The sequence below is a fragment of the Chiloscyllium plagiosum genome, unplaced genomic scaffold (genome assembly GCF_037043375.1).
Source record: "Chiloscyllium plagiosum isolate Xiang-an unplaced genomic scaffold, Cpla_swu_hap1 HiC_scaffold_5, whole genome shotgun sequence".
Taxonomy (NCBI): domain Eukaryota; kingdom Metazoa; phylum Chordata; class Chondrichthyes; order Orectolobiformes; family Hemiscylliidae; genus Chiloscyllium; species Chiloscyllium plagiosum.
This window is the reverse complement of record NW_028270143.1, coordinates 52299956-52560060: the sequence shown is the minus strand read 5'-3', so window position 1 is coordinate 52560060 and position 260105 is coordinate 52299956. Positions and strand designations below refer to the sequence as shown.

Here is a 260105-nt window from a genome sequence, read left to right as displayed (position 1 = left end):
TATTCTTCTTTGGTTCTTCATTGAAGAGTTATACCAATGATTAAATGTGGAGAAAAATCATTTTTTAATATTTCTATAACAACCTGCTCAGAGATGCTATTGCACGTGGGACTTGAACCTAGGTCTCCCAGCTCAGTAGTAAGGACACTACCACTGCACCAAAGACACTAATATTTATCCTTTAATAAAATGTTGCAAACACTTGTTATGACCAAGTGAGGAGGGGGAATTCTGCCCTCTTTCCAACCCTTGGGTTGGTTGTATTAAATATTTTAATTTTTTCTACCACATAGCTATTACCTTTCGAATAAAACGATTTCTAGAAAGTGAAGGATCCTTATACCATGGTCTTCTTGAATGAAGAGAAATGTTATTATTTGCTAATGTTGAAAAAAAATTGGAAAAGCGTGAAACACGCAGAATGGTAAAGCACAATAGTAAACTTTGAAGCAAGGAGGGATTGAGAAAAGACTGGCACCAAAAAAAAAAGGTGTAGGGGCGATTAAGGACAAAAAATGCATTTACACTAGGAAATGAGAGGCATGGCTAAAGTGTGAAGTGAAATCTTTGGAATTGTCAACACAGATTCAGTAAAGAAAAACTACATGTAACTAACTTGCTTCAGATCTCTGAAGAGGTAACAAACTCTCGATGAAGGGAAGGCTGTTGATGGTTGCACTTGAACTCCCAAAAAAGCTTTCAATACAATGCTACACAGCAGACTTGCGAGGAAAGGCATAGCTCGTGTAATAAAAAGCACAGTAGCATTGTGGATACCAAATTAGCTAAAGGGTTAAAAAAAGTAATTTTTAAATGTGCATTTGAGGCTGGAAGAAGCTTTGTGATGGAGCTCTTGACAGCTCAGTATTAGGATCCGAGCTTTTGTTGTTATGATCCAATTCCTGAGATATCCATAAAGATAATTCACAGATAATGGGAGTCTAACCGCATCAAGCACATACTTACATACTGCAGTCCAAACAAACAAAAGCACTCCTTTATCCTCAAGATGTCTAAAACTACTGAGGTGACTACAATGGGCACCTCAGACCTTCCACCTACCATTATCTCTGCTGCTTTCTAGCAGAATCGTGGATTCTGGAATGCACTGCCTCGGAGGGGAGTGGAGGCAGGAAACTTCATCTTTAAAAGTACTTGGATTAGCATTTAAAATGTCATAACATTCAAAGCTATGGGCCAAGTGCTGGAAAATCAGGTTAGTAGATAGGCTGGTGCAGACTGGATGGATTGAAGGGGTCTCTTCTATGCTGTATGACTTTATGACTGTTTATCATAGAATAACAGAATCCCTACAGTATGGAAGCAAACCATTCAACCCATTGAGTCCACACCAACCCACCAAAGAGCATCTCACTCAGATCCACCCCTCTACCCTATCCCTGTAACCCTGGATTTCTCATGGCTAATCCACCTAGCCTGCACATCCCTAGAAACTATGGACAAATTAGCATGGCTAATCCACCTAACCTCCACATCTTTGAACTGTGGGAGGAAACCAGAGCATCTGGAGGAAACCCCCGCAGACACAGAGCGAAAGTGTAAACTCCACTCAGACAATTGGCCAAGGATGGAATCAAATGCAGGTCCCCATTGGGTCACCATGCTGCCCTAAACTCATTATTTTAGTTTCACTAATGAGCGTAAGCTTCCACTAGCTTTGTCTGGTGAACCACAGCATCTTGGTGCCTGTGGCTTCTCTCCCTCTCCTGGATTCTTGTTGTAAAACTAAGTTTTTAACTATATGGAACAGAATTAGTATTTTTCCATTTGTTAATTCAAAGTATTTATACATCCAACAAGAATTTATTTTTGGAAAATGATAATTATGTTGCATGACCCAAACAGCAAACATCCTTAAATTGATTGACAGATTGTAGTTGGATGCCCATTGCTTGAGCAATATCTTGGTTGTTGTCAGTGAAGTGATTACAGTTTATTTAGAATCATTAAATAAAATTCAACAGCTTGTTTACAATGCACAAGTAAACACGTTCCAGAGAAGGAAGTTGAACGCTCCTGACAGAGGAATGTGGTTAGTAAGTATGGGCAGGTCTTGCTGGTTTAGAGTTATGATCCAAGTTCAAGAAACTCTGTGCAGGAAGTGGTGAAGAATGCTGAACAGGTAAGTTTATCTACCCTTGGCACCTTCACAGTTCCACTTGAGTGAAAATTGAAGCTTAATGTTCTGTAGCAATAATGGTAACTTAAAAATGCTTCAGTACTTCCACAATTTACACATTACAATTATTAGGTTTATAAGATCATACTTTGGAACTGCGTCTTTAAACTTAGGGAGTGAAATAAAGGAGTATGGTAACATGCACTGAAGACGGTCTGACAACAGGTCTGGGAGATAAGTGATCAAGATTAAAAGGCAGCCAAGATTCTTTTACTTGAAAAAGGATGCAGTGTATTTTATCCTATTAAAGTTATCTTACTGGGAAAAGGGTGCATTGTATACTGTAGTGAAGACAACTATGATGTTGGTGGATGTATTGGTTCTAAGACCCAGTTAAGTGTTTAAAAATATAAGGTTGCAAAAGAGTATACTTTAAATAGTGCATTTGATTTCAGGATAGGATAGAGTTGAAGTTTATAAAGAATAACTAAATGGCATTCTATCTATGTACAACGGCCACACGATTCACATTGTCATGTGAAGGGTGCAGAAGAAGCATTGCAAAGATTGGGTTATGGACTTTACCTACAGGATATGACAGACAGATGGGTTTGAACTAACAAATGGAAAAATAATAATTCTGTTACAAATCTAGTAAATATAACTAAGTTTTTAGGTTATTGCATTTAATCTGTAGCCCAGATGATGCAATTTGATTGCTTCAGTTTCATGTTGACTATAGAGTTGAAGCTTCCTGAATCAGGTTCACTTATAAGGTGTATTAAAGTCAAAGTAGAAGCTGGAGATCTTAATTAATAATAGTGTTGGAGAAAATCAGCAAGTCTGATAGCATCTGTGCAGAGATGAACAGAGTTAATGTTTTGAGTCCAAAATGATTTTAAATTGGAACCCATGAGGTGTCTCACCTTTTCAACTATCAAATGTTGTAATGCTGTCACATTGGTTTGATCTATCAATAAAATAACTGCTTTAAGTTTTGTATACTGTGCAGTGAGTTTGCACAAATTACAAACCAATGGGCATCATAGGATGATTACATTCAGCCTAATCTTTGGAATAAATAGATTGATATAATTGTGCAAAATTTCAGACAATTATATCTTATTTACTTTGAATCCAATTTTTTTAAATGATTGCGTAAGGGGCGTGAAGTGGTGTAGTGATAATGTCAGCTGGATTAATAATTCAGAGACTTGGTCTAATGCTCTGGGGACACAGGTTCAAATTCCACAATGGCAGCTGGTGCAGTCCCCTCTGTGGCGGTACCAGCCATGGCGGCCCCGGTGGATGTGGCTGTCCCAGGTGTGGGGCAGTTCCTTCGTATAATTACCACCTGCTTACAGGCATGGTACTGCACACCATCCACTGATCAGAACATGTGGTAGGCAGCTCTCTGTGTTCAATAGAGAGATTCTATTGGCAGGAAAGTCTCATCCGTGGTAAGCCCCCTTGTGCATTGCCACCTGGTCCTGAGGAAGAACATCACCTTCCCATATATCTTGGATGCATTGATAACAATGGGTCACTAACTACCTGTGCTATAGCTACTACCTCAATGGTCAAAATGAGGTGGGGGGAGAGGGAACCTTCCAGACCAGAGACCCTAAATAAGTCTAGTCCCGTTTGCCAGCATTTAGCCCATATCCCTCTAAATTGTACCAGTCTCCATCACTTCCTCTGGCAGCTCATTTCATACATGCACTACCCTCTGTGTGAAAACATTTCTCTTAAGTCCCTTTTAAATATTTTCTCTGTCATATTTTTTCTATGCTCCCTAATTTTGGACTCCCCTACACATGGCTATTCCCCCTATCCATGCCCTTCATGATTTTACAAACCTCAGCTTCCGATGCTCCAGGGAAAACAGCCCTAGCCTATTCAGCCTTTCCATATAGCTCAAACCCTCCAACCCTGGCAACGTCCTTGTAAATCTCTTCTGAAGCCTTTCAAGTTTCACAACATCCTTTCAATAGCAGGAAGTCCAGAATTGCATGCAAAATTCCAATAGTGGCCTAACCAATGTCCTGTGTAGCTGCACCATGACCTCCAAACTTCTATAATCAACGTACTGACCAATAAAGAGAAGCATACCAAATGTCTTCTTCACTATCCTATCTACGTGTGATTGTACTTTTAAGGAACTATGAACCTGCACTCCCCAGAATCTTCCCATTAAGTGTATAGGTCCTGCCCTGATTTGTCTTTCCAAAATGCAGCACCTCACATTTATCTAAATTAAATTCCATACACCGCTTCTCAGCCCATTGGCCCATCTGATCAAGATCCCGTTTTAATTTGGCTTGTTAGATTTATTTACGAAGATGGCCAGGAGCCAGAATTACAAACTCGTGCTAAATTCCCTGGTTCTTCAGCCAAGTTGGTGTGACATCATCAGATAGGCTGGAGCTCAGTGCACCTTCAATATTAACTCTTTCAGAACCATTTCCTCATACAACGTCTTCGAAATTTAGTTATGTTAGTAATTGTCGTCAAAAGGGGATGGGGGAATTTCCAAGCATGTTGCCAGGACTGGAAAATTACAGCTGTGAGGAAATATTGGGTAGGCTGGGGCTGTTTTTCTTGCACCAGAGGGGGCTGAGGAAGATTTGATTGAGAGTTACAAAGCTTTGAGGAGACTGGTTGGAATGAATGGGATGGAGCTAATTCCCTTAGTAGAGAGTTTAGTACTATAGGGCATAGATGTAAAATGACTGATAGAAGGTTTACAGGGGGAATGAGAAAAACATTTTTCACTCAATAGGTGATAGGAGTCTGGAACTCATAGCCTGAAAAGGGGAATAGAAGCAGAAACTCTTGATTCATTTAACCAGTGTCTGGATATGCACCTAAAGTGTAATCTTGAAGGTCATGGAGCAAGGACCGAAAAATGGGATTAAGCTGGGTCCTTATGCTGGGCAGAACCACGATGCCTGTTTTTTTTTTCTATATTTGCTAAATATTCTAAATATCTAAAGAGAAGGAACATGTGGGAGTAGCAGTACATGAATTGCTCATTAGGATAGCCACTTGGGCATGATAGGTCAAATAGTCTTCTGTGCAATAACAGTTCTATGGCTCCATGACGAGGGAGAGGTTTGAAATGGGACACCCTTTGCCACCATATCAACTCTCAACCACCACCACAGCAGATGGTGAGATCTAGCTGCACAGGAGAACAAGATATGTCTGCTGGAGTTGTGACCTATTTGATTTGATTCATTTATTATTGTCACCTATACAGAGATGCAATGAAAAGTATTATTTTATAAACTAACCATATAAATCATATCTTACATAAGTACATCAGAGCAATAGGACGGAATGCAGAATATAGTGTTACAGCTATGGAGAAGACGCAGAGAAAGATCAACTTTAATATATGAGAGGTTCATTCATAAGTCTGATAACAGCAGGAGGAGAAGCTGTTCTTAAATATATTGGTACATGTTTTCCAATTTTTGTATCTTCTGCCTTTAGGAAGAGGATGGAAGAGAGTATAACTGGGGTGGAAGGGGACTTTGATTCTGTTGGCTGCTTCCCTGAGGCAGTGGGAAGTGTAGATGAAGTCAATGAAAGGAAGGCTTTTTTTTGTGATGGATTGGTCTGTGTTCACAACTCTCTGTAATTTCTTGTGGTTTTGGGTGTAGCAGTTTCCATACCAAGCTGCAATGCATCTAGATAGAATTCTTTCTATGGTGCATCTATAAAAATTGGTAAGCATCACAAAGAACAAAGAAAATTTACAGCCCAGGAACAGGCCCTTCGGCCCTCCAAGCCTGAGCCAATCCAAATCTACTGACTAATCTGTCGTCCAATTCCTAAGCATGTGTATCCCTCTGCTCCCCACCTACTCATGCATCTGTCCAGATGCATCTTAAATGAATCTACTGTGCCTGCCTCTACTGCCTCAGCTAGCAACGCGTTCCAGGTAAAGTACTTGCCATGTGTATCCCCCTTAAACTTTTCACCTGATGTGGACATGCTAAATTTCCTTAGCCTTCTGAGGAAGTAGAGGCGTTGGTGTGTTTTCTTGTCTGTAGCTGGACCAGGATAGATTGTCTGGTCCAGCTACTCTGAGGAACTTGAAGCACCTCCATCTCTGCACCATTGATATCGACAAGGGCATGTCCTTCAGTATGCTTCTGGCGTTGGTGACCAGCTCCTTTGTTTTTTTGACATTGAGGGAGAGATTACTGTCATTACATCATGCTACTAAGCTATCTCCTTCCTGTACTGTGTCCTGTTGTTCTTTAAGATCCAAATCACTACAGTGGTGTCATCAGCAAATTTGTAAATGGAGTTACAGCTGAATGTAGCCACGCATTTGTGTGTATATGAGGAGTATAGTAAGGACTGAGTACACAGCCTTGTGGGGCACTGGTGTTGAGGATTATTGTGGAAGAGGTGTTGTTGCCTATCCTAACTGATTGCGGTCTATGGGTCAGGAAGTTGAGGATCCCTTTGCGGAGAGGGGAGCAGAGACCAAGGTCTTGGAGTTTGGAGATGGATTTTTGCTGGAATTATGGTGTTCAAGGCAGAGCTAAAGGCAATAAATTTCAGTCTGACATAGGTGTTCTTATTATCCAGATGTTCCAGGCATGAATATAGGGCCAGGGAGATAATGTCTGCCATGGACATATTGTGACAATAGGTGAATTGTAGAGGATCAAAGTGATCCGGGAGGCTGGAATTGATGTTACCATTACTAACCTCTGAAAGAATTTCATAATGTTGGATGTCAGAACCAATGGGCGGTGGTCATTAAGGCATGTTGCCTAATTTTTCTTTTTAATTTATCCCCGCTCATTTTCCTTTACTGAAAAGTAAATTCTGCTTTGCAAATATTTACATTACAAACCAACTGACTCTCATGGTTACCTTGACTGTGAAGAGCTTTTGTCCGAAACGTTGGTTTTCCTGCTCTTCGGATGCTGCCTGACCTGCTGTGCTTTTCCAGCACTACTCTGATCTTGACTCTAATCTCCAGCATCTTCAGTACCCACTTTAGCCCTGTACATCCTCACACCCTACTTCCTGTAATTATATAGCTTCTCCTAGTTTCTCCGTCTCTGTTGCATTTGATGATGCCAACTTCAACAAGGAAGCCTCTGAAATGGCCACCTTTATCCTCAACTGAGGATTCCCCAGCACCATATTTGACAGGGCCCTCAGCTGGGTCTGCCCTATCTCCCACATTTTAGTCCTCACCCCCTTTCTTCCCTCCCAGCGTGCCCATTATCCTCACCTACCACTCCACTAGCATCCACATCCAGAGGATCATTAGCCACTATTTCTGCCACCTCCAGTGGGATACCACCATCAGGCACATATTTCTTTCCCCTCCCTGCCAACCTTCCACAAGGATCGTTCCCTTCGAGACACATTGGTCCACCTTTCCTTCACTGCCAACACCCCCCAGTCCCACAGCACCTTCCCCTGCAATTGTAGAAGGTTCTAACACCTGCCCATTTACTTCCTCCCTCCTCAGTATCCAAGGGCTTTACCTGTACTTCACTCAATTTAATGTACTGTATTCGCTGCTCACAATTTGGTTTCCTCTACTTTGGGGAAACAAAGCATAAGTTGGGTGATCACTTTGCAGAACACCTACATTCTGTCTGCAGAAACAACCCTGAGCTTCCAGTTGTCTGCAACTTTAACACCACCTTACTCCCTGGCCAACATCTCTGTCTCAGGCTTGCTCCAGTGCTCCAGCAAACCTCAGCAGAAGTTGGAAGAACAACACCTCATTTTCCACTTGTGAACTCTACAGCCTCAATATCATGTTCAACAATTTTAGGGCTTGAGGTACCTTCTCCCATGTCCTTCCCCTAACCCTCACACACCAGGCCTTGTTATCACATGGTCTGCCATTATACACTACCCATTGTTAGCCACTAATAGTCTCCATTAGTAGCTATTCACTCTCCTAGGCTGACCGTTATCCGCTTCTTTGACTGTCCAACTGTTTTTCTCTCTCTTTGGGCTCTACCTCCCCCAATCCTATCTTCTGCATAAAAAAAAACTTTTTTCCTAGCTACTATCAGTTTGGAAGAAGGGTCATTGGATCCAAAACATTAACTCTGCATTCTCTCCACAGATGCTGTCAGACCTGCTGAAATTTTCCAGCAATTTTTGTTTTTGTTTCTGATTGCCAGCATCCACAGTTCTTTCAGTTTTTTTACACAGCTGATTCTTGCTTTTTGGATAGGATGGCACGGTGGCTCAGTGGGTAGCACTGCTGTCTCACAGTGCTGGGGTCCCAGGTTCAATTCCAGCCTTGAGTGACTGTCTGTGTGGAGTTTGCACATTCTCCCTATGTCTGTGTGTGGGTGCTCTGGTTTCCTCCCACAGTCCAAAGATGAGTAGGTTAGGTGAATTGGCCATGCTAAAGTGCCCAAAGTGCTAGGTGCATTAGTCAGAGGGAAATGGGTCTGGGTGGGTTTCTCTTTGGAGGGTTGGTGTGGACTTGTTGGGCTGAACGGCCTGTTTCCACACTGTAGGGAATCTAATCTCTTAGGATGAACCCAATGAGAATCTCATTTCCCAAATGTTCTTGCAATGTGATTTATCTCTAAATACATTGACATATTCTGAAAAAATTGCAATTTTTTTTCAATAAAATGTAAATAAACGCTGCAGAAGTTATTTACACAAGGATAAACAAACAGATAGATAAACAAATAGTTGGCCTTCCCCCACATCTTATCTGGCAGGAAGCAACTTGTTGTCTGAGTTCATTTATATTGATTAATACTTTAATACAGAAGTTTGAAGGAAGTTAAAACAAGCTGAATCTATAAGAGTGTTGCCTTCTTTGATAATGATATTGCAATGTGACCTCTGAACTAATTTATTTCAGAGATTAATTTTGTTTGCTAATATTAAGATTCATTGATGTTCTGTTAAAAACCGTCTTGTTTGACAAGCTGACATTGTACATAATAAGGTAGACTTTACTGTCTTTTCCATGAATCCCAAGTGCTCGAGTTGGACAGGAACAGTGTCCTGTGATAGCATGTGGAAACCACTAAATGTTGGAGAACTTTGGAAAATATAGACCCGAGTTCACCTTTCCTTTACCATGTCATGTTTCAAATTACTCACTGTATCCCAAACCAATACTTTTTAAACGAAATCTATCTGATTTAAAGTAAGTATTGTTTCCAATGACTCCCCAGGGTTTCTTTTCCAGAGATTGATCATGGTTAATATTCTTTAAGCAATCTAATGGTTGAAGTAAAATACCGGCATCAATACACAAGGAATCAACTGTGATCAGTACGTCTAAATAGAATATGTACAATGTGACAAATAATGCTAAAACACACACAAATCACCAACAAGCAAACAAAAACAGTAATTGCTGGAGGAACTCAACAAGTCTGGTAGCATCTGTGGAGAGATAAGAATTAACTTTTGAGTCCAGTGGCCCTCCTTCAGAACTCCCACTAGGTCACACACCAGTATCAGCGATTCTTAAAATTTAAAATAACGAGCAAGGTTCATGAATAATAATGCATTATTTCCTATAGGTTGTATTTTGAAGACTAGGCTAATTCAAGACTCCATGTAGCTTCTTAGAGAACATGTACAGTGATGGTTTATTGACATTTAGAACAGATTGTCAGAGCACATAATTATAAATTGAAGCAGCGTGAAACTAGCTCAGCTTAAAAATTCAAGACTGACTTGGATCTTTTTCTATCAGCCATTCTATTACTGAAGGCATGTAATGTTAAGATTTACACCCATGCTCTGAGCCATAACGCCTAACCATCTCCCTAATTTGCAAATATCCTGGAACAGTCTCCAAAGGGATAAAACTGTCAGAGAGGAAACATAGAAACATAGAAGTTAGGAGCACGAGTAGGCTATTCCACCTCATGAGCCTGCTCCACCATTCAATATGATCATGGCTGATCATCAAGCTCAATACCCTAATCCCGCACTCCCCCGATATCCCTTGACATCTTTAGCCACAAGAGCTATATCTACATCCTTCTTATGTACACACAATGTTTTGGCCTCAACCACTTTCTGAGATAATGAATTCCACAGACTCAACACTGTCTAGGTGAATACATTTCTCCTCATCTCAATTCTAAAAATGTTTACCTCTTATCCTTAAACTATGACCCCTGATTCGAGACCCTCATCATCAGGAACATTCCTCCTGCATCCAGCCTGTCTAGTCCTGTTAACATTTTATAGGTTTCTAAGAGATCTCCACTTCATTCTTCTAAATTCCTGTGAATACAATCCCAACTGACTCAACTGTCCTCATATGTCAGTCCTGCCATCCCTGGAATCAATTTGGTCAATGTTCTCTGCACTCCTTCCCATTTGCCTTCCCTATTATATACTGTATGGGAATGCTAGCCTTTTGTCCTTTATGCACAGGGACTCCTAAATCCCTCTGTGTTGTAGCTTTCTGCAAATTCTTTATCTATTTAAATAATATTCATCTTCTCTTTTTCTGCCAAAGTTCATTATTTCACATTTCTCACATTATATTATACCTGCAAAATTTTTTATGCACTCACTTAGCCTGCCTATGTCATTTTGTACACTGCTTGAGTCACCCTTACAAATATTTTTGTGTTGATTATATGTTGACATAGTACATTTACCTTGTTTCTCCAAGTCAATGATATAAATGTGACCCCAGCACTGATCCATGTTGCAGTCCAACAGTTACAGGTTGCAATCCTGAAAATGCACCTCTCCATCTCAACTCTCTTCTTTCATTGTTAGTCAATCCTCCATCGATTGAAACATACTGCCTCTGATACAATGAGCTCTTATCATACTAAGTAGCCAACATCTTCTGAAAATCCAAAAAGATCACATTCATTGCTTCCCCTTTATCTATCCTGCTTGTTACCTCCTCAAAGGATTTTAAAAAGTTGTCTGGTACCATCTTGCAGTGTGAAGCCATGCTGACTATTCTTGAGCATAGTATGCATTTCTAAATGCTCTGCTATTACATCCTTTATAAAAGACTCTTAACATTTTCCCCAAATCAGTTGTGAAGCTAACTGTCTGATTATTACTTCTTTTTTTATCTCCTTGCCTTTTTTAAGAATGATATTATATTGGCAGTTTTCCAATCCTCTGGCATTTTCCAGAATCTGAGAATTCTTGGAAGATTCGAACCATTGCATCCACTATCTACTTGCTTTAATATCTAAGGATGCATCCTATCAGGTCCAGGGACCTATTGATCTTTAACCCCTTGAGCACATGACATTTTTTCACTTGAGAATCTTGCAACCTTCTGGAGTCAATATTGAGTTAAATAATTGTTGGGCCTGAGCACCTTCTCCCATGTCCTTACCCCAATCCCCACACATCAGGCCTTGTCATCACATTGTCAGCTACTAATGGTCTCAGACCATCCTGGGCTGACCTTTACCATTCTTTTGTCTGCCCAACTGTTTTCTCTCTCTCTGGGCTCCATCTACACCTATCATTTACTCCTTCCTGTTCCTCTTGCCTAGCAGATATATCAACCTTTTGCTATCTACAATCACTTCTCAAGAAGGATCACTGGACCTGAAAGATTAACTCTGCTTTCTCTCCATAGATGCTACCAGATCTGCTGAGTGTCTCCATCAATTTCTGCTTTTGGTTATATCCCTAGCCTCAGTCTCTAAGGGGCCAAAATGCAATTTGGCTTCTCTCGACCTTTTGATCTATTTAGGAAGCTCTAGTAGTCTATCTTAATATTACTTGCAAGTTTACTTTCATAGTTTATCTTGCCTGTCCTTTTTTGCTTTTGGTCATGTTTAGTTGGGTTTTAAAACTTTCTCAATCCTCTGGTTCACCAGAAATCTTTGCCACATTTTATGTTATTTCTTTCAATTTGGTTCTATCCTTAACTTTCCTGGTTAACCACGATTGGCTCATCCCTTTCCTAGAATTCTTATTCCTCCCCAGGTTATATATTTACTATGAATCATGGACTATATTCTTGAATGTTTGTCAATGTTCCTCAACCGTCTTTGCTGCTAAACTCCTTTCCCCATCCATTCCAGCCAGCTCTGCCCTCGTAAATTTATAATTACCATTATTTAAGCATAACACAGTTGTTTCTGATCCAAGTTTCTCCCTCTCAAACTGAATGCTAAATTCTACTGTTATGGTCACTGTTTCCAGGGCAATAGTTTACTCTGACATCAGTTTTAACCCTGCCTCATTATATATCACTAAATCCAAAACAGACTGATCCTTGGTTGGATCCACAATGTATCGTTCTAGGAAACTGTCCCAAATACACTCCATGAATTTTTCATGTTGATTAATGCTGTCAATTTTCCTTTTCCAATTTACATGAAGATTAAAGTCATCCATGGTGAATAAAGTGCCTTCTTATACACCTTCATAATCTCCAGATTTATGTGCTGTCCCATCATTTAACAACAGTTAGTGGACCTACAGACCAGCGCCACCTTCCTCTTTTTCTTTCTTACCTCCATCCATATTGGCTCTACGTCTCCTGATTCAAGATTGTTTCTTTCTATACCAACAATGCCACCGATCATACTTTCCTTTCTGCCTGTCCTTTTGAAAATTCAAATACCCCTGAATATTTAGTTCCTATTTTTGATATCCATGTATCCATGTCTCTGTAATGGCTTTAAGCTCATCTCTATTAATCTGTATTTGTGGTATTAATTCATTTATTTTGCTCTGACTAATACTATAAGCACTCAAGAGCCCTTAATTTTGCCTTTATGCCATTATTTTCTCTTTTGACTAATTACTCTGGTTTTCTATGTTTGTGTGTTCTGTCCCATCCTGTCTCACTCTGAGTATCATTATCCAAATAGTTGTTATGTATTACTACCACATCCTTTTGCCTTCTCTGAAACCATCCTCCCAGTTTAAAGCGTTTTTTACAGCCCAAATTATTTGATTCACCAGAAGACTAATTCAACTGAAGCCCATCCCTCTTGAAGAGCTCCCATCTACACGCCTCATGCACACAAACTAAAACGCGTTACACCCACCCCAACTTTATAGCCACACATTTAACTCCTTAACTTTATTTACCCTATGCCAGTTTGTCTGTGGCTCAGGTTGTAGTGCAGAGATTATTAACTTGTGATTCTTTCTAATTTAGCTCCTAAATATTTTTAACCCTGGCACTGGGCAGACAATTGTCAGGACTCCCACTCTCAGCTACAGAGAACAGTATTTATATCCCTTGTGCCTCCCTTGCATTGCTACATTTCCATTTCCTCTCACTTCTCTAATAGTTCCCTGTACCAAGGTGCCATTGTCACTTTACTCATGCTCCCTGCAGTGTCTGCACAGCTTACAAGAACCTTGTAATGTTGGACAGTTGAAGGGGCGAAGGCACCTCAATTGTTACTCCTGGGTCCTGAAACTTGCCTCACTTGATGTCACACCTACCTGTTGAACTTGGTGTGAGGGATGTGACCACCTTCTGCAGCAAAATGTCCAGGTAACTTTGCCCTTCGCTGACGTAGTGGAATGTCTGTAACTGAAATTCCGGCTTTGCAACTCCACTCCAAAGTTTTCCCTTCAATATGGATGTGTTTGTTTTGGATTATGTTGGTGTCCAGCAACTTGTACATATTTCAGCAGCAACACATCACCCATTCTATCATCGCTATTGTATTTGACTTTGTTACTTGAGATTCTCTGCCCTTTACACTTTACTGCAATGATATTTCATTTTTATAAACTAAAAAACAAAAAACTCCACAAGGGAAATCCAATTCTTGAGCAGTTTAAAGAAATGAGAAAACAAAACACTAGAGAATTAAACATAAAAGACTTTACTTTTACTTTAAAGACTAGAAACATTCATCAATCCTACACACCGATCAATTTCTTTACCGGTGCATACATCATGTTGTGGTTCATGACAACAGTCCGCTGATAGTCTCACTGCAGGCAAGCTTCTTGATCCACATCTTTTACCCTATCCTACTCACCTCTAGCTCTGGAGAGTTTACTTTGTGCAGTAAACACTAGTTAAAGCACCTCTGCCCCACTTTGACCAGAATTTCCACACTAGATCAAATTTCCAACAATATTGTCAGTAACCTACTCAGCCTTTATCTCACTCTGCTGTATCCAACACTGAACAAGCTCCTTACTATTTCAGCTTAACAGTTGTATCTGACTCCTGTTTTTCCCTCTCAAACTGACATCTAAAATTTATCATATTACGGTCACTGTTTCCTGGAGAATCTTTTACTCTGACATCATTTATTAAACTTGCCTCACAATGCATCTCCAAATCTGAAATAGCCTAAAGTAGTAATGTTGTGGCTGATCTACAACATATTGTTCCAAGAAACTGTTCCAAATGCAATCTATGAATTCTTCTCAGGGTTCCTTTATCAATTGACTATTCCAATCCACTTGAAGATTATTGTAGTTTTACCTACACTGTGGCTATGACCATTTTGGCAATTTATTAATGCAAACAAATAACTGAAATTGTAGCATAATAGTTCTATTTTATTGTTGTAAATGTAAGTAGATAACTTGAAGGATGTAGCTTCAAAATAATTTTGTTTTAGTAAACTCTTTTTATGATTCAAATTTGTGATCTTACTGTTATATTGCATAATCAATAAGTCTAATACTTTGGGCAATAATGTCAGTGTTATACACTTCAGAAACAACTTGTGTTGATTTGAAAGTAAATCATTTCAAACGCTTGGTGTTGTTAAAGATAATGATGAATTTTATGTTTAAATAGTTAGCTTGTTATAGTAATAAACCAGTTTTTTTATTAATGTCAAAATTACTCAAAAGAAGTTTAAAAAGACTTACATTTATGTAGAACTTTTCACAACTTCACAATTGTCAGCATTTACAATTAATAAATGGGAATGGTGTTAACTTCATTTACAGCCAATGGGGTTTTGGTTACAAATGAGTTGTGCATCTGTAGTACCGCTGAAATAATGTAAACATGACAGCCAATATGAGCACAGCAAAGTCCTACCAATTACAATATTGAATGGCCAAATCATCTGTTCTAGTGGTGTTGGTTGAGAGATAAATATTCCTGATCATCCTCCAAATGGTCCCATGAAATCTTTCAGATCCACCTGACAGAATAGGCAGTACCTCAGGTTGATGTGCAATCCGAAAAAGGGAAAGCAGTACTCCCTCACTACTGGGTTGTGTTCTTAAGCCTCTGGAACATGTCTTAAGTCTGTAACCTTCTGCCTTGGAGACAAGAGTATTATTACTCAGCTACAGTTGACACTAATTCATTCCTTTTCCTAGCTTCCAGGTCCAGATTAATGATCTTTGGGTAGACATTCTGGGGTTCCTTGCCCAGTGAAAATGTTGCTTCTGAGGGATCAAGATCAAATGCAAGTTCACAAACAATTTTGAAACTTTACTATTCACATCCAATAACAAAGCAACCTTCTAGATTTCAATGTTGGGTGATGCTCCAACTGCAGCAAAGCAATCACCTAACATAACTCAGTTCAAACTGCTGCCATTGTCAGAACGGTTAATGTGCTGTTTAAATCTTCTGTAGAGGCTTGTCAATGCAAAACTCATTTGTGCAAAGTGGCAGGATAGCTTTAGGGCATCATTGCACTAATACCTCATGGTCGAGATTGACTTTTCAATCAATGCATTCAGTGATATCATTACATACCTCTTGGACAGGTGGGACTTGAACCCAGGTGTCCTGGCAGAGAGGTAGGGACATTACTACTGTGCCAGAATAATGATCAGTTCTTCAGGGCTGTGTTTTAAGTCTCACCAGATTTAAATGTTTTGATGATGGCCTTCCCTCTATAATTAAGGTCACAAATGGGGACAGTTTCCAATGATTGCACAATGTTTAGCTCCAATTGTGATTCCTCAAACACTGAAGCAGTCCATGTCTGTATGTAGTAGGGTTGAGGAGAATCCAAAGGGATTCTATATATACATTAAGGACAAAAGGGTAACAAGAAGAGAATAGGACCCCTCAAAGATTAGCAAAGCAGCCTATGTGTGCAACTGCAGGAGGTGGAGGAGATAGTAAATTAGTATTTTGCATCAGTGTTTACTGTGGAGAAGGACATGGAAGATATAGAATGTGGGAAAATAGATAGTGACACCTTGAAAAATGTCCATATCACAGAGGAGGTTCTGGATGGCTTAAACGTATAAAGGTGGATAAATCCCAGGACCTGATCAGGTGTACCCTAGAATTCTGTGGGAAGCTAGGGAAGTGATTGCTGGGCCCCTTGCTAAGATATTTGTATCATCGATAGTCACAGGTGAGGTGTCAGAAGACTGGAGGTTAGCTAACATGATGCCACTATTTAAGAAAGGTGGTAAAGAAGAGCCAGGGAACTATAGACTGATGAGCCTGATATCAGTGGTGGGCAAGTTTTGGAGGGAATCCGGAGGAACAGGATTTACATGTATTTGGAAAGGCAAGAACTGGTTAGGGTTAGTTAACATGGCTTTGTGTGTGGGAATCATGTGCTGACAGTTTAGTCTGACCTAAATTCAATCTAATCCGAATTTAAAAGATAAACCTGACATTAATCTTTTAGATTAGATTTTTTTAGATTAGATTAGATTAGATTACTTACAGTGTGGAAACAGGCCCTTCGGCCCAACAAGTCCACACTGACCCGCCGAGCGTAACCCACCCATACCCCTACATTTACCCCTTTACCTAACACTACGGGCAATTTAGCATGGCCAATTCGCCTGACTTGCACATCTTTGGACTGTGGGAGGAAACCGGAGCCCCCGGAGGAAACCCACGCAGACACGGGGAGAACGTGCAAACTCCACACAGTCAGTCGCCTGAGTCGGGAATTGAACGCGGGTCTCTAGCGCTGCGAGGCAGCAGTGCTCACCACTGTGCCACCCACATTTATTGAACTATAAATTCTACACAAAAACAGAAATTACTGGAAAGGGCTTAGTATGTCTGATAGAATATGTGGAAAGAAATCAGAGTTAATGTTTTGGGTTCTGTGACCCTTCCTCAGTACTGGAACATCTCAAAACTGTTCTGAAGGGTCACTGAACCTAAAACATCAACTCTTATGTCTCTCCACAGATGCTGCTAGACCTGCTGAGCCTTTCCAGCAATTTCTGCTTTTGTTACTGATGTCCAGCATCTGCAGTTCTTACAAGATTCTGTAAATACTACAGTCAGGCCCTCTTGTGGCAGATTGGTAGTGTTCCTACTCCTAGGCTAGGAGGCCTGGGTTCAAGACCTACCTGCTCCAAAGGTATATAATAACAACCTTAAATAGGTTGATTAGAAAAGCAGGTCTCATGTTAAAAGATACAATTAAATGGGTTTCAGTTTAGAAGATTTGTCAATATCGGAGTCAATGATGAAGGGGTACCATTGTCAAGGAATACAGCGCTTCATAAACAATTTTTAAAAATTATTACTCAAAACTTACTGTGGTATGGAAATTTTCAATGCATTTTGGTATTATTACCATGTCTATTTATACAGTTTGAAATATACTTTTTTTCAGTTTGAAATACAAGGCCATAAATGTGAAGGCTTTGAGAGAATACTTTATATTGACAGGATCTCTCTCTTGGAGCATTTTGGCATTAGGCCAGTAAAGGAAGAATTTGGTAAATATTTGAAAAGTTGAACTTCTCAAATTCTTGTGGAGAATGTTACATACAAACATTTCATTAGAAAATTAGGTTGAGATAGATGAAGTGTCCAGTATCATCTGTGCTGAAAGCATTACATTGAGAAACAAAAGAGCATTAAGAGAAAACTAAAAGATTTAGTTCTGAGCTGAGGATTTGTTTCTTCTGTCAGACCTTTTGAAGTATCTGAGACAATCACAATTTAAATGTCGTTTCCTGTATCTTACACTATAAGTTTATTACCAAATTCTTCTCATATTTTTCTCACTATATTTTTCCCACTTTATTACCAAATTTTTCTCATATTCTTGATCTCTCCCCATCACACTGAAAGAGATTAAACTTAGTTTTCCCATCATTGTATCGGTCTTCCAACATTAGTGTTATTTTAATTACATTGCCAAACACTACTGCAGAAATCAGAAACAATTTTATTGATGAGTCTGTGAACTTGCTTCAGCCCTATTAAACTGTTTTCTTAAAAAACAAGATTTTTTGTGTGATGGAATTACATTGTTCTCAGCAATCATGAAACACGGCATGGATGGGTTGGACCGAAGGGTCTGTCTCCATGCTGTACATCTCTATGACTCTATGTCAGTTTTGAATTGCAGTAAAGTAGGTCAATAAAAATACTCTGTCTTTTGGATTCAATCACAAAACTAAATAATAACAAAACATAACTTTATCATTCGGTTTTGGAGACTCGTGTAAACAGTACACTCTGTATTTTACTTCATATCCCAGAGATTGTAAATTTTCCTCTGATTATGTAGTTAAAGAATTAATAGAAAATAGAAGATCTGAGGCAGCTAATGCTGATAACTACCCTTCTAATGGACAGCAAATCGAATTATTCACTTTTCATTTTATTTTAGCACACAGTTTAGAAATTAGTAAAAGTTTCAAGCTATGATACATAATGAATATGAAATGCAGGAAAATAAATTTTCACATTGTTAAAAATATGTTAAATGCAAAGATTTGTGAGAAATATTAATGTGAAATAATTAAATTGTCTTCAATTTGATTCCGGTTTGGGATGTACTGTTTCAATATTATTGCAATATACTTATATAACACATTGGAGATCTAATGAAAACAATATCTACAATTATAACTGTGCAAAAACATTAGAATTATCACAGTGTACTCCTGGAACCAAGGCAGTTTGTTTATTTCCAGAGAATATTTGAGCCTAATAACTTTTAATTTGCATGAACATGGCAATAGAGCACTTTTTAACCTCTTGGCAATCTCAGTCATTTATAGAAGAACCAAAAACACTCTGGTGTGGAAATCTTCAAAAGTGGCCTGACAAATTGATAAACCTATTAAATGACTATGAGATTCTGGGTTTTATAAACGTTGGTAGATTGTGAAAGCAAAAAAATGATGCTAAAGCTGTATAATTCATGTGTTAGGCATAAGTGGATACATTGGACCTCATTTTAATTTATTCAAAGCCCACCGACTTGCACAAGTTAAAATGGGTCACATTGCGTCCAATTCTGGACACCATTCTTTCAGAAAGATGCCAAGGCCTTGGAAAAGGCGCCAAGATTTACTGGAATTGTATCAGGATAAGAGTCTTCTGTTTAGTGAAAAGACTACAGAAGTTGGAATGTTCTCCTACAGCATAGAAGGTTTTGGGGGTATTAAATACAGGTTCTTACATTCCAAGACAATCCAGGTTTTTAATAGGTTAAATAAGGACCAATTGTTTTCACTGGCAGGGGAGTTAACAGCTAGAAGACACAAATATTAGCAAAGCATTAGTGTTCAGGAAAATAGTTGTGGAGTATGGAGTAAAATGGCTGAAAGTTCAATGAATAGTTGTGGAGATTAGAAAGAGGTATCAAAAGATAGCTAATATTGAAAAAAACAATTGATAAACATTGACACATTGGACTTAATGAGTTGTACATTTAAAAGTAATGGAACAATGAGAAGTTTGCAGATGAAGACAACAATTTTGTATTCAACTGAGGTTGTAAAGAACTGGACTTAATACATAATACTATCATCAAACGAGTAACTTATTTAGAGTCATACAGCATGGAAACAGACCCTTCAGCCCAATCAATCCATGCTCAACATAATCCCAAACTAAACTAGTCCTACCTGCCTGCTCCTGGCCCATATCTCTCCAAATCTTTCCTATTCATGTACTTATCTAAATGTATTTTAAACATTGTAATTGTACCCACATCCTAGAGTTGAGAATGGCAGATTAGCAAGAATTTTATAATGGATAAAATATTAATGACATTTCCCAAGAAACATTCAGTCCTTGATGGAAAGGCAAACAAGAAAACTTGATTATTTCCCGGGCATGTTTATTTAATGTAGTAAAATTTCTTCTACATTGGGCAGTGTCCCCAGTCACTCCTAAATTTAATTCCTTATTGTCTGAAGGATGTCATCATCTTCTGGGTTTCCAAGAACCTTGTAAAATGCAGATACAAAATAAACATGATAAATAATTAGAAATCTGATAAATATACCTGTAGAAGTATAGACAAAAGAAGAATGTGAATCAGGAAATGGATGGCATCTTAACTTCAGGTGATTTCAGATCCCCTATTTCATCATTTTCACAGAGAAATACAACATGCTCCAACATAATTAATGTGGCCCTCTTTTCTTACAGTGTTGGTAAAATGTTTCAACATAATTTCATATTAACAAGCAAAACAGTAATTTAAATAGATTCTGACATATGGTAAGAATAACTACAACTTTAATTTTTTTTCTGTCTTCCAGCAATAATGATTTGAATTCAATGCACTACACTTATGAGCATTCAAAGAGGAGACAACATAGACAATTGAAAGATTATTGTTTGATAGTGCTGTTATATATACTCTGTTCAATGATAGTAAAGTTATCTGTTATTTATAAATCTGAAGACTTGTAAATGATGGGATCTGTCCATGACAATATTTTATGAATGATGCATTGTATCATTAGTAAGTGCTGTTCTTCAGATTGTTTGCATTAATAGAAAGCATACCTTTTAAAAGCGTAAGTGTTGGGAAATCCGTTTCCCTCACTGCTTATAGAATGATGTCCTATATGTTAGAGATTTCCAGGAATGTTGCAAAATCCAGACATAAAAACAGATGGAATAAGAAATAATAATACAAACAAATTTCCAAACTGATACATGAAAATTTAGAGAGAAACACAATGTGTATCAGGCAATTGAGAGCATCGTTACTTCGGGCAATATCAGATCCCTGAAAAACAACCTGCTCCATCAACTTGAACAGTCTCCTCTTTAATGCGACCTTTTATTGCAATGTTTCAACTGAAGGTTATGCTAACCAGGAAAATACTATTTTTAATTACAGTTAATAATTACTATTGTGTTAAAAATAAAGAAGTTTCTCACTTTGAGACAGGGGAAGAGGAAAAGGCATCTTTGAGTCTGCTTCATCATTCATTAAATCACACCTGCTTTAGCTCCATATCCTTGATTAATTACCTGATTAAAAAAAGAAATGTATAGACATCAGCCTTGAAAATAAACTGTTCTTGAATCCACAATGTTTTAAGGGAAAGAATTCCAGATTTCACTAACCATTGTGTGAAAGTGTTATTCCAAATTTAAGATGATGTCAGTGTAGTTTTGATTCTCTTGTTGGAGGGAATAGTTTCTTGAAATAAGCCTTACCGAATCAATTTAAGAACTTAAAGACCTTGATGCAATTATATCGCAGTCCTTTTTACTCAAAGGAATACAAGCCAAGTTTGTGCAAACTGTTCTCCTAACTTAACTCTTTAAATCCCTACATAATTAGAGTCAGAGTCATAGAGATATACAGCATGGAAACAGACCCTTTGGTCCATCTCGTCCATGCCGACCAGATATCCCAACCTAATCTAGTCCTATTTGCCAGCACTTAGCCCATATCCCTCTAAACCCTTCCTATTCATATACCCATCCAGATATCTTTTAAATGCTGTAATTGTACTGGCCTTCACCTTTTCCTATGGCAACTCAATCCATACACACACCACCCTCAGCGTGAAAATGTTGCCCCTTAGGTCCCTTTTATATCTTTCCCCTCTCACCCTGAACCTATGGGGTGGCATGGTGGCTCAGTGGTTAGCACTGCTGCCTCACAGAGCCAGGGACCCAGGTTTGATTCCAGCTTTGGGCGACTGTCTGTGTGGAGTTTGCACATTCTCCCTGTGTCTGAGAGGCTTTCCTTCCCCAGTCTAAAGATGTGCAGGTCAGGTGAACTGGCCATTCTACTTTGCCCATAGTGTTAGGTGCATTAGTCAGAGGGAAATGGGTCTGGGTTGGTTACTCTTCAGAGGGTTGATGTGGACTTGTTGGGCTGAAGGGCCTGTTTCCACACTGTAGGGAATCTAATCTATACCCTCTAGTTCTGCACTGCCCCACCCCAGGGAAAAGACAATATCTATTTATCCTATCCATGCCCCTCATGATTTTACAAACCTCTATAAGATCACTCCTTAGTCTCCTAAGTATCTGACACTCAAGGGAAAACAGCCCCAGCCTATTCAGCCTCTCCCTATAGCTCAAATTCTCCAACTCTGGCAACATCCTTGTAAATCTTTTCTGAACCCTTTCAAGTTTCACAACATCCTTCCCATAGGAAGGAGACCAGAATTGCACACAATATTCCAAAGTGGCCTAACCAATGTCCTGTATAACTGCAACACGACCTCCCAATACCTATACTCAATGCTCTGACCAAAAAAGGAAAGCATACCAAATCCCTTCTTCACTATCCTATTTACCTGCAACTCTACTTTCAAGGAGCTATGATCCTGCACTCCAAGGTCTCTTTGTTTAGTAACATTCCCTTGGACCTTACCATTAAGTTTATACGTCCTGCTCTGATTTGCTTTTCCAAAATGCAGCACCTCACACTTATCTAAATTAAACTGCATCTGCCACTCCTCAGCCCATTGGCCCATCTGATCAAGATCTCGTTGTAATCTGAGGTAACCTTCTTCGCTGTCTACTACATCTCCAATTTTGGTGTCATCTGCAAACTTACTATTTATATCTCCTATGTTCACATCCAAATCATTTATATAAATGACGTAAAGAAGTGGACCCAGCACCGATCCTTGTGACATACCACCGGTCACAGGCTTCCTGTCTGAAAAGTAACCCTCCACCACCACCCTCTGTCTTCCACCTTCCAGCCAGTTCTGTATCCAAATGGCTAGTATTCCATGAGATCTAACCTTGCTAACCAGTCTCCCATGAGGAACCTTATTGAATCCCTTACTGAAGTCCATATAGATCACCTCTACTACTCTGCCCCCATCAATCCTCTTTGTTACTTCTTCAAAGAACTCAAACAAGTTCATGAGACATGATCTCCCACACACAAAGCCATGCTGACTAACCCTAATCAGTCCTTGCCTTTTCAAATACATGTAGATCCTGTCCCTCAGGATTCCGTCCAACAACTTGCCTGCCAGGGTGATTGGTCTATAGTTCCCTGGCTTTTTCTTATCACCTATCTTAAAAAGTGCCACCATATTAGCCACCCCCCCAGCCTTCCGGCACCTTACCTGTGACCACTGATGATGCAAATATCGCGGCAAGAGGCCCAGCAATCACTTCCCTAGCTTCCCACAGAGTGCTAGGGTACACCTGATCAGGTCTTGGGATTTATCTACTTTTATGCATTTCAAGATATCCAGCATCTCATCCTCTGTAATATGGGCATTTTTCAAGATGTCACCATCTATTTCCCCATCTCCGAGAACTCCACACATTGGCTGCCTTGGTGATCTTTGAGGGGTCCTAATCTCTCCTTAGTTACCCTTTTGTCCCTAATGTATTTATAAAAACCCTTTGGATTCTCCTTAATCCTATTTGCCAAAGCTATCTCATGTCCCATTTCTGCACTCCTGATTTCCCTCTTAAGTATACTCCTACTGCTTTTATACTCTTCTAACTCTTCTATACTCTATTTCTCCTGTCTATAATTGTCATAGGCATCCTTTTTCTTAACCAAAACCTCAATTTCTCTCATCAAGCAGCATTCCCTACACCTACCAACCTTTCCTCTCACCCTAACAGGAATATCCTGTCTCTGGACTCTCATTATCTCATTTCTGAAGGCTTCCCATTTTCCAGTCGTTGCTTTACCTGTGAACATCTGCTCCCAATCAGCTTTTGAAAGTTCCTGCCTAATACCTTCAAAATTAGCCTTTCTCCAATTTAGAACTTCAACTTTTAGATCTGGTCTATCCTTTTCCATCGCTATTTTAAAACTAATAGAATTATGATCGCTGGCCCCAAAGTGCTCCCCCACTGACACCTCACCTGTCCTGCCTTATTTCCCAAGAATACGTCAGGTTTTGCACCTTCTCCCGGTATCTACATACACTTATTGAAGTAGAACATTTTCTTGTACACACTTAACAAATTCCTCTCCATCTAAATCCTTAACTCTATGGCAGTCCCAGTGTATGTTTGGAAAGTTAAAATCCCCTACCATAACGACCCTATTATTCTTACAGATAACTGAGATCTCCTTACAAGTTTGTTTCTCAGTTTCCTGCTGACTATTAGGGGGTCTATAATACAATCTCAATAAGGTGATCATCCCTTTGTAATTTCTCAGTTCCACCCAAATAACTTTCCTGAATGTATTCCCAGGAATATCTTCCCTAAGTAATACAGCAGTAATACTATTCCTTATCAAAAACTCCCCCTCCTCTCTTGCCTCCCTTTCTATCTTTCTTATAGCATTTGTATCCTGGAACATTAAGCTGCCAGTCCTGTCCATCCCTGAGCCACATTTGTGTAATGCTATGATGTTCCATTCCCATGTTCCTAACCGTGCCCTGAGTTCATCTGTCTTCCCTGTTAAGTCTCTTGCATTGAAATAAATGCAGTTTATGGGCGGCAAGGTGGCGCAGTGGTCAGCACTGCTGCCTCACAGCACTAGACACCCGGGTTCAATTCCCGCCTTAGGCGACTGTTTGGAGTTCGCACATTCTGCGTGGGTTTACTCTGGTTTCCTCCCACAGTCCAAAAATGTGCAGGTTAGGTGAATTGGCCATGCTAAATTGCCCGTAGTGTTAGGTGTCTGCGTGGGTTGCTCTTCGGAGGGTCAGTGTGGACTTGATGGGCCGAAGGGCCTGTTTCCACACTCTAAGTAATCTAATCCTAATTGATCAGTCCTACTTTGTTCTGTCCTGCCCTGACTGTTTGAATCACTCCCTTTTCCAACTGTACCAACTATCTCTTTTCCTCACTACCTCCCTGGGTCCCTCCCCAACCTTACTAGTTTAAATCTTCCCAAGCAGTTCTAGCAAATCTCTCTGCCAGGATATTAGTCTCCTTCCAATTTAGGTGCAATACATCCTTCTTGTACAGGTCACTTCTACCTCAGAAGAGATCCCAATGATCCAAAAATGTGAACCCTTCTCCCATGCACCAACTCCTCAGCTATGCATTCATCTGCTCTATCCTCCTATTCCTACCCTCACTAGGTCATAGGACTGGGAATAATTCAGATATTACTCCTCTTGAGGACCTCCTTTTTAAATTCCTGCCTAACTTTCTATACTCTCCCTTCAGAATCTCAACCTTTTCCCTTCCTATATCATTGGTTCCAATGTATACAATGACCTCCTGCTGGTCCCTCTCCCCTTTGAGAACATTCTGCACCATTTCTGAGACATCCTTGATCATGGCACTAGGGAGGCAACACACTGTTCTGATTTTTCACTGCTGGCTGCAGAAATGTCTGTCTAAGCATCTGACTAGAGAGTCCCCAATCACAATCGATCGCTTGGAACCCAAAATACCCCTCATTGTATTAGAGCCTGTCTCGATACTAGAAACTTAGCTGTTCATGCTATGTTACCCTGAGAGTCCATCACCCCCTACATTTTCCAAAACAGTATACTTGTTTGAAATGGGGATAGCCACAGAAAATTCCTGCACTATCTGCCTACCCCTCCTATCTTTCTTGGAGTTAACCCATCTAGCTGACTCTATCTGTGAATTTTCTCACTTCCTATAACTGCCATCTATCACACCCCCAGCTCTTGTAAATTCCTCATTGCCTCTAACTGTCCCTCCAATTGATCCATGTGATCTGATAAGATTCGCAACCAAACACTTTTACTGCAGACATAATCATCAGTAACAGTAAACTCCCACATCTAACAGGAAGAGCATATTACTCTAATAAAGGCCATATTTACTCCTTCACAATCTACAGACCCAGAAAATAGCACCGTCTTTTTGCCCTAACAAACAGTGTTCCAGGCTAACTCAGTAGTTATGGTTTATGTTTTTTAAAATTTAATCAAGAGACAGATTTCAATACAACATATAATCAAGCAAGAACCCACTCTATTCAGTACTGCAGACTTTCAGCAAGGTTACACATTAAAAACTATGCACATATCTGTTCCTGTGCTGGTTCCTCCAAGGTCAGCTGTGAATTTCGCTGTTTGTTAGTTTTTCCTAGATGCTCTCCGGTGTCCAGGGATACATGAACTCAAACAGCAAAGGCAGTAACTGTGCAGATTCACTGCTGTGTCAGGTTTCTTTCTCTCTTTCCCTTTCTTTCTTTCTTTGTCTGTCTTTCTTCCCTTTAAAATGTCATTGTTTTGATGTTTTTTCCCTCTCAAAGTTTCAAAACAATGCAACAGCATCTGATGAACCTGCACTGTGTTCCAATTCTTCAAAGACCAATATATTTTTTCTGAGTTGAACTGAAAACTGAATGTAGTACTTTAGTACTTTGGATGGGGTCAATGTATCAATGCAACTAAAGCATAACTTCATCTTATTTTTTGCAAGTGAGGCCCTTTGCAATTAGGCCAATATCCCATTAGTTTTTTTTCATTTCTTTTTATACCTTATAAATTTTAAGGAGTTGTGCATTTGAACTCCAAAATCTTTTCACTCCTCCACATCTTCTGCCTGTCTTGAAAATATTTTGATTTTTCCTTCTCGGTTTAATATGGGTGATTTATACATTTCCACATTATACTCAATTTCCTTTTGCCATAAGTCAATCTGCCAATGTCCCTTTTAAAACTGCCTTCTCCCATTTTTCTGTAAATTTAGATTTTTAACTTTGCATTCATTCATCCAAATCATTTCTAAATATTGTGGCATGTTGAGGCTCCGGAACAAAATCAACGGGAAGACAATTTGCCACATCTTGCCAATCAGAATACCTCCCTTTATCTCACTCTCATCCTGTCTTATAGCTAAGTTATAAACCAAGACAACATGTACCTCTAACTCTGTCCACTCATTTTTTGTTAATTTTGTTTTGTGAAATCATATTTAGTGTTTTCTCTAAGTACAAATGGATAATGTTTGTAGATACTTTGCTTATCTTATTAGTGACATCCTCAAAGAATTAAACTGGATTAACCAGACATGACTTATACTTGACAAAGCCATGCTGACTCAATAGTCAGTTCGCATTTATCCAAACGTTCTGGGCTGAGTGACAAATGTTGACAGTTTTCCCACAATGAACATCAAACACATATAAATAAATTGTGTCTACCTGTGCTAAATAATGATTTGAATATTAAACTAAACCATACCTTCTCAAGCCAGTGTTCAGAATCACAAATCAACCTTGACCTTCACCTTGAGGATCTTATTTAAGGTTTCTAGGCATGCTGCAAACTCCAGATATAAAAACAAATGGAAAGAATAGCAATTAATATTAACACACTTCCTCACTGATTAATAATGGATGTTTTGAAAGAAAATGAATGTGAATTAGATCATGGATTGCATCTTAACTTCAAATCATTTTAGATTCCCTGAATCATAATTTTCACAAGGAAACAAAATTTGCTCCTTTATATTTAACATGGTTCTCCTTAATGTAATTGCTATTGAAATAGTTCATTATTTGTCGATTTATAATACCAAAGAATTGTAAATTATGAGATTATATCTAAGAAAAAGTTTTATTCAATACTTTGTATTATCAGAATGAATAAATTAAATTATACTTCTAAGAACATTGAATGTTGGGCAATCGTTGTTCTTTTGTTTGTGAGGTCATATCCCATTGTGCTCATGGTTTTCAATGGATGCTATAAAATCCACATATAAAACCGTATGAATTAAGAATGATTTAATTCATTGCCAAATTGCCAAGTATTCTAATTGAAGCTTGGAGAGAAGCAGCTGTAAATCAGAAAACTGATGGCACTTTTACTTTAGATACTTAGTTGTATAATGTTTCTCGGATGCTATAGGGATGTTTCATTAAAACTCATAGATGAATAGTTGTAATTTCAGATCCCTGAGATCATTTTCAGAGAAATAAAATCAAATCAACTTTAACACTTTTGTTTGATGTGGCTGCCACTAAAATTTTCAAATTAACTTTATACTAACATGGGAAATAAACATTTTAAATGCTACCTATGTACAATATTCTGACTCATATCTGGCTCCATTCAATCACCCTTATTTGGTTCATTTCCTGGTTCAGTGATGTCTCCAATTTAAAATTTTCATCCACAATTTCAAATCCCTTCATTGTTTCACGCTCCATATTTTTGTAACTTCCTCCAGTACTACCACCTTTCAAGAACTCTGTGTTTCTTCATATCAAAACTTTTGCGCAACACCTATTTTCTTCAGCCCATCATTAATGACTGTGCCTTTAGCTAAAGATCTGGAATTACCTTCCCAAATCTCTCTATATTTCCCCCCTCTAATTCCTTAATTTTCCTTGTTAGACCAAGTTTTTGGATCCTTTCTGCTTATTTTCTTACATGGCCTGGTGTCAAATTTACATATACCATGCTCCAATAAAGCACCCTGAAATAATTCCACAGAGGACGGTATTCCATCACCCTTTCCTTACGTGTGCATAGTACTTGTCCGACTTCCTCAGAGCCAGCCCTCAGAGTGAGCAGAACCTTGGAAACCCTGTTTATAGCTATCAGCCAGGGCTCCCTGATTGGATCAAGGTAACAGCTGCAATCAGGGAACCCATATTCTATGAGGTCCACCTGGCTGACCTTTGTTACAATCACTACACACCCATTTTACAATTTTAAAGATGTGACATATATTTAAGTTGCCTTTGCTATTATATCGAGTGTAGTTTTCTCCAATCAATATTTTTACAGTTCCAGGTGTATTAACAAAATGTGAGTTCAACTGTGCTACATAATTGTTGACTTCAGATTCTGTTTTGGTGAAAAAGCAATGCAAGAATAACATCGTCAACAGAACATTATACTTTGAGAAAATGGTGAAGTTAATATAATGATAACATTGTAAATTTATGTATATATCCAAAGAACTGTAAATTGTTGAGTGGATTATAAGGAATATTATTAATGATATGTAATATCATTTGTACCATTGTAGCAAGAGTGGTCATAAACAGTGTGTATCATAAAGGATGAGAATTGAGAATCTGATGAGAGTGGGGAGTTTTCTGGCAAGTTGTGACTAAGTAATCTCCAACTGAAATGTAGTTTAACCTCTCAAAATTAATTTACAGTTTTGAGAACTGAAAATAATGTAAAACTAGGCAAAACTTAACTGAGAGTGCCCACCACTGGCTCCCAACATTCAATTAGCAATAACTGATTATCTGACTGGGAACTAATTACTGTGCGCAGATAACTGATGGAATTCTGGAAAATTGGGTGTGGCTTGAAAAGATGTTGACAAATAAACTGTAATTGTTGATGTACAGTGTGGTCATATACAGTGGACTGAATGTTATTTGAAATTGGCTAACAGTCAGTTCATGGAGGATTTTGCTCGATGAGGACTGTTGAGTTTTCTCATTTATCACCCTAAACTCCCACACAAAGTACTCACCATGCCCCCATGGCACCCTACTAGCCCAAATCTCCCATTTGCTGTAGGCCACTTGCTACTACTAGGAAATTCCAAGATCCCTGGCCCCAGTGCTATTTAAAAGGCTATTTTGCACTTGCTCAATCACTGGCCATCTACAGCTTCCCAGCATACTACATGACATTTGCTTTGGACGTGGTAAATAAGTGCAAATTGGTGTGACATTTTGCAGACAGGGACCTTGAGATCCTGTGGATGGGGTAATGCAGCGAAGGACATTCCTCTCCCCTCAGGACCAGCAGAGGAGGCTATGCCACCATTCCTTGTCAGTCCACATGCCACGGTCACAGAGGTTTCAACTATCCGAAGGAATATGCAGCAATGTCATAGAAAGATCAATTTCCATCTCCGCCATGCCAGGATAAATGCCACCATCTTTCTCTGCCACTTCATGCTCACTTTATCTTTGGTACTGCACCTCCCTGAGTGCTGATGAACCGTGCTTGTACCCTTGGATTAATATTGGATGAAACCCTTGACTGACCATACAGGAAACCCACCTCCTCTGACTGACAGCAGCCCTCCCAGACTTGACTGAGGACTACTCCACTTTGACTTGGAGACACGACCATTTGATTGATGCATATACAATGTATTTGCTATGTAGGCTGCTGGTATATGCTTTAGGTGTGACATTGAGATAGGACAATATCGGACAATCCCTAGATTGATGACACGCTCTCTGGCTTTCAGTCCATGCTGAACAGAAAGGCAACACATGAACCCTCCTGGGAGCAGATACGGCGGAGGCGGAGGAATTGGGAATAATGGAGATGGAGAGGTCCATGAGTGATGACCGACTTGACACTGACATTTTTTACAAACCCACCGACTCCCACAGCTACCTGGATTACACCTCTTCCCACCCTATCTCTTGCAAAAATGCCATCCCGTATTCCCAATTCCTCCGCCTCCGCCGTATCTGCTCCCAGGAGGACCAGTTCCACCATAGAACACACCAGATGGCCTCCTTCTTTAGAGACCACAATTTCCCTTTCCACGTGGTTAAAGATGCCCTCCAACGCATCTCGTCCACATCCTGCACCTCCGCCCTCAGAACCCACCCCTCCAACCGTAACAAGGACAGAACGCCTCTGGTCCTCACCTTCCACCCTACCAACCTTCGCATAAACCAAGTCATTTGCCGACATTTCCGCCACCTCCAAAAAGACCCCACCACCAGGGATATATTTCCCTACCCACCCCTTTCCGCATTCCGCAAAGACCGTTCCCTCCGTGACTACCTGGTAAGGTCCACGCCCCCCTACGACCCACCCTCCCATCCTGACACTTTCCCCTGCCACCGCAGGAACTGTAAAACCTGTGCCCACACCTCCTCCCTCCCCTCTATCCAAGGCCCTAAAGGAGCCTTCCACATCCATCAAAGTTTTACCTGCACATCCACTAATATCATTTTTTGCATCCGTTGCTCCCGATGCGGTCTCCTCTACATTGGGGAGACTGGGCACCTCCTAGCAGAGCGCTTTAGGGAACATCTCCAAGACACCCGCACCAATCAACCAAACCGCCCCGTGGCCCAACATTTCAACTCCCCCTCCCACTCTGCCGAGGACATGGAGGTCCTGGGCCTCCTTCACCGCCGCTCCCTCACCACCAGACGCCTCATCTTCCACCTCGGAACACTTCAACCCCAGGCATCAATGTGGACTTCAACAGCTTCCTCATTTCCCCTTCCCCCACCTCATCCTAGTTTCAAACTTCCAGCTCCGCACTGTCCCCTTGACTTGTCCGGGCTTGTCCGTCCTGCCTAGCTCCTTTTACCACCTATCCACTCCACCCTCTCGTCCCTGACCTATCACCTTCATCTCCTCCCCCACTCATCTATTGTACTCTATGCTACTTTCTCCCCACCCCCACCCTCCTCTAGCTTATCTTTCCACGCTTCAAGCTCTCTGCCTTTATTCCTGATGAAGGGCTTTTGCCCAAAACGTCGATTTTGCTGCTCGTCGGATGCTGCCTGAATTGCTGTGCTCTTCCAGCACCACTGATCCAGAACATTATTTGTACTTATTGCCATTCGTACCTAATCTTCATAGATATCCTATTCTCCCACACACTGGATAGAAGTTAGACATGTCAAATTCTTTCCTGAAAGTCAGAGTGGGTAACTGGTGGCTCCCTGCTCGCTTCACTGGGCTTCCAACTTGGAAAGCAATCACCAAAGTCTCAGTTTACATTGCATGGGCAGCAACTGCTTACACACTCCTACTCACCAAACCAGAGGCTGGCATCGGACATGAACCAGCCATACCAGGACACATTTCCAAATCACTTTGAATACAGTACTCCACTTCAATGGCACACCTCAGAGTACATTTGCATCTTTCATTGTACAGAGAGACAAGCACCCACCTCATGAATTTGACCAAGGTGCATATCAGGAGGTCCTCGCTTGTTCTCTTAAAAACCTTGCTCTCCTCTAACCTCCAAGTCAGTTCACCCAGTGCATCTGACAACCTCCCTGTTGGTCCTGTCCTATGTCAGCTTGTGCGTGGATGAAGTTGCTAATGGTTGACGCCATAGGATCCTCTCCTGCCTTGGGTGCCTGGTCTCTGCCAGTGACCTGGCATGTTTCTTCCTTGAAGAGCTGTGGAAATATAACTGTGATGTACTCACTAGAACATGATCCCGACCGTACTTTTGCTGAAGTATCCACCGAGGCGTCAGCATCTGACCTAGTGGAAGGTGCAAGAGGCAGTCTTGCTGGTACCTTTTCTGAGGGATCTATGCCTTTTTCCTCAGACGTAGAGGAAGAGATTATGGCTGTGGAGCTGGCCTATTTGTGGTTGAGACTGTGAAGATGCTATTGGTACCTGAGGAGATGAGAGAGGATGAGATATGAAATAGCCGTAGAAAATTGGAAGCATTAAGAACATATTTACAGTGTTGGTAACAGGACAGCAGTAAAATGACTGAATTTATTTGGCTATCAGTACATGGAGGTCTCAGTATCATCCCATGAGTGGAAAAGCAGGAATTCTCTCCTCTCAGTGAATGGAAAGACAGATGTCAAAACCCTGTCACTGGACTTGGCTCTCTCTGTCCATATGTGGTAGGATACTGCATTTTGGAACCGATGTCAAATGGTGTGTAGCTTGATTTGAAATGGCATTTTTATTTAGATACTTGATTAAGAGATAATGGTAATCTTGGAAGTTTGGTGGCCCCGGGAGGCTCGCTGCATTGTGGGTTTTGTAGTTTCTCTGGGACATTACTCATTGTCATATGCCGGCACTTTGCATCTGGAACTCCATTTCCCATGTGTCCCTGCGGCAGAGGCAGCAGCTTTTCCCGCGGAAAAGACCCGCGCGAGAGCGCGTGCGGCCACATTGCTCCAACAGCAGCAGCGCCACCCTCGGCCCAGGGTGAGAACTGCACTGCCTCTTCATTCTCACCAACTCCAGCTGGTGTCTCCAACACTATTACAGTATTAATTCTATTTTAGTATTAACTCCAACTGATGACTCACAATCACTATTGTAGTATTAATCCTCACTTTAACTCCAATTGATGGCTCACAATCAAGTACTGTGTTATTAATCCTCACCTTAACTCCAACTAAACCCTCCCAACACTATTATTGTATTAATCCTCAATTTAACTCCAATTGGTGGCTCACTATCACTTTTGTATTATTAATCCTCACCTTAACTCCAACTAGGCCCTCAGAATCACTATTATAGTATAAATCATCACCTCAACTCTAATTGGTGGCTCACAATCACTATTGTATTATAAATCCTCACCTTAACTCCAACTCGACCCTCGCAATCACTTATTGTAGTATTAATCTTTAATTTAATCTAGTTCCTTGCAATCATGAATAGTGTGTGTAGTAAAACATCAGGTTTTAAGTTGCTCTACCAGCTGTTAGTTTATCTTGCTCCCTAACTGTAATCGTAAAATAAAAATAAATCGAGAATGTAAAATGTCAAGACAGGACTACCATCGAAGTACGTGTGATTCCAAAAAAAATAAATGTCAGTACTGTTGGTGTTTAATTTTTTGAAGTCGAATGTTACATTTTAAAACTTTTTAAAAACGTATACTTGAAGTGGGTGACAAATACAAATCCAAGCAGTTCGTTTGCCAATTGAGAAAATACATTTTAACATTTATAAAGCTTGGTCTTTTTTTGTGACGTTTTTAAAATTTGTTGAAAACGGCATCTGGTCTCAATTACTGTTTCAGAAATTGATATTTAGACAATACAGCCATATAAAAGATTCAATGTAATAATAGAATATAAAATAATAGCTTGCAATTACAAAACATACAATAGTAAAAGAACAAATAAACCAGAAGTTAACATCCATCAAAGCAAAACTTTCCAGATGTTCAATTGTAACGGTAAACTATCGCTAAACTTTTAGCTGAATTACATCATCGTGCAAATTTAATAGTTACATTATTTTACAAATGATTAATAATTACCCGAAGTTTTGTATAAATTCTTCCCAAGTGTAGTTTGAATGACTGTACCTGCGGTAAGCATTGACTTAGACTGAGGGGACGGAGCAATGCCACGTCTCAGAAGCTGCAAACTGCTGGAATGTGCTAAAGAAAAGCTGAAGGGGAGAGATCGGAATTTCACGGGATCAAGAGGTGAGTGTTGGACTGTTAGCAACTCAATCCCTGAGTGAAATTTTGCTATGTATTATAATATTCAGCAAGATGATGGTGACATAGCATTTTCCAGCTATAAGTGACATTGGTGCTGAAAATGTTTTGATTTAAATGACTTGTGACACCCCCGTTTTGGGACGGCACCATTTAATAGCGTGGGGCGTCAGAGAGCACAGACAGAGCTGGGATGAGAGCGGAGCAGTGATATCCTGATCTTCAGGGAGAGGATAGAAGCGGAGAACGCTCACTCAAAGCAGTGGTCACAACTACTCCAAACTCATCAGCAAGTTTGACCTCCCGAAAGATTTTGTTTGCATTATAGATAAATAACTAGATGCGTTTGGGAAGTTGGAGTATTTACTCGGTAAGTCAAGAATATGTTCGTTTAAGTACATGTTTCAATAACCATAATCTTGCAGAATGTGTTCTGAGCTGCTTGTATTGTGCGGGGAAGTTCTGCAACAACAACAGAACGTAGAGACTCCGCGCGAATGTGTGCAGTCTGATCACAGTCCCGAGCAAACTGCATTCGGTGGTCAGTTTGTTATTTATAGATAAAAACGCACACAAATAGCCTGCTGTCTTTCTGGACATTGCAGTTGTATTAGAAATCGGGTTAATTTAAGACGTGCTATTTTCTTCCAAAAGAAGGATCATGTAAGTATGGTTATCAACAATTTGAGTTGATTATACTAGGGTTGCGGTTTTAATTTAGTGTCAAAATTGAGTGAATACAAAGAGAATACAAAGGTAAAATATTGTTTACTTTAAAAGAAGGATGCACTGACTGACTACATGACTAAAATGCAGAATTGGTTGCCTTTCTGGAGAATGAACAGTGCATTGTGCAATTATTATGTCGAATAGTTTGACAGTGTTTGAGATTGTATTTTAGACAAATTCTCATCTCTAACGAAGATGCACCTTGTTTACATTCCAATATTTACATCTTCGCGGACTTAAGGTGGGGGGGGGGGGAGTGGGGAAAGTTTAACCTCTTTAATTTATCTGTCTCGAATGTTTAAATCTGGATGCGACCTTTCATGAATGAAGTGAAAAATCCCCCGGCGTTAAGAAATTTGATCAAAGGAATCTGTTGCCATCGCACTTGTACGTTCTTTCTAATTTTGGACCTTCGCGACTCACTCTCAACAATTACTGTCATTAGCAGTCATGATATTCAACGGACCTTCAATGGGATTAGGGTTTGTTTTTGTGTTTGATAAGTATTGCCAATGTTTTCTGTGTGCACTTTTAAAGTGATGCGCATTTATGTTAATAGTTTATTGAGTGCAGATTTGCAGTAGATGATGGAAAGTTGAACGCGATCGTTCTGTTGAATGTGCAAGTAATCCTCATCTGACTCCGTATTGGGAACAGATAATTTACATTTGACATAATGACAGCTTGGGGGCGCTGTTGAACACGATGAGATAACAAACTGGAGACGCTCGAAGAGAGACATTGACAGGATAACCCCTGCGTTAGTCCTGTAAATAGTGATTTAAACTACTTTGCTTAAAGTGTGTGGGGGGTTTATTTTGTATGGGTTTTAATTATTTAATGGGGTTCAGATATTCTGTTTAATTGACAAAGAACTGGAGAAGGGTCCTGCTCCCAAAACGTTAACTCTGATTTCTCCCCAAGATGCTGCCAGACCTGCTGACATTTTCTAGCAATTTCAATTTTTGTGACAGGTATTATTTTTACTAATGCATTTTTTGTTTTAACTTGTAAGTCAGTCCTGCACAATTTTATCTTTATACCTTGTTACTGATTTTCCATACCAAAGAGCAAGATAACTCATCCAGAAAGTGTTAGAGTTACAACACACAATTAAAAATAAAATATTGTGGATGCTGGAGATCTGAAACAAATGTAGAAAAGTCTGGAGAAACTTAGCAGGTCTGGGAGCATCTGTGAGCAGAGAAACAGTGTTTACAGCATGCAACATTGTTTATGTTGTAACAATGTTGTCTGAAGTTGTATTTCATAGAAGAGGATTGTGAAAAAAAAGTTCAATACTTAAGTTTTTTTTAGACACAATAATATGCAGTTTGACATCAGTAATGGATTGGATCTGAAAATAAATGTCTTGCACTACTTAAGTTATTTTTCAATGACTTGTTGCTTTGTTACATTCCAGTACGCTGAGGATTTATATGTGTACCCTGACAATTTATTTTCTAGAAACAATCAGCTTATAAATAAGTGAATTGCTCACATTATTCTGGCAGTGGTGTTGTTGGCTGAATGCATTATAGCATTAATAATTAATTTTTGTGCTCAAACAGGGTGCATTTTGGAGCAGTTGGTACACTGATGTCCTGATTTAACTTTTTTTACACATCTGATTTAAAACAATAAAACAAATGTTGCAGAGTACCACTGAATTCTTTACGATGCATATTTTAAAAAAATCGATGGCTAACAGTTGTATTAAATACAAAGTTATTTATTCTCAAATCAGAATAATTAATTCTCTCACAAAGTATCTGAATAACCAAATGATTTCCTTGTATAAATTTGGTTCTCTGATTTTCTGTTGCTGGGGTTACTTTATTTTTCTGATAAGGTCTGTCATAAAGACATGACTTTTAATTTTTTAATAATTCATAACTTTAAACAGTGAATGATCAAAGCAAGTATAAACTATTTTCTTTCTTGATTAGGGATTTTTGCTGCCACCAAAGTGAATGTTGAATAACAACATTGACTTAAATAATATTTATGGGACTTAATTTTAGAAAGTGTTCAAATGCATTAATTATATTTGCATTGTTATCCATCATTATCAAGAAATGCCATATCCGTTACAAGATATTTCCTGAAGAAGGGCTTATGCCCGAAATGTCAATTCTCCTTCTCCTCGGATGCTGCCTGGCCTGCTGTGTTTTTCCAGCACGACATTTTTCAAAACAAGATATTTCCTGTCTTGTTCTATTCATAATTCCATTTTCCTTGAAAAATTTAAAAAAATATTTTAGTAAGTTGCAGATAGTATGTACTGCAGTTGAAAAAGGAGAGTAAACACAAAATATGGGAATGCTGAAAATCTGAAATAATAACAAATGCTGGAAGTATGCAACAGATCAGGAAATATCTTTGGAGAGAGAAGCAGAGTTTTCAGATGAATTCATGGAACAGAAACTTTAATTCTACTTGTAAGTCTCCAGCTGCCACCCGATCAGCTGAGCTAGCAGTATTTTCTGGTAGACACTTACGTTTATTATGTACATATCACATAATTAGGTTTATATGCAAACTTGTTGATAATTCCCTGAATTTTATACAATTAAATAACTTAATGGCATATATATTAAGAAACTTATATTTTACAAAAGTATAACTAAATATTTAACATACTTAAAATGTTTTTAACAATGGTTGGAATTGTCTTAATTTGCAATATTCCTCTGTTGCGCTCCAATTGGTTGGAAAATATCTTCCTTCATTTATTTTTTGACAGCTCAAATGAACAGTCAAATCTTCTTATATCTGTAAGTTACAAAGACATTTTCACAAGTAGTACAACAGAATTAACTCCTAAAGCACAGCTGAAAGTTGATAGAGCCAAACAGTTTGGTGCATAAGAAAATCAGCATTGCCACCCAGTAGTTGCTAAATTTGAGTTGGTGTCGGCCTTAATCTGCTGCACCAGCTTGTAAGTGGGGAATGAACTCTTAAACAAATTGTCATCAAGATCTATATGTAACACTATAGAAGTTGAAGCAAAACAAACAGTATTTTCAGAAATATGATTAAAATTCAAAGATTTATGTGTGGCATTTATTGGCCATTTTGGTGCACACTTCCTCGGTAAAACACAGCAAAAAATGTGTGGAAACTTACTTCTTTTGTCACTCCATTATAGAGGTTTATTACATTTTCAGTTGGCTAGTATAAAATATTAAATAAAATAATGCAATATATTGACCTCTGGTTTTGACAAATTGAGTTAACTAGATGGAACAATTGAATTCTCTTGTCAGCAAGTTGTTCTCTACTATCAATGTTTTGCAATAAATGTCAAATTATGCAGAGCGTATAGACTCAGTTAGCTTAAAGGTTATTATGGATGACTGATAGCTCTGCTGCCTTTTTAAATATGCTCCACAATTTTAGTGGATTTTCAATGAGGGAAAATGCAGAGGGTAAAATAATTCTCTAAAGACATGAGTCATTCCAGTCAGCTCATTCATCATTATCTTTCTCCTTATTTAATTTACAGCATGAGTCGATCAATATTTTCACAGACTAAGCCACTATTTACAGGCACAAAACAATGATTTTAAATATCATTTGGAGTTATTGTCCACTTATTTTGTGATGGAGCAAAATTGTTTATAAAAATAATTTATAAAACAATTAGACTTTTTGCCATATGAAACAAATCTAAACTCTTCACCAGGTATCATTGGTATTTTTTTTAGATTAGATTCCCTACTGTATGGAAACAGGCCACTTGGCCCAAAAAGTCCACACCGATCCTCTGAAGAGTAGCCTGCCTAGAACCACTTCCCTCCATTAACCCCTAACTAACACAGCTAACACTTTGGGCAATTTAGCATGGCCAACTCACCTGACCTGCACATTTTTGGATTGTGGGAGGAAACCGGAGCACCCGGAGGAAACCCACACCGACACAGGGAGAATGTGCAAACTCCACTCAGACAGTCACCCGAGGCTGGAATTGAACCTGTGGCCCTTGTGCTGTGAGGCCCTGGTTTTGTGTCTTACAGGAACTATGCAATGTACTTAAATTGACATGGGTTTTCAGTTTCGTATTTTTGAGAGCGAGAAGACAAGAAGAGTTTTATGTTACTACTGAAAGAAAACTGTGAATAGGCGAGAGCTACTTGAGTCTCCAATGTTTCAGTAGATACCTCATCAACCTTCAAACCTGCTATGTATTGCTTGTAATGGCAATTAGCCCCAGGCCAGGAAAGACTATATCACCGTAGACATTTCTCTCCTTCAGAGTGAGGGGGGGGGGTAGTTGGTTAGAAATCTTGAGTTACACCACTCCACATCAAGTGTGTTGGGAGCCAAAAAGACAGACCTATATCAATATGACAGTATAAATAAGAATAATCAACGCACAGGCCTTGTAGAGATGAGTTCCTACCTTCACATTCAGAATACCTCCCATTGTGTTGTGTAGCACTACCACCATGCTAAATGGACAGACAATGAAATCATTAGCAACTCAAGACTGGGCATCTATGAGGCACCGTGGGCCACCAATTGCACTCCAGCCAATCTGCAATTTCATTTAGTTTTTTGAGGGAGTGACAAAGATAATTGAAGTGGGCAAAGTGGTGGATGTAGTCTGCAGGACTTTAGAAAGGCCTTTGACAAGGTTCCTTATGGCAAGCTGATACAAAAGGTGAAGTCACATGGATACAAACTAGCTTCACCATAGAAGACAGAGAATAGCAGTGGAAGGGTATTTTTCTGACTGGAGATCTGTGACCAGGGCTGTTCTGCAGGGATCAGTGCTGAGACCCCTATTGTTTGTAACATATAAAATAGATATGGAGGTGAATGTCCGTGGTCTGATTAGTAAACTTGTGAATGCCAACAAGATTTGAATGTGGATAGTAAGGAGAATTGCCAACAGATAGGCTGGAGACTTGGGTGAAGAAATGGCAGATGGAACTTAATCCAGATAAATGTGAGGTGACGCTAATGCAGAAGGGAATTACACAGTAGATGGCTGACTGTTAGAAGTATTAACATACAGAGGGATCTAGCTGTGTAGGTCCACAGTTCCCTGAAAGTGGCAGCACAAGTTAATAAGGTGGCCAAGAAGGTGTATGTCAGGTCTCCTCAGGTTGTTATATACATCAATAAGATCACCTTTCATTCCACTAAACTCTCATGGATATAAGTCGAGAGCGTGGTGATGGAAACGCACAGCAGGTCAGGCAGCCAATGAGGTGCTTTTCCAGCACCACACTTTCAACTCTAATTTCCAGCGTTTACAGTCCTTACTTTCACCTAATCCAATGGATATAAGCCTGATCTGTCTCACCTTGTTGAAGGAGACTCTGGAAAATGTTGAACATTTATCATACCTTGGCAGCCTCTCTCAAAAAGCCATCATTGAGGAGAAGATCCAACACTGGATCATTTGCACCAACTCAGCCTTTGACAAATGATTGCGTTGAGTCTTTAAGAACAAAGACCACTGAAAGTTGATAAAAACCCTGGTGTACAGAGTAGTTCTCATCGTCACACTCCTGTATTGCAGTGAAGCCCAGACTATGTATCAGTGAGTGAAAGAATGTATAGAATGTGAAAGAAATTCCATCAGCAATGCATCTACACATTTGCCCAATTCAATGGGAAATCCATGAAACAAATGCAAGTGTCCTTCCTGAAGCCAGCTCCATGAGCATTTAGGAATATCTCCTGCAATATGAACTTTGATGGACAGGACATGTTGCAAAATGGCTGGAAACTGTAAATCCTGCCAAGTCTGTTTCCTCAATTATCAATTGGCCAATGTTCCAGGGGAGAATAAAACATTTCACAACTCTCTGAGCTGTTCTTGAAACATAGTGTAATTAATAGTAATGAATGGGAGGAGCCTGCTGTGAATTTTTCAGGATGACAACAATTTGTCCATCGAGTTGCATCAAGCTTTGACTCCCAAGATTTTAATTACTGAAAGAAAGGAGCAGCAGAGAAGCCAAGAACAGGAAATAAATCCTGCACATTGAAGATTTGCTTCCCCATTGGCCAAAGATCTACAGGTCAAAGAACAGCCTGTCTAGTCACGTAATGAGCCATGGCAGAAACTTGAGACTTTGAATAGGTGTCCTTTTCAAATTGTGGGACGGTTTATGGCGAAAATCCCTTTGCATCTCGATGGTTCATTGGGATGATTCCTTCAAGAGCAATCAATCAAGTCTTCATTTCTCAGTACTCACCTGTGCTGAACTGAGATGCTTAAACAAAACAACTTCTGTATGAACTCTCCTCACTCCTTCTAGGTGTTGGATTTGTGGAACTTATTGCTGCAGAAGGTTATGGAGGCCAACTGATTGCGTCTCAATGAGAGATCTGGACAGTTTTTTTGATTGTAAGGGTATCAAGGATTATGGGGAAATGGAAGCAGAATGAAGTTGAGAAACGTATCAGCCATGATCGAGTTGCTGAACACATTTGATTGGCCAAATAATCTAATTCTGTTCCTATATGCTATGGTCTTATGGGTAAATTTTGGCTCCCTTACAGGATTTGCAGAATATTTGTATTTGCCCACTACTGCAGGATCAGCCTGTTCTATTCCTCTGTTATGATGAAGAGTCACCAAACTTGAAACATTAACTCTGCTTTACCCTCCACAGTTGCTTCCCAGATCTGCTGAGTTTTGCCAGCAATTACTGTTTTTTGTTCTATTCCTCTATTATATTGATAATGCTGTGGATGCAGCCTCTTACTATGATCTTGCAAATTTCAATATATCAGTTCCTTATTATTAAAAGTTTAATTTGTCAACTAGTTTCTTCTGTACCCAGATTTCTCTGTCTCTCTTTTCCAACCCAGGCACCTCAAATTTGAATAAAAACCAAGAGAACTGCAGATGCTGTAAATCAGAAACAAAAATAGAAATTGCTGAAAAAGCTGAGCAACTCTAGCAGCATCTGTGGAGTGAAATTAGAGTTAATGTTTCAGGTCGAGTGTAGAAGGTCTGAGGAAAGGTCACAGGACCTGAAACGTTAACTCTGATTTCTCTCCACAGACGCTGAACTTTTCCAGTAATTTCTGTTTTTGTCCTCAACTTTGAATTTTGGCACAAAGTGAATGGTAGCTCCTTGGTTAGTTACAATCCTATTGTCTTTTTCCTTAATTTAAGCTCTTCTCAATCTTTAGACTTCAGATGGTGCTTCATGCTTTGGACCTTTCTGGATATGATTTGGTTACTTTGGACCTTTCTGGATATGATTTGAGCAACTTCAAACCATTTTCTTTCAGGAGGGAGATCAGGAGATGTGGGGTAGACCTGTCACCATCTGTGGGGATAGGGAAAAATTTGAGGATTTGTGTTTTATCTGACTTCAACCCCAGGGCATCAATGTGGACTTCAACAGCTTCCTCATTTCCCCTTCCCCCACCTCATCCTAGTTTCTAACCTCCAGCTCAACACTGTCTCCTTGACTTGTCCGACCTGCCTAGCTCCTTTTCCACCTATCCACTCCACCCTCTCCTCCCTGACCTATCACCTTCATCTCCTCCCCCACTGACCTATTGTACTCTATGCTACTCTCTCCCCACCCCCACCCTCCTCTCGCTTATCTCTCCACGCTTCAGGCTCTCTGCCTTTATTCCTGATGAAGGGCTTTTGCCCGAAACATCGATTTTGCCTGTCCTCGGATTTTGCCTGTCCTCGGATGCTGCCTGAACTGCTGTGCTCTTCCAGCACCACTAATCCAGAATCTGGTTTCCAGCATCTGCAGTCATTGTTTTTACCTTATAGCTCTAGCGGTGTCTTCTGCAGTGAGGGCAGTTGTCCCTTTATTCTTTTTGGGATTGATGGGCCTACGGTGCAGATTTAGGATGCTTTTGTTTTAAGATTCCTGTGGTGTAATTTTTAAACGTGATTTCTGGACATTTTTTGCCTTTTCCTTACCTCACTAAAATTACTTTTATGCATTGAATGTTTCTCGCTCTCCTGCGAAGCTGTTGATGGAAGCTCATCTTTGATTTTTCCTTGTGCTGTTTCATCTGTTGCATTTCCCTCCTTGACTTCCATTTCTTTTCCTCTTCCACAAAGGGTCTTGATTATCTTTCCATGTTCATTATGAGCATGGATTCTATAGAGGAAGTGTTAACTGTTTCTTTCACAAGTTCTGGTTGATCTACTTTGTTTCTTTCACAGAGTTCAGATATAATCGTTTAAGATTTTCAACATTTGCACCTTTTCTCAATATACGTAATGTACAGAGAGAGAAGTCTTCATTTCGTTTTCTGTTGCTGTTCAGGATACAAAGTGTTAAAAGATATTTGGTGCATCAATAATTATGTGCACATTTTCCATTGGGTATTTAAAAATGTAATCAAGAAAAGAAAACAAAATGCAGTAGAGCATTTAACAAGTGTGGGTTTTGTGACAGACAGCTCTTTAGTTCTTTCCTTACCCATACTAATTAATTTTGCAATTAAAAATTATAATTTATATTCTAGTATCAGCAATCTTGTGATTATACTTTTTACAGGTTATAAACAGTATATTTTGAACTCTTAACTAACACTTATAGTATTCTTGTTTAAATGAGACTGCAATATGAAATGCCTGGCTGATGATGTTTAAATAAATGCACAAAACATTGCCTTGAGATTTAGCTCACCTCAATAAACCACACAAAATTTGCTGCCAGGTATTATGTCATCAAAAAAAATTCAGTTTACCACTGACTTCCCAAGTATAATCACAACAGAATTGATACATAATGTGTAATATATGAACGATTGAAATAAAAGTTCATTATGCCTTATGCTTTCAAATCAAGGATTGATAGTTTTTTTGGGAGTTGAACTTTGTATTCATTAATATAATCACTGAAATGACGAGGACTTGAGCATTATTTTACATTTTGCATCCATTTTCGGCATCAGATATACTCTGATTAGGTGTGAAGCAGACTAGATGTTGAGTTAAGTTTTTATGTTTCCAAAATGGTATACTTTATTCATTGAACTCAGAAGAATTGCCCTGTTCCAATATATAATTTTGTTTTCAGAGGGAAGCTCAATGCTGGTGTCAAAATGGAGCCCATGCTGTAGTGAACACTACCTGCACTCTCTGAAGTGGGATAGAAAGCTCTAGTCTACTGAAACTAGTACATACTGACCAGGGGGCCAGAAAGGCATTACAAATATAGAATGTTTTATTTTTATTTAATACTAGTAAAGAAAGAATAACTTTCTAAGAACAGTTAATGACAGTATTTTTAATATGTAAAATGTTGATGGAGGCTGGGAAGGAGAATTTAGAAGCTCGCTGCATGGGGTAACCTAGTGGCTCATGTGTAAAGTTGACAAGGAAAATCTAAATGGGAAATGTTGATGCATCATTGATCATGGTAAAAATTGAATAGGAATTTTGACAGCATTTAACATTTGCGGGCAAGAAACACATGTACGTGTTTGGGATTCTGTTGCCATTATTTTCACAGGTACAACTCTAATTTAAGCAGTCTCAAAATATGGTTCGAGCAGAAGCTTGATTAAAATATTCAGCTCTACGTGCTAAGCCACTGACAGCTGGGTGATATGCAAATGTGCTGTTGTTTGAAAGAGTTTGCAACAGTGACCCATGGAGCATTCAAAAACAGAATTTCAGTCATTGAGGCAACATCCAGCACTTTAATGTTGACAGGTTCCTTTAATCTTTGCTCATCTTTGGAAGAGTGACTTTTAACAATTAACACAGCCAGCAGAAAGAGATTGGTTGCTCAGTTTGAATTATTTTTGCACTTTAAGCTAGGACCATACTTTAAACTAAAACATTAACTTGAGGTGCATCAACTACTTAGTTAATTGAATTAAAATGTCACGTGAATGAAAACCTTTTAACTGATTTAAATATATACAGAATGATTAGAGAGATTGGAGACCAGCAAGATCCTGTACAAGGATCTTGTACGTCTGCAGGTAGGGTCTTCAAGTTGAGGAATGTTGATATGGAGTTTGTTTTAGATTAGATTAGATTAGATTAGATTAGATTACTTTACAGTGTGGAAACAGGCCCTTTGGCCCAACAAGTCCACACCGACCCGCCGAAGCGCAAACCACCCATACCCCTACATTTACCCCTTACCTAACACTACGGACAATTTAACATGGCCAATTCACCTGACCTGCACATCTTTGGACTGTGGGAGGAAACCGGAGCACCCGGAGGAAACCCACGCAGACACGGGGAGAATGTGCAAACTCCACACAGTCAGTCGCCTGAGGCGGGAATTGAACCCGGGTCTCTGGCGCTGCGAGGCAGCAGTGCTAACCACTGTGCCACCGTGCCGCCCACTACCACCGTGCCACCTATAAGCCGCCGTTCTCTTTTGGTGTAGAAGTCACCTGTACAAGAAGGACAGTTTGCACCTACATTGGAAGGGGAGTAATATACTGGCAGGGGGATTTTCTAGAGCTGCTCGGGAGGATTTAAACTAGTAAGGTGTGTGTGTGTGTGGGGGGGGGGGGGGGGGGGGGGGGGGGTGGTTGGGACCCAGGGAGATAGTGAGGAAAGAGGTCAATCTGAGACTGGTACAGTTGAGAACAGAAGCGAGTCAAACAGTCAGGGCAGGCAGGGACAAGGTAGGACTGACAAATTAAACTGCATTTATTTCAATGCAAGGGGCCTAACTGGGAAGGCACAGGGCATGGTTAGGAACATGGGACTAGGATATCCTAGAAATTACAGAAACATGGCTCAGGGATGGGCAGGACTGGCAGCTTAATGTTCCAGGATACAAATACTACTGGACGGAAAGAAAGGGAGGACAGAGAGGAGGGGGTGTGGCGTTTTTAGATAAGGGATAGTATTACAGCTGTACTGAGGGAGGATATTCCTGCAAATACATCCAGGGAAGTTATTTGGGTGGAACTGAGAAATAAGAAAAGGATGATCACCTTATTGGGATTGTATTATAGATCTCCTAATAGTCAGAGGCAAGTTGAGAAACAAACTTGTAAGGAGATTTCAGCTCTCTGTAAGAATAATAGGGTGGTTATGGTAGGGGATTTTAACTTTCCAAACATAGAATGGGACTGCCATAGTGTTAAGGGTTTAGATGGAGAGGAATTTGTTAAGTGTGTACAAGAAAATTTTATGATTCAGTATGTGGATGCACCTACTAGAGAAGGTGCAAAACTTGACCTACTCTTGGGAAGTAAGGCAGGGCAGGTGACTGAGGTGTCAGTGGGAGAGCACTTTGGTACCAGCACCATAATTCTATTAGATTAAAAATAGTGATGGAAAGGATAGACCAGATCTAAAAGTTGAAGTTCTAAGTTGGAGAAAGACTAATTTTGATGGTATTAGGCAAGAACTTTCAAAAGCTGATTGGGGGGCAGATGTTCACAGGTAAAGGGACGGCTGGAAAATGGGAAGCCTTCAGAAATGAGATAACGAGAGTCCAGAGAAAGTATATTCCTGTTAGGGTGAAAGGAAAGGCTGGTTAGGTATAGGGAATGCTGGATGACTAAAGAAATTGAGGGTTTGGTTAAGAAAAAGAAGGAAGCATATGTAAGGTCAGGACATTTCGAGTGAATCTTTAGAAGAGTATAAAGGAAGTAGGAGTATACTTAAGAGGGAAATCAGGAGGGCAAAAAGGGGACATGAGATAGCTTTGGCAAATAGAATTAAGGAGAATCCAAAGGGTTTTTACAAATACATTAAGTTCAAAAGGGTAACTAGGGCGAGAATAGGGTCCCTCAAAGATCAGCAAGGCGGCCTTTGTGTGGAGCCACAGAAAGTGGGGGAGATGCTATACAAGTATTTTATATCAGTATTTACCACTATAAACACCGGAGGAAACATCAAAGAAGCGCTTCGCAGGAGGCTCCCAAGCACTGATGATGTCACCTAGCGAGGGGACGAAACGTTTGCAACAAAAACTTCCAGCTCGGCGAACAGAACCACAACAGTATTTACTGTGGAGAAGGATATGGAAGATATAGACTGTAGGGAAATAGATGGTGACACCTTGCAAGATGTCCATATTACAGAGAAGGAAGTGAAACGCATAAAGGTGGATAAATCCCCAGGACCTGATCAGGTGTACCCTAGAACTCTGTGGGAAGCTAGGGAAGTGATTGCTGTGCCACTTACTGAGATGTTTGTATCATCGATAGTCTCAGGTGAGGTGCCGAAAGACTGGAGGTTGGCTAATGTGGTGCTACTGTTTAAGAAGGGTGGTAAGGATAAGCCAGGGAATTATAGACAAGTGAGCCTGACGTCAGTGGTGGGCAAGTTGTTGGAGGGAATCCTGAGGGACAGGATGTACATGTATTTGGAAAGACAAGGACTGATTAGGGATATTCAACATGGCTTTGTGCATGGGAAATCATGTCTCACAAACTCGATTGAGTTTTTTGAAGAAGTAACAAGAGTATTGATGAGGGCAGAGTGGTAGATGTGATCTATATGGACTTTAGTAAGGTGTTCGACAAGGTTCCCCATGGGAGACTTGTTAGCAAGGTTAGATCTTCAAAGTTTGTGAAAAGATTTGTAGCTCGGGTGCTCGTTGTTGTGGTTCTGTTCGCTGAGCTGGGAATTTGTGTTGCAGACGTTTCGTCCCCTGTCTAGGTGACATCCTCAGTGCTTGGGAGCCTCCTGTGAAGCGCTTCTGTGATCTTTCCTCCGGCATTTGTAGTGGTTTGAATCTGCCGGTTCCGTTTGTCAGTTCCAGCTGGCCGCTGCAGTGGCTGGTATATTGGGTCCAGGTCGATGTGCTTATTGATTGAATCTGTGGATGAGTGCCATGCCTCTAGGAATTCCCTGGCTGTTCTCTGTTTGGCTTGTCCTATAATAGTAGTGTTGTCCCAGTCGAATTCATGTTGCTTGTCACACACACAGATGACAAGCAACATGAGTTCGACTGGGATAACACTACTATTCTAGGACAAGCCAAACAGAACAGCCAGGGAATTCCTAGAGGCATGGCACTCATCCACAGATTCAATCAATAAGCACATCGACCTGGACCCAATATACCGGCCACTGCAATGGACAGCTGGAACTGACAAACGGAGTGGCAGATTCAAGCCACTACAAATTCCAGAGGAAAGATCACAGAAGCGCTTCACAGGAGGCTCCCAAGCCCTGAGGATGTCACCTAGACAGGAGACGAAACGTCTGCAACACAAATTCCCAGCTCGGCGAACAGAACCACAACAAGGTTAGATCTCACAGAATAAAGACAGAACCAGCCATTTGGATACAGAGTGTGGTGGTGGAGAGTTGTTTTTCAGACTGGAGGCCTGTGACCAGTGGAATGCCACAAGGATCGGTGCTGGGTCCTCTACTTTTTGTCATTTACATAAATTATTTGGATGTGAGCATAAGAGGTACAGTTAGTAAGTTTGCAGATGACACCAAAATTGGAGGTGTAGTGGACAGTGAAGAAGGTTACCTCAGACAAGAACAGGATCTTGATCAGATCGGCCAATGGGCTGAGAAGTGGCAGATGGAGTTTAATTCAAATAATTGCGAGGTGCTGCATTTTGGGAAAGCAAACCTTAGTAGGACTTATAAACTTAATGGTAAGGTCCTAAGGGAGTGTTGCTGAACAAAGTGATCTTGGAGTGCAGGTTCATAGCTCCTTGAAAGTGGAGTCGCAGGTAGATAGGATAGTGAAGAAGGCATTTGGTATGCTTTCCTTTATTGGTCAGAGTATTGAGGACAGGAGTTGGGAGGTCATGTTGCGGCTGTACAGGACATTGGTTAAGCCACTGTTGGAATATTGTGTGCAATTCTGGTCTCCTTCCTATCGGAAAGATGTTGTGAAACTTGAAAGTGTTCAGTAAAGACTTATAAGGATGTTGCCAGGGTTGGAGGCTTTGAGCTACAGGGAGAGGCTGAACAGGGTGGGGCTGTTTTCACTGGAGTGTCAGAGGCTGAGGGGTGACCTTATAGAGGTTTGCAAAATTATGAGGGGCATAGATCGGATAAATAGACCAAGTCTTTTCCCTGGGGAGAGGGAGTCCAGAACTAGAGGGCATAGGTTTAGGGTGAGAGGGGAAAGATTTAAAAGAGACCTAAGGGGCAACTTTTTCACGCAGAGGGTGGTATGTGTATGGAATGAGCTGCCAGAGGATGTGGTGGAGGCTGGTACAATTGCAACATTTAAGAGGCATTTGGATGGATATACGAATAGGAAGGGTTTGGAGTGATATGGGCTGGGTGCTGGCAGATGGGACTAGATTGGATTGGGATATCTGGTCAGCATGGACGGGTTGGACCGAAGGGTCTGTTTCCATGCTGTACATCTCTATGACTCTATGTTGGACAAGGTCTGAAGTCAAACGACACCAGGTTTAGGAGAAAGTCAGGACTGCAGATGCTGGAGTTCAGAGCTGAAAAATGTGTTGCTGGAAAAGCGCAGCAGGTCAGGCAGCATCTAGGGAGCAGGGGAATCGATGTTTTGGACATAAGCCCTTCTTCAGGATTGAGGATGGTGTGCCAAGCAGGCTAAGATAAAAGGTAGGGAGGAGGGATTTGGGGGAGGGGCATTGGGAATGCGATAGGTGGAAGGAGGTTAAGGTGAGGGTGATAGGCCGAAGAGGGGGTGGGGGTGGAGAGGTCGGGAAGAAGATTGCAGGTCAAGAAGATGGTGCTGAGTCCGAGGGTTGGGACTGAGATAAGGTGGGGGAAGGGGAAATGAGGAAGCTGGAGAAATCTGCATTCGTTCCTTGTGGTTGGAGCGTTCCTAGGTGGAAGATGAGGCGCTCTTCCTCCAACTGTCGTGTTGCCATGGTCTGGCGATGGAGGAGTCCAAGGACCTGCATGTCCTTGGGGGAGTGGGAGGGGGAGTTAAAGTGTTCAGCTACGGGGCGGCTGGGTTGGTTGGTGCGGGTGTCCCAGAGGTGTTCTCTGAAACGTTCTGCAAGTAAGCGGCCTGTCTCCCCAATGTAGAGGAGGCCACATCAGGTGCAGCGGTTGCAGTAAATGATGTGTGTGGAGGTGCAGGTGAATTTGTGACGGATATGGAAGGATCCCTTGGGGCCTTGGAGGGAAGTGAGGGGAGAGGTGTGGGCGCAAGTTTTGCATTTCGTGCGGTTGCAGAGAAAGGTGCTGGGAGTGGAGGTTGGGTTGGTGGGGGGTGTGGACCTGACGAGGGAGTCGCGGAGGGAGTGGTCTTTCCGGAACGCTGATCGGGCAGGGGAGGGAAATATATCCTTGGTGGTGGGGTCTGTTTGGAGGTGGCAGAAATGACAAAGGATGATACGATGTATCTGGAGGTTGGTGGGATGGTAGGTGAGGACCAGTGGGGTTCTGTCCTGGTGGCGATTGGAGGGGCGGGGTTCAAGGGCAGAGGTGCGGGAAGTGGAGGAGATGTGGTGGAGAACATCATCAACCACGTCTTAGGGGAAATTGCGGTCTTTGAAGAAGGAGGCCGTCTGGGTTGTTCGGTATTGGAATTGGTCCTCCTAGGTGCAGATGCGGTGGAGGCAAAGGAATCGGGAATATGGGATGGCATTTTTACAGGGGGCAGGGTGGGAGGAGGTGTAATCTAGGTAGCTGTGGAAGTCAGTCGGTTTATAGTAAATGTCCGTGTTGAGTCGGTCACCCGAGATAGAAATGGAGAGGTCTAGGAAGGGGAGGGAGGAGTCTGAGACGGTCAAGGTAAATTTGAGGTTGGGGTGGAAGGTGTTAGTAAAGTGGATGAACTGTTCAACCTCCTCGTGGGAGCACGAGGCAGCGCTGATACAGTCATTGATGTAGCGGAGGAAAAGGTGGGGGGTGGTGCCAGTGTAACTGCGGAAGATGGACTGTTCCACATATCCGATGAAGAGGCAGGCATAGCTGGGCCCATGCGGGTGCCCATGGCTACTCCTTTGGTTTGGAGGAAGTTGGAGGATTGGAAAGAGAAGTTGTTCAGAGTGAGGACCAGTTCAGTCAGTCGAAGGAGGGTGTCAGTGGAAGCGTACTGGTTGGTTCGGCGGGAAAGGAAGAAGCGGGGGGGCTTTGAGGCCTTTGTGATGGGGGAATGGAGGTGTATAGGGACTGGATGTCCATGGTGAAGATAAGGCATTGGGGGCCGCATAAGTGAAAATCATGGAAGAGGTGGAGGGCGTGGGTGGTGTCCCGAATGTAGGTGGGGAGTTCTTGGACTAAGGGGGACAGGACCGTGTTGAGGTATGCAGAGATGAGTTCGGTGGGGCAGGAGCAGGCTGAGACAATGGGACGGCCGGGGCAGTCAGGTTTGTGGATTTTGGGCAGGAGGTAGAAACGGGCGGTGCGGGGTTGTGGGACTATGAGGTTGGAGGCAGAGGATGGGAGATCCCCTGAGGTGATGAGGTTATGGATGGTCTGGGAGATGATGGTTTGGTAGTGGGAGGTGGGGTCATGATCAAGGGGGCAGGGTAGGAGGAGGTGTCCGCGAGCTGGCGTTTAGCCTCAGCGGTGTAAAGATCGGTGCGCCAAACTACCACCGCGCCTCCCTTGTCTGCCGGTTTGATAGTGAGGTTGGGGTTGGAGCGGAGGGAGTGGAGGGCTGCACGTTGCGAGGGTGAGAGGTTGGAGTGGGTAAGAGGGGTGGAGAGGTTGAGGCGGTTAATGTTGCGGCGGCAGTTGGTATGAAGAGATCAAGGGCGGGTAAGAGGCCAGCACGGGGTGTCCAGGTGGATGGGGTGTGTTGGAGGTGGGAGAAGGGGTCGTCAGAGGGTGGGCGAGAATCCTGGTTGAAGAAGTAGGCGCAAAGGCAGCGGAAGAATTGTTCGATGTCTCGCCGCGTGTTGAACTCGTTAATCCGGGAGCGTAGGGGGATGAAGGTGAGGCCTCTGCTGAGGACTGATCTTTCATCCTCAGAGAGGGGGAGGTCTGGATGGATGGTGAAAATACAGCAGGGCTGGGAGCTAGGACCTGGTGTGGGGCTGGAGTTGGGAGTGGGGGTGGGGCTAGGTGTGAGGGTGGGGCTAGGTGTGTGGGTGGAGTTAGGTGTGGGGGTGGAGCTAGGTGTGGGAGTGGAGTTGGGTGTGGGGGTGGAGTTGGGTGTGGGGGTGGAGTTGGGTGTGGGGGCGGGTTTACAAGCTTTCAGAGCATTGCCATCATTTTTGGATTGTGGGAGGATACCGGAGCACCCAGAGGGTACCCACGCAGACTCATGGAGAATATGCCAACTGCACACAGACAGTTGCCCAAGGTTGGAATCAAACTTGGGTCCATGGTGCTCTGAAGGAGCAGTGCTAACCACTGAGCCATTGTGCACCCTTATGCACTAATCCTTGGGAATTTTATTGTTCTGTAAAATGCCACAAGGGATTATTGTACAAAATTAAGGTACATATGATGTGGGGTGGGGTTAGTAATTTATTCACATAGATTGAGGATTGGTTAATGGACAAGAAGTAAATAAGGAAATTTTTTGAGTTGACAGGCTGTGACTGGCAGGATACCACAAGGAGCAGAACTGGGTTTTAGTTATTATATTTTTGCTACTGATTTAAGATGAGTTGGTGTAGTGCATTGTCAACAAATTTGGATATAAATTTAGGTAGGTAAGTCAACTGTGAGGGGACACAAAGAGGATACAGGAGCATATAGAGAGGTTAACTAAATGAACAATAACATGGACAGATTGAATATAATGTGAGGCATGTGACTTTATTTACTTTGGGGGCAAAAAGAACAGTAGACTATTATATAAATGGTTAGAGAAATGTGATTCAAATATTGGTCGTCAGAGTGACTGGGTGTCCCTGATCATGAATCACAAAATTACTGTACAATTATAGCAAGTGCCTCTTTGGTGTTGGCTGTTACTTGATTCGAAAATGACATCAACTCACAGTCAAGAGTATCTGCCATGTGCCTCCATCTGACTGACCTGATGAATTCTCAACCTGCAGATCTATGAGCACATGTGACAAGACATACCACAAATTATTGGGATCTGGAGTCTAGGACTGGTTGCCTTTTCTTTCCTTCTGTTTCACTGCTCTGTCTCGTCATTTGGATTCAAAACATGATGCACCTTGATGGCCAAGTTGTTGCTATTCTGAATGAGCGATTATTATCAATATTGCTGTGCTTCAAAGAGAGCTTCAGGGTGTTATTGTGACATTTTCTATTTCCTGCCCTGGAACACTGGCCATTTGAGAGCTGAGGCAGGAGGACCTGGTTGGGGGGGGATGCTTTTCAGCTATCCGGGCACAATGTCATGTACAGGTTTTGCTGGGATGCTTGTAGAACTGGCTTCAAGAACAACACTAGTTTGACTGTCCTCCCGTAAATGTGGGAAGTAATTAGGAAATCAGGTAAGCTAGGCTTCATCTCAAAGGAATTCAAGTAAGAGATGTTTTCCTGCAGTCATCTAGGACGTTGGTGGGACCACATTTGGAACAACATGTGCACGTTTGGACTCCTTACCCTAATAGAAGTGCAAAGCAGTGCACCGGCCCTTAAGTCTGTTCTGCTGTTCAGTTTGATCATGGCTGATTTGTACACCAGCCCTACTTTCCTGCCATTGCTTATTCTATGGTACTTTTCACAAAAAAAAAATCAAACTCTGTTGTGATAGTTGTAATTTACCAAATGTCTATATTCTTTTGTGTGAGAGAGATCCTGCATCCATTGTGTGAAGAAGTGTTTCTTATTTCAGCTTTGAAGAACATGTCTTTGATTTTAGGATCACGTCACCTTGATCTTGATTTCCAAAATATCAAAGTTTCAGTGATTGTATCACATGGCTTTCATCATAATCATTGTTAGGTATGTTTTATTCACAGTAGAAGTAAAACCGTCTACAAATTGAACAAGACATTTTATCTACTGATAACTCAATCTATCTTTGGAGAGATTGAAGGACTATGAATGCTTAAGGCAGAGATCGGTTCAATCTCAATGCTTTTTAAACTTAAAATTTCTGAATCCTACTACTGTGCCTGCTAATACGTTGGGAGTCAACTTCCAAACTTCTAAGGGAGCAACTGACATTATTGATCCAAGGTACAAACCTATGTGAAATAAATCCACCGAGGAAGGTAGCCCATCACCAAGTTACCCTTTATTTGTACATGGAGAGTCTTTAACACTGATCCAGCTTCCTCAGAGCCAGCTTTCAGAGTGAACAGAACCTCTGACACTCCTGTATATATCTGTCAGCTAGGGCTCCCTGATTAACAACCCCAGTCAGGGAATTCATATTCTGTGAGGTCCATCTAGATGACCTCATTACAATCAGTACACAATGACAGACATAAGTGTGAGTGTCTGAATGTAGTATGGAATACTGTTTAAATCATTGCTATCACGATCCAATAAAAATATTTCTGTAGGGCTACTTGGCCATGACAGGTATCCATATTATGAACAATTGTAGTAAAACTGGGCACCTTGTAGAATTTAGAGTTTCTCTGTCAAATTGTCTAGCTAGAGTCCCCCGGGTCCTCACATTCCAGCCCACTAATCTCCAAGCCCAACGCATCATCCTCTGACACTTCTGCCATCTGCAGTCTAACCCCACCAGCAAAATGATATTTCCTTCCCCAGCCCATGCACTTTTCTCAGGGACCGTTCCCTCTGCGACTCCCTTGTTAGGTCCATGCTCCCCAACAAGCCCTTCTCCACACCCGGAACATTCCCCTGCAGCCGCAGGAGGTGCAAAGCCAGCCCCACTCCTACCCCCTCACCTCCATCTAAGGCCCCAAAAGTCCGGCAGAGATTCACTTGCATTTCCTGTAATTTGATTTATTGCATCCTGGTGTGGTCTCCTCTACATCGGAGAGACCAAATGCAAACTCAGAAATCGGTTCAGGGAACATGTATGCTCTGGTTGCCAGTCAATTCAACTCCCCCTCCCACTCCTCCAATGACATGTCCATTCTGGACCTCCTCCACCATCAAAATAAGGCCACATGCAAACTGGAGGAAGACTACCTCATCTTGTGCCTCGGGAGCATAGGCCTTAACATAGAATTCACTAGCTTCCAAATCTCCCCACTCTCCATCTCCTCCCAGGCTCAGCCCTCCCTCTCCACCCTGTCCCCTTAACCTGACACAACCTGTGCATCTTCCTTCCCACCTATCTGCTCCGTCCTTCTTACTGACCAATCACATCCATCTCCAGCCTGCATCCACCTATCGCCATCCCACTCACCTTTCCCCCAGCCCCACACGCCTCTATTTATTTTGCAGCCCCTCCCCCAGTCCTGATAAAAGGTTCCAACCTGAAATATTGACTCCCCTACTCCTTTGATGCAGCTTGACTTGCTGTACTTTAACCAGCTCCACTCTTTATCCACTTTGACTATCCAGCATCTGCAGTCCTCATTATCTCTTAGTAGGTAGTTACCAATCAGGCTACATTTTAAATTTAGATTATAGGGTACATATTTGTTAGGTACATCATTATCTCGTTTTTATTTTATCCATGCTAAAATGTTGACCACAGGAGGGATTCAGAATCAACATTGTAATGAATTAATTGTCACAGTGAGTGTCTGTCTCTTGGTTTCAAACTAGAGAGTAGCCTTGTTGACAATGGTATGTTAATGTGAGAAGAAACTATGTTTACTGCTTTATTAAGTATGTTTTTGATTTCGTTGCCTAGTGCATATGACTGTGAAGTGCTGCTTGTTTATAAATGTATTGTATTTAGCTGGAACATTTCCTTGTGGCATTACCTCTTTATTAACAGGCTACTAGAATGCCCGTAAGGATAGAACTTCAATCAAGATGACTTGAGGTTCCCCTCCTGCCTCTGTTGTATCAAGCTACAAAATTAGAAATCACTGAAGGGCTTAGAGCATGTCAGGTCAGTGGGACGTGAAAAAAAGAAATCTATAACGTAAAAGTTTGACCGTTTTCTCCACACTTCCATTGGTACAAATTATGCACGCTTAGAAGCTGTCATGGTAACGCAAGCGATGTGTAAAATGCTGGTTTTGTGTGCTTGAGCCCATTGTTTCATTAATGATTATGCAGGAAGCCGACTTCGACTTCAGTGAAAGTTTGCATTTGATTCAAGTAGGTTGTTTCAGTTAAGATGAAATTTTTGAAAAAACACTTTTTTTCCTTTCCATGGGGTGGGGGAGAGAGAAGAGAAACCTTAAACAAATTACAGTGTAAGGTTGTAATTTGTACCAGTGTTGTTAGTATTCATTACAATATATTGTTACTATTGGTTACAGTGTAATGAATACAGTGGAATTTACTGCAGGAACCATGCACTAATTTTCACCAGTTGGGAAAAGTGGCAATAATTATTCTCACTTGTGTTGTTGACCAACCGAAACAGCATGATTTTTGAATTTTATAAACATTAAAGACTGGATCTAGTACTACTAGGAGCTATCCTCTAACTTTTGTTGGTGTTTGTGATTTACAATATATTCTTGAGGTGAAACAAGGACATATATGTTTTGTCTTTCAGAAAAGATCACTACTTAACAAAGGGTGAATCTGATTTTGCATTCATTACCGTCTAAATAAAGAAGTGTGCAGGGACTGGGGACTACTTAGTACTCGAAGCAAAGGTCAGCACTGAACCATTCAGCACAAAAACTTCTTAGGTCATAGGTTGTGAATTATGAACTACTTAGCTCTATCAGTGTGACTAAGCTTTCAGGTGTTGAATCTGCCTGAGGCAGTGGATTCCAATGAAGTTTGTGTTGAGGAACCTCTGGAAAAGTTCAATTTTAGTAACTGGTTTGTCTAAAAGATTCAAAAAGCAGGTATAAAGTACATACATATCTATGCAATGATGTAGAACTAAACAAAAACTTCATTTCAAAGCACTATGTCTGGATTGTAAAGCAGAATTATGGAATTAAAGAAAAACGTAAAAACATATGAAGAGAAGAAAGGAAATGGGAGAAATATCTTTCAGTACTGAACTTGAGCATTTGTTTACTTATTAAATATTAAAAATTGTATATCTGTCTTTTTTTTGTGAACTTTGTCCTTTGTAAATTTAGTTTAGAAGGCCTATCAATTATGTAATCTTAGACACTCTAGTTGAAAAAGCACTGTTAAGGAATTGCTTTTGGTGTTGATGCATAATATTGAAGGCAGATTTTAAAGTCCTTAGGTAAAGAATCCTGGACTAGTTTTAATCTGCAGCATGTTATTTTACTGTACTGCATAAAATATGACACCTTTGTCTTATTCTGTATTAGTCAAATGAAGCCTACTCTCCCCATTGTCTCTTTTGATAGTTTTCCTTCCTTTGTTTTTATGTATATTAAAGCCCTATTCTAAGAGTATACAGTGATTGTTACAGTGCTAATCTTCATGTGGGAGTTTAAAATGAAGCCTTCATCATGTTAATCTGGTAGCAAAGATGACTGTTAGAATTCACACGACATTCACCAAAGCAGATAGGATGTTAATCCGGTTCCCTGGTCACCAATCTTTCTCCGATAAACACTAATAGTAAACAGTTGACTGTTCATCTACTGAAATTGATGCATAAGGAACAATCTCATGTGAGGACATGCTAATATATTTTGATGGATAACAGGAGGCACTGCAGGATTTTCTAGGAATTTGGAATAATTTAACCAGATATCATACAGGCAACAAATATTTCAAGGTTTAAACACTTTGTTTTATAAAAGTTGAAGTTGAACGATTCATTGCTATTTGTATTTAACAAATAAATTAGGGAAAAGTGTAATATGTTGCCACACTCTGGTGCCATTTTGAGTTAAAGAAGATATTAAGATGTAACTACAACCAGAGTTCTTCCTCCCTTCTTGCGCTCTTGCTCAACATGGGGGAGGATAGAGGTCCACAATGGACTCTGTGCCCACCAATGCCCTCGCATCACAGTCCATTTCAGAAGTCCTGCTCTGGGGCCACCATGGCTCCTACTGCTATCTAACCAGGAACACCATACCTAGCCCTACCAAGGTCCTGCCGATGGAACTGCTGCTCCCATTGATCTGCCAGGAATACTTACTTGGGCCTAGCGTATTGACCTACCTGAAGCCCGACATCCCTATTCTGACACCAACTACAGATGCTGCCTTGCCTTGCTTGCCGACCGCAGAGGCTGTCCTGCTGTCACTGCCAACATGAAAACTGCTTAACAGTACAGTATTGCTGCAGCTTCAGCTACAGACAATTGTGTGTTTATCTTCTTCCATGTACTTCACATCATTTAATATATTGGTGTAAATTCCTGAGTTTTTAGCCTGTTTGGTTCACGGAAGACATTGAACGTACAGGTGTTAAGATACAAATGTCAAGTGGTCATGCTCAACAGAAATTTATTGTAACTCATTTTATGTTTTTAACCGAGCCCTGCATAAGTGCAAAAAATCTCAATTGGTCACATTTCAGAGCCTGGTGACTTTGACCAATTTGAGACATGCTCTGAAATGTGACCAATTGAGATTTTTTGCACTTATGCAGGGCTCTGTTAAAAACATAGTGCTGAGCTCACACTCATTGCTGTTGCGAGTTCTCCGAGGGCTCACTCTCCCCAAGGATCCACCTCCTCCCGCTGGAGGCTGGACCTGCTCTCAACCTGCTGAAGACGCCAAAAAGGCCACCTTTGACAAATTCAATTTAGTTATTTTGCATCTTTCTGCAATATGTGAGAATGATTAGGTTTAAAGTGAGATCTACAAAATAGTTTCACAAAGGTAAAATTGCACACAGTTTCATCTGTTTGCCTTCTGTGGGAGAGCCCTAAAAGCCCTGGAAAAATGGCTCACCCTAATTCACACAGATCCTTATCACGTATCTCAGTGGAAATCCAAAGTGGAAATCAGTGTAAAATTAATAACTTAAATGTCGTCACTTTGGCTATGTTGTCAAACCTGGCAGCCAAATCACGTGCAGCAGGGCTGCACCAGTCGCAGTGGTCGTCATGTTTTTAAGGTGTTTTTCGAAGAAAAATGAGGAGTGATGTTGGCATTAACACTCAGAGAACACCTTGTTCTTATATATAATGGTATTATAATATTCACCTGAAATGACAAATATATCATTTTGTTTGAGAAAAATGGCAAGGGCTGCTTAACAATACAGTATTGCTGCAGCTCCAGAAACAGACAGTTGTCAGTTTATTTTCTTCCATGTACTTTGCACCGTTTAGTACATTTGTGTAAATTCCTGAGTTTTTAGCCTGTTTGCTTCACAAAAGACATTGAACATGTTATGTGAAGATAAAAATATCAAATAGTAATGTTCAAAGAGAAATTTATTGTAACTCATTTTATGTTTTTAACAGAGCCCTGCATAAGTGCAAAAAATCTCAATTGGTCAAATTTAAGAGTACGTGTCTCAAATTGGTTACTCAGAATTCAGTTTGATGTGGCACACTTTACTGTAGACTGGGAATTACTTAACTCACATTCAGTTTGCACTTTTATAATAGCTATTTCCTGAAAGAAAATTGCAGGCAGTACTGAAGTAATCTTGGATTTCAGATCTTGTCCCAACCAATGTATATGATGGTAGGAAGCAGACATATTAAATTATGTCATCATAATAAAATAGCTGTAGCTGTGTGCCTGGATAGTTCAGTCTGTAGAGCACTTGGCTTTTTTTAATCTGCAGGTCGAGAGTTCAAGTCCCCGTTTAGGTGATGTTTCAGGAGCCCTCCTATAAGACTGATCAAATCCCTTCCATGCATCTAGGTTCAAATCCTACCTGCTCTAAAGGTGCGTAGAAACATTTCTGACAGGTTGGTTAGAAAAAAATGGCTAAATTTAAAAAATAGTGTAGCACTTCAATTGTGCAGCAGCACTTTTTAGTTTCCATCACAGTAGAAATTAAGTGAGAAAGTAGAAATTTGGAATCTACAGAGAGATCCTAAGTGTGGAACTTCAAAAAGATCCAGATTTGCAAGGGACTGCTGGATTTAATGTTTCTACTTACTGTGCAAAACTTTATATATTATTCTTTTAGTATTGGTTATACCCAATAATGCAGAGATGAAGAGTCCTGACTGACCATATGAATTAGATATAACAATATTGTTTCTAGCTAGGCCTTATGCTGCATACAAAAATGTTAATAGATTACTATTTCCTTTTTTTTATAGTGTGTGTTAGTTTAGTTCCTACTGATTAAAAGTACTTTCTTTTGTTTGCTAATGTTACCAAAGTATCAGTCTGAATATATTTTGGTTTTTCCCTCTTTATTCTCTTAAAGAAATAGATCTCTTAGTCTTTTAAATTATGCCAAAATTGCATGCTGGAAGCATTCTTAATGAAAATTAATGTATCATGTGACCTGTGAGATTTGCATGACTATTTGTGATATTATACCTTGTATTATAGAGAATATAGTGGCAGATTTCATCGATGTTTGGACATAAACTCTGAGCTAGTATGAAACAGAAAGAAAAAAATGTTTACCACAAAACATTTGTGATCCCTGTTTCTGTCAACTGTGATTTTTTTTTACAGATTATGTATTAGTGTTCCATGCAAATGATGAAATTTAATGCAAAATAATTGAATCTAATATGAAATTCACTCTGGAGTATAAAACCTTGCCTTCTGGAATCTCATACTTATGATGGTAACATAGATTCAGCATAAACAATGTCCTTAATTGACTGTTGAGGTCCATCCTATTCGTTAATTTACTGTTTATATACCACCCACATCACCAACCAGAATCTTGCTTTACGCGAAGGAAGGCAGAAATCTCCATGCATTTTCCAATGCTACGTACAGGGTGCATGAGTGTGACTTAGATGGCGGTATTGGCAGGAGGTGGAGTGAGGCAGAAAGTAAGGTTCCTTAAAGAGTCACAGAATGTTAAACTCACAAACAGGTCATGTAATCCCCAAAGTATATGAAGTAAATGGAGCAAGCTGACGGATTTGACCTTCATATCTGTGAACAATCCACCAGTCATTTGCTGAAACACATCACACTGTGCCCAATTTTAAGTGAACGTATATTTGGAGCAGATAGATTTTTGATCGCTAAGGGAGTCAAGGAGTCAAGTCGAGTTTAGACAGAAGATTGATATGATTGTACTGAATGGTAGAGGAAGGTGTGGGAGTTGTATGGTTTACACACTCCTATTCCTTATTTCCTTATTTGAAGTGGTCTGTATCAACCAGTTTGCAGATTTTAGTGGGATATATCAAGATGGATTAGAATATATTAAGTTGATTCACTCATAAATTGAAGTGCCTCTTTGTGCTTTAATAGATTTGTTCTATGTCACATTGCTGCTAACCAGCATTCTGTTTCCAGTACTAACAAAGTGGGACTCAAATTTAGACTCCACATTCAAACTGTAGCTTACCTAATGATTTGTATAAATTTGGCATGATCTCTGGTACTGTACTTGATTTCTTCATTTATAAAACATTGGATCCTCATTTTACAACTTTTATCACCATTTACACTCAAAGATGATCAAAAATTACTGGTTAATCTCTTCATTTCTATTTCTTTTAAAGTGTTAACATTTAGTATATATTCTCATTCTTTGTCATTAATACATTACCTTGCATTTCCCACTTCAAACTTTGTCTGAAATATGAATATATGTAAATGATGGAGATGAATAAACCAGCTATTCCATTATTTCCCTGAATCTCCCCACATCTGTGTGTCTGTGAAGTTTCCTGCAGACTTCTACACAGTAAATCACACTATTGTTTGCACATTTTATATACTCTGTGTTGAAGTGCTGATTTACATAGATATACAAAGAAAAGAGTAATGGTCCAATCTCTGACTGCGAGGTTACCAATGTTTGTGCTACTTCACTGTGTACTGTATCCGTTAACTGCAACTGTCTGCTTTAGCTCAGTTTGTATCCATGTTGTCACATTTTCTTTAACACTTTTTTCCATAATACTATCAAAAAAGCATACTTTGGAGTGCCTTTTCAAATGCCTTTTAAAATCCATATATCTGATATCCAGTTCATTTCCATTACATATTGTTTTTAGTAATTCTTTTTGGTTGCCTTCAATCAATTTTTTTTAAACTGTGTGTTGATGTTAACTCATTTTATTGGCTTCTAGAAGCAGACCTCCTACTGTTGACATTAGTCTATTGTTAATTTGCTTATATCTCTCTGTTTTTGAACAGAAAAATAATATTACTAATCACTCAGGAATATTTGAAATATTGTGGTCAGAGCCTTTGCTATTTGATCCCTGACCTTCCCCTGTGTTCTAGAAAAAAATCTCTTTAACAATTCTTTATTCCTTTTGGCCCGGATCTTGCATCCCAATAAGGGTGAATGCTGAGATTATTCACCTCATGAGGGGTGCTGTGGAACCACAAATTCTGGGGTGCTCGCTAACGCTACAGTCCCAGACAGATGAGTTTTGCAGGATCCTGTCAACATGGAGATTTGTGCTGACTAACCCCCCCACCCCCCCACACTCCCTTGCAAACCCCTGGCATTGCTAATAACTTGATATCTCATTCCAGAGTGTCATGATCAGCTTTGTGCACCACTGCCTCCCAACATCCGTGTTCCTCAGTTCCACTGATGTTGGCAGATAGCTGGGGTGGAGATGTAGAATTGGGGGTGATGAAGGGTAGATTTGCGGAGGTGGGTGGGCAGATATAGTGAGCAGGACCAGGGTGGTGGAGGGAGAGAAGATGTAATCAGAGGTAGGCGTGCGTGCGTGTGTGTCAGGGTGGGTGATTAGAATTAAGAGTTGTATGAATTTGTATGATTAAAAGCATGTTGTTGAGACTTGTGGTATGGCAAGATATTTCCGCTTTACTGTGCCAGTCAGCTCCTAGAGAGCTGTTCAGAGGGCGATCAGGTTTACCATCTTAGTTGCCATGTAACACACTCGATCTTTTCATTAATGCTTTGATAGTTGCATTTCTGGTAATCTGCCTGTCTTTCTTTAGTCATCACTTGTCCCTTCTAATTTCCTTATTGCTTGTCTCTTTTTAATATATAAACATTTGAGGAAGTTTATTGTGTGATCTAATATCAATGTGTGTGCTGTCAATCTTTATAACCAGTTTAATCAGTATTTGTGTAAACTGGGTTAAGGTTTTCACATAACTCACTTTTGATAGACTGGCAAATGTCAGCTGTTGGCTTCATCAATGTAAATCTGTTAGGACTGCACAAAACACTCCTCTTACGTAGAGCTATGATATAGCTGAGGAGGCTCCTATGTAATCCAACTTTCTCACAACTGCACTTTATGTCAAAGAAAATGAATGAAAGCACAATGATGCAGGAAATGTGTGGAAAGTGCCTTTATTTTTCAATATACTCAAATATGACAATGCCCTGACCTGGCACAGTAAAAGGAATTGTTCAACATTGGGAATTAGGGCTTGAACGACTCAGTGATTTTTTTTTCTGCTTAACATGCTGCCTTTGGACAGGTTTACCCTGTTGTCAAGGCAGTCAAATATGTTTTCTGTGGTTTTGTGCTGCAGGGTGAAATCTTGGGGCATCTCCATGGCCTTTGTGGAATCAACTAGGGAAACAGGTCAGTGAGTTGGGCAGGGGGTTATTTATTGAATTCTTCAGGGTCATCGGGGTCATCATCTTTCTTTTCTTCCATTAATACATTTTGTCCACTTTCCTGTTCCATGCCATAAAAATGCTGGGGGCCATCCAGGTGGTTTTTATTGGCTTCATATTGCATGGTTAGTATCTTGACTTATGCACTGTAGCTTTTTGGACTTTCCAATTAAAAGAAGCAGCAGATTTCAGTCCCATCCATGTGGGAGCAGACCACTGCTATGACCTGTACATTTTTTCACTTTCTAGTGTTACGTATTTCATTTTTAAACAATGAAGAGTGATCTGGTTTAGTGACCATACTAGTAGTAATCCAGAAGACCATGTTAATAATACACATCCCATATTGGCAGATGGTGAATTTTGAATTCAATAAAATCAGGAATAAAAAGAAATCAGGCTGATGAGATCATCGTCAGTTGTTATAAAATTCTACCTGGTTTGCTAATGTCCCCGATAGATAGAAATCTGCCTTCCTTACCTTGTCTGGCCCACTTATTTCTCCAGACCCACAGCAATCTTAACTAGGGATGGGGAATTAGGTTTGGATAATAAAGCAAACAATACCCATCTTACATAAATAAATGCTTAAAAATCATAAAACATTCCAATTCATCTGCATTAAAAATGTCTTTTGTTTCATGCATTCAGGATGTGAGCAACACCATTTTACAGCAATCCGTGTAGGATTTCATGATTTTGCATAGTCAGGCTTCACTACAATTGGTTGGTGCAGTCATGTGACAAATTTGCATGATTTTGATAAATTAACATACTGGGGGTTACCATTGACCAGAAACTTAACTGGATGAACTGTGGCTACAAGAGCAGGTCAGAGGCTAGAAATTCTGGCAAAGCCTGTCTACCATCTATAAAGCACAAATCAGGAGTGTGATAGAATACTGTCCATTTGCCTGGCTACGTGCAGCTCCAACAACACTTGGGAGGCTTAGTATCATCCAGGACAAAACAGCCCACTTGACTGGCACCAAATGGACAAACATCCACTTCATCTACCATCGCCACTCAGTAGCAGCAGTGTGGATCAGTGGTGCTGGAAGAGCACAGCAATTCAGGCAGCATCCGAAAAGCTTCGAAATCGACGTTTCGGGCAAAAGCCCTTCATCAGGAATAAAGGCAGAGAGCCTGAAGCGTGGAGAGATAAGCTAGAGGAGGGTGGGGGTGGGGATAGAGTAGCATAGAGTACAATAGGTCAGTGGGGGAGGAGATGAAGGTGATAGGTCAGGGAGTAGAGGGTGGAGTGGATAGGTGGAAAAGGAGCTGGGCAGGTCGGACAAGTCCGGACAAGTCAAGGGGATCGTGTTGCTGGAGGTTAGAAACTAGGATGAGGTGGAGGAAGGGGAAATGAGGAAGCTGTTGAAGTCCACATTGATGCCCTGGGGTTGAAGTGTTCCAAGGCGGAAGATGAGGCGTTCTTCTTCCATGCGTCTGGTGGTGAGGGAGCGGCGGTGGAGGAGGCCCAGGACCTCCATGTCCTCGGCAGAGTGGGAGGGGGAGTTGAAATGTTGAGCCACGGGGCGGTTTGGTTGATTGGTGCGGGTGTCTCGGAGATGTTCCCTAAAGCGCTCTGCTAGGAGGCGCCCAGTCTCCCCAGTGTAGAGGAGACCGCATCGGGAGCAACGGATACAATAAATGATATGAATGGATGTGCAGGTAAAACTTTGATGGATGTGGAAGGCTCCTTTAGGGCCTTGGATGGAGGTGAGGGAGGAGGTGTGGGCACAGGTTTTACAGTTCCTGCGGTGGCAGGGGAAAGTGCCAGGATGGGAGGGTGGGTCGTAGGGGGGCGTGGACCTGACCAGGTAGTCACGGAGGGAACGGTCTTTGCGGAAGGCGGAGAGGGGTGGGGAGGGAAATATATCCCTGGTGGTGGGGTCTGTTTGGAGGTGGCGGAAATGTCGGCGGATGATTTGGTTTATGCGAAGGTTGGTAGAGTGGAAGGTGAGCACCAGGGGCGTTCTGTCCTCGTTGCGGTTGGAGGGGTTGGCTCTGAGGGCGGAGGTGCGGGATGTGGACGAGATGCGTTGGAGGGCATCTTTAACCACGTGGGAAGGGAAATTGCGGTCTCTAAAGAAGGAGGCCATCTGGTGTGTTCTATGGTGGAACTGGTCCTCCTGGGAGCAGATACGGCGGAGGCGGAGGAATTGGGAATACGGGATGGCATTTTTGCAAGAGGTAGGGTGGGAAGAGGTGTAATCCAGGTAGCTGTGGGAGTTGGTGGGTTTGTAGAAAATGTCAGTGTCAAGTCGGTCATCACTGATGGAGATGGAGAGGTCCAGGAAGGGGAGGGAGGTGTCAGAGATGGTCCAGGTAAATTTAAGGTCGGGGTGGAATGTGTTGGTGAAGTTGATGAATTGCTCAACCTCCTCGCGGGAGCACGAGGTGGCGCCAATGCAGTCTTCAATGTAGCGGAGGAAGAGGTGGGGAGTGGTGCCGGTGTAATTACGGAAGATCAACTGCTCTACGTAGTCAACAAAGAGACAGGCATAGCTGGGGCCCATACATGTGCCCATGGCTACCCCTTTGGTCTGGAGGAAGTGGGAGGATTCAAAGGAGAAATTGTTAAGGGTGAGGACCAGTTCGGCCAAACGAATGAGAGTGTCGGTGGAGGGGTACTGTTGGGAACGTCTGGAGAGGAAAAAACGGAGGGCTTGGAGGCCCTGGTCATGGCGGATGGAGGTGTAGAGGGATTGGTTATCCATGGTGAAGATGAGGCGTTGGGGGCCGGGGAAACGGAAGTCTTGGAGGAGGTGGAGGGCGTGGGTTCTGTCTCGAACGTATGTGGGGAGTTCCTGGACTAGGGGGGATAGGACAGTGTCGAGGTAGGTAGAGATGAGTTCAGTGGGGCAGGAGCATGCTGAGACAATGGGTCGGCCAGGGTGGTCAGGCTTGTGGATCTTGGGAAGGAGGTAGAACCAGGCAGTGCGGGGTTCCTGGACTATGAGGTTGGAAGCTGTGGGTGGGAGATCTCCTGAGGTGATGAGGTTCTGTATGGTCTGGGAGATGATGGTTTGGTGATGGGGGGTGGGGTCATGGTCAAGGGGGCGGTAGGAAGAGGTGTCCTCGAGTTGGCGTTTGGCTTCAGCGATGTAGAGGTCAGTGCGCCAGACTACCACTGCGCCCCCTTTGTCCGCTGGCTTATGGTGAGGTCAGGATTGGAGCAGAGGGATTGGAGGGCTGCGCATTGTGAGGGTGAGAGGTTGGAGTGGGGGAGGGTGATCGACAGGTTGAGGGGGTTAATGTCCTGGCGGCGGTTGGAAATGAAGAGGTCGAGGGCAGGTAATAGGCCAGCATGGGGTGTCCAGGTGGATGCAGTGTGTTGGAGGTGGGCGAAGGGGTCCTCGGAAGATGGGCGGGAATCCTGATTGTGAAAGTAAGCTCGGAGGCGGAGGCGACGGAAGAATTGTTCGATGTCACGGCATGTATTAAATTCATTGATGCGTGGACGGAGGGGGACGAAGGTGAGTCCTTTGCTGAGGACTGGTCGTTCGTCCTCAGTGAGGGGGAGGTCTGGAGGGATGGTGAAAACTCGGCAGGGCTGGGAGCTGGGAGCTGGTGTGGGTGTAGAGCTGGGAGTGGGGTCGGAGCCAGTACCTGGAGTGGGTGTGATGGTGGGGAGAATGGGCGTAGAGTCATGAGCAGGGGTAGTGTTCCCCTCGGGGTTCTGGGGGGTGGGGATAGTGACAGTGGGGTCTGTGGGGGGCGTGTCAGCAGAATGCAGGTGAGTGGCGCTGGTGGGGTCGGAAGTGGTGGCAGACACGGCAGTAGGGGTGGCGGAAGTCACTGAGCGTGTGGCATCGGCGATGATGTGAGGGCCGGAAGTGGCTGTGGGAGTGGCCATGATGGGGGCAGAAGTGACATCATCAATCAGCGTCGGGGTGGTAGCTGCATCAGCCGCATGGCTAATGGTGTTTCCGAGGCCAGGGGAATCTTCTGGAATGTTCGAGGAGCGCTGGTTATGGAGGTGGGTAGATAAAAGTTTGTTGTACTTACAGTTTTTGATGTTTGAGATGGAATTGAAATACTGTTGAGAGTATGGATTCTCCTGAGGATGTAGTATAGAGTGGGTCCTTTGCAATTCTGAGAGAGTGTGGCCCTCAGCTGAGGCAGGGCTGACTGTAGAGAGGTTGGGTGCCGGCGCATTGCTGCGAGCGTGGAGCGGAGGATCTTGATGGAGAACCGTTGCTGGTGTTTTTGAATCTGTAGTCTGTACTGTTTGTCCTGTTCGGGTCCGAACTCTGCTGGTTTAAAGGTGGTCCGGAGTCCGTGTGGGATGAGGTGGTTACGGAGACAGGCATTGAGGAAGCAAACGTGGCTGTGGTAGCGGGTTTGTTTCAGGACATGGATGAAGAGCTTCAGGGCAGAGGAAATGACCTGGGAGTTGCAGTGGGAGAGGGACTCCCTGAGATTCTTGTAGAGAGAGGAGGAAAACTTCTTCAAGGCAGGCATCCTTGCAAGAGGATTCGCAGTAGGGTTAAAATCAACGAGGTAAAAACAATGACTGCAGATGCTGGAAACCGATTCTGGATCAGTGGTGCTGGAAGAGCACAGCAATTCAGGCAGCATCCGAGGAGCTTCGAAATCGACGTTTCGGGCAAAAGCCCTTCATCAGGAATAAAGGCAGAGAGCCTGAAGCGTGGAGAGATAAGCTAGAGGAGGGTGGGGATAGAGTAGCATAGAGTACAATAGGTCAGTGGGGGAGGAGATGAAGGTGATAGGTACTATCGACAAGACACACTGCAGAAATTCACCAAAGATCCTCAGACAGCACCTTCCAAACCCATGAGCATTATCATCAAGAATAGTAATCACATGGGAACACTACCACCTGCAAGTTCCCCTCAAATCACTCACCATCACTTTGGAAGTATATCACTGTTCCTTCACTGTTGCTAGGTCAAAATCTTGGCATTCTCTCATTATCTGCATTATGGGTCCACCTGCAGCATATGGACTGCAGTAGTTCAAGAAAGCAGTTCACCACTACCTTCTCAAGAGCAACTGGGGACGAGTAATATATGCTGGTCAGCCTGATCCTGTGAGTGAATTAAAAAAAATCTAGAGGCACCAGTTGGGAACTGGCACCCAATCCTTACCACTTTCCCGCCTTGGGCAATAGCTTCCAATCCTCGTCCCTGGCCTTAGTTACTGGATTCCAGATCTCTTTGCTCCCCAGCTTCTGTTACTGAACTCTGGATGACGATGGAGTGCTGTTGGGAGGTCAGGATGAGAGGGGTGGAACAGTTTGGGAAATGTGGATAACGGGTCAGATTGAAAGAAGCACCATTGCAATCAAGATACTAATTTCACTGCAAGCATTTTATTAGTCTCTGCTCCTTTACCTGTAAGCAGATTCATGTCGATGTAAGAGTCTTTGTTACTTTATGCATTCTTAGTAGAGATTGCTGCAGAAGTATGAATTTCCTGACTCAATATGCAACTTCGCTAATAATGGCAAAACCTTTGAGGCCAGATTGACGGTGGAAGGAAGCCAAAACTCATTCCAAAAGAAAACAGAAACCTTACTCTGGATGGGAATTCCAGACCTGCACAGATCTTTTGGACAGATAGATGGGGGTACTTAATTAGGTAGAAGGTAAGATTTCAGTTGCTTCTGTCAAACCCTTTCAGATGGTTGATTGTTTAAGAAACAAATTCAAAAAATAAACCAGTATTAAATAAAAAGCAATGGATGGTCAGGGAAGAAGATACTAATTTAAAATGGATATTAAGAGATCCCGACCTTTGTGGTCATGGCCTGTTTTGTATTCATTGTCATTTATTTTAGATTCAGTTACACCCCATCCTGTGGAATTACCTTTTATGGGTGCTATCTTGTGAACCAAAAATGGAGACTGTGTGTGCCGATAAACTTGACGAGGGTTTCTTCTTCCAAGCTCTGATGAGAGCAGGTGTCTGCAGTTGACCAGGCTCTTACATAAACAAGGCCTTTATTTGTGTGATTGCTCACAGAGAAGCTGGGGGGTGAAGCATCTTCCTGTTGAAGTCTCGTGAAAGCTCTCACGTGCAGTGTAGCTTGTTGTTAAATACTTGCAGTAAAGCTTGAAGTCTCAAGTTTTCCCAAGTGGGGCAGTCACATTAGTTAGCATAAGTAAACCTGCCACGGTGGGCAAGCAGGGCTGAACTCAAAAGGCGGGGGCTCAACTCAAAAGGTCATAGAACATAGAACAATACAGTGCAGAACAGGCCCTTCAGCCTCAATGTTGCCCGACCTGTGAACTAATCTAAGCCCATCCCCTACACTATCCCATCATCATCCATATCCTTATCCAAGGACTGTTTAAATGCCCCTAATGTGGCTGAGTTAAATACATTGGCAGGTAGGGCATTCCACACCCTTTTTTTGGATTAGTGGTGCTGGAAGAGCACAGCAGTTCAGGCAGCATCTGAGGACCAGCAAAATCGACGTTTCGGGCAAAAGCCTTTCATCATTCCACACCCTTGCTACTCTCTGAGTAAAGAACCTGCTTCTGACATCTGTCTTAAATCTATCACCCCTCAATTTGCAGCTATGCCCCCTTGTACAAGCCAACGTCATCATCCTAGCAAAAAGACTCTCACTGTCCACCCTATCTGATCATCTGATCATCTTGTATATCTCTATTAAATCCCCTGTTAGCATTCTTCTCTCCAATGAGAACAGACCCAAGTTCCTCAGCCGTTCCTCATAAGATCTTCCCTCCAGACCAGGCGACATCCTGGTAAATCTCCTCTGCACCTTTTCAAATGCTTCCACATGCTTCCTGTAATGGGGTGACTGGAACTGTACACAATATTTCAAGTGTGGTCGCACTAGCGTTTTATACAGTTGCAGCATGACATCATGGCTCTAGAACTCAATCCCTCTTCCAATAAAACCTAACACACCATATGCCTTCTTAACAGTACAATCAACTTGGGTGGCAATTTTCAGGGATCTATGTACATGGACTCCAAGATCCCTCTGCACATCCACACTACCAAGAATCTTTTCATTGATCCAGTATTCTGCCTTCCTCTTATTCTTCCCAAAGTGAATCACTTCACCGTTCTCTGCATTGAACTCCATTTGCCACCTCTCAGCCCAATTCTGCAGTTTACCTAAGTCCCCCTGCAATCTGCAACATTCTTCTACACCATCTACCATTCCACTTCAAACTATGTGTCATCTGCAAACTATGCCTGTGACTAAGTAATTTATAAAATGACAAACAGCAGTGGTCCCAAAACAGATCCTTGTGGCACACCACTAGTAACCAGACTCCAGGCTGAATATTTTCCATCAACCACCACTCGCTGCCTTCTTACAGAAAGCCAGTTTCTAATCCAAACTGCTAAATTACCGTAAATCCCATGCAATTTGTGGGCGGTACGGTGGCACAGTGGTTAGCACTGCTGCCTCACAGCGCCAGAGTCCCGGGTTCAATTCCCACCTCAGGTGACTGTGTGGAGTTTGCACATTCTCCCTGTGTCTGCGTGGGTTTCCTCTGGGTGCTCCGGTTTCCTCCCATAGTCCAAAAATGTGCAGGTTAGGTCAATTGGCCATGCTACATTGCCCGTAGTGTTAGGTCTGGGTGGGTTTCTCTTCAGAGGGTCGGTGTGGACTTGTTGGGCTGAAGGGCCTGTTTCCACACTGTAAGTAATCTAATCTAATCTGCATTTTCTCCAAAAGCCTACCATGTGGAACCTTATCAAAAGTTTACTGAAGTCCATGTACACCATGTCAACTGCCCTACCCTCATTCACATGCTTGGTCACCTTCTCAAAAAACTCAGTGAGGTTTGTGAGACATCACCTGCCCTTGACGAAATCATGTTGACTATCTCCAATCAAATTGTTGATTGTAAATTTTATCTCCTATAATCCTTTCCAAAACTTTTCCTACAGCTGGCGTAAGGCTCACTGGTCTATAATTACCTGGGTCATCTCTACTGTCCTTCTTGAACAAGGGCACAACATTTACAATCCTCCAGTCCTCTGTACAAAACCTGTAGACAATGACAACTCAAAGATTAAGGTCAATAGCTCTGCCATTTCCTCCTTAACTTCCCAGAGAATCCTCAGATGAATCCCATCCGGCCCAGGGGACTTACCTACTTTCACACCTTCTAGACTTGCTAACACCTCCTTCTTACTAACCTCAATCCTTTCTAGTCTAACCGTCCGTATCTCAGTCTTCGCTACAATATTCTCCTTTTCCTGAGTAAAAAAAGGTGAGAAATATTTGTTTAGCACCTCTCTGATCTCCACACGATCCACGCATAACTTCCCATTTCTGTCTTTGACTGGCACTATTCCTATCCTAGTCATCCTTTTATTCCTCTTACACCTATAGAAAGATTTAGGGTTCTCCTTCCTTCTACCTGCTAAAGACTGCTCATGTCCCCTGCTTGATCTTTTTAACTCTCTCTTTAAATCCTTCCTAGCTAATCTGTAACTCTCCATCGCCTCATCTGAACTATCTCGTCTCAATGTTCCATAAGCCTCTCTCTTCCGCTTAATAAGAGATACAATTTCTTTAGTAAACCATGGTTACCTTATCTTATCTGCTGCGGACAGGGACATACCTATCAAGGATACACAATATCTATTCCTTAAACCAGCTCCATGTTTCGATTGTCCCTATCCCCTGCATTTTGCTACCCCATTCTATGCCTCCAAATTGCATTATAATTGCCCTTGCCCCATGTATAACTCCTGCCCAGTGGCATGTACCTATCCCGTTCCACCGCTAAACTGAACGTAACCGAATTATAGTCACTCTTTCCAAAGTGCTCACTTACCACTAAATCAAACACCTGGCCTGGTTCATTACCAAGCACCAGATCGAGTGTGGCCTCCCCTCTTGTCAGCCCTTCAGCATACTGTGTCAGGAAACCCTTCTGGACACACTGGACAAAAACTGATCCATCTGATGTACTAGAGTTATGACATTTCCAGTCAATGTTGGGGAAGTTAAAGTCCCCCATAATGACCATCCTGTTCCTTTCGCTCCAACCCAGAATTGTTTTGCCAATCCTCTCCTCCACATCCCTGGAACTTTGCAGAGGCCTATTAAAAAAACTCCCAGAAATGTGACCTCTCCTCTCCTGTTTCTAACCTCAGCCCATACCACCTTAGTAAACGAGTCCTTGTAAAAAGTTCTTTCAGCCACTGTTCTTCTGTCATTGACTAACAAAGCCACACCTCCCCCCTTCTACCACCTTCCCTGATCTTAATTAAAGATCTACATCCTGGAACCTGCAACATCCATTCCTGACCCTGCTCTATCCATTTCTCCGAAATGGCCACAACATCGAAATCCCTGGTACCTATCCATGTTGCAAGCTCACCTATCTTAATCTGGATACTCCTGGCGTTGAAGTAGACATACTTCAAACCAGCTTGCTGACTGCCAGCACACTCCTGTGACCGTGAAATCCTGTCCATGTCGTCCCTACTCACATCCTTCTGTGCATTGGAACTACACCACAGGTTCCCATCCTCCTGTTGAGCTAGTTTAAACCCACCCGAACAGCACCAGCAAATTTCCCACCTAGGGTATTAGTACCCCCCTGGTTCAAGTGACGACAACCTTCCCCAGAATGAGCCCCAATTATCCACATACCTGAAACCCTCCCTCCTGTGCCATTCCTGCAGCCAGGTGTTCAGCTGATATCTCTCTCTGTTCCTCACCTCGCTATCATGTGGCATGGGTAACAAATCAGAGATTACAACTCTGTTTGTGTTAGCTCTCAGCTTCCACCCTAGCTCCCTGAAATCCTGCCTTACCTCCCTAACCCTCTTTCTACCTATGTCATTGGTACCTATGTGGACCATGACTTGGGACTGATCACCCTCTCCCTTCAGGACCCCAAAGACACGATCCGAGATATCACGGATCCTGGCACCTGGGAGGCAACACACCAAGCGTGAGTCTCTTTTGTTCCCAACAAACCTTCTATCTGACCCAGTAACTATTGAGTCCCAAATGATTAACACTCTCCTCCTTTCTCCCCTTCCCTTCTGTGCAACAGGGACAGACTCTCTGCCAGAGACCTGGGCCCCACTGCATACCCTGGTAAGTCGTCCGATAAACAGTATTCAAACGGTATACTTGTTTTTCAGGGGAATGACCACAGGGAATCTCTGCAGCCTCCTCACTACTCTTGACCCACTCCAATTTGCCTATCGGACCAACAGATCCACGTCAGATGCCATTTCATTTTCCCTTCACTCCTGCACTAACTTTTTTTCCCCCCTTCTAACAGATACCCAGCTGTTGTGGTTTTGTCCTTGTCGCACGCAAGCCTCTGGTGAGCAGATTTTGGATGTGTATACTCTGTAAATTATGACAAAAAGTCAGTACATGAGCTTCTGAGCATTGTAGCTCCTTTTATGTTTTAAGCGTGACTCCTGGCAGGTTTATGAGTGGCAGTACCATTGTGATGCCAGGACTAGTACATTAGAAGCTACAGTGAAGTGTCAAACACTGATTGCACGTGAGGGAGGCATCAGTTGGAGATCCTGGCTCCCAACCTCCCATATGACAGTTGCTGTAGTGGTGTCCTTACCATTCTAACTCAAATTCATAGGGGCATTAAGACTGAGTAGACAGTGACACATATCCTTGTGTAGGACAGCAGATCATTCACTCTCTTAAGATGCTGAAGCTAGGTTCTCTTGAGCTAGTCACAGATGCTGACCCTCACAATCACCTTTGACCAGGCTGCCTTTGTCAGTTGGGGTGGCTTGTTTTGAAAAATAACCTTTCACTCTGTCATGGACAGCCTTTAACAGAACCTCTAGACAAATGTTGCTAAAGCGTGGCACTGTTTTTTGCCAGATCTGTGACATCTCAGGTGGTGGGTGGAGTGACGAGCAGAGGAGGAGTGATTCTCCTGGAAGTGAAGTGCCTTTTAGACAATGCACCTGGATGTTGGAACCTGGAAGGGCCTGGTGTCCTGCCTGTAGGATTTGTTGTTTACCTGCACGTGAATAGAGTCAAGAAGAACGTAATCATATGGTAAAAACCCATCCTGACCCTGAATGGCAGTTCCTTCCCACTTTGTCTCAAAACAAAATTCTGCTCAGAGAGCAGTTATTGATGGTTAAAATTAGGTGACCGCCATATATTATTTTGACAGTCAGCTGATGTCATTTTGTGATCCTTGCATGGTTCCTGCATGTTGCTTCGTTTCAATTGAGATGACGTTTTATTGACTGATGTGCACGATGCATTTTGGAATTATACAGTTCTTAGGTGTTTGAGACTCTTTCCAGATAGTATTTAACTTGTTACTTGCAGAGAAAGAGGGAGGAGTGGGGAGAGAGAGAGAACGAGAGAGGCAGAACACTGTTTGTAAAATTAACATTAGATTCAAATGAAGTACAGCAGTATTTGTGTGCAGGGTATGACAGTGCAATGTTTTGATAAACTATGCATGAATTGCATAACTAATTCAGTATTGCATTAAATGAATAGTTGTTGAGAGGCATAATCTAAATCATTTCTGCTTATTCTATACCGGGGAGTCAATTAAAAGAGACAGTGCAAGATAGCAGACGATGACACATCCTTCCCAGACTGTCTCAACGCCTTTTACGCTCGCTTTCAGCAGAATTTCAGCAGAGACGTAACCCCTATTCTGACAAGTCCTGACAAACCTATCCCAGCAGTCACTACATCAGAGGTCAGATCAGTTTTCATCATATGAATCCAAGGAAAGTGATGGGACCAGATGGAGTACCAGGCCGTACATTCAGAGCATGCACAGATCAACTGATGGAGGCCTTCTCAGACAACTTCAACCTCTCCCTGCAGCAGGTCCCTGCCTGTTTCAAGAGGGCCAACATCATCCCAGTGCCTAAGAAAGCTCATGCAGCATGTCTCAATGATTACCACCCCGTGGCCCTAACTTTGGTGGTCATGAAGTGCTTTGAAAGGCTGGTCATGGCATGAATCAACTCCAGCCTCCCCACTACTCTTGACCCACTCCAATTTGCCTATTGGACTAACAGATCCACATCAGATGCTATATCACTTGCCCTTCGCTCCTCCCTAGAATATCTTGACACCAAGAATAGCTACATAAGAACCCTACTCATTGACTACAGTTCAGCCTTCAATACTGTTATCCCCTCGAGACTGATTACTAAACTTGGTGATCTTGGACTAAACCACATTCTCTGTAACTGGATCCTCAGTTTCCTGACCCACAGGCCACAATCAGTGAAGATTGATAACAATATTTCATCCTCACTAACACTCAGTGCTGGAGCCCCCAGGGGTGCGTACTCAGCCCCCTATTAGTACTCACTGTATACCCATGACTGCATTGTTAAATACCAGACTAATGCTATCTACAAATTCACTGATGACACCACCATAGTCGGTCGACTCTCAGATGGCGCTGAAACAGACTATAGACAGGAGGTGGAATACCTGGAAAAATGGTGCATTGAGAACAACCTAGCTCTCAATGCTGGCAACACCAAGGAGCTTATTATTGACTTTCAGCGGGATGTTAATCATGCCCCCCTACACATTAACAGCACAGAGGTGGAATGAGTGGAGAGTGTCAAACTCCTGGGAGTGGTCATCCACAACAAGCTTTCTTGGACTCTTCATGTGGATGCACTGGTTATAATGCCAACAACGTCTTCTTCCTCAGGCAGCTGAGGAAATTTGGCATGACCGCGAACACCCTTGCCAACTTTTATAGGTTCACCATCAAGACCATTCTGTCTGGATATATCATTACCTGGTATGGCAACTGTACCATTCAAGATCAGAGATGGCTACAGAGAGTGGTGAACTCGGCCTGGATGATCACAAAGGTCAACCTCCCATTTATAGAATCCATTTACCAGGCCCGCTGTCAAGGAATGCTGCCAGCATTCTCAAAGATCCATCCCCTCCTGGCAATGTTTTTCTACAAACTCTACCATTGGGGACAATGTATAGAAGCCTGAACACACACACCAGCTGGTTTCGAAACAGTTTCTATCCTACTATTAGAATACTGAATGGACTCACAAACTCTTAGCATTCCCCTGTACCTGTGTTTTTGTTTTTGCCGCTGTTTACCTATTATTTACTTATTTATACTACCTAACTCTATGATCTGCCTGTATTGCTCACAAGACAAAAGTTTTCATTGTGCCTCGTTACATGTGACAATGAATTCAATTCAATTCAATTCATAAATAATCTTGTAATCACTTAATCACTGATTTATCCAGTAAAGAATTCCTATTATGGTTTTTGTAATGAGGACATTGTTTTCTCTCAGATATTTCCAGAAATATCTCAATGAATTGTAAATATTACACTTATTGCCAATGTGGTGAGCTCTGTAGTATATCATCAGCTTCAAGTACAGAAATATGTATGATAACAAAATTAGTGGAACTTAGTGGAGACAGTCATTTTTAGGCTCACATTTTCAATTTGAATATTTGTTGTAACAGAATATACACCAAATTGTTTAACACATTCATCTGAAATTCCTTTCAGAGCTATTATAATGAAGGAATTAATCTCTTTTTAAATTAGATAATATCTTGTTAAATTAGCACAGAGAGGAATTTCAGATGGACTCTTTAAGCATGACAAATTTTAAGGCGTGAGCCTTTAGGATTGTTTTCAATTTGTATTGAAATAACTGAAAAGAGATCTGGAATTTTTCCCTCCCCAGCGGATGAGCCTGCTTCCACTGAGGTGATCAGATTTTAATACATCAGGTAGTTACGTTTTGGGTAGGAGTGTCCATGGTCAATCTCACTGACCTGTGATAATTAAGGCTCTTAACTTATCAATTAGTGACCTCTTAAGGATCTGAACACACCATTGCCCTGATTACCTGGTGGTGAGATAAATAACTGGTCAAATGGGGTGGTTTGCCTGTTGGGTTAGGGATAGGTGTGGGGAGCAGTTTGCCAAATCTGAGGGAAGTTAGGACATGGATGTGGACAGGGCGACTGGCTGCTGTTGACCATTCCACTGCCCTTTCCTCTAACAGCCCTAACCCCATTACCCTCATCCTATCATCTTCTTCCCCCCTCCCCACTTACCTTGTTGCTAATCCCACTCTTCCTGGCTTCAGCCAGCAGCCTCAGTCTTGGACAATGGACTCCAGGTCTCCAATTGTTCAACAGCTTTAAGCTTGTTTGATGGCAGCCTTCTGAAATACTGTGGAAACCGTCAACCGTACTGTTTAGCTGCTGACTTTTAGTGGTCCTTTTATGGACGACTGTTTATGTTGCAGAAAAATTTTGAGCAGAGCAAGCTGTATGGTATGTTTGATGCTGCTGACATTTATAGTGGTGGTGCATTAAATGGGCATTGCACCCATCATTTAGACTACATAACAACAGCTTCATGTAACTGCGAGGAATATCTACATATTACTTGATCTATATATACCATACTACAGGTGCCATTTGAGTGTGGGACATGGCCTTCAATATTGATACATTATGTGCCTGAAAATGGCATGGCAGGGTCCAGTTTCATCCATGGTAACTAAATTAATTGTATTTGGAAAGGTACACCATTTTTATAGCTTAGATTAAGTGCTCAAATCCTGGAGTGAAACTTGAGCAACATAATCTTCCTACTGAGATAATGGAATCAAAAATGATGCTTTACTGCCAGGTGATGTAGTCTGTGTAGTTGACAGTGAATTGGAAGATGACATGTTAAATCTTTACATTGCTTATATCCTTGTGGAAAGGCTCAGACTGGTTTACTGGATCAATACAGTGTAGAAGCAGAAAGCTGACTTTTGGAATCAGAGGATTGAATAAATGCTTGAGAAATAAAATTGTTTTCAGCATTGAAAGGAAGGTCTTAATTTAGGTGATAACATATTTTAGATAATTTAAACATGGAATACAACTGCTGTCTAAAATACAATGAGAGGACGAGGCCTTGAGAGAGAGAGAGAAAGAGAGAAATTTGGGACATTCAGGAAATTTTCATCATGTAGAGTGATCAGTATTGAGAGAGCAGGTTTTGGGGAAGGTCATGCAGGCAACAACTGCCGTGAAGAAACTGCTGGATGTTGTTCTGTGGGATTGTAGATTTTTTTCTTTGGAACAGAGTTGAACAGAACAGCCTTCTTCATCTGCATCAATCTTGCAATTCTGCATAAATAATAAAGCAAACTCCAGGATATTGATCCATCATCTCATCTAAACCTGTCACTTGTGGTGGAAGTGTGTTCTGACTTTCTTGACAAATTGTAAAGAGTTGCATGATATGCCAGCAACAATTCTAAAAGCTAAAGACGCTGGAATGGGCTTGTGAAGGATGAAATTATGTTGGGAACTGTATTATTCTCATATGTCAATAATTCATAGATTTTTTTTCATCAGCTTGGTCAATTTGTGCTCTTGAGCTCTGAAATGAAGAAAACATTAGAGCATTGATTTTCAAATAACACTTCATATCCAGTACCTTTAGTGGAAATGAGTTGGGAGGGAGAAGTGCAAAAGTTGACCTACTCTTGGGAAATAAGGCAGGCAGGTGACAGGTGTCAGTGGGGGAGCATTTTGGGGCCAGCGACCATAATTCTATTCGTTTTAAAATAGTGATGGAAAAGGATAGACCAGATCTAAAAGTTGAAGTTCTAAATTGGAGAAAGGCTAATTTTGATAGTATCAGGCAAGAACTTTCAAAAGCTGATTGGGGGCAGATGTTCACAGGTAAAGGAATGGCTGGAAAATGGGATGCCTTCAGAAATGAGATAACAAGAATCCAGAGACTGTATATTCCTGTCAGGGTGAAAGGAAAGGCTGGTAAGTATAGGAAAAGCTGGATGACTAGAAAAATTGAGGTTTTGGTTAAGAAAAAGAAGGAAGCATATGACAGGTATAGACAGGATAGATCGAGTGAATCCTTAGAAGAGTTTAAAGGCAGTAGGAGTATACTTAAGAGAAAAATCGCTTTGGCAAAAAGGGGACATGAGATTGCTTTGGCAAATAGGGTTAAGGAGAATCTAAAGGGATTTTATAAATATATTAAGGACAAAAAGATAACGAGGGAGAGAATAGAGCCCCTCAAAGATCAGCAAGGCCATCTATGTGTGGAGCACAGGAGATGGGGGAGACACTAAATAAGTATTTTACATCAGTGTTTACTTGGAGAATGACATGGAAGATATAGAATGTGGGGAAATAGATGGTGACATCTAGAAAAATGTCCATATTACAGAGGAGGAGGTGCTGGATGTCTTGAAACGCGTAAAAGTGAATAAATCCCTAGGACCTGATCAGGTGTACCCTAGAACTCTGTGGGAAGATGGGGAAGTGATTGCTAGGCCCCTTGCTGAGAAATTTGTATCATTGTTAGTCACAGGTGAGGTGCCAGAAGACTAAAGGTTGGCTAACATGATACCACTATTTAAGAAAGGTAGTAAGGACAAGCCAGGGAACTATAGACCATTGAGCCTGATGTTGGTTGTAGGCAAGTTGTTGGAGGGAATCCTGAGGGACAGGATTTAGATGTATTTGGAAAGGCAAGGACTGATTAGGGATAGTCAGCATGGCTATATGTGTGGCAAATCATGTCTCATGAACTTAATTGAGTTTTTTGAAGAAGTAACAAAGCAGATTGATGAGGGCAGAGCAGTAGATGTGATCTATATGGACTTCAGTAAGGCGTTCAACAAGGTTCCCCATGGGAGACTGATTAGCAAGGTCAGATCTTATGAAATACAGGGAGAACTAGCCATTTAGATACAGAACTGGCTCAAAGGTACAAGACAGATGTTGGTGGTGGTGGAGGGTTGTTTTTCAGACTGGAGGCCTGTGACCAGTGGAGTACCACAAGGGTTGGTGCTGGATCCACTGATTTTTGTCATTTATGTAAATGATTTGGATGTGAACAAAGGAGGAATAATTATTAAGTTTGCAGATGACACCAAAATTGGAGGCTGAGGGGTGACCTTATAGAGGTTTTATAAAATCATGAGGGGCATGGATAGGGTAAATAGATTTCCCTGGGGTGGGGGAGTCCAGAACTAGAGGGCATAGGTCTAAGGTGAGAGGGGAAAGATGTGAAAGGGACTTAGGGACAAACGTTTTCATGTAGAGGGTGGCATGTGTATGAAATGAGCTGCGAGAGGAGCTGGTGGAGGAATTGAAAAGGCACCTGGATGGATATATGAATAGAAATGGTTTAAAGGGATATGGGCCAATTGCTAGCAAATGGGACTAGATTAGGTTAGGATATTTGGTTGCCATGGAGGAGTTGGACCGACAGGTCTGTTTCTGTGCTGTCCATCTCTATGACTGTGTCTCTAAGACTGAAAGTGGAAGACTTCTGTCTTGGTGAATTAAGGAGCCCTTTTTCTACTGAGAGCAGAGTGAAAGACATTGTGAAAAGCACTTTAATGTGTTTAATCAACAATAAACACATAAATATGTTTTTACATAATAGAGAAACACATAACCAGTTTTTACGTTGTTGTCAGATTCGTTACCAAACTTAATAAGCCTGATATTTTATTAAAAGCTGTAAGAGTATCAACTCTCTTCAGTCAGTAAATTACAACACTACGATACCTTCCTGTCAATTTTCTTCCTGCAAAATTTTCTACAGTCAAAATTCTTTCACTGCCAACTAGAAAGATGTCAGCACTAATTTCTGTTCTGTATACCTTTTACTTTTAAGATAATTACAGTTATTGAACACAAGTTCATCAGCTTTCTCATAATCAATTTTTTTAAACAGTGCATTCACAACTCATCAATGCTCATATTGAATATTATGCTATTTTTCTTTAAATGAAGTCTTACATGCTATCTTGTTTAAAAGTATTTCCTCTCCATATGTTATTATAAGGAAGATAGGAGAGACTGCAAGGCACAGGCACACTATGTCCAAATCAAAGGTGTAAATGATCAGAGTAAAGCAGTGAGCTGTGGATATTAATGGGATACCCCAGACACTGCTTTCCGGATGGGTCATTGCAAATGCTGTCCAACAATGAGGCTCAGGGGTCAGACATAAGATGAAAGCAAAAACAGAAATTGCTGGAAAAGCTCAACAGGAACTAGTTCTGAGAAAGGGTCACTCGATCCGAAATATTAACTCTGATTTCTCTCCACAGATGCTGCCAGACCTGCTGAGCTTTTCCAGCAATTTCTGTTTTTGTTTCTGATTTACAGCATCCGCAGTTCTTTAAGTTTTTATAAGGAGGAGGGATTTGGGGTTGTGGGGAGTGGTGGGTGGTGTGCACCAGGTGGGATATTTAGAGGGAAAGAGGATGAGGGAGGGGTTATAGCAGCTTGTGTTGTACAGCCATAAAAAATGTTCTTGCCCCTCTGGATGTTAGAAAATAATAAAAATATTTTGAAACAGTTTTTGCCCATCTGGGCAGCTAAAGCTTTACCAAGCTTGTGCGTTGATCCTGGTGCAGTCACAGAATCACAGGCCCAGGTGATTAGCCTGGGGCCCCGATCTGAGCACAGCAGCCCCACCTCAGACCTGAATACTTTGGCTCTGCCCCTGATCTTTGCATAGTGCCCCTACCCCCAACATTAGCTTGGCTATTGGACACTGATTTGACACCATTTCCTGGCCTCCACTTGGGCCAAATCTCAATAATTTGGGAAAGATGTTGGGACTATTTAGTACTCCAGAGGCAAACCACCCCTTTCAAAATGCATTTTGAATCCCTTGCTTCCCTGACAGTTGCCCCTTGAATAGGTTCCAGTGAGTTTGGAAGGAAGGTCAATTGCTTTTGGGACTATTGAGGAGCCAGGAGAGCACATCCTAAACTTCCAAATCTAACCCAAAAAAGAATATTGACAATCAGTCTTGAGCTGCCGCGTCCTTTGTAGATCCCTGAGTGTAGTTGGCCCAGTGAGAAGTAGCTGAGACACATCTGGTTGTATTTGTTCCTCATTTCTAGCTGAATAATCCTGCTCAAGTTTATAATTTGCCTGGCTTTACCATGCCACAGTGATAGCACACTGCTGTCAGGTATAGTTGGAAAAGAAGGCTGTCGACTTTATGAACTCACCTGAACTCAGTCCCTGGGAGATTGTATAGCCAGCTCACAGGGAGAGGGCTGGCTAGTGTGCATTGGGTGGGGGAATTTGGAGAAGCAAGCTGTATTTTACATATTGTTATTGTCATCACTGCATATCAAACAGGTTTCATTTTCAAACTTCAAAAAAATTCTTTTAAACCAGTAGAAATGCTTAGGTGTTGAGACAAAATTCAGGCATTATCTGAGATTTTCATTTCAGCTCTTGTGATGGAGGGGATAAGTAATGAGTTAACTGCTAAAGGCTCAAAATAAGCATAGTGCTTTGCTCTGGGCTGGGCTAAGTTTTAAAACATTGTTGTAATAGTAGCTATTCAGGGAGGTATTAATTAATCCATCACAATCTAGTTTTGTGTTATGTAGATAATCTTAATGATCATGAGTTGTATAATTTATTGCAACTTCCTACTCATGATAGTATGATGAAAGGGAGGTCACTAAGTTGAGCTTAGGATACTTCCCTGAAATACCTAGCTACAGCAGGGTTGCAGTGATTGGCCTCTGATGACCACCACAATGATTTTCCTTCATAATAGTTATGGCTCCAACCACTGGATGGTACGTTATTTGACTCCCTATTGATATCTGGTTTGTTAGCACTGGTTGTACATACTTGCAAAAAAGGTTGCCTTGATGTTGAGAGCTGCAAATGTCCCCTTTTTTCTGACACTCAGTTCTCATTGTAATATCTGGATCAAACAATGATGCACCAGTCAGTATGAAGCTGCAAAGAGCTCAGAGTCGAAAAGTGTGGTGCTGGAAAAGCACAGCAGGTCAGCTAGGTATCCGAGGAGCAGAAGAGTCAACATTTCAGGATAAGCCCTTGATCAGGAATATGGGAGGGGGGGGGGGTGCGCTGAAAGATAACTAGGAGGGTGGGGATGGGGGGGGAAGTTAGCTGGGAAGGCAGTAGGTGGATACAGGTGGGGCTGATGGTGATAGGTCAGTGGGGAGGATGGAGTGCGAAGGAGGGAAGGAAGATAAACTGGTGAGACAGGTTAAGAGGGCAGTGCCGAGTTGGAAGGTTGGATCTGGGATGAGGTGGGAGTAGGGGAGATTTGGAAACTAGTGAAGTCGAAGTTGATGTCACGTGGTTGAAGGGACCCAAGGTTGAAGATGAGGCGTTTTTCCTCCAGTTGGCAGGTGGCTTGGATTTGGCGGTGGAGGAGGCCCAGGACTTGTATGTTCATGGGGTGGTCGGAGGGGAGTTGAAGTGGTCGGCCACAGACCAGTGGGTCTGTTGGATGCAAGTGTCCCAGAGATGTTCCCTGAAAAATTCCGTGAGTTGGCGTCCTGTCTTCCCAATGTAGAGGAGACCACATAAAGAGCAACGGACACAGTAGATGAGGTGGGTGGATGTGCAGGAAAATCTCTGCTAGATGTGAAAAGATCATCTGGGGCCTTGGACAGAGGTGAGGGGGAGGTGTGTGTGCAGATTTTACGCATTCTGCGGTGGCAAAGAAAGGTGCCAGGTGTGGAGGGTGAGTTGGTGGGGCCATGGACATGATGGGGAAGTCATGGAGGAAATGATCTCTGCTGAATGCAGATAGGAGTTAGGAGGGAAGTTTATCTTTGGTGCTGGGGTCTGATTGTAGGTGGTGGAAATGGCAGAGGATAATGTGCTGTATACGGAGGTTAGTGGGGTTGAAGATGGGGACAATGAGTGTGCTATCCTTGTTACAGTTGGAGGGGTGGGGTTCAATGATGTTTGGGAAATGGAGGAGATATGCTGGAGGACATTGTTGATCACGTGGGAGGGGAAATAATAGTCCTTGAAATAAGAGGCCACCTGGCATGTCCTGGAGTGGAATCGCTCCTTCTGGGTGCAAATATGATGGAGGCGGAGGACTTGGGAGTAAGAAATCACATCTTTATAGGAGGAGGAGTGGGGGAGGTGTCGTCCAGGTAGCTGTGGGAGTCAGTGGGTTCGAGATAGCGTCACTGCAAAGAGCTCAGCCAGTTTAAAATAAAACACCAGTGAGGCAGAGTCCACAGACAACTGGGTACTGAGGGAGAAGCGAACAGCTGAGGATTGTCAGAGTTCTGGGAGACATGCTCTGAGGGTGAGTAAATTTGTGAATAAGCAGCAAGTAAATTGTTTCTTTGACTAAAGAGAGCCTGGAGGTGAGGGAATCTGAGAAGATTAGTGCGTAAGCAGTGAAAATTTAAGTAATAAATGAGAATCAGAGCAGAGATTCGAAAAGCACAACTTTGTTTTGCTTCTGAACTAAGAAACTATCTTATTACTATTTTTCATAATTAGTGATTTAAACTGGATCATCCATAATTAATAGAATGAAATATTCAATTTAATTCAAACAAATTAACTAGTTCATGGAAAAAGAAGTGTTAAGTAGGCAGGTAGTGTGCCAAGATGCCACAGATGGAAGTCTGTGAAGAACATTATGATCCCAAGATATTTGTGGTACGTTTCTGCTATTCGAGTAAGTTCAGTTCAAATGTGTTCAGCTGCAGTCTGAGCTTCAGTCTTTGGAGTATCAGAGAGAGCTAGGTTACCAGGGTGCATTGGCCAGGGTGCTGCCAGCTGAGAGGGGTTTTGAACAGTAGTCAGAGTATTCCCATCAATCCTGTGAGGGGAAGCCTGACAAAAGTAGGTGCGTTTCAGTTCGATTGCGGTCCCTAATAGGTGAGCAGCTCCTGATGAGAATGGTGGTCGATGGTGGTAATGCACCAAGCAGAGGCCCAGGATCCTGGCAAGAACCCAGACCAAAGGCAAGTAAAAACAGGATGGGGATTGTGGGGTGGGGGCATGGGTGGGAAGAGGGTTTCAAGGATAGGACAATGGGATGACTTTCATAGTTATCACCCTTCCTGTTGGCATGATCCTTGATCAGAGCCCAAATTAATTTCAGAGCTGCCACTAAATGGGCAGCATGGTGGCACAGTGGTTAGCACTGTTGCCTCACAGCGCCAGAGATCCGGGTTCAACTCAGGCGACTGACTGTGTGGAGTTTGCACATTCTCCCCGTGTCTGCGTGGGTTTCCTCCGGGTGCTCCAGTTTCCTCCCACAGTCCAAAAATGTGCAGGTTAGGTGAATTGGCCATGCTAAATTGCCCATAGTGTTAGGTGAAGAGATAAATGTAGGGTCGGTGGGTCGGTGTGGACTTGTTGGGCTGAAGGACCTGTTTCCACACTGTAAATAATCTAATCTAATCTAAATTCTGGTGGCTTCAGGGATAATGGATGTCAAGTGGCTCATTAACAAGCCTAATTGACATCCTGCTGACCGTGGGCGGAAATGCCATGTCAGTTCCATCTCCATGAGAGAGGAGGTTTTGCTACTGCCAGGAGGCCAATACAGGGCCTCTCCCATGGCTAAGTGGACCTAGCTGCCAGGTTCCCAGTCACAGTGGACTGTTTTTAATTCAGTTTATAGTTTCATGAGGCACACATACATCTTCGGTTAAAAATTTAGAGTTTGTCAGTGGTCAGGGACAGGACAGTGTGTTGAAGAGTCAGGCAGGTAAGGATAAGTACATACTGGTGGTGATACTGCAGCTCAACTTTGAGTTCAGGAGGTTGTGTTGTCTGCCTAATGTCAGGGCTAAAGATAACGTGTGGAGAAGAATTTGGAGTAAGGCTGGGAATATCCAGATGTTGTGACCAACATGGGAATCAGCATATCTGGAGAACCAGGAATGACAATCTGTGAGGGAATTTGTGTAATTCAGTTAAAATGCAGAACCTGCAAGGTTATAATCTCTGGATTATTCTGAGTGGCATAATAATTGACATAGGAATAAAGAGATTGGAAGGTTAATTGTGTGTCTGAAAGACTGGTTTGAAAGATGGTGTTTGTTTTATGGATCACTGGTACAGGACTAGGGAAAGGGGGAACTGTTGGGTCATTTTTAGGATGGCAGACTGTAACTAGTGGAGTATCACAGGGATTGGAGTTGGGGCCTCATCTGTTTATAATCTCAATGAATGTCATGGACTGTATTGTAGCCATATTTTCTGACAAAGTGAAGATAGGTAGGAAAGCAAATTATGAAGACAATACGAAAAGTTTGCAAAGAGATTTGAGATATGTGCATAGTAACACATGTAGTTATTCAGTCAATTAAGCCTGCTCCACCATTCAATACAATCATGGCAGACTAAACGTTTCAATGCTTTTTACCTACTCCATCCCCATAACCCTGTACATCATGGAAATAAGAAATCTATCAATCTCTACCTTCAACATGTTCAAAACACTGAGTTTCTATTTGGAATATTGTAAGCAGTTTTGGGCTCTATATCTGAGGAAGAATGTGCTGACCTTGGACAGGGTCCAGAGGAGGTTTACAAGAATGATTCTGGGGATGAATGGCAGTTGAGGATTTAGAGTCTGTAGTCGCTGGTGTTCAGGAAGCTGAGGAGAGGGATCTGATTGAAACGTGCTGAAACTGAGAGGCCTGGATAGAGTGGACATGGAAAAGAATTAAATGGAGAGACGATGATCTGAGTGCACAGCCTCAGAGTGAAGGGATGACTTTTTAGAACTGAGATAAGGAGGAATTTCTTCAACTAGAGGGTGGGGATTTCATGAAACATATTGCCATGAGGAGGCCAAGTCATTGAGTGTATTTAAGACAGAGATAGATAGGTTCTTGATTAGTAAGGGGATCAAGAGTGACCAGGAGATGGGGTTGAGAAACATATAAGCAGTGATTGAATGGCAGAGCAGACTGATTGGGCCAGAAGGTCTAATTTTGCACCTAATCTATGGTCTTATGGTCTGTGGTCTTCCACAGCCCCTCTTTTTCAGTTCCAAAGATTCATAACCTTCTAAGTAAAAAGATCTTCCTCATGCCAGATCTAAGTATAATATCCTTATTTTTAAATTCTGCTCCCTGGTTCTAGACTCCCCAAATCTTTAACTATTTTGTAAGTTTTAATGAGATGTCCTGTCATTCTTCGAAACTCTGGAGAATACTGACTAGTTTGCCCAATCTCTCTCGATTAAGTCGGTTAGGTAAATGGGCAGAAATTTAGGAGATGGAACAAAGTAGCAAGAAAATGTTGAGGCTTTCCACTTTAGCATGAAGAGAGAGCTAGATTACAGAACACTACGTTGCAGAACGATTTTCCTGTCCTTGTGCACGAGTGACAAAATATCAACATGCAGGTACAGAAAGTGACTAAGAAGTCAACCAAAAGTTTGGTCTTAATGCAAAGGGCATGGAGCATAAAAGTAAGCAGGTAGGAACAGGAGAAAGGAGCACACAGAGACAGTCGCCTGCATCTAAAAATGCCGGAGAGAATAGAACCTGCAGACAGTCACCAGCAGCTAAAGACAAAATGAATGAGGAGCAAGAGTAGACAATTCAGTTCCTTGAGCCTGCTGTGCCATTTAATATGGCCATGGCTGATTCCATCATTGCCTCAGATCCACTTTCCTGCCTACTCTCTGGAACCCCTTCAGTCTGTTACTAATTAAAAATCTGTCCATCTCTTCCTTAAATCTCCTCAAAGTTTGGCATCCTCACTCTGGGGTAGTGAGTTCAACAGAATAACAACCCTTTGGAGAAGCAATTTCTCCTCACCTCTGTTTTAAATCCGCTACCCCTTATCTTAAAACAATGACCTCTAGAATCCCTCACCTGAGGCAACATCCTCTCCAGGTCTACTTTGTCAATCCTCTTTAGCATCTTACATTCCTAAATTAGATTTCCTCTCATTCATCTAAACTCCAGAGAGTACAGGCCTAAACTGTAGGAGTGAAAAGACCTGAGCCATTTCTTGTCCCTCCATATGTGGGCTCTTGTCAGGACTGTGCTCACCATAGTGTGATCCTGAACCAGTTTTGGATACATTGGTTAGTGAGGTAAATGTCTCTGAGCTGGTGAGGTTGGGGAGGACAGCCTTGATGGTGCATCCTCTGAGTGCATTGGCTGTTCTTTCAGAGAGATGTAATGTGAGATGCTGGTAGAAATGTGCCGAGAGATGTAGTGTACCTGGACTTTCAGAAAGCTTTTGATAAAGTCCCACACAGGAAGGTATTGAGTAAAATTAGGGCGCATGGTATTGGGGGCAAAGTACTAGATTGGATTGAAAATTGGTTGGCTGATAGGAAACAAAGGGTAGTGATAAACGGCTCCATTTCGGAATGGCAGGCAGTGACCAGTGGGGTACCGCAGGGATGCGTGCTGGGACCGCAGCTTTTTACAATATATGTTAATGATTTAGAAGATGGTATCAGCAATAACATTAGCAAATTTGCTGATGATACAAAGCTGGGTGGCAGGGTGAAATGTGATGAGGATGTTAGGAGATTACAGGGTGACCTGGACAGGCTAGGTGAGTGGGCAGATGCATGGCAGATGCAGTTTAATGTGGATAAATGTACGGTTATCCACTTTGGTGGCAAGAACAGGAAGGCAGATTACTACCTCAATGGAACCAATTTAGGTAAAGGGGCAGTACAGAGAGATCTGGGTGTTCTTGTACACCAGTCAATGAAGGCAAGCATGCAGGTACAGCAGGTAGTGAAGAAGGCTAATAGCATGATGGCCTTCATAACAAGAGGGATTGAGTATAGAAGCAAAGAGGTGCTTCTGCATCTGTACAGAGCCCTGGTGAGAGCACACCTGGAGTACTGTGTGCAGTTCTGGTCTCCAAATTTGAGGAAAGACATTCTGGCTATTGAGGGAGTGCAGCGTAGGTTCACGAGGTCAATTCCTGGAATGGCAGGATTACCTTACACTGAAAGACTGAAGTGACTGGGCTTGTATACCCTTGAGTTTAGAAGACTGAGAGGGGATCTGATTGAGACATATAAGATTATGAAAGGATTGGACACTCTGGCAGCAGGAAACATGTTTCCGCTGATGGGTGAGTGCCGAACTAGAGGATGCAGCTTAAAAATATGGGGTAGACCATTTAGGACAGAGATGAGGAGAAACTTCTTCACCCAGAGAGTGGTGGCTGTGTGGAATGCTCTGCCCCAGAGGGCAGTGGAGGCCCAGTCTCTGGATTCATTTAAGAAAGAGTTGGATAGAGCTCTCAAAGATAGTGGAATCAAGGGTTATGGAGATAAGGCAGGAAGAGGATACTGATCAGGAATGATCAGCCATGATCATATTGAATGGCGGTGCAGGCTAGAAGGGCTGAATGGCCTACTCCTTTACCTATTGTCTATTGTCTATTGAGACTGGGCCGTACTCTTGGTCTTGGCTTGGGAATGGTGGCTGGCTAAAAGAACATAAAAATTTGTTCATGTCAAGAGCCAGCACATTACCTAAGATTTTATTGAGATGTTGCTGCTTGATGTTGAGTAGTTAGTAGCTGCTTGGAGGCTTTCTTGCCCGATGGCATCAGAATTGGAATAGTACATGGTATGAGATGTTTCACTGTGCCCTGTTTCCTCAACTTTCAAGTGACCAACTTTCCAGAGGAAGATAAAGAAAACACTTCAAAGACAGCCTAAATCTGTCCTTCAGCATGGCTGCATTGGCTTTGGTGATTGAGAAGACCTTGTTGTCCGTTGTTCAAAATGGTGAAAACATACCATCAAGGCGCATGATGCTTTTTCTCATAATGCCTTAAAGTGAGGCAAAACCATAACAGAGAGAACAAGAAAGGAAGCAGTTGGAATCCCATTACCTCATTGGTCAACTTGGCCTGAATGCTGAAACATCTGTAGGACTAGAATCATCCTGTTCATCCACATGAAGACCCAGAGTGGAAATTTACAACCTTGTGAAAACCTCCTCCTCAAATCTGGGAAAAGCTAAAATGATGAAGTTGCTATTTGTTTGTCCAGTGTGGGAGTAAAGGCACTTAAAGACAAGCTGTGTTCGTTAGATCTCATTTTTTGTTTTTTTTAATGAGAGAGAAATTTATTTTTATATATATTGTAAAAGCACCAATTCAAATCCATTCAGACCTCAGGCTTTCCTCAAATTTTAGGAATTTTTGTCGAAGGAGAAGTAATGCTTCAATCTGATAATGGCTGCATTAAAATGTATTTGGTTTTGGAGATATGTTTGGCTGAGGGATTAGTATGTCTTATTGCTCAAGACTTTATTTCACTGTTGTTCTAGCTGTAAATCACTAATGCGTTGAGGGAGGATTTGAGACAGGTTGATATATGCTTACCCTTTGCTGACTCACTCTACTTAGTGTGTGACTCATTAGTGATTCATTGCATTCTAACCAAAATTCCACAGGCACCTGGTTGTAGGTTTACCAGCCCCTATTTAAAAATCTGTTAAGTCCTGTCTCTTAGTCAACTGAATCCTTACTTGATGACCATATTAATTCATCCATCAATTTTTCTGGAAGAGCAGAAGTTTCTGTAACTTCTTTTTTAGTTTATGTGATAAACTATCCCCAGAAACGTATTCACAGCTATTGTGCTTTTCTGTGTTCTTGAATAGATGTACAATACTATGAACGTATTCTCTCGTTGTTGAATAAATAAAAGCAAGAAAATGACATTGAATTATACTGAACACTCCCAGGCCTCAGCTCAAAGATTGCAGTTCCTGGCATAACATTATTGGAAGATGCAGATAATACAGATCATTGCAAAATGGCTAGGAACAAGCTGATCAAATACAGTGTTGCCTGCCTAGAGAATCACAGAATTAAAGTCATGGAGGCATAGAGATGGACAGCACGAAAACAGACCCTGTGGTCCAACTTGTCCACACTGACCAGATGTCCCAACCCAATCTAGTCCCAGCTACCAGCACCCAGCCCATATCCCTCCAAACCCTTCTCATTCATATACCCATCCAGATGCCTTTTAAATGTTGCAATTGTACCAGCCTCCACCACTTCCTCTGGCAGCTCATTCCATACATGTACCACCCTCAATGTGAAAACGTTGCTCGTTAGGTTTCTTTTATATCTTTCTCCTCTTACCCTAAACCTATGCCGTCTAGTTCTGGACTCCCCTACCCCAGGGAAGAGACTTTGTCTATTTATTTTATCCATGCCTCTCATGATTTTATGAACTTCTATAAGGTCACCCCTCAGCCTCCGATGCTCCAGGGAAAACAGCCACAGCATATTCAACCTCTCCCTATAGCTCAAATCCTCCAACCCTGGCAACATCCTTGTAAATCTTTTCAGAACTCTTTCAAGTTTCACAATATCCTTCTGATAGGAAGGAGACCAGAATTGCACACAATATTCCAACAGTGGCCTAACCAATGTCCTGTACAGCCACAACATGACCTCCCAACTCCAGTAGCTGAAAATGTGTTGCTGGAAAAGCACAGCAGGTCAGGCAGCATCCAAGGAGCAGGAGAATCGACATTTCGGGCTTAAGCCCTTCTTCAGGAATCCACAACCTCATCACCTCAGGGGATCTCCCATCCACCGCCTCCAACCTCATAGTCCCACACCCGTGCATCAGGTCACCTCCTCCCAACTCCTATACTCAAATACTCTGACCAATAAAGGAAAGCATACCAAACGCCTTCTTCACTATCCTATCTACCTGCGACTCCACTTTCAAGGAGCTATGAACCTGCACTCCGAGGTCTCTTTGTTATGTGATAAGGAGGCCATTCAGCCTATCATGCCTGCAGTGGCTCATTAAATAAGCATCATTACCAAGTGTCAATCTCCTTTTTCCCTTGCACATTATTTTGAATGCCTGAATTGAACAAGCTCCCACCATACTTTCAGGCAGTGCATTCCATACCCTAACATACTCACTGAGTAAAGTATGTTTTTCCTCACTTCACCTTTGTTTGTTTTGCAGAATCCCATTTTTAATCTCTGCCCTTTGTTTCTTGTTCCCTTTAAGGGTGGGAACAGTTTTTCCCTGTCTGCGCTGTCCAGCCCACTTGTGATTGTGAAAGCCTCTAACAGACCTCTTCTTAGACTACTTCTCTCCAAAGAGGACAAACCCAACTTCTTCAATCTTTCCTGATAATTGAAGTTCCTGTTTCCTGGAACCATTCTTGTAAACTGATTGTGCATTCTCTCCAGTTTGTTCACATCTTTTCTACAGTGTGGTGCCCAGAACTGTACACAGTACTGCTGATGAGGTCATATCAGTGTCTTATAAAAGTTCAACATCACCTCCTTGTTCTATGCCCCTATCAATGCAGCTGAGGCCACTGTTTGCTTTACTTAGTGCTCTTGCTACCAGCCCTGCCACCTTCAATGATCTGTGCAAATATACACCTAGGTTTGTCTGTTCCTGCATCCCTCTTTAGAATTGCATCTCCTATTTTATATTGTCTTTGTAAGTTCTTCTCACTAAAATGCATTTCCTCACATTTTCCTGCATTGGTATACATCTGCCACCTATCCACCTGCTCCATCAACTGTCTATGTCCTTCCAGAGTTTCATATTGACTTCCTCACAGTTTACAGTTGTTCCAAGTTTTGTGTAATCTGCATGCTTTGAAATTGCTCTCTACACACCAAGATCTAGATGATTAATTTACATCAGGTAAAGCAAGGGTCCCAGTACCAACCCCTGGGGAACTCCAGTAAATTCGTAAGGAAAATACCCATTGACCTGTACTGTCTGATTCCAATCACTCAGCCAAATTTAAATGCACACTGCTCTTAACCCTTTTATTCCATGACCAATAATGTTCCTCACATGTCTGTTGTGTGAGAACTGTACATCTTTCGGGTGACCATGTTGTGTGAATAAGATCTTTGAGGACTAAACATCAGTTAGGATTAGTGACTATAGAGACAGACGTAGAAGACAGATATTGAAAAGGCAGTTTAAATTTGATGAATTTACATAAAGGATAGTGAATATAAGGAACAGAAACTTAATGGAGTGGATTGAATCTGTAAATTCAAAAGAGAGTAGGGCAAGTAGCAAAGAAACAGTATGGATGCAGCCAAATGATTTCCGTCGATGTAACTCATTCTGTTCATTGAACATTGCATTTATATAGTGCAGCTGATGATTTTTGAAATTTAAAGTGCTTCACAGCCGATTGTAATGTTGGAAATGTGGGAGCCAATTTGCCCACATTAAGGTCCAAAATGTAGTAATGAGACTTATTGAAAACAGAAATAAAAAGGTGCAAGATAACACAACAAACTAAATGTCCTGTGCTGAAATGTTTTGGAAAGCATACAAAGGCTGGGTCTTAACATTGTGAACCATAAAGTTTCAGCACTGTTGGTCAGTGGCTTCTTAGTGCAGTCAATGCATTTGCCTTAACTTCCTCTTTTTAAAAGATCAGATGTTGAAATTAAACATTTGATGTGTCCATGAGTACATTGGGGTTCTGAACCATCTTCATGATATTCGACAGAGCCAAACCTGGATCTATGGATGTACATCACAGCAGGACCATACTTCATAGATTTTACAGCATGCATAATGATTCTGGTCCTTGCTGGCAGGAGAAAAACATTCCTGCCACAGAAAACTGAGAGGATATGGTTGGAAGTTACTCAGGAGGTCAGCAGCAAGTACATGGTGCTGTACTTCCAGATGCAGTGCCAAATCTATTCAGGTTAGGAAAGGTGGGTGGCATGTCCTGACATGTGTTTTATGCCACATCACCCTCACTCAGCCTTCCTGTGTACATCAGTCCTCACAGCCAGCAAGTACACCCACCCTTCTCTGTTCTCCTCTTCTCCCCCTGTCTGTTCATCCATCACTAACATTTAACCTCATGCAATGCCACTTCTGTCCCTCACAGTCATATGCTACACGTTCTTCTTCCAATCCCTTAAAAATTCAATTTCTCTCTCTCATAGTTCCTTCTTGTAGGTAAGCACAGAACACCAGGAAGAGGCAAAGCATCATTGGTGACCATCAGTGGTGCTGGAATAAGTCGAGTGTGAGCATGTTTGACTTTTGAAGATGGAAAGGTGGTGAACTGGTGACAGAACTAATATCACATTGTCACACAGCTTACAACACTCACACAGCTTGAGTTAATGTTGACATACGTTGAAAAAAATAGCAACATGCTCACCAAAAGTGTAACATCCTCTTTCCTTGTCAGCTCTTAAATCATGTTTTCTTTTCCTTTGGGGCTTTGAAGAGTGCTAGTGGGAGTGGTGCTGGAGGAGGACACATAGTTCTCAGAGGGAGGTTCCATATTCTGAGTGTGACACATTCACCATCATGTATTGTCCATCAGTTCGAACATGCAACTCAGTGGCACTGACCTGACTGGTGGTTGGGCTTTAACATGGAGAATTAAAACCACAAGTGAATAGGAACAGGGTTTGGATGAAGGGGAGATGTTCCATCAGAAGTTGGAAGACCCAGCAAGCTCTGATCAACTGGATGCAGATATTGAAGTTGGAAGTGTTAATAAATGGGAGAATTCTGGAGCATTGACAGAATATGTTTGAGGGCCTATTAGCTTTTCCAGCTATAGTAGAGATACTGGAGGTATCTATCTCTAGCAAGAGCGCCTTGATGTCCCAGGCTTCTCTGATGGTGTTCCATTGAACATGGGGCCTACAGCACAGATCATCAGATGTAACAGGCCCCTGAGTATATGCTGGTCTGCATCAATTGCCTGCCCACTTAAGCAGCTGATAACCCAACTTTAGTTATTCAGTGCTTCACTGAAGTGCAGCGAAGTGATTTTCAGCTCTTGACAAGCAGCAAAATGTGGATGGACTATGAGACAGAGAATAGAGCACTTCTGTGCCCTTGCCCTTTCCTGTTAGAGATCCAACTCTCCTGGTGGTAAGATCTACCTCCACACTAATGGTAGTAGGGTATTACGGGCTCTAACGGATTCCAAAAGCCAGAGTATGCCGGTAAAGAGCATCTGAACACCAGAGAAGGGAAATGAGCCACCTACCTCCAAACTTGTTGACTCCACAAAGGTAGGGCTATGTAGAAGTAGCCAAAATCAAAAGTTTAAGGTATAATTATACAAAGATGTACTGAATAAGGTGTTAAACGCATTGGCGATTGGGCTTGAGTGAAGTGGATCCTCAGACTAAGTGAACAGTGTCTGAATCAGGACATGCTAGACATTACTGGCAGCTATGTATGTGACTGCTGGTGCCTTCACTACATCACATTCCTATTTATCCTCATGCTCCTCATGTAAGTGCTGGAAGAGGCAGTGTGATCAGTGTCTTCCTGCTTCTGGAGCTGTAGTCTTAATGCAATGCTATTAGTGCAAGGCGCTACCATTCTGAATATCTAGACTGGTATAGGCTGATTAATGTCCTGTTTAGGCATGCAAACTGCATGACAATCATCCCATTAGCTTTCTTCTTCACAGATCTAGTGGCATAAATGTGTCGATGCCTATTGTATCTTTTCTGCGCCTCATTATTTGGGCTCCTTGCAGGTGCCATCCACAATATTGCTTTCTCGACTGAACCAGCTGTTTAGTTTGCTTTGAGGTGTGAAGATTTAAGTGAATCTTAACTAGAACAGGGCAAAAACATCATGGCAGCTCTCTTGGATTCACACACAAGCATGGCTGATTATCTTTTTGTGTTTATGGACAAACTGCACATTGAGGGAGGTGGTTTCTTTTGGTTGATGAAAGAACATTGGCTGATCTGGGAGCATCTTGATTGTCACGTGTTGGACTTGTGGAGGTCAGTCAGATTAGGGAAACTGACTCCATTGGTTGAGAAATGCACAAGGTGAACATGATGCCTTTAAAAGATGCTTGAGGGCAGCAGCTGGTTAATGTTTACAAATATCACCTGCACATCCCCTGAAGAAGCCTGAGGCAAGGAAACAAAGGGCCAATGAGACTTGGACATCCACTGACATCACACCCCCTCCTGATTTCTTCCAATGTTTGCAAATAACTGCAACCACCTGTCTCCTAAAGTACTATGTTTAATCATGTCCAAGAAACTGTTTGCAGTCTCTGTGTCTGGGCTTTGTGTCTTTCAAACTGGGGCTCCGCGCTCATCCCTATTCCCTATGGAATAATGAGGGGGAGGCTGCTGCTGTTACAGCTGATATGGATGCTGCTCATGTTCCTCATTTGAAGTTCCCATGTTGAACTGAGATTGATAGCTGCAAGAGTAAGAGTAAACGATATCAAGCAGTAAAATTGACGCCCAATATTGTGCTAATCACCTTCAAAACAATTAAAGCATACCCTTAGAGGAAGTCCTGTGAGCAATGGTCATCCATCATGCATGCAAGGAGGCAAATCTGAGGTTTCAGGGTTTATAGCATTTCTTACTTGTCATTTGTTCAGCCCTCTCAAATGCCACTGTCCTACAAGAGGTCTCCAAAACATGGAAAATCTGTGCATCATTAATGTCAGAATCATGGTTAAAGAAGCTGATAATATGCATTTTATATATTTTAATTGCTATCCAACCATTTTCATGCGGTTTAACAATCATAAAGTCGTAGAGATGTACAGCACGGAAACAGACCCTTTGGTCCAGCTCGTCCATGCCGACAAGATGTCCCAACCAATGTAGTCCCCCCCTACCAGCACCCAGCCCATATCCCTTCAAACCCTTCCTATTCATATACATTTACATGCCTTTTAAATGTTGCAATTGTAGGCTCAGGTTTAAAACAGAAATCGGCTTGCTGCTGGCTTCCTGATCGACTCTTTTAACCTGCCGTCTACTCATACACCTTTCCACCTTGTCAGGTTAAAACACCCCTCAGAGAAATGAAAACTGATGATACAAATCAGAAAGATAAAGCGAAAGCTTTTTGAACAATACAATGTCTTTATAATCTGCTCTTAAGATAGAGTTGCAACGAGAGACTCAATATTTAAGTTAAAGTATTTAAAGAATCTGAATAAAATTAGGCCTGATTTATAATTTGCGAAAATATTTGTACACTCATTGGAGATACAACATAAATTGTATATTTCTACTGTAAATATAATTTATAACTGCATGTTTATGTTATATGTTGGTTGGTGTTAAGTACCAACTTGCTGCTGGACTGTTTTTGTATGCGAGTCAAGGCAGGTTTCTGTGGTTATATTTCATTGAAATGCTGGTATGAAGTATATAAACATACTGTGCCATGAATCAACAGCATTTAAACAATATTTTCAGATACTTCCATAAATTCAAAGAATGTAGCCATTAATTTTGTGAACGTTTTGTAGCCTGAACAAATGTTACTTCAGCAGGTTGAAAATGTTCTCTTGTACCAATGGCTGTGGAACACTGATGAATATAGAACATAGATCAATAAAGCGCAGAATAGGCGTTTCGGCCCTCGATGTTGCTCCGACCTGTGAACTATTCTCAGCTCGTCCCCCTACACTATCCCAAAATCATCCACGTGATTATCCAAGGATTGTTTAAATCTCCCTAATGTGGCGGAGTTGACTACATTAGCAGGTAGGGCATTCCACGCCCTTCCCATTCTGAGTAAAGAACCTGCCTCTGACATCTGTCTTAAATCTATCACCCCTCAATTTGTAATTATGCCTCCTCGTACACGCTGATGTCCATCATCCTAGGAAAAATACTTTCACCGTCTACCCTATCTAGTCCTCTGATCATCTTGTATGTCTCTATCAAATTCCCTCTTAGCCTTCTTCTTGCCAATGAGAACATGTTCAACTCTCTCAGTCTTTCCTCATAAGACCTTCCCTCCAGACCAGGCAACATCCTGGTAAGTCTCCTCTGCACCTTTTCCAATGCTTCCACATCCTTCCCGAAATATGGGGACCAGAACTGTGCACAATATTCCAAGTGTGGCCGCACTAGCGTTTTGTATAGTTGCAGCATGATATTGCGGCTCCAGAACTCAATCCCTCTACCAATAAAACCTAACACACCGTATGCCTTCTTAACAGCACTATCCACCTGGGTGGCAACTTGCAGCGATCTATGTACATGGACTCCAAGATCCCTTTGCACACCCACACCACCAAGAATCTTTCCATTGACCCAGTACTATGCCTTCCTGTTATTCTTCCCAAAGTGCATCACCTCACATTTAGCTGCATTGAACTCCATTTGCCACCTCTCAGCCCAATTCTGCAGTTTATCCAAGTCCTCCTGCAACCTGTAACATTCTTCCACACTGTCCACTACTCCACCGACTTTAGTGTCATCTGCAAATTTACTAATCCATCCACCTATGCCTGTGTTTAAGTCATTTATAAAAATGACAAACAGCAGTAGTTCCAAAACAGACCTTTGTGGCACACCACTAGTAACCGGACTCCAGGCTGAATATTTTTCATCAACCACCACTCGCTGCCTTCTTTCAGAAAATCAGTTTCTAATCCAAACTGCTAAATCACCCTCAATTCCATGCCTCTGCATTTTCTCCAACACCCTACCATGTGGAACCTTATCAAAGGCTTTACTGAAGTCTATGTATACCACGTCAACTGCCGTACCCTCATTTACATGCTTGGTCACCTTCTCGAAAAACTCAATGAGGTTTGTGAGACATGACCTGCCCTTGACGAAACCATGTTGACTATCTGAAATCAAATTGTTGCTTGCTAGATGATTATAAATCTTATCTCTTATAATCCTTTCCAAAACCTTTCCTACAACAGAAGTAAGGCACACTGGTCTATAATTACCTGGGTCATCTCCTCTTGAAGAAGGGCACAACATTTGCAATCCTCCAGTCCTCTGGTACCAAACCTGTAGACAATGACTACTCAAATATCAAAGCCAAAGGCTCTGCTATCTTCTCCCTAGCTTCCCAGAGAATTCTTGGATAAATCCCATCCAGCCCAGGCGACTTGTCTACTTTCACTCCTTCTAGAATTGATAACACCTGTTTGTAACTAACCACGATCCTTTCTAGTCTAATATCTCGTACCTCATTCTTCTCCTCAACAATATTCTCCTTTTCCTGAGTGAAAACCAATGAGAAATGTTCGTTTAGCACCTCTCTGATCTCCACAGGGTCCACACTTAACTTCCCACTTCTGTCTTTGATTGGCTCTATTCCTACCCTAATCATCCTTTTATTCCTCACATACCTATAGAAAGCTTAGGGTTCTCCTTTTATTCTGTTTGTTAAAGACTGCTCATGTCCTTTCTTTGCTCTTCTTAACTCTCTCTTTAAATCCTTCCAAGCTGATCTGTAACTCTCCATTGCCTCATCTGTACCATCTTGCCTCATCAACACATAAGCCTCCTTCTTCTTCGTAACAAGAGACACAATTTCTGTAGTAAACCGCAGTTCCCTTACCTTATCACTTCCTCCCTGCCTGACCGGGACATACCGGAATATCTGTTCCTTAAACCAGCTCCACATTTCCATTGTCTGCATCCCCTGCATTTTGCTACCCCATTCTATGCATCCTAATTCTTGCCTAATCGCATTATAATTGCCCTTGCCCCATTGATAACTCTTGACCTGTGGCATGTACCTATCCCTTTCCATCGCTAAACTAAATGAATAATGTGACTCTCAATGCACAACATTGAATTGAATTAAATTGAATTTATTGTCACGTGTACCGAGGCACAGTGAAAAGCTTTGTCTTGCGAGCAATATAGGCAGATTACATAATTAAGTAACATAGATATGTAAATAATAGGTAAACAGCGGCAAAACCAAAAACACAGGTACAGGTGAATGTTAAGAGTTTGAGAGTCCATTCAGTATTCTAATAACAGTAGGGTAGAAGCTGTTACAAAACCGGCTGGTGCATGTGTTCAAGCTTCTGTACCATCTCCTCAATGCTAGAGGTTATGGAAAAACATTGCCAGGGTGGGATAGATCTTTGAGAATGCTGGCGGCCTTTCTTTGGCAGCAGGCTTGGTAGATGGATTCTTTAGATGGTAGGTTGGCCTTTGTGATTGTCCGGGCTGAGTTCACCGCTCTCTGTGACCATCTCCGATCTTGAATGGTACAGTTGCCATACCAGGTAGTGATACATCGAGACAGAATGCTCTTGATGGTGAACGTATAAAAGTTGGCCAGGGTGTTTGCCGTCATGCCAAATTCCTCAGTTGTCTGAAGAAGAGACGTTGTTGGGCCTTTGTAACCAGTGCGTCCACGTGAACAATCCAAGAAAGCTTGTTGTGGATGACCACTCCCAGGACCTTAACACTCCACTCATCCCACCTCTGTGCTGTTAATGTGGAGGGAGGCATGAGTAACATCCCGCCGAAAGTCAATAATGAGTTCCTTGGTTTTGCTGGCAATTGAGAGCTAGTTTGTTCTCAGTGCACCATCTTTCCAGATCTTCCACCTCCCATCTGTAGTCTGTTTCAGCGCCATCTGAGATTCAACCGACTATGGTGGTGTCATTAGTGAATTTGTAGATGGCATTAGTCTGGTATTTGGCAACGCAGTCATGGGTATACAGCGAGTACAAATAGGGGGCTGAGCATGCACCCCTGGGGGCTCCAGTACTGAGTGTTAGTGAGGATGAAATATTGTTGTCAATCTTCACTGATTGTGGCCTTGGATCAGGAAACTGAGGATCCAGTTGCACAGAATGGGGCTTAATCCAAGATCACTAAGTTTAGTAATCAGTCTCAAGGGGATAATAGTGTTGAAGGCTGAAATGTAGTCTATCAGTAGGATTCTTAAGTAGCTGTTCTTGGTGTCAAGGTGTTCTAGGGAGGAGCGAAGTGCAAGTGATTTGGCATCTGATGTGAATCTGTTGGCCCGATAGATAAATTGGAGTGGGTCAAGAGTAATGAGGAGGCTGGAGTTGATTAATGCCATGACCAGTCTTTCAAAGCAGTACATTGTAGAGCTAGTTTTGTAAACAGGATGTCAGCCAGAGCCAGAAATGGTTCAAATTGGGCTGATTGTTAGGTTAATCTAATTCTCCAAATAATCCTGAAAGGGCTAATTTTTCCTATTACTCAGTGCACCACACTCAGGATTCTTTAGCACCTCTCAGGGCTCCTACTAACAGGCAAGTTTAAAATAAAATTACTGTGCCGTAATGTCCAGAAGTGCTCTCAATGAGTTCCTAGGGGTTACGATTGGCCCTTTGTGTAGCCGCTGTATTCTCTTCTCATGGGATTTACTGAAGAACAGCTGCTGACATTGATGTATTTGCTTGGATAAGCTGTCTGTGTAGGTGAGCTCTGCTCAGACAGAGAGTGTTTTTGAGACCCAACAGCTTATTTTCATTGATGCATGAGTCTGTTAGTTCAGACAAGTGCCTGCATATTATGCCAGATTAATCTCCAGGCTGGAATCAATGTAGATATGGGGGTATTCAAAAAGTCAGAGTGTTAAAGTGGATAAGAAAGCATAAAACATGCACCATCCAATGTATTGAGTAAAGATATTCATAGCGTGTCACGACTTTCATCTGTGTAGATTGTTATGCAGTCACTCATGGAAGATCATACATTTAACATGATAGTAAACAAATTCTCTTTGTCAGTGGTGTGCCCTTTGAGTATGATAATCATTGCAGTTTAGTTTTGTAACAGGTCTTAGCTGTTGTATGGGTCACTATTAATAGTTACTAATATTGCTACTTTTCCAGTGGATCGACCCAAATGAGCACTAATTATATAGAACTCACTGTAGCTATTTTCTGGTCTTAGCGGTGACATATGTAGTTGTTACATATTAAAGAAATAAATACGCTCTGGTGTTCTAAAGATTTTTTTTTATCACTGATATGGCCAGCAAGTAAGAGAGAAAGTCACCAAATAGTCACCAGTAAATTTAAAAGATAATTAAATTGAGTCCTCCCACCCATTAGAACATAAGAACTTAGAGAATAGGAGCAGAAGGAAGCCATTTGTCTCTCCGCTTTATTACCAATAAAATCTTAGCTTTTTTGGAAGTCTTCATGAGATCTGAGCATCACTGGCTGAGCCAGCATTTATTGTCCATCCATAATTACTTTGGGGAAGGTGGTAGCGGGATGCCTTCTTGAACTGCTGCAGTCCTTGGGTGGAGGTATGTCTACAAAACTGTTCGGAAGGAATGTCTGAAACCTAACAGTGACGGTAAGGGAACGATGTTTGAGTTTCAAATCAGGGTGTGGCAGTGTACCCATACATCTGCTTCCCTTAACCTCTCAATGGTGGAGACTGCAGAAGTTGCAGTTGAAAGAGCGTTGGTGAATGACTGAATTGCATGTTCCGGATGATACACACTGGGGCTGCTGAGAATCAGTGATGGAGTGAATAGTGAAGATGATAGATAGGGTCACAATCAAGCAGGCTGCTTTGTTGGGTGATATCAAGCTTCTTGACTGTTGTTGGAGTTGTATTTATCTGGGCAAATGAGGAAATTCCACCACCCTGACTCGTGCCTGACAGGCCTTTGGGAAATGGGAAGTGTGACACTCGCTGCAGAATTCATAATCTCTGACCTGAATCTGATGTGTTTCAATAAGTTTGCCTCTCATTCTTCAAAACTAAAAAGATTACCCACGCAGACATGAGGAGAATGTGCAAACTCCAAGCAGGCAGTTGCCCAAGGCTGGAATCAAACCTGCGTCCCTGATGCTGTGAGGCAGCAGTGCGAGCCACTGTGCTGTCCGATACTTGCTTAGAAAATGGGACATTTTATTCTTCCATTGAGTGGCCCCTCATTAGGCCTATTTCATGCAATTTTCCCAACTTTTTCACCAATTTCCAAATTGTTCAATGCCTAAGTAGATTCCACCCCTAATTTCAGATACACGTTTCTTGCTCAAACTGAATGTGAAATACTGTCATGTTATGATCATTCTTACGTACAGGATAATTTGCTATGAGGTTGTTAATGAATCCTTTGTCCCACATTATCAGCTGTAAAATAGCGTCTTCCCTAGTTAATTCCAGAGTTTATTATTCTAAAAAACTGAATCCACTCTACGAACTAAATTTCAATGCTAGCTTTGTCAATTTGATTTGTCCAGCTCTGTGAAGATTAAATTGTTCACCATTGTTGCAGTGTAGGTCTTCCAAGCCCCAATTATTTCTTGATTTACACTTAATGCTTAGCGTTATAATACTTAAGGTCCCCAATTGACTTCCTCTTTTCCTGATCAGAGCTTGCCGTGGTGAAACAGGAAGTAATTGGGACCCCATTCCTGCCTAATAAAACAGCACCCCTTCTCTGAATTTGTTGGGAACAGAGGGAAGCATTAAATTCTGTCCTACCTTTCACTTAATAATAATAGTATGGTAAGATTACTCATCTTGCACTAATGTATTCAGAATTATATTGGTACACTCCTAGTCCTATTGGGCTTGACATTGGGGCTTGTTAATGAGAGGATGAGGTGGTGAGAAATTGAATGTTGATAACTATTGCAATGTGAGAACATTAATAGACCAATGTGCACTGAAAGGCTGTGGATGCGCAAGTAGAGTAAAAAATTGCTCAAAGAATGAAAATTATTGCTTTCAGTGTCTGTAAAAAAATGTGGAGCAAAATATTGGTTTCCAAAAGTCAGTAACTGACAAAATATACACAGAGATAATTTGAGATGGTTGCCCTTTTCAACACTCTAAGGTGCTTTTCACACAGAAAAGCAATGTGAGTGTTGTTTGGCCTTAACACTCTAAGACTGAAGGCAATGGAAGTTGTAAAGCTCACCAAATTGCATCCACTTGCATGTGGCTTGGAAAATAAAAAGCAAATGTAATATTAGTGCAAAGGAATCTGATAGAACAAAAACACAGGGTAATAGCATTTAAAGAAAAACAGATCATTTGAATATATTTCTAGAGGTATGGAATTGAAAAGTAGAGATGATACATGACCTTGGTTAGATCACACTGAGAACTATGTAAATTTCTGGTGGCCATATTATTCAAATTATATGGAAGTGCTGCAGAGCTTGGGAAACAGTTTTACAGGAATGAACTCAGAGGTTATACCTATCAAGAAAAAAGGAACTGGCTGGGTCACTTTGCTCTTGAATAAGAAAGGCTGAAGGTTGATCTGAAGGAGTTCTTTAAAATGATAAAAGACATTGATATTGTAGGCACACAAGCATTTTCACTTATGAGGACCAAGAAATCAAAGTGGGAATTTAGTTTCTTCTGAATCTGAAATTTCTTTATTTGAAAGTGTTGAGGACATAGAAATCTGTACCATAGAGAGTGGTTGAGGTGGATACCTTGATGTGTTTAAGGTGGGGCTTCCCAAAGTATCAGTCAGACCTGCAAGTAGGATTGCAAACTGAAACTTGCAGTCCACAAGCTCCATGGCAGCAGTGGTTGCTGAAGAACCCTGTCCTCTTTTCACCCAAATTCACAAACCTTCTGTCCATTCTCCTATGTCTCCCAAGTGACCTCTTGCTGGATTGACCACACGATCAGAATTTTCAATCCCTAAGTGAGGTCGCAGTGGGAATAATTTTGGGAAACATTGAATTGAGGGAAGGCTATAAAACAAATGAGGCAGCATCCGAGGACAGGCAAAATCGACGTTTCGGGCAAAAGCCCTTCATCAGGAATAAAGGCAGAGAGCCTGAAGCATGGAGAGATAAGCTAGAGGAGGGTGGGGGTGGGAGAGAGTGGCATAGAGTACAATAGGTCAGTGGGGAAGGAGATGAAGGTGATAGGTCAGGGAGGAGAGGGTGGAGTGGATAGGTGGAAAAGGAGCTGGGCAGGTCGGACAAGTCCGGACAGGTCAGGGGATCGAGTTTCTGGAGGTTAGAAGCTAGGATGAGGTGGGGGAAGGGGAAATGAGGAAACTGTTAAAATTCACATTGATGCCCTGGGGTTGAAGTGTTCCGAGGCGGAAGATGAGGCGTTCTTCCTCCAGGCGTCTGGTGGTGAGGGAGCGGCGGTGGAGGAGGCCCAGCACCTCCATATCCTCGGCAGAGTGGGAGGGGGAGTTGAAATGTTGAGCCACTGGGCGATGTGGTTGATTGGTGCGGGTGTCTCGGAGATGTTCCCTAAAGCGCTCTGCTAGGAGGCGTCCAGTCTCCCCAATGTAGAGGAGACCGCATCGGGAGCAACGGATACAATAGATGATATTAGTGGATGTGCAGGTAAAACTTTGATGGATGTGGAAAGCTCCTTTGGGGCCTTGGATGGAGGTGAGGGAGGAGGTGTGGGCGCAGGTTTTACAGTTCCTGCGGTGGCAGGGGAAAGTGCCAGGATGGGAGGGTGGGTCGTAGGGGGGCGTGGACCTGACCAGGTAGTCACGGAGGGAACGGTCTTTGCGGAAGGCGGAGAGGGGTGGGGAGGGAAATATATCCCTGGTGGTGGGGTCTGTTTGGAGGTGGCGGAAATGTCGGCGGATGATTTGGTTTATGCGAAGGTTGGTAGGGTGGAAGGTGAGCACCAGGGGCGTTCTGTCCTTGTTGCGGTTGGAGGGGTTGGGTCTGAGGGCGGAGGTGCGGGATGTGGATGAGATGCGTTGGAGGGCATCTTTAACCACGTGGGAAGGGAAATTGCGGTCTCTAAAGAAGGAGGCCATCTGGTGTGTTCTATGGTGGAACCGCTCCTCCTGGGAGCAGATACGGCGGAGGCGGAGGAATTGGGAATACGGGATGGCATTTTTGCAAGAGGTAGGGTGGGAAGAGGTGTAATCCAGGTAGCTGTGGGAGTCGGTGGGTTTGTAGAAGATGTCAGTGTCAAGTCGGTCGTCACTGATGGAGATGGAGAGGTCCAGGAAGGGGAGGGAGGTGTCAGAGATGGTCCAGGTAAATTTAAGGTCAGGGTGGAATGTGTTGGTGAAGTTGATGAATTGCTCAACCTCCTCGCGGGAGCACGAGGTGGCGCCAATGCAGTCATCAATGTAGCGGAGGAAGAGGTGGGGAGTGGTGGGGAGTGGTCCCTCCCCTTCCTGGACCTCTCCATCTCCATCAGTGACGACCGACTTGACACTGACATCTTCTACAAACCCACCGACTCCCACAGCTACCTGGATTACACCTCTTCCCACCCTACCTCTTGCAAAAATGCCATCCCGTATTCCCAATTCCTCTGCCTCCGCCGTATCTGCTCCCAGGAGGAGCGGTTCCACCATAGAACACACCAGATGGCGACCGCAATTTCCCTTCCCACGTGGTTAAAGATGCCCTCCAATGCATCTCATCCACATCCCGCACCTCCGCCCTCAGACCCAACCCCTCCAACCGCAACAAGGACAGAACGCCCCTGGTGCTCACCTTCCACCCTACCAACCTTCGCATAAACCAAATCATCCGCCGACATTTCCGCCACCTCCAAACAGACCCCACCACCAGGGATATATTTCCCTCCCCACCCCTCTCCGCCTTCCGCAAAGACCGTTCCCTCCGTGACTACCTGGTCAGGTCCACGCCCCCCTACGACCCACCCTCCCATCCTGGCACTTTCCCCTGCCACTGCAGGAACTGTAAAACCTGCGCCCACACCTCCTCCCTCACCTCCATCCAAGGCCCCAAAGGAGCTTTCCACATCCATCAAAGTTTTACCTGCACATCCACTAATATCATCTATTGTATCCGTTGCTCCCGATGCGGTCTCCTCTACATTGGGGAGACTGGACGCCTCCTAGCAGAGCGCTTTAGGGAACATCTCCGAGACACCCGCACCAATCAACCACATCGCCCAGTGGCTCAACATTTCAACTCCCCCTCCCACTCTGCCGAGGATATGGAGGTGCTGGGCCTCCTCCACCGCCGCTCCCTCACCACCAGACGCCTGGAGGAAGAACGCCTCATCTTCCGCCTCGGAACACTTCAACCCCAGGGCATCAATGTGGATTTTAACAGTTTCCTCATTTCCCCTTCCCCCACCTCATCCTAGCTTCTAACCTCCAGAAACTCGATCCCCTGACCTGTCCGGACTTGTCCGACCTGCCCAGCTCCTTTTCCACCTATCCACTCCACCCTCTCCTCCCTGACCTATCACCTTCATCTCCTTCCCCACTGACCTATTGTACTCTATGCCACTCTCTCCCACCCCCACCCTCCTCTAGCTTATCTCTCCATGCTTCAGGCTCTCTGCCTTTATTCCTGATGAAGGGCTTTTGCCCGAAACGTCGATTTTGCCTGTCCTCGGATGCTGCCTGAATTGCTGTGCTCTTCCAGCACCACTGATCCAGAATCTGGTTTCCAGCATCTGCAGTCATTGTTTTTACCTATAAAACAAATGAGGCATAAGGGAATAATGTTAAGGGTCCTAATCTTAAAGATGTGCAGGACAGAGAGACCTGGATGTATATGTCTTACAGTCATAGTCATAGAGATATACATCATGGAAACAGACCCCTTGGTCCAACTCATCCATGCCGACCAGATATCCTAACCTAATCACGTCCCATTTGCCAGCATTTGGTCCATATCCCTCTAAACCCTTCCTATTCATGTCCCCATCCAGATGCCTTTTAAATGTTGTAATTGTACCAGCCTCCACCACTTTCTCTGGCAACTCATTCGTACATGCACCACCCTCTGTGTGAAAAAATTGACCTTTAGGTCTCTTTTATATCTTTCTCCTCTCACCCTAAACCTATGCGCTCTAGTTCTGGCCTCCCCCACCCCAGGGATAAGACTTTGTCTATTTATCCTATCCAAGCCCCTCATGATTTTATGGAGCTCTTATGTCAACAAAGAACAGGTAGCAAGAGCTGTCAATAAAGTACACAATACTTTGGCTTTCAGCCTGTCGTCCCTTCACTATTTGCACTTACCTGTTGATACTTTTAGTCACCTGGAATTATCTTGCCGTTATCTCTCCGCATATAAGTTCTGTGCCTGTGCACTTCCTTCCACTTCACCTGATGAGGGAATAGTGCTCTGAAAGCTTGTGATTACAATAAGCCTGTTGGACTATAACCTGGTGTTGTGTGATTTCTAACTTTGTCCACCCCAGTCCAACACTGGTACCTCCACATCAGAGCTTTTATAAAACACTGGTTAGACCTCAGCTGGAGTATTATGTACAGTTTTGGGAGGATGTGATTGAATAAGAAAAAGTGCTGAAGACGTTTATGAGAATGGTTCCAGGGTTGAGATACTTTAGATGTGTAAGAGAATTTGAGATGCTGGGACTTTGAGAGGAGAAAGCTAAGATGAGTTTTCAAAAATATGAGGAGTTTGGACAGAGTAAATAGAGAGAAACTTCTTTGTAAGAGGATCGAAAACCAGAGACACAGTTAGTGTTTTGCAAAAATTGCAAATTTGATGTGAGAAGAAGTATTTTTGCACAGCAATGAGTTGGAGTATGGAGTGCATTGAATGGCTGTGTGGTGGAGATAGGTTCAATTGGGGCATTCAAGATGACATTGTTTCTATTTAATATCATCTAATGTGAAAGCTCACAGGGAAAAGACAGGACCGTAGGATCTTAAGATATAGGAGCAGAACTAAGCTCATCAAGTCTGCTTACTAATCAAGAATCTATCTATCTCTGTCTCTGTGTATCTCTGTCTTCAATACACTCAATCAGTTGGCCTTCTGCAGCAATATGTTCCTCAGATTCACCACTCTCTGGCTGAAGAAAGTTCTCCTCATCTCAATCCTAAAGAGTCATTCTTTTGCTCTGAGGCTATGCACATGGTTCCAACACCTTTCTATTAGTGGAAACATCTTTTCCATGTCCACGTTATCTGGGCCTTTTAGTATTCAATAAGTATTAATCAGATTCCCCTTCATACTTCTAAACTCCATCGAGTACAGACCCAGAGTCCTCAGCCATTTATATGACAAGCACATCAACCCCAGGATCATTCTTGTAAACCTCCTCTGGACCCCTCCAATGCCAGCACATCCTTCCTTAGATATGGGCCCAAAACCTCTCACAATAAATGTGGTCTGACCAGAGCCTTATACGGCCTCAGTAGTTCATTTCTTCTCTTGTATTCTAGTCCTTTTAAAATGGATGCTAATATTGCATTTGCTTTCACAACTGTCAAATGAATGTACATGTTAACCTTAACAGAATCCCAAAATAGGAATCCCAAGTCCATTTGTTCTTCAGATTTCCAAAGCCTTTCCCCATTTAGAAAATAGTCTACGTCTCTATTCTTCCTACCAAAGTAGATCACCTCACATTTATCTCACATTGTATTCTATGTGTACTTATTTGCCCACCTTCCTAGCCTGTCCAGGTCCTTCTGCAGCTTCCACACCATCTTTGTGTCAATAGCTAACTTAGCAACAGTGCTGTCAGTTCTTTCGTGCAGATGGATAATGTATAATGTAAATAGTTGTGATCCCAAGATGGAGTCCTGCAGAACTCCACTAGTTGCAGGCTGCCATCCTGTAAAAGACCCTTTAATCCCTAATTGCTGCTTTCTACTAGTCAGCCAATCCTCTATCCATGCCATAACCACTGATCCAGAATATTTCTTTTCCAGTCAACTCTGGATACCTCCGCCCTCATGTCTTTGTAGTTACCTTAACTCAGCTATAATAGTTACATCTGATTCCAGCTTCTCCCTCTCAAACCGCAGGGTAAATTTGATCATACTATGATCACTGCCCTTAAGGCGTTTCTTCATCTTAAACCCCCTAATCTACCTCATTACATATCACCAAATCCAGAATTGCCTTATCCCTACTGGGCTGTACCACAAACTGTTCCAATAACTCGTGGACATTCCACATATTCCTTTTCTTGAGATCCGCTATTGATCTGATTTTCCCAGTCCACTTGTATATTGAAGTCCCCATGGTTATTGTAATAGTGCCTTTCTTACATGCCTTTTCTATCTCCAGATTTATTTCCTTTCCCACATCCTGACGACTGCTGGCTGGCCTGGACACACCTCCCAGGAGAAAGTGAGGTCTGCAAATGCTGGAGATCAGATTTGAGAGTGTCTTGCTGGAAAAGCACAGCAGGTCAGGCAGCATCTGAGGAGCAGGAAAATAGATGTTTTAGGCCGAAGTCCTTCATCAGACTCCCATCAGAGTCTTCTCTCCTTTGTGGTTCCTCACCTCTACCCACACAGATTCTATGCCTTTTGACTCTATATCACTTCTTGCCATCGATTTAATTTAATTTCTTACTAACAAGACAACCCCACTTCCTCTAGCTGTCTGCGTGACCTTTTGATAGGATGGAAATCCTTGGATATTTAGTTCCCAACCCTGACCTCCTTGCAGCCAAATCTCTGTGATACCCATAACATCGTACCTGCCAATTTCAATGTGCGCTACAAACTCATTTACCTTGTTACATTTTCTGTGTGCATTTAAGTACAATACCCTCAGGCCTGTATTTACTGCACCTCTTCTCACAGTCGTATCCTCATTTGCTGTGCCTGAAGGTAGGTTCTTGACTCTGTCCATTCTCTCTGTCCTTGTACTTGTTCTGGAAACTTTCTCTGCTGAAGCCTGAAGTCTGACAGGACACTGGTAGTCAATTAAAATGCTCAGGCAACCACTGCAGCCACATTGGGCTAAATGCTTTCTTCTACATCATAACAATTTTGTGTTTCTGTGAAGTCTTGCTGTAGTTCAACAGTGTATTGGTAAGACCACACATAGGGTGCAAACTTCTGCATCTTCCTGGAGTTTGTAGAAGGGTGAGATGAATGGTGGGTAAAAATTGTTGTTTCACAAGATGTGGGCATCTTGGCAAGATCAGCATTTTCCCCATCATTAATCTCACTTGAACTGAGAGCCAGTGCACACAAGATAGCCAAATGGACTTCTATTGCACTGTAAGAATTCTGTGATCCTGTAAAATGATTAAAAAAACAAGCTGGATAACTAGTGTCACCAAAGGTGCCTGATGTTTGCTGATACTGGTCTTGCACCTCTGCCAAAGGGAGGGAAATATCCCCTCTTGATCAGTCTCTATACTGAAAGAGGTTCTAGTGCTATTACATTTCTGTTACTGGATTGTGTTTGAAGTTTGGGCTGCCAGTAGTAAACAGTGATCTAACATAAATAAAGTTTGAAGTATAGTATGGCTGCAGAGTTGAAGTATTTTGTCTATTTCCTTTTTCCATTTCCATTCTTTCTCTCTAAGACACATTCCTAAATATGGATATAAAGTTAATGCAAATAGCTTTCAGTTTACATTTGAATGTAAAATTCTGAATTGACAGTTTCATACAAAAAACAAAGGTTCAAATCAAACTGAAATGCTTCAAGGAAATCATCTGAACTAATTTTCAGCACTCGAAAAGAGTAAAGTAACTGCCTGCAGGGAGGGCAGTACACTGTTGCAGTTTTCATGTCCTGTCATCTGTCCTGTCATTGTGAAACTTTGGAGAGGGAACATTGAACTTGATACTAGCACTGCTACCTAATCATATAGTCATTTGGAAACACACAAAATGACAAAAACAGACATGGGTACAATTTTTTTATTAGATTCCCTACAGTATGGAAACAGGCTCTTCAGCCCAACAAGTCCACACCGACTCTCCAAAGAGTAACCCACCCAGACCCATTCCCCTACCCTATATTTACCCCTGATTAATGAACCTAACGCTATGGGCAATTTAGCATGGCCAATTCACCTAACCTGAACATCTTTGGACTGTGGGAGGAAACTGGAGCACCCAGAGGAAACCCATGCAGACACGGGGAGAATGTGCAAACTCCACACAAACAGTCGCCCAAGGCTGCAATCGAACCCAGGTCCTTGGCGCTGGAAGACAGCAGTGCTAACCACTGAGCCACTGTGGTGGCTATTATCACTATCGAGAGTGTGGTGTTGGAAAACCACAGCAGGACAGGCAGAATCCGAGAAGCAGGAGAATTGACATTTCGGGCATAAGCCCTTCATCAGGAATGCTTATGCCCGAAACATCTGACCTGCTGTGCTTTTCCAACACCACACTCTCGACTCTGATCTCCAGCATCCACAGGCATCACTTTCTCCTAGTTGTTATCACTATGTGTGGAAATGTTGGTATAAAAATAATATTTCTTACAGAATTGTGATTTCATCCCTTTCTGAAAGATTTTATTTATTTTTGGAAAGAAAGTGAAAATGTCAAAGTAACAGGAAATGCCTTTCAGCAATTATCCTGTGCATTGTAGCTGGTTATCATTTAAAGAAATCAGAAAATAAATGTTGTCAGCCAGGTGATTCAAGAGGTAAACACTCTCTTGCTCAATCAGAACCTAAACAAAATGAGATGTATCGTAGAATGTAATGTAAGAGTGAATGTAAAATCAGGATGACAATGGATGTGCATTGTATCTGCATCTGGTGTACATAGAAACACAACATAATAAAAGGGTTTGGACAATGCAGGTGCATAACAAGTGAAAAATGACCATAACATATTTAGTTGTTACGTTGGAGATAACTAAAATGGGTGCAGTGATTTTAATATAAGCTAATGGGATAGTTCATAACTTTGACAGTAGCATATTAATAACAGAAATGAACTAGAAATCGAGTGCCCTTTCTTGTTCAGAATGTAACCCAGCCTTCAGAAATGCCTTTAGCTAATGAAGCTGTGTGTTGATTATTAGATATCTTTTTGGATGATACCAACATTGGTGGTATAGTTGATAATGAAGAAGTGTACAATGGGATCTTGATCAACTGGGCCAGTGGGCCAAAGAATGGCAGATGGAGTTTAATTTAGATGAATGCAAGATGTTGAATTTTGGTAAGGCAAACCAGAACTGGATTTGCACAGTTAATGGTAGGGCTCTGAGGAGTGTTGTCGAGTAGGGCAATCTAAGGGTGCAGATTTATACTTCCTTGGAAATGGCATTGCAGGTAGACAGGGTGGTGAAGGCATTTGGCGTGCTTGCCTATATCAGTCAAAGCACTGAGCACAGGAGTTGGGACATCATGTTATGGTTGTATAAGGCATTGGTAAGACCACATTTTGATTACTGGTCACTCTGCTCTAGAAAGGATGTTATTAAAGTGGAAAAGATGCAAAAAAGATTTACAAGGACGCTACCGAGACTGGAGGTTTTGAGCTATAAGGAGAGGCTGAATGGGCTGGGACCTTTCCCCCTGGAACATAGGAGGCTGAGGGGTGACATTATAGAGGTTTATAAATCATGGTGCATAGATAAGGTAACATCTTTTCTCGAGTAGGTGAGTCCAAAACTAGAGTGTATAGGATTAAGGTGAGAGGGGTAAGTTTTAAAAGAGATACAAGGAGTAACCCTTTCACAAAGAGGGCTGTGCATATTTGGAACAAGCCGCCAGAGGAAGTGTAGAGGCAAGTACAATTACAATATCTAAAAGTCATTTGGATAGGTGAATGGATAGGAAAGGTTAGAGGGATGTGGCCTAATCCAGGCAAATGGGACTAGTTCAGTTTAGAAAATCAGGTCGGCATGCATGAGTTAGGCCGAAGGGACTTCTTTTTGCTGTATGACTCAGTGACTCAATAATGAGTAGAAAAGGCAAACTGTTAATGTACAATACAATTAGTACATCCAGACTATAGTACGTAAAGATGAATATGCGTTCTTAAATTTCAAAATTAACATTTCAGTGAAAGTGGAGAATCTCCTAGACAATGCTAGTTAATTTTAGAGCAGATGAAACTTACACAATGGTGATCCTTTTACAGTACATATTATGGGAGCTGAAGGTAAATGTCGTTGAATTCTCTGGTGTTCCATGAAAACCAGCAATGTAACAACCTTGGTCAGAAATTTTGTGTTTACTGGATAATAGTGAAATCTGATCATCAGTACAAGGTTTGGATTTGTAAGTCCCCAAGACTGTATTCATCAGACTACTTAAACATATCTATTGAGCTTCACTCATTTTGCAGAACAATTAGTAAAGGTACCATTAACATTGAACCCTGGAAAGGATCTCAAGCTTACAAAGTGAAGAGTTATTCATTCAGGAACTTGTCAGTTGTGAGTAATCAAGAAGTACAATATAATGGTAGGTTTCCATGTAGTTGTTGATGCCAATGACAGTTGATAAAGAGGCCGCATTAGGAAAGTTGATGCCATCTAAAATAAAATACTTGTGTTGAAACCAAATCAGGCCGCAGGTAGATGGGAACATGCAGCTGCAGAGGTCATATTGAAAAGGCCAATTCCAGTGAAACAGGAGAAGTGTCTTTCTTGCTTTTTCTAATTCCAAGGTTTGCAAAAAGTAGCAAAACAATGTAAAGAACTGAATAGACACTTCATACTTGCGAGCAAGCTGACCTTATATTAAAAAAAACACTTGAGAAATACCATGTGAATGGCAGTTAGAGATTGTCAGTAATTACTGGACTAAAAAATGCAGGTAAGAAGAAGCTAATGTGGATTTATACCTACTGGAGACGGTTGCAACAGTAAAACTGTTGTATTAATCTGTCATTTAATAGCGCATCATTTTGGTTTTTGTACCAAGTTGTGTTAAAATAGTATAATTAATATCAATAATGTACATATAGTACCCTTCCAGGCTGCTCACCATCCTGACCTGGAAATGTATTGCGGTTCTTTCACTGATGCTGGGTTAAAATCCTGGAACCGCTTCCCAAATGCCATTATGCATCTTCCTACATGAAGTGGACTGAATCAGTTTGAGAAAGCAACTCACCATCACCTTCCCAAGAGCAACTGAGGATGATCAGCCATGATCCTACTGGATGGTAGAGCCAGCTCAAGATGCCAAGGGGTCTACTCCTGTTTCTATTTCTTAAGGCTGAATAGCAATAAATGCTAATCTGACCAGTGGTGCTCAAATCCCATGAATAAATAAAAATAAATATCAAGCCATTAGTCAATGAACAGAGTTAGAATGTTCAGTATTAAAAGCTAGAGCTAATGTATTTTAGATGTGAAAAAAATGAATTCATTATTTTTTATTTTTCAATACAGGTCTTTTCAGATGCACACAGAAAAAACGTAAAGCCAGTCAGGAAGAAATTGCTCACCATCCCATGGCTCCAATAAAGACCAATTGGTTTTGGGCCTTTTTTGTTGGAGCTCAGGGATTTATTGTGGTGATTGGAGGAGTTGGAAGCAGTGGGTCATCTGTTTCACTGGATCACCAGCGCTGTCAGCAATCAGCACATCCTATTATAACTTATAGAGGTGAGTATGCTGTGTTCCATTGGCAGAGTAAATGGGAGCGCAAATGATACAATTTACAGAATTGATTTACTTGAAAGTCTATCAAACAGAATAGAATTTTCTATTGAATAGAGCGAATAAAGTTAAAATATAGTCCAAAGCTGGATTGGACAGAGGAAAACCACTTTCTGCAGACAATCTAGACTAAAATGTTGATGCTTTATTTTGTTGTTTGAGTGAGGTATTGAGAGCATTTAGAAGCAGATTACTTTCTTGATTTAACCACCTAAATGCGATTTTCTGGGAATTGTTCCAGCTGGGAAGCATTGCTTGCTTTTCTGCTGGCTATGGCAAAAGACTGGGATCGGGACTGGCTGAGTTGCTGTCACAGAAACCCAATATGATGGGCTGGAGGATAGGATGTCTGTGATCGGCTGGAGGGCCTCCTTGCGTGTTGTAAATCTTTCTTGATTCGATGAGAACATATTGGATACTGTAAAAATTGAACCAAAACATGTAGATGGAATTAATGTACAGCTCAGCTGGGACCTAATTGAATGATAGAACAGGTTACAAGAGCTGAATAGCCTACTACTATTCCTGTCATCTCACCCTTCCCTATATTGCAACTTCTTCAAGCACTATATACCAGCCTGCAAATAAATGTTGCATTTCACCAATTGTTCTGCATCCCTCCCTCATTCATTCTACTGTTGGTGGTCATGCTTTTGGTTGCTTAGTTCCAATTATCCCACCCTCTTGCTTATTAAGAATTTATCTATCTTGGCCTTAAAAATATTCAAGAACTCCATTTACATCATCTTTTGAGGAGGAGAGATCCAATGACTCTCAACATGCTCTGAGAAAAGATTTTTCCTCATTTCTGTTTAGAATAGATGACCCCGTAATTTTAAACAGTGACCCTTGTAGGACTGAGAGGTGGAGAAATTTCTTCACCCAGAGTGTGGTGAAGTTCTTTGCCACAGGAAGTGGCTAAGGCCACAACATTAAACATTCTCAAGAAGGAGTTAGATATCGTTTTTAAGGCTAAATGGATCAAAAGATATGGTGGGAAAGCAGGAATAAGGTACACATTTGAATGTTCAGCCATGTTTATATTGAATGGTGAACCAAGCTCGAAGGGCAGAATGGCCAACACATGCTCCTTTTCCCATGTTTTTAAATTACTAATGAGGCAGATTTTATAGTGTAGCACTATGGGGATTTTAATCTTTTATTCTTTGTCTTTTTTTATGTTCTGTTCAGTCCTCTTACCTGCCATTCTCTTTGCACAATTATGTTTTCTTTATTTTTGATACTATCTTTAACTTTTTAAATTAATCAAGGATGGAGGGTTTTCCCTTGGAATTTTTCATTTTTGTTGGAATGAATCTATCCTGTATATCTGAAATATCCTGGTAAATGTTTGCCACTGTATCTCAGTTAACCAAACATTTAACTGAATTTGATAGTTTACTTTCGTCAGCTCTGCTTTTGTGCCCTTACAACTGACTTTATTTATTTTTTAAAAACTTATTTTAGACTCAATCTTTTCTTCCTCAACTGACTGTAAAATTGGATCATATTATGATTCCTGCTAACTAGGGGTCCCTTCACCATGAGGTCATTACTTAAAGCTATCTTGTTGCACAATCTCAGGTCTAGTAAAGTCTCCTCTCTGATTGACATCGGTGTGTGCTGTTTTGAGAAACTATCCTGAAAATATTTTTCGAACCACTCATCTAGATTATTTTTGCCCATCTGATTTTTCCAGTCACTCTGTAGGTCTCAGGTTTTTGTACCTTTCTGACAAACACCCATTTTTTCTACCTGTGTAGTTAACGCTAATTAAGACCGAATCACATTGCTCCGGCTCTGTGGTCACATGTAGGCAAGACCAGCTAAAAATTATGGATTTTCTTCCCTGAAGATGAGTAAGAATAAGAGAATTAGTGAACCAGATGGTTTTTTTTATTCTGATAATTGATCATTATTAGACTCTTAATTCTTCATTGAATTCAAATTCTGCCACCTGCTATTTAGTATGTCAACTGGACGGATGGTTTGTGATGTAGAGTTATGGCTGGATGGATGGTTTGTGATGTAAAGTTATGGATGGATGGATGGTTTGTCATATATAGTGATAGCTGGATGGATGCTTTGTGATATCGGGTGATGAGCTGGGTGGATTGTTTGTGATACAGAGTAAGGCCAACAGTATGGGTTCAGTTCCCATGGCTGAGGTTATCATGAAAGACTTTCTTCTCAGTCTCTCCCCTCAGCTGAGGTGTGGTCACCCTCAGGATAAACCACCACCAGTTGTCTCTCCTAAATGAGAGACCAGCCCTATGGTGTGATAGGATTATAGTGACTTTACCTTTCAACTCTATCTGCTAATACCTTAATTAATTAACAAAGACATGCCTTCCTAAATGACACGTGCCCTTCCATATTCAGGTCCCAGTTTATGTTATCTGGCAGCATATATGGTTGTGATTGCTATCAGATTGTACTTCTTCATTTTTATTTATGTTATCAGTCAAACTGTTTTGTTTTCTATCATGGTCCTTTTATCAGTTTCCGTATTCATACTTTTCTGCTTGCCTTGACTCTATGCTTTGATTTATCACATCTTCCCAAATTTGATCGATTTAATTTGAAATTATCTCTATTTGTCTAGTTACTTGGCTTGCTAGGAGACCAACCCCAGCATGGTTCATGTGGAGACTGCCAGAACAGTACAACTCCTACTTCCCCGGTACTGGTGCCTGTGCCACTTAGATAGAACATAGAACATAGAAGAATACAGCGCAGTACAGGCCCTTGGGCCCTCGATGTTGCGCCGATCCAAGCCCACCTAAACTACACTAACCCACTATCCTCCATATACCTATCCAATGCCCTCTTAAATGCCCATAAAGAGGGAGAGTCCACCACTGTTACTGGCAGGGCATTCCATGAACTAACAACTCGCTGAGTGAAGAACCTACCCCTAACATCAGTCTTATATCTACCCCCCCTTAATTTAAAGCTATGCCCCCTTGTAATACCCGACTCAATACGCGGGAAAAGGTTCATACTGTCGACCCTATCTAACCCCCTAATCATCTTGTACACCTCAATCAAGTCACCCCTAAACCTTCTTTTCTCTAGTGAAAACAGCCCCAAGTGCCTCAGTCTTTCCTCATACGATTTTCCTTCCATACCAGGCAACATCCTGGTAAACCTCCTCTGCACCCGTTCCAATGCCTCCACATCCTTCCTATAGTATGGCGACCAAAACTGCACACAATATTCCAGATGCAGCCGCACCAGAGTCTTATACAACTGCATCATGACCTCAGGACTCCGGAACTCAATTCCTCTACCAATAAAAGCCAGTACGCCATATGCCTTCCTCACCGCACTATTTACCTGGGTGGCAACTTGAACTTGAACCCTCTTCTACACCATCAGTCTTTGAGCTACACCTTTATTTCTGTAATGTCATTTACGCTGTGTCAATATGCATGTGATTAATATCATAATCCAGACATTATTGTCTTGGAGGTTCTCTGTCTTATGTTAGTGCAACCTCCTCAATTGATTAAGCAGAAGCTTTTTCATTGTCATGTCTATGTCATTGGTGCCTACATGAAACAAGATGACCGAATCCTTCCCCTTCAACTTTAAGTTCCTATTCAGCCCTGAGTAAAAGCTCAAAACCCTGGCAGTGGACAGTCTCTGGATTCTCACTCTCTTCTGCAGAAAACACTGTCAATCCTTCTTCAGTTCCCTCTCCCCTGCTACCATTGCATCCAGTTATGGTCCTCTCACTGGACTGGCATTCTACATGAGGGCAAAAGTGAGGACTGCAGATGCTGGAAATCAGAGTCTAGATTAGAGTGGTGCTGGAAAAGCACAGCAGGTCAGACAGCATCCGAGGAGCAGGAAAATCAACATTTCCGTGACTACTTGGTCAGGTCCACGTCCCCCAACAACCCACCTTCCCTTCCTGGCACCTTCCCCTGCCACCACAGGAATTGCAAAACCTTTGCCCTCACCTCCCCCCTCACCTCCATCGAAGGCCCCAAAGGAGCCTTTCACATCCATCAAAATTTCACCTGCACATCCACCAATGTCATTTATTGTATCCGTTGCTCCCGATGCATTCTCCTCTATGTTGGGAGAACTGGACGCCTCCTAGCAGAGCGCTTTAGGGAACACCTCCGGGACACCTGCATCATTTAACCCCACTGCTCCGTGGCACAACATTTCAACTCTCTTCTCCCCCCCCCTGCTGAGGACATGCAAGCCTTGGGCCTCCTCCACTGCCGCTCCCTCACCACCCAACGCCTGGAGGAGGAACGCCTCATCTTCTGCCTCAAAAAACTTCAACCCCAGGGCATCAATGTGGACTTCACCGGTTTCCTCATTTCCCCTCTCCCCAGTTCCAACTTCCAGCTCAGCACCATCCTCATGATCTGTCCTACCTGCCAATCTTCCTTCCCACCTATCCACTCCACCCTCCCCTCTGACCTATCACCTTCATCCCCACCCCCATTCACCCATTGTACTCTTTGCTACCTTCTCCCAAGCCCCACCCCCCTCCCAGTGCCTCCGCACCGCAGGCTTCCTGCCTTCATTCCTGATGAAGAGCTTCTGCCCGAAACATCAATTTTCCTGCTCCTTGGATGCTGCCTGACCTACTGTGCTTTTCTAGCACCATTCTAATCTAGATTCTACATGAGGGTACCGAGGTTAGTGAACTCGTCCACTCTGCACCCTCATGAGCTAAAAGAACCTCAAGTCTGTTGGGCAACTGCAAACGATGAGCTCCTGCACTTTTTCCCTTTGCACTCCCTTACTCACCTCAGCTGCTGCCACTCTCCCCTTATCACTGACCAAATCAAGAGATCCTAAGGGATGTGACCAGCTCCTAGTACAAAATATCCAAGTGTTAGTCACATTCCCTGATATATTGCAGTGTCTGCAGCTCTGCCTCCAACTCAATTACAAATGGAAAACAGTTAGTGCAGAATGGGCTTGCTTTCGATTGCACAAGCATCCAGGAGCTCCCATTTGCTACAACTCGGGCATATCATCTGTCTTGCGATACTTAGTGTGTTTTAATGTACTAATTAATTATTTTATTCAATTACTTATTGCACTTTATTACACTATTTATTAATTTTACCACCAGTTCCTGTATTACTTTAAACCTTAGAAATCTTGATGACTTACTAAATACTCACAACGTCCCTTTTTGTAGAGTAAGAACAAATTCTACAGGGTGAAAAAGTTCGAAAAAGCAAAGGAGCATCTCCTTCTCCGAATTCCTTTACTTATCAAACTCCCAACTGCTCAAAGTCACATTCAGTGCTCAGTCTCACTGAGATGCCTCTCCAAGTCAAGTCAGCTCAGGTCGACAAAGAACAGTTTAAGCTAGTTTGTTTAGGTAATAAACTTCAACTGAAGTCATGTAGACAACTTTAATATCTCTGTTAAAGCTAGGATGTAATTTAGAAATTAAGCAGTAAATTACATATGTGTTAAAGGGGAAATACAACCACGCCTTTTAGAAAGAGATTAAGTTTCTCTTATCCTGTTCCCGGTACACTGTCTGAGTTGCACTGAGGTAACAAGTTGCTGTTGTCTCTTTCCATTATCCTACTTCATTATTCCTCTTTTCTCCTGACTGCAACCCTTTCTGTTCCCTACTCTATCTGTTTCTCTCTGTTGACTTGCTGGATCACCGACTGAAAGATTGGGCCCAGTTTAATGGCAGTGTCGGTGGTCATCCACTGGCCAGAAAGTCACTTGTTGTGACCTTTTTTGGAGGTTAAAAATGAGGTCAGGAATGAAGAAGGGCTTATGCCCGAAACGTCGATTCTCCTGCTCCTTTGATGCTGCCTGACCTGCTGCACTTTTCCAGCAACACATTTTTAAGCTCCGATCTCCAGCATCTGCAGTCCTCACTTTCACCGTTTTTGGAGGACCTGACACAATCACGTGACAATCAGACAGCTAACTGCCTGCTATTCTTTGAGGTCTCATCTCAAAGAGTTATTGTTCAATCAGTGCAGCTTTTGGCTCCCAGCAGTGTCACTGCTTTCTGATTCAGTTGTTGGAGGTGAATCAACTGAGCTAATCTGAAACTTAGCCATTTGTGTAGCAATAACACCAGAGTGAGCAAAGCGGAGCTGTGATCGTTTGGTCTATGTTTAAATATTAAGCAGGAAAAGTTGAACAATCACATGGTAGGAAATTTGAAATGGCATCTTACCAAGCTGGCAGAGATTTGGAAACAAACTGCTTACCATTTATTCAGCAATGTAAGCAGCAAGAGAGGAGAGGAATAAGAAGACAAATGATCATTTATTAATGAGAAGAACCCTGCAACCTTGTATAGACACATATTGCTTCAACCTGGTACAGAGATAATGCACTTTGCTTAAATGCATTAAAGCCTTCTACCAGAGCAATGAGGCATTATCTGGAGAAATGACAGGGAGAATTTAGACTGAGGTTAAACTGCTTAGTTCATATAAAGTCTTCAACTGAGACACTGTAATGTGCAAAGCTTGTATTCACTGGAGTTTAGCAGAGCAAGTCTCATCTTGATTGCAACCTATAAAATCCTGAGGGGTTTTCTCAGGCTAGATGTGGAAAAGATATTTCCTCTTCTGGGAAAATAGGACTAGGTGTCACTGGTTGCAAAAAAAAGAGCTTTGTCATTTCGTCATTGAGTCTCCGAGTCATACAGCATGGAAACAGACCCTTTGGTCCAACTTGACTGACCAGACATCCCAATACGACCTCATCCCAATTTTCAGCATTTGGCCCAGAAGCATCTTCCTATTCATATATCCATCCAGATACCTTTTAAATGTTGTAATTATATCAGACTCCTCTACTTCCTCAGAACTCATTCCATACACACATCACCCTGTACATGAAAAAGTTACCCCTCAGGTCTTTTTAAAATTTTTCCCCTTTTACCTTAACCCTATGCCATCTAGTTCTGAGCTCCTTCACCCTAGGAAAAAGACCTTGACTCTTCACCCTATCTAAGCCCCTCATGATTTTATAAAAATGCGCCAGTCTATGCAGTTTCTTCCTATAACTGAAATCCTCCAGTCTTGGTAACATCCTTGCAAAACCTTTCTGCACCCTTTCAAGTTTAACAACATCCTTCCCGTAGAAGAGCTACCAGAATTGTACTCAATGTTCTAAGTATCAGAGGGAACATTTTTCTCAAAAGGGGTGATGAACATTAGGCACTCTTTCCTCCAACATTGGTTAAAACAGGATATTTGAGTATTTTTATGCCAGTGATAGTTAGATTCTTAACAAAGCAAAGGGGTGAAAGGTACGCAAGAATATCGAGTTTTCAGATCAGCCATGATATCAGTGAATAATGGAACTGGTTTGAGAGAACTAGGGCTTTCCTCCACTTCCTAGATCATATGTCTGTATGTTTATTTTGTTTAGAATGATTTGCCCCTTTTTTGATCTTTATTGTGGCTATAACTTAAAGCAAGTTGTTGGTTTGGACCTGTGGCACATTTCGGTATGTGGTAGAATGTCATTGTCTGCAAAATAGCAAGATTGCAGTAGCTGAGTTGAAAACTAATTGTCAATTGTTGAGCATATTTTCGTATACCTGCCAGATCTATCAATTTCCAGTGACGATCGTTTAAAATGTATTTGACTGTATTTGATTATATTTCCCCTCAACCTAGAGAGACATGATCTCTGAAAATATGTTTGAAGAAGGAATAGGGGAAACAGCCTAAGAGTCAGTAAAAGCAAAAGCAACTGAAAATAGAATTTGACAAAGTAAGCTGAGATGAACAGCTTTGTAAAGGTGTTTTTTTTTAACTTGTTCTCAGAATTTGGGTGTTGCTGGAGAGGCCACATTGATTGCCCATCTTCTGTTTCTCTGAGAGCCTTCCTTTAGCTGCTGAGCTTCTGTTAACTGTGCTTACACGATAGCTGACAGGTTGGGAATTCTAGGCTCCATCCAGAAAAGGAAGCAGTAACACATGTTAAAGCCTGGATGATTTGTGACATGCATAAGAAATACCAGGCAATGTCTGTATTGTAGTGCTTTTCTAGCTTGCTTTGCTCTTACAAGTGATGATCAGGAAGGTTGTTATGATATCTGCCAAGATTGCTAAATTTATATTACAGTCTGGCCAGAGCCTGGTAACCTTTCTTCACAGTCGACAAAGTTTGAGATTCCAGGAAATTACTAAGAGAACGAAATCACAAGATTCCATTGTTTTAGTTGACACCGGTTCAATGAAAGTGTAGGAGGGCATGTCTGGTGCAGTACCAGGCATACCTAACAATGACGTGTCAACAAAGTGAAGCTAAAACACAGAAGTACTTGCATACAAATAGCATAAGCAGCAAGTGATAGAGCTAAATGATCCCACAATTAACAGATCAGATCTAAGCTCTGCAGTCCTACCACATCCATTTGTGAATGGTGGACAGTTAAACAGCTCACTGGTGGAGGAGGCTCCATAAATATCCCCATCCCTAATTGCAGAAGAGCCCAACACATAGTGTAAAAGATTAGGCTGAAACATTGTTTGCAATCTTCAGCCAGACGTGCCAAGTGGATGATCCATCTCAGCCTCATCCAGTGGTCCCCAGCATCACAGCTGCCACACAAGAGTGCCTTATCTATAATTGTGGGTATCCATTACTTCATGATTCATGTAAAGCAAGATAGTTAAAGCCAAATTACTCAGCATAGTGAAGTACAATCCTGCCTTCATCTGGAGTAATTTCCAGTAGAAGCACCAGAGGCTTCCAATTGGGAATAGTGAGGCCAATTTACTATTCCTGCTGGAATCAATTATATAGGTACAGACTGACAATGGAAATTGAGATATTTTCTGTTCAGACTTCTGGAGCAGATGGGACATTAACCCAGCCGTCCTGGCTCAAAGATAGGGATGCTGCTACCACACCAGAAGAGCCCCTTTATAGTTAACTGATCTCAGGTGGAGATCCTCTTGCCCAAAGAGTGACACTAGGAAGCCTTTTATTATTCCCCCAGTGATTCTTATCAGAGTCCAAGTGAAGGAGCAGCAGTAGTAGGAAGCTTTTTGTTGTGCGTTTTTTAAAATGCTGGGGCAATTTGGTGTGTTTTGTCACGTTTCCATAATTTGCAAATGCTGGAAAGTGCAAAGAAGTGGTATCTGTCAGCCAACCAGAGTGCTTATGGGAGAAATATCAGGGTTGGGTTGGGGAAATGACCATTGATTCATAGAGATGTACAGCACAGAAACAGATCCTTCGGTCCAACTCGTCCATGCCGGCTAGACATCCTAAATCAATCGAGTCCCATTTGCCAGCACCTGGCCCATATCCTTCTAAACCCTTTCTATTCATATACCCATCCAGAAGCCTTTTAAATGTTATAATTGTACCCACCTCCACCGCCTCCTTGACCACTGCCTAATCTCTCGCTTGTTTCATTGCTATTCTGCAAAAAGAAAATCCAGGCATGAACTCCAAGCTTATTTTCAGTCAGGTGACCAGAAATCCAGAGAGCTTGCCTAATCATTGTATTGAGTTTCATTTGTGGTTATTTTCATGCTCTATAGAATGATTTGATTGTAAATATTTCTCCAAATGATTGCTTATCTCTAGTACATTGTCTTCATGTAGAGTTTAGGTTGGTGTTTCCTTTTTCACTTGCCTTATGCTCCTGTCAGTGGGATGTCTGAAGTTGAGAGATTGATCAAAGCGGAATTTGAAGCCTTCTCTCTTATGTCTCTTTCCTGCATGTTTACTGAACTCCCAATTTCCACTTTAAATTTCCTGAGGTGAAATATTGGAAGAAAATTAGAATCTGATATTCTAATCTGTAATTAGTTGCGTCAGTAATACTTTCCCAAATTTTAATGACTGATTTTTTTTGCTCTAATTTCAATGAAAAAGATGAGAGGTGTATTTGGGATAATATAAAAAACCTGAGAGTTTGAAGCAAAACTTTGAGCATTGCCTGGAAAGTTAACTATGAACTGAGCAGTAAATAACCAGTGTGTACCAAACTGACAGTGATGGACCCCTGGAGATAGGATTGAGGTATTCCTTTTCAAACAAGAATATTAATGAACCTGATGAAATAGAAACAGCAGGAGACCTGAAGTGAGAATGATTCACTTGGAGCCTCAGATTAATTGCAAAAATATCTCTTGTTGCAGGAGAAACAACCTTGTCTACAGCAATTCAGTTGTAGTGCAGACTCTTGTGTTCAAAGTCGTGGGCTGCAGAAAGCATTTAAAAAGAAACAGGCAGATCTCTACTGCTAATAGATAGTCTTACAGCCAACAGTATAGCTGTTAAGTTGAATGTTATACCTAGTCAGAAATTAAGTTCAAATTGGGGGTTACAAACGCTTAGACTTGTTCAAAAGCATCATATAATTTTCTCAAATCGGTCTACCTGGTGGTATAAGAAGTCCTGAAGAATATCCTCCTAGTGGCATTCTCACAAATGTTCCAAGAAAGGCAGGAAAATGTTCCAAGAAATTGATTTGGAAATCATGAAACTGGTTGGATTTAAAAAAAAATACACTTTTAATCTTGTCTGTTGAATTTTTGCGAAGCTGTAGTACATCTGGAAGTTTTCCTTTGCTTGTCCACTGAGCTTTAATACAGTCTCTCGGGGTTTGATGGAGCTGGCGCCTGGGTGATAACGTTGATGTAATTCTGTCAGGACAGACACTTCTGTAACAGATTGATGTAAACTTAGGGCACGGTTCTGGCACATTCAGTGACATGCCTTGTATCCAGAGGTCTCCTGTCAGGATTTATTAATTCAGTTCACTGCATTTCAATTACAGATATTGACAGGAGTCTATTGATCACCTCCCGTGTAATTTGTTGCCAGCTTGGTTACGGATATTTCTACTTTCTTCTCAGATATTGCACCGTGGCTGCACACATTTCAAGCTGCAGATGTAACAGACTACTCACAGCTGATCTTTGACCCGAGCCAAAAAGAACTCATTGTTGGAGCAAAGTAAGCTGCTTTATTTATTTATTTTCTTACTTAAGACTGTCATTGACATTTTAGAAAGATGACTTTACTGAGGTTTGTGAGATTCCATCTTGAATGCCATTTATTTCAATTCTCAGAACATTCAACCCAGTTCAGTCTTGAATGTTTGTAAGATGTTATTTAAAGTAACTTCTGTGCTTTCAGAGTTTGGATATCGATGTTTTTTGACAATCTATTTGTACTTTTTTCTATTAGCATCACACCTTTAATGCTAAATGAAGATAATTAGTATAACAGACTTAACAATGTTATTACTGTCTTTTCACTTGCTTGGGAAATAGTGCTTCTAGTCTGGGAATAATGAGCTGATTTGATGTGTGTGATGCTGGACCATCCATTGGCTGAACAGCAGCTGGCATCCTCTCTGTAGCCATTCCCTGCTTCAGTCCCATCCTGAATTAGTACCACTCAGGCACTGAAGTGATCGGGATTAGGACTCTCCAATCAGAGACTCACTGCTCTCCAGTACTAGCAGCGTCATCAAGAGCAATGGCCATTGGAAGTGGGAGGTCATATTGAGGTGGGATGGTGGGATTATAATTTAATGCAGGGAAATGTCATCACCTCCAGCAGATATCCCCTTTGGGAATGGATTGCCCAAGTAGAAGGGACCTTCCCACTATCTTGGCAGGATATACCTGGCACACATGATGTGGCCCTGTTTGCTGCAGGTTGAATGATGTGGTGTGATGAGACTCTGAAATGATCTTTACCTAGAGGATCAATTAGAGACCTTAATCATTTTTGAGAGAAAATGTACGAGTTCAACCTTTTCCATCCTGGGCTTATTCCACACCTTTCCACCCAATGAAACAATGTCTCTGATTGGGTGAGAAGAAAGTAAATTCTGTAAATATGATTCAAGTTGTCTTCAACTGGAGGATTTATATAGTGAATGGGGTGGCCTGGGGTAGGATTCTAAGCCACTTAAAGCTGTCAGTCACATTTCAGGTCGCCTGCTAGCCCTCCAAATAACTAAGGTGTAAGTTACTTCATAAAATTTGTTGTCTCCATGATGTCAATGTAGATGTGAAGCTGCAAAGATGCCCCAACCTGGTCAAAATGTTTATTTTCTTACCAAAAGGTAGGAGTGGCAAACTACTAAATATATATCCCATAGAACAAAAGAATGTGTGCCAATAAACAGCATCTTTCATTTAATCTAAAGAGACAAGAAACCATGTTGCCTTTACATGCTCAGATAAGTTGTGCTGTTGAAATTATTTTGAACAGCAGTATTACAACATTTTGCTGTTAAATGCAAATAAGGAAATAAGATTGATCAGCCCAAACTTACATGTGACCAAATCTGCTCCACTTTCAATTATATCATTTAGGTTTCATGAGTAGATGTCAGAACATTACCAAGAATATGTTTATTCAGATTAAATGAAGGTAGAGTGGCAATTTAGTTAATTGGACACCTATGTCAGAGACACTCACATTTGTAGGGAGGATCTGGGGGAGACTGAAAATAGTTGAAGTCCTGGAGAAGTGGAGGCTCTGCCGACCTTGTCAGGACATCCTCGAGAACATTTTGATGCCTACCTTTCACTTGGCAGTCCAAAAGGACAGCTTAGCCATAGGAACACAAGCAAGAGGAATCCATAGCTGGACCACTTGGGGATGATCTTGGACAATTGGGAGGGGAGGAGAGCACAGGTTGGGAATCAGGACGGGGGAACAGTGTGAGGCAGATTGTGAATTGGAAAGATTGACGGTGGTTAGCAGAGCAATTTAAATTACAATCAGTTCTGCTATAACGCTGAAATTCTGTTCTCGTGCAATTTCGTGTCATAAGAAAATCACCATTTCTAGAATGGCGTTATAGCCAATACATGCTTTAAAAATTTGCGCATTTGAAATAGTGTTTGTAATTCATCGATTGCATTATAGTGAATTAGCATTAACGAAACATGCGTTATAGTAGAATGACCTGTAATTAATGAAACAGCCTACTTCTCCATTGGGGAGCCAACGTCTCATGACATCCACCACTTTTAAAACTTGTCTGCCCCAAATCTTTCTACCTACATCATTGGGGAGTTAATGTCATGGTCATTGAATATGCAACAAAGTGTTCATGTCTCTGCCATCAGTATGTCTTCAATATGGTCAGTTGACTCTAACCTCTTTTCCCTCCCTGTTCCCTATATCCTTTTGCATCATTTCTCCTCAAATACTTTACGTTCCCTTTTAAATCATATTATAGACCCTGCTTCAAAGATCACTTGCAGGCAAAAATTAGTAGTTTTAATAATCTGTTATATGCAAAACTTCCTCTAATTTCTTCCTTGTTCTCTGGTTATAATCCTGAGTACATATTCCCTTGTTTACCAACATATGGAAGCAGTCTTTCATTATTCACCTCAAAACTTTCCATAATTTGGAAATCTCTTTGATCTTCTTGAAATGCCTCTGCTTCAGCGAAAAAGGCTCCAATTTTTTTAAACTTTCCATTATAACCATTTCTTTCTACTCGCTGTTAATTTTCCATTCTCCAATATCCCTTTCATCAGAACTGAAGTACACAAGGTACACCACTGTGGCAAAGCCCCTCTCTTAGAGTAACAAGAAATAGTCTGATTTTTCAATGGGCATTTTAAAATGAATATTTTGTTGTGGGATTTTGCTGTTCCTGGAAACTTTGCTTTTATTGCCTCAGAGTTAATTTAGTTGCAATGAAGTGATTAGTACATGGAATTAATTTGAATCTGTATTTGTGTTGCAGAAAATGTTAGTTTCATTGAGCGTCCCTCACTTTCAAAAAGACCACTCATCATGTAAATTTTATTTCTTGCAGAAACTACCTCTTCAGGCTAAAACTGGAGGATCTGACATTAATTCAGGTGTGTGAAATGTGTTTGTGTTTTACTTGAGCAGGAGTAATGTTTGATGTTAAGGTAACATTTTTGGCAAGTACTTTGGTCAATGTACAAGTATTTCACAGAAAAGCAGCATTTATTCCTCTGCTTCTGATCTCCAAGTAGGTTCTCACACCCAGAGATGTTTCCCATCATTGATGACAACAAGTTGAAAAGGCATAGATATGACTTCAAGGCATCAGTCAGTATGTTCTATCTTATTTTGGGCCTACACAAGTCACATTAAAGAGACCAGGGCTCGATTTTCTTTCCGGATTCCTATTCCAAGACCATCCTATATACCAGGTTGGCATCCTGGAAATGGCTATGGTCAGACTATGTAGGGGATTTTCCAGAACGTGAACTCACTGGAAACCTCGTCCAATTTGGGATAGCTAGCGAACTGTGCAGCCAAGAGAGCCAATGAAAATACCCAATGCTGTTGTTAGTTGGAAAACCCATCAGGAAAGGGGGCTGTTGCTAATATAGATGGGGAATGCTCTTGAAAGACCTCGGGAAGTTTAAAAATAAAATATTCCCACAGCTGCCAGGCAATCAATGGGGAAGTAGGGAAGGGTTTGGAGGGATGGAAGGAGAAGTAGTTAAAGGAGGCCTCTGTGCCTCCTGCGACTGTCACTGGGAGGCTGCCTCCATCCATAGCACATTGCAGCCTTGGCGGTGCCCACATGATGCGTGCCCTCAATTGGTATTTTAGTTTATCTGAATTACTATCTGTCACTGGCAGCAAGCTACCACTCACTACCATTCCAGCAAGCAATCTCACGAAAAATAGACCAGCGACAGTAATGTACCAACAGTCTGGCTGGCACACCAGCTAGTAGTGCAAAATTCATGGCACACCCCATTCTGAACCTGCTGTGTTCAGAGAATGAAATTCCAACCCCAGGTGTTATTTCTTGTTTTGGTAGCTTTCTGAATGACCAAAATTGCATTTTCTTCTTTAAAGTTGTTACATATTTGGTTTCTGAAGGAAATAGCCCAGCTTTAAAATCAGGAATGTGTTCTGTCAATACTTCATTACTTGATACTTGTATTTTAACTGAAATCAGCAGTGTTGAAACCAAAAGGTTAATAATAAGAGTATAAAGAAAGTAGGAGTATACTTAAGAGGGAAATCAGGAGGGCAAAACAGGGACATGAGATAGCTTTGGCAAATAGAATTGAGGAAATTAGATTAGATTAGATTACAGATTAGATTACATTACAGTGTGGAAACAGGCCCTTCGGCCCAACAAGTCCACACCGACCCACCGAAGCGTAACCCACCCATACCCTTACATTTACCCCTTACCTAACACTACGGGCAATTTAGCATGGCCAATTCACCTGACCTGCACATCTTTGGACTGTGGGAGGAAACCGGAGCACCCGGAGAAAACCCACGCAGACACGGGGAGAACGTGCAAACTCCACACAGTCATTCGCCTGAGGTGGGAATTGAACCCGGGTCTCTGGCGCTGTGAGGCAGCAGTGCTAACCACTGTGCCACCGTGCCGCCCCTAAAGGGGTTTTACAAATATATTAAGGACAAAAGGGTAACTAGGGAGAGAATAGGGCCCCTCAAAGATCAGCAAGGCAGCCTTTGTGTGGAGCCACAGAAAATGGTGGAGATATTAAATGAATATTTTGCATCAGTATTTACTGTGGGAAAGGATATGGAAGATATAGACTGTAGGGAAATAGATGGTGACATCTTGCAAAATGTCCAGATTACAGAGGAGGAAGTGCTGGATGTCTTGAAACGGTCAAAGGTGGATAAATCCCCAGGACCTGATCAGGTGTACCCGAGAACTCTGTGGGAAGCTAGAGAAGTGATTGCTGGGCCTCTTGCTGAGATATTTGTATCATCGATAGTCACAGATGAGGTGCCGGAAGACTGGAGGTTGGCAAATGTGGTACCACTGTTTAAGAAGGGTGGTAAAGACAAGCCAGGGAACTATTGACCAGTGAGCCTGACATCGGTGGTGGGCAAGTTGTTGGAGGGAATCCTGAGGGACAGGATGTACATGTATTTGGAAAGGCACGGACTGATTCGGGATAGTCAACATGGCTTTGTGCGTGGGAAATCATGTCTCACAAACTTGAATGAGTTTTTTGAAGAAGTAACAAAGAAGATTGATGAGGGCCGGGCAGTAGATGTGATCTAAATGGACTTCAGTAAGGCGCCTGACAAGGTTCCCCATGGGAGACTGATTAGCAAGGTTAGATCTCCTAGAATACAGGGAGAACATTTGGATACAGAACTGGCTCAAAGGTAGAAGACAGACGGTGGTGGTGGAGGGTTGTTTTTCAAACTGGAGGCCTGTGACCAGTGGAGTGCCACAAGAATAGGTGCTGGGCCCTCTATTTTTTGTCATTTACATAAATGATTAGGAGGAGAAAGTGAGGTCTGCAGATGCTGGAGATCAGAGCTGAAAATGTGTTGCTGGAAAAGTGCAGCAGAGCTGAAAATGTGTTGCTGGAAAAGCGCAGCAAATGATTAGGATGCGAGCATAAGAGGTACAGTTAGTAAGTTTGCAGATGACACCAAAATTGGAGGTGTAGTGGACAGCGAAGAGGGTTACCTAGATTACAACAGGATCTGGACCAGATGGGCCAATGGGCTGAAAAATGGCAGATGGAGTTTAATTCAGATAAATGCGAGGTGCTGCATTTTGGGAAAGCAAATCTTAGCATGACTTATACACTTAATGGTAAGGTGCTAGGGAGTGTTGCTGAACAAAGAGACCTTGGAGTGCAGGTTCATAGCTCCTTGAAAGTGGAGTCGCAGGTAGATAGGATAGTGAAGAAGGCGTTTGGTATGCTTTCCTTTATTGGTCAGAGTATTGAGTACAGGAGTTGGGAGGTCATGTTGTGGCTGTACAGGACATTGGTTAGGCCACTGTTGGAATATTGCATAAAATTCTGGTCTCCTTCCTATTGGAAAGATGTTGTGAAACTTGAAAGGGTTCAGAAAAGATTTACAAGGATGTTGCCAGGGTTGGAGGATCTGAGTTACAGGGAGAGGCTGAACAGGCTGTGGCTGTTTACCCTGGAGCGTTGGAGGCTGAGGGATGACCTTATAGAGGTTTAAGTGAGGTCTGCAGATGCTGGAGATCAAAGTTGAAACTTTATTGCTGGAACAGCACAGCAGGTCAGGCAGCATCCAGGGAACAGGAGATTCGACGTTTCGGGCACAGGCCGAAGAAGGGCCTGTGCCCGAAACGTCGAATCTCCTGTTCCCTGGATGCTGCCTGACCTGCTGTGCTGTTCCAGCAATAAAGTTTCAACTTATAGAGGTTTACAAAATTATGTGGGGCATGGATAGGATAAATAGGCAAAGTCTTTTCCCTGGGGTCGGGGAGTCCAGAACTAGAGGGCATAGGTTTAGGGTGAGAGGGGAAAGATATAAAAGAGACCTAAGGGGCAACCTTTTAACGCAGAGGGTGGTACGTGTATGGAATGAGCTGACAGAGGATGTGGTGGAGGCTGGTACAATTGCAACATTTAAGAGGCATTTGGATGGGTATATGAATAGGAAGGGTTTGGAGGGATATGGGCTGGGTGCTGGCAGATGTGACTAGATTGGGTTGGGATATCTGGTCGGCATGGACGGGTTGGACCGAAGGGTCTATTTCCATGCTGTACATCTCTATGACTCTATGACTGTAATAACAATTCACCCAGTTATTGGCAGTGCTGTGAAGACCGCTATCCATTAGATGGCAGCGTTTTTTTCCACTTTCATTCCTTATATGAAGATCCATAGGAGCTGAATTCAAGTCAAGCAATAATCGCCACATACAAATGATATTACAATAATTTATTAATTATATCAATTGTTATACCAGTTATTATCAAGGAATTTAAATAAGTGACAAAAATACGTAACAGTCAGTATCTCTGCCTGTTTACAGAATCACAGTGATAGCAATTTTATAGATGCTTTAAAGATTAGTGAGCACAGGCCAAGGGTCAAACCCAGGACAGTCCTTGTCTGCTTGACTGAATATCACAAAATACATATTCACTGAAACGTATTACTGTTCCCTAATGATTAAAGGAAGCAAGAAATTCACATTACCATAAAGGGTTTAGTTTGTTAGAGTTTGTGCTTTCCTATCCAGTGTCTGCCTATTTTGTTTCTGTTTGTTCAGACAAAAACAGCACTTGACATGTTGTAGTTTATTCAGAAGTATATTCCATGCAAACCCGTTGCTGATGGTCAATCTTCAAAGCCAGTCCTGAATTGAGTTAGGTGAAGGGAAACAAAAATTGGTAGTTCTGAGAAATCCATTTAAAGGGAAAATACTTAATAGGTTTTTTGTTTACCCTATGTATCTTAGTCACAATATTCCAGGGTCTGATGCATATCTGTGACTGAATCTGGAGTCTGAATTGTTAGCTCTATACATTCCCTCAAGTAGGTGGAAAATTGGTTTTACATCCACCCCTGTGGTTCAGGTTTGTAATGACAGCTTTAAATCATCAGAGTCATGTTAATATTTGCAGATAAATCATCTCTTGGCACAGTGAAAAATTTAAATTCTTTTTGGATTTATCTCAAAATAGAAGCAGAAAAAGTCATGTGAACCATTCAGTTATTTGGCCTGCGTTAAGTGAAAACATATTGTATTTTTCTAACAAAAGCAAAATATTACCTGTTTGGAATGCTGGAAATTTGAAAATACCAGAAACAGTCAAAAGGGCAAGCAGCATCTGCGGCGAGAGAAACCAGGTTTACTTTACAGATCAATGACCTTGCATAAGGACAAATGATGTGAGAGATTTTAAGCAAATGAAAGGGGCAAGGTGGAAACAACCTACATATTCTTCTCTATTATACTCCTTACTTTGCCATTGAACTATCTAACAACCTTTTGCCTATATTTATAGTGTGGATGTAAGTTTGCTCATTGAGCTGGAAGATGTGTTTTCAGACGTTTCGTCACCATACACAATAACATCATCAGTGAGCCTCCTGTGAAGCATGGGTAGTATGGCCCGCTTTTTATTTGTGTTGAGGTTTCCTTGGGTTGGTGTTGTCATTTCCTGTGGTGACGTCATTTACTGTAATGATGTCATTTCCTGTTCTTTTTCACAGGGGGTGGTAAATGGGATCCAAGTGTTTGTTGATAGAGTTCCGGTTGGAGGTAGCATACTTCTAGGAATTCTCATGCATGTCTCTGTTTGGCTTGTCCTAGGATGAATGTATTGTCCCAGTTGAAGTGGTGTCCTTCCTTATCTGTAGATATTAATGAGAATGGGTCATGTCTTTTTGTGGCTGGTTGTGTTCATGTATCCTGATGGCTAGTTTTCTCCCTGTTTGTCCAATGTAGTTTTTGTTATAGTTCTTGCAAGGTATTTTGTAAATGACATTGTTTTTGCTTGTTGTCTGTATAGGGTCTTTCAAGTTCATTAGTTGCTGTTTTAGTGTGTTGGTGGGTTTGTGGGCTACCATGATGCCAAGAGATCTGAGTATTCTGGCAGTCATTTCCCGAGATGTCTTTGATGTAGAGGAGAGTGGCTAGGGTTTCTGGATGCATTTTGTCTGCTTGTTTGGGATTGTTGTTGAGAAATCAGCGGACTGTGTTCATTGGTTACCCATTCTTTTTGACTATACTGTACAAGTGATTTTCCTCTGCTTTTCATAGTTTCTCTGTGCTGCAATGTGTGGTGGCTCATTGAAATAATATTCTAATGCAGCTTCGTTTGTGGATGTTGGGACGGTTGCTCCTGTAATTCAGTATTTGGTCTGTATGTTTTGTTTTCCTATAGACGCTGGTTTGAAGTTCCCCATTGGCTGTTCGCTCTACTCTGACATCTAGGAATGGCAGTTTGTTGTTGTTTTCCTCCTCTTTAGTGAATTTTATGCTGGTAAGGGTATTGTTGATAGGAAATGACATCACCACAGGAAATGACATCATCAACCCAAGGAAACCTAAACACGTAAATAAAAAGCGGGCCACACCACCAGTGCTTCATCGGAGGCTCACTGATGATGTTACTTAGTATGGTGACAAAACATCTGAAAATAAGTCTTCCAGCTCAGTGAGCAAACTTACATCCAGAATCTCAACCTGAGCTACAAATCTTCTCAAAACTCACTAATATGTATACTGCATTCCACAAATTGTTCACTTCCTGTGGAAGATGTTAAATCCAAATGCTAGTTAACATTCCATTTTCTGAGTCCCAGTCCCTGGTCACAAAATATATGTCTTTATCAATTCCCTTGATATATTTGAAAATGTGATTGAGCATTCCTCAATGTCATATTTTATTCTGTGTAAACATTCATTAGGCTGTTTTCATTAGACAGAAGGATGAGAGGTGACTTAATTGAGACATACAAGATAATCAGTGGGTTAGATAGGGTGGACAGTGAGAGCCTTTTCCTCAGATGGTGATGGCTAACCTGAGGGGGCATAGCTTTAAATTGAGGGGTGATAGACATGAGAAAGGTGTCAGAGGTAGTTTCATTACTCAGAGTAGTAGGGGTGTGGAATGTACTGCCTGCAACAATAGTAGACTCGCCAACTTTAAGGGCATTTAAGTGGTCATTGGATAAACATATGGATGAAAATGGCATAGTGTAGAACAGATGGGCTTCAGATTGGTTCCACAGGTCAGCGCAACATTAGGGGTCGAAGGGCCTGTGCTGCTCTGTTGTGTTCTATGTTCTATTCTAGACAGGTTAGTGTGCAAAACTTGGACCAAGTCAAAATAGGAATAAATATGAGAATATAAATGACTTCCCTAATCTTCATTAATCTTGTGTGAATTTATTCTATAAAATAACAGCAACCTATATCTATAAAGTGTCTTTAATGTATTAAAATATTTCAAGATGGCCACAGTAGCATTACAAAATCTCACGCACAACTACAGAAGGAGATAAGAGGACAGATGACCAACTGCTTGGCTAAGGGCACAAGTTTTATGGAATGTCTTAATGAGGAAAGAGGGAGTGATGTCGAGAAGGAATTGGTGATTCCAGAGCTTGAGTGAAGATAATTGAAATGGCAGTCACCAGTCATGGAGCAATTAAAATCAGGGATGCTAATAAGGCCAGAGTTAGTTGAACACAATTCCTGAAAGTTGTGGCACTTGAAGATAGCACAGAAATGGAGAGAGATGAGGCTATGGAAGGATTTGAAATATAGTTGAACATTGCTTGAACAGTAGCCAATTGTGTAAGTCAGCAAGCACAGGGATGACAGGAGTACAGGGCTTGGTGCGATTTAACATGTGCATAGCAGAGTGTTTGGTGACTTAACAATTTATTAAGTGTAGAATATGGGAGAGCAGACAGGAGTGTGTTGAAATAGTAATGCTTGGAAATGAATGAGGCTTCAATAGCAGATGAATTGAGTCAGTGATAAATCAAGCTTTATTGCAGAGGTGGAAATAGGAGGGCTTAGTCATGATGTGAATGTGTGCTTAGAAGCTCACCTCTGCTTCAAATATGACACCAAAGCTGGAAACAGATATGCAAAAAACATTTGTTTGTGCAGTATTGGATGTTGGATAAGCTGTCTTGGAAACTTCAGAACAGTGGTTGGTGGTGATTGAAAGAGTTGGTGGTGAGCTGAAGCAGATGTGTTTAGTATACTTGTGAAAATTAATGCTTTGCTTATGAAATACGATGGCAGGGGGCAGCATGTAAATTAGAATTAGAATGGGACCAAAGAGAGATCCTTTGCTGTTGGTGATTTATATTTTGACCTATAACATGTATGCATAAGGATCAATTTCAGAATTTGTGGATGACATGAAACATTACCAACCATGAGGAGGACAATGTATCACTTCAAAAAAGGCATAGTTAGTTTGGTAGAATGAACAGATAAGTGGCAGATAAAACTTCATGCAGAGAAGTGTGAAATGACTAACTGGTTGAAGAGTACAGTTGGATTCTGAGAAATTAATAGGTACAATTAAAAAGGCTGTGTAGGAACAGAGGGACCTGGTCACAAGGTGGTGGGACGGGTTGAGAGAGCTGTTAAAGCAAATGCATCTTGGGCTTATTCATTAGGGGAATAGAGTGCAAGAGTGAAAAAAAATCTGTTTAACTCTCAAGTGAAAAATTGAGTCCAGAACAGGACACCGCAATGCTGGAATATGAAGACATTCAAGATTGTGCTGAAAAGATTCACAAGAATCTTCTCAGGTATGAGGAGCTTCAATTGTGTCGATACAGTGGAGAAATTGGGCCTGTTCTCCTTGGAGATGAGAGGATTGAGAGATTTGATAGAGGCTTTCAGAACCTATAGAACTGGAATGGAAGAAAGATTATCCTCAAGTCTGAGAGTTTAGTTAAGCAGATTAAGTATCAATTGTACCTGAAGATACTATTTTTGTATTCTGATGCAACATTTTCTACTGTATCTCTTTCTTCCTTTTTATGCCTTGTTTGCCAATTTTATAGTGACCTCACATATTTGTTTTCCTACATCAATTCTTTAACTTTAGTTTTTGTCACCTCATGATTACTTAGAGTCATAGAGATGTACAACATGGAAACAGACCCTTCAGTCCAACCCGTCCATGCCGACCAGATATCCCAACCCAATCTAGTCCCATCTGCCAGCACCCGGCCCATATCCCTCCAAACCCTTCCTATTCATTTACCCATCCAAATGCCTCTTAAATGTTGCAATTGTACCAGCCTCCACCACATCCTCTGGTAGCTCATTCCATACACATACCACCCTCTGCGTGATAAAGTCTCTTTTATATCTTTCCCCTCTCACCCTAAACCTATGCCCTCTAGTTCTGGACTCCCCAACCCCAGGGAAAAGACTTTGCCTATTTATCCTATCCATGCCCCTCATAATTTTGTAAACCTCTGTAAGGTCATCCCTCAGCCTCCAACGCTCCAGGGAAAACAGCCCCAGCCTGTTCAGCCTCTCCCTGTAACTCAGATCCTCCAACCCTGGCAACATCCTTGTAAATCTTTTCTGAACCCTTTCAAGTTTCACAACATCTTTCCAATAGGAAGGAGACCAGAATTGCACACAATATTCCAACAGTGGCCTAACCAATGTCCTGTACAGCCGCAACATGACCTCCCAACTCCTGTACTCAATACTCTGACCAATAAAGGAAAGCATACCAAACGTCTTCTTCACTGTCTTATCTACCTGCGACTCCACTTTCAAGGAGCTATGAAATTGCACTCCAAGGTCTCTTTGTTCAGCAACACTCCCTAGCACCTTACCATTAAGTGTATAAGTCGTGCTAAGATTTGCTTTCCCAAAATGCAGCACCTCGCATTTATCTGAATTAAACTCCATCTGCCACTTTTCAGCCCATTGGCCCATCTGGTCCAGATCCTGTTGTAATCTAGGTTAACCCTCTTCGCTGTCCACTACACCTCCAATTTTGGTGTCATCTGCAAACTTACTAACTGTACCTCTTTTGCTCGCATCCAAATCATTTATGTAAATGACAAAAAAGAGAGGGCCCAGCACCGATCCTTGTGGCACTCCACTGGTCACAGGCCTCCAGTCTGAAAAACAACCCTCCACCACCACCGTCTGTCTTCTACCTTTGAGCCAGTTCTGTATCCAAATGGCTAGTTCTCCCTGTATTCCATGAGATCTAACCTTGCTAATCAGTCTCCCATGGTGAACCTTGTCGAACGCCTTACTGAAGTCCATATAGATCACATCTACTGCTCTGCCCTCATCAATCTTCTTTGTTCATTACTTGTTCATTATACTTATCTTGTGGCTATCTACAGTGTTGATAGTGCCCTGACTTGTGACCTAAGGCACTTCATCTCCATTTCTTAATGTGAAGGTAATTGTAACAATTATGGTCAACATAAGATAGTGATAAACCAGTAGCTTAAGTGAAAGGGGAAATTAAGTCAATGGATAAAATTTGAGTCAAAAGAGAACCTTTATTATCACAGCAGCCTCACTTTACATAATAGAAATGACACTCATGTTCCTGGTTAATATAAATGTCAATTTTTGTATCCTTAATAGTCTTAAAACTGCCAACATCAAATAACAGAATATGGTTGATTCTAAAAATTTCAAATTTTTATTCCATGTGGGAATCAAAGTAGCTGATGTCGATATGTGGTGAGGGTATATAGAAGGAATAATTGGAGCATGTATATTTCTTCTGTCTCAGGATAAGCTCATGCAATCAGCGTAGTTTTCACTGGTTGGTGCTTCTCGGTAGGTAAAAACATTACATTTCAAAAAGAGCCCAGGATTTAGGGGCACGTTGTGCAGGAGGAAATTACACTCATTAAGGATAAGATATTGGCTCATATGGCTTCCAGTGAGCTGTATATGGCCATTAATTCCTGCATCCAATAATGACTTTGTGGACAGACTTACTCATGCTTTGTTGTATATTTTGACTCAGCTCACCATTTCTGTGAGTCAGTGCCATTTTTGGTCTACCGATTAACAAGGTATTCTATGCTTATTTGATCATTTTAAAACATTTTAACCTGGGAATTATATAAAAGCAGCTTATTTGGAGTTCTTTTTCTGATTAATGTATTTTAGTAGATGTCAGATAGGCTGTGAGGTAAATACTTGTTCATGGAGGAGCTTTCCATCTCTCAGAACAGGAAAGAGCAATAGGACCAGAGATTTTCTGTTAAGCTGCCCTCATCCTGCTCCCTCATAGATTTTCCAAAGCCTGAAGTTATGGAAATATCTGTGGGTGTTGAAAACTATTCAGAAATAAAATAGATTAATATTACGGTTATGTGTTGAAAACTATTCAGAAATAAAATAGATTAATATTATAGTTTAATGTCAGTCCAATGATCTTAATTTCTTAAACTATATTCACCAGGCTATTTGATTATTGTTTAACTTAATATGCAGAATCTTCCCAGCCCCTCAATGAAGTGGGCAATAATGGGTCTGTTGGAAAAAATGGCAAGAAATATGAGATTCTTAACATTGAGAGAAATAGTCTGAATTTTCACTGAAGAGTGTAATGGCAAGAGGAGACTTTTGCTAGTGAGTGGGGAGGGACCTATTTACATGCATTTATGACTCAATATTACCTATTCTGGCCTTGTTTATCTGCATTTTGCTATTCTCCTGCACAGTGGAGAGAAAGTAGATGGCAACAATTCCTAACATGAAAGTCAGAACAGGAGCCTGACGCCTTCAGCTCCTTGATCCTCCTCTGGACCCCCATCTTGGTCAACAGTCCCCAGCATTTCTGGGCATGCTTAATGGGCAGTGACTGCCTGCAACCCGCATCCACAGAGGTTAGCGTCAGACATACCACGCCATTATGGCACTCTTAACAAAAACTCACTCAGAATACAGTTCATCACTTCAGTGCTGCACTTTGAAGGTCACTGATATACTTCACTGTAATGCTGCTGCTAGGCCGTTTGTGCAGAGGGACAAGCACCCATCTCATGAATGAGGAAACAGCGCATCTCAAACCTCTTCCTTTGCTTTCTTAGCGCTCCCTCACTTTGTGCTTATTTGGATGTCCATTGTGTCTCTGCTTTGCCTTTTGCACATTGTTGCTCCACAGTTGCTGTGTCTTGCTTTGCATTTTAGCGCAATCACAAAGCTCAGATGTCCCAGAACACTGTCACTGAACTGTGCCATCTCCTGGATTGGAACCTGTGACCTGAAGGGATGGGTAGCCATTCCCGTTCCGGTGGCTGTCAAAGTGACAGCTGTGCTCAACGTTTATGCAACTGGCTGCCTCCAAGGATACATTTGAGACCTTTATAAGATCTCTCAATCCTCAGCTTATAAAAGTATCAAGATTGTTACCAATGCATTTGTGTCAGACCACACTGCTTCATCTTGTTTCCTCATAAGGAGGTCAGTGTTGTAGCCTGAGCACTAGGCTTTCTCAACATAGTTAACATCCACCAGGAGCAGGGCACTGTAAATATACACATGCTGCATTGAGAGAAAGTACCTGACTTCATCCAGGAAAAAGATTTGACTCTGTCAGTGTTTAAACCATCTGTGATAATTGATACTACACCTTAGAAGTCTATGGCAGGTACAGTAAGTTAACAGAATCATTCACAAGCAGTCCAAGGGTTTGGATATAGACAGTCGGGAACTTGAGGCAGTCAGCATCAGGGGTTCTATACCATTACAGTCTGGGGAGTGGGTCATACTCAGGCCTGCACGTCTACTGCAACCAGACAGGAGGTTCGTTGGGATCCACATAGAGATCAGTCAGGAGCCTGGTCATTCATCAGTCAGGTCAGTCATTCTGAGTCCATCAGGGGGTGAGCCATGATAAGTCCGGAACAATGATGAGATATTATGCTGGGCGTTAAGGAAACAGACGAAAAGTGTGGCACTGGAAAAGCCCAGCGGGTCAGGCAGCAACATGACATTCCTGATAAAGGGCTTCTGCCTGAAACGTTGACTCTCCTGCTCCTGGTATGCTGCCTGACCAGCTATGCTTTTCTAGCACCACAGTTTTCAGCTCTAACCTCCAGCATCTGCAGCCCTCACTTTCTGCACTCTTTTCAAACAGGGTTCCAACATGGCAATGGCATTAAGTATAGGTAGCTAGTGTGGCTTGATTCTGTAGCTGCAGTTACAAAGACAGTTGGTCGGACAATGATGATGTGAAATGGCAATGCATTCATGAATATGAGATTCTCTTTGCACTGTTGTGCTCTCAGAAGCGTTTCTCTTCATTTGCCTCCCATGGGTACTGTGAAAGGGTTATTTGTGGCTGACAGCATTTGACCTGGTGCACAGCTGGGCTTCAAATATGGCACTGGTGCTAGGAATCGCTGAAGGTCCTGTCAGTGGCAGCCGCTCCCTCTGCTGGGGTAAGTACATGAAATTGCAAGCAGGGCAGTATAAAGGTGTGATACATACATAATAAGGTGAGCAGCAGAGAATTGTGAGAGATAATTCACTAGAGCTCACAGAGAGAAACCCTTCATGAAACTCCCTAAAATTGGCATTTTGGGAAGATTCGCCCCCAGGGTCACTAATTTAAACTGGGTAGTGAAGATGGAATTCTAAGGACTATGTTGGTGTGTTGCAGATCACTCAAGGAGTTCAAGTTGTTGCGTCAGCCTACACTTCTGCATGTGTTGCAGTCTGGGTCTATGAACAGAGAGCAGAAGCTGTTACATTCTTTCCATCATGTGGCTGACCATGAATCTTTCCTGTTTTTGTTGCCTGCCATTGACATGTATTGGGATGATTTGTAGCCATCTGTATTGCAGATGGCCTCTTCATTCTAATGTATGCTAACTTGAGAGCAGCCTAAGAACCAACCTTCATCACAAATATAGTGGCATTCACGCTGAGTTGGTGACAAACATTATCAGACCATGTTTACTCAATGCAGTCAGTAGTGGAGAGATTTATGTGATGTTTAATTAACTTTTGGCTGAGGGGGTTTGCATTTTGATATATATGAGGTCAGTGCTACATTAAGTATTGTAAGTGACTATAATTGTGTCTACAAATGTTTATTGATACAATCAGGCTGTAATATGTTCCTAAATCGGTAATATGTTCCTAAATTATCACCAATGCATTATGGTTATTTATGCTCTATTTAATAAATTATATTTGATCCTTCTGCAGTATAATGGATGACAGATAACTAATTATATAAATGAAATATTCGATCCTCCCTAGATACAATTTCTTCCATAACAGTTTTATTGAGTGTATTGAGTACAGACAAGTTCATGAGAACCACTGCAGAAATAATGAGCAAGAAAATAAATTATGTCAGGCAAGAGATAGAGACAGAAGCTTAAGGAGGTAATTTGCACAAATGTACTGACCTGAGAAAATCTTCTGATTAATTTCAATTGATGATGGTGGGAGTGGTATTGGGGATTGTGGGGAGCAGATTAACAGAACTGAGTACCTTCAAACTTTTGTTATGTATCAAAACAACATTGCAGGTGGAGAGAATACAAAGAATAGCAATTATGGGGCAATTTCTGACAGTTGCAACTAATAGCATCTCTTACTTACAATGACAGCCATTAAATGGCATAATTTGAAATTTCATGAAGTTCATGAAGATATTTAATTATACCCTTGCCTCTAATTAATTTGGTCTATGTTAAGATCACAATCTTGTGCAGTGCTAAGCTGTAAAGGAAGCCACATACACTTCAGTAAAACTGTTAGTTAAGATGGAAACCCAGGGAATTGAAGGTAAATTACCGAGATGGACAGGAAATTGATCGAGTGGCAAAAAACAGAAAGAGTTGGAATAATGAGTAAGTTCTCAAATTGGCAGAACGTGACTCATGGTGTCCCACAGAGATCTGTGTTGGGATCTCAATTATTCACAATATTCCTTAACAACTTGGATAATAGCAAGAAAAGTCAAATATCCAAATTTGCTGATGGCTCAAAATTGGTCAGCATGACAGCAGCAGAGAATTACAACAGGAAATCAATAGATTAGGGGAATGAGCAATGCTGCGGCAGATGGATTATAAGACAAGCTAGTAAGAAGTTATTCATTTCAGACCAAAAAAGGTTAGATAGGGCATTTTTTATAAGGGACAAGTACAGTTGATGCCCAATGGGATTTGGGGATTCAGGTGTGTTGCTCTTCAACATGCCATGAACAGGTGCAGAAAATAGTCAAGAAGGCAAATGGAATGCTGATCTTCAAATTTAAAGGGCTGGAGTATAAGGATCGAGAGTGTGGTGCTGGAAAAGCACAGCAGGTCAGGCAGCATCGACGTTTTGGCATAAGACCTTCATCAGGAATGAGGCTTATGGGCTGGGGGCTGAGGGATAAATGGGAGGGGGGTGGGGCTGGGGGGCAGGTAGCTGAGAATGTGATAGGTCGATGGTGGGGGAGAAGGTGATAGGTCAAAGGGTGGAGGGTCTATCACCTTCTCCCTCACCTTCATCTATCTATCACATTCTCAGCTACTTGCCCCCAGCCCCACCCCACCCCCTCCCATTTATCTCTCAGCCCCTGGCCCACAAGCCTCATTCCTGATGAAGGGCTTATGCCCGCAATGTTGATTCTCCTGCTTCTCAGATGCTGCCTGACTTGTTGTGCTTTTCTAGCACCACACTCTCGATCCTTATACTCCAGCATCTGCAATCCTCACTTTCTCCTGGAAAATAAGGATGCAGACTTTAAGCTGCAGTTATACAAAACCATAGTTGATCCCATTTAGAGTGCTGTGAGCAGATCTGGGCACTGCCCTTTAGGAAGGATGTCTTGGTCCTGGAGGGAGTTCAGTGCAGGTTTACAGGGATGATACCTGGCCTGCAAAGGTAAAGTTAGGATGTGGGATTAGACAAATTACGCTTTAATTATCTAGAGTTAAGGCTAAAGGGTAATTTAATCAAAGTCTTCAGAATATTAACAGGGAAAGGCAAGGTAGATAACAAGAAACTATTTCCACTGGTCGAAGATTCTAGAATCAGGGGGCATAGTCTGAGAATTAGAGCCAGGCTATTCAGGAGAGATGCACGGAAGCACGTCTACATGCTAAGAGTAGTGTAGATTTGGAACTTTCTTCCTCCAATGGCATTTAATGCTAATTCAGCTGTGAAATTTAAAATTGAGATAGACAAGTTTTTATGAGGCGAGGGTATCAAGTGATATGGGCCCAAATTCGATATATGGAATTAGGCACAGATTAGTCATGATCTTTTTGAATGGTGGAACAGGCTGAAGGGGCTGAATGGCCTACTCCTGTTCTTATGTTTCTGTATAATGATGGCAGTAAGGATTGCAGCGATCTGTAGTGAACTACATGCTATATGAGTGTCTCAGAGAAAATAAAGTAGATTAATTGGTTTTCATTTTTTTTGACTTGCTGGTAATTTTTAACATTGACAAGGCATTAAAATACTGAAGAGAAAGTGAGGACTGCAGATGCTGGAGATCAGAGCTGAAAATGTGTTGCTGGAAAAGCTCAGCAGGTCAGGCAGCATCCGAGGAACAGGAAAATCGACGTTTTGGGCATAAGCCCTTCTTCAGGAAGAAGGGCTTATGCCCGAAACGTCGATTCTCCTGTTCCTCGGATGCTGCCTGACCTGCTGCGCTTTTCCAGCAACACATTAAAATACCGAAGGCAACATACACCTATAAACTGAATTTGTGGCATTTTGACAAAAAAAAGCAACATAGCGGTGAAGAGAACAGGATTGACTACAGCAAGCCTTACATTCCCTGAAAGATGTAGGAACGTTGACATGGTGTGATTGGTTTCATTATCCACAATATTATTGTTAATATTTTTGTGATATGACCTACGTGGAAGTCAGTTATCAATGTGTTATTGACAGCCAGTTGTTGAAGTCAATTGCATTCTGTGTAATTCAAACAGCTGTTGAATTCACAGGTAGCCACTTCCAGCAGTCAGTGCAGTTTGTACAGCACACGCTGTGCACCGGCCTCATTTTGTAGAGCCTAGCTCTCAGTTTTTATGACCCTGTGTATCAAGCTGCAGTAAATCTCTCTTGTCAGATTGGGCCCAAAAAAACAGCCCAGAACACTGATCGGTTCACAGAGCAAGAATCAAGGGCGCTTTGGAATGCAAATGAAATGAAGATTTTATAAAGACAAGCATCCGCAATAAACTGAAAGAGTCAGACATACAAATAGATATGATCAGGTATGAAATAATTGGGGATTTTGGAGATTTGGCTGAAGGGTGACCAGGGATTGGAACTGAATATCCAGTGATATTCAGTTTTAAGGAAGGACAAATAAAAATGAAAAATGTGTGGAGCAACATTGCTGGTTAAAGAGGAAATTAATGCAACATCCCTCTATGGATAGAACTTAGAAATACAAAGTGGCAGAAAATGTTGGTAGGATTGTATGTAGACACCCAAGCTTTAGTGACAACATTGGGGGAGGCATTAAATGGGAAATTAGAGATACATGTAATAAAGATACAGCTATAATTAAAGGCAACTTTAGTCTGCATATAGATTGTGCAAATCAAATCAGTAATTTCTGAAGCGTGTATGGGCTAATTTTCTGAACAATATGTTGGACCAACTAGAGAACTAGGCTAGGTATTGTGTAATGAGAAAGAAATGATTGGCAATTGCCCTGGCTGAAGGGTGACCATAATATGATAGAATTCTTCATTAAGATGGAGAATGGCATAGTTAATTCTGAGACTAGGGTGCTGAATTTAAATAAAGGAAACTGCAATTGTGTGAGATACAAGCCAGCTATGATAGATTGAGGAATGTTATCTAAAGGCATGATGGTGAATAGACAATGGCAAACATTTCAAAAACGATGGAGAAACTGCAACAACTGTTCATGCAAACCAGCTTCCCTTCCATTGGCTCTGTATATACTTCTCCCTGTCTCAGCAATGTAGCCAATATAATTAACGACCCTTCCCACCATGGTTATACTCTCTTCTACCCTCTTCCATTGGACAGATGGTACAAAAGTTTGCAAACATGTACCAATAGATTCAAGAACAGCTTCTTCCTCACAGTTATCAGACTTATACATGGATCACTCATATATCAGAGTTGATCTTTCTCTGCACCTTCCCTGTAGCTATAACACTATATTCTGCATTCTGTTCTATTACTCTTAAGTACTTATGTAAGATGTGATTTATCTGGATAGTGCACAAAACAATAGTTTTTGCTATCTCGGCACATGTGACAATAATAAATCAAATCAAATCAAATCAAAGTAGGCAGAGGACACAAACCTAGATCAGAGAGTGAGCTGGATGAGGGTGAGGAGGATGCAGATATGTTTCGGTATGTTTTGGACAACTTGAGTGGGCGAATGCATGGCAGATGAAGTATGATGTGGATAAATATGAGATTTAAAACAAGACAGCAGATTATTATAGATTGAGTAAGGGTGAGGTACAATGAGACCTGTGTAGTTAGTGGTGAAGAAGGCAAATGGTTTGTTGGCCTTCATAGCAAGAGGTTTCAAATACAGGAACAGGGATGTCTTGTTGACGTTGTACGCAACCTTGATGTGACCATTCTTGGAATATTGTGTTCAGTCTTGGTTTCCTTATCTAAGGAAGGATATTCTGGCTACAGAGGGACTGATTTCTGGATGGCAGAATGACATATGATGAGACACTGAATTAGTTAGGACTATATTCATTGAGATTAGACAAATGAGGGGTGGGGGGGCAACCTATAAAATGTTAACAGGACTAGACAATGTAATTGCAGGATGGATGTTCCCAATGAACATAGAATCCGGAACTAGTGGTCACAGTCTAAGGATACAGGATAGGCCATTTAGGAATGAGATGAGAAGAATTCTTTTCTTCCAGAGAGTGGTGATCCTGTGCAACTCTATGCCACTGAAAGCTGTTGAGTTCTAAGCTTTGAATGTTTTCAAGAAGGAGGTAGGTATTGTTGTGAAGAGTTAAAGGAATCAAAACTTTAAGGAGAAAGTGGGAACAGGATTAGATGAACAGCTATGATTGCATTGAATAGCAGAGCAGGCATGAATTCTATGTATTTGTTACGTATCTATATGCCTATAAAAAGGAAAGTCTTGCAGTTGATATACTGTTCATGAGTTCAGTAAGTGTGTTCACAAAAATGTTTTTGTGTTGTCTTTTTTAAAAAAATCTCAATGATGTAATTTCTATATACTTTGACACTTGTGCAAAGTTTGAAACCAGTAATGTTTTTGGTACAGTGATTGATACACTTAAGTTCACTGATAACCCACAGATCAGTGGAAAACTGATGTAACAACATCTTCCTTAATGTTCTTGGAGTTCAAGGTGGGAAAAGCTTTGAACTTCTTCAGGTTGTGTTCTCCTCTCCTTTCCTGATGGGTACTGGGTTGCAGTTTTCTCGGGCAATAGACAGCTTCCAGCACTGAAGGCAGCTAGCCATTCACATGTAGACCTAGATAGTGAACAGATTGCTGATTTGTGACTTGTATTGGAGGAGGACTCCTTCTGAAATGGTGATTTTAACCCTTTAATCCCTCTTTCAGACCAACCAAAACTCAGGTTCCTTTGTTTAAACGTTTGTTGATGTGTGCATGGGTGGCGTATTCCATCAAAGATGGCACAAAACACAACTACAAAAGCAATGATTTTATATTATGTCTGCAGAAAACAAGCATCCAATCAGTATAATCATACATTTACTCACCCATATTTCTCTTCAGCTGTGTTCATGTAGTCCACATTTCAGATTAGTGCACATGACCATATTATCTAATCATTTTCAAACCAGAACACACGATTATGTTATCCAATCATATCGTAACATGTTCACATCTTCTAGCTTTAAGTATGTGTTTGTAATTATCAGAAAACCTATACTGTCCTTTTTCCACTTCTCACTCCAGAATAACTCCAACGAAACATTCTAGCAGGAGCATTAAGTAGCGGTGAGGGGCAGGAGAACTGGCTGATTTTTTAAACTCCCTCGACCAAGAATGCGAAGTCCCCGCATTCAGTCCTTCTTTTATTTTAATATGCAATATATGCACAGATGAGCAAGTGTTTTTGTGATTAAAACAGAAAATGCTAGAGAAATTCAGCAGGTCTGACAGCATCAATGGTGAGAGAAAGGAGTTAGTGTTTTAAGTCCAAAATTACTCTTCTTCAGAACTGTTTTACAGTCTTCATTCAGACAGTGTTTGAAATGCTACTTGGTTCCAGAGCACCAGTAGTTACAGCATAGGGGAAACTGGTTTAGATGAAAATAGTGTCTATGGCACTCTTGTTGACCTTCAATCTAGTATTTGCTGAACATCATGTTGTTGAAGACTTTACAGTGGGTGCTTTTAAGATCTTGTTACCGAACCTGTTCTGATGTGCTATGACATGCCACTGGAGCAGATGGGACTTGAACCCAGGTCTCTTGGCTCAGAGGTAGTGGCACTACCACAGCACTTGAACAGCCCCTTAATGTTGTTAGTTGTAAGTGTCAGAGTTGTAGAAGTTGACAAATTATGATGTCAGTCAGCAATCAAAACTGATTTGAGGTCTGACCTGTCAGTTTTGACTACATCTCTCTCGTGAATGCCTTCTTTTAATTACACAGCCTGTTCAGCAGCACAAGAGACCACTCCCCCAATCCACCAACATTATTTAAAGCTATTCCATCCAAATGATAGAATAATTGCTTTCTACCATCCACTTACTTTTCACTGTGTTAGTGGAAATGCTGGATTTCTGGAAGAGTTCCACAGAGTTGCTTAAATTTGCAGTGAACGCTGATGGATGCTGAGTGGGTGCTATGTGATTCTGAAAAGCCTGCAAGGACATGAAGGGGACTTGCCTGCAACATGAGAGAAAGCTGGAGTAGAGAGTAAGAAGAAAATAATCTCTTCACAGAGGAGGACAGGGAGAATTTCAGCAGGAGGCTTTACCTGCCGAGGTCTTTAGACAGTGTTTCTCCTCCTTGCACCTAAGGCAATGCCATTGTGCCTATGCTTCACCAGGAAAGTGCTTATGGAACTGTCCCGCCCCTTGGAACATGTGGTTACAGAGTAGTATGAGGACAGCACATTGACCATGGCTTAGACTGTTTTCACCAGTGGATCCTTCCAGATTGGAGCAAGTGACACATCCCCAGACCTTCAGTTGGTGCCGAATGCAAGAGATCATCAAAGCTTTGAGTGCAGACAAGGGCTTTCTCTGGACAGAGAGAAGCAGGCAAAGTATACACATGATGTTTTCAAGAGAACAGACTTCCCCACAAAACGAGGAGCTATCACCTGGACCTCCTTTACTTTATGGCAGCTGCATCTCAATGGGAAATGTATTGAAACCACAAAGTGTATCACTCACTTGTAGTTGTTGTATGACCACATCCAGCATATCATGCTAGAGAATGCACCTTATCCTGGAAACAGTCATGATACATTCATTCTGTGCCAGCCCACTGATCCAGTAATCCTTCCAGCAGAATGCTGAACTGGAAGGTAGCTGAATGGGTAAGGGCTATTCACTGTCCAGCCAGTTGATGAATCAGCTCCACAATTTCTCCATATATGACCAGCAACAAGGCGCACCTTTGAGCAGGTCATCAGAGACAGGAAGCACCAACTTTGATGTCATCACTGCTCAGGAGAAGCAGTCCAGGACTCTCTGGGCCATGTGGCCTGATTCCTGGTGGTGTGTTGTATTCTGTTAAACCTGGTTACCGTGAGGGCACTGCCTTGTCACTAGCATTTTGCACACAGGGAGGAGGAGGAGGAGGAGGCAGCTGATGTATCCACTTTTCATCACTGATAAATTTTGGAATTTTAATGAAGGTGAAATGTTATATCTGTATAAATCTTAACGTCTTGAGTCAAATTGAAGCTTATTCCTCAATAGATAAAACTCTTCAAAATGTAAGATTTTCAGTGTCATTGTTTTATGAGGATATTGAACTGTCCACAAAGCCCAAAGCAAAAAGAGTAAGAACATTTACATCATTTTTGAGCACATGTAAGTGGAGGCTGTTAGTATTTCATAATGGAAAGTTATGGAAGTGTATAGAACATTATTTTATGTACATTTGCAATGAATATGCATCAACACTTGTGTTTGACTTCCCTTGCAAAACTCAGCTATGCCATCTGTGTCAGAATTTCAAAAAAATCTGTTAGAAGTACATGCTTATTGAAGTTAATAAATGAAGCCTGCCACACCATATCATTGCATCAATTAATTTGGAGTGTTTCTCAATGTGTGTATGTGGCTATCTTAAATTTGTGGCCTTACTTTTCACAAAGACAATGAAATATTTCATAATTACAACAATCAGGGTACATTCAGCGGAGGCTCTGAGAAATGTCTTACTGTACTGGATATTGCCTTAATTATAACCTTGTGGTATTTTTCCTCCTCTCTTCAGGGAGTGGAATGGCTTTCAGATGAAACAACAAAAAAGAGTTGTTTCAGTAAAGGAAAAACGGAGGTAGGTGGTGATTATGCTGTAGGGAATAAGGCAAGATTTTGTACTGTGAGGTGAGTGGGAGCTCAGGCTGCTCCTTCACAGTTTGGTATTGTGCCAGCAGCCATTTAAGGATTTCTAGTCAGAACCAGGGGCACATTTAGAAAGGCCCCACACTGCATTTTAATACCATGAATACCAACAATTTATGATTGTAACATTTCTGAAATTTTAGAATTTAGAAAAAACATAACAGCACCTGTTACAGGGTACCCATGTTGCATGGCTTTTTAATATGTTAATGTGAGAGTTAGTTTCCAATCTGGGTATGGTGGTTACAGGTCTGTATTGAAATAATTATCACTGGCATGTAACATTTGTTGTCTAAATATCTCAGCCTTTGTAATTAGCTATTTACAGAAAGTAGTACTTGTTATTCTTCTTGATTTTCCCTCAAACCGAGATTCTTTTCTTCATCATTTTGGATAGCAATACTTCACTCCTTAAAAGAAACTCAGTTTGTGATTGTGCACTGGGTGAAGCTGTTTTAGATATAGCAAAGGAAGAACTGTGACAGTTTCAAAATTGAGGTTTATGATTCTGCACATTGTATGCCATGTTTTTAAAAGCCAGTTATTTGAATTCTTTGACTAGAAAATTTATGCCCACCACAAGTGAACTGCCAGCAGCCTGGGGTATACAGGCCATTCTTATCCCAGGAAAAGCATATGAAAGAAAGAAATTCTGGGATGGAGGATTGTCATATGAGTAAAGGTTTGGCTGATTAGACTCATATTCACTAGAGTTTAAAGGATCAGTCAGTGCCAATAACTGACATGTGATTCTTTCAGTCTATTAAATTGCTCAACAATAATTATCATTTGTGGTCTGCTATTATACAACTGTTGAAAGACTGCAATGCATGCTGAGCTTTATGTTTTTGTGATTTCTTTTGTATTAAAACTTCATTTCAGGAGCAATGTCAGAATTATATTCGTGTCCTCCTCGTAAACAGCAACAGGATCTTCACCTGTGGTACAAATGCATTTACTCCAATATGTACCAATCGGACGGTAATTACGATCAATTTGCTCTCTGCCTTTTTTAATTGCATTATTTACAACTAAATTACACTGTAGGGATTCTATAAAATTCTGTAAATATTATCCAATATATCACAAATCTTTCCAGAATGTGATTAATTTGTACCTTTGTGTAATTTCCGTAAAATATAATTCAAATAAGTTTTAATTGTATATCCGTTTAAACAGGTTAAAAATATGCAAGAATATATTAACAGATGACAGTAATTTAATCAGTTAGGCATCCGATAATATTATCATCCATGACAGAACAGTTGAAGTGTCTTATGGGATGATATAGACATCAGTGATACAATTATTAGGTGTAGTACATTTAGTTATAAAGTGAAAAAAAAACAGGGTCCCTTGTGTGATACATGTAGCCCCTTAGGAGGAGCTTGGTGAATTCAGTTGGCTGGATGTTGCCTGAACTGCTGTGCTCTTCCAGCACCACTAATCCAGAATCTGGTTTCCAGCATCTGCAGTAATTGTTTTTACCTGGATGCCTGGTTTGCAAAGCAGAGTTACACCAACAGTATGGGTTCTATTCTTGCAATAGCTGAGGTTACCACAGCATTTCATCTTCTGCCAAAGGTCCCTGCAGCCTTCAGTACGCAATATCAAGTTCAATAACTTAGAGCCTGAACATCACCTTTTGCGTACTATAACCACACTCACACCCTAGGCCCTGTCATGACTTGGGCTGTTTTGAGCACAGCTAACCCATTTTCACCTACTCATTATTCCTGTTATCAGCTTTACTCCTTCACTGGCTTACTATCAACTATCCCTTTGTCTGCCTAACTTTCTTTCTTCTGGTGTTTTTAGTAGCACAGAATACACAGGGCCCTTTTCTGTGTAGGCAAAAGGAACTTGTAAGTACATTGCACTGAGAAAGGATCATAGAGACTGCAAATCCCTGCTATGTTCCCCATAGCAACATCTTGACCATTCAGTGGCAACCTGCCTTGTCTGAGGTAATTAGCTAGCTAAGATTATCAGTTAACAGATCCAGCTCCTTCTCCATGCTCCCCAAGTTTCTGACAAACAGCGACTTCTCACGCTGTACAAATTGCTGTTCCTTTTCAAAGAGGTTGATTAGTCCTGGTAAGTGCAAAACAAAAAGACTGTGTGTGTCTTTTAATGATGTAATTTGGCTGTATATATGATGTATGATGTAATAATTTGTAATGTGGCTGTAGTGATTTTAATGAGGTCAGCCAGGTGGACCTCATAGAATGAGTTCCCTGATTGGGGCTGTTAACCTCGTCCAAACGGTGAGTCCTAGCTGACAGATAGAAACAGGAGTGTTCAAGGTTCTGTTCACTCTGAGAGCTGGCTCTGAGAGAGCCAGACTGGTATCAAGCACTATGTACATGTAAATAAATGGTGACTTGGTGATGCGATACTGACCTCTGTGGAGTTACTTCAGTGCCTGGAACAAGAGGGATTAGCAATAGTAAAAAGCCAGGTAATGTAATTCAATATGCCATTAGGAATGCAAGGTACTTGATGAAATTGATGTGGATCTGGGACTATGTTTGTTTTAATTAGCAAACTTGACATTTTAGGATAGTTTTTCAATCAGAAAGCTAACCAATAAAATCATAAGTTGGGTAGTTATCTGTCCTGCAATGCAGTTTCAAAGAGTTCTTTATTTAAAGACATATATTTAATTATTGGCTATCTTTTAACATACTGTTCTCTGTGTTGAAAGTCAAATTGTGATTGAGAGATTAGTTAACATACTTTTCATTTCTGGAAGCTAGAGTCAGATTGATTTATAGAGCAGTGAAGATCTGGTCTCTGTGTCATCCATGAAGTACAACATGAAACTTGTTTGGATAGTTTCATAACACAAGATTGTCTTGAATTATCAGACAGAATGCCCATTAGCATGGTTGGCTTGCAAATTGAGATTGCAGCGTGGATTAATTATGTAACTTTCTGAATTTGGACCCAAACTGAAGATAGACATGACTGATATAGTCTACAAATGCAACAAGTTGGGCCAGTGCTCTTTTCTTTCGTGTCCATCAGCATTATTAACCCCATCCCTAACAAACAGATGCAGATATGTAACAGAAACTTTTATTTAAGGTTTAATTCATCAATACTCTTTTAAACATAAAGACGATATTGTAATTGAAGATTGCAATTACTCTGACAAGTAAACAAGCACGATGCATAAAAGTTGTCTCTGAAGTCCTGCCCAAAAGCAAGTGTAAATTGGCAGTAAATGAGAGCATATTTGAGCGATGGGACTTATCGTTATCTCATCATTCTGACCAGCTAATTCATTGCACAGCTACTACTGATCACTTCCTTTCAGGAACAGAACACAGATTCCCAAAAGATTCACTTCCTTTCCATGCTCCCTCCTACTCCTTCCTCAGACTGAAACCAGTAGTCAGAGACTTTTGGTCAGATGCAGTTACTTAAAGTGTATTTTCTTGTGCTTTAGTGGAATCTCTATTGTAACATCTATTTTGTACACAACAGTATGAAGGCTAGAAGTTAAGTATATAAGCTTCTATCTGAAATGTTATAAAGGAGTGTGCATTGACATTTTGGAACATGTCCCTTGCACAGAGGTTCTGCTATGATCAAGAATGTTAAAGTATTATCATTGTCTTGGAAGTGGTCAATTCTTAAATCTTAATTGGGTTGTTTACTTTTTGCAGCTAACTGACTTGACAGAAATCCACGATCGCATCAGTGGCATGGCTCGCTGTCCATACAATCCTCAACACAATTCCACTGCTCTAATTACATCCACTGGAGAACTGTATGCTGCCACAGCCATGGATTTCCCAGGGAGAGACCCTGCCATCTACCGAAGCCTGGGTGGGCTTCCTCCTCTGCGCACGGCTCAGTACAACTCAAAATGGCTGAATGGTGAGCACCGGCAGGGATAGACTCTTGTAGTATCATAACAAAGAGATTATGAACCTAATGATCCTTAAAGCCTTTGAATATGACTGGTGCAAAACTGATTGGAAAATGATAGCAAGTTTATATAGGTATCATTTTTCTGAGGCCATCTCACCAGTGAACTAATGCAATTTTTAGTGCAAATCTATTAGTATAGAGGACATGTCTTACAAACAAAGGTTGAGGGAGCTAGGGCTTTTCTCATTGGAGTAAAGAAGGATAAGAAGTGACTTGATAGAGGTGTACAAGATGATGAGTGGCATAGAATGAATAGTCAGAGACCTTTTCCCAGAGTGGAAATGGCTATGATGAGGGTGATTTTAAGGTGATTGGAGGAGGGTTTAGGGGAGATGTCTGAGGTAAGTTCTTTACACCGAGAGTACTGCGTGTGTGGAATGCACTGCCAGCAGTGGTAATGGAGTCAAATACATTAGGGGCAGTTAAGCAACTCTTGGATAGGCACATGAGTGATAGTAAAATGTAGGATATGCAGGTTAGTTTGATCTTAGAGTCAGATAAAAAGTCAGCACAACATCAAGGGCTGAAGGACCTGTACTGTGCTGTAATGTTCTATGTTCTATAATTGAACAGCAAGACACCCAGTGGTTTGGGAACCAAAATATGCCCATTCCAGCATGCACAAGACTTACTTCGATATGAAAGATAAATATGAAATTAAATTTAAAAATTAGAGTGAATGTTCCAACTTTGAGCGGAAGTCTGTATGCACCCTGTCAATATAATCCTGGTACTTGATTAAAATGGCAGTATCATTGTTAAAGGTCTTTAGACAAGAAATTTCAATTCTATAATGATTACATCTCATGAAATTACTGCATCGGGGAAGTAGGTTGCACTAATTCCTTTCCTCTTTTTTACAACTGTATCAGATGTAGCTCTTTTAATCAGCCGGACAACAAAGCTAATTCAATTCAATTCAAAATGTCTGTGTTGTAATTTCTTTGCAATTTTAGTTCCATTTTGAGTGACTCAGTAGTTGATTTTGCTTTTTTAGAGTGTTTCATAATCTTTGCATCTGAAAAGTGGCCGTTGTCAAATCACATCATCTATTGTGCAGGCAGTATGTAGAATAGGGACTTCTTTGTTTTGAAAGGAAAACAACTGCAACTCGAAACTTTCATGCCATTCCATCTTTCCAACTTATTACAGGGGGTACCTGCCATATTGGGTGGTTTACAGAATACACTTGTATCAAGCAACCACATCTTCATTATGTTTGCCATAGGAAGAAGGCATCAGCTAAGTAGGGCGTTGAATGACTGCAGTTTGTGGTGGATGTTACTAATGTGGGTATTAGAAGTTTTCATTTTTACTCTAAAGCCATTTTTTCATTTGTTAATTAGATTGAAAATCACAGTTTACAGGGGGTTTAGTGCACTGGGAAAGTTTTGCATCCCTTCAATTTAAGATTTTAGGCATAGTTGCTTCAATTATCTGTAAATTCTTTCATTTTTTTGTTAGTTAGCAGATTTTCTGTTGCACCCAGCATATTTTTTTCTGGAGTCACTGCAGCATGTATTGTCAGGGTCAGACAACATGTCTGTGGCAGTGGCCAAGTACAGACTGCTCAGCTTGCCCAAGTTTAACATGGTGCTGCAAATTAACAAAAGTACAGTGTCACTATTGAATGCTTAAAATTAATATTGGGATTACTATCTGTGGGGCCCTTCTTACTTCATCACTGTAACTTCAGCCTTGGTTTAAAAATGAACAAGAAGATTGAATTCCAGAGATGAGGTGAGAGTGACAGCCCTTGACATCAAGGCTGCATTTGATGAAGTGTGGCATCAAGGAGCCAAAACTGAAACTGGAGTCAGTGACAATTAGGGGAACATTGTCCAATGGTTGGAATTGTACCTGGCGCATAGAAAGTTAGTTGTGGTTGTTGGAGGTCAGTCATCCAGCTCCAGAACATCACGGCAGGAATTCCTCAGGGTAATATCGGAGGCCCAACCATCTTCAACTGCTTCATTAGTGACCTTCCCTCTATCATAAGGTCAAAAGTGGGAATGTTCAGCACCATTCATGATTCCTCAGATACTGAAGTAACCCATGTTCAAATGGCAACAGGGTCTGACGATATGCAGACTTCGCTGACAAATGGCAAGCAGCATTCATGCCACACAAAGGCCAGGCAATGGCCATCTCCAATAAGATATGATCTAACCACCAGCCTTTAACATTCAAAGATGTCACCATCATTGAATACCCTACTATCAACATCCTGGGGATAATCATTGACCAGAAACTGTACTGGACTTGCCATATAAACACTGTCCCTACAAGAGCAGGTCAGAAACTTGAAATACCATAGTGACTAACTCACTGTCTGACTCCCCAAAGCCTGTTCACCATCTAAAAGGCATAAGTCAAAGTTGAGTTGATTGTAGATCAACCACAAACATCCACTCCCTCCACTTCCAACACTCAGTATTAGCAGTGTGTTAAATCTACAAGATGTGCTTAAGGAATTTTCCACAAATCTTAGACAGCATCTTTCAGTGCCATGATCACTTGCACCTAAAAGGACAAGGATAGCAGATACATGGAAACACCACCACCTACAAGTTCCCTTCCACGCCACTCACCATCTGATATGGAATTACATTGTCGTTCCTTCAGTGTCTGAAATAATTCTGCAGAGGCTGGTATCCCTTCACCAAGTCACCCTTTATTTACACATGAACAGCCCCTTACTGTAGGACAGTCTCATATCAAGTCAAGCTCTGGAGTGTCAGTATCTCTTGACAGTCAACCTTTTTATGTCAGCAAGGGCTCCCTGATTGAACTAGACTAAGAGCCTCGGTCAGGGAACTCATATTCTGTGAGGTCCAGCTGGCTGCTTTTGTTAGATTCATGATAGAGTCAATAGGTCAAAATCCTGGAATTCCCTCCCTTACTTATGGACTGCAACAGTTCAAAAAGGCAGCTCACCACAAACTTCTCAGGAGCGGCTAGGGATGGGCAATGACTGCTGGCCAGCCAGTGATGCCCACGTCTCATTAGTGAATAAGAAAAAAAAAGAACTAATACTCTGGGAATATTATTTTAAATTATATGGTTTAGTTGTAAGGTTACCCATTGTGCTTATTTAAGCACAGTGGCCATAAAAGTTTTCAATTAGCAGAATTCTTTACTTTTGCAGAATCCCAGAAAGATGTCAAAGGCTAATTGCGGCATATTCTATCACCTTCTTGAGTTTCACATTTGCCTTGGCAGGGATTTGGGTCTTTCAATTAATACCACTAGGCCTTAGGCTCCTCATGTTGTTCCTTGAATGAAAAAAAAACAAAATTATAATGGGCAACATGGTAGCTCAGTGGATAACACTGCTGCCTCACAGTGCCAGAGACCTGGGCTTGATTCCACTTGAAGCGACAGAGTTTGCTTCCCAGTGTCTGTGTAGGTTTCCTCTGGGTGCTCCGGTTTCCTCCCACACTCCAAAGATGTGTAGGTTAGGTAGATTGACCATGCTAAGTTGCCCATAGTGTCCAAGGATGTGTAGATAAGGTGGATTAGCAACAGGAAAAGCAGGGTTACAGGGATAGGATAGGGTAGGGCCTGGCTGGAATGCTTTTCTGATTGGTGTGGGCTCGATGGGCTGAATGGTCTGCTTGCACACTGTAGGGATTCTGTGTCAAAAAGGTGTCATTACTGTGATTTTTGTTACAATTTTTCAGAGCCAAATTTTGTGTCATCCTATGACATTGGAAACTTCACCTATTTCTTTTTTCGGGAGAATGCAGTGGAACATGACTGTGGAAAAAATATTTTCTCCAGAGTGGCCAGAGTGTGTAAAAACGATATTGGAGGGAGATTTCTCCTGGAGGATACCTGGACAACTTTCATGAAAGCTCGATTAAATTGTTCTCGCCCTGGTGAAATTCCTTTTGATTACAATGAGCTGCTAAGCACTTTCTTTTTACCTGAGCAAGACATGCTGTATGGAATCTTCACCACTAATGTGTAAGTATCTATGAAGCCTTCACTATATTTGTGTGGGGATATTTAGCCCAATATCTGTAACTGGGAAAATACTGTAATTCATTGTGAAAGGCATAATAGTAGGACAATTAGAAAGACCTAACACAATCTGTCCCAGATAATGTGACTTTGTGACAGGGAAATTGGGTTTGATAAACTTATTTGAGATTTTTCTGTATTTATGTAATAAATAGGTTAAATTAAAGTATTCAATTTGAATTTCCAAAAAGCTTTTTGCCGAAGTGCTGCATAAAATATTACACCAGACAAAAGCTTATAGTGTTGGGGTGATATATTAGCATTGATAGAGGACTAGCTAACCAGCAGGAAACGGGATGAATGCTTCATTATTTAGTGTGGTAAACTGTAACGAATGGAAGGCTGGGACTTCAACTATTTAGCATTCGTTAGTGACTAAGGATGAAGGCACAGACAGTATTGTAACCAAAGGTACAAGACAAAGGTAGGGAAGAATTTGTGAGGAGAATACAAAGAGTCTGCAAAGAATTATAGGTTGTTTTAAGTTTAAAGCAAGTTTCTTGCAGTTGAAGTATAATATGGGAAAATGTGAGAATGCAGAATTGTTCACTTTGGCTGGAAGAATAGTAAAGCAGAATACTATTTAACTAGAGAGAGAGATTACAGAATTCTGAAGTACAGAGGGATTTGGATGCTGTTATAAATAAATCTAAAAAAACCCAGCATGCACGTAATCAGGAATGCAAATGGAGTCTTGCCTTTACTGCAATGTGGCTGGAATATAGAAGTAAGAAGGTCTTGCTACAGCTCTACAGGGCATTGGTCAGACTGAATCTAGAGTGCTATATGTAGTTTTGATCAGCTTACTTAAAGGGAAACATACTTGCATTGGATGCAATTTAGAGTAGGTTCATTACACTGATTCCTGTAGTGAGGGGTTTGTCTTTTGAGGAAATGTTGGACCTGCAATCATTGGAGTTCAGAAGAATGCGAAGGAATCTTCTGAAACATATCTGATTCCGAGGGGCCTTGACAGTAAATGCTGAATGAAAGTTTCATGCAGTGGGAGTATCTACAATGAGCGAACAAGGGGTTTCTCATTGTGGAGAGATGAAGAGGAATATCTTCTCTGAACATTGTTAGTATATTGGGTTGTCTTCCCAAATTAGCAGTGGAGGCTGGGACATTAAATGCATTCAAGACTGTGTTGGAGAGATTTTTACTTGATGAGGGAGTCAAGAGTTATGGATGGCAAGAGGGAAAGTGCAGCTCTGATCTTTTGAATTACAGAGCAGACTTGAGAGCCAAATGGCATCCTCTGCTCTTAGTTCTAATGTTCATAACAGGCAACTGAAGATACTCTTTAAAATATAACAAAGAACAGCAGATGCTGGAGATCTGAAACACTCAGAAGAAGGGTCACTGGACTCGAAACGTTAACTGTTTTCTCTCCACAAACACGGACTGAGATGCTGAGTCTCTCCAATGGTTTCTGTTTTTGTGTGTCGTAGCTACTCTTCATTGTGTTTCCTTATGATGCATCTTTATCTTTCAGATGTTGCATCCATATTTACTGGCATAGACTAAAATAAAATGATATTTGTCAAGATTGTCTAATTATACTTGGGCATATTTCCTACAGGAATAGCATAGCGGCTTCAGCTGTCTGCATGTTTAATCTTAGTGCCATTACTCAAGTTTTTGCTGGGCCATTCAAGTTCCAGGAGAATTCTCATTCAGCGTGGCTGCCATTTTCCAATCCTAATCCTAATTTTCAGGTATTGATGACTCTCATTTTTTGATATGAAACTTCCCATGATGTTGTAGTATCATTTTTCAGATTCTGCTGGAAGATTCTGTGAGATTTAGTTTTTATTCTTCATGTATTTCACTGATTTCTCATTATTCTTTTATTTGTGATTTCCAACAAATACTTACATTATTAAATTTATGCTTTATTAGTGTGGTACTATCGATTCTGGTCCTTATGCGAATCTCACAGACAGGAGTCTCCAGGATGCTCAAAAGTTTATTCTTATGCATGAAGTGGTCCAGCCCGTTTTTCCAATGCCTTTCTTCCTGGAAGACAACAGTCGGTTTTCCCACATAGTGGTGGATGTTGTGCAAGGAAAGGACATGCTTTTCCATGTTATGTACTTGGCCACAGGTAACATATGTTAATTCTCAGTGCATGAATAAAATGCATGATCTGAGTTCATATCACTGTATCCATGATTGGCATTAATATTATTTAATAAACTCATGTAAAACATGGAATTGTTGAAGTACAAAACTCAATAGCAGTATTCACATATATGCTGATGAAACCCGGTTCGACCTTTTCCAACAACACTTTAGACTCCCCCGCTGTTGCCAGTTTATCAGACTACTTTTCCTACAGCCAGGACTGAATGAGCAGAAATTCCCTCCAATTAAACATTAGGAAAACTGAAATTGTCATCAGTCCCTACCATAAACGCTGCCCTCTGGCTACTGACTGCTTTCCTCTTTTTGGCAATTGTCTTTGAGGCTGTAGCGGACTGCACACAACCTTCTTGTCACATTTACCCAATATGAGCTTACAACCACATATCTATGTGACCACTAAACAGCTCTTTTTACTCCCACGACCTTACCCTCATTCATTTATTGTTGTTTTTAGATTTGACAATTTCGACACCTTCCTATCCAGCTTCTTACATTCTACACTCCATAAAATTGATAGCATCAAAGCTCTGCTGTGATAAGTGCACTATGTCTTCTCCGGCCTTGCTTATTGACATTGGCTCCTAGTTAAGCAACAATACAAAAATAAAATTATCGTTTTTTTCAAATCCCTCCGCTGCCTTGAACTCCTCCATCTCCTCCAGCCCACAATTTTCTGAAATTTCTGCCTATCTTTTAATTCTGGCTGCCTGATTTTTGATTTTAATTGCTCCATCACTGGTGACCGTGTCTGTTCTGCATGGGCCAAGAAAATGTTCCACAAAATACTGTGGGTTGGAAAAACGTGGCATGACATGAGGTAGAATATTTTTAACTTCGGCCAGTTATGGAAAAAAAGAGATATTGATTCAGTTGTGGTTATGCTTCTCTTCTGATAATTTTGCAGTATTGCCCATTTACATTATCAGTCAAAGATAAAATGAGCCGTGGTCTTGCTAGTTTTGTCAAAATCACAAGAGCAGTCATTTTTATTATCCAACTGTACATTTACCCCAATGCATTTTACTTATGGCTGCAATCCCATCATAATCTTCTGTTTGAACATTGCTCTGTACATCCAGGGTAAAGCAAAACATTAAATTGCAGTTAAAACTTTGTCATTTATAGAAGGATGTAAATTTACAGCAGATTTAGTTTAGAGTAGAATCTCCAGTTTTACATCACCTGGATTAAAGATTCTTATATGCATCAGCCCAAGCAAAACAAATTCATGCCTGATTACAAATAGTTTAATTTGTGAAACAGAAAAATTCAAATTAAAAGCATCTTGTCTTCACTAGAATAGAGAAAGATCCAGGATGTCTTAAACATCTGTTGTAATATAGAAAATGCAGCAGCCAGTTTGCACACAGCAAGCTCCCACAAACAGCAAGGGGGTAATGACTTGATAACTTATTGTGATAACTGAGAAATCAATATTAGCTCGAACACTAGGAGAACTTGTTTGCTCTTTTTCAAAAAGTTTTAATTGAAAGTGTTGGGAATCTTTGGAACTTTTTGTGTTTAACAGATTTATAGATATTTATAGCACAGAAGTTGGGCATGTGCCTGCTTGTGTTGGCGCCCATCAACAAAGATCTGACTCACTAATCCCATTTTCCAGCTCTGGGCACATAGCTCTGTAGGCAATGTCAATATAGGTGAATATTTTAATTACTGCTTAAATGTTACAAGAGTTTCTGACTCAACTACCCTTTGAGGCAATGAGTTTCAGATACATTTTCCTCAACTCCCAATTTCATTTAGCACCACTCTGCCCAACTGATCAGTCCTTTGATATCTTCTTGCAGCTTATGACTATTCTCCTCACAATTTATCATCCTATCAATTTTAATGACATTCGTGAACTTCTTAATCATACCCCTACATTTAATTGAAAATTATCAATGTATTCCACAAACAGCAAAGGCCCCAGCACTGAGCCCTTTGGAATCCCACTGAAAAAAGACTTTCAGAAACATTTCTTTAACATCATCCTCTGCTTCTGCCTCTCAGCTAGGTTTGAATCCAATGTGCCATTTTGCCTTGAACTGTTTTTTTTCTTGACCAGTTTGCCATGAGGGACCATATCAAAAACCTCTTACAATGCATGTAGACCACATCAAATGAATTACCTTAATCAATGCTGCCAGGTTCAGCCTCAAGAAATTAAATAAAATTCATCAAACATGAGCTTTGCTTATTAAATTGATGCTGGCTATTTCTGATTAATACACATCTCTCCAATTGCAGATATATTCTGCCCCTCAGAATTCTTTCCAATAGCTTCCCCACAGCCAAAGGTAGACTGACTGGCCTGTAACTTCCTAGTATATCCTGCATTTGTTTTTAAACATGTGTTGTTGTTATCAGTCATCTTGTCCTCTGGTACCTCATCTATGACCAGAGATGACTTGTACATTACCACCAGTGCCGCTGGAATTTCCTCCTTGCCTTCCTCAATAGACTGGAGTACATCTTATCCCGACTGCAGAATTATCCACTTTTAAAACCACTAAACCTATGACTGCATCTCTCTTTGTTAATCTCTTCAAACATTTTACAGTCTTCCACCCTGATGTCTCGAGCAGTATCATCTTTTCTCATTGTGAAGACTGATTGTAAAGTATTCATTGATGAATGTGCCCATGTCTCCTGGGTCAAACACAAATTACCGGTACAACCCCTAGGGGCCCTACTTTTTCCCTAGTTATTCTTTTCTCTTTATATATTTAAAACACCCCTTTGTGTTTTCCTTTATTCTGCCAGCTAATGATTTCTCACTTCATTGCTTGGCTTTTCTAATTTCCTTTCTAAGATTCTGCCTGAACATATTATAATCCTCTAGGGATTCTACCATGTTGAGCCCTTGGTATCTGCCATAAGCTTTTCTTTTGTTCTTGATCTAACCTTTTGACATCTACATCTTGGTTCTGTCTTTTGTTTTTACAGGAACATATTTTCCTCGAATGTTTGTTGTTTCCTCCTTGGATACACCCCACTGCTTTGACATAGTTTTATCTGCAAATAACCGTTCCCAGTTCAGTTTGAGCCAAATCTCATCTTAGTAAAATTAGCCTTGCCCTAATATAGAACCTTTATCCTGATCCATCCTTATCATTTTTCATAATATCCTAAATCTAAGTGAGTTATGCTCACTATCTCCAAAATGCTCCCGTACCCCCTCCACCTGCTTAGACTCATTTGCAAATACTAGGTTCAGAACTGGCCCCTCCCTTGTTTGGTTTTCTATGCACTGGATTAAAAAAAAATGTCCTGGATGCATTTTAAGAATTTTGCTCCCTCCCCACTTTGGAGTAATTAAAATCATCTGCTATTACTGCCTTATTATTCTTAGACGTCTCTGAAACCTAATTACATGTATCATCCTCACTCTTTCCCTGATCTACCTCTTCCTGATCATCGAGCTAAAGTATATATCCTGCAGTATGTTTGCCCATTTTGAGCTTTTTACTTTTCTTCTTCTGGCCTCATTTGATAATCCTTCCAAGATATCATTTCATTCCTACACTTGTTTCCTTAATCAATATTGTGAGTCCCCTCCTCTTCTATCCTCTATCTCACATGAATACCCTATAACTGGGAATGTTGAGCTGCCCAATCCTTTCCACTTTTTAGCCTCAGTCATAGCTATAAAATCGTAGTCCCATATGCCTCACCTGTCTTATTCCTCAGGCCTTTTATTGTTAAAATATATTCCATTTCCTCTTGCTAAATTCACTTCCTTGATATCTAACTTAATTTCCCTCTGCCTTCCAGACTTACTTAACAGGATTTTAACTTCTAATTCCGTCTTACTTTCTTCCCTCTCCGAACTATCTGTCAGGATACCTGTCAGTGTAGTTAAAATCATTCCTGACAGCAGTAAGAACCAATCTCACAGCCAGGACCTTGGGACCATACCTGTTCAAATATAACCTGTCCAACTACTACAGGTCACATCTCTCCAGAATCTAAAAAAATGTCTTCATTACCAGCTCTCGAGATACTTTATTTTGTTCTTTTCACATTCTTTTATTCTATCCGTCTATTGCTGTACACCACTATGTGACAATGGGAGTAATTTGGAGATTGCTACCTTTGAAGTTATGCTTTTCAGTTTCCTACCAAACTCCTGAAGGTCCTGTTTGCAGGACTTCTTTCCTCTCTTCCTTCTTCTCATTGGTCCCAATGCAGACCATGATATCTGGGCATTCACCCTCCCATTTGAAAATGCTCTGTGACACTCTTGACCTTACAAGAGTCATGGTTGCAGTTTCAAAAGCACCTGTCTACTCCCCTCACTAATGAAACCTTTATCTTCCAGACACCCCCTCCATTGAGCACTGGGATCTCCCATAGTGGCTACAAGAGCACTCAGTGGCTATGAATCCTACAGTGAGTAATCCACCTCCTGGCTCCCCAGAGCCTGTCTACCACCTACAAGGCACAAGTCAGGTTGCTATGAGAATACTCCCCACTTGCTTGGATGAGTGTAGCTCCAACAACACTCAAGAAGCTTGACACCATCCAGGACAAAGCATGCAGCTGGATTGGCAGCCCCTCACTCCCATCACCACCCACACTCAGGAGCAGCAGTGTGTACCATCCACAAGATACACTGCAGAAATTCAGCAAAGATCCTCATATAGCACTTTCCAAACCCACAACCATTACTAGCTAGAAGGAACAGGCAACAGATACATGGGAATAACATCACCTGCAAGATCACCCTCCAAGTCAGTCACCATCCTGACTTGGCAATATATCATTGTTCCTCCATTGATGCTGCGTCAAAATCCTGGAATTCCCTCCCAAATTCCATCGTGGGTCCATCTATAGCACATGACCTGCAGTGGTTCAAGAAAGCAGTTCACCACCATCTTCTCAGGACAACTAAAGCTGGGCAATAATTGCTGGCTCAACTTAAAATGCCCAAATAAGTTGAATAAAAAAGTGCCACGGTCTTGGGTCTGGCTTGGTTCCACTGAGGATTTGTCAACCGTACTATTTTCCAAACCAAAAAAAAAAATTTGCAAGTGAGATGCCCTCATGGTATTCACTCACTACGTGCCTGGAATACCTCTTCTCTCTGGAGGTTACCCACTTGCGCTATGTCAATGCTTCCTTAACCTGCTAAATCCATGCTCATGAATCTTTCAGCATTGTGAATGCACTTGAATCTTGAGTTGCTCCCACTGGAGGTACCTTCTACACAAATAGTCATCCAGACCACCAGGAGCATGGAGAGATGTGAATGTTTAGGTGTTCAGCATGTTCAAGATAATAATTAATAAACTTTTTGATACCTAAGGAATCAAAGGATATGGGTAAAGTGTAGAAAAGTGGGTGCTGATATAGAACATTACAGAACAGATTTCAAGAGCCAAATGGCCTAATCCTGCACCTTTAACTGTTTCATCAATGACGTTACCTCCATTATACAATCAGCAATTAAGATGTTTGCTGATGATTCCATGGTGTTCAGTTCCACTCATAACCAGATAATGAATCAGACTGTGTCTGCACGCAAATAAAGTTGGACACCATTTGGGCTGATAACTGACAAATAATATTTATGTCACACAAGAGCCAAACAACAATCATTTTAACTGATAGCCAAACTACCTCACCTTGACATTTAATGACACTATCTTCTCCCTTATTAATGACAGGCAATGCCACATGAAACATTGGCCAAGGGTGCAGGAAAAGAAGTATTTGGAGAGAGACCAGTAGGTTCTGATTCCATGATGCCTGGGTCACTGTCTGGGTGTGTTTGTTGAGTCCACTTTGTGATCTGTTGGAACATTCCTTTGGCCATTGATGGTAGTCTGCAAATCTGTATCTGTAATGGAGCTCAGGGCTATCATGGCAGTTTGTTGAACTTCCATTGCAGTACTTTGTCATTCAGTAGAAGCTGTTGTGGCTGCAGTGTGATTTGTAATCTCAGTCATAACATGCTGCATAACGTTGGGTTTCCCAGGTCACTGGAGGTATTAGCCGGTCTCTTCATACTCGAGATGATCAGTTCCAGACTTTTCATCAAGGCATTGCCTAAGTTGGATGTGACTCCTCTGTCCTTCTGAAACTTGGTTCCCTGAGGTTTTCATCTGGCTATGCTACTATGGAACACATTTTTGATCTTGCTTCCAACAACCTGGTATGCTTGTTGCTCACGAGAGAAGATGTTTGTTCTATTCTAGCTTTTATATTGTTCTTGGTTCCAAACTCTGAACTGTTGCCTAAAGCAGTGACAGTCATTGAGTCAGTGCATTCTTCCCCAACTTCCTCCTCTTTTACCTCTAGGAACCCTCAGATACCAAGTGGACTGTAGATGAGTACAGACATGATAAGGTTATTTGGAGCTTAGGGAGTAAGGATTGGTTTGTGGGATCAGTGATATTTGTGGATTTATAAAGAACCTGCAGTGCTGCCATCCCTCTGGGTAGTACCCCTCCTACTGTGCCTTTGGTGCAGTATCTTCCAGAGGTCTCCTGATGAAAGCCTCCTCATGACAGTTCGCACTGTCCACCTGAAAGAATTATGTTATGAAGGTGTGGTTGACCTTCCCAGGCTAGATCTCCTGCCAGTAATTATATGAATTATATGTTATTTGCTTCTGTAACAGGAAGTGGGTGATGGTGATGAGCATATTCACAGGGATATTTCTGTGATGTGATTTGTGAAATGTACCTGAGGCATGGAATAGTGCTTGTGAAGATGTAACAGTATAAGGAGAGTGAATGTCCTTGTATTGATAAATGAAAGCTGATTTGTGATGTGGTTCTGGTGATGGTGGTAAAATTGAGAAGTTTTCTGTGAGATGGAGATCTCACCTTGACCACTTATGTAAAGTTGTTAAATGCCTTGTGGCACTTGGACTGTTCCTGATTATCAACTCCCGTATGTATGGTATCAATTGCTTCTGTGACCTCCGTTACTACAGTGAGTAGAGGACATCCCTCCTGCTGTCTCCCACCTTTAGTAGGACTGTCGGTGCCATTTTGGAAAATTTGGATGCCTCTCTCTGAGTTCCTGAAGTTTTATGCTGATTGCTGCACACTCTCTGTCCCTACTTTTCCAGTCGACCCCGATTGCTTTCTCTCCCTTCCTCTCCTCTGTTTTCTCTATCCCATCCTCATCCCTCTGGACCCTTTTTTGTTCCTTCTTCTTTCTCTCTGCCTCTTTCTTTCACTTCTCTTTCACCTATCTTATCCAACTCTGTAACCCTCTTGGCATTTCCTCCTTTACCATCCCTCTGGCTTCTTTCTGCCTGGACTTTACTGCTTTAATTGTCTGAGTCCCAGTCCTATGCTGTCACTTTCTCTTTCCTCACCCTCTTTCCTGGCTACAAACTCACCTGTGTGCTTTACGAGGCTCTATTCTCCCACTTCCTGTGCTTTCTAATCCATTTCCAACTGCAGAACCTACTTAACCTTAACTGCCTCTCTGCAATGCTATGGAGGATTAATGTTAAGTAAAACCTGTCGCAACCTGCAACATAATATAACAGATATTTTTAGTTGAAGTCACTGTCACCTGTGAATTTTCTGATCAGTTTGTTTTGTTCAGGTAAATAATTTGTTCCCCATTCTCACTTTCTCTCTTTCTGACTGTGGGAGAAGTTCATTTGACTTCATAAATCAGGCCTTGGACCCTTTACAATCAGTTTATATGTTCCTCCAAGCTCACACTGTTAATAAAAAAATGTTATAATTTATAAATCCATTATAAAGGATGTCATTGCAGAGCAGTTTGAATATATAATATGATCAAACAGATTTGGCATAGCTTCATGAAAGGAAAATCATGCCTGATAAATAACATTCTCTGTTATTTTAAAAAAACCCATCATTTCGACTGGGACACTACATCTATCCTGGGACAGGCTAAACAAATACATGCCAGAAAATTCCTAGAGGACTGGCACTCCAACCACAACGCCATAAACAAACACATAGATCTAGATAGCATCTATCAACTCCTCAGAAAACGAACAGGAAATGACATCACCACAAACCCCAGGAACCCCATCCAGGACAAACATATAAATGGAAAACAGGAGACAACAACTCCGCTTCACTTGACAGGTCGCCACTGATGATGTTACCTAGCCAGGTAATGAAGCGTCTGGATATCAAACCTACAGCTCAGTGAGCAAACCTACACCCTAAATCTCAACCTGAGCTACAAACCTTGCAAAAATACAGTACTGTGAATAGTTTTGGTTATGGAAAGATATACTTCCAATGAAGGTAGACCAGACAAGGTTCACTACACTGATACCAGCTATGGAGGGACTAACTTGTAAAGAAAGGTAGAGTAGGATGGGTCTGTACTTGCTGGAATTCAGAAGAATGAGAGGTGACCTTCTTGAAACTTACACCATTTTAGGGGACTTGGCAGGAGGGATGTGGAAATGTTATGGGAGCATTTAAAACCACAGGGCATAATGTTGCACTTTTAATGCAGAAATGGGGAGGAATTTATTCTGTCAGAGGGTTGTGAATCTGGAATTCTTTATCACAGAGAGCCTCCAAGGCTGTCTTGTTAAGTATGATCAAGGCTGAGATAAACTGACTTTTAATTAGTAAGAGAATAAAGGGTTATGTGGAAAAGGCAGGAAAATGGAGTTCAGAATTATCAGGTCAGCCATAATCTCATCGAATGGCAGAGCACATTTAATGGGCTGAATGGTCTACATCTACTCCTATGTCTTATCACCTAATACACGTTCTCATCCATTATTCTTATGTTGGATTTATTTAGTCACTGTCATTAAGTGATTGTGAAAATCTTGTCTGTTGAGTATCCTGGTCTCTTAGTTAATGACATATTATTTAATTTTGCCTGTAAAAATACATAATACTTCAAAGACTATTGGTTTTAAAGTGTTTTTACAAAAGAAAGTGAGGTAATATCTTTGTCTGACCAGCTATTATTTTTGCTGTGCCTTATGTTCAGCTTCTTTATGTTTCTCCCTTTCAGACTATGGAACGATTAAGAAGGTTCTTGCCCCTTTGAACCAAAGTGGGAGTGGTTGTTTGTTGGAGGAAATAGAACTCTATCCAATCAATCAGAGAGACCGTGTAAGGAACCTTCAAATCCTACACAGTCAGAGTGTTCTGTTTGTTGGACTACAGGAGCATGTGATAAGACTCCCTCTGAAACGTTGCAGCTTTTACAGAAGTCGGAGGTAAGATGATTGAACATTGGAGTATGAAGAAGGTTTTGGCCGCATTGTGATAGAATTGTATCCACCTTATCTGACTAATGACAAATCATACATAAGGTAGAATATTCCTTTTCTCAGGGAGTATTTTGTTGACTGAGATTCATGGCACCCAGTCCATGATGGTTTGGAGTGACGTATCTCACAAGCTGCTCTCTACCTCATTAATTCTGCAGCTGGCTTTTGGGAACTATGAGACAGGAGAGGTGGAAATATCACTCATTGCATACCACTGCGGGCGACATACTGCCCTTCATACTATGGTGTTTGACCAATATGGCGAAGATCGAGGAAAGGCTCATGGCCCACTTTGGGGGCAGAATTCCGGAGGGGCTGGTGGATGGAGTGATATAGAGGAAGACCATCCTTTTTACTGTGCACAGGAGGCCATCCCACTTGATCAAACCAGCCTGCACCCAATATCCCATGAATGAACTAAAAACGTCAGTGCTGAAGTCAGTGAGTGTGCACTACGAAAACAATGTAAAATACAAAGAAGCAAGCCACCTCCAAGTAAGCAAAAAGAGAGTGAGCACAATGAGAGCAACCCCAGTGCCTTAGATGCATGCTGTGTAGATATACAGGAAGGCTGTAAGTCTTTGTGTGCAAAGCTCCCTTCCCCAAGTCCCTGCTCAGCCCACCTCAGCCTTGCTCTGTATGTCTCCATAAAGTGTAAGGTTCATATCCCGGGGTTATAATGTTAAAGTTCTCTGCAATCACTCCAAAAATGAAAGTACAGCAAATTGTGCGCATCAGTGATGGAAAAATAAATCACTCACAGAAAACCTATGCCATTCTATTGCATTAGCAAAGGGGGAAAGAAAGGTCTTTGCAAGCATTGCATAAATCATGGTCAGAGGTGTTGGCAGTTTGCAGTCACAGTAGCGTTAAGTAGTGCAGTTGCAGTTGTTACACAGCGGTATATTGAAGGGTCTGGTGCTCCAGTAATAGGTGAGTTTATCTTGTTTTTTGTTGTCTGCTATGGATCAATACTGACAGTCACTGTTTGCATTTGTTTGCTCAGGGGATTGTGGGTATTGAGTGGAAAACACTAAAACCAGAGGTTGATGATTCCAATTTTCCTTTTTTCAATTTTTCTCAGCTATTTGGAAGCTGAAGTCAGGAACCACTCAACAGGACATTCTGACTGAGCCAGCACACAAAGGTGCTTAATGATATAGTGATAAGTCATCGATCCTGCATCAAATTTCACCTATCCAGCCACTTTCTTATCAAAACAGCTTTGTAGGTTTTTAATCGCAGTCCACATTTTGTCTTTTCTATGTCAGACAGTTCTGTCGCAGTTAAACCTCATTTGGATTAGCGTTTTCAAAGCAAGGATCACAAAGGCTCTGTCTGGGCTGCGCTAACACAGTTTATCAGCAGAATTGTTAAGACTATAGATTAAGTGAAAGAATTATGAAAAACAAACTTTACAAAGGTTAGAATTCCAATGGCAGTATTTCATATGTTGTCGAAAGTAGCCTTAATACTGTAGAGTATTACCTCACCTCTGAATTATTTGGTAGTTTTAAAATTTAAAAAACCAATACACGATAATTGTGTACTACTGCACCCTGATAAAATCTTTGATAATACTGTAGATTGTTTTTAGAGTTTCCTAGCTTTTATTCCATTGAAACTTTAGCGCTTTTTGTTACATAATGCATTTTGTTATTGTCCTGGTGCAGGCATTAATTAAACCAATGAGAAAACGAGCTAGTTTTATACCAGCAAGAGTTAAATCCATGGTAATTTGTGGGCGGCACGGTGGCACAGTGGTTAGCACTGCTGCCTCACAGCGCCTGAGACCCGGGTTCAATTCCCGCCTCAGGCGACTGACTGTGTGGAGTTTGCACGTTCTCCCCGTGTCTGCGTGGGTTTCCTCCGGGTGCTCCGGTTTCCTCCCACAGTCCAAAGATGTGCAGGTCAGGTGAATTGGCCATGCTAAATTGCCCGTAGTGTTAGGTAAGGGGTAAATGCAGGGGCATGGGTGGGTTGCGCTTCGGCAGGTCGGTGTGGACTTGTTGGGCCGAAGGGCCTGTTTCCACGCTGTAATGTAATCTAATCTAATCTAATCTAATCTAATTGTTACACTGATGGAGATTGCTTGCTAACTCTGTATATGTGAAATAGATATTGCTATAAATATGCAGTGTTGACCATGGTGCGTGAAAGAAATAGATGGAACCTCTGCTTCCATACACGCCCCATGTTCAAACAGCCCATGGAATCTGCACCTCAAAGCGTTTATTTTGGATGTTCTCAAAGCTACAATTCCACTCAAGTTTAACATTGCATTGTATTAAATCATACCAGTATCACCCATTCTTCATGTGTAAACATCCACTGATCTAACATTGGCCATTGAGATCAATATAATGATTTAACCTGAACAGTTTCCTTTCACTGTGAAGTATTCTGAAATATTCTGACTGGGTTTTCGTTAATTCACCCCAGGTAGCTCCAGGAGGAATTGCTAGCTCCCATTGAAATCCATAAGACCATAAGAAATGGGAGCGGGAGCAGGAGCAGGTTTTTGGGTCCCTCAAGCCTGCTCCGACATTCAGTGGATCATGGCTGATCCGAGATTCCTCATGCCCTTTCACCATAATCCTTGATACCCCTACTGATCAAGATCTATCTCAGCCTTAAAAATGCGCAAGGACAATTGCAACATTTAAAAGGCATTTGGATGGGTATATGAATAGGAAGGGTTTGGAGGGATATGAGCCAACTGCTAGCAGGTGGGACTAGATTGGGTTGGATATCTATTTGGCATGCACGAGTTGGACCGAAGGGTCTGTTTCCATGCTGTACATCTCTATGACTCTATAACTCTGCCCCCACAGCTCTCTGAGGCAATGAATTCCAAAGACTCTCAACCCTCTGAGAAATGTAATTCCTCCTTATCTTAGTCTTTAATTGGCACCCCCTTATTCTGAGACAATGCCCTCTGGTTCTTGACATTTCTATGAGGGGAAACGTCCTCTCAGCATTAACCCCATCAAACACCTTCAGAAGCCTATATGTTTCAAACAGATCATCTCTCATTCTTCTAAAGGCCAGTGAGTAGAGTCCCAATCTGTTTAGCCTTTGCTCATTGGACAATTCCCTCATGCCAGAGATCATCCTTGTGAACATTCTCTGAACTGCCTATGATGAAATGATATCTTAAATAAGGAGACCAAAACTGCTCATAGTACTCCAGATGTGGTCTCACCAACATCTGGTATAGTTCCACAAAGACTTCCCGACTCCAATACTCCAAACCCCTTTTACCATCCAGATTACTTGCTGCATCTGTGTGCTAGCATATGTGCATGAGTAGCCCCAAGTTCCTTTCGTTGTAGCTTTCTGCAGTTTTTCTCGATTTAAATATGTTCTGTTCTTTTGTTCTCCCTTCCAAAATGAAAAACTTCACATTTTCCCACATTGTACTCCATTTGCCAAATTTTTGCCCACTTATCCATCCATTTAGTTTCCTCACTTGAACGTCATTGGCGATGCAGCAGTCCAGGCTTCTGGCTGATGGAGGTCACAAGAGGGCACAATCAGTGTGTAACTGTTGGGATTAGGACCTCAGGTGTGGCACGGCAATTGAATGGTTAGCTCTGCTGCCTCACAGCACCAGGGACCCAGGTTTGATTCTAGCATTGGGCGATTGTCTATGTGGCATTTGTACATTCTCCCCTTGCCTGCGTGAGTTTCCTCCGGGTTCTCCAGTTTGCTCCCACAATCCAAAGACGTGCAGGTTAGGTGAATTGGCCATGCTAAATTGTCCCATAGTGTTCAGTAATGTTTAGGTTAGTTGCATTAGTCAGGCGTAAATATAGGATAATAGGGTAGGGGAATGGGTCTGAGTGAGTTGCTCGTCAGAGGGTCGGTGTGGACTTGTTGGGCTAAAGGGCCTGTTTCCACACTGTAGGGATTCTATGTTCATAGATATGCTGGATCAATTTGTTAAATAAACCATTAGCAAAAGCAAACAGATAGAATAAACGTTCGCAGTATGTGTTGCTCTTGTTGACTCCAAGTGTAAAAACAAATGAGGATTCTAGATTGTCATGGACTGCTTTTGTCTCAAATTTCTATCCTTATGGCTTCCTGAGAAAAGACAGAAGACAGAATTTAATTCTAGTTGACTCAAATGCAGATATGCATAAGTGGATAACAAATGTTGCAAAATAGAATATGATCTAGTGATGTTCTGTGCAGTTGTATGAATGGGTTAAAGTTGAGATTTGACCTCATTATCCTGTGCTTACAGTTCATGTATGGGAGCTCGAGACCCTTACTGTGGCTGGGACTTGGTCTTAAAGAAATGCACAACATTAGAAGAAAGCATGAGCATGACCCAGTGGGAGCAAGAAATCAGCTTGTGCCCAGTGAGTATGTTCATTCTCAGAATTCCCACATTCTTTTAAAACATCAAATATTTTTGATGAAACAGACTATTGAATTGGATGATACAAACCATTGCTTACATGTTGCTGATTCTTTATTGTTCTTTACTTTTTCACTAAAGATTTATATCAATCATTAATGCGGAGAACTGTTTTAAATTTTGTAATGCACTGTAACCACTATTACAGCCAGATGAGGTGAGAAAATTGTTTGACTTCTTTCTAAACCCGTTGATTGGTCGCATCAAATGTTTTGTTACTTTTTAGCATATAGCTGTCACACATCAAATAAAACGTAGTTGCTAGAAATTACCAAGGCTTTCTTCAATAATACGAAGAGGAATTTATTATCTACGAACTTCAAGAAAAATTTAATAAAAATGCAGCATCAAACAGGCATGCAGCACAGTGATAACTTTTGAAGCAAAGACGATTCATGAGAAAAGTATGGCTGCTAACATAGCAGAAAATCAGAAAAACTTGGATAAGCACATCAAAAGTAAAAGATTGATTAAAAAGATGATTTGGGGCAGTTAGGGACCAAAAGGGCATTTAGACTAAGGTATCTTAGCATGGCTAAGATATTAAATGAGTATTTTGGGAATGTCAGCATATATTCTTTTAAGGGAAAGTTATACATAACTAATTTGCTGCGTTTTTTTTAAGATCTAACAGATAGTCTCATTGAAGGGAAGACTGTTGATGTGGCGTACATGGAATTCCAAAAGGTGTTCTAAACAGTGCCACAAAACAACTTGTGAGGTGATGCACTTCGTTACAAAAAACATGGAGAGACAGTTAAGAATACTACCCTTGCTTAAAAGGGTGTGGAGGGGCAGATAAACATGGGTGTGTATACATCAGTCATTAAAGGTGACATGAGAGATAGTGAGAGATTTTAATGAGACAGAGTATTCTAGACTTCACAAGACACTGGTTTGATTTTGATTTTTGATTTATTATAGTCACATGTACCCAGGTACAGGAAATCAGTGGCAGCCCTGGCATCTTGGATTGTGAGAAAGGAAGCAATTTGTCTGATGCCGTAATTCAGTTGAGGTTACAGCAACAATGGTGAAGATGAGTGCCACAAGAAATCTTTAAGTTGAGTGGCTGGAGAAAGGCAGAGCATTCAGCATTATTCATTAATTGGGACTTTTTGTTGACCTGTCAATCCATCAAACAGCAATTCTTTCAATGTGATGGAAAATTGAGTTATCTGGGAAGCATTCTTCGAGTCTATGACCCAGATTTCAAAATACTAATAATGGCACAGCTGTTGTTGTTCACTGTCATTGTATCTCTGAGACTGATAGCAACGTATGGAATCAGCTTATGTGCCATTTAATGTGGAAATCCAGAAGTTACTCTCAGCAATTCTGTGTTTCTCCAAATGGTGAGGTGTTGAAATACCTCCAGACTGCAATCAATGAGAAACTATTGAACTGACAAAAATGTCCATTTTTATTCTATTAATTTCAATATGAAAAAAAGCCTTGAAAAAGTAACATCTTGTTGAATAAGTTGTAACCGCAATTTGATGGCATTTTGATTATGTCACTGTTGCTGGATGTCTGGAGATCATCTTGATTTGACACCAGATTCCAATTAACATCAGGAAATAGGAAAGCTATCCCACAGAGATCACCAGATGTTTGTGAACAGTTTTCTTCAGGGTCAGAGGTGAGCATTGCTACATGCTGCTGACTACAAAATCCAAGCCTACAGTCGTGCTATTATGACATTTAATCCACAGAATCTACAAATGGAAGTTTTGTCATTATTTTTTCCATACTGCTCACTTTAGTCCTGTCTTATGTCTTCATCTTAGTTACTCTTATTGTAACTCAATTTGAGAAAGCTAAATTGAAAGATGCCTTAAATAACTCCTCATAGGCCCTGTATCCCATCACCAAGTTACCCTTTATTTACACATTCAGAGTCCTTGCACTGGTCCAGCTCCTTAAGAGGCAGCTCTCAGAGTGAACAGGATGTCTGACAGTCTTATTCTTTTTTCTTCTCAGAGCCAGCTCTAAGGATGAGCAAAACCTCTGACACTTGTTTATTTTTTTTCCTTACCCCTACACTACTGCCTAACTACAGTAGTGTTTTTTCCCCCCGCACCTATGTTGTGTGTGTGCAAGTGTGGACAGTCTTGTTCTTATCTGTCAGCTAGGGCTCCCTGATTGGACTTGGTTAACAGCCCCAGTCAGGGAACTCATATTCTGTGATGTCCACCTGGCTGACCTTGTCACAAATTTCTACAATGCCATTTTCTCTTTCTCCCAACATAATCTTCTACAACAAAAACAGAAATTGCTGGAAAAGCTCAGCAGGTCTGGCAGCACCTGTAGAGAGAAATCAGAATTAATGTTCCAGGTCTGGCAACCCTTCTTCAGAACAGACTTTCTGCATATTGTAGGATTGAACCAGAAATTTTATTTTCAGAGCTATATCAGAAACAATATCCACCATCAGTGAATGATTGAATACAAAACCTTGCGCTTATGCCAATATGTTATCACTGGAATGTATTAGAGCATAAGAAATTGGAGCATGAGTAGGCCATTCAATGCTCAGGCATTTTTCTGCCTGTCCCCATGACCCTCAACCGCTTGTTGACCAAACATTTGTCTAATTTAGCCACAATGATCATCATCACTAATCATAATGTAGGTGATACACAGACAGAAGTGTATTGATTTCAAAGTATGAAACAACCTGGCAGTATTTGTGGAATGAGCAACCAAAAATAACCAACTTCAATCTTATTTTACAGTGCCCTAATATTTTACTGGTTGTTTGTCTTTTAGATAAGAAACATGACTACGGATGGGAATTTTGGATCTTGGTTGCCGTGGAAACCCTGCAGCCATGCTGATGGTAACACCATTGGGTTATGTATCTGTAGAACCCGTCTGTGTGATAGTCCATCTCCACAGTGTGGAGGACGACAGTGTGAGGGTGCCAGCATGGAGGTTGCAAACTGTTCTAGGTAAGCAAAAAGAACAGGAAGAACCATGATTCAGGTATTATTCCTAGTCAAATTTTATTTGACTCATTCCTCTTAAATGTCCGTCATCTTGTCCTAGTGTGTAACCTAAGATGTATTAGTAAAGATCGTTCTCTGTAAGAGATAACTGATTTTTATCTTACATGTTACAGACCAGGATATTGCAAATGGTGATACACATCTTCAGTCTTCTGCTTGACTGTAATTGTTCAAACTAGAAAGCTGAAATTTAATCACATTGTTTAATAGGAATGGTGGCTGGACTCCTTGGACGCTGTGGTCTCCTTGCAGTACAAGTTGTGGAATAGGATTTCAGGTCCGACAGCGGTCTTGTAGTAACCCAACTCCTCGGCATGGTGGGCGTGTCTGCGTGGGACAGAACCGTGAAGAGCGGTATGTACAACACTCCCACAGGCTTACTATATTGAGGAAAAAGTAGTTACCGTATATGTGTTCTGGATTGCGTTTCATTGCATTTCAGGTCAGGACATAAGGCCCATCTTGGGGCTCCAGCAATGTGGCCAGAAATTTTAAAAAGAACAAAATATGCATTTCTCCAAGCTTCACCTTCCCGCACTCACTTTACACCCACACACTCCCAATGCCCCAGCCATGAAAAACCTGCTATGCCTCTCTAGTACCTACTTCCATCCATGACATTTCCCTTCACCTAAAACGTCAATTCATCTACTATCCACGATAGTCATACACAGAGGCAAAAAGAAGTACTGTTTTATTACGTATTGCAGACTACACTATTAAGAAAAGCACTCTCATTCATAAAATCTAATTTGGCAGGTGTTGACTTTTTTGACACTTCTTGAAATGTCTTAACAATCCAACACTTCTTTGACAAGTTTTATATATTTCTTGAAAGGTACCTTTCATGCCTTGACAAGTTGGACAGTTCCCAGGGGTTTATGTGCCTTTTATGCACAGTCTTTTCACCAGTAAACATTCTCACCCACTCCCAAAGAATAGTTCACTTGCTCCCTCCAGGGAATCCCTGCCGTTCAGCTGAAAGATGTCCTGAGATTGTATCCAGAGCTATCCAAATGGGTCCCTGATTATTCAAAACAAATCAAAGCTCTAATCTCCATGCTGTCGGATCCACACATCACTGACCCTGAAATCCATATTGAGTGGAGGCTGCTGATCATTTAATGGCCAGCTATCTCCATGAACTATACATTTGTGGACAATAGCTTGCCCCCTAACCCTCCCCCTCTCAAAATGGAAAATGCTGGGTTTTGGGGCGAGATTCAGGATATCCAATTCTTCTGTCATGGTGAAGAGGGTCTCTGTCATAGAGTAAATGTGGACTTGAGTCGTGCAGAACCTAAACCAAGTAATATAAATTGGATTAAAAACACATACTGAAACTGAAATAACAGAAAAAGAATGGGATTTAGAGAGATATAAATGGGACAGACATAAAGAATGGAGATTCTATGATTCTGTTTTATACCTTCACAGCGACGGTAATGATAGGTTATAAGGAGATTAGGCTGGTAACGAGTGATATCAATGCATAGGTGGAAGGAGAAACTATGGCCCACTTATCAGGGCTAAAATATATCTGATTGATATCACCACTACTTAAAACTCTGGATTACAGTACAATCCCAGTGTTTACTTAAATTAGTTACTTATTCTGTGCATGACAGGAGAAAATTGTATTGATTAAGGTATCAGTACACTAGTGATGTGAAGGTCCCCCACTTTATGGGAGGCAGAAACAGTAGTATTTGAATTTGCTGGATTTTGTAAAGTTCAGGAAGACATTGAACCTAACGTTCACTGATACTTGATCCCTGAATTATCCATGTGTGTTAATCCTTGATTTGATCAATGAAACTATATACTGTTCTTTATAAATAAGTTTTCTAACCTGGATGCTTCACAAACTTGACCATATGTTTTATTTCTCCAAAAAATGCCTTTCTGCAAATGCACTAAACTGGATTTGGCATTAATTTTACACTTTATTCCTAGTAATGTTATAGTTATGTTCCACTGTGTACAGTTGAAGCCTGAACTTTCTGTATTCTCTGAGAAGTAGCAGGGTGACAGTGAAGTGGGCCTGAAGCCTGATGCCTTTGCATCAAAGCCAAATATTCCTGACAGCGGCCGACCTGGAGGGAAGATATGATGCCCGACATGACAGAAATATAATTAAGCTTGTTATTTCGCCCATTGACAGCAATTTTATGGAAATTTTTCCACTTTACAAATGGTAAATGGAGAAGGCATGTGAGTGAGAGCTTAGTGCTGGCTTTTTCCAGGAACTGGACGAGTGTGCCTTGTCAGGGAGAATGGAACAGTGAAAACACTGGCAAACAAATACTGAAAGAGAGGGAGATGCTGACGGGATCCCAATTGGAAATGGACCATTGAGCACAAGAAATGGAGGATTGGGTAGGAAATAGGAGATCCATTTGGACGTGAGGCTTTGGAAACAGAAAAAGATCACATGCTTTGAGCCTTATTCACCCAACATTCAGAACCTTTAGTAAGGTAGAGAAGGAATAAAGAGGGATGCAGACACAGACAGGGAAACAGCTGCAACCTCAGGGCTGACAGGAAGATCTGCCTCAGCTAAGAGATCAAGGAAAAATACAAGAGGGTCTGCAAATTGCTTCCTGAGAACAGAGGTGACCTACCATTAGAAAGTCAGTTCCCTTGAAATGTCCAAACAGCAGTGTTACTGAAAGAGAGAGAAAGATACCACCAAAGGGAGATGCCGATGGGGTCCCAATTGGAAATAGATGATTGAGCACAGGAAATGGAGGGGTGGGTAGGAAATAGGGTTTGCATTTGATCTTTCCTAGAATGTCATTGATTTGTGCCATGGTGGAGGATGAACTAATCTGCATGGGTCCTTCTGCACCTCTGGATTTTTCCATGGATCTACCAGAGATGTGTGGGATCTCACAGTCTATGACTCATCGATGCTATAAGGTGGTAACCAATGTCCTAGATCTTCAATCGGGCCAGCAAGTGTACACATTTCTAGACTGACCTGGTAGTCAAGCTGAAAGAACCATTGAATTTTGGATCATTGGTGGATTTCTACAGGGGAATGTGTGATTGACTGCATATATGTCGCTGCAAAGTCTCTGGTACACCAGCAACTGGCATTTCTCAACAGGAATGGCTCCTATTCTATCAATGTCGAACTGGTTTGTGACCATTGCAGAAGGATCCTTCGATGCATGCACAGTTGACGGAAAGTAGTCGGGACCCGTACAGGCTTTGGAATCACAGGTGATGCAACATTTCCGACTACTCACCAGTCTGGTTAAGGAACGTTTAATTGCAGATGAATACTATCCACTCAGGACATGGTGACTATCGTCAATGAAGAATACATGTATGGATGCAGTGTTGAGGAATAATATCTGCCACAAGGCCATCTGAGTGAATATCAAGTAGGTTACTTGGTTTCTGAATGTATAATTCAGCTGCCTAGAGTGACCCTGGGAATCCTTCAACATGCCCCAGTATGTGTCTCACATGTCATGGTGGCCTGCAATGTGCTGCACATCCATCTCAACCTTCCACCTACCATTGTCTTTGAAGATGTCCCAATTGTCTCCACGATACAGAGTGCTGACGGCCTTTCAAACATGACAGTAGCACCAGATATAATGTCGCCTTGGACCCACCTTTACTCCTTTAAAGGTCAGACTCCACACCCACCCACCCTTAATTTGGCAATTGATCCCGACCCAATCAATTGTACTCCTGCTTCCAGGCCCCATGGCTGGACCTGTGGCCTACTCCCAAATTTTGGCCCAGTTTAATAACCCTTGTTATGATCTCCACAGAAGACCAAAAACAGAAAAAGAAATGTGAACTCTCAGTTTATAACTGAACAAATGACACAACAAATTTTAATAATTTAAAATGTTTTCTGCAACAAACAAACTCAAAGAACCATTGTTTATATGTCACATTTTAGGCAATTTATACTTTTCAACAGGACAACTTTTAACACAACAGAAAAACCTACCATCTGTTACATGTGCATTAAGTAAACACATAATTCTTCCAGATTCAGTCCAAATGGCTCTTAGCTCCCAATTTTTATTTCCAAAATTTTCTTTACCCAGCTTAGAAATGTTTAACTCCAGAACTTTCTTTCAGTATGAATTTTTCTTGTGACTTCTTCTTTTGGCTAAATCTAGGCAAATCTTCCAGCACTATTGAAATTCATGATTTTGGTTTTTCTATCTGAGTCCAAGCTCCAAAACGGATATTTGCCTGATGAACCAAGGCATCTTGCTGTCTGTAGCTTCTCTTACTTGCCTGGATCATAACAGACTAACCCACAGTCTGTCATATTCAATGATGTTTTAGAGAGTCTTTATCCCAATCTTTATAATGACCTCCACATAGCGATGACATGGGTAGAAATGCCGATCATGTATTCTTTAAACCTCAACTGTATCCTATTCTGAAATCAAATAGACAATTTAAAGTATACTTTTTTGTAAATTGACTATTTTAACGTTTCTCTAGATCTTGGAAACTCACAGTACATTTACCAACATCATAGTTATTTTCACCATTGTCTACTCTTAAAACAAAAGCAATAATTTCTCAGTAAAATAATCTTGGCTTGTAAAATAAAATCATCAGCTCCATCTTTCAGACTGTTGTCAGGAGGAATTAAGTATATGAAAATAAACAAAAAACTGTGGATGCTGGAAATCTGAACCAAAAACAGTGTGCTGAAGAAGCAGTGTGCGAAAAGGATCAGTGCTGGGTCTGCTGCTTTTTGTCATTATTTGGATATGAATATAGGATGAATGGTTACAGAGTTTGCAGATGACAGCAAAATTAGTGATGTAATGGACAGTGAGGAAGGTTATCTCAGGGTGGAATGGGACCTTGATCAGATGGGCTAATGGGCTGAGGAGTGGCAGATGGAGTTTAATTTAGATAAATGTGGGGTACTTCATTTTGGTAAGGCAAATTAGGGCAGGACTTTTACACTTAATGGTGGGGTCCTGGGGAGTGTTGCCAAAAAAAGAGACCTTGGGGTGCAGGATCATAGTTCCTGGAAGTGGAGTTACAGGTAGACAGTGTAGAGAAGAAGATGTTTGGCACGCTTGCCTTTATTGGTCAGTGCACTGACTATGAAGAGTTGGAATGTCATGTTGCGGCTGTATAAGACTTTGGTTAGACCACTTTTGGAATACTGCATTCAGTACTGGTCTCCCTGCTATAGGAAAGATGTTGGGAAACCTGAAAGGATTCAGAAAAGATTTACAAGGACGTGGCTGGGGCTGGATGATTTGAGCTATCGGGAGAGGCTGAATCAGCGGGGCTGGTTTCCCTGGAGCTTCGGAGGCTGATGGGTGACTTTATAGAGGTTTATAAAATCACGAGGGGCATGGAGAGGGTGAATAATCAAGGTCTTTTTCTCAGGGTAGGGGAGTGCAAAGCTAGAGGGCATAGGTTTAAAGTGAAAGGGGATAGATTTAAAAGGGACGTAAGGGGCAACTTCTTCACAACTGTGTTTAGAATCAGCTGCCAGAGGAAATGATGGAAACTGGTACAGTTTTAAAGGCATTTTGATGGGTACATGAATAGGAAGGGTTTAGAGGAATATGGGCCAAATGCTAGTAAATGGGACTAGATTAATCTAGGATACCTGGTGAGCATGGACAAGTTGAACTGAAGGATCTGTTTCCATGCTGTTCATCTCTGCAACTGTAAAACAGCAGGTCTGGCCGCATTTGTTGAAAGATAAAATCGAGTTACTATTATGGATCCAGTGATCCTTCATAAGTCTGTATTGATGTAGGGTCCCTAGACTTGAAAGATTATCTCTGTTTTTCTCTCTACCGATGCTGTCAGCCAGCCCTGCTGATTTTCTAGCACTCTGTTTTTGTTTCAGACTTCAGGTCACGTTATCATATTCATTCATTTCACCCTAAATTTAAAGTTCCAAAGCATGATCTTATAAACCTAATAATTGTACTACATTGTAAACTGTGGAAGTACTGAAGTATTTTTAATTGCTATATTGCTGTAATAAAGCTTCAGTTTTCACTCAGGAGTAGATAAACCTTCCTCTTCAGCATTCTTTAGCATTCAGCACAGAGCTTCTTAACTGGGAACAAACCTCAGAAAAGCAGCATGACCTGCTCATGTTTCTCAACAATGTTCCAATTTTGGGAGCATTTAAAATTAATCGTGTTCTTGATGGATACGTAAATATTTTGAACAACCAAATGGGAAAATGACAAAAGTATTAGTTTGCAAATCCAATAAATAACAAAGTACTGTCAGATTTTTGGATGCAATGCATTTAATCTGTAGTCCAGATCTTGCAGTTTGATTGCTTCAATTTCATGTTAACTGTAGCACTGAAACTGCTTGAATCAGGTTCACTCATAAGGTGAAATAAAATCAAAATAGTATGCTGAGATGTGAAATAATAACAGAAGGTATTAGAGAAACTCAGCAGATCTGGCAACATCTGTGCAGATAGAAACAGAGTTAATGTTTTGAATTCAATATCATTTTTCTTTGAAATCGGTAAGGGTCTTTCATTTGCAGTTAATAAATTTGTAAATGTTATTGCATTGGTTTGCGCCATTAACAAAGTTAACTGCTTCATTTTGTAGGCTGTGCAGTGAGTTTGCACAAAGCACAAACTAAAGGGCAAGACAGGATGAATATGTTCAACATAATGTTTGAAAGAAATAGATTTTATTATAATTATACTCTGATCCCTATTATTTTTAAATGAAACGATTGCAGAAGAGCATGAATGGTAATAAGATCATGCTTTGGAACTGTGTCTTTAAATTTAGGGTGAAATGAAGGCCTAATCTAGTGCTCTAGAAACACAGGTTTAAATTCCACAGTGACGGCCTTTGGAATTTAAATTCAGTATACAGTGTATATCTGGAATTTAAAATCTAGTGTCAGTAATCATGTCCATGAAACTGTCATTAATTGGTATGAAAACTTCAACTGGTTCACAAAAATATTCTTTTTGGAATGAAAGCTGCCATCCTTACTTGGCTTATATATGACTCCAGATCCATAACAATGTAGTTGACTCTGAACTGTTCTCTGAAATGGTCTAGAAAATTGCTCAATTCAATTAGGTTCAGATAAAGTGACAATGACAGTAGTCAACAATAGTAACAGGTACTTCAGAAACGGTACCCAACTGGAACAACTAGTGCAGGGACTTTAGAAAAGAAGGAGCTTAAAACAATCATGATAACTAGGGAAAAAAGTAATGAGTAAACTATTGGGATTAAAGACAGACGGGTGCTGAGGGCCTTATCTGATGTTAACGAAAGAAGTACAAGTAGAGATAGTGGATGCATTGGTCGTATATTCCAAAATCTCTGTAACTGGAAAGGTTCCAGCAGATTTGAAAAATGATAGTGTTACACCCTTATTTAAAAAGGGAGGGAGGCAAAAAGTAGGAAATTAGACACCAATTAGTTTAACATCTCTCATTGGGACACTGTTGGAATCCATTACTAAGAAAGCAGTAATGGGATTTTTGGAAAGTCAAAATACAATTCATCAGTCAGAATGATTTTATGAAAGGTATATTGAGTTTGACTAATTTGCCAGAGTTCTTTGAAGATGTAACAAGTAAAGTGGGTAATGGGATCCTGTAGCTGTGGTGCATTGGGACTTCCAAAGGCATATGATAAGGTGTCACAAAAAGCTTGATATATAAGATGAAATCACATTGGGTAGGCGTAATATATTAACTTGGTTAGAGGATTGGCTAACCAACAGAAAGCAGAGAGATGAGGAAAATGTTTCTTTTCTCTGATTGGGAACCTGTAACAGTGGGGTGCCACAGGATTCGGTCCTTATGCCCCAGCTATTTACAATCTATATTAATGACTTGGATGCAGAGATACATAGTACAATAGCCACGTTTTCAGATGACATTAAATAGGTATGAAAATAGTTTTAAAGAAAAAAATGGAAATTTACCAATAGACATATATAGGTTAGAACATAGAACAAAAACAATACGGCACAGAACAGGCCCTTCGGCCCACGATGTTGTGCCGAACATTTGTCCTAGCTTAAGCACCCATTCATGTACCTATCCAATTGCCGCTTAAAGGTCACCAATGATTCTGACTCTGCCACTCCCATAGGCAGCGCATTCCATGCCCCCACTACTCTCTGGGTAAAGAACCTACCCCTGACATCCCCCCATACCTTCCACCCTTCACCTTAAATTTAATGTCCCCTTCTAATACTCTGTTGTACCCAGGGAAAAAGTCTCTGACTGTCTACTCTATCTATTCCCCTGATCATCTTGTAAACCTCTATCAAGTCACCCCTCATTCTTCGCCGTTCCAATGAGAAAAAGCCTAGCACTCTCAACCTATCCTCGTATAACCTATTCTCCATTCTAGGCAACATCCTGGTAAATCTCCTCTGCACCCACTCCAAAGCTTCCACATCTTTCCTAAAATGAGGCGACCAGAACTGCACACAGTACTCCAAATGTGGCCTTACCAAGGTCCTATACAGCTGCAACATCACCTCATGACTCTTGAATTCAATCCCTCTGCTAACGAACGCTAATACACCATAGGCCTTCTTACAAGCTCTATCCACCTGAGTGGCAACTCTCAAAGATCTATGAACATAGACCCCAAGATCCCTCTGCTCCTCCGCCTTACTAAGAACCCTACCGTTAACCCTGTATTCCGCATTCTTATTTGTCCTTCCAAAATGGACAACCTCACACTTGACAGGGTTGAACTCCATCTGCCACTCTTCAGCCCAGCTTTGCATCATATCTAAGTCTCTTTGCAGCCGACAACAGCCCTCCTCACTATCCACAACTCCACCAATCTTCGTATCGTCTGCAAATTTACTGACCCACCCTTCGACTCCCTCTTCCAAGTCATTAATAAAAATTACAAACAGCAGAGGACCCAGAACTGATCCCTGCGGAACTCCACTTGTAACTGGGCTCCAGGCTGAATATTTACCATCTACCACCACTCTCTGACTTTGACCGGTTAGCCAGTTCTCTATCCAACTGGCCAAACTTCCCACTATCCCATGCCTCCTGACTTTCTGCATAAGCCTACCATGGGGAACCTTATCAAATGCCTTACTAAAATCCATGTACACTACATCCACTGCTCTACCCTCATCCACATGCTTGGTCACCTCCTCAAAGAATTCAATAAGACTTGTAAGGCAAGACCTACCCCTTAGAAATCTGTGCTGGCTGTCCCTAATCAAGCAGTGTCTTTCCAGATACTCATAAATCCTATCCCTCAGTACCCTTTCCATTACTTTGCCTACCACCAAAGTAAGACTAACTGGCCTGTAATTCCCGGGGTTATCCCTATTCCCTTTTTTGAACAGGGGCACAACATTCGCCACTCTCCAGTCACCCCCATTGACAGTGAAGATGAAAAGATCATTGCCAACGGTTCTGCAATTTCCTCTCTTGCTTCCCACATAATCCTAGGATATATCCGTCAGGCCCGGGGGACTTGTCTATCCTCAAGTTTTTCAAAATGCCCAACACATCTTCCTTCCTAACAAGTATCTCCTCTAGCTTACCAGTCCGTTTCACACTCTCCTCTTCAACAATGCGGTCCCTCCCGTTTGTAAATACTGAAGAAAAGTACTCATTCAAGACCTCTCCTATCTCTTCCGACTCAATACACAGTCTCCCACTACTGTCCTTGATCGGACCTACCCTCGTTCTCATCATTCTCATGTTTCTCACATACGCCTAAAAGGCCTTGGGGTTATCCTTGAACCTGCCCGCCAAAGATTTTTCATGCCCTCTCTTAGCTCTCCTAATCCCTTTCTTCAGCTTCCTCCTGGCTATCCTGTATCCCTCCAACGCTCTGTCTGAACCTTGTTTCCTCAACCTTATGTAAGCCTCTTTCTTCCTCTTTAAAAGACATTCAACCTCCCTCGTCAACCAAGGTTCCCTCACACGACCATCTCTTTCCTGCCTGACAGGTACATATATATCAAGGACACATCGTACCTGTTCCTTGAAAAAGTTCCACATTTCAACGCCATCCCTCCCTGACAGCCTTATGCTTCTCAGATCCTGTCTTGCAGCATCGTATTTACCCTTCCCCCAGTTGTAAAACCTGCCCTGTTGCATGCACCTATCTCTCTCCATAACCAAGGTGAAAGTCACAGAATTGTGGTCACCATCACCAAAATGCTCACCCACTAACAAGCCCATCACTTGTCCCGGTTCGTTACCAAATACCAAATCCAATATGGCTTCCCCTCTGGTCGGACAATCTACATACTGAGTTAGAAAAGCTTCCTGGACACACTGCACAAACACCGCTCCTTCCAATCTACTTGATCTAAAGAGCTTCCAATCAATATTTGGGAAGTTGAAATCGCCCATGACTACTACCCTGTGGCTTCTGCACCTTTCCAAAATCTGTTTCCTAATCTGTTTCTCCACATCTCTGCTGCTATTGGTGGGCCTATAGTAAACACCCAACAAGGTGACTGCTCCTTTCCTATTTCTGACTTCAGCCCATACTACCTCCAAAGGCAGATCCCCCTCGCACTGCCTTTCTGCAATCGTTATAACATTTCTAATTAGCAACGCCACCCCCCCTCCTTTTTTACCACCACCCCCTAATCTTATTGAAACATCTGTAGCCAGGAACCTCCAACAACCATTCCTGTCCCTCTTCTATCCACGTTTCCATGATAGCCACAACATCGTAGTCCCAAGAACCGATCCCTTAAGTTCACCCACCTTATTTCTGATACTCCTTGCGTTGAAGTATACACACTTGAGCCCAGCTCTGTACCTGCAAGTATTCCCTGTCGGTGCTACCTTCTCCACAGCCTCCCTACATTCTTGGACATCCTGAAAAACAGCTAACCTACTTTCTGGACTACAAGTCCGGATCCCATCCCCCTGCCAAATTAGTTTAAACCCCCTCCGAAGAGTGCTAGCAAACCTACCTCCCAGGATATTGGTGCCCTTCTGGTTCAGGTGCAACCCGTCCTGCTTGTATCGGTCCCACCTTCCCCAGAATGCAGTCCAATTGTCCAAATACCTGAAGCCCTCCCTCCTACACCATCCTTGCCGCCACGTGTTCAACTGCACTCTCTCCCTATTCCTTGCCTCAGTGTCACGTGGCACCGGCAACAACCCAGAGATGACGACTCTGTCCGTCCTAGCTTTTAGCTTCCAGCCTAACTCCCGGAGCTCCTGAATGACCTCCCCACCCCTCTTCCTACCTATGTCGTTGGTGCTAATGTGCACCACGACTTCTGGCTGCACACCCTCCCCCTTAAGGATTCTGAAGACACAGTCCGAGACGTCTCGAACCCTGGCACCCGGGAGGCAACAAACCATCCGAGAGTCTCGCCCATGTCCACAGAACCGCCTGTCTGTCCCTCTAACTATAGAGTCTCCTATAACTAGCGCTCTCCTCCTCTCCCCCTTTCCCTTCTGGGCCTCAGAGCTGGACCTCGTGCCAGAGACCCGGTCACTGCAGCTTACCCCTGTTAGGCCGTCCCCCCAACAGTATCCAAAGCAATATACTTATTGTTGAGGGGAACGACCACAGGGGATCGCTGCACTGCCTGCTTCCTCCCTTTCCCACCTCTAACTGTTACCCAGCTACCTCTGTTCTCTGGCGTAACTATGTCCCTGTAGCTTCTATCTATCACCCTCTCAGCCTCTCGAATAATCCTCAGTTCATCCAACTCCAGCTCCAGTTCCCTAACGCGGTCTGTGAGGAGCTGGAGATGGCTGCACTTCCTGCAGATGAAGTTAGCAGGAGCATCGGTGGTCACCCCTACCTCAAACATCCTGCAGGAGGAACATTCCACTGCCTGCGCTGCCATAACTCTACACTTAGTCTCCAAAACAAGAACACTAAGTAGCTTACCTGTTCAGCCGACTGAGTCCTTTTTTTAGGTTAGAGGAGGAGGGAGGGTGGGAGACAATACACGTGTAGTGTCTCGGGTTCCTTCTCCACTCAAACTTCTTACCTTCCCAGAAACCTCTGTTGACGACTTCCGGGTTCCCGCTCCTAGTTGAAAAAAAAAACAGACTATGAAAAGAAAAACGTTAATTTAAACTGGTCTCCGCTTATCTTCCGGCTCCCCTCTCTGTGCGCCTGCTGTAGCACTGAAGTCGAAACCGCAGGTTAGGAGAAAGGGCCAAAATTTGGCAGATGGAGCTTAATAATGCAACTGCACAAGGAATTGGTGTAGCTGCATCTAGAGTACTGAGTACTGTTTTGATATCCTTACTTGAGGACTGATGTAATTGCATTGGAGGCAGTTCAAATTAGGTTCACTAGATTAATTCCAGAAGTGAAAGGCTTGTCTTGAAAGGAGAGCTTGAACAGTTTAGGCCTATACTTGCTGGAGTTTAGAAGGATGAGATCTATTCGAGGTATATAAAATGCTAAATGGGACTGACAAAGTAGATATCGAGTGGATGGATTACTTTATTGGATAATCTAGAATGAGAGGACACAATTTTAGGCTGAGAGGTGGCAGATTTAAATGGTGATGAGGAGGAATTGCTTCTCTTAATCTGTCATCAATCTGGAATTGCAATGGATACTGAGATACTGAATAAATTTAAACAGAACGGCGAGAATTTTTTAATTAATAAAGGGATTATTGGGAGTGGGCAGGAAATTGGAGTTGAGGCCAAAATGAGAACAGCAATGATTGTATTAAATGGAGGAGTAGGCTGGAGGGACTGAATTGCCTACTCCTGCTCTTAGTTCTTATGACTTCCTGTTGAAACACTGGTGAGACCACATTTCGTGGCCCATTATTCTAAAATGATGACCTTTCTGTAGTGATTGCAAGAAGGTCAGCTAGATGGACCTCATAGAATATGATTTCCCTGATTGGGGCTGTTAATCTGGTCCAATCAGGGAGTCCTGGCTGACATAAAAAGAGGAGAGTCAGACATCCTGCCACACTGAGAACTGGCGCTGAGGGAGCTGGATCAATGTCAAGAACTTTGCATGTGTAAATAAAGGCTGACTTGATAACGGGATACTGGCCTCTGTGGAATTATTACACTCTCATTCTAAATTGACCCATAAGGGGAAGGATTGGCTCTACATTCCCTTCCTCCACTTACTGACACTGGGTCTTGCAATCTACACTGTGACTTTGAACAAGGAGCCCCATTCCCCTGCCCTCTGCAGGACACTCACATAAGTTTGCATTTTGTGCTACTTGATTGCCAAGACTTGGCCATCATCTGGCAGGAAGAGGCCTTTAATTGTTCCTTAAGATTTCAAAAGGCTCCAGAGCAGGAAATCTGTCCCTGGGCCTTCCCATTGGCACAGACATAATCACGGTGAACTGTGTAGCTTCATGCCCCCATTACAGAACAACCTTCATTATCTGAATGAGACAGGTGGGGAGTATTTTGTTTGGATAACTGATTGTTTGGATAACTGATCTGATCGTAAACAAAGGAAGCCAAACTGAACACAAAATGTAAAAAAAGCATGTTTTTTTTTCATTCATTTGATAAAATGTGTACAAACACTGGGTATTACTTAAAAAATTCATTATATTTTACAAACAAAATCACTTTTTGTGTAAATAAAATTCATTGAGGTGGAGGCCAAATCCTCAAATATTCTTTCAGTACTCTTTGTATTTCCAGAGGAAATTTGAGGATCTAATGCTATGCTTTACTGGAGAGTTTGTTTAAATCTATAATTTTGTTGATGAGAAAGTGAGTGCAGATGCTGGAAATTAGACTCAAAAGTGTGGTGCTGGAAAAGCACAGCCGGTCAGGCAGCATCCAAGGAGCAGGAGGATCGATGTTTCGGGCATAAGCCCTTCATCAGGAACCGAAACATCAATTCTCCTGCTCCTCGGATGCTACCTGCTGTGCTTTTCTAGCACCACATTCTCGACTGTAATTTTGATGAATCTGCTATTTAAATAAGCTCATCTTTGCATTCTGCAAATTGTAGATTTTTAAATGTTTTGTTCAGAAGTAACTTGGTATTTTAGTGGCAAGGAACAATAACTAGAGCAACATTCCAGGCTGCAAGGAGAACTGAGAAGGACTAAACCCTCACCATCACATAAATATAGAAATCCCAGTATTAAATAAGGTCCCAAACAGCTTCTAAAATCACAAGAGCATTTGTCAATTTTTAATGAACACAATGTCGTGACAGAAAGACAGAAGTACTGCCTCACTCACGTGTTTACTTCCTCTGTAACTTTTTTTCATGAACAGCCCAGTAAAGTGACAGGAATGAAGTATTTACTTTTGTTTTGCACTGTGTAACTAACCCTTACGTAAAAAATATCAAGTCGCTGTTGCTTGAAGTGCTTTTGTTGTTGTTTTTGCCAGCGTTTTCACATGTTCTTTAGTACAGGTATTCCGAATTCACTTTTAATGATTATGAACAAAACACATGATTGTCGCACCAGTGTCTGTAACACCTCTTTGATGTAACATTTTTACGGGACCTTGAGATCTTGTTCAGATAATCTGAAATTTGGATAATTGATGTTTGGATAACCGAGGTTGTTCTGTATATTAAAGAATATTAATCTCTGGAAAATATTAGTAAAAGATTTATCAGAGTGATACCAAGGATGATTTATTCTGTGATCCTGCCCTGTAACTTTGGCTGCTTAACACAGCACATACAAATGAGAATCCACTTGCCTATCCCTGCCCCTCCCCGTGCCACTCACTGAAACCTTAGACTCATCCAGAGGAGTGTGTCTGGAGACCAGTATACTAAGTCTCTGTTCACGACAGCAGAGCCAATGTAGAGGGTGATGGCGGTCATGGTCAGAGAGAATATAATACAAATACAAACCCTGAAAGGATTATGATGGTAAGTAGTGAAAGCCTGTTTCCACGGTTCAGTGAATTAGTGATGAGGCTGGAATGTAGAATTAATATTAAAAGAAACTCTGGGAGCTTAGAGAATTTGTACAGAAGAAAGTTTGTTGGAGATAGGAAAGTAATAAGAGCAAATATCTATTAGTAATTGCATTTCAGAGGAAATGTTACCGTATAATTTATAATTCTCTTTAATTTGTCAGTTGGCAAACTACAGTGATTGGACAAGTTGAGTGTTGAGTCGCCCAATGAGATCAGCTAATTTGGCACCATGCTTGAATATCTTATGCCACCCATTCTTTCTTCCTCTGTGTGTTACAACTGGCCATATCCAACTTGCTGCTGCAGTGTTTCATTCACTTTTAAATTTTACCTGAAATATCTTCGGTAGTTTCACTGAATTTTATAAGTCTCTTTGGAGTTGACACTGTCTGAAAATTTGTACTGAGTCTCTGAGCATAAGCCGTTAATATAAATTCTGTTTTTTTTGTCATGGGAGTTTTATGGCAAATATACTACACTTTTGGTACCAGTATCCTTAAATAATAATGACATTGATGGTTACAAAATCTAGTTTTATGCTACTTAGAAGCAATAAAATTGGACTCAGGAAATAATTTGCCTCCCTCTTGTGTATGTTATATGAAAGTCATGTAACTGATTCATGAGTGGCTGTGGGTGATGTGCAATTGTTTTATATTTCTGCGGGAACTGTCAACTTGAAACCAATAAGAAAAGAAAGCATTGAGTGCATTTAAGGCAGAGATAGATAGGTTCTTGATTAGTAAGGGAATCAAGGGTTACAGAAAGAAGGCAGGAGAATTGGATTGAGAAACATGTCAGCCATGATCAAATGGTCTCAATCTGTTCCTATATCATTTGGTTATTGAGCTAATTTAGTAATATGACTTATTTACCTTAGTGGCTTTCACATGTTGTCTTCATGTCTTTGAACTGGTGCAACTATTTCGTATTTACCCACAAAATTGTATCCCTTTGATAAATTTAGGAATTTTATGGTGGTGACCATGTTCTAGACCAATGGCTGAAGTGTCAGCTAAAGCTCCAAACTGCCTTCTCTGGGAAGGCCTATTGAAATATTACTTGCCAGTCACACAGTTGAGAGGTCACTGATAGGCCTTCTCCAGGGTCAATGTAGAGGGTGATGGCGGTCATGGTCAGAGAGAATATTATAGATATACAAACCCTGAAAGGATTTGATGGTAAGTAGTGAAGCCTATTTCCGTGGTTCAGCAAATTAGTAATGAGGCTGGAATGTAGAATTAATATTAAAAGCAACTCTGGGAGCTTAGAGAATTTGTACAGAAGAAAGTTTGTTGGAGATAGGGAAGTAATAAGAGCAAATATCTGGGGGCAGGAATCATATCCCACATGCTGAGAATGACCACTCAGAGGCTGGAAGCTCTCTTGCTCAACAATGCCACTGGAGAAGTGGTAGACAAGCAGGAGACTGGAAGAACACAGCAAGCCAGGCAGCATTGACAAGTGCTGAAGAAGGGTTACACCCGAAACATTGACTTCTCCATCTCTTCATACTGCCTCGTTTGTTGTGGTCTTCCAGCCTCCTGATGGTTCCTGGCAGACTGTGGTCTTCCAGCCTCCTGCTTGTCTGCCTTAGATTCCAGCATCTGCAGTTTCTTTGTCTCTAACTGGGGAAATGGTTGCTGCTGGAGTGAGATGCATCAGAAGCTCAAGTTCCCAGAGCAATTCAGGCTAGAGAGAACTGATGGTGAGAAAAAATTTGCAGGTGGGTAGTTGCAGTGAGGGGGATGCGGGAAAGCCAACATGGAAGGACAGCTAGGTTAGTCTTAATGGTATGCCTGCACCACATACGATGCTGGGCCCCTTGATCAGACACTGCAACTTTGAAGGAGACTTGACTGGAAGCAACTCACGAGTTTACATTTTGTGTTCCTTGCATGTCATCAGGCCTGGCCAAAACTGGGTTAATGCAGCTTTGACAGGAAGCGGTCTTTAATAGCTCCTTATGAACCCTGGTTGGCACCAGGGTAGGAGGTCCGTCCATGTGCTTTCCCCTGGGTCTCAGAGTTAATCAGAGTGGAGGAGGGAAGGTGGCTGGTATGTACCAACCATCATCACCCACTTAAATGTTTTTCCCTAATCATATGTCACCACAGGAGAGAACATAAAACACAGCTTACAAAGTTCTTGAAAATTCACATATGAAGAATCTGCGGAAGAAATATTGCTTTGATAAATGTGGCTGTCTCATCTATGAGCTAGTGGCTCAGGATTTGCTGAAAAAGATGGTGTGTGAATAATACGTCCAGTTAGTGTGTTGTATGGAACATGAGATTAGCTTCCTATTCACTGGTACCTGCAAATACTACTATCAAATAGTTTACTGAATTTCACTGCCTGGACTCATACTTTAAAAAGCAGCAGGATTCTCTCAGAATTTATTGACTAATGTTCCAACAGGATTCATTGACATTAAGAGGCAAAGGCAGAAGACAATTGGAAAAGTAACAGCATTCAGAATGCTAACATTCTGAGGGAGGTTTGGTTGAATTGTACAATGATAGACTGTATTTATTAAATTGTATTAGGTCTGAGTACCCAATTTAAGTTAATTTTTTCAAAATGCCAAAATTAAGTATTTGCCGATTTGAGCACACTCACTTCTGTACTTGATTAATTCGAGATAGATTGACAATTATAAATAGACCAAGGTGGGAGAGATTATTCAAGCTATTTAACTTCAGTACATTGGATATTTGCAACCTGTCTTTTTGTCAAGCTGCAGAAGTTGTCAATAATGAGGAAAAAAAACATAAATTAGGTGGTGAAAAATGGTAGCCCGGGTGGTTCACTTCATAACACAGCTGTGAGCCAACAGAGCTTTGGACACAGCAGTATTTTTTGATAACAGACCTTTGAGACTTACTACTGATTATTTTTGTTTTCGGAAGGTCAAATTCCCTTTTAATAAAAAAAGCACAGTAGCTACAGGGAGAATTCTTCCCTGTAGCTTACATTGTGCATGACTATTTTGTTTGAACACTCCTCATAAAGTGAAAGGAAGCAGTCACTTTTTTATGCACAAAACCAACCACTTAATTCCCATGCTTGAATTCAATGAATTTAACAGATTTTAAGAAAATAAGTGTATTTCAGTGGGACAGAAGAAGTAGAGCTTTAGGACTGAGAAAAGAGCATGTACTGAAGTCTATCTTGAAGTGCTGCCAATAGAGCCAGTAGTTGGCCTTAGTTCATTAGTTTAAAGCACAGCTCTTCAACTTGTTCAGCAATAGGTCCTAGCTGAAAAAACATACCTGACGTTTTTGGAGCTTTCCTAGACATTTTTGAAATAAAGCTGAACTTGTTTAAAAGACTAGCTCAGCAGCTTGAAAGAAAGCAAATTTTGTGAGACATTAAAAACTGGAGTTTTTTCATGCATTTTTTAAAAGGCGATCCTCCCTGATTAGATTTCGATTTCAACATTGTTTGTAATGAAGACTCCACTTTTTCTCTCAGAAGAGACTGTAAAGTACGATGATTCTGTTTTAAAAGACCTGTACTATACCACATTTCCACATGTCAGATCAACACGATTAGCAAAATCAAGTCAGCCTTTGCGTGCAGCTGCTTGGCACGTTGACAAAACATAAACCACAACAGACAGCAGAGTTTATACAGCATTGAGGCCCCATGGACCAATTGAATAGTGACGTTTGCCAAAGTCTGTGATTGTTAGTCCTTGTTCTACGTCATTTAGATTGAACAGCTGGTAAAAGTCAGCTCTAAGTTTTTGTTTCTGTTGCTAGTTATTCTTACTATTCTATTGTCCATACATGGACATTATTAAAATGAACAGAGCTGTACAATTTTCACATATAAGCACCTACCCTTAAACTGGGCAGCATATGGTAGGTGGACAGGATGATGTACATACATCACCTTTTTTTAGTATTACTTAAAGCATCATTCTAAGTACCAAATTGATAGCGGATAAAGCAATAGAATTCTGCTGAGCATATGAATTCCTGAATTATTACAATGGCTGCCCCATTAAAACGTGTTATGTAAACGTGTTATTAAATTTGCAGCATTTTTCTTTTCTAAAATAATTCATGTTTCTAACTTGAGGGTGTCATAGATCCCTCTCAGATTCAGTGAACTCCTGTGAATGGAATTAGATATCACTGGTATGTAGTAAACTGTACAGAAGTATAAAAAAGGACGTAATAATAGTACCGCTTGTAATCCGAGCTTTCTGATTTTTCGGAAGGATTATGCCTTTGGTATATGAGAGAAAGGTTCATGCAAGAACCAACATGGTTTTGTTAAAATTGAGATAGGCAAGAATATGTTGACACAGAGAGAAGCAGGAACAAGTCGTCCCATATGGCTCTCATGCAAATTAAAACCTCTTCTTTCAAAATAGCACTGCTGCCTCTTTCTGGTTCCAGATAGAATCATTAAAAAGGACAACAGCAAAAGAGGCCACCGAATAATTCAAATCTATGTTGGCCACTTTGTAGAACAGTCCAGTTGGTCCTTTTAGCCCAACATTTTCTCTAAGTCCCAGCATATTTTTTCTCATTCAAGTATTTATCCAATTATTTTTTAAAGGTTACTGAATCTGTATCTGTATCTGTATCTGGAAGGCAATGCACCTTCTCCTTTCATATGGCTTTAGGAGCAGTAACTGTTGCCACAGTTTTAATGTAAAATGCACAACTATTATAACTGTGGGATATTGCCCTTAAATTTGAATCTAGATAAAATGTTATTGTGTGTTCCATGATTTGATTAGGGCTTCCACAGCCATAGCCAGATGAAGTTTCGAAGTCTCACTTTATACCAAGTTACACCAAATTGGCCATGTCCAGACTGTATTCTATTAAAGATTATCGCCATGCTCTGGGGAGAGTGAAGTTTGTTTGTTCAGATGTTTTGTTTAAGACAAAGGCCAGATTTTCAAACAGTTGATGTTGTTTGGGATTGCTAACCCCATTCCCAAGCTTTGCAATTTTCAGAAATTATTTTCAAAGGAATGGGATGGGCTGGGACACAAATTTGCAATCAGCAATCCCAATCTCACTGGTGAAGACCTACTCCCCCACAGTTTCCCTGAAGTTGGGTCAGCTTTTTAAGAATTGCCACTCACAGCTCCTCAGAAATGACCTCAAGTATAGGCTGCATGAAGGAACCTTATGAAAGATACATTCACAAGGTCATTCTCAAGTTTCCAATGCCAAGGGTAGCTCACAAACACACCCTTGGCCCCTCACGATCCCAATTCAATGGTATATCCCTTCTGACACTCTTTATTGGCCCTTATTGCTTCCCCCAATGCCAACTTCCATACCCATTCGCTGTGTAGAAGGAAGGAGAGTTAAAATGCCAATTTTGTGTTTAAAAATAACTTAAAAAGTGGTTAATCTATAATGTATCACTCCATTAGAATGTGACAAAATTGTTGGTAATCTAAACCCTTTCAATAGCTGAAACCCCAAGGCATTTGAAATCATTTAAAACTTTGTAAACAGACATTGTAATATTGATGGAGATCAGACAGCCAGAGCTGACAATCAAGCAGGGGCTTAGATACTTCAGTATTCTAATGGTTGTCTGGGCACTCAGCCATGTATACATGATAAAGTTCAGTTGAGAACCCAAGCAACTGACTGACTACAACAATAAGGTTCATTACAGCATGGGCAAGGAGGTGACATACCTTGGAATGGGGTGGGCAAAAGAGTCCATGCAGCATATTTAATAAACATGGGGTGACATACATAAAACGGAAAATTTGAGAGTCCTGCAGGATATTTTTGTTTTTTTGTTGTAGCCCAGAGTTGGGCCTTTTCAATAACCTGTCTTCATAGACTTATGTGGCTGTGTCTGAACATTTCTTGAGGTAGGGTAGCAAGATTGCAGCTGGTACTGCCCCTAAAACTGATATTTTCTGAAGGCGTGCCCAAAGATGAGACTTTCCCTGATTTCTGCTAGCTGGCTCAGGGTTGGAAAATTTGACCCAATGTGTTTGTCTGCGAGGGATGTTTTTACCTAAGTTTCCTTCAACTCTCATCAGTACTGCGAAGTTGGAGGTTCTTGATTTGTGTCCAGAGACAGTTTTGTACAGCTCTGGGGTGTGTTTCAATATTTTGAAGATCTCTGTGGATTGGGAAGTCCAGATTCTTGTTGATATTTCTGTGTGTTTCTGTATTTGAGTCCAGACTGGACTGCAAACCAATAATGAAAGAACCAAGAAGAGGGAAAAATCACCTTGATCTTGTTGGATGAATTTACCTGTCACAGGCGTGTCTTTGACAGTTTTGGTAGCTGTGACCACTGCGCAATCTCTTTGAAGACCAAGTTACATAATCAAATTGATGGTCGTACTACCACAGTGTCTAATGGGCTGATTTCAGAACAGGTCTAGCAGTACAAAACTAGGCATCAATGTGGACCATTGTAATAGCAGAATTGTTCATGGAGAGCATAGGGGAGAGTGATTGACCCAAATGGAAGCAGTCATTGAGGCAGTTAACAGAACGGCTCTTGAGGTGCACTCATTGTCAGATTGACAAAAATTAAGAAGTGTTATACTTGCAAAGTTTAAGACGATTTGAAGACCCACTGTATCATTAATGTCTGGGCGAGAATTGCTGACAAATCAATGGGATCTATCTTGAATGCATTTGCAATTTGATGTGTGCTGTGGAGTGTTTGACCACACCCTATAATCCATATTTACCACATGTTAATTGTGTAGTGACGATACATGTGCAACTTAAAGTTTAATTTGTATTAATGTTTTACATTGTTTGGTAAAAATTATTGTATGTTCAAAACTGTGGAATTTTGTGACTATAGATCCTTATTAAGTGCTCTGTATCTCTCACTTCGTATACTTTAAACACAGATGTTAGTAGTCCCTAGTCAGATTGTAAAGTTAATTTGACAGCATGGTCTGGGGTAGTGACATAATTTGAACATTGTAGCGTAATGTCTTTGCAGATAAAAAGAATGTGTACGCACATTGCACCTATTTAATGCAATAAAATCTGTGACAGCCATTATCTGGTACAGTCCTCAGTACAATGCCCTGAGTCAGTCTGCCTGATTTAAAATTTTAAAAGAGCTGGCAGTAGTTGTCAGCCATCATACAAGTTATATGGAAATGCCACCAATCAGAATCCACATACAAACCAATCAATATGCTATTCTCAAACTGTAAAATGTTGTTCCTCTTTACATTGGTATTCTTGTAAATGTCTTGGTGAGTACAAGGTCAGTTCAAGATTTGAAAGTGGTTTTAAAAATCATGAGCAGCTAGATAGAGTAGATAGGGAGAAACTATTCCCCCTTAAAAAAGAATAAAATAACAAGATGGCAGCGATTTAAAGCGATGTGTAAAAGAAGCAAGGGTGATGTGAGAAAATATTTTTTCATACAGCAAGTAGTTAAGGTTTGGAATGTTGTGGAGGCAGGTTCAATTGAGGCAATCAAGAGAACAAGAGGTGATCTGGGACACCCGAACCAACCAACCCAACCACCTTGTGGCTCAACACTTCAACTCCCCCTCCCACTCCACCAAGGATATGCAGGTCTTTGGACTCCTCCATCGCCAGACCACAACAACACGACAGTTGGAGGACGAGCACCTCATCTTCCGCCTAGGAATCCTCCAACCACAAGGGATGAAATCGGATTTCACCAGTTTCCTCATTTCCCCTCCCCCCACCTTGTCTCAGTCAAATCCATCGAATTCAGCACCGCCTTCCTAACCTGCAATCTTCTTCCTGACCTCTCCGCCCCCACCCCAGTCTGACCTAACACCCTCACCTTGACCTCTTTCCACCTATCACATTTCCGACGCCCCTCCCCCAAGTCCCTCCTCCCTACCTTTTATCTTAGCCTGCTGGATAAACTTTCCTCATTCCTGAAGAAGGGCTTATGCCCGAAACGTCAATTCTCCTGTTCCCTGGATGCTGCCTGACCTGCTGCGCTTTTCCAGCAACACATTTTCAGCTCATGTCTGGAATATGGCCTGCAGATTTGGTCTCCTTATCTGAGGAAGGATGTTGTTGCTGTAGAGAGAGTGCAGCAAAGATTTACCAAATGGATTCCTGGGATGACAGGACTGATATTTGAGGAGAGATTGAGTCGGTTAGGACTCTATTCACTCGAGATGAGAAGAATGATGGGGTAATTTCATAGAAACCTATAATACTTTGACTAGGCTAGACAGACTAAGTGCAGGAAGGATATTCCCGATGGTGAGGGAGTCCAGAACCGGTGGTCATAGTTTAAGGATAAGGTTTAAACCTTGAAGGACTGAGATGAGGAAAGATTTCTTCACTAAGAGTAGTGAGCCTGTTGAATTGGCTACCATAGAAAGTGGGCAAAAGTGAGGACTGCAGATGCTGGAGATCAGAGTCAAGATTAGAGTGGTGCTGGAAAAGCACAGCAGGTCAGGCAGCATCCGGGGAGCAGGAAAATCAATGTTTCGGGCAAAAGCCCTTCATCAGGAATGGAGGCACGGACCCTCCAGGGTGGAGAGTAAGTGGCCACTCTAATCTAAAGTCTGGTTTCCAGTATCTGCAGTCCTCATTTTTGCCTCGTTGATTTTAACCTTACTGCGAATCCTTGTGCAAAGATGCCTACCTTGAAGAAGTTCTCCTCTCTCCACAAGAATTTCAGTGAGTCTCTCTCTCTCTCACTGCAACCCCCAAGTACTCTTTGCTACCTTCTCCACAGCCTCCCCCTCCACCCCACTTATCTCTCCACCCTGGAGGCTCCCTGCCTCCATTCCTGATGAAGGGCTTTTGCCTGAAATGTCGATTTTCCTGCTACTCGGATGCTGCCTGACCTGCTGTGCTTTTCCAGCATCACTCTAATCTACCACAGAAAGTGGTTGAGGCCAAAACATTGCATTTTCAAGGAGGAGGTAGATATAATGCTTGTTGTTAAACGGATCAATGCATATGGGTGGATGCCAGGATTATACTGTTGACATCCATGATCAGCCAGAATCCTACTGAATGGTGGAATAGACTTGAAGGGTTGAATGGCCTACTTCTATCTTCTAAGTTTTCTATGCCTATGGTGTGGCTTTACAGTGATTGCAGATGCCTGGAACAAGTGAACTAAAAAGTCACTCTGAAAGAATAATACTACCTTCTTTTGTTCCCAAAGAAATAAGGGGTCACATTACCAAGACTCAAACCTGATAGCAATACTGAACTGTAACTTCATTCCACTGACATCGATATGCATAGGCCTGTTAAAGACTTTACAAGAAAATGCTGTTTTATCCTTAAAGCTCTCTAAATTAAAAGCTAAGCCAATTATAATGCAAAACTGTATGGCTTCAAACTAAGCCTGTCTCACTTCAAAGAGTTTTCACATTTGTTAGCCACAATCAAGCAAGCTATAAAAGTACATTTTCCCCAGCACTGAGTTTATGTTAGTCTGGGACCAGATGGTCAATCTCAGCTTTGACAGCATGCAGTCTGACATCCTGCAGCGACAGACAATGGTTCATCGAGTGACGTCAGCACCTCACATTAAACACAATAAAACAGATCAGAATATTATGTCATTAATCAGTACACATAACTAAACTACAACTAATTGTTGAAAAATAAACTCAATCCTATTGAAGCTTATGGGTCCTGACAATGTCTTGGCAATAATGCTGAAGAATTGTACTCGTGAACTAGCCATTCCTTAGCTAAGCTGTTCCAGTACAATTACAATGTTGTCACCTTCATAAAGTTATGGAAAATTACCCAGGCATGTCCTGTCCACAGAAAGCAGGACAAAACCCAACAGACCAATTACTGCCACTCAGGCTACTAGCAGAGTGAAGGAAGGTGTCATCAATACAACCAAGCTACTAAGCAGCATATAAACAGCAATGAACTGTTTGCTGCTGCTCAGATAGGTTCCACCATTCAGCTCCAGACCTCATTACAGTCGTAGTCCAAACATGGACAAAAAGATGAAGTTAATTCAAAGATGAGATATGAGTAACTGCCATTAACATCAGGAACAAATGTTTCTGACTCTGTTCCTAATAGCATTGTGGGTGTACCTGTGATACATGGACTGCAGTGGTTCAAAAAGGAAATTCGCCACCAGCTACCCCAGGGGATTTAGAGATGGGCAACCAAGTACTGTATTAGAGAGACCCAGAGAAACTGAAAACCGTGGGAATCAGAGAGGAAACAGTCCACTGGCTTGAATTATATCTTGTATCAACAAAGATGGTTGTGTTTATTGGAGGTCAACAGTTTCAGCCCGAGGAGTTCACCACAAGTTCCTAATGTTTGGGATCCAACCATCTTTAGCTACTTCATCAATGAATGTCCCTCCTTAAGGTCAGAAGTTGGAGTGTTTGCTGATGATTGTACATTTTTCATTACCATTCTGAAGTCCTAAGATACTGAAGTAGTCTATGCCCACATGCACCAAGAGCTAAACAATATTCAGATTTGGACTAGTAAATGGGAAGTGAAATTCATACCACACAAGTGACAGGCAATGACTACCTACAGTAAGAGACAGAGTAGAACCACAAATTTTCTCTTGATGTTCAATGGCATTATCATGGCCAAATTCTGCTCTGTCAGCCTTCTAGGGTAGCAATTGACCAGAAAATGAACAGGAGCAACAGTATAAATACTGTAGATATAACACTGGTGAGAGACTGGGAATTCTGCTGCAAGAAATTAACCCCTGAGTAGCCTGTCCACCACTGTGTTGAGACACGTTAGGACTGTGTTTGCATTCTCTAATTGTTTGCATGAGTGCAGATTACAGTTCAGTATGTGCAATTTACACATTACCTTCCATCTTAAATAGTCACATCCTCCACCATCAATGTACAGTGGTGGCTGTGTGTATCATCGACAAGGCGTACTGCAGAAATTTACCAATTCTCCTTTGACAGCAACTTCAAAACACGTTACCTCTACCACCTAGAAGAACAAGGATGGAAGGCACATGGAAACACCACTCCATGAAATATCCCATCCAAGCAACACACCTTCCTAATGGAACTAGGAATAGCACGCTCACTTAGTGGTTAGCACTGGTGCCTTACAGTGCCAGGAACCCAGTTTTGATTCCAGCCTTGGGTGACTGTGTGGAGTTTGCAAGTGTTTCCTGTGTCTGCATGTGTTTCTGATGGGTGCTTTGGTTTCGTTCTGCAGCCCAAAGATGTGCACATCAGAGGGATTGGCTGTGCTAAATTGCCCTGTAGTGTCCAGGGTTGTACCGTGGGTTGGCCATGGTAAATGCGGGGTTACAGGTATGGGGTTGGAGAGTGGAATGCTCTTTAGAGAGTTGATGTAGACTCGATGCCTTACTCTAAAGTATGATTAGTGCTGTTAGAAAACTCGGGTAGGAGTGAAGGAAAAACCAAAAAAAAGGCATCTGAAAATAGTTAACAATTAGGGATGCTTAATATGTACTAACAGTACATTTCTAGTGGAGGTTGTTTTGAGTTTGCACAATGATTTGTTAATCTGTCATCTAAACATCGCTCAGAAGCATTCACAGCTGAGCACTGTAAATGTATGTGAGAATTACTTTCATAAAATGCTGCCAGGTTCAGTGAAATTTCCTTTTAGAGATTCATTTGATTATCACGCCACCATTGTATTCAATCAGATATCATGTACTTAAGTTATGTCACGCACAGCAGTCAGCAAAATCCTAAATGTAGCCAGCTTGTTATGGTATTGCAGGTGCTGAAACACAGCTTGAAGCAGTCCCCTGTTCCCAGCAGAAATGCATGGTTGTCATTCATTCATTAGAAATTTTAATCATCCGTAGTAATGCACTTTTACTGTTGTGTTTAATTCCTGGGGTTGTGAAATTTTTTGAAATAAGTATGTCTTCTTTTCATAATGATGTTGCATTTAGACCTGTAACATAAATTATTTTTCGGACGTGTATATCTTGTAATATTTTTGTGAATCCTACTCATTATCTTAGGTTTTAGTCAAAAATGTCGCTAATGCTCACACAAGCCCAGGTTTTCCGATGGCCAGACAGTTATTAATCTAATGTTGTTCGGAATTGTGCATGGGGACGTATGGAATTCCCATTGTTGCAGACTCCGAAGGAATTACCCAGGAAATTGAATTTTCCACTGGGCAATTTCTCTAAGTCTGGAACATGCCCTCTATTTAAATCAGAGAATTTGGAAGGTTCCAGTATAATTAAGAAAAGTTAGTCTATTAAGTACAGTCTTAGTCCTGAATAACTATTGATCAGACCCCTTAATTACCTCACACCCCCAACTACATCACTTCCAGATCCCACTACACGATGTCCTGTCACTGTCACTGCTGGACCTGACTGTCCATTCCCTCCACCCCTCCATAGCTGGATCCGACCCACACAAACACCACTGTGCCTGACACACCATGGCTCCCCCCCATCCCTTATCAACCAGGGACCTAACACTCACCCTCGCTGCCCCCTGATGGACCCATTTCTCCCCTATTCTGACCTATCTTAAACACTGCATCACTTACCTGGCACCTTTGCCACCTGGCATTCTATCTGCACCCATGTAGCAAGGTACCCATCTGGCAGCATACTCCTACCCCTAATCTATCCCCTATCCACCTGGCACCCTAATATCACACTTACCTTATGTACTTACAGTTTGATAGCAGGTGTCAAAGTGGCTATGAGGGTCTATAAATTTCAGAGTCCAATAATTGATTGCACCCATGAGGTGGTGTGGTTTGTCACCCCATCAGCAATTCTGCACTGCACAAGAATTCTCAGAATGGAGGTGTGTCTTTGCATTCCTGAAGAAGCCCTGATTGAATTTCTTCTCACATATTCCAATCTCCCTTCTTTCCTTTAAATAAAAAGGCTGGGGCATCAGTCTGTGAGATTACCACTATTTGGAAAATCCAGACCAGTGGCAATATTTTCCTGTGATTGCTACTACACAGTATGTTTATACTAGTCACTCTGCTGCTTTTCTAGGTATTGCAATGAGCATCTTCAGTGCCCATCACACACATTCTGGACGCCTTGGGGCCCATGGGAACGCTGCACTGCCCAGTGCGGGGGAGGTGTCCAGGCCCGCAGGCGAACATGTCAGAATGGTAATGACTGTCCAGGCTGCAAGATGGTGAGTATAACTTTGAGGGTCACCAAAGGCGTTATATGTCCTTTCTAGTAGGATAATCTGATGTTGTTGCTTGGAGTTTATATGATGCACAAAGGTTTCTGTACATGCCTAAAATGCCTTCCATTGTTTATGACATGAAAACATGATTTTACTTGTAACTTCTCACGCAAATATCATGGAGTGTATTGGCTGCAAAGTTACTTTCACTCTGAAGCAAATCTCCAATAACATGAAACCTTTCTGAGATCATATAGTAAAGGGAAGGTACCAGTGTTAAAATCGAGGTGTTAGTTGAATTAATTTCCACGACACACAAAAATTACATGGCAATTAGAAAGATATACATTATGATTCAATAGACACAATTAATGATGTTTTGAAGCCTTTTTTGCAGCACCAGCAGCATAATGTATATATGAAATTCATAAACCCAGATCCACTTATTCTCTTTGCTCATCACAAAGCTCAGAACAGCAGTGATTGAATACTTGATTGATAGATTCCTGTTGAAAATTCCGGATCTGTTCGAGGCTGGTGATTCATCTTACGAGTTTTATTGATTCTGTTTTGGCCATTGTTCAGGCATAGCATTAACCTTAAACATCTGCCATTGATACTAGTAGTGAGTTGGGTGGCAATGTTGTGCTTACTCATACTGAGTTAAACATGGGCTTTGAGAGTCAACAAACATATTGTCGCCAAGAGTCTGGGCATGCCCAGTATAAAACTGTAAACATTTGAGTGAATTAAAAACTGATCAGTGTTAAAATAAAATCTGTGAACATTTATTTGGAAGCAGGGAGCCTTGACTTTATAACAGTATTTTAAGACAAATGGATTGGGGCTGCTGCTTGCGATCCCATGTAACAATAATTTACCATCAAGTCCTACACAGACTTTGAACCACCAGATCTCCAAAAACCAAAATGTTCAGTCTTGATGTGCAAACTGCATAAATATGTTGGTTTTGAGGGCTGTGAAATTCATGCTACATTTGGACAAAGAATTTTATAGATCTGGGTGCCTTAGGGCTGACAGAGCTGCTTCTCATTTACAATGACTCTATAGCATGTCAGCAATCCTTCATTTTAACATAAAATTGACTGGCAAATCAAGAATGTTGAAAAATTAGCATTTGGTCAAAAATATCAAAGACTGCTTTCATGTGTTTTAAAAATGTAAGAGTCAGGTTTTCCCTGGGCCTTGAACTTAGGCTTGAAACAAATGAATTGCAACCAAAGTGCACAAAATTAACTTTATCCAACTTTATTTATGAAATAAGCTTATTTAAATTATTCAGATACTCCCTGGTGCCTATCTACTCCTGGCAAGCTCTTGCACTTGGAACCTGGAGGAAAGTTAGTTGCTAGTGCAGTCTGAGAGGCCTGATGAAAAAGTGATGACCACAATGGTCAGGGCTTGTAGTATTAAACATAAAGAAGCCAGCTGTTATTGTCTTTGGCCTATTGAGTCCCTGTTCCACAGACTCTGCCCTGGTTCATGGCCAGAGCCTCAAACCGTCTTTACTGTGTGTCACAAAAGTTGCCTGCATCCATCTTAATAGCAATGCATCATCCTCTGCTGATAATATCATGCATGTTTTTACAGTTTTCAGAAAGAGGGAAGTGATCTTGAAGGAAGGGAAATAAGATTAAGATGCAGAGCATCATGAGTATTAGTCTCAGGACTGCTTCTGGTGAAACATTCTCGTGAGGCTAGATATATGGTGACTCTGCAGATAAATTCTCCCTTCTATTGGAAGGATGGAATTTGAAAGGGTTCAGAAAAGACTTACAAGGATCTTGCCAGGGTTGGAGGATTTGAGCTATGGGGGAGGTTGAATAGGCTGGGGCTGTTTTTTCTGCAGAGTTGAGGCTGAGGGCTGACCTCATGGAGGTTTATAAAATCATGTGGAGCACTGATAGAGTAAATAGACAAGGTCTTTTCCCTGGGGTAGGGGAGTCCAGAACTAGAAGGCATAGGTTTAGGGTGAGAGGGGAAAAATTTAAAAGGGACCTAAGGGGCAACTTTGTCACATGTGGTGTGTGTGTGGAATGAGCTGCCAGAGGAAGTGCTATTACAATTACAACATTTAAAAAGCATCTGGATGGGTGTCCGAATAGGAAGGGTTTAGAGGGATATGGGCCAAGTACTGAAAAATGGGACTGGCTTAGGTTAGGATTTCTGGTTGGCATGGACGAGTTGGACCGAAGGGTCAGTTTCCGTGCTGTACATCTCTAAGATTCCATGTTGCTAAATGTATGGATGGCGAGATGGTGCAAGAGTATGGGATATAGACTCCTAGGGCATTAAGACCAGTTTACGATGAGTTAGTACACAAACTAGGCCAAACCCAGTCAGCTTGCGACTCAACACAGAAGAGACCATTGTGAGACCAGCAAAGACCAGACCATGTATGGTTTGCTAGTGATTTTGGGGTGAGTTTAAATTAGGCTCAAAGGATATTTCCAAGAAAATTACAAAATAGTGCAAAAAGCATAGTTAGTAATGATGAGGGACTTCAGTTATCATGTTCTAAACTAGAACAGTAATAGTGTAAAGGGCAGAAAGGGGGAACGGAATTTGAAAAGTGTTCAGAAGATCGTTCTTGATCAGTATGATTTTGGTCTTGTGAGGAGGTCACGTTACTGGATCTGAGATGGGTGAATTGAATCAAGTTAGACTAGGGGATCATTGAGAGAATAGTGATCACGGTATCAACAGTTATCATAAGGTTTAGATTAAGCATGGAAAAAAAAACAAGATGGGACCTAGAATAAAATACTTAGTTGGATGAGCTCTGGTATCACTGGGCTGAGAACATATCTCTCCCTTATAAACTGGAATCAAAGACTGCTATGCAAAACTTTAACATGGGTTGCCTTTAGAGAGGAGACTGTTTGAGTATAATTGAACTATATTCTCATGAAAGAAACATAAGGCAAGTGAAAAGGGTAGAGAGTGAGGTAAAGCAGAAAAGGGATGCAGATGATAGATATCAGGTTGATATTGTGAATTGGGCTGAATATCAAAAGTTCAGAGTGGAATTGAAAAAGAAAATAATCGATGCAAAGTGGATGAGAAGAGAACTGCAGCTAACACAAAAGGAAATTTAGAAGCTTCCTATAGATTTGCAAATGATAAAGGAAAGGAAGAGGAGGGTTGTCATCACTTAGGGGCCATGCATGGAGACAGATGATATGGAGGAAATACTAAATGAATACTTCACATTTGCCTACCAAGGAAGAAGATGCTACAAAAATCACAATGAAAGGCAGTTGAGATATTTGATGGATTGAAAGTTGATAAATAGGAAATGTCAGGAAGGCTGGCGGTGCTTGAAGTTGATAGGTTTCCAGATCGAGATGGGATGCAAATGATGATCCTGAGGAAAGTGAAAGTGCCACCTGCAGGAGGTATTTGCCAAACCTTTTAACGCTGCTTAGATGTGGAATGAAGAGTGTTTCCAGAGGAGTGGACAATACCAATGTTAAATCTTTCTTCGATGAAAAGTGGGAAGATCAACTTACAGAAGGGGTAGTCCAGGCCAAGAATAACAGGATGAATATGGATTAATTAATGAAAGAAAACAAGGATTTGTTGAAGGTAAATTTTTTTAAACTAACTTGATTTAATTTTTGATGAAGTACAGACAGGATTAATGAGGCTAATACAGTTGGTATAGGTTATATGAATTCCCAAATATTTACTTTCCTCAAGGATATTAGTGAAGCAGACTGAACGTACTGGATATAAAAGAAAATTCTAAAGGGGTGCAAAAACAAAACTCTGCAATTTTCATGAACAAATCATTAAAGTTGACATGTAGTTTAAGAAAGTGTTTAAAAATTACATTAAAACATTCAGACTCTTAGACTTTATAAATAGAAAAATAATGTACAAATGCCTAGATATTACAATACACCTTTATAAAATGCTGGCTTGGCCTCAAATGGAGCATGTGTTCAATTTTGGACAACAAACTTTAGCTTCAGTATGTAAGCTTTAGAGACAGTGCAGAAAAGAATTGTGATAATAGTTCCAGAGATGAAGGAATTTAGTTATATTGATAGACTGAAGAAATTGGGGTTGTTATCTGGAGGAGGGACACCTCATCTTCTGCCTCAGGAACCTACAACAACACAGCATGACTATGGAATTCACCAGTTTTCAAATCTCCCTTTCCCTCACCCCATCCCAGATCCAACCCTCCAACTCAGATCCACCCTCTTGACCTGATCTACCTGTCTATCTTTCTTCCTGCCTATCCGCACCACACTTCCCTCGACCTATGACATCACCTTCTACCTTCGCCCACCTATCGCCATCCCACCCACCTTTCCCCAGCCCCATTTATCTCTCAGCCCCTTCCCACTCCCCAGACCTGAAGAAGGGTTCTGCCCAAAATGTTGACTCTCCTGCTCCTTGGATGCTGCCTGACCTGCTGTGCTTTTCCAGTGCAACACTTTATCAACCCCTTGTTATCCTTAGAAAAGAATTTGAGAGGAGATTTCAAAAGTGTTCAGAAATTATGAAAGGTATATTCAGACTAGAGTTAGCTACTCTTCCCACTGCTGAAAGGATCCAGAACCAGAAGAATTTGATGTAAGCTGATTCCCAAAGAACTGAAGGCAAAACGAGGACATTTTTTTCTTAGAGATTAGTTACAATATGGAATGCAATGCCTGTAGGTTTGATGCATTCAGTCATGGCTTTCAGAAGATAATTGGATAAGCAGCTGAAGGAAAATGAAGTACTGGGCTACAGAGAAATGATATGAGGGAGTGGGACTGGCTTCTGTGCAGAATTGTCAAATAAATGACAGACCAAACAATGTCCTTCTGGACTGTAACAATATTATGATTCTAATTACACCTTTGAAGTACGTAGAGTATTTTTCTACACTGCGGGTGGTAAGTAAATGCAGGTTGTTATAGCTATCCCAGAATAGAGCAGCCAGAAGTTTTCCAAGTGATCTCTAGCTAAATGACCTTGTCAGGGAAAAACATGGTTACCCTCTTCCTCTCCGATTGAAGAGGAGCCAAATGTATGGTCTGAGTTACAGTTTTTCCACTCCCTAGCAAAGTGGATGTTTACTTGGGGAAGAAACAAGAAAATTATCCACAAAAGTCAGGAATCTTCTTGCAGCCCTGTTTTTTCATTTATAAATTCACATGCCGTCAAGGAAAACCCTGGAAGCCCACAGAGACAAGAGAGGGATGAGGAAACTTTATGTTAGAAAAATCTGCAGATGATGGAGACCTGAAATAAAAACAGAAAGTGCTGGAGAAACTCATCTGGACTGGCAGCATCTCCGTACAAACAGTTAGAGTTAACATTTCCAATGTAACACTAAAGACGCGTCATATTGGACTCAAACCATTGTCTGTGTTTCTCTCTTCGTGGATGCTGCAAGACCTGCTGAGTTTCTCCAGCATTTTCTGTTTTTATTGCATGTTACCATTGCTCCCTATTCCTCTATTTCTAGTAGTTTTTCTCAGATGCAATTTGCTGCAAAATCAGACTAATTTTTACATTCATTGGGATAGAACTTACAGATAATTATATTGTAATACAAACATCGAATTATTTGTAGTAAATTTGCTTTTCACAAACTTAATTATTTTAAATGACATGTTCATACAGTGATGTTGCTGATAGCAACTTTTAGACTATTATCATTAAAATGATGAAAGAGGAATGACTGACAAGATGAACATTCATATACCACCTCAGCTCGCTGTCATCTGTTTGAACTTTGTTCATACAAAAGACACCAGAGAAGTCAAAAGTAAGGCAGGAGGAATCTTACTTCACCATAAAGTCACCTTTACACAGTTAGATACTAACCAGCTTCAGCACTGGAATATTTAAATGCACACTATTCATTAACTGGCAATCATTCAAGACAAATTCAGAACAGAACAATTGGCTCCTGTAATAACCTAAATGAAAAAGTTTTTACAAGCCTCTTTCATCTTGCAAATGTTCCTTCATAGATTCCTACAATAATAAGCAAAATGAATGGCTTTTAGTCTTGTTCAGAAAGCTGAAAACATTGACTTAAGTAGTGTCACCCATGTGCCATAAACATTCTATACTCAGCTCCTTTTGTTTTGGAAAAGCAGCTGGGAAACACATGTCTAAACCTGGATCGTAGATTCTCACAGATGACCACAAAGAAATTAACTAGTGTAGCAAGTGCCGAAAACATTTAGGGTAGCAATTGGGAGCTGCTGTGTCCCTTTTTCAGGTACTAAATAGGCACACTGTCATTCCAATTTGACAGTGGGGCAGCTTGGGCCCAGTAGTGCAGGTATGACTAGAGTGAATTATACTGTAAAAGGAAGAGCCTTGCGAAAAGTTGATGAGCAGAGAGATCTGGGAGTGCAGGTCCATTGTACCCTGAAGGTTGCTGCACAGGTATAGAGAGTGGTCAAGAAGTCATATGGTATGCTTGCCTTTGTTGGATGGGGTATTGAGTATAAGAGCTGGCAGGTCATGTTAAAATTGTACAAGACATTGGTTAGGCCGCATTTAGAATATTGTGTACAGTTCTGGTCACCACGTTACCACAAGGATGTGGACGCTTTGGAGAGGGTGTAGAGAAGGTTTACGAGTTTGTTGCCTGGTATGGAAGGTGCAAGCTATAAAGAGAGGTTGAGTAGGTTAGACGTGTTTTCATTAGAAAAAAGGAGATTGAGGGGGGGACCTGATTGAGGTTTACAAAATCATGAAGGGTAAATACAGGGTAGATAGAGATAAGCGGCATGGTGGCACAGTGGCACAGTGGTTAGCACTGCTGCCTCACAGCGCCAGAGACCCGGGTTCAATTCCCGCCTCAAACGACTGACTGTGTGGAGTTTGCACGTTCTCCCCGTGTCTGCATGGGTTTCCTCCGGGTGCTCCGGTTTCCTCCCACAGTCCAAAGATGTGCAGGTCAGGTGAATTGGCCATGCTAAATTGCCCGTAGTGTTAGGTAAGGGGTAAATGTAGGGGTATGGGTGGGTTGTGCTTCGGCGGGTCGGTGTGGACTTGTTGGGCCAAAGGGCCTGTTTCCACACTGTAAGTAAGTAAAGTAAAGTAAGCTTTTTCCCCAGGGAGAAGGATTCAATAACGAGAGGTCATATTTTCAAGTTGAGAGGTGAAAAGTTTAAGGGGGGTACATGTGGCAAGTAGTTTACACAGAGGGTGGTGGGCGTTTGGAACGCGTTGCCAGCAGAGGTAGTAGAGGCAGGCACAGAAGATTCATTTAAGACATGTCTGGACAGATGCATGAGTAGGTGGGGAGCAGAGGGATACAGATGCTGAGGAATTTGGGTGACAGGTTTAGACAGTAGATTTGGATCCGCTCAGGCTTGGAGGGCCGAAGGGCCTGTTCCTGGGCTGTAAATTTTCTTTGTTCCTTGACTCCTAACTTAATGGGATACACCTTTTTGATGTCTAAACCAGAGACTTAAAACAGGTATTTGGTTCCTTTAATATGCAAAATTGGGAACTAACACTTATTGAGAGCTGCTTTTTAAAATTCGTATCACGCGTCAGAACTTTAGCATACTTCAACAATCCCTGAGAATTGAGTGTCATGATAATATACAGACTGTAGCTGAAAATGTGTTGCTGGAAAAGCGCAGCAGGTCAGGCAGCATCCAAGGAGCAGGAGAATCGACGCTTCGGGCATGAGCCCTTCTTCAGGAGCTATGAACCTGCACTCCAAGGTCTCTTTGTTCAGCAACACTACCTAGGACCTTGCCCTGAAGAAGGGCTCATGCCCGAAACGTCGATTTTCCTGCTCCTTGGATGCTGCCTGACCTGCTGCGCTTTTCCAGCAACACATTTTCAGTTCTGATCTCCAGCATCTGCAGTTCTCACTTTCTCCTCGAATATACAGACTGTAGGCTGGAATGCGAGGTGCTGTATTTTGGGAAAGCAAATCTTATCAGGACTTGTACACTTAATGGTAAGGGCTGAAAAATGTGTTGCTGGAAAAGCGCAGCAGGTCAGGCAGCATCCAAGGAGCAGGAGAATTGACGTTTCGGGCATAAGCCCTTCTTCAGGGCAAGGTCCTAGGTAATGTTGCTGAACAAAGAGACCTTGGAGTGCAGGTTCATAGCTCCTTGAAAGTGAAGTTGTAGGTAGATAGGATAGTGAAGAAGGCGTTTGGTATGCTTTCCTTTATTGGTCAGCGTATTGAGTACAGGAGTTGGGAGGTCATGTTGCGGCTGTACAGGACATTGGTTAGGCCACTGTTGGAATATTGCGTGCAATTCTGGTCTCCTTCCTATTGGAAAGATTTTGTGAAACTTGAAAGGGTTCAGAAAAGATTTACAAGGATGTTGCCAGGGTTGGAGGATTTGAGCTACAGGGAGAGGCTGAACAGGCTGGGGCTGTTTTCCTTGGAGCATTGGAGGCTGAGGGGTGACTTTATAGAGGTTTACAAAATTATGAGGGGCATAGATAGGGTAAATAGGCAAAGTCTTTTCCCTGGGGTTGGGGAGTCCAAAACTAGAGGGCATAGGTTTAGGGTGAGAGGGGAAAGATATAAAAGAGACCTAAGGGGCAACTTTTTCACGTAGAGGGTGGTACGTGTATGGAATGAGCTGCCAGAGGAAATGGTGGAGGCTGGAAAAATTGCAACATTTAAGAGGCATTTGGATGGGTATATGAATAGGAAGAGTTTGGAGGGATATGGGCCGGGTGCTGGCAGGTGGGACTAGATTGGGTTGGGAATATCTGTTCGGCATGGACGGGTTGGACCGAAGGGTCTATTTCCATGCTGTACATCTCTATGACTATGAATCTGTCAAGACATTGCTCTATGAATTTAGCAATAAATCCTGACCTGGGAGCTTGTCTAGAAGAATTGCCAGGCTCCCTCAGAAATCTACTAACTATGCTCAGTGACAGCCATACTTGTAGGAATTAGGTGCTGTATTGAGACATTAGTGAGCGCCGTGCAGAAAATAAATCAAATGGTAATCAAGCTCTGATTTGATTCTGGACCTGACAATGATGAGATACAAAAGAGTTATGGAGGAACAAAATACTGCAGATGCTGGAATCTGTACTGAAAAAAAAACAAATGCTGGAGATCACAGCAGGTCAGGCAACATCCATGGTGAGGGAACAAGCTAATGTTTCGAGTCTAGATGTTTGCATTTATTGTTTTCAGTGCAAAAGAATTATAGCAGAGTCATCTCCATCATCAATGGAGTGGGAAGAAACTGCTCAGAAACTGCAATAACTCTTGCCATGAGTATCTGCTGCTAAAATGTTAATGACTCCCTCTTGGATTTAGAAAAGGTTATGGCAAGGATATTGTTCGTGACAGTGCATTACATAACCGTCTTGATTCAATCAGATCATATATTAAAAATGGTTGAGCATCCTTTTACTTATTTATTTTATTAGGTCTGTCAAATGTAGCTTGCTGCATATGAGAAAAGAAAAAAATTATATCTTCATCCAGCTTAATGTTTACTACCCATATTTCAATTTTCACAATATAATTCATGTTAACACTGTTTAAAGTTTGATTTCATATGTCTATCAAAGTGTGGCAGGTGGGAATATTTGTGCTTCGCGCAACAGCTATGATTGATGTTCCAATCAATTCTGCCTTACACCAGGCATCACACAGAAATAGTAATTGCACTGAAGTCATGCAGAATTTCTGGGAAATGACTGAAGAATTGAAGTGTGTGCAGCACGTGGAATAGGATATAATGTACAGAAGTTTATATACTTGATACAAAATTGATAGTCAAGGTATATCTCTGTCTCATAACATTTGAAAAAGGCATTCCACTACTTTCTGTTTTTATTTCAACTTGTCATGACAGATGTGCAGCACACATTCTCCAGTCACATCTGCAATCCCAGAAAATATTATATTCTTTTCCCTTTGTTTGTGTTTCTCCTCCAAATGGAATTTATTTCCATGGGTAGCAGCTGAATTGGGTGTTCACAATGGGCGAGCTGACTTTTAATTCTCAAAGCTAGGTGGTTTGGGGATCATGTAAGAGATTACATTGTTAAAAAAAATCTGAAACAAGAACCAAATCCCATGTGAAACTGGTTCTAACAGAGATGCATCAAAGGGTGTGCAATCAATCCACTTGGAGGGAGTGAATTGGATGTTTAGATATTATAACGATTCTGTATACATTCATTTCACATGCTGATTGATCATGGACGGTTGTGCCAGTACACAGGGCTTGCACTACACCGTCTGGTGTTTGTGTGTTTTCTCCTATCTCGGATGTCATATGCATGTGGCTATGTGCTGGTTCCAATATTGCACTCACTTAGCCACATTCTGCAGTATATCCTGTTTGCTGCTGGCCCGCTCCCTTCCCCCCACCAAAGCCTCTCCTTTATCCCAGACATTCCTCCCCGAGCTCTCATCACCTTCTCCCCACCCCTCATTGCCTTCTCATGCATTCATCAGATTCTGCCAAGTCCTCATCGTCCTTCCCTGGGTCACCATTGACCTCTTTGTCCCCAGCCATCCTCTCCTGAGCCTTCACCACCCTCTCCCTTGCCAGGCACCCATCAGCCTTCCCCAGATCCTCGTACCCCTTTTCTGGTCCTCATCACTGTCTTCTAGGTCTTCACTGCCCGATGCTTCCAGTCGCTAACTATTGCAAACTATCCAGCAATGCTGACTATCAATTACTTCCATGTGCCAAAAAATACAGTTCAATCGCTGCAGATGCCAATAACCTTTTTAAATAGAGATGAATTTCCCAGTGACTGAACAAAAAAACTGAAAGATGTTTTTTGAAATTTTTACTGCAGCCAACAGTCGAAAATGAACAAGGTCAAATGCTAATTAACAGACAACTAATACATCGATCTAAAGATGTGTTTGCATTAACTAACTCATGCAACATGCCTATTGAGATATGTAATATTAAAGAGGCAATCCCAAAGTTACGCATTGACTTCACTTCTGCTTGCCATCCAAGGTCAAAACTTTCATTTTTCTTCTGTTCCTCCTGAGTTTTCCTGATGTGATTATCAGCAGCAAGGCACTTTCTTGATGACTGTCCATTTTTAAAATCTTCAAGAGCCCTGTCTATTCTGTTTAATTTCTTCCAACAGTAACCCAGCTTTTAAAAGCATCCAGCTTGGTCATTAACACAAAACTATTCTTCTTGCTCTTCCACAGCAGTAGCTTGTTTGTTCCTGTGTCCCAGCCACAGCTGTCTTTTTCTGTGAGATACTATGAAATGTCTTCAAACTGCCACTCTGTTTTTATTTTGAGTTAAAGTTACATTTTAAAACATAATTGTCTTGTAAAGTTCAGTGTTCGTGACACTTCACCCCCTGCGTGATAGTCTTGCCATTTTCCACACATAATCAGCATTTGATGGAAATTATATAGCGTAAACACATGTGAATATGTTTGCAGTCTGGGAAATAATTGCACAGTTAAGTATAACCTTGCAAGCAAAAGGTTGTTTCTATTCGGGCTAACGTGACACTTCAATTTAGAGAGGATTTCATTAAACTGCTTCAGCTGTTATATGGATCTGCTGTATTTTAATAATCAACTCTTCACTCATTGGCTTTGACATCACAGATTGTGTATCACATTGCGAGGAAGCTTGTCTTCTCTAGTTGCACTATCATCTAACTCAACCTTCATTTTAATAGCCATTTCTCTTTTTAACGACGGGAGGATAGGTTTTCTGTGAAATTTGACAGTTTAAAAGTGATGAAAGATCTGAATATATGTAAAATGCCTTTACAAAAGGTGCAGGAATGTTATCCATGGCCCAATGAGCCACCACCTTGCTCTCTTCATGTTCTATAATCAGGCTGCTTCCCATCAGAGGACTTTTCACCCGTGAACGCAAATAGAGAGAGGGACTTTAGCAGAAAAATATGTATCAAGCACCAGTGAGCAAACAGTGAGGTGGGAGGAGGGATGTTTATGACCCAAATCTGTACTTAGAGTCATAGAGTTGTACAGCATGTACAACCCGTCCATGCCAACCAGATATCCCAACCCAATCTAGTCCTACCTGCCAGCACCCGGCCCATATCCCTCCAAACCCTTCCAATTCATATACCCATCCAAATGCCTCTTAAATGTTGCAATTGTACCAGCCTCCACCACATCCTCTGGCAGCTCATTCCATACATGTACCACCCTCTGTGTGAAATAGTTGCCCCTTAGGTCTCTTTTATATCTTTCCCCTCTCACCCTAAACCTATGCCCTCTAGTTCTAGACTCCGCCACCCCAGGGAAAATACTTTGTCTATTTATCCTATTCATGCCCCTCATAATTTTGTAAACCCCTCAGCCTCTGACGCTCCAAGGAAAACAGCCTCAGCCTGTTCAGCCTCTCCCTGTGGCTCAGATCCTCCAACCCTGGCAACATCCTTGTAAATTTTTCTGAACCCTTTCAAGTTTCACAACATCTTTCCGATAAGAAGGAGACCAGAATTGCACGCAATGTTCCAACAGCGGCCTAACCAATGTCCTGTACAGCTGCAGCATGACCTCCCAACTCCTGTACTCAATACTCTGACCAACAAAGGAAAGCATACCAAACACCTTCTTCACTATCCTATCTACCTGCGACTCCACTTTCAAGGAGCTATGAACCTGCACTCCAAGATCTCTTTGTTCAGCAACACTCTCTAGGACCTTACCATTAAGTGTATAAGTCCTGCTAAGATTTGCTTTCCCAAAATGCAGCACCTCGCATTTATCTGACTTAAACTCCATCTGCCACGTCTCAGCCCATTGGCCCATCTGATCAAGATCCTGCTGTAATCTGAAGTAACCCTCTTCGCTGACTGCCACACCTCCAATTTTGGAGTCATCTGCAAACTACTAACTTATACCTCTTATGCTCACATCCAAATCATTTATATAAATGACAAAAAGTAGAGGACCCAGCACCGTTCCTTGTGACAATCCACTGGTCACAGGCCTCCATTCTGAAAAACAACCCTCCACCACCATCCTCTGTCTTCTACCTTTGAGACTAGTTCTGTATCCAAATGGCTAGTTCTCCCTGTCTTCCATGAGATCTAACCTTGCCAATCAGTCTCCCATGGGGAACCTTGTCGAATACCTTGCTGAAGTCCATATAGATCACATCTACCACTCTGCCCTCATCAATCCTCGTTGCTACTTCTTCAAAAAACTCAATCAAGTTTGAGAGACATGATTTCCCACGCACAAAGCCATGTTGACTATCCCTAATCAGTCCTTGTCTTTCCAAATACATGTACATCCTGTCCCTCAGGATTCCCTCCAACAACTTGCCCACCACCGAGGTCAGTCTCACTGGTCTATAGTTCCCTGGCTTGTCCTTACCACCCTTCTTAAACAGTGGCATCACGTTCGCCAACCTCCAGTCTTCCGGCTCCTCACCTGCCACTATCGATGATACTAATATCTCAGCAAGAGGCCCAGCAATCACTTCCCTAGCTTCCCACAGAGTTCAAGGGTACATCTGATCAGGTCCTGGGGATTTATCCACCTTTACCCATTTCAAGACCTCCAGCACTTCCTCCTATAAGACCATAAGACATAGGAGTGGAAGTAAAGCCATTCGGCCCATCGAGTCCACTCCGCCATTCAATCATGGCTGATGCGCATTTCAGCTCCACTTACCAGCGTTCTCCCCGTAGCCCTTAATTCCTCTAGACAACAAGAATCTATCAATCTCGGCCTTGAAGACATTTAGCGTCCCGACTTCCACTGCACTCCGTGGCAATGAATTCCACAGGCCCACCACTCTCTGGCTGAAGAAATGTCTCCGCATTTCTGTTCTGAAATGACCCCCTCTAATTCTAAGGCTGTGTCCACGGGTCCTAGTCTCCTCGTTTAACTGAAACAATTTCCTAGCATCCACCTTTTCCAAGCCATGTATTATTTTGTACGTCTCTATTAAGTCTCCCCTTAATCTTCTGAACTCCAACGAATACAATCCCAGTATCCTCAGCCGTTCCTCATATGTTAGACCTGTCATTCCAGGGATCATCCGTGTGAATCTCCGCTGGACACGTTCCAGTGCCAGTATGTCCTTCCTGAGGTGTGGGGACCAAAACTTGACACAGTACTCCAAATGGGGCCTAACCAGAGTTTTATAAAGTCTTAGTAGTACATCTCTGCTTTTATATTCCAACCCTCTTGAGATAAGAGACAACATTGCATTCGCTTTCTTAATCACGGACTCAACCTGCATGTTTACCTTTAGAGAATCCTCAAGTAGCACTCCCAGATCCCTTTGTGTTTTGGCTTTATTAATTTTCTCACAATTTAGAAAGTAGTCTATGCTTTTATTCTTTTTGCCAAAGTGCAAGACCTCGCACTTGCTCATTTTAAATTCCATCAGCCATTTCCTGGACCACTCTCCCAACCTGTCTAGATCCTTCTGTAGCCTCCCCACTTCCTCAGTACTACCTACCTGTCCACCTAACTTCGTCTCATCGGAAAACTTCGCTAGAATGCCCCCGGTTCCCTCATCCAAATCATTAATATATAATGCGAACAGCTGTGGCCCCAGCACCGAACCCTGCGGGACACCGCTCGTCACCGGCTGCCATTCTGAAAAAGAACCTTTTATCCCAACTCTCTGCCTTCTGTTAGACAGCCAATCCTCAATCCATCCCAGCAGCTCACCTCGAACACCATGGGCCCTCACCTTGCTCAGCAGTCTCCTGTGTGGCACCTTATCAAAGGCCTTTTGAAAGTCTAGATAGACCACATCCACTGGGTTTCCCTGGTCTAACCTACTTGTTACCTCTTCAAAAAATTCCAACAGGTTTGTCAGGCATGACCTCCCTTTACTAAATCCATGTTGACTTGTTCTAATCAGACTCTGCTCTTCCAAGAACTTAGAAACCTCATCCTTAATGATGGATTCTAGAATTTTACCAACAACCGAGGTTAAGCTGATTGGCCTATAATTTTCCATCTTTTGCCTTGATCCTTTCTTGAACAAGGGGGGTTACAACAGCCATCTTCCAATCATCCGGGACCTTTCCTGACTCCAGTGACTCTTGAAAGATCTCAACCAATGCCTCTGCTATTTCCTCAGCCACCTCTCTCAGAACTCTAGGGTGTATCCCATCGGGGCCAGGAGATTTATCAATTTTAAGACTTTTTAACTTTTCTAGCACTATCTCTTTCGTAATGGCAACCATACTCAACTCAGCCCCGTGACACCCTTTAATTTTTGGGATATTACTCATGTCTTCCACTGTGAAGACTGACGCAAAGTACTTGTTAAGTTCTCCTGCTATTTCCTTATCTCCCATCACTAGGCTTCCTGCATCAGTTTGAAGTGGCCCAATGTCTACTTTTGCCTGTCGTTTGTTTCTTATGTACTGAAAGAAACTTTTACTATTATTTCTAATATTACTGGCTAGCCTACCTTCATATTTGATCCTCTCCTTTCTTATTACACTCTTTGTTATCCTCTGTTTGCTTTTGTATCCTTCCCAATCTTCTGATTTCCCACTGTTCTTAGCCACTTTATAGGATCTCTTTTTTTCTTTAATACATTTCCTGACTTCCTTTGTCAGCCAAGGTTGTCTAATCCCTCCCCGGTTAATCTTTCTTTTCTTGGGAATGAACCTCTGTACAGTGTCCTCAATTATACCTACAAACTCCTGCCATTTTTGCTCTACTGTCTTCCCGGTTAGCCTCTGCTTCCAGTCTATTTTAGTCAGTTCCTCTCTCATGTCCTCTGTAATATGGACATTTTTCAAGATGTCACCATCTATTTCCCTACAGTCTATATCTTCCATATCCTTTTCCACAGTAAATACTGATGCAAAATACTCATTTAGTATCTCTCCCACTTTCTGTGGCTTCACACAAAGGGCGCCTTGCTGATCTTTGAGGGGCCCTATTCTCTCCCTAGTTACCCTTTTGTCCTTAATATATTTGTAAAAACCCTTTGGATCCTCCTTAATTCTATTTGCCAAAGCTATATCATGTCCCCTTTTTGCCCTCCTGATTTCCCTCTTAAGTATACTCCTACTTCTTTTATACTCTTCTAAGGATTCACTCGATCTATCCTGTCTATACCTTACATATGCTTCTTTCTTTTTGTGAACTGTACCCTCAATTTCTTTAGTCATTCAGCATTCCCTATACCTACCAGCCTTTCCTTGCACCCTGACAGGAATATACTTTCTCTGGATTCTCATTATCTCATTTCTGAAGGCTTCCCATTTTCCAGCCATCCCTTTACCTGCGAACATCTGCCCCCACTCAGCTTTCGAAAGCTCTTGCCTAATACTGTCAAAGTTGGCCTTTCTCCAATTTAGAACTTCAACTTTTAGATCTGGTCTATCCTTTTCCATCACTATTTTAAATCTTATAGAATTATGGTCGCTGGCCCCAAAGTTCTGCCCCACTGACACCTCAGTCACCTGCCCTTCTGTCAAGAAACTACTGCTGTCAGCTGAGGAACTCAGAGGTCAAAATGCTAGAGGCCTGGGTTTCAATCAGACAGGGAGCATTGATCTCATGTATAAACAATGAAAATAGTTTCCTCATATGTGGTGGAGTTGGTGATGCATTGGAAGAGTCTTGTATCTTCAACATAAGTTTACTGATATCGAAGTTAGTCCTATGCTTTCCAACCTATCTAACTCAATTAGCCTATCCACTTGGAAGTATTCTAATCCTTTCACTGCCTTGAAATTTTTTATCGAAATAGTTGCAAAGAAATTTATGACTAACTTCCTTGGAGGACAGTTTTAGTGGGCTATTTTTCCAACACTTCTTCACAGTATTTGCTATTAATTAATTAATGCTGCTACATCATTCAAATTTGACAAGCAGGTACATAAAATGTGAAAGAAGGGAGTGTATATATGTTTCTTCCCTGACCATCATGATTCTTGCTATTGGGAATTGATGTTATAAAGCTAGACTATCATAAGCAAAATTATCACAGATCCCTAATATTGAGTGACAGCTTTTCTGTTAAGCCGGCGTGTCTGCAGATTTATAGCAAGAGACCCTATTGACCATTGTAACATCTAGAATACCTACAAGTTTTCATTTATAAATATAACAAAATTATAAATATAACATTGCAGCAAATGCAGACATCATTAGGAAGAGAAGATGTAGATTTGCAAGGGATATTTGAATCAAAGAATGTTTGCTGAAAGTGAATTATATATTGGTCAGTATCTGTGCAGAAAGGAGAAAAATATTGCTATACGTAACCTGTCATCTGGTGTAAAAGTCTTTACCCAAGTATTAACTTGTCTCCTCTTTATGAATGCTGAATGCTCGGTTGTTAGTTGCCAGTATATTAGAGGATATACTTTTCATTTTGTATTTCTGATATGATTGTCATCACAGTCCATGAGTTTCTGATCACTAAAATGGTTTCTCAACACTTGCATATTTTTAAAACTTGTATGAGGTTATTTAGGATCAGTTTAGCTCCCACAAACAAGAAAATGATTGATGGATTGCTTTCAGCAACAGAATCCAGTGACCGACCTTCTTTGGTTACCAAAGCTTATAAGGTACTTGAGTTGATATTACAATTTAATGCTCCTAAGGTGGAACCTCATGTAATGCAAAAGCTTTTGATATTTGAAATTAGGAGCCCAGTCTCAATTTATAGCCTGCATTACTTTCAGTCCATCATAAAAAATTCCCTATGATGTCAGGACCGAGGAGTGCTCAAGTGCTATTCTTGAATTCATATCTATCTTAGTCAGTTTAGCTCAAAATAATGTAATTCCTTCATGTGATCAGTACTACAAAAGCCAGTGTTAGAACAGATATATCATTGTGCAGATGTTCAAAAGCATTGCAGAGCAAAGATATTCAGGAAATATAATCAATGCTCATGCTTATTAAGGGGGATAGACTACATCAACACAAAGAGACACAAAAAATACTGGCACATATCCTCTGCTCAGTAGAATAGACCTTTGTTGTCTCAGTGAAATGCCATTCAGCAGGATCGAGTTAATTTTTGAGGCACACAAATATTATTGGGCAGAGAACAGGGAGGGCCACATGATGGGGTAACATAGAGTCTTAAGAGGATAAGCAGCCTAAAAATGCTCCAAGTTGTCTAATTTGGATTGCTATCTATATTCTGCAGGTATTGGCAGGATTTAACTTTGTGAAAACTTATTTTCAGGTCTTTGCAGTTAGAATTTCTGTTTAATTTACATTACTTGTTATTAGATATGTGGGAGATTGTGTTATGTTAAGTTTTCAGGTACTGTTTGTCAGAAAGTAAGAATGCCAGATTATAATTATGTTTTCAGTTGTCTAAAGTTATGATTTATTCTTCGGTTGTTCATTTTGAATTTTAATTTGTAGTTGCTTGAGATTGGTTAAATCAGTTTGGCAATAGTTTTGTGGGGCATGGTGACAGGAATTCATATCAGCAACTGTACTACAGTGCAGCACGATTAAGATCATTTGATTTTTCTCGGTGTTGCATTTGCTTTAAGTTGCCATGGTAGAATGCCCATCCATGTAACAATTACAATCAAGTCAATTTTCTCGAACTGTTCTTTAATCGAGTTTGACAACTTGAGTGAAGATAACAAGTGCTTTGCATGTCTTTTTTTTAGTTTTGAAAATTCAGTAACCTCTGCAGTGATCTTATTTTCTTCTCCCTTTCTAAGAGGAATAGAATCAGATAACCTGAAAATGTTGCATCTCATAACCAATAGCACAAACAGTACACGGATTTGAAGTTAAATGAACATTGATGCTTTACTCACTGTTGTTTCTAGAAACAGAATATTGTGATAACATTCAAATTCCTCTTCTCATTTATTTTGTGATTGTACAGGAATACCAACTTTGTAATACTAACCTGTGCCCTGAACTCAAGAAGACCACTCCTTGGACCCCTTGGACACCTGTTAATATCTCGGACAATGGAGGTCATTATGAGCAGAGATTTAGATACACATGCAAAGCCCGCCTGGCTGACCCAAACTTCCTGGATGTTGGCCGTCAAAGAATAGAAATGCGTTACTGTTCTAGTGATGGATCAACTGGCTGCTCTGCAAGTGGTGGTGAGGACAAACAAAATGTTGGGTTTTGGAAATATTTTGGTTCTTCAAATGAAAAACTTAATTGGTAATGCTAGGAATATTAGATGGATAGGTTTGCTTACAAGATCACAGATTGAAAAATAATTATTCTGTAACCTTTGGACATGATACTGTAGCCAATCTAAGGAGATATTTAGAGCAAGGTGACCCAGAAATGACCATGGGCAGTGCCAATAGATCATGCTTGAGCTTGACATTCTGATAACATCTACTCCAAAAATTGCATCTATTTCCTTAATTTTAATAGTTGTCTGAAAATGCTAGTTAAAATGGTGTTTTCTTTAAGCGGTTCCCTCAGAACACTGCATTCTTATATAGAACCATTGCTGTTGTAAAGGTGGTGACATTTTTCTTTGGTTTAAGTTTAATTGTTCATTTGCTCATTTAAAATTGGTTAAAGGCTAGGAGAAACTGTTGACTATATTTGTATTTAAAAAAATACTTTTTAGAAAAAATGTTATTTGTAGAATCCAGCCTGTGCTAGCTGATCAAATGTAACTTGTGAAATATTTTCTACTATTAATGGTGGGAAATAGAGTCTTCTTTAAAGCACTATACATTGTTAAACTCTAAACTGAAGGCATACTGAACATTTGTGATAATATTAAACTGATACCAATGTCTGATCTTGTTTTTTCACTACAATTTCAGTTAGGAATCCATCTAAAATGGATCTTACATGAGGAAGTGATTTTCCTTAAACAGTATTTAGTTAAGTTTGATCTCTGGCTAAAATGTTCTACATGTGGAAAGAACATACCTTTACATAGTTGGAAACTTATTATTTTAGAAACTTTGCCAGATGAGTAGAAAAGGTTTCATTGACTTAATAAAATATAAGTTCCACCATCAGTTTTTTTTACTCAGAGCAAAACAGTTTTTTTTTCTGAATTCAGTACTTCAGTTCTTTGACATTACTCTCTTGTTTCCAACAGGGTTTTCTGGAAATATCTTACGGTATGGGAGAACGTCTGCATATTCGGTCAATGGTGCTTGGTCTGCCTGGCTATCATGGACACAGTGTAGCCGAGACTGCAGCCGGGGAATTCGAAGTCGAAGGCGAATGTGCAATAATCCTGCGCCAAGGAATGGAGGGCTTCCCTGTCTAGGACAATCATTGGAATATCAGGAATGTAATATCATGCCTTGCCCAGGTAAGGAGATGAGGATTTCGAGGTGCGTAGCAATTGGACATTGTACAGTTGTTGTTGGTAATTAAACGGAACATATCTGGTCTTATGCATATAAGGATGCTTCTTTCTTGCACATTATAAATAAAGAGAAGAGGAGGGAAAGTGAGGAAACAAATATACATATCTCAATGTCTCCAGATTTTAGTATGAATGAATGTTGATTTTTAATTCTATTTCTGACAACATGAGTACCCATTACTTGTGACAGTGTGATGTTCATGTTCCTTATAAAGTCTCCTCTGACAGAATTCATATTTTATCCATTTTAGAAGGTGAGGAGTTAAGTAAATCAAGCCAGGATACAAACTCAGGACTCTTTGGCCTACAACACAGTCAACTGACCTATGATTGTTTACATTATACGAAATAGACTTATGATCAGCACGAATAGTTTATTACATATTGCTAAACTGATTAATAACCTTAAACAGCATGTGGCTTTGGGCCATTGAAATACCCGCTGTGGAAGGTACAACAGCTTTTAAAATACTTCTCTCACTATATTTAATAGCTTAGATGAATAAAATATATTAGATACTTTCATTTAAATTTGATAGCACAGAACTTGAGTATAGCACAAAGCTTTTCATTGTGCACTTATTAGGACGGACTCAAGAATGCTAGATTTCAAAAGAAGCATTTGCATGAAAAATGTTTGCTATGGTCGGGGTGTGTAGTGAAGAATGTACACCCTTTGAAATTTGGTATTCTTCTATTTGTATAGTGGTTGTAATGAGGTCAGCCAGATGGACTTCATAGAATATGAGCTCCTTGATTGAGTCTGTTAATCTGGTCCAATCAGGGAGCTCTAGCTGACAGATACAACAGGAATGTTAGAGGTTCTGTTCACTCTGAGAGTTGGCTCTGAGGGAGCTGGGTCAGTGTCAAAGACTTTCCATGTGTAAATAAATGGGGACTGGTGACAGGGTACTTGCCTCTGTGGAATTATTTCAGTGGCGACAAGAGCAAAGCATGCTGCTGAAGAAAATCGCTCATAACATGTCCCTGAGTTGAGGCAACATTTTCTGGCACCATGCTATTATTTGGGAAGTTTAACTCATTCGATCCTGCTATTGAAGACTGGGGCCAATATGTGGAAAGAATGAGTTATACTTTCTAGGCAAATGATATTAGGGCAGATGAGAAGTAACAAGTAATTCTCCAGTTTGTGGACCTGCAGCTTTTTTGGTTATTGAGAGCCTCACTTTCCCGGAAGCACCAGATACTAAAACCTTTCAAGAGTTATTGGATTAAGAAAAGGAACATTCTCTTCTAATTCTGAGATGGTATCAGTTTTACTCAGTAATTCGAGAAACAGGGGATGTTTGACTAGATTAAAGTGACTGGCAGAGGCATGTAACTTTGATTTAGCCTTGAGACACTGTGAGACCATTTGATACGTAGGATTAATGATGTAACCATGCAAAAGCACCTACTACCTGAAGCCCAGCTCGACTTCAAACAGGCACTAAAAACTGGCCTGTGCAATTTTTCAGCAGACGATAGAGAATATTTTACGAGTTCTACCGCATGTTACCACTTATTTAAATGACAGGTTAATAACAGGAAAGACCAATAAGGAACACTTAGAGAACTTGGACATAGTCCTTGGATGTTTGCCTCAAGTAGGTGTATGTCTTGGAAGGAAATAACTGGTGTTTCAGACACCCCAAGAGACCTACTTGTGCTATAGAATCAACAAGACCTGGTCACACCATTTGGAAGGTAAAATGAGGGTGATCAAAGGTGCCTCGGCTCTCAGTTAGTATCGGAGCTTTGGTCTTTCCTTGGGCTGGTAAATTATTACGGAAAGTTCATACATATCCCGGCCTCCATCCTGGCATCTTCGCATCATCTCTCAAAAAAGTGTAAGCCTTGGAATTGGATGCATGGCCAAGTCAAAGTATTCAGGGAAGTGAAGGAACACTTATCATCCTCTAAGCTGTTGGCACACTAGAATCCCAAGTGATACCTCTCCGTACAGCATCATACGACTAATACCCTGTGGCGTTAGCTCATAGGTGGCCTAATGGAGAAGAATGTCCAATAGCATATGCATCCAGGATTTTGATTAATGCAGAGTGTAAATACGCCTGGATAGAGAATGAAGGTTTGGCAGTCATATTTGGAATCAGGAAGTTCCACCAATACCTTTGTGGACATAAGTTGGGAATAATAACAGACCATAAACCCCTGCTAGGTCTACTTAAAGAGAAGGCAGTGCTGCCGTTAGCTTCAGAGCAAATTCAGCTGTGGGCAGCTGAAGGATGGCTCTATAACATCCATCATCCAATGTTCTCGCAAAAAGAGCAATCCAAACTTTGAAGGCAGGCTTAAAGAAATAGCCTACAGCTTCAGTAGATACAAAACTACAAAGCGTCCTGTTTGATTATAGGACCACCCCTCATTGCAACTAGAGGGATATCTTCAGCAGAGTTGCTAATGGGAAGAAGACTCCACACCAGGTCAAATCTAATCTTCCCAGACCTAGGTGAGGAGGAGGGAGGGAGCGCTGAACACAAGATTCTGCCAAGTCGGAGACAACTTACTTAAGGATTGATGTTTGGTATAGGTATTATGGGAATGGCCCTGCATGAGTAGGAGGCATGGCCAATGTGAGGTCAGGTCCAGTAATGTATGACGTTTGGGTGGGTGCAAAGGTCCTGAACAAGCACATGAACCACATGGAAGCTGCAAACCCACAAACAGTACGGGAGCAAAATGTGCCCGGCTCCTCAACACCTTTCTGACTGTTCTGGAACCCTGGGTTCTCCCTGTCCTTCACCAATGAAGGTTCCTCAGAATCTGAGATGGGCACTATGGATATTGCCACCCCAATGCCTTTGCTGCCCAAACTAGGGAATGACTTCCTTCCGAGATGCTTTGGGCATAAGAGACAAGCTACTGTGTGTTACACACTGCCCGTAATAGAGGCAGAGTTGGAGTAGCCTGACCTAATGCTAAAATGCCCCCGATTGGGACTGTTAATTTTATCCAATCAGGTAGCCCTGGCTGACGGATATAAACAAGAGTGTGTTATGTGGAAAAGAATTATTGGACCATAATGCTGTTTTGCATCTGTGTTTTGACTCTTAATTGTATTCTGTAATGCAAACATCTGATAACAGTTGGCCTTCAAGTCTCTCTCCTTTTAATACTTTGTAAAATAAAAGCATATGTTTTGGTTCTGTTAAAAAAAAAAATAAGAGTGTCAGGGTGTCTGCTCACCAGTAGACCTGGCTGTGAGGTAGATGGATCAGTGCCAAGGACTCCGCACATGTAAATAAAGGGTTACTTGGCCTCTGTGGAGTTATTTCGGTAATGGTCACTTTACTTCAACAAGTTTCACAGGCAGCTGTTTGGTGACCAATCTTTTATAAAAACAATTAAAAGGAAACTATCGTACCCAATTTCATAAAATACTTTATGTAAGAGAGGAAATTACTTATTTGTTAATAGTTTGATTGAGGCTTCTGATCTCCCTCATGTTAAAATAGTCCATTAGATAATTTTAAAGTCTTACCTAAAATTCAAGAATGTGTGCCTAATCAATTAAGCCTATTTATAAAATAAATTTATCATTACAGTATGTTCGCCAGTGACAAATTTCAAACAGTGTGTAATAAGGTGGTCTCTGTTTCCACTTCTGAGGATAGGATGGCCATCAATATCCACTACAAACCCACTGACTCCCTCAGTTACCTGTCTAAATATCCTCACATCCTGCTTCGTGTGAAGAGTCCATTCCATTTTCCCAATTCCTTCACCTCCATCGCATCTGTTCCGATGATGCCAGCTCCTACAAAGGACCATCTGAAATGTTCAGCATCTTCCTCAACCAAATATTCCCCTCCACCACCATAATTGATAGGGCCCTCAGGCATGTCAACCCATCTTGTCCACTTCAGCCCTCACCCCTTCTCTTCCCTCCCATAACAATGATAGTGTCCCCCGTTCCTCGCTTACCACCCCACCAGCATCCACAATCAAAGGATCATTAACTACCATTTCCAATATGTCCAGCGGAATGCCACCACCAGACACATGTTTCCATCTCCTGCCTCGTCAGCATTCTTCAGGGCCATTCCCTCTGGGACACCTTGCTCCATTCCTTCTCAATTTCCAATATCTCCTCACACTCCCACAGTGCCTTCCCTTGAAATCGCAGTCAGTACAACACCTGCCTGTTTACTTTCTCCCTCCTCACTATCCAAGGCCACAGATACATCTTCTAGGTGAAGGAGCAACTTACCTGCATTTCACTCAATCTAGTCAACAATATTCGCTGCTCATAATGTGGTCTATTCTATACTGGGGAATGAAACATTGACTGGATGACCACTTTACAGAACAGCTATATTCTGTCTGCAGAAATAACTTCTATACACCATTATGTTCCCCGGCCAACATTTCTGTCTCAGGCTTGCTATTTTGTCCAGCGGTTGTTGGAAGAACAGAATCTCATTTTCCACTTTCCATCTCATTTCCTGCAGCCTTCAGGACTCGATATAGAGTTCAATAATGTTAGGACCTTACCACCTTCTCCCATGACCTTGCCCCAACCCACACACCAGGCCTTGTCATCATATGGGCTGCTACCACAACCAACCCATTGTCAGCCACTATTGGTCCCAATTAGCAGCTATTCTTTCTCCCAGATGGACCTTTATCTATTCCTTTGGTCTGCCCAACTGTTGTTCTCTCTTTGTTGCTCCCTGGTCTCCATCTCCACCCATCATTTATTCTTCCCTTCTTCCCCTTTCAGTGGTTTAAGTGGTTAGCATTGCTACCTCACAGCACCAGGGACCTGGGTTCAATTCCTGCCCTGGGCTATTGTCTGTGTGGAGTTTGCACATTCTCCCTGTGTCTGTGTGGGTTTACTCTGGGTACTCCAGTTTCCTCCCCCAGTCCAAAGATGTGCAGATCAGGTGAAATGCCCATAGTGTTAGGTCTATTAATCCAGGGTAAATGTAAGGTAATAGGTTAGGGGGATGGGTTATTCTTTAGAGTGTTGGTGTGGACTTGTTGGGCCTAATGGCCTGTTTCCACACTGTAGGGAATCTAATCAACCTTTTCCTTACGACAATCAGTTCTGAGGAAGGGTCACTGACCCTGAAATGTTAACTCTGCTTGCTGTTCACAGATGCTGCCAGACCTGAGTTTTCCCAGCAATTTCTGTTTGAGTTTTGGAACTTGTAACAGCACTGAAAGATGAAAACAGTCCCCAAACATTTTTTTTAATAGTAAGACATTGAAACAGAATGGAACACAATCAATTATAATCTGAAGTTTAACTTCAGACTGACATGATCTGTAATCCTGAGGTCTAACATCGGGCGACCTTCGGAGTTGTGCATGTTTAGCACGATCTCTTCGATCAACACAAGTTACATTAAAGTTTGAGTAAACTGGCTCCCAGATGTCACTTAGTCCTCAGTTTTTGTTTATATTGCTGTTTTATTTATTCTGTTGAGTCAAACTATTCTGAATCTGCCAGGAAATATCAAAAAATAAACTTAGAAATCAGCTCCAAGTCTATATGAATAATTGAAAATTTATCAGCAACTTAAGGGGAAAAAAAATTGAACGATTTTGTGTCATAGCTTCAAAATTGGTGAGGGTGGTTAATATTTGTGGGAATAAAAAGTCTTCAGAATGAATAGTGTGTAGTCTGACATTGCATCATAGATTGGTAAGGAAGGATTCAATGTAGGGTATCTGATTTACATATGCATACAGATGGGTGCTTTGTTTAGATGCCAATTATTTTGGTATTCGGGATGAACCAATTATAACAATTTATTTTTGGAAAGTTTCTACATGTCCACCAGCAAGAATGAGTCATTTTCCAAATTTGCTGAGACAAACAAAACATCTCTCTCCCACTTTATAAAATGCCTTTATCTTTCCAATTCTCATCCTTTGTTGAGCATTTTTGCTGCTTTTAAATTTTTGCTGTTGTGGTGTAACCCTTGCCTGCCTCCCTGAATGCCAGCTTATAATAAAGGAGCACATTATGCTTTGTTTATATCATGGAGTTCCTTCTACCATGTGCTAAACTGCTGGAACATTGTGTTTTGCCCTGTTTACATTGTGGAATGGATTTCAGAGTACTCATGGCATACGGTTTTTCAGATGCTGTAATCACAGATTTAAAGTAACTTAGATTTGTGTTTGTGCAGTTGTGATTTTAGATTTTTTTTGAGGAACTGAACCCTTGTGATGTTAGCAAAGTAAAGTTACCATAGTCTTACTAGATCATGGAGCTGCTCTTTCATTAGAGAGGGATGATTGATAATGGTTTTAACCTGAACGTGAGGGGAGAGATTGAGAAGAAGAGTCCTTTTTGCTAACCTCAGCTGGTGTGCGAACTGAACTTACACAGTTGGCTTTTTCTCTGCATCACAATTCAGCCATCCACCTAACTGAATTAACCAACTCCTATGTTGGAGAAAGATCTTTGCAGGTACTACAGGTGTGTAAAGACACCTGAGAAATTTAGGCCTCTAGGTCTGTTTCCTTTTTGATAGCCTGTGATGGTTTCCTGTCGTCATTTAACATTTGCTTCTGTAGCAAATGGTGATACCACTTCAGAATTGATTTGCCATGTGTTGGATGACATTAGTTTTGCTGCATTTATATTACAAGCAGTATCAGCCCAGTGCTAGCAGCAGAACTTCGCCATAATATAATAATAGTCCTTTTAGGGACACATGCTTTGGTTAGGGTTAAAAATATCTTTTTAAAGTGGCAAACTAATTGAAGTTAGATTAAATGTGGGCTCCGGTTTCCTCCCACATCACAAAGATGTGCAGGGTCAGGTGAATTGGCCATACTAAATTGCCCGTAGTGTTAGGTAAAGGGTAAATGTAGGGGTATGGGTGGGTTTCGCTTCGGCGGGTCGGTGTGGACTTGTTGGGCCGAAGGGCCTGTTTCTACACTGTAATCTAATCTAATCTAATCTAATCTAATCTAATCTAATCTAATGTTACTGGGCTGGTAATCAAAAGTCTGGGCAAATATTCTGAGACAAAGTTCAAATCCCACTAAGACAGCTGGAGGATTTAAATTAATTAAATAAAGTCTGGGATAAAAATTTAGTAACAGGAATGTTGACCATAATGCTACTGGATCATCGTAAAAATCTAATTGGTTCATTAATATCCTTGAGGGAAATCTGCTTTCCTGACCTGTTTATAGGACTTTAGACCACAGTAATGTCATTGACTCTTAACTGTTCACTGAAATAAGCTGGCAAGCTATTCAGTTGCATTCAGGAAGGTGGCTCATCATCATTTCCTCAAGGACAGTTAGGATTGAGTAAAATAACTGTGAATGAATTAACTATCTATGTAAATTGCACCAACCATTTTGAGCTTTTGAATATTTTGCTTGTGAATTGAAGATTAGAAAAAGCATTAACCCAGCTGGATATGTAAAATCAATGCACCAGAAACCTTTTGAAAAAGGCCTGGTAATTTATTATCTGTTCTCCTTTTTAGAGGATGGTGGTTGGTCCTGTTGGTCTTCCTGGTCGAAATGCTCTGTCACATGTGGGGGTGGACATTACATGAGGACACGCTCCTGCAACAATCCTCCACCTGCCTATGGAGGAGACATCTGTCTGGGTCTTCATACTGAAGAAGCATTGTGCAACACACAAGCCTGTCCAGGTATGGAGGACAGAATTTGGACTTTAACAGAAATAAATGCATACATTAAGCGTTCAGTTTAGAACTAAAATTCCCTTGTCAAGTGATTGCATTTATTTCCTCGTAATTCATTTGCAAAAAAAGGTGCTCCTAGCAAATTTCTAAAAATGCTTATTATGAGACTCATTTCGATAAACGTGGCAAGTTTAGCTCATAGCTTGCTTATTTCTGTGTTTCTCCTGGAGCAAGGAGGAATACTAAATTATATTCTTGTTAAGTGTTAATTTTCAATACCAGTGAAAAACCTTCTAACAGCAGCTTTTTTTAATCTGCTTAATCATCGGCTAAGACTAACCAGATTCATAATTCTTTATAATTGTTGATATGTCATTGGTTTTAAAAACATAATGACAGATCATTAAGTACATTACTTGGTCACAATGTTTGCTATAGTAAGAATAGTATTGAATTATAATGACTAGAAAATGTAAGATAGTATTCTAGTTATAGTACTTAGCCTGATGACTCTCAAATTGACCAGAATATAAATAGGACATTAGTTGGCGTGACTTAAATTAATTTCAGTTAGGAAGCAAGCAACTAGGAAGGAGAATGGAAAGCTGTAGCTGGTCAATTTGACTGAAGCGATCAGATTAGAGTAGTGAATTCACTGCTAGAGATGTGTTGAATAGAGGACTGAGTTGGGTGACCAGGGTTTCTTTGTTTTTTCTAAAAATCTAATTCTGTTTATATTTCATATTTAATATTAACTGTAATTTAACATTTAAATTCTCAATGGAATCAGAGTTACGCATGTGTACACAAGTTCTTTACTTGAGAAAATTCAAGAAGCCACCTTAATCTGTTTTCTTTGTACCTGGGATTGAATTTTAGTTTTGGTGTGAATAAACAGAGGCATCTCAGTGCAACTTAGCACTGAGTGTGACTTACTGAGAATTTTGTGAGTAAGCAAGTTAGGGGAAGGAGATAATCTTTTCTTTAACCTTTTCTTCTGTAGGAATTGGCTCTTATGCTACTACAATGGAAGAAGCTAGCTGGTTGGTCAGTATATAGTTAAGGTCTAGTCTATTCCTTAGGTTTAAAATACTGTAGAAACTGCCAGTAAGATTAACAAAATATAGAAAAAGTGAATTATCTAATTGAATGAGATAATTAGTTAATTAAAATATAACAAAAACAAAAGGATAGGAGATGTATCATTCCTCTAAAACATGTGGGATCTCCTGGAAGGCGGTATGACCGAGGACAAACACATTTGCAGTATCGGCAGCATCTAAGGAGCTTCAAAATCAACGTTTCGGGCAAAAGCCCTTCATCAGGAATAAAGCGTTTGCCCGAAACGTCGATTTCGAAGCTCCTCGGATGCTGCCTGAACTGCTGTGCTCTTCCAGCACCACTAATCCAGAATCTGGTTTCCAGCATCTGCAGTCATTGTTTTTACCTCGTTACATTTGCAGTATCTGCAGCTCAATCAGCTTTGGCTCAGATTTTGAGCTGGAGGCTGAACTATCGACACTGCAGTACATCAGGGAAGGGAGGAGAGTTATCTGAACACTTTAATCCAGGAAGTGGTCACATCCCTTAGGATAGGGTCCTATCCTAAATTGGTAAATTTGCTGATGACACAAAGATAGATAGGCAGGTGATTTGTGAGGAGGACATAAGGATATACAGAGGTACCTCGATTACCTGAAGGACACGGGCAGGGAGTATTTCGTTCGGATAATCGAATGCCGGATAACATAGTTTAGCCAAGCATCGGGACCTTGCGATTTTGCTGGATGATCCGAAATTTGGATAATCGAATGCCGGATAATCAAGGTTCCTTTGTAGATTGGTTAAGTGAGTGAACAAAGAACTGGAAAGTAGAGTATAATGTGGGAAAAAAATGAAATAGTCTAGATTGGCAGAAAGAATCAAATTGAATCATATTGTATCTATATAAGTTATCATATTATGTATTTCATAGTACAGGCCAAACTCCTCAACTTCTCCTCATTTACCTACTATTAACTGTGTACTCCTTCTCTGGACTACTTCCAATGCCAGTATATTTTTCCTTAACTAACAGGCCAAAAACTGCTCACAGTATTCCAGCTGTGGCCTGAGTGGTGCTTTGTTTAGTTTTAGGAAAACATCCCTACTTTAATTCTACATTCCCTTTGTAATAAAAGCCAACATTCCATTTCCCTTTTGTATTGCCTGTTCAAAGTTGAAACTTTATTGCTGGAACAGCACAGCAGGTCAGGCAGCATCCAGGGAACAGGAGATTCGACGTTTCGGGCACAGGCCCTTCTTCAGGAATGATTCCTGAAGAAGGGCCTGTGCCCGAAACGTCGAATCTCCTGTTCCCTGGATGCTGCCTGACCTGCTGTGCTGTTCCAGCAATAAAGTTTCAACTTTGATCTCCAGCATCTGCAGACCTCACTTTCTCCTATTGCCTGTTCAACTTGGATGCTGGATTCTTGTGATTCATGCAAGGGGAATCTCATATCCCTTTGTTCTGTAGCTTTCTGCAGTCTTTCTCCACTTAAGTTGTCTTTAGCTCCTATTCTTTCTGCCAAAATGCATGACATCACATTTTCCCATGTTATATTTAATCTGATAAACTTTTGCGTACTGATTTAACCCGTATCTTTCTGCAACCTCTTTGTGTCAACCTCACCACTTGCCTTCGCACCTGTTTTTATGTCATCTGAAAACTGGGCTATAGCATATTCAATCTCCTCATTCAAATCATTAATATATATTGTAAACAATTCTAGTACCAGCACTGACCCTTATGGAATTTCACTAGTCAAGGCTCGCCATTCTGAAAATGCATCCTGTTATCCTAACTCTGTGTTTTCTGTTCATTAGTCAATCCTCTATTCATATTAATATACTACCTCCAACACCATGGCTGTTATTATGATATCTTATCAAACACTTCTGAAAAATCCAAATGTATTACATCCACTGCATCTCTTTAGCCAGCTTGTTACCATCTCAAAGAATTCTAATAAATTTGTCAAGCAAGATTTCCTCTTCATGAAACCATGATGACTGTGTTTAATCGTGTCCAGCGGTCTTTAAAGGGATCATCTTTTACAATATTGTAATTTGGAGTTCTTTTCCTTAAAAAAGCAGATTCAAAAATATGGAAGCCAAGTCTTTGAATATTTTTTAAGTTAGAAGTAAATAGATTCTTTTTAAGTGGGCGAAAAATTAAGTTTCTGAAGAAGGGTCACTGGCAGTGGAACATTAACTTTGTTTCTGTTATCACTGATGCTGGCGGACCTGTTGATTTTCATCAGCAATTACTGCTTTGATTGAAACATTAAGGTGTTTAAGCAGGAATATGGAGTTGTCAGATAAACCATGATTATAGTGAATGGCGGAGTAGGCTTTGAGCTGCTGATTGACTTATTACTGCTCCAAATTCATACATTCATCTGTATTATTTCAATTCCTATTCTTGCTTGTGAAAGCATAACCCTAAACCTATCTTAAGTCTTTTCCACTTTGTTCAGTCATAAAAAGGCGGGATACCTGAAGATGCTTGAAGACAAAGGTTTCACAACTTCAATACTCAAATTATGATTAATTATTGTACTTTTGAAGACATTGTGTTCATCCTGAGAGAGTGCTGACAATTTTTATTTTTTAATACAGATAATTGGTCAGAGTGGTCCGTGTGGTCAGAATGTGAGGTCTCAGGTTCACAGCACCGCACTCGTCACTGTAAAATCTTATTTCCTGTTGGTTACCAGTGCTCTGAGAATAGCAGTGAGAGCCGAACCTGTGTCTTTGATAACAACTTCATTCCTGGTATGTATTCTCATTGAATAGAACTGATTAGGGTTTACTGCAGACAAAGCTCATAAATATTTTGTAATGCCTTCTCTGTTAATGTTGAATGATGGTATCATTCTGAACTGTCTAAAATTTGAGAGGTGAAATTCACTTTTGGCAAGTATACAAAACAGACCATCTCCTCCTTCGCATTTATACTCACTCAATTTTCCTTTACACCATAGTCTGTGTACTACTTCAGAATATGCAACCAGCAAATATTCTGATTACTTTAATTTTCAGAACCCAATTCACTTCCATTCACACCCAAAATCATGAAATGAAAACCTGAACATCAGGGGAAGTTTTTTCAGGAATTTGGTTTTCAAAGCTGAACTTTCCCTGGCTGTAATCTCCTCACGAGATTGAAAATTCAAGGCTTAGTTTTTGCACTCTAATTTCCATAACATTTGCTCCTCTGTACCTTTTCTAGTAATTGGTATGTAATGACATTCCTCTTGTTTCTTAAGTCTAATTGTATTGATTTTGTCTGGACCCTTTGCTGATGTAGGCTGATAGTCTGGTGATCATTAGTCCAAGCCTTTGAATTACTCTTTCAGTACTATACAAAGCTGCAATGAGACACAATCAATAGTGTTTGTCTGGTGAAAATTTCCTACAGTTCAAATTACACTATACAATCCAATTGCTTATTAGTCTGAACCTTCAGGCAACATATTAGTATTACGAATTATATCACCGCCAACAATGCAACCCTACCACAGTTCTGCACTAGATTGTTAGCTGACATTACAGGGGTAATTTTCAAATTCTATGTTGATAACTTGAAACATGCATTGGGTGTTAACACTGAAGCTTCAAATGGTTTTGACCAAATGGTTAGAAAGATTATGTGCAAATTGGTCGAAAAATTTGTGTGAATGTATCAGATCAGAATACACAATTAACTCTTATGTGTGCTGAACTCAGGTGGTCTGTTTTGAATCAGAAGTCTTAGTCAAGTTTATACATTCCATATTGGCACAATAGTGGTAAAAAAATCAACTTTAAACTTGTTATCTGACTGGATTATCTGAGATTTCAATGGACTGAAAAGGATTTTTGAAATGAAAAAATACTGACTTCAAATGGTCACAGCGTCAACCTGACCAGATTGAGACAAGCTCGTGAAAACCAACGTGAGATAAACAAAGACAGTCTGAGAGAAAATTAACATTTTATCAACAAGTACTGAAACTCAGTCAGGCATGAAGAACTTTTCACCTAGTTTTGATTTATTTCTCTCTGGAAATTCTGGCTGATGGGATAGGTCAAATGAATGAAGCAGCTGCTGGGGAACATATCAAGAACATTGGTCACAAAGTATCATAAAGAAGTGAAGATGGTTCAGATACAGACACAGTCAAGGTATATTCAGAATAAGAAAAACATAAAGCAAGCAAAGCCAGAGTTAGGACTGTGACTAAGGTGGAAGCATAAAAGCAGTGTATGATGAGTGCTTAACATGAGGCTGTAGTACAAGTGCAAACCAGACTGAATGGAGAAAATTCAGAGGGAAAGTGAAAAAAGAGAGGAGCAAAGAGAGAGTTTACAAAGAGAGCGAACATAATGTTTCAGGTCAGTGTTAACCCATGAACTCTGGTCAAGTCAGCGTTGATAATGATAACTCTGATTCTCTCCACGGTTACTGCCTGTCTTGAGAAGTATTTCTAGCATGATCTGTTTTTATTCCTTGCCAACCGATGCCTGAAGGTATCATTAACACATGCTGAAATGTTCACTGAGCGGGAACACCATCACCATCTTCTCAAGAGAACTAGGGATGGGCATGAAAGGGCAGTGACACAAATATCCTGACAATGAATTACCCAAAACACTTTTTCAATGAATTACGTTTGGCATTTAATGCTCTTGCTCTTTACTCCACCCTGAAAACAATTTAAAAAAAAATAAAGTTGTTAAAATTTGGTATTTAACCAAATCTGAGTAAAGAATAATACTGGTTCACAGCAAAGCCTTCTCCTAAGACCCACCCATCTGCTGCTACTATGGTGCTGAATTCTGATTATAGCCATGATATGGTGGAGAGAAGTTGAGAAATAGCTGGGTATCACTTCAGACAAGAAATGTGGACAAGAAATTTCGACTTCCTACTAAAGTAATTTGTGGTTACTTTAAGAGCAGAGTTCAGAAACGCTCACCTGTGTAGTGTACTACAAGCAAACGATCATGTGGTATATACAAATACACATTTTGTTGTGTGGGTAACTATACTGCAGACAGACAAAGATTTGGAATACAGAAATCAGGATTCACAGATACAAGGATTGAAGTGGTTCTTCATTAGCCAATATGGAAACCAAGAATTTTTTTTTATATTTTACTTAAACTAGTAGATGGCATTTAATTTGAAATCCAGAGGACAATGTAAAGGAAGAATGAAGAAACAAGAAAAATACTGCAGCTACACAGAAAGAGGAAACAGCATCAGGCATCCAATCACCTGTTCCATTTATCTACATACAATAATATCATCTTCAGTTAAATCTGGCAATCTATCCATACAAGTGCAAATGAGAACACTAGCAGGGCAGAGATATCTCATTAATATTGGAGCAAATTACCGGAGATGCTGAAATCTGTACTGAAAACAAAATGCTGGAAATCACAGTGGGTCAGGCAGCACCCTTGGAGAGAGACCATAAGACATAGGTGAAGAAATTAGGCCATTCAGCCCATCGAGTTTGCTCTGCCATTCAGTCATGGCCAATAAGTTTCTCAACAGCATTCTCCCACTTTATCCCTGTAACCCTTGATCCCATTGATACTCAAGAACCTATCTATCTTAGTCTTAAATATACTCAATGACCTGGCCTCCATACCCTTCTGTGGCAATGAATTCCATAGATTCACCACTCTCTGACAGAAGAAGTTGCTCATTATCTCAGTTCTATGAGGTCTTCTCTTTACTCTAACACTGTGCCCTTGGGTACGTCTGTCTTGCCAATGGAAATATCTTCCCAACATCCACTCTGTCAGGGCCATTCATTATTCTGTAAGTTTCACTTAAATCCCCCCTCATTCTGCTACACTCCACCAAGTATAGACGCAGAGTCCTCAAACGTGCCTAATATGTTAAGCGTTTCATTCCTGAGACCATTCTTGTGAACCTCCTCTGAACCCATTGTAGGGCCAATACATCCTTCCTGAGATATGGGGCTCAAAATTGTGCACAAATACTCTAAATGTGGTCTTACCAGAACCTTATAGAGCTCCAAAAGTACATCCCTGCTTTTATATTCAAGTCCTCTCAAAGTAAATGCCATCATTTCATTTGCCTTCCTAACTACTGACTCAACCTGCAAACTTATCCAGAGAGAGTGCTGGACTAAAACTCCCAAGTCTCTTTGCACTTCAGACTTCTGAATTTTCTCCCCTTTTAGAAAATAGATCATGCTACTATTCTTCTTACCAAAGGCCACTTCTTTGTCCACTCTCCTAACCTATCCAAATCCTTCTGCAGCCTCCCCACCTCCTCAATACTTCATCTCCCTCTATCTATCTTTGTATTGTCTGCAATTAGCCAGAATGCCCTCAGTTCTTTCATTAATGTATTAATACATTAATTTCGATCATTAATGTATAAAGTGAAAAGCTGTGGTCCTAACACTGAGCCTTGTGGAACACCACTTGTCAGAGCTAACTAATAGTTCAAATCTAGGTGACTCTTCACCAGAGCTCTGTGACCTGCTGTGATTTCGAGAATTTTTCATTTTCATATCTCTGTTAATGTTGAATTAACTACATAGTAATGCTGCTGATCATTAAAATCAATACTCTCAAGTGACTGCAGTGTAATCCACATCAGTTCAAACCCGACACAAATACACTTCTAGTGTAAATATATCTTTACTTGGCTCAGGTTAATTGTAACTTGGCAAACACTGATTCAGCCAACCTGGTTATGAACAATTGTTTTGCTATTTCAGTGAATTACAACTCATAACTCTGTACTCAGTAATCTTTATTTGTAACCATACACCAACAAATTAATTCATGATGACAAAATAAATCAAGTTTCGTACAGTCATGGAACACCCGTTCTGCAAAGAAGGATATGCATTGCTAGTTATACTTTTTTTTCTGGTGAAACTCTTTAAAAACAAAAACAAATTATTAGTAAATGTGCATTAGAGAATGAAAACCATAAAATAACATTTACTTAGTGTTAGGTTCCTGGTCTAGTTTTATTTTCTTGGCAGCTTTACCACTGATTTGCTCCCTTCCCAACTGTGTTCATGTCTTGTTGGGATACAATATTATATTCACAAACCACATCTAAATGACTACTGTTGATGTGTGCACCTTCTCAGTTAGCACTGCCACCAGATTGTTTGAGCAGCCTACCACAGCCAAGCCCAAATTTGTTCTCTCCTAATGTCCTCATATTTAGACCTCAAGATGTAAAAGGTCCCAATGCTGTGTTGTAAAAATAATCACCCTGGAATCTGCATGGTTTAAGCAGAAAATATTTTATGTGAGCATATGTAAGGAAAAAGCTTATCTTTGCTATCTGAGAATTTTCCAGCACCACATTCATAAGTCTGAACTCCATGTTGGCTCGCTATTATCTCAACCTCCAGCCTTGGGTCTGCTAGTTTCCAAGGGTAACTCAACTTCCTTGTCTGAGCTTTAATGAATAACTGTAACAAAGATTATCATGCACATAAATCTTAAATCTACTAATGTTAACCTCCCTCATTCCTACTTCAGCAGTATTTAAACAAGACTTTTTTTTCCCAAAGTTTGCATGGGCCAATAGTTGTGCCATAACCAACATCTATAAAAATAAAATCATGTTGTCACAATCTCATTGATGTGTTATGGACCAAACCAGGCATCCTCCAAATATTTTAAGAAATAGCCTAGATCCTAACTTTTTTCTTATTTTAAAGGCAAATGTGACATGCCATGTTTCAGATGCAATGCAACTGGTCAAATTACTCAACATTAAGCAAAACATAGTTTATTTAAACACTACAGTTAAAATACGACCAAAGAAAGAAGACTTTAGGATAACTTAACTCTACTGGAAAATGTAACAAAATAAGGGATACAGTAACTATTACTAATTAACAGTTCCAATATAGTAACATCCCATAAACACACTCTTCGGCAAAAAGGCAAATTCAGAAAAACTGCAATCTAGCAGACTATGAAGAGAACCTCCAGCTTTTGGCTGTAATCAAGAGAGGGAAAATAGCTTCCATTTCTTCAAGACAACAGCACCTGTTGCTTAAAGCTAAGCCTAAAAACTATGGAAAATCTAGAAATCCTGGTCTGTGACAGCTGGCCACACCCACCACAACCATCCAGGCTGCTTCTATTGTTCCAACTTAAAAGAAATTCCAAGGCCTCACAATCTACTTATTCTATTGGTTTTGGTAAACTGCTCAGCACCTCTGCCTTACAACCTCTCTTCAAAATAAGGACAAAATAATTTATCTTAAAACCACAGCCTCACAGATGGTTGAAGTATTTTGCTGTGAGCAAATTGGTTGCCATGTTTACCCAAGTTACAATATTGCTACAGTTTATACGTATTTGATTGGCTGTAAACCATTCTAGAACATCCTAAGATTGTGAAAGGCACTATATTAAGTAAATTCTTTCATTTTAAAAAGTGTCATTGGAGAATGAACAGGAGTGGTGATGTTGCCCAAAGATCCACACTACAATTTCGAATGTTGCGAGCAATGTTTCACCAGCTGCCTGTTTGGGATCAGTGGGTTGACATAGGTCAAGGTTTAGGTCTTATGATTCTATGGCTCAATTAAATAAACTTACGAGAGTTGACAATATTCCAAAACATTTTCTTTACTCAAATTTTCAGTAAGCATTTTAATTAACATAAACTTCTTTTTTAAAAAAATTATTCCCTTAGAAGTGCATATTGCTAAGTCCAGCTTGGGTGACAGAAGATGTGGTGGTAAGTGTTGATTCTCTAATCCTGCATTTGATGAAGATTCTTGACTAAGTTCACACTTATGTAATGAGTATTTATTTCCCTGTTTCTGAAATTCTTTGCAGAATTCAACATGTTCCATATGATTGCAGTGGGATTAAGCTGCTCCATCTTAGGCTGTCTTTTAACATTACTTGTATATACCTATTGCCAGCGATATCAACGGCAGTCCCATGATGCCACTGTCATCCATCCAATTTCTGCAGTTCCCCTCAACACGAACATCACAAACCATGTCAATAAACTTGATAAATATGATTCGGTGGAAGCCATTAAGGTAGGACATTATAACTTTAAAACATAAGTTGAATTTATTACTGTTGTCTAGTATATATATTGTCACATAACTAAACAAGTATAATTAAACAAGTAGACAAGTGGACTCTACTAAAAAGTAGAGTCTGTGAAACTTACCAGCTAATGTCAACATTTTTCTATTAACATGAGGTTAAAAAATAACATAATAATATTAGAATTACTGGAGCAGGTAGGTTTATCAGAAATTCTTAAGCATGAAAACCACCATGAACAAAATGGGAAAATGCTTGTCTTTCTCCTAATTAACAAACCAGATACCAATTGCAACCTGCATTACTAAAGCCATATGCTTGTAGATTGGTAGCAATGAAGCAGAAGAGGTGATTTTTTTTTAAAAAACTAAAATATGCATTTCATCCTGATAAGAAAATCATTTGATTGGAAATGTTTTGCAAAACTTAACAGCAGCACCGAAAACTCTAATAACATCTTTTGCAGGAAGCTTGATTCAACTTCTGCCTAAAATAGTTCTTTATAGTACCATGGCAGTAATTTTTAACTTCACTACCTGGATAGTAATGTGGCAGAACCAATCAGCTTCCTGTTATCTCGCGTTTATGTTAACATGCCATGGAAATGAATGCTTTGAAAGTCAGACAAATTCTAAAATGATGAATGATCTCTCTACTCTGCCACATTATGTCTCAGATGGTTGAAGTTAAAAATTCTTCTTCCTGTAATTATTAGAGAAATGAAGAGAATTATTTTTAGATATCAATCTGTTTTACTAGATTACTGTTCATTAATCAGTTGGTAGTGATGATGAGATGCAGGGATTATGCAGGCGATAAGATTGATCATAAACAAAGGGATTTTGAAAGAGTCTACAATTTAGTATGTGTAAGCTCAACTCTATGGTAGCAATACATTTGGTGGATCACTTTAGCCATGAACAGATAGTTAGGGCTGGTCCCGAAATTTCATGTGCCTTTATACCTTGAGCAAAGCCACTTGCCTTCCAGATCTGCTTCAGCACCAAGATTGAAAACTGAATTTCTGGTTGTGAACAGTGCAGTCATTTCAAGAGTTAAAGCTGAAACCCCAGGAAGTTTGATATAGTAAATGATATAATATTTATAGATGTATTAATAAGTAATATCTTTATTTTCCAGGCTTTCAACAAAAACAATTTAATCCTTGAGGAACGAAATAAATACTTCAATCCACATCTTCATGCAAAGTCCTTTTCCAATACCTATTTCACAGACTTCAATATGTACGATGACTATTAGATTGGTAAATTGCTCAAAGCAGACTAGTCTACTGATTAAAGATCCCTGTTTTCATTCTGGATTGGAGATGAGACTGCACTAATACCTACCAACTTTCGTTCCTACCTTTTGCCTGTCTAAAACTTAAACACCAATGACAACACTTGAAAGGATCAAACACAGAAATGGATTCCAGCTAAGTTGGAATTTAGTTGTTCTGTTCTGCTGTGCTAGAACTAAGGACTGTACCTTCTATTAAAGAAGTTTATCTCACAGTGACTAAAGAAACACAAACAGTGCCTGTGGACAGAAGATCGTCATTTAATGAATTTTGTGTGTTTGTGTTTTCACCAGTCCTATTCAATTATATACTAAAGCAATGAGAATATTTGAAAAGTAAAACTCAACACAGATGTAAGTGATATAGGGCTGGGAATCAAGTCCTAACAAATCGAGTTACTGAGTGACTTGCAGAGCTGCCCCAATGAGACTGTTGCATTTTATGTTGTATGTGGTCAGGAATATTCAACTGTATTGACTGTCCGTCACTTCGTGCCATTCCAAAGACCCAGCCAACTGCAACTTGTAGAGCAGAATCTGTTTTTTTACATTACTTTCAAGATAGTTAGAAGGTAGACCTTAAGTGCATCTTTGTGTTACTTTTTTTCCTAGGTAATCTCCATTGTCTGTTGTATACTTATTGACCAGTTTACCTTTGCTGTTTGAAAATTCAGACAATCATGAAATATTTTCAGTGTGAGATTTACAAAACTGTAAATAATTGACTGAACATATGAATAGTACAAATGATTAACTAGGTATGTTTAGCTCATTAGGCAACTCAATGCCCCACTGTCAACAGCATTATTAACAGCAATTTTGAAAAACAATGGCTTTTGTACAGAGCCCATCAGCTGTGAATACTTGCAGTTTTTGCAGGATTTAAACTGTTAATTTATCCTGTTGTTGCTTTGTATGTTTAGTTCCTTTGTTAATTGCAGATTTGAACGGTTTCTCACAACTGAAGTCTTTTGCATATGATATATTACAATAGTTAAAGTTATTTTCTGCTTGATTGTTGAGATTCGTAAGGCTGCTCTCAGCTGTTTGCTGTTATTTTGCCAAGAGCAGGTTGTAAGATTCAGTTCCTTTAACAAATGAATTACCTGATGTTGAAAACCACAAGATATCATTTGGCATTCATCATCCACTATCTAGGATATTTGACCATTTGCGAATGTTTGCTTTCTCCTATTAACACTACTTAAAGCATTCACATCACAGTCCCATACATTAGTGCAATTTGTTACATGTTTATTTTAATTGGATTAATAAATGTTTTCAATAATTCATATGGATATTTTATATGAAAGTATTAGGCAACATGCTGCCACATATCAAAATCTAAGCTATTTGTCATAATTTGAAAAGCATAATTACAGCAGCAATTGAAACAGGTTGCTGTTTATTTTTCTCACTGTAACAGAAATACATATATGTTATGGTATTTTCCTCCCTAAAAATGCTGCAGTGCAAAAGGGGATAAAATGGGCAATTTCGTTACAAGTTCAGACAGTAACATTTCTTGACCTCCTTCGGCAACAATCCATTAATAAAATTGCATTCTAAAATTAAGAAAAGTCACATCCTAGAATACTAATCTATCTCTAAACTACCTTTTTCTCTTCTGTATGTTGGTTGAGCAGCATGTGAATTTCTAAAATTTATGGTTTTATTTTTCATCAGTCTTTGAATACTTGAAAGTGTAACTGATGGAAGTGTATTTGAAAAAAGTGATCTGCATTGATTGTACTCTTCTGCTGCGACAACTGCAGCTTCAACAATCTATTTTTAGCTTTACTATTGGCATGGTTTATGTAGTGTCATGGTTAAATGGTTTTTTAACATTGAAGTAAATGTTAGAAAGTAGCACTCCAAGCATGCAGTGGGAGGTGTATTAGAAGTAGCCTCAGACATTAGTGAGACCTGTACATTTTAATAAAGAAAGAAAACTGTGCCTGGGAGTGATGACCTCCACACATTTTCCCAATGTACACCTCAATTCTCATTAAATTTTATTATTAGCAGCAGTTTCTAAAATCTATCTGTATGGGCCAAGTCGACCATCTAGCCCTTATACAGTGCACAGGAACACAATTAACCTGCAAATAGCCTTAAACAAAAAACAAGGCAGCAAGGTGAATTTTGTCCAAGATTTGTGAGTTTCAGGGTGATTGGGGGTGGGAGTAAAGGTGTTCTGGAAAAGGTGAAATTTAGGTCAAATGCCAAAACAATCCTTTTATGCAGAAAGTAGTCAGCAGCTAGTATATGGTTTTAGTAATATTGAGTGAGACAAAGTTAATGGCTGAAAGGCCTTCCTGTTCTGAACCAATCTGTGATGTTGGCATCCTTCAAAGTCCTACATTCTCAGGTTCATTACAGCATCATTCATTACGAGTGAATTAGACATGAGTCAGTAATATTTCTAAACTAAAAGAGGGAATTCAAACCTTTATAGATGCTGAAGTAAACTAGACAAATTAGTTATCTCACTGTGGTGCGTTTTGATGCAGAAGGAAAATTTTAGTTTTGATATTTTAGTGAGACCTAGTTAATACTTGTCAGAATTCCTAAGGAAAATATTGGCATCAGTGGGGGTAAAATTTATTAATAGAAGACAAAAGAATATTTGCTTCAATCTTATTTAACATCTGCTTGCTAAAACATTCCTAGAAATGACATTTCAGAGTTGTGTATTCCTACAATTTCATTAGTGTTACTAAGTAAGAAGTTTATTTTTTACTAAAATAAACAGGAGTTTAATTCCCATTAATATGACTAAGAACTTTTAGATGCTAATTTTTCACATTTTAAGATGTATAAATAGCTTCAGGATAATTTTACATGAACAGCTGTTACAAAAGGCTAAAGATTGTACAGAAGGATGTGATACAAAGGTAACAATAATGTGGATGAAAGTAGGGAGAACATGATTAATTGACTGAGCAAATGTTATTTTTAAAAGTTTTTAATATTCTTTTAAATGTCTATTTAATATTTTAAATTCAGGAAGTTTCCTGTCACCAATCAATTCGATTTTTATCTTAATTTTTACCCCTCATTAAATGTTATCATTAAGTTAACCATTGTAAGTACTATGGTTTCTGTGTAAATGAAGAAAGCGCCTATAGATATTTTTGGAGAATTCTTGCTGGGGCAAGTAGTCATCTAATGAGTTGACGCTCATGGAAGCTATTGGTAGGGGTTGGACAGAGGCATTTCTGCTTGAAATGCCACACATGTAAATATTTAAATCCATGGATATGGCATTATGTCCTGCCAAACCTTAAGGTGTTGACAATTATTATTGGTGGCTGTATGTGACTAATTTTGAGGCAACTCTTTAATCTATCTTTAATTAGGGCCACAATTAGATTAAATTAATTATAATTTTAATTCCATCAAATGTTATAGCTGCAATTGCCTGAATATATTGGAACAGTGATTTCAGATTTTCTCATGTTCCCACTGAACAACAGATTTACAATTGCTTTCTAATGTCACACATTTTTCTTGGTTAGAACTCTTTTGTTATGGATATTTAATTATCTACAAATAAAATGTGCTACATTAGCTGTCCTGTGCTCAGGTTATTATTAGAACTTTAAGTGGAAAATGGTATGTTACTTCGTGGGCTAAGTTAGCTTTCAGCATTGCACATTAAGCTGGTAGGAGAAAGCTGATGTCAGTAGAAAGTGAAATTGGACAGGGGTGTATATTAAGCCATCACTTTGTGACTGACACTGGAAGTTTTGCTTTTAGGAGTGACAGCATTAATGTTAAAATATATTGGAGAAAAATCTAACCAGTTTACAGTTTGTGTGGACATAATGAGCATACCAAAAATAACGCTTTTGGTGCCTTTGTTCAGATTGACTGATTTGAAATCATAACAATTACTAGCAGTCTGACGATAAAATTCTAAATACCGGTAAATTTCCATAGCATCAAAAGAATGCTAATGTTGTGTTGAAATCACATTTTCAAAAGAAAAATGATCAGAATCCAAAGCTTTTGTTCCAAAAGTCATAGTTTTCAATTTCAAGCAACCTGTTTCTCAAATGTCAAATGAGCTATCATTTTCTTTGACAGTTCAGAAACAAAGCCACTAATGAACAGACAATGCACTGAGATTAGAACAGATCTTCGAAGAAAAAAGATTAGAGCAAAAGCAACAACAAGTTCATATGAAAGGGCGCTGTGCTGTTTTTCAGATGTAATATTCCAATATAAAAACTCCCTTGGAAAAGACACTAGATTGTTTTCACCCTAGCAGTTGCAACAATTGAGCATCAGGTGACAGTATTCATAAAGGTTATTTTAGAATCGTAATAATGATGTTTGTTTTTAGCTTGATTTCTCGTATGTGGGTGAAGTTTGCTAACTCGGTGCCAGAATACTGAATCAGGCAGTGTGGAGTGGCCAAATCCAACTCTTGGGTGATGATTCTAGATATAACCCTATCCTGCAGATGTACTCTCCAACTAAGGCATTGACAACTCACCTTCCCAGCTAAGCAAGGAAATTCATTAATGGTTAAAGCAGCAGAGACCCAACAGGTAGCTGGGGGAAGGAATTGAGTAAGGAAATAGTTTTTCCCCGAATAGATACCATGAGAGCTATATTTAAAGAACTTTGGGTGACTGGAAAATTTTGCTGAAAAATGGTAAATACTCTGTCCATCGAGTGTGATTTATGTACGATGTAATATGTATTCAGTGTTTTTCAGCAGGTCCTCATAATGTAAAATAATTGTATTATATTTTTGTACTTTAGCTCAGTGTAAATAATCTGTTTCTTCAACAAAAAACATTTGTGACCATCAGAAATAAAAATGTTTGTAAATATATATCATTGTCTCATGAGCAAGAAGCAGACAGATGTGAAAGAAATGAAATGTGGATGTCAAAGGATAACAGTGCTAAAAATTAAAACAAAACAAAAGATGTGCTGATGGTCTAAAACACAACAGCAGAAATTCAGAAAAGCTCTGAAGAAGGGTCACTGGATTTGAAATGTTAACTCTGTTTTCTTTCCACAGATACTGCCAGATCTGCTGAGTTTCTCCAGTAATTTCTGTTTTTGAATGCTAGCTACCTAACAGTACTCTAGATTTTAGAATAATTTTCTATACTTTTTCAAGTAAAGGTACGTGTACAAAATTCTTAACAAAATGCTGATGACAGCAAAAGTGTGAACACGCAGAATTGGAGGTAACCTTTTAGATTAGATTAGATTACGTTACAGTGTGGAAACAGGCCCTTCGGCCCAACAAGTCCACACCGACCCGCCAAAGCGAAACCCACCCATACCCCTACATTTACCCCTTACCTAACACTTTAGTATGGCCAATTCACCTGGCCCTGCACATCTTTGGACTGTGGGAGGAAACCGGAGCACCCGGAGGAAACCCATGCAGACACAGGGAGAACATGCAAACTCCACACAGTCAGTCGCCTGGGGCAGGAATTGAACCCGGGTCTCTGGCGCTATGAGGCAGCAGTGCTAACCACTGTGTCACCGTGCCACCCTTGTGACATGCATCAGTAACTGGTTAGAATGTAGACAAAAGAATAGGAATAAAAGAGTTTGTTTTATTGGTGCTCTGATACGTGGGCCAGAATCAACTGCACTTATAACATTTTGAGGCTTTCAGATGATTTTTGGATCATGATCCCTTAAGTTAATAGTGCAATGGCAATAAGGAACTTCCACAAAGTGGACAATCAGTCCTGGTGGGCAGAACAGAAACACGGAAAAGACTGCAGCGATGTCTATTTGGCAGCCCCACTAAGAGAGGTAAGCTCTGCTCAAACATGGGGAGACCTTTGGGCTGCCTCAACGTCCTAATGAAAGGTTCAAAAACAGCCTTTAAAAACTATTCCCAGATGTCTGAGGATCCTCAGAATGGACAGAAGCCTTCAATAGTCCAATGATCTCCCACTGAGAGTGAGCTGGCATCAATATGATCAGTGGGACATTGAGGACTCAGGGTATGGCATCATCTTAGCATGCCTACTTATTAATGTGAAAACAGATGATTGGGTGAGAAGTGCGAATTTGAGTTGAGACTAAATTAAAATTTGACATATATAAAATCCCTAACACCAATTTACCATCTGAAGACATGCAACTCATTTTATTCAGCTACAATTGCAAACAAATTGATTGGTATTGCATTCATAACTATTATATCATTCAAAGATTGCTTATGCAAGACTCAATGTTGCAGTCGGTACAAAGGGCAGTTAATGTGTAAATTCAGAAACCTCTCAATTTTTGAGAGAAGAGGCATGATGCCATGAATATTGAAGAAAACATAGTCATGTAAAATGATCAGAACATTTGCAACTTTTGGTATACTTTTTAATTCTCAAACCTGTTGGCCAATTTCCACAAACATGACATGTATCATCAATTGAATTTGAATTTAATTTATTATCACGTGTACCGAAGCACAATGAAAAGCTTTTTGCTATCATTAACATACTATTATATTTAACCAATGGATTTGTGAATGGAACAGAAATAGGTATTTTTTATGTCTTGTGTAATGTCTGAAAAGATCAACCAGGAGCATATGCAAATAGAATTGTTCATAACAGTTATCCTTATTACACCTTTATATGTACTATTTTATTAAAGCAATGTAATTTATTTTTACTTACTGTTCAAAGTGGTTAGCATTATCAACATTGCCATTATCTTTCAGTAACAGACACCAACTACCAGGTTAAGTTGTGGAATATGAAAGCGAGGATGATACGGGAGTGACATTTAGACAGGGTGCGTCGTACAACACAGCCTTCTTTAATTAAAGGCCAGCAGGAAATTCAATGTAAAATAAAATATCTTTCTCAATCTGGACTCACATCTTCACACTGACCCAGCAGTACTGTGCTATGGTGAGGGATTGACTGAAATCTGTTTTAAACGTTAGTTTAAACATCTGTGACTCATCTGTGACAAAACAGTTGGCACCAATTGTATTTGGTAGACATTATTTTACTCTTATGACTTCAGTACCTCTGTAAATGGTTTCTTGAGTCCTCGGCTTTGCTGGCTTACTGTATTTTATCCTTCATAAACCATAGTTAACGCAATTGTGTAGTACCTGCCAAGACACACACATCATCCTTGACAAGATTCATTGTCCAGAACATTGAATTAATGACTCTTACCTGGAGTTTTGCCAAATTGGGTCAGTTCAGCAGTGCTTTTAAAAATAGTAACTGATAGCCAAATCCAGATTTTATTCCTGTTTTTGTCAGTCTTTGCCAGCAGAGGATAGGGGTGCTGGAAGCACTCCTGTATGGAGCACTGCTGCCTTTATTGGCTCAATTCCATGGGCAAGCAGTCCAACCATTATGCAATTTTGTCATCAGGCTAATTTGACCACTACTGCACTTCAGAAGTGTCGTAGAGTAAAACAATGTCTACCAAATACAATTGGTGCCAATTGTTTTGTCACAGATGAGTCACAGTTGTTTAAACTAACGTTTAAAACAGATTTCAGTCAATCCCTCACCATAGCACAGTACTGCTGGGTCAGTGTGAAGATGTGAGTCCTGATTGAGAAAGATATTTTGTTTCACATTGAATTTCCTGGGAGACCACATTTACAAATGGGGAGCCAAACAAGTCATCAGCTTTTTGAATGTTTTCGTTGAGTTTTCAAAATGCAAAAATAAAGTCCTTTCATTTTCAAAGATTAGATGTTGCATTGTAAGTTAGATGTGCTTTTACTCCATTAGTTGATTATAGGTTGATTAAAGTTGGTTATACCTTTTCTGAAAAGGTAAGAGTAACACCACATTTAACGGCATTATGCAAGTGTTAGGATGCTTTAGAGTACTTTCCACCCTGGGAATATGCTAGTATGTATTCAAAACTTAAGTAAACACTACTTGGCAATTGTTAAGTCTCAAGACCTGAAGTGATTTAAATCCCCAATCCTCTAAAACTTAACGGACAAACAATATGCACCTTTCATTCAGAGAAAAGAAAACCTAGTCTAATGAGAGAAAGTCATGAATACATAGACACCTATTCTTGCAATTTCCATAGGTTTCAATTTCTGTGATCTGAAACATTTTGTTATTACAGCTAAGCCCATTCTGAATACTTCCCTGAGTTTCAAAAGTTACAGGACCACTTACCAGTGGGGGTCTGTGTAGATACTTTGATTATAAGTTCTAAGAGGGTATTAAACATCTAACAGTCTTTGCAGTTAATAAATAGATGTTTGTCATTGCAACTGATTGACACTTTAAGGGGATTTACATTTTTTGGATTATTTTTGAATGAATATTTAAATAAGTGTTTGAATGATAGATGTGTTGGATTTTTAGTTTAGGTTTAATGTTAATTTTGAAGACATAACTTTAAGATTTCCCTACTGTGGTAGACTTTGGAGGATACATAGGGAGCATGGGGCATATGAGGAGGTGTGAGGGGGCATGTGGCCAAGATTGGATGGGCAGGGGTCAGTGTTGTGGGGCCTCATATTCATCTTTAAAACTGGGCCAATAGTCCATTAAGTGGAGCAAAAACAGCGTGTTAGAGAAACACAGCAAATCTGGCAGCATCTGTAGAATCCAGCAACCCTTCGTCAGAACGTTTCACTTTTCCAACATCTGCAGTTCTTTGTTTTGATGGGGAGGGAGTCGGGGGTAGTAGATTGGAGAGGGGGAGCGGGGACGGGTGGGGGAGTAGTGGAGTGGAGAGGGGAGGAGGGAAAGGAAGGGGAAAGGGGTGGAGAGGGGAGGGGCAGAGTGGGAAGGGAGAGGAGAAGGACACTCGGGGGAGGGCAGAATGAATGGGGAGGGGACGGGGAGGGGACTGGGGTGACATGAAGGTAGACTGTATGCAAGTTGAGGGGGCAAGGGGTGATGGACTGTTTGCACACTGGAAGTTTGCGGAGAGCAAACTGAGATATTGGCACGCATCAAAGACCTCCAAGCTTCTATTTTGGAGCTTATGTTGCCCCTGTGACTCGCTGGTGACCTGAATTCAGCTGCACCCACATACTCCTGGTACCCACTGTACCTAAACTTTGCAGAGTATTTTCACTTCACACTTAGGGAACCCTGTTCAATGTTGGAAAAGTGGTACGACATCTTTCCACAGTGTTCACAGGAATCTGAAGGCCCGTCATCAGAAAATGATACTGCCCAAACCGCAGCATGGCAGAGAATTAGAGCAGAGAAAGAACACTCAAAAGAAGGCCAGGCATGCTGTGCGTTGTATTTCCTAGAAGTTAAAAATAATCTCACCCTTTAAACTAAATGGTCAGCATGGACAAGTTGGACAGAAGGGTCTCTTCCTATGCCGTCACATATATTTCTTAGATTAGACCATGTGCTACAGACAGATATATTGTTGCTCAGTGATGTGATATTTTGTATATTAACTTGTGTACATATACAGATGACTATATAGTCCCTAAATCAGACCTCAGTCAGGATGTATGGCCTGCAGTTAGAGAGTTTGGGTATAGTAAGTCAAGTCAGGACCAGCCCAGGGGACTTAGAAATGGTCAGTCAGTCACTTGGGATGGCTAGAGGCAGAATAGCTTCCGTATAAGGGGTGAGGATCCGAATGTCAGACAGTCCATCACTCTTCTTGACTCTTTCTGCCTTATTGACAGCTACTTTGTTCCTGGAACCGGAGAAAAACAGATATCACAGGAGGTGAAGGTGGGTGGTATTGCTGTTAGTTTTGTGCAGATGAGGAGATGATCTCAGTAGCTAGTGCAGAGGGCATTCAGTGTTAGTGTTGTCGGGGTTTGAGGTGGATGAGAATGAGTAATGGAAGATATAAGCATTATTAAGAATTGTAGAACATGTGACTTGGGAGGTGGCACAATTGCAAAGATAGAATGAATGTGAGGTATTGGAGAGAAGATGGGAGCACTTATGCTCTCAGAGTGGAGAAGATCATTGACCTACAGCACTGTGCATTCGTTCAGACAGCTGAGACTACTGTTAACCTGGGTGGCAACCTTGAGCCAGCCTGGCATGATGCGGTTGCTTCAGTTGCTGGTCCTTGGGAGACAAAGTCCTGCATCTACACTGCCAGACAAGCAGGGTCTCCAGGTCCTTGACCTTAATACAGAGCACAGATTTACCCATCTGCTATGACCACGGCAAATGTCACGAATTGTACAGGGCAGCTCTGATCTGACAGTGGTTGTCTGGTCGCATAATGGACTTTTAAAGATGGGGTGGGTACAGAGGATGCTGGTGAATTCCAGTGTATCTGCTAAATGGCTAGTTGTTTTGGGATTGGCATGTGGCAGGTTGGGGCTGGAATTGGATATAACAGACTCCATTTGGGCAGTGTAGATAGTTGATGAGAGTTTAGTAAGATAGGGTGAGAAAACTTGCAGTCTTGTGGCAGAAATCCCTCCAAAAGCCTGATGCACCTCTGACTTAGCCAAAAAACCATGAGATTCAGAACATAGTATTAAACAGCTAGCTTCCTAATTTTCTGCCTGGACTTCAGTATTGTCATTCTTCTTCAAGTTTTTGTCATATCAAGTAATTGTCAAGTAATATCACTCATTGAAGTTTTGACTGAATTTGCCATTTTTGAATTTAATCAAAAGCTTTGGGGCACAAAAGCTTTCCCTGGTACACTCTCCAGGATGAATCTTCAAGCAATCAAAGTGCAGATCAACCTCAGTTATCCAAGCATCGATTATCCGAAGTTTGGATTATGCAAACTAGATCTCAAGGTAAATTGTTATGAACTCTATATAAAAACACATACTATGAGAGAGACACTTACCCACAATCACACACAGGACATCCACTAGAACAAAAACAATTCTTTTGTAATTGCACATTAACAATAACAGCAAACAATACAAACAAAAAAATCTGAGCTGCAACCTGTATTTCCAATTCTTCCAGAATCTGAAGTACCTGTTCCGATCTGCAATGTCACACAGACTAATGCTGGATTTTTTTTTCTCCCTGGTTGCTTGTGCTGTCCTCTCTCTCTCTCTCTCTGCTGGTCACTTTCACCAAGAGAGTGGGGCCAGGTCTGACATTTGCTCGTTGCACCCGAACAGGAGTTGCTTTATCTTTGCTAGCTTTGTCTTCTACCGTTGCGCAACACTCACAACTCCTTGAATGAGTCAACGAACCTTCAGTTTTCTCTTGTCCCAATCCAAAATGTTGAGGGGGGTGAAAGACATTTGATATCAGGCGATGCTCAGGAATTAGCACGAACACAGGATGCTCCTGAGTGGACAGAAAGTTCAGTTTGAATGTTCAGTATGGCTTCCTTTGTTTATGATCAGATCAGTTATCCAAACTGAATACTCCCTGCCCATCTCATTAGGATAATCAAGGTTGTTTTGTACTTGCTAAAAACATCAGCCCACTGTTTCTAATGCAGTACATATTGTTCCCTTTGAAATGTATTCTTGCATCTGTCCTGATGAGTGTAAGAGAAAAAAGCTTCAACAGCATGTCATTTTAAATTAGCAATATTTGTAAAGATCTGAACCTTTTTCTCTCTTGTCCACACAAAGGATACAGCTGACCTTTTCCTTTTCACTGGTGCCTTTTAGAAAACTACAGCATATCAAATTTCACTACTGCTCAAACGTCTTAAATGTCTCTCTGACATCATTGGCCCTCCAATTCATCCGGAACAGGAGCGTGTGTTCACTGCTGAGACCGTAGCAATGTTTTCAGTCAATTCACTCAGTTTTTCTCCCCGCGTGGCACAAATTTGAGTTGATTTTCCTCGATTCTCTGCTGTAGACCATCACTGACCACAAATTCCATTGCCCGTCATCAAGCATTTCTGCACCTTGGGATTTCACCCTGTCAGTATGGCATGGTTTGTAGAGGTTTGGGCTGCTGGCTGACAGACAATAACAGTGGAACTGAAGAAGTACCAGCGATGGCATGAATTCTGTCATCCTGTGAGCGGACAGCAGGTACATACACAACAGAGTTATTGCTGCTACCTTGGAAAGGCAAGAGCACAGTGGGTGAGCGGAGCTGTCTTGGTATTCTGACTGATGGATTGTCCAGCTGTGAGACCCTAGAGACCTTGTTATGCACTGATATCTGGAGCTACAGTAGCAGCAGCGTAAGCCTGCATGACAATAAGCATGAAACTCATGATCCCAGTGGTTAACTAACACTGCAACACTTCCTGCCTGTGTTGCAGTGGAAGCTAAGATACCAAACATCAAATGTGACAATATGGCTGGGGTGGCAAGTATTCTCAGGATCTAGGTTTCATTTTCACACTGTTCTGTGCAAATTTGGAATTGAATCCTTCCATGGTTCTGACAAAATATAGCCTCTGACAGGTCAGTCAGTGTACCATGCGTTTGATATGTATCTCCATAACATTCTTCTATATGCTGTAGTATCAAAGTCCTTGTCTTAGCCCCTTTGTTTTGGTGAGCTGAAATATCATTATCTTTTTAGCCTCGCTGCAACTCATTTATATCTGGTGATTCATCAAGTGCTGTCGCTGACTCTGAACAGCCCCCCAGAGTTTGTGTTGTGCCAGTATCAGTGATTATGCTTCATATTCAGAAGTTTGTGTGAGGCTGGTTTAGCTGGATGGCTAGCGGGCTTGGGCACCCGAAATTGAAGAGTATGAGGTTTGAGCTGAGGGAAATGGGGTGGGCTGGAAAACAAGAGGCTCATGGCGACACCATGCTGCAAAATAAAATGAGTGATTTGCGAAGGGGCATGAGGCAAGAACATACTGTAATCTCAGATATTCTCTGTTGAATTTGCAATGTGCTCAGTCACTGCTGGTCCAATAATTCAGAGCACCATCTAATTCAAGAAGGATCACCTTGTCAGATGAGACAGGGAAAGGTGTGTTACAATGTGTTTGAGTCACCTACCTGAATAGGTGAATAGCTGCAGGCATGGAGAAGCTGAGAGATGTGGGGGTTAGGCAGGTGGCATTGGTTAGTATATGAAGATGAGGTAGAGCATCTAAATATTAACCATGCATCTTGAATACTGACTGCTGGGTGTGTTGAACTGAGTAGCTCAGTGATGCTCAGTTTGGATTCTGCCAGGGCCAGTCAGCTCCTGATCCCATTACAGCCTTGGCTCAAACATGGACAAAGAGCTGAACTCCAGAGATGAGGTGAGAGTGACAGCCCTTGACATTAAGGTTGCTTTCGAATGAGTGTGGCATCAAGGAGTCCTAGAAAATCTGAAACCAGTGGGTATCGAATCAAACTCTCCAGTGGTTGGAGTCATAACCGACACAAAGCAAGATGGTTGTTGTTGTTGGAAGTCAGCCAACTCAGCTCCAGGATATCTTTGCAGGAGATCCTCAGGGTAGTGTCCTCGGTCCAACTATCTTCAGCTGCTTCATCAATGACCTTCCTGCCACCATAAGGTCAGAAGTGGGGATGTTCATCAATGGTTACACCATTTGTGACTCCTCAGATACTGAAGCAGCCCCTGTTCAACTGCAACAAGATCTGGACAATATCTAGGCTTGAGCTGACAAGTAGTAAGTAACATTTGTGCCACACAAATGTCAGGCAATGACCATCACTACAAGAGACAATCTAACCATCACCCCTTGACATACAATAGTGTTACCATCACTGAAACCCCCACTGTCAACATCCTGAATGTTATCATTGATCAGAAACTAAATTGGACTCACCACATAAACACAGTGGTTACAAGAACAGGTCAGAGGCTAGGAATACCTGCAGTAAGTAACACACTCCCCACAGCCTGTCCACCATCTACAAGGCACGAGTCAGGAGTGTGATGGAGTACTCCCGCTTAACTGGATTGCTGCAGCCCAAACAATATTCAAGAAGCTTGACACCATCCAGGACAAAGCAGTCCACTTGATGGACACTAAGTCCACAAGTATCCACTCCCTCCACCACCGACGCTCAGTAGCAGCAGTATGTACTATCTCCAAGAAACACTGCAGAAAATCTCCAAAGATCCTCAGATAGCACCTATCAAACGCATGACCACTTCCATCTAGAGGGACAAGAGCAGCAAATACATGGGAACCCTGCCACCGTCACATTCCCCTCCAAGCCCCCACCATCTTGACTTGGAAATATATCACCATTCCTTCAGTGTCGCTGGATCAACATCCTGAAATTTCCCTCTCTAATGGCACTGTGGGTCAACCCACAGCAAGTGGACTGCAGCAGTTCAAGAAGGCAGCTCACCACCACCTTCTCAACAACAACTAAATGCTGGCCGACCAGCAATACTGACATCCCACAAATGAATAAAAAAAAGGTTTCTGGTGTAGGCATTGGAGGTGCAATTGGAAGGAATGGCTTTAGTCCATGTGAGGTCATTGAATTTCTTGTGACAATGTAGCCAGGTCCTTGGGCCAGACTCCTGGAATGCAACTCCTTGATATTCTCATTCTCATTTCCTTCTCCGTTTCATGTTAGGGGCCTTCTCCTCTTCTCAACATTTACATTGAAGTACCTGGAGCCAACTCTGGCTTATTCTTTAACTGGTTGTCATAATCCTTCCCTCAAAGCCTTCCATAATCAGCTCCAGATTGCTGCCTTTAAGAAGTACAAGCTAGCTCTATGTTGAGCTACATACAGATTCCTGGCCCCTTGCTAAGTACAGTACATGGCCAGTCTGTGGAGCCTTCAGTCTTTGGGGAGGGATCATGGCAAGGAGGTTATCACATTCATGGTGATGAGTAGGTAGCACAAAGTTCGCAAGCTGCCTGTGCTA

The 260105-nt window shown here is 41.1% G+C and overlaps 1 protein-coding gene, 3 long non-coding RNA genes and 1 other non-coding gene across 7 annotated transcripts; 1 reads left to right on the top strand and 4 right to left on the bottom strand.

The window, feature by feature from the left end:
• Positions 1-17056: 17056 nt before the first annotated feature.
• Positions 17057-21306, bottom strand: LOC148149928 (uncharacterized). The gene is made up of 3 exons (XR_015757188.1): positions 21201-21306; positions 20820-20877; positions 17057-20251 (listed from the first exon to the last, which is right to left on the bottom strand). It is a non-coding gene; the product is annotated as an uncharacterized LOC148149928 (long non-coding RNA).
• On the bottom strand, positions 20337-20405 carry LOC122550399 (small nucleolar RNA SNORD123). The gene has a single exon (XR_006311846.1). It is a non-coding gene; the product is annotated as a small nucleolar RNA SNORD123 (small nucleolar RNA).
• A 6082-nt stretch (positions 21307-27388) lies between the features above and the next one.
• LOC122549857 (uncharacterized) lies at positions 27389-34221 on the bottom strand. The gene is made up of 3 exons (XR_015757105.1): positions 34146-34221; positions 32328-32524; positions 27389-27476 (listed from the first exon to the last, which is right to left on the bottom strand). It is a non-coding gene; the product is annotated as an uncharacterized LOC122549857 (long non-coding RNA).
• A 331-nt stretch (positions 34222-34552) lies between these two features.
• sema5a (sema domain, seven thrombospondin repeats (type 1 and type 1-like), transmembrane domain (TM) and short cytoplasmic domain, (semaphorin) 5A) lies at positions 34553-248945 on the top strand. Of its 3 annotated transcripts, XM_043689988.2 has the most exons (23): positions 34571-34701; positions 55712-55828; positions 115110-115325; positions 126233-126332; positions 129175-129220; positions 151057-151119; positions 152070-152168; positions 154862-155075; positions 158813-159098; positions 160738-160873; positions 161058-161262; positions 170292-170499; positions 174806-174923; positions 177755-177936; positions 178204-178347; positions 205856-206003; positions 224825-225053; positions 226028-226246; positions 233788-233958; positions 237613-237768; positions 243698-243742; positions 243844-244055; positions 245209-248945. In XM_043689988.2, the coding sequence occupies exons 2-23, from the start codon at positions 55822-55824 to the stop codon at positions 245326-245328; spliced, it is 3324 nt and encodes a 1107-aa protein (XP_043545923.2). In that variant the 5' UTR covers positions 34571-34701; positions 55712-55821; the 3' UTR covers positions 245329-248945. The 3 variants fall into 3 exon arrangements, with proteins under 3 accessions (XP_043545924.2, XP_043545923.2, XP_087843286.1); XM_043689989.2 differs by lacking the exon at positions 55712-55828 and having other exon boundaries at positions 34553-34701; XM_087987160.1 differs by lacking the exons at positions 34571-34701; positions 55712-55828 and adding an exon at positions 56530-56549.
• Positions 181775-252173, bottom strand: LOC148149927 (uncharacterized). Its single transcript, XR_015757187.1, has 3 exons — positions 252036-252173; positions 189879-190022; positions 181775-182413 (listed from the first exon to the last, which is right to left on the bottom strand). It is a non-coding gene; the product is annotated as an uncharacterized LOC148149927 (long non-coding RNA).
• Positions 252174-260105: the final 7932 nt, after the last annotated feature.

Coding starts and splice junctions, on each gene's coding strand:
- sema5a (XM_043689988.2), top strand. Junction 115,326..126,232: donor TCCTATTATAACTTATAGAG/GTGAGTATGCTG, acceptor CTTTCTTCTCAG/ATATTGCACCGTGGCTGCAC. Junction 170,500..174,805: donor AGCTTTTACAGAAGTCGGAG/GTAAGATGATTG, acceptor CTGTGCTTACAG/TTCATGTATGGGAGCTCGAG.